The sequence below is a fragment of the Lissotriton vulgaris genome, chromosome 2_2, assembly GCF_964263255.1.
Source record: "Lissotriton vulgaris chromosome 2_2, aLisVul1.2, whole genome shotgun sequence".
Taxonomy (NCBI): domain Eukaryota; kingdom Metazoa; phylum Chordata; class Amphibia; order Caudata; family Salamandridae; genus Lissotriton; species Lissotriton vulgaris.
Window position 1 is genome coordinate 297,517,992 of NC_141688.1, and position 242,987 is coordinate 297,760,978.

The 242,987-nt window shown below is 44.5% G+C and overlaps 1 protein-coding gene across 2 annotated transcripts; it reads right to left on the reverse strand.

Annotated features, from left to right (window-relative positions):
- Positions 1-12,018: 12,018 nt before the first annotated feature.
- LOC147729335 (embryonic protein UVS.2-like) lies at positions 12,019-234,324 on the reverse strand. 2 transcript variants are annotated; one of them, XM_086959621.1, is made up of 13 exons: positions 234,256-234,324; positions 145,519-145,543; positions 144,652-144,711; positions 142,820-142,960; positions 142,599-142,716; positions 80,187-80,362; positions 76,627-76,708; positions 74,923-75,050; positions 63,707-63,828; positions 51,982-52,207; positions 50,066-50,184; positions 49,114-49,336; positions 12,019-12,397 (listed from the first exon to the last, which is right to left on the reverse strand). In XM_086959621.1, the coding sequence occupies exons 5-13, from the start codon at positions 142,682-142,684 to the stop codon at positions 12,387-12,389; spliced, it is 1,173 nt and encodes a 390-aa protein (XP_086815747.1). In that variant the 5' UTR covers positions 142,685-142,716; positions 142,820-142,960; positions 144,652-144,711; positions 145,519-145,543; positions 234,256-234,324; the 3' UTR covers positions 12,019-12,386. The 2 variants fall into 2 exon arrangements, with proteins under 2 accessions (XP_086815747.1, XP_086815746.1); XM_086959620.1 differs by lacking the exon at positions 234,256-234,324 and adding an exon at positions 152,144-152,586.
- Positions 234,325-242,987: the final 8,663 nt, after the last annotated feature.

Genomic DNA, 242,987 nt, shown 5'->3' on the forward strand with positions numbered 1-242,987 from the left:
GGGTGGTGTTGACAGAGAAGATCAGAGGTTGGAACCGTATGTTGCTCTTCGTAAGGCTTACATTTGGTACAAGAAGTTGGCTATCTATCTTTTCCACTTGACAACCTTTAATGCTTTTGTTGTGTTCCAGCAATTTTGTCCTCAGTCAAAGATGACTTTTGTAAAGTTTCAGGAGTCTGTAATAGGCAGCCTTGTTTTAGTGGAACAGGCAAGTGTTCCTAGAGTTGGAGTGGTGGAGGATGTTGCCAGATTGAAAGATCGTCACTTTCCTGATCAAATTCCTCCTGCAACCTCAAAAAACGTTTCCAGTCGGAGATGTAGAGTCTGTTGGCGGAAGGAGGTTTGTATGTACTGCCCCAACTGTCCTTCTAACCCTGGGCTGTGTGTACCTGTTTGTTTTAGAATGTACCACACACAAAATAATTTTGGGGAGCATCCATGAGTGGTAAAGTGAACTGGCTGGTCTCTATTCTTTAAAACTTATTGTTCAGTTTCAAAGTTGGCATTAGTGTAGTGTATTTAGATTTAGTTGTTGTGTTAGTAGATTTGTATCAATTTGCAATTTGTTTATGTTTTTTATTTGTATTGATAAAAACTAAAGTATGATGTTGGTTTGCGTGTAGTGTCCATTGTCTGACGGTCTGCATGGTTTGGCGCTTGGCTGGCGGTGTCTGTGGACTGGTGCTTGGCTGGCGGTGTCTGTGAACTGGTGCTTGCCTGGCGGTGTGCGTGGTCTGGTGCTTGGTTGGCGGAGTGCGTGGTATTGCGCTTGCCTGGTGGTGTGTTGGGATTGGTGCTTGGCTGGTGGTGTGCCTGGGCTGGAGCTTGGCTGGCGGTGTGTGTGGAGTGGCGCTTGCCTGGTGGTGTGTGTGGACTGGTGTTTGGCTGCTTGTGTGTATGGTCTTGTGTTTGGTTGGCGATGTGCATGGTCTTGCGCTTGCCTGGTGGTGTGTTTGGATTGGTGCTTGGCTGGTGGTGTTCCTGGACTGGTGCTTGGCTGGAGGTGTCTGTGGACTGGTGCTTTCCTGGCGGTGTGTGTGTGGACTGGTGCTTGGCTGGCGGTGTGCATGGTCTGGTGCTTGACTGGTGGTGTGTGTGGTCTGGTGCTTGGCTGGTGGTGTGCGTGGACTGGTGCTTGGCTGGCGGTGTGTGGAAAGTGGCTTAATGCTGGTTACTACACACAGTGCTAGCTGAGCGCCGTTCCATGTAATCCATGAGTTTGTGTAGTTGCTGTGTCAGGAAGATGTGCATGTGAAAATAATTGGCCCTTGATTGGCGTTGTCTGCTGGTGGAAGTGTAGTAATGTGATTAGTCCGCGGCTGGCGGTGTGAACGTTTTGTATGTGTCACATGTATGAAAGGTGTAGGAGTGGCCTGTAAAGAGGTTGGTGCATTGTTGTGGCTTTACAACTCACGAGCTGTCGGTCAATGGTTCAGTTTCTTGTCCTTTCCATTATTAACAGTGTTTTTCATTTTTTGTGAAATCACTCGCTAATACAATGGTATATACAGAACCATCACTCACCCTCGTGCTAAATCCAACCAGTATGTGTGTGTTTGAAAACTTGATGGCTTTGTAGTTTTTTTTTTGTTTTTTTTAAGCAGGACGCACCTTGTCACTTTTTTTGTAAATGTTGTGATGTGTTGCTTTTGTGCCTGGTGGTGTAAATGGTCTTCTGTGTGTCAGGTATGAAAGGTGTGTGGATGGCCTGTAAAGCGGTTGGTGCCTTGAAGGGGCTTTACAGCTTAAGAGCTGCGAGTCATTGGTTCAGTTTTTTTGTCCATGTAATTGACAGTGCATTTCATTTTTTTGAAATCTCTTGTTAATAAAATTATATATACTGAACCTTCACTCGCCCTCGTGCCAAATCCAACCAGTATGTGTGTGTGTTTGAGGAATAGATGGCTGTGCAGGGATCTTGTTTTTTTAGTCTCTCTGCCAAGGTGTACATTCCGCCTACGAATAACCTGCCAATTGTAGATATTGTTGAAAACCCATGGGACTACATGGTGATGTCTCTCTGGCCAAATCTAACAATTAATTTTATCCACATTATCCTGAAAAACTCACAATGTCTGTCATATTTTACTTGCAATATTGCACCCAAATTGTCACGCTGCACAAGTAAACAACAAATGTTGTCAAAACTAATTGGTTTAGCTAGGTCACATGTGTTTTTCACTCCTTCCTTGGTTGCCATCTAGGGAAACCTAGCAAACCCACACATTTTTGGAAAGTAGACACCCTAGGGCTTTCAAGGGGGTATGGCTTGCGTGGATCCTCCAACGTTCCTTTCCTCAGAATCCCTAGCAAACTTTAAATGTAGCTGAAAAGATTTGCTTTTTCTAACATTTTTGTGTATAAAAGTGTGGCATCACTGGGCTCACACAAATTTTCACCCACCCAGCATTCCCCAGGTCTCCCGCAAACAATGGTACCTCACTTGCCTGGGTCTGCCTAGTGCCTGCGACAGGAAACAGCGCAAAACGCAATGTGGTCGCACCTCAATTTCGAAGTGAAAACTGGCCCTTTTTTTGGCAAAGTGCCTACCTTTCGTTTTTGAACCCTACCTATGCCAGCACCTAGGGAAACCTAGCAAACCTTTTTGAAAACTAGACACCCAGGGGAAATCAGGATGGGGTAACTTGACTGCCTCCCACCAGGTTCTGTTACCCAGACGCCCTTACAAAGCTAAAGAAATGACAAAAAAAACCATTTTCCTCACATTTCTGTGGTGGAAAGTTCTTGAATCTGCGTAGATCAACAAATTTCCATCTACCCAGCGTTCCCCCAGGTCTCCCAAAACAATGGCACCTCACTTGCCTGGGTCTGCCTAGTGCATGTGACAGGAAACAGCGCAAAACGCAACGTGGTCGCACCTCAATTTTGCAGTAAAAACTGGCCCTTTTTTGGCAAAGTGCCTACTTTTCGTTTTTGAACCCTAGCTCTGCCGGCACCTAGGGAAACCTAGCAAACCTATACATTTTTGAAAACTAGACACCCAGGGAAATTCAGGATGGGGTGACTCGACTGCCTCCCACTAGGTTCTGTTACCGCGAATCCTTTGCAAAGCTAAAAAACTTGACAAAAAAATGCATTTTCCTCATAATTCTGTGGTGGAAAGTTCTGAAATCTGCGTGGATCAACAAATTTCCACCCACCCAGCGTTCCCCCAGGTCTCCGGAAAAAAATGGTACCTCACTGGCATGGGTAGGCATAGTGGCTGCAACAGGAAAAGGCCCAAATCATACGGTGGAGACTTAAAAAATAACCTATAGCAAAACTACCTTATTTTTTTGGGGGGGGGGGGCACCTGAGTTTTTGGCCCGGGGCTCAGTGGCAAACTTTGGAAACTACCGAACCCCTTGTTCTCCCCAGTAAAATGCTACCTCACTTGTGTGGATGTCCAAAGCAGAACAGGCTAAAAATGTATTTTTAAGAAATTGTAGCGTTCAGGATTGACAAATAAAGCACAGAGAATTCTACTGTTTTAATGTTATCCTAGTCACTGGCCTTTGGCCCACCCACACAAGTGAGGTATCATTTTACTCAGGAGAACAAGGGGAACGTTATTTTTTAACCTAAATTTAAGGTTTGCAGGGAATTCTTGGTAGGAAAACGTTCTGAAAACTAGACACCGGGGGAGTCCAGGGTGGTATGGCATGCGTGGGTCCCCCAACGTTTTCCTACCCAGTATTCCCTGCAAACCTTAAAATTAGGTGAAAAAAACACTTTTCCATAATTTTTTTTGTGGGATCTCCGTACCGGCACAAAAGTCCCACCCCCCAGTGTTTCCCTTGTTCTCCGGAGTAAAATGATACCTCACCTGTATGGGTGGGCCAAAGGCCTGTAACTAGGATGACCCCAAAACAGTCGAATTCTCTCTGCTTAATTTGTTAATCCCGAACACTACAATTTCTTAAAAATACATTTTTAGCCTTTTCTGCTTTGGACACCCACACAAGTGAGGTATCATTTTACTCGGGAGAACAAGGGGAACGCTGGGTGGTAGGACATTTGTGCCGGCACGGAGATCCTGTGCAATAATTTATGGAAAAGTGTGTTTTTTATCTAATTTTAAGGTTTGCAGGGAATTCTGGGTAGGAAAACGTTGGGGTACCCACGCATGCCATACCTCCCTGGACTCCCCCGTGTGTCTAGTTTTCAGAACTGTGTGGGTTTGGTACTTTCCCAAGTTTGCAGGCGAGCCCCGGGCCAAAAACACAGGTGCCCCCCTCAAAAATAAGGTAGTGTAGCTATAGGTTATTTTTAAGTCTCCACCGTACAATTTGGGCCTTTTCCTGTTGCAGCCACTATGCCTACCCACGCAAGTGAGGTACCATTTTTATCGGGAGACCTGAGGGAACGCTGGGTTGGAAGAAATTTGTGTGAGACCAGTGATGCCACGCTTTCCCACACAGAAATGTGTGAAAAAACTGATTTTTATCAGCTAAAATTGAGGGAATTCTGGGTAGGAAAACGTTGAGGGACCCATGCATGCCATATCTCCCTGGACTCCCCTGGGTGTCTAGTTTTCAGAACTGTTTGGGTTTGGTAGTTTCTAAAGATGGCTGCCGAGCCCCTGGCAAAAACTCAGGTGCCCCCCCCCAAAATAAGGTAGTTTTGTAATAGGTTATTTTAAAGTGTCCACCGTACGATTTGGGCCTTTTCTTGTTGCAGCCACTATGCCTACCCACGCAAGTGAGGTACCATTTATTTTAGGAGACCTGGGGGAACTCTGGGTGGGTGGAAATTTGTTGATCCATGCAGATTCCAGAACTTTCCACCACAGAAATGTGAGGAAAATGCGTTTTTTTGGTAAATTGTTTAGATTTGCAAGGTATTCTCGGTAACATAACCTGGTGGGAGGCAGACGAGTCACCAAATGCTGAATTCCCCTGGGTGTCTATTTTTCAGAAATGTATAGGTTTGCTAGGTTTCCCTAGGTGCCCGCAGAGCTAGGGTTCAAAAACGAAACGTAGGCACTTTGCCGAAAAAGGGCCAGTTTCACTGCGAAATTGAGGTGCGACCACGTTGCGTTTTGCGCTGTTTCCTGTCGCAGGCACTATGCAGACCCAGGCAAGTGAGGTAACATTTTTTTTCAGGATACCTGGGGGAACACTGAGTGGGTGGAAATTTGTTGATCCATTCAGATTCCAGACCTTTCCAACACAGAAATGTGAGGGAAATGTGTTTTTTTGTCAAATTTTTAGCTTTGCAAGGGATTCTGGGTAACAGTACCTGGTGGGAGGCAGTGGAGTCACCCCATCCTTAATTTCCCTTGGTGTCTAGTTTTCAAAAATGTATAGGTTTGCTAGGTTTCCCTAGTTGCCGGCGGAGCTAGGGTTCAAAAATGAAAGGTAGGCTCTTTGCCAAAAAAAGGCCAGTTTTCACTGCGAAATTGAGGTGTACCACGTTGCGGTTTGCGCTGTTTCCTGTCGCAGGCACTAGGCAGACCCAGGCAAGTGAGGTACCATTCTTTTTGGGAGACCAAGAGGAACGCTGGGTGTGTGGAAATGTGTTGATCCACGCAGATTCCAGCACTTTCCACCACAGAAATGTGAGGAAAATGTGTTTTTTTTGTCATTTTTTTTGCTTTGCAAGGGATTCTGGATAACAGAACCTGGCGGGAGGCTGTCAAGTCACCCTATCATGAGTTCCCCTTTTGTTTCTAGTTTTAAAAAATGTATAGGTTTGCCAGGTTTCCCTAGGTGCCGGCAGAGCTAGGGTTAAAAAACGAAAGGTAGGCTTTTTGCCAAAAAAGGGCCCGTTTTCACTGCAAAATTGAGGAGCGACCACGTTGCGTTTTGCGCTGTTTCCTGTTGCAGGCACTAGGCAGACCCAGGCAAGTGAGGTACCATTTTTTTCGAGAGACCTGGGGAACGCTAGGTGGGTGGAAATTTGCTGATCAACGCAGATTACAGAATTTTCCACCACACAAATGTGAGGGAAATGCGTTTTTTTTGTCAATTTTTTTGGTTTGCAAGGGATTCTCGGTAACAGAACCTGGTGGGAGGCAGTCGAGTCACCCCATCCTGAATTCCCCTGTGTGTCTAGTTTTCAAAAATGTATAGGTTTGCTATGTTTCCCTAGGTGCCGGTAGAGCTAGGGTTCAAAAACGAAAGGTAGGCTCTTTGCCAAAAAAGGGCCAGTTTTCACTGCGAAATTGAGATGCGACCACGTTGCGTTTTGCGCTGTTTCCTGTCGCAGGCACTATGCAGACCCAGGCAAGTGAGGTACCATTTTTTTCAAGAGACCTGCAGGAACGCTGGGTAGGTGGAAATGTGTTGATCCACGCAGTTTCCAGAACTTTCCACCACCGAAATGTGAGGAAAATGCTTTTTTTTGTAAATTTGTTAGATTTGCAAGGGATTCTGGGTAACAGAACCTGGTGGGAGGCAGTCAAGTCACCCCATCCTGAATTTTCCAGGGTGTCTGGTTTTCAAAAATGTATAGGTTTGCTAGGTTTCCCTAGTTGCCGGCGGAGCTAGGGTTCAAAAACGAAAGGTAGGCTCTTTGCCAAAAAAGGGACAGTTTTCACTGCAAAATTGAGGTGCGATCACGTTGCATTTTGCACTGTTTCCTGTCGCAGGCACTAGGCAGACCCAGGCAAGTGAGGTACCATTTCTTTTCGAGAGACCTGCGGGAACGCTGGGTCTGTGAAAATGTGTTGATTCACACAGATTCCAGAACTTTCCACCACAGAAATGTGAGGAAAATGCGTTTTTTTTGTCAATTTTTTAGCTTTGCAAGGGATTCTGGGTAACAGAACCTGGTGGGAGGCAGTCGCGTCACCCCATCCTGAATTTCTCTGGGTGTTTAGTTTTCAGAAATGTATAGGTTTGCTAGGTTTCCCTAGGTGCCGGCAGAGCTAGCGTTCGAAAACCAAAGGTAGGCTCTTTGCTAAAAAAGGGCCAGCTTTCACCGTGTTGAGCCCAACTCTATTTAACATCTTTATGACCCCTTTGGCGACATTGGTGGAGTCTTTCGGGGCTCAGATCGTATCTTATGCCGATGATACCCAGCTCCTCTCTACTTGTCGAAAGGGAGAAGATTTTGACGGCGAGAGTATCCGTGAGTGCCTTGGGGCTGTTTTTAAATGGTTCCAGCTAAACAGCCTCAAGTGCAACTCAGATAAATCTGAGATACTCTTCTTCGGAGTCCATCTGACCCTGATTGGCATGGATGGTGGCCTGCCGACATGTTCCCTCCAGCGCACTCGTCCCAGCTAGCTAAGAACCTGGGAATCAAGATTGACAACGGGCTGACGCTTAGATCCCAGGCTCTGACAATCACAGGAACTTGTTTCGGCATCCTCAGGATGCTCCGGAAGTTCTTCCCTCTGCTCCCTGAGGAACATAGGAGGACTACGGTTCAGGCCTTAATCGGTTCAAGATTGGATTACTCCAACATACTATATCTTGGCCTGCCGGAGTATCTCTTGCACTGCCTGCAGGTGGTCCAGAACACGGGCGCACGGGCCATCTTTGGCCTCCACAGGCGGGCCAGAGCCTCTAGCCTATTGCAGTCGCTCCATTGGCTGCCTATCCGGAAGCGGATAGTATTTAAGGCTTTGACACTGGCCCATAAGGCTTTGTACGCCTCGGGAGCCCAATATCTCCAAAGGAGGCTCGCCTTTTACCATCCGACACGATCTTTGAGATCGGAGTCCCTTTTCCTGGCTGTGGTTCCCCGAGTAAAAAAGACCCGTATTGGAGGCGGCTCTTTCAGGCAGCGAGCTCCGCAACTCTGGAACTCTCTCCCTTGGACTCTACGCAGTACATCTTTTAGGAAGGGCCTAAAGACTTGGCTTTTTGCCCGCTAGGGGGCTCTCTATAGCGCTGGTCCCCTTTAGTCCTCTGTATTGAACCTGTTATGGTTGTGTGTTGTCTGTTTTTTTTTCTGGTCACCAATAAAAAGCGCCAGGACACTCCTTTGGAGTAGCCGTGCGCTATAGAAGATCAATTTAACATAACATAACATAACATATCACTGAAATAAAAATGTCAATTGCTTGTTGAGGCGTCCGCTATACCGGCGCTTGCTCTAAATATTTGAAGTGCCATTGCCTGGCCCCAAATCATGCTCTAAGCAGTCGGTACAATTATCTTCCCGAATGTAGCTTAGCTGCAATACATACCCCAGAAGTGCAGTACTGTGAAATACTGCAGCCACCGGTGGAAATCCCACAAGTGTTTGTCATCTTTATGAAACAGCCTATTCAGTTATGAATAGGGCCACATAACACTGATGGACTAATTATACACTTGACCACACAGGCAGTGCAGGTGCCTCGGTGAGGCTCTCGTACATACAGGATACAAACATCTATGTGCCAAGGGAGAAAGGGGCAGTAGACAAGAGTGGGCTGAGAGGACAGCTGCATTACAACGTAGACAAAGAGACTATAAATCAAAAGCAAGACACCAGCCAGACGTTGGGCCCGCGTCTTCAGAGTCTTCTTTGCACATGTTAAACCAATGTCGCCAAGTGCTTTTGTTTTCATTTATTTAAAAAAAAATACATTCTCCAACTAATTTGATGGGGGTGAGTGCTGAGCTACTAAGTTCTTCTTTTTAGCGGTGAGTTCCAAGACCTGCTGCTCTTGATTCGCCCCACCACTTACACATGTCACAATCGCAACTGTGTGGCATTAACATCTGCCTCTTGAAACCTTTGAACTACAGTTTGCAAAGACATTCAGTGAAATACAATTGCTGTAAAGCACCAACCTCCCATAGAATTTTGGGGAGCTTGACCATTGCATTTTTAATGTGCCAGTACTGCTGGTATAGTGCACTTTTTCAAAGCAATTGGGACTGGCTTGGTCTTACCTTCCAGATACTCTTTGGAGTAATACTGGCCCTTACACATTCTCTATTGTCAAGTCTTTTTGGAGACATTCCTTTGGTGTTAATCCTGATTTGCTGCATTTTGGTTCTATTTTTGCTGCTACGCAATGGATCTTCCGTTTCGAAACCCACTGGTCATTGAGTTACCACCAGTCCAGCTGTGCCATGAGCTCTTAATATGATTCTTTGGAGCCTCACTGCTTCAGGAACTGACCACTGACTGTTCATTGTCTTTCTGAGAGTATTTTTGAGAACATGCTGTACATGTTGTTTGTTATTCAGGAACTCTTCTTGGTGTTTAGTCTACAAATGTGTACAAGGTTGCTGTGAATACATAACAGGTTAGTGTAGTGCTTTTTCTGCTCGTTCAGCATCAGTTCCTAACATCTAGAAATAACACCATAACACAGCTGCACATCCAGCACATCACAACCATATTATCATTTAAACTGTGTCCAGTCGCCTACGGGACCAAGAGGATAATTCCGACAGAGTTGACAGTTCTGGAATGACAGCAGTGCCCTACATGCACCAATGTGTAAACTAAGATTACACTCATGATGCTGACTACCTAACTGAATGCCCAAGTTATGAGGTCCCATGCCAGTTCCAGAGATCACAAAAATATCTCTGTGCTAATATTGTAAGGATAAACCTAGTCAGATATATAATTTGCCAAGGTTGCAATGTTTGTCCTATAAAGTCTTTTAGTAATACTAATTGCTTTGTTTAGTTATATCTCACTAATGAGTGCAGCACATTTGCTACGATAGTTTCAATAAATGTATTGTAAACTTTCTTCTGTTTACTATGGGCCTGCATGAGTGAGGAAGTGAGATATGAAAGGGAGAAATCAGTTTCTATGATTCCTAGAGGGTCATATTTGTGGTTGCCAAAAACTCTAGGAAGGTTAGGAGTTCAGGTGAGATCCTGTGAGCTAGCCAGGATTAGGCCAACAGCCGCTGGCGTAGTAGAGAGACTCAGTCCCTACATTCTGACGTACTGTTGTCCTAACACACAGGTCTGCATTACGAGCAGATTCCAGGTAACATGACCAGGTATGGATTTTATCGAAGCAAGGGTTCAGGGATCCCAAAATGGCCTGCAATAACATTTCAACAATACCTTTCCTTTGATATCAGAAACTCTCTTTTAACCGCCTTTGACCCTTACTATTTATTGCAGCTGGAAAAACAGTGATGAGGCTGCTGGTGGTAATGCCTACTTCACATAGACAAGAATATCAGTGGTAAAGAAGTGCAGAGTGTCCAGCCATCACAATGTGATGGGTCTCCAGCCCTTCTGTAGGCAGGCAACAGAGATGAATGTTGCAAGACCTTGATTACAAGATCTGGAAGAGTCCGGGAATCCCTGCCCCTGATTCACTAAGATTTGGTACAACAAGAGCTATGGGAAAAAGGTAGAGTAAACTGTCACTAAGAAAAATGTGGAATAGCACTGAAATAAAAAACAACTTAGTTAAATATGGTGTCAAAGTAGGAAACACTCAGGGCCAGATGTAGGTGGCCAAATACCAGTCGGTAACGGCCGATTTCGGCCGTTACCGACCGGTATTTGAAGTTTCAGATGTAGGGAGCCTTAAAAATTACTGATTCAGTAAATTTACCAAATCGGTAATTTGAGATGTAGGTGGCACTGAAAACAGTGTCACAGGGCCTTAAGGATTCGTTATTTACCACCAACTAGTAGTTGGTGGTAAATAACGAATACCTGTGTATATGCAAATCTGTGCATGTACACCTGTGCCTTAGAGCATGTATGTGTGCCACATGGCACCCAAGCCTGAATCAGGGGTGCAACAGGGTGTCAAAGTGACACCCTGCCACCCTTGACTATTCAGTAATTTTACCGAATCGGTATTTACCGATTCGGTAATACCCATGGGTTCCTATGGGCCTCAAGGCCCATTGGAATCAATGGCAATTACTGAATCGGTAAATACCGATTCGGTAATTACCGAATCTTAACGATTCGGTAATTGTTACTGAATATTTACCTACATGGCATTTACCGATTTGTAAATACCAAATCGGTAACATTCGGTATATACGAATCGGTAAATGCCATTTACCTACATCTGGCTCACTGGTTAGAGCAGGCAGACCCGGAAGCAGAGGTCAGACCCGGGACCAGGGTTCAATTCCCGACGCGGCAGGGTCTTGAGCTCAAATGTCCATGGACTCGATAATTCTCGCTTCGGTGCCTGACCTAATCATGGGTTCACACTCTGCAACTCTGGGCATTAAGCTTGCTTAATCTCCACAACGGCCCCCTGCGGCGGGATGCCTGGCTTTCACCTTGGGGATGCCCTGTAGGGGCTATCTCACAGGGAAAATCCAGGATGGGTTCCCAAGGCAAGCGCAGAGATACCCCTTCGGGGGTCGATTCTGGCGCTATATAAGAATATAATAATAATAATAATAATAAATGTCCAAAAGAGTTGCCTGGTTCCAAAATGGTGGACACCTGCTGCTAATATGGTGGTCAACTAAGGCTGCCAGGGGAAGACACCACATTTCAACCTGTTAATGAAGGCGCTGTAGATGAAGTACACAGGAGCGCAGAGGCCCAGCAGAATGCAGTGGCAGGCTACCGGTTGCAACAGAATGAGAACACTCCAGGTCTTGACTCCCACTCTTCACCGGTGAAATGAAGATTGAACCACAAGTTAAGGTGAGTTTTCCTTTTATTCATTCAGTAGGAGAAGAGATGCAGTGACCACCAGCACCTCAGCACAACTACCACAAAGGCCACCACATCCTCAAATACCCATCCCATTCCACAGTCCATTGAAAACCCAGAGTTCAGGCACAACAGCAGTCCTCAAAGGTGTGCTCCAATCAGAGGGCACAGCACACACCAAGGTCAGCTTAAGGATTGATTTGCCGTGCTGATCCTCCTGATTGGATGAGTAGAACAAGGAGGCAGGGCACAGTCCCTGATGCCAGGAGACATTCAAAGAAAACTTAGCAAGTGGTCGCCATTGCTCATATCATATGTGTGATTTATTTGAGGCTTGCAGTGATGTGGCAAAATTTGCAGTAATGTGTTATTCTAACACCAGATGCGTGATACTTGGCAGGACCGCCACTGTACTCATATAATACTGGTTCTATGATACATCATCTGCAAAAAGAGTCAAGACTTTAGTTCATGTATTTATTTCACTTCATATTACCACAATATTTCACACTTAGTGTTATTCACCATCGGATTTATCTGTGTCGAACTAGGGCTCAGATGTCAGCCAGGTTGCAAACTCTCGAATTACCATTGGCAACCAACGTTTTTGACCTGCCTCTTAATATATGTGGCCATTACATTCTCTGGCTACAACAAGAAACAGAACAAATGACACAAGTTCAACAAGAGAGAGAAACTGGACGACCAGAACTGAGACTCATAGAGAATCCAATGCAGTACTTAAATCCTCCTCCCATTCTTCATGTGGAACAGATGTACTCCTGGAATCATGAACCTCTGGGGAGCTGTGGCTTATCAGCGTCTCTGCTGTTAGGCTTTTACTGCAAGTAATCGTTGGAAAACACAAATAAATTGTTGAAGTGTGACTTGTTCATTGACTGAAAAGCAGGATTCACACAGGATTTCATGATACTTAATGAGTATGTACAATGCAAATTTACTGTGATGATTATTTGCATATTATTTAATAATTTCAAAGATCAATGAATTTTACTATTTTCGTGAATAATTGAGCTGTCCTATCATAGAGTTGGTCAGCAGCACTTTTGGGGTCAATCGGACCCCCCCAGTCTGTGCATAGAGGCTGCAGAGGCTGCAGAGATACCTTCTCCACCTATGCCATGGCAGACCACCCATCCTAATTAGATATAACAATTGTAGCAGAATCATTTTTTGCTCCTCACAAACTAGCCCCCAAAGCAGAGATTTATTTCCAATAAAAAATAAACAAAACCAATGTCCCTGACGCGCAGGGTGTCCCCCCAGCCATGGAGACCACTGTTGTCTTTGCCTGCCCAGTTTTGCAATGTTCCCCATGGTAGACACAGGTGGGGCAGATCTGCTTCGGGAGGCCAACCCTAAATAGAGTGAAGCAGATATATAAGCCATTTGCACCACCAATGTATCACTTTTTGTGACGCACCGGCGGCCCATTTTGCTGACCCATATTTACAAGCACACGTAAAGCAACCCTGTGTGGCTTTTCGTGTACATGTAAATATGCAACCTATTTTGTGTGAAAGGGGAGTGCCATGGGTGTTGCTGTAGGTTTTCCCACGCAACACCCATGGCTCCTACCTTATTCCCAGATTTACACCCTTTCGTAAACTTAGCATAGGGATGCGCAACCAGGAGAAGTATTTTTTATTTTCATCTCGTTTTTTCCTCTTTCTATGTGTGCTCCTTTCAGCAGCACACATGAAAAGAGGAAACACCTTTTGTGATTGTTTTTGTATAAGAAGATGTCCATTTCCACACAAAATGTTTTCACTAGCACGCAGACAACGGTGTAACAAAACTTGAGGGGGCCCTCCTGCGAAATACATGAAGGGGCCCCCCCTGGCCGCTCGGCCCGCCACCTACCACTTTGCCCCACCGCCCACAAATCTGGTATATTTTGACTTGAAGCCTACAACATGGGGGCTGCAGGGGTCTGTGTTACGCTCCTGCAGTGTCCAGCTCCTCTTCCCCGGTCTAGTGTCTCTTTTGAGTGTAAGGGATCTCTGTCTATACCTCACCGTGCAGCAGTGTCCAGCTCCTCCTCCCAGATCTCGTGTCACTTTTGATTGTAAGGGATCCTAGTCTATAACTCACGGTGCCACAGTGTCCAGCTTTTATAACTCACTATGCCCCAGTGTCCATCTTCTATAACTCACTGTGCCGCAGTGTCCAGCTTCTATAGCTCACTATGCCCCAGTGTCCATCTTCTATAACTCAATGGTGCTGCAGTTTCTAGCTTCTATAACTCATGGTGCGCCAGTGGCCATCTTCTATAACTCACTGTGCCGCAGTTTCCAGCTTCTATAACTCACAGTGCCGCAGTGTCCAGCTTCTATAACTCACTGTGCCGCAGTGGCCATCTTCTATAACTCACTGTGCCGAAGTGTCCAGCTTCTATAACTCACTGTGCCGCAGTGTCTAGCTTCTATAACTCACGGTGCCGCAGTGTCCAGCTTCTATAACTCACTGTGCCGCAGTTTCCAGCTTCTATAACTCACTGTGCCGCAGTGTCCAGTTTCTATAGCTCACCGTGCCGCAGTGTCCAGCTTCTATAACTCACTGTGCCCCAGTGTCCAGCTTCTATAACTCACTATGCCCCAGTGTCCATCTTCTATAACTCACGGTGCGCCAGTGTCCAGCTTCTATAACTCACCGTGCCGCAGTGTCCAGTTTCTATAGCTCACGGTGCCGCAGTGTCCAGCTTCTATAACTCACGGTGCGGCAGTGTCCAGCTTCTATAACTCCCTGTGCGCCAGTGTCCATCTTCTATAACTCACTGTGCCGCAGTTTCCAGCTTCTATAACTCACGGTGCCGCAGTGTCCAGCTTCTATAACTCACTGTGCCGCAGTGTCCAGCTTCTATAGCTCACTATGCCCCAGTGTCCATCTTCTATAACTCAATGGTGCCGCAGTGTCCAGCTTCTATAACTCACTGTGCTGCAGTTTCTAGCTTCTATAACTCATGGTGCGCCAGTGGCCATCTTCTATAACTCACTGTGCCGCAGTTTCCAGCTTCTATAACTCACAGTGCCGCAGTGTCCAGCTTCTATAACTCACTGTGCTGCAGTGGCCATCTTCTATAACTCACTGTGCCGCAGTGTCCAGCTTCTATAACTCACTGTGCCGCAGTGTCTAGCTTCTATAACTCACGGTGCCGCAGTGTCCAGCTTCTATAACTCACTGTGCCGCAGTTTCCAGCTTCTATAACTCACTGTGCCGCAGTGTCCAGTTTCTATAGCTCACCGTGCCGCAGTGTCCAGCTTCTATAACTCACTGTGCCCCAGTGTCCAGCTTCTATAACTCACTATGCCCCAGTGTCCATCTTCTATAACTCACGGTGCGCCAGTGTCCAGCTTCTATAACTCCCTGTGCTGCAGTGTCCATCTTCTATAACTCACTGTGCCGCAGTTTCCAGCTTCTATAACTCACGGTGCCGCAGTGTCCAGCTTCTATAACTCACTGTGCCGCAGTGTCCAGCTTCTATAACTCACTATGCCCCAGTGTCCATCTTCTATAACTCACGGTGCGCCAGTGTCCAGCTTCTATAACTCACTGTGCCGCAGTGTCCAGTTTCTATAGCTCACCTTGCCGCAGTGTCCAGCTTCTATAACTCACGGTGCCGCAGTTTCCAGCTTCTATAACTCACGGTGTGCCAGTGTCCAGCTTCTATAACTCACGGTGTGCCAGTGTCCAGCTTCTATAACTCACTGTGCCGCAGTTTCCAGCTTCTATAACTCACTGTGCCGCAGTGTCCAGCTTCTATAACTCACGATGCGGCAGTGTCCAGCTTCTATAACTCCCTGTGCTGCAGTGTCCAGCTTCTATAACTCCCTGTGCTGCAGTGTCCAGCTTCTATAACTCACTGTGCCGCAGTGTCCAGCTTCTATAGCTCACTATGCCCCAGTGTCCATCTTCTATAACTCAATGGTGCCGCAGTGTCCAGCTTCTATAACTCACTGTGCCACAGTTTCCAGCTTCTATAACTCACTGTGCCGCAGTGTCCAGTTTCTATAGCTCACCGTGCCGCAGTGTCCAGCTTCTATAACTCACTGTGCCACAGTGTCCAGCTTCTATAACTCACGGTGCGGCAGTGTCCAGCTTCCATAACTCCCTGTGCTGCATGTTCAGCTTCTATAACTCACTGTGCTGCAGTGTCCAGTTTCTATAACTCATGGTGCGCCAGTGGCCATCTTCTATAACTCAATGGTGCCGCAGTGTCCAGCTTCTATAACTCACTGTGCCGCAGTTTCCAGCTTCTATAACTCACGGTGCGCCAGTGTCCAGCTTCTATAACTCACTGTGCCGCGGTGTCCAGCTTCTATAGCTCACCTTGCCGCAGTATCCAGCTTCTATAACTCACGGTGCCACAGTGTCCAGCTTCTATAGCTCACCGTGCCGCAGTGTCCAGCTCCTCTTCCCAGGTCTCATGTCTCTTGTGACTGTTTAGGGATCGCTGTCTATAATTCAATATGTCTTGCTAAAGACAATGCATGCGCTGACTTTGGCAAGTCCTAAAAATGTGTAGACCGTAGTCATATATTACACCCCGTGCCGTCCTATGCCTTGAACATTTTGTTAGCTCATCCCAGCCTCACTGACTGTTTACAACCACCTGGCAAAATCTGCAGGGACATTGGACAACTTTGCACTTTATATATATCTATGAGCCGGGCTAGTGGAATTATGTGCTTCTGCAGTTAGAGTGTTCTTGTATGATTATGGATTTGCCTCATAATCCAACATCTGCTGCATCATTTGCAAATTTTAACAGATTAGGAAAGCACGATGGGGAGGCAGAATCTTCATCTCTGGAGCTTCCTCCGCCTGGAATGCTCTGCCCTTGGCCCTGGAGCAAAGTACAAACCTGAAGGCCTTCAGGAAAATATTAAAACCTGGCTTTTTGGCCTTTAGAAACCGACTGTCACCTAGGGGAGATATCATTTCAGCGCCAGGACACCGCTCGGTAACAGTGCGCTTTATAAATGGTATAAATAAATAAGAAATGTGTTTCTAGCTGAAACAGAACAAAGGTTACTTAGAATGCAGCGACGTGTTGCAGCGCGATAGAAGGCTCTCCTCGATGGTTGACTGGTCCCCTTTCAGTAGCTTGTTGCTGTATTTGAGTTTTAAAGTGGTACTGATGGGGTGAAACCTTTGCTAAGACAGTGTTAACGGGGTACAAATGACAAAATCATAAAGTAATAATGTCATGAAATGTGCTGTATTAAGCTGCATAATTTGCCTTCTTTCCCCCACATAATTTAGTCAACATTGCAGATAGTTTGGGCCTTTCCTGCCACATATTTCTAGTGGCCTTGTCTATCAGTGATACTGACCCGTTGCTTTGAGTCCATCGCAAAACATTAGCAGGTATCAAACTGATGTCGCTTGTAAGGTTGCCCACTTACAGCTGTAGGATTGGAAATACGTCTGGAAAGACATCATTTCATCGCAACTTGAATGCAAATTAATTTACACACTCCCTACAGCTATGCTAAGAACAGTGTCGTGTCCATGCTGTGCGCAGGGGTGTACACCATACACAGGACACAGGTTAGTTTCAATCTTCTTTATTCTTACATCATGCAGTTGCTCGTCCCCACGTCCGTCCACGTCTCTGTCCTGGTCATTGTCCGCCCCTTCCTGTCCCTGCCACCGGATCTGGTGTCCGGTGACCTGGTCACTCTGCCTGAGGACCCACAGGGTCCTACTGCCCTACTGTCAGTCGCCCACACTGTCGGATCCCAACCTCTCCGTCACGACATCTCCCCCCTTGTTGCAAACAAAAGTTCGTGACACAATTATCATAGTCCTCATTCACAGTTATATTGATGAAGGTGAAAGAATGAGAGAGAGAGAGAGAGAGAGAGAGAGAGAGAGAGAGAGAGAGAGAGAGCTTGTCACTCTACATCTCTTCAATGAGTCTCTGTTATTTACTGAATGTCCTTCGTGATCTAGTGTCTCCATCGCTTCCTTGTCCTCTATCTTCCTCCTTCTATGTGGCTGCAGTTGCCGCTGCCATTTCTTCTTCATCCGCCTTTAGCTCCTTGACACGCTATCTTTTCCTTGTTGTTTGTTGTCGGTCGGAGACAGCCATTATCATCAATCATTTCACTTTCGTCACCGCCAGTGAATCTTTGGAGAACCGGTTGTCTTAATATCGATATTGTTTCTTTCTGTCTCACCACCTTTGGTCCTGGCCGTGCAGTGTCCCTTGCCTTGATCTTCCTTGGTAGCGCCTGTCCGCTCTGCTCATTGTATGTCTTTATCCTTTCCTTTTGTTGTTGTTTCTCCTGCGCCAAAGTCCTGTCACGTTGCTCCTTTTTACCCATTTTATTTTCTTTGTCTTTGTGTCTTTCCTTTTGTTTTCTTTTCTTCTATGTTCTCCTTTTCTCTTTTCTGTTTCTTTGGTGGTCTGTGTCCCTCTTTCCTTTGTTATTTCTCTTTTTCTGTCTTTTCCTCTATTTGGCCTTATCTCTGGCCTTTACTTTATTTTATTTTTTATTTTTTACTTCTTTCTTATTCGTCCTTTTTTTCTTTTCTTGTTCGGCCTCTTCTGGGCTTTTCTAGTCTTCTTCTGTATTTCCTTGTTTTCTTATCTTTGCATCCTTCCTGTGTCTTATTCTTATATTTATGTCTTTCCTTTCTCTTTGTCTTTTCTCTTTATTTTTGTTCTTATCTCTTTATCTTCTTTCTTCTTCTTTATTTTCTTCTTATCTCTATCTTCTTTCTTCCTCTTTATTTTCTTCTTATCTCTTTATCTTTTTTTTTTTCTCTATATTTTCTTCTTATCTCTTTATCTTCTTTCTTCTTTTCTTCTTCTTTTCTCTTTATTTTCTTCTTTTCTCTTTGTCGATTTGTCTTTTTCTTTATGTCCTTTCTCTTCCTTTCACTTGTTGTTTTCCTTTTTCTTATTGCACTGTCTTCTTTCTTTCTCTTGTTGCCCTTTTTCACTTGTGCGCCCTTTTTGCGCTTTATTTATCCTTTATTCTTCACTCAAACTTTTATTTTCTTTCTCTTTTCAGACCTTTTCCATTCTTATTTTCCTTTTCTTTCTGTCTTTTCTTCTCGTCCTTGTTTCGTCTCCTGTATTGCGCGCTGGGCTTTGGATCTGCCATTCTCGCCTTCTTCTTTTTATCTGTTCTGTCTTCTTGTGTTTACCTTTTATCGTCTTTCTCGTCTTCTTCTTCTTCTTGTGTTGTGCTTTGATTTAACTTTTTCTACTTTCTTTTCTCTTTTGTCCCCTTTTTCCTTGTCCTTTTATTTATTTATTTATTTATTTTTTTCTGTTATTCTTATCCTTCTCTTTGTTTTTCTTGTCCTTTTGTTTTCTTTTTCTTCTCCTTTCTGTTCTTTTGTAGTATTCCTGTTACTGTGACACTCTTTGTTGTGCCTCTTATTCTTTTTCTTCTTCCTGATATGTTAGTTATTCTTTGCTTCTGGGCGATCTCTCTTTGTTTTCTCCCCTGTATTCTTCACTTTTCTTTGTGTTCCTGCTCTTTTCTTTTCTTGCCTGCCCTTGCAATGGCCGCTGTCCTTTTCTTCTTGCTATTAGTATGTTTGTCCCATCTAAAATGGCCGCCCCTTGTTCTCGCGAAATTTCGAGCTCTAAATCTCGCTTTCCTGACTTCAAAATGGCCGCCACGTTATTGCTGTGCTCCCATTGGCCTATTCTGCCTGATCCAAAGATGGCCGCCCGTATTTCCACGTCTCGCGAGATTTCGCGTTTAAACGCGCGAGCGCGATCGCCTCACAACTTTGCTCGCCACTAACGCTGCTCCGCTGCTCCTGAGCGCTCCTTACCGCGCTTTGTCACTCTGTGTAGGACGCTGATCGAGGTGGGCTCCCGTGCAGCTCCTGGCGTCACCTTGATTTTTCCATGATCCTAATCCACACACGACGATTTTCCTCGCACGTCGTGGCGATCGTTTCTTCCCTCGTCGCCAGTTGTCGTGTCCATGCTGTGCGCAGGGGTGTACACCATACACAGGACACAGGTTAGTTTCAATCTTCTTTATTCTTACATCATGCAGTTGCTCGTCCCCACGTCCGTCCCCGTCTCTGTCCTGGTCATTGTCCGCCCCTTCCTGTCCCTGCCACCGGATCTGGTGTCCGGTGAGCTGGTCACTCTGCCTGAGGACCCACAGGGTCCTACTGCCCTACTGTCAGTCGCCCACACTGTCGGATCCCAACCTCTCCGTCACGACAAACAGGAAACCCCACAATTTAAATTTAGACAGGGAAACATTAATGCTAAAGACATAGAGGCATATACACAACACAGGAGTCTGCTGCACTGGCAGCCAGACAGGGAATCTTACAGGGCCGGCCTGGCCATTGATTTGTTTTTGCATTTTTCTAATGGGCTGCAGGCTACATGGCTTCTTTCAGAGCAGGATGAGTTGCCATGACATGTTCGAAAAATGTCGGGCTCACTTAGCCTTTCATCCTTCTGAGATCAATAAAATCAGTACCACTGAGTTGGGAACAGTGCCAAGATACCCTGGTAGGGGTGAACGTGCGCTTTACAAATACACGTGTTCTGTTATGTTCCAAGGGGGCAGATGAAAATGGGAAGGCACCCGATCTGGTGTGTAACCACATGACATAAGAGTATAAATGATATCACCGTACTACCAGTAAGCACTGGCAAATCCAACCGATCTGGCATTATCCCCCAGTCTTTTGGCTATCCCCCATTTTTTTGGCTTTGCCTGTACTGTTTGTTTCTTTAGGAGTTTTTGTTAAACGTTGTTGTTGGGAAAGCAGCCTAGCCCTGATTAATATAAAAAACATTGCCTAAAAGAACTTGGACATATATGGTTAAGGAAAGAAGTTTATTTTAAGACAATGGTTGGAGCAGCAGAATAAAAAGGAGCCCCGGGCACTCATTCACCCTCTCCGCCATTTCAGTGATTAAACCAAGGACAACCCAAACCATGCCAGCTTTGCAAAGAGAAAGTGAAATAAAAACAGTCCACTGGAGGGTGCAAATATTAACACCCTCTTCTAATTGTGTGGTAATCCAGGTAAAACCAGAGTTTAAATGCCAAGGAAACGTCCTCGTTGGTGTGATGTTTTTGGGCATTGATTCTGGCATGAACCCCCTCGAGGATGGCCCCCCTCAGAGTGTGGCTGGTCCCAGAAAAAAATGTAATTTCTGCCAAGAGAAATAAACAAATGCGCGTGGAAGCGGCCCACGTCCCGCTAAACCCAAGGGTACCCCCTTATTTGGCACAAATATCGCTGTTTTTATTTTTAACCACAAATCTCAAGGCATTAATTTAATTGCATCCTAATGTCCTCGATAACATATTGTGATGACCTCAGATCTACTGGAAATTAATTTACCACATACTTGGAGGAACTGAAAAACATGAAAAATTACATGGAGTAAAATTACCTATGCAACAAGAGAGTAGGAAAAACATCCCAGCCGGGTCTCGGTGGTGCTATCGCCAGACTTGGGGGGCCTCTGGTTAAAGAACTCAAGCGGCTGAAATCAGTAATAAGATGCCTTTTTTCAGAACAGCTTCCTAAATCGTGTTTCACACCGGCGAGCAATATTTCCCTTAGAATAAGCGCCAGCAGGATATAAACACGAGGTCAGAGAAATAGAGTCGCCGCCCCCGGGACAAACTGGCGGCCCACTCACTCAGAGAGGCGCTCGGCTTGATATGTGAGATATTTAAGCATTGAGGGCCTGTTATGGAGTGTAGAGTTTGTTACAGCCGTGCCATTTAGGAAGCGATCCCCTCCGATATGGGACTAGGGGGCATATTATCAAGTGATTTATCTCTGCTTTTTTGGCTTTAAAAGCCAAGAGAGCGGATATAAAATAATTAAAATAAATGTTTTTACTCACTGTGTGTATTTTAAATATTAGCACAATATTTATCCGGCACCGCCGGGCAGCACCCGACTGAAACGGGAGTGCGCAGGGGGGGCGGGCTGGTGTGGTGATTAACAGTGAGTCAACGATGACAAGTCTCTATTCTATTCAAAGTTGTTTTCCAATTCCCGCATGTATGCTTCGGGCAGCAACTTGCCCGCGCATGCGCACCAAAGTCCCCAGGGCCCTAGTAGTAGGGGGGGGGGTGCAGGTTTATTCATGCGGCAGCCCCTGGCAGCAAACGGGCGACAGGGCGACAGGGCGAGCAGTTAGTGGGCCCTCCAAGCCAATCCTGGCGTTGCATGCAGCGCCAGGATTGGCCGGTCACCGCGCAGCACAGCAGGGGCAATCCATATTGGATGCCGAGCGTGGGTGGCTCAGCCGCCCTGCACAATGGCCAATCACTGTCTCTGACTTAATGTAGTCATGCAGTGATTGGCCATTTGCGGCGCGCGGCGCTGCAGTGTCGTTGCATCCGGTTCAGGTAACGGTTCACTCGCCTCGTGGACCTTGTGGTGTGTGGAGTAGAGACACAACAGCGCCTTTGATTGCCTGACGCCGCCGCCTTTCTTTCCGGAGTGGAGTCTCATTCTTCTATAGTGTTTGATCGATGTGAGTACAGCTCTCCAGTCTCTGTCTACTGTCTTCCTTTTGTCTCCTATCCTTGACCTTCACCCGTTTCTCTCCTTCGCTTCTCCCCCATGTCCCGGGCCCTTCTCCTCGACCCCACTCTTCTGAATTCCTCGAGGAACACACACACGCACCCTCCATGGGTTTTAGTATTTCTGAAAATCACGTGTACTGCAAGAGTAAGCCTTAGCACGGGCGGCTTAAGATATATATATATATATATTCACTGAAAAAACCATAGGTTTTACACACGTTATAGTTAGGAAGTAGCATTTGAAAAACCTATGAAATTCACTGAAAAAACCATAGGTTTGACACCAGTTATAGTTAGCTGGAAATTTTACTGACATAAAACCAATGAAATTCCACGTTATAGTTAGTTGGACTCACTATAACTTGCGCGTGTAATGCACTGCTGATGACATTACATATTACATCACTCATGACATGGTCAGTGACATCACTTATGACATCACTGATGACAGACCTCCTTTAAGTGTAATGTAACCCTTAAAACACATATTGGAAAATAGAAATTAACATTTTCAAAAAAATGGAGATACCCATACCAGTTACAACAACCAATTCAGTAATTCCACCATCTATATACACATTCTCTCATTCACCAACAGTTCTATATAGTCAGTCATACATATACTCACTCATCATATGTAGTGATACACCTATATATCCTGTTACACACCGACAATCATCCAAATGTTACTCACACACATACTCACACATGCAAATAAACTATTGAACATCCATATATTTGCATATAAAACTATACACACACTACCACGTTACTTCTAAAGAAACTTATACATACTTACTCTCTTAAACAATCACTTATAGAAACACATACTTATTTAAACAGGAACTCTTTGTATCTCTTAGTCTCACATATACTGACTTATATATATCAATACTCACATATACTAAATTAAAACATATCTCGTTACTGATAAAGACACTAGTGAGGCAGGCATTCACTCACTAACACACACATATACACACTCAACCACCCATACAGTCCTGCACATATGGTGTCTTCTAAACACATACAAAGAGAGAGTTAGTCATTCATGCATCTATGTGATTAGTAATACCCCCACAAAACCATAGAAACACTCATACTGATACTAAAAAAACATCTAAGAACCCAAATACCTACACATGTAGGTACTCATCAACCCATGCAGCCACTTATTCACAAAGTGAAACACTGATACATATATTTAAATATTTAAACATTACTCGCTAATATATGTATTCACTAAGGTACACTTAATAAGCCAGTTATCCAATCATTTCTTTTTGAAAAAAACATTCATTAAGACAATAATTTAAACATTTATTCTTCCCTCGACCTTTACATATACATATATAAAACATATTTATTTTTTAGAAAGACACACATTCACTGGATCGTGTCATAAGTGATGTCACTGACCATGTCATGAGTGATGTAATATGTAATGTCATCAGCAGTGCATTACACGCGCAAGTTATAGTGAGTCCAACTAACTATAACGTGGAATTTCATTGGTTTTATGTCAGTAAAATTTCCAGCTAACTATAACTGGTGTCAAACCTATGGTTTTTTCAGTGAATTTCATAGGTTTTTCAAATGCTACTTCCTAACTATAACGTGTGTAAAACCTATGGTTTTTTCAGTGAATTTCATAGTTTTTTTGAATGCTAGTTCCTAAGTATGTAATCACGTTCGTAACTAGATAGTGTCACCGCCTACACGTCCTGAGAAGCGCATGTAAAGTCATGTGACTTGAAAACAAGACTTCCAATTGGTTCTTACTAGTTTCTGTTCTGGAATTTACACAAAGCACTCCACCCACTTTCCTCACAATCTTTTCTACTCTCAAGAGACAACAACGTCGAGCATCTTCCAGAAGACTTTGCTGAAATGGCTGCCCTACCGCATTCATCTTCCGAATCTGAAGGAAATGAGCGACCACCGTTAAGAAGAAAAAAGGAATCTTTCATTTGGCAATTTTTTACTTATCCTGAAGATCAAAATAAAGTGAATGCGCCAAAAGTAACCTGCACGATATGCAATTCGGAGCTCTCAAGGGGAAATCCAAATAGAAAATATTCCTTTTCTATACACACCATGCAGCGGCATGTTAAACAAAGGCATCCTGAGCATTATGCAAAAGCATCGACAAGAGCCCTGGCCACGCTATTACCATCAGAGGTGGCCAGCACATCTTCTGGTGTACGACCTGTATCTCCATCGAGTGCTGAGATGGACTTGAGACCATATCTTGCGAAGGTGCATATGAAATGCAACCAGTGTGCAGAAATTCTTTTGTATGGAGAGCAGAGCCTCGTTCTTATTAAACTCAAAATTGAAAGTCACAAATGCCCCAAGAAAAGATACATTTCTTCACTTCATTTTCAAACTATTACATACTGAAAAATGTAGTAGCAACTTTAAAAAATCGAAAGCATCATAACACTTCTTTCCCAAAAAAAAAAAAAAAAGTTCTTTTCAGAACTAACTCTTTCTACCAAAACGTGCTCCAAGAGCATATTATGAGATATTTTTTCGCCGCTTTATTTTAGTGCGAGACCGGGTGCGCGCACCCTCCTATCGCGTACAGGGCCTCACACTTGCATGTGAAGTCATGTGACTTCTAAACAACACTTCTAATTGGTTCTCTGTAGTTTCTATTCTGGAATTTACACGCAGCACTCCACCCACTTCCATCACTTTCTTTTCTACTCTCAAGAGAGAACAACGTCGAACATCTTCCCGAAGACTTCGGTACAATGGCTACCGTTCCGCATTCATCTTCCGAATCTGAAGGAAATGAGCGACCACCTTTGACAAGAAAAACGGAGGCCACGCTATTACCATCAGAACTAATCAGCACATCTTCCGGTGGACGACCTGTATCTTCATCGAGTGCTGAGATGGACTTGAGACCATATCTGGCGAACGTACACATGAAATGCACGAACTGTGGAGAACTTCTTGTATACGGAGAGCAAAGCTTTACTCTAATTAAACAAATAATTGAGAGTCATAAATGCTCCAAGAAAAGTAAAATTTCTTCACTTTATTTGGATAGTATGACATACTGAATAATGTCGTAGCAACTTTAAGAAATCAAAAGCATCAAAAAAAAAAAAAAAGTTCTTTTCAGAACTAACTCTTTCCACCAAAACATGCTCCAAGAGCATATTATAAGATGGTTTTTCGCCGCTTTATTTTAGTGCGAGACCGGGTGCGCGCACCCTCCTATCGCGTACAGGACCTGACACTTCCATGTGAAGTCATGTGACTTCTAAACAACACTTCTAATTGGTTCTTGGTAGTTTCTATTCGGGAATTTACACGCAGCACTCCACCCACTTCCATCACTTTCTTTTCTACTCTCAAGAGACAACAACGTCAAACATCTTCCCGAAGACTTCGGTACAATGGCTACCGTTCCGCATTCATCTTCCGAATCTGATGAAAATGAGCGACCACCTTTGACAAGAAAAACGGAGGCCACGCTATTACCATCAGAAGTAATCATCACATCTTCCGGTGGACGACCTGTATCTCCATCGAGTGCTGAAATGGACTTGAAACCATGTCTGGCGAAGGTGCACATAAAATGCAACAACTGTGGAGAACTTCTTGTATACGGAGAGCAAAGCTTTACTCTAATTAAACACAAAATTGAGAGTCATAAATGCTCCAAGAAAAGTTAAATTTCTTCACTTTATTTGGATAGTATAACATACTGAAAAATGTCGTACCAACTTTAAGAAATCAAAAGCATCATAACACTGGTTTCCAAAAAAAGAAAAAAAAAATGTTCTTTTCAGAACTAACTCTTTGTACCAAAACAAGCTTCAAGAGCATATTAGCTGATATTTTCTCGCCGCTTTCGTATAGTGCGCAACCGGGTGCGCGCACCCACCTATCGCATACAGGCGTCGAGACACGCATGTGCAGTCATGTGACTTTAAAACAACACTTCCAATTGGTTCTTACTAGTTTCTATTCTGCAATTTACACGGAACACTCCACCCACTTCCCTAGAAAACTACTTTATCGGAAAACTTTTAAAGCCTCCTCTTATGAAATATTCAACATCAATCACATAGCAGAGTACTAAATAGCACTATATACACTCCGCCCCTTAATTATAAGAGACTTATTGCTATGTAAAAGCAACTTTTGTTTTCACGCGATAATGTGAAATGCTGAGCCTGTTACACAATTTGCTTTCACATATATGTTACTATTCTCCTTCGAGCACTAACACCGTAGAAAATACCACCAATAGCGGTCATATTTTTTACACCGACAACGGGCGATTTCTATCGCTTTGATCCTTACAATTATAAAGTTTTATTTCCTAAGTCTCTGATCTCCAAGTGTGCAACGTACCTCCCCTGTGTGTCGTAATAAGGTCCATAAACAAAAACTACAGGGCCAGCATTATAAACATGCACAGAACCACAAAACGACAAGAGCCCCCATGTTGATATATATCCTTAATATAATAAACCTCTGAGAATAAATACATATTTCCGTGGCACCCCATAACACAAATGTGGCGTCCTCTCACTCTGCTCCATTACCAAACACCGTAACTCCCCGCCCCCCTCACTTTTCACTAAACTCCGCACTCCACCCCACCCGGACCCCCTATTACAAACCCCCAACCTACCCTCCCTGCCCAAACCCACCATGAACCTCAAACCGCCCCTAGAAAACTTATAAGACACAGGATAACTAAAACTCAAAGAATACGCAACAGGCAGATAATGTAAATAGTACATAAAGACACATACTTTTTCCATAATACTATTTAAAAACATGTTCTATTTTTTATAAATCTATCATGCATCTGACCCTCTAGAACTGCTTTCAAAACGTGAACTATAAACCTCTACTTTTCATTTTCAAACCATACACTTTCATCTGACCCTCTAGAACTGCTTTCAAAACGTGAACTATAAACCTCTACTTTTCATTTTCAAACCATACACTTTCAATTACATTATTTTTTTTCTCCACAATTCATGTAATGTTACACACCTTTTCTAAAATACACCAGTCCCTATCATTTATAAGGATTTATTTTCAGTCTTCATCAGTGACACTTTCTTAACATATAATAGAAATCACTATAACTTTTTAAACGACAATGCTAACGCGGTAAAAATAACCCTTCATTTGCTTTCCTTTAAGAATGCAGACTATGTACCCCACGCATGCGTTTCTTCATCTTTATATTTGGCAGCGAATACCGACCTTGAATCGGAAGACATGAACAAGACCGCCATTGTCACATTTAAAACTGAACGTTGCATCTGCTCACACACATATCTTTCACTAAGCTAACATTCACAGAAAACATCATTGATGTAAAAAAAAATTGACCTTGCTTTACAACTCCCTCAAATCACTCCCTTATTTTTTAACGCATCCTCCACTTCAAGACAGGCTACTTTTTTGATAACTACTAAGCAATATATAAGTGACTAGACTCCTAGAAAATTTATCAAGTCATTCTGCTCCTCTCCACTGCATAGCCGGCGACCTAATTCTGTGGAGTTGCTATACAACCAGCGGTGCTGCGCCGTTTCCTTTACCATCTTGGGAAATTCAAAATGGATGTCCCTCCTGCCTTCGCAAACGAGCCGGGCCACTTAGAACTATTTCGACAGAGAATGCTTCTGTACTACGGCACCTTACCACTCTCAACTTTGAATACTTCATATCGATTATCATTTCGATATTCGTATTTCACCTGTGTGCAGCCTGTATTTCATTGCCTGAGCTGTGATTTCACGTGGGCCTTGGATTTATGTCTCTGCAATTTGGTACCTCCTGAACCGAATTACAATCACCTCATGAATCCGTTACTTGATCATGAACAGCTTTGTTACAACGGAGGGTTTATGGCCTTTGCAGCGATACAAGGAGTTCTGGGTCATTGGAATATATTCGCAGCGGCGCAAGATTTCCTAACAGAGAGCTACATCGAAAACCCACCGAGCTGCCCTATGATGGTAAAAGACGCTCCAATAATGACAGATCATGAATGCTCCTTTCATCTTCTCAATTGGATGGCTGACATGTTTTCAGATGATAACAGTGATTTCATGTTAAAGGCACTTGCTGCATACTTTGCCTACACAATGGACGGTTAACTCTTTCCTAACAGCGAGCTACATCAAAAACCCACCGACCTGCCCTCTGATGGTAAAAGAGGCTCCGATTATAACAGATCATCAGTACTGCTTTACTCTTTTCCATTGGATAGCTGACATACTTTCAAATGATAAAACTGATTTCCTGTTACAAGCAGAATCTACCTATTTTGCCTAAACAATGCTTCAATAACTCTTATACAAGCCATTGACGTCCTCATTTCCTTTTGGTTTTCTATACGTTCACGTTCTTTTCCATATTTTCTTTTGAAGAACAGACCTATTTGCTTTACTAACAATGGACATTATGATTTCGTGTTGTTTGACAGCTGATTCATAAAGTAATGATGTATAACCACTTGCATTTTCATATATCGTTCCTAAACTGAAAGGCCAGAGACCTTCTTCCATTTATTAAAATATAATATACTTCCTTATAAGAGTGTACAATGTTTTTTTCCAACTATATTCATTTTTCTTCAACTATAGCGTTTGTATTCCATGTACTACTGAAAATACCAATTACTGTGTTTTTTGCAATTTATGTACTCATATTACATAATGATTTGCCTTTAAAACAGTACATTTCTAAATAAACATTTCAAATATTCACGGTTTCTCTTTTAATCCATAATCTCAACTGAAATGATTTCATTTTGAAAAACTATTCATGGGTTCCACATAACCTTAACTGTAGCACTGAAGACCTTATTTATAAAGACCTTCCGCCGCCGGGGCCTCATTTTTTAAAATGGGAAAAAGTAACGCACTGGTGGCGCAAGGCCTTCATAAATAAAATCCTGAGTGTTTTCTTTTCTCGAGCTCACTTACTGATACTAGAACCTCCAAGCCAATTACGGCCCGTGAACTCTTTCTTAGTAGGTCGCGCACCGTAAAGACAGTTATACCACTGTTAACATTTTTTTTTTACTGTTACTAAGCACCGACACAGTTCCGCTTTACTCAGAGTTAATCACTGCTCCCACGCTTCTACAGGCCAGACGCTACGTCGTATTTCTCTCCTTATCACCCTTTCATCTCCACAATAACAAACAGTTCTCCGCCTGCCACCAGAGAACAGACTCAGATGCAGAGGCACCAAAGAGTGAACCCATCACCAACTGCCATCTCCGGCTGTTTCCATGGTTACACCTCATTCTGCACCTTGCTGAAGGCACAGGTCAAAAGTTCATGTCTTAACGTTCTACAACAAACTAAGAACACTATTTTCCCTCCAGAAACTCCTGCCAATACACAGCTCTGTTACATGTCTTGTTTTTTCACACCCAATAGTACTTTTCGTTTAACATAAACATTAACATGGAACGTACTGTTCAATCTCCACTTGTTACAATCAACCAATCATTTTTATTTTTTAAACCACACCCAGCCTCTTCCTTTTTCTTTATTTAGAATTTCAACTTCTAACTACCATTCCACTTCCACAACCGATCGGAGGACGACTACAAATCCCTTGAAAATGAAGGTCTGGCTAATAGGACACAGTTATATTCACTGGAGTGAAAAATATGCAGTAAGCAGACGAATTTGCAATCTCGGCTTACCAAATGTACACATAACATGGATTGCCAAAAGAGGATTGAAATGTCACCAATTGATTCCATTGGTGAAAACTTTTATGCATCTCCCAGAACCAGACCTTATAATTGTGCACTGTGGTGGGAACGATCTAGGCACAATCACTGGGGTAGGTCTGGAAATGCTTCTAAAAGACACCTTTCGACAATTGATGACACTTTTTCCTCGATCTGCCTTGGTATATTCCAATATATGCCAAAGACAGAAATGGAATTGGTTCAATCAACATTGTGCACAATTTGAGAAAGCAAGGAGACATGTAAATAAATCTGGTTCTGCGTTCCTCAGAGATTATAGCATGGGTTCTATTTACCACAACAACTTGCGATACCACATGCAAGACGTCTATAGGAGAGACGGTGTTCATTTCACGAATGAGGGAAACAGAATCTTCCTCTGCAACATCAGGCTCTGCATCGGTACTTACTTATAAATGCAGAAAACACTCAATTAACACAAGGGCTCTTTTCAGAGCCACCTTATATCTAAGCACTTAAACTTCTGATTTATCTCCATTTTCACACTCTTGTGAATAGGTGTGCGCGACCGGGTGCGCGCACCCCGTTATTTTTTTCCCGAAAAAAAATATATCTTTTCGCGCTCAAGGGCCTTACTGCACACCCCGAGAAAACCTACGCAGCAAGACAATCTCTACCTTCTCCCCTTTCCATGTTTCAACGCTTTGAAATGAACAATATATTTACTCGCAGTGACAAAATGGCGGACAAAACTTCCTGTATTCCTTCGAATCGAACGTTAACAGACGTCACGCAGCAAAAAAAAATTCCGCTCACGCGCAGCCGCTTGGGTGCGCGCACGTGTGCGCGCCTATAGATATATAATTGACTTTAACTTTAATTTTCTCAACAACTACTGAACGGATTTACACCATACCAAAAAAAGCGTAATCTGCGAACAAGACTCTACAGTTTTGGCAAATTTCTTATAAATCCATTCAGCCGTTCGACCTGTAGCCGAGTCTAAAGGTCCTACGGAAAATAACATGGAGAAAACACGTTTTGGGACCCCCCTTATATCTCAGCCCCCACTTGACCAATCCCCCCCAAACTTTCAGGGAAGGAGCGCAGCGGACCGAGGCATCTTCTTTGAGAAATTCGCAAAGACTCATCCACCAGGGCCAAAGTTATTCCAAATAGAATGTTGAGGATTTCCTATGGAAACTAGGTCCTAACTATAACTACCTACTGGCGACCGCCAGTAGGTAATATATATATATATATACAACATATTTTAGTACTGTGTTACGGGCTCCACAAGATAAGCATACTAGTTTATAGTTTCATACTGAATGTTGTACTGTGCAGATGGGGCCTAGATATAAAATGTTAACTTGGAACATGAGGCGTCTCAATATTCCGGTGAAAAATAATAGAGTTTTTGCCTACCTCCTGAGTCCTGAGATATGGAATGGCTGTGGCATTTCTGCAGGAAACCCATTTATGAGGGGATTGTATCAAATCATTGAAAAAACGCTAGAGGGGACAGTTCTAGGCCACATCCTACTCCAGATATGCATAAGGGGTTTTAATATGGATTGCTCCGGGACTTCCGTTTAAACACATCAGCAAGGTTGGATTACTTCCTGGTCCATGCGGATGCCACACATAGAGTATTGGAGGCATATTATCTAGCTCGCTATATCTCCGATCATTTCCCGCTCATGATTACTTATGCTTTGGAGCGCCCCCTACCGAGAGTGCCACTATGGAGGCTCAATGCGGAGGCCCCTGCTGACCAGGTTTTCCAGGCTGCGGTGTTGGAGCCGGGCCATAATACAATATTTTGAACTTAATTGAAATAGCACTGGGTATAGGGTGACGGAATATGACACCTCGGAGGTAGTCCTGAGGGGATTAGGCATCGCGACCACGGTAGGCATACGTCGTACAGTAGAAGGAGATTTAAAGCGCTAGGAGGCTGAACTGGAGAGGCTGGAAAGCCTTCTTTCCAGTGACCAGGCCATGCTTGGGATAGGCAGAGGCATAAGGTGTGTGAATTGTGAGATCACCTGGAGAGGCATATCCGCCATACTGGACAGAGGTGCTGGAAGTTGGAGCGGGACAAATCAGGTCACCTACTGGCACACCTGATTCGGTCATAGACGGCTATCCACCTAGTTATGGCACTTCGAGATCGGGGAAAATATGGTATTTACTAAGAAGGCTATTAATTATGTCTTCCGGCACATCTAAATGCAGAATTATATGAAACATTTGCGGGAACACTGGTGGACCGCCTGCTGCCGGTGTACAATGAGGCTTTGAAGAGAGGGGTGCTCCTGGATTCCATGAACGAAGCGTTCACTGTCCTAATACCAAAGCAGAGGAAGACCCCCTCGAGGCAAGTTCATACCGGCTGCTTTTTATGCTGAATGTGGACTTGAAGCTCCTGAGACCCACCCTGGCGGCTAGATTGCGGTCACTTCTACCCCAGTTGTTCCATACAGACCAATTGGGCTTTATACCGCGTCGAAATACACTGCGAAACATTCGCGGCCTGACATGTTATGCATGCCCCAGTGTTAGAAGAGCACCAATATGCTTGGGTCTTTCTAGACATAGAGCAGGCTTTTGACTCGGCGATACGGGACTATAGTCGGCGATACGGGCGGCTATATGAATCGGGCATGGATTGATTCAAGCCCTCATTGCGTCACACAGAACATGCTATGTTGCCCTCATCCTCCTTCACTTTATAGTACCTTATGTTCACAGACCACCAGCTTCTGGCTTCATTCTTACATCTTCCACTTTCCAGCACTCTGCTCGGCACCTGTAACAGCCAAGTCACTTGCCACTCCTTCCTGAAGACCCAACTTTGGAACAAGGTCTTTCAGCCAAACCCTTGGAAAAGTCAGCAAACTATCTCACTATCTACAATCATTTGAATGCTTGTGTTTTCCTTTAAACAGAAATATGAGTTTAAAAAAAGGTTGGTCAGTGCAACATGTGTTGGCGCACAATTCATTTTGTGGAGTTCTCTGTTCGAAACTTCATTCCATCATCCGGCTAAGCAGTCTCCATATTTTCGCTACGTTGCCTGGTGTATTGCAGTGTGGCCTAGATTGACTGAAAATACGGTAAAGCAGCCATTAGTGAAAATGCATAGTGGACTGGCAGACCCAGAAGAGAATTGAGCAGCTCTGTTTTTGCTAGGAGGTGCATGTGGATAAAACACACTTGCTTTAAAAATAGCTCCACGCCCATATTTTGCACCACAGTGCAAACGCGAACTATTAGCGGCTTGCGTGAGTTACATTATTTGCGTTCACATTTTGTGCACAGACAACCATCCCAGGTCAAGCCACATATCATTTGTAATACCTCAAAAATTACACGTGCGTTACAGTTCAAAATATTACAATAATCCACTTGCCCTCTGCCTGTGCGTGGTTTCATTTGGTGCTAGAATTCCATGTAAAGCCAGGTCGTGCAACTTTAGTAAATCTGCCTTTCGGACTTCTTTTTTCTCACCTCGAAAGTTGGCTGCTCTAGCCTTACGCCACAACTTTGCCCACAAGAGTCAGCAGCATTTTCAATATAGAACGAAGTGATAGTTGTTGTACATTTATCTTATGCAACTTACAGCCATTGATAAAGACAATAGTCCTGACTTGTTATAGGTGGAATGTAACAGTGTTGTATTAAATACCTGTTTGAATGGACAGAAGCAGCGCAATACCAGTCGGGCTGCACACTATGCTACGCACACATTTCTAGCGGGGTTCACATGCAATGGAAGTCCCTTTGCAAAGGTTAACTGGTCATCTTTTGGTTGCTTTTTCCTTGTTTAGTTGTTAAACTGGCACTAATGGCGTGAAATATTTGCCCAGACAGTATGAACATGTGTAGTAGAAATGACAAAATAATTAAGTAATAGTATCAACAAATGTACCGTATATGCTGCACAATTTGCCTTTTCTTGCCACATAATTTAGTGAACCCTGCCACATAATTTCGTGCTCCTATTCTGCATAATTTCAGTGACCCTGACTATGCCTCTACACAGATATATGCAAATCAGCCATAGCTATGCCCCAATGGGAGCACCCTTACTGAACTGCAAGGAAAGGCCCAGGGTCTGACTGGCCTATAGGCCAAGAGGCAGTCTCGGAGGGGCTGTCTGACAGGCGAGTTTCTGGGCCAGTTTCAGATTTTTTTTTCTCATTAAAAATCCAGATTTTTTCCGCAGTGTCATTTACCTTGACATTTTATTTGGTATGTATTCATCTATGTGGGTGGATGGTACTTAAAAAACGGATTTTTTAAGAATTTATATCTGATTCATTTCCAGTGTATTTCCAGTGTGTAATGAGGCGACAGCAGTTCACAGTGTTTGTGGTGTTACTATATGTGTGTAATGTGCACACATATCCCGTGGCTGAACTTACACTCAAGCATGCTCTGCTCCCAAGCGTGACTCAAGTTACACAGGCAAGGATTGGAGCATGGAATCCACGCCTGTGCTTTGCCTTCACTCCTGTATCCTTTAATGCTACCAAGATAGTGTTTGCTTCACTGATAAATCCAACACAGTGCTTATTCATTTATTTATTTATTCATTTTTACATATCGCGGTCATTATCCAAAGATGTCAGAGTGCTTTATGATAAAGTAGGTTTCATTACAAGTGAAATAAAGTTACAATAATTATAACTGTGCCATTGAATGTCTTGCCTGGTTTCATCTGATTTCTGGTTTTCACATTCCTGACAATGTTGGGCCACATTACCCCGGCATGGATTTTAAGCTTTATTCTAATGTTTATTTAGGCAATAATGGTGATGTTACAAAACTGGTGCTCATGTATAGCGCTCTGATGCCCGATGTCTCGGGTCTACTTCGCTATATAAAACAAAAAATAGAAACATCAGTTGTTGGCCTATATATGAAGGAGCGTTGGCAGTCTGCCAGACTATGTTTGTGGTCCCAGTAGTGAACTGGCAGCAGGCGGCAGCGCAGAAGCTTAATGTGCCTGCTGCAAAGAACATATATACCTGATGCAGATCACAAAATGCATATGATGTAAATAGGTCAGTGAGGCACTGCTTTTGTCAGAGAGATCCTTTTGTTACTTGCAGTTTCTAAGTTAAAATCCTAACATACAACAGTGAGCTATTAACTGTCATCTAAGAGCTGGATGCAAACTGCAAGGAAAAAATTGGAGCGTTATGTTTTTTCCCCACAGTCTTTGTTTCATTACCCTACTGTTTCAAAAATAAATTATTATCTTTTCATTTATAGCACCTGACAACCTGAAACATTACCGCATTTTGGGGCAATTTTCCAGCAAACAACAAGAGGACCCCAACCTCCATTGCTGCTCTCTCACCCGACCCGGCTACAACCCAGCAAACACCAGTGACCAGTGTTAAAGGTAAGGAAACTGATGCTATATATTTTTTTTAAATGGAAGTTAGGGCTATGTATCTGGTCATTTTCCAGGCCCTGAAGCAGTGTCTCTTTCAGTGCCTCCAGCAACCACTATGGCACAGAGAAGCAGGAGGCAGTACGGCTGTATTTTAGCAGTCATTTTGTGGGAAGGGGAGCTGTTGGAGATGTATTTGTATTTGAACTGAAATTTCATATGATTGCACTCCACCTTATACGTTGTACTTTGATTATTGACAGGTTTATCAGCGAACAACAAGAGGACCATAACCTCCTTTGCTGCTCTCTCACCCGACCGCAGCTACAACCCAGCAAACACCCGTGACCAGTGTTAAAGGTAAGGAAACTGATGCTAAATATTTTTTTTACATGGGAGTTAGGGCTATGTATCTGGTCACTCTCCAGGCCCTGAAGCAGTGTCTCTTTCAGTGCCTCCAGCAACCACTATGGCACAGAGAGGCAGGAGGCAGTACGGCTGTATTTTAGCAGTCATTTTGTGGGAAGGGGAGCTGTTGGAGATGTATTTGTATTTGAACTGAAATGTCATATTATTGCACTCCACCGTATACGTTGTACTTTGAATATTGACAGGTTTATCAGCAAACAACAAGAGGACCCTAACCTCCTTTGCGGCTCTCTCACCCCACCCCGGCTACAACCCAGCAAACACCAGTGTTAAAGGTAAGGAAACTGATGCTATATATATTTTTACATGGGAGTTAGGGCTATGTATCTGGTCACTCTCCAGGCCCTGAAGCAGTGTCTCTTTCAGTGCCTCCAGCAACCACTATGGCACAAAGAGGCAGGAGCGAGTACGGCTCTATTTTTAGCAGTCATTTGAGATGTATTAGGATAATCCACAAGATATATGTATAATGTATTTATACTGAAATTTGATATTATTGCACTGCACCTTATACGTTGTACTTTGATTATTGACAGGTTTCTTTAATATATATATAGAGCTGATTACAAAGTCATTCCAGTCACGGCCACTTGAACAAAAACTACAGATAAAACAATTAGGACCTCATCAGCATGAAATAAACCTACAGCAAACTACCCAGGACAGAGGAAAAATGTCAAAACGTACATTCTCAAATGCCTGGTACACAAAAGCTGATTGGTTTACAGGGTGCCCTATAGGAAATTCTCTGTTCTGCTTCCCCTGCTTGCTGTTTGGCGGTGGCTTTTCTTGGACACGGCAAGGAATGGTCGACCTGAAGCACATCGCAGAAAAAATAAAGAAGCATGCGCTCACAAGAAATCATCTGGAAAACCTGACAAGACTGGGAATGTTGGGGGAAGACGCACCAATTGAGCAGCAGATAAATGATGCGTATCGCAAATCCATTCAAAAACACAATGAAGCTGTTGATAAGAACAGACAAAATCTATCCCAGATCATTGATTGCATTAGTTTCTGTGGTGCTTTCGAACTGGCATTGCGAGGCCATGACGAATCAGAAACTTCCTCAAAACCTGGGATCTTCCGAGGCCTAGTGGATTTAATGTCAACCATATACCAGGATTTGGAAAGACATTTAGCATGTGCTACAGTCTTTAAGGGCACCTCTAATACAATACAAAATGAACTCCTTGACTGTATGCTCGAAGTTATAAGAAGCCATATTGTGCAAGAGTTGCAAAACACAGACTTTGTGGCTATTCAGGCTGATGACACCACTGATGTGTCCACTCAAACACAGTCCGTGTAAGTGTTTCGGTACCTTGACAGTGACAGAAACGTTGTGGAAAGATTTTATGGCTTCACGCATTTCAGTGACTCTAGTGCAGCAACCATCACTGAAGCAATACTGTGTCAACTGGACTTAATTTTCCCGGACCTGCCTCAAAAACAAAAACTTATCGCACAAAGTTATGTTGGTGCGTCCGTAATGAGTGGAAGCCTTAGTGGAGTACAGAAACGAATTCGGATGTGTACCCTAATGCTCATTTTGTGCACTGTTAGGCCCACCAACTCAATCTTATTATGCAACAGGCGGTATCAAAGATCAGAGAGACACGAGTTTTCTTTCAGGATATCGGAGGCATAGCAGCATTCTTCACACGTTCCCCCAAAAGAACAGAAGCCCTTCATGAGATTGTGGACAAAAGCGTACCAAGGGGATCCTCAACTCGTTGGAACTTTCACATTCGTACAGTCAACTTAATCTTTGAACAGAGTGAGGGCCTTGAGAAATGTTTTGTCGCCATAGCATCCAGAGCAGACTTTGATCACACAAGTCAGAGTGAAGCCCATGGCTTCATTAGAACACTACAAGACGTCAAGTCAAGTCAAGTCATAAAATTTGTATAGCGCACTACATACCCAGAGGGTTTCAAGGCGCTTAGGAAGGGGAGGAGGATTATTTGTCAAATATCCACGTTTTAAGCTGCTTTCTGAACGCTAGGTGATTCTGGGTGAGGCGAAGGTAAGCGGGGAGTGAGTTCCATGTTTTGGCGGCCAGGTATGAAAAGGATCTGCCTCCCATGGTGGTCTTGTTGATGCGAGGTACAGTGGCGAAGGCTTGGCTGGAGGAGCGAAGTTGGCGGGAGGGGGTGTAGAAGGACAGTCGAGAGTTGAGGCAATCTGGTCCGATGTCGTAGAGTGATTTGTGTGCGTGGGTAAGCAGTCGGAAAGTGATCCTCTTATTGACGGGTAGCCAGTGGAGGTCTTTAAGGTGACCAGAGATGTGTTCGTTGCGTGGGATGTCTAATATGAGCCTGGCTGAGGCGTTTTGGATTCGTTGTAGTTTCTTCTGGAGTTTAGCGGTGGTACCTGCGTAGAGGGTGTTTCCGTAGTCCAGTCGGCTCGTGACTAGGGCGTGGGTGACTGTTTTCCTTGTTTCGGAGGGGATCCAGCGAAATGTTTTTCTGAGCATGCGAAGAATGTTAAAGCAGGAAGAGGATACGGCGCTGACTTGTCTGTTCATTGAGAGTGAAGAATCCAGGATGACGCCAAGGTTCCGTGCGTGGTCTGTCGGGATGGGTGCTTTTCCGAGGGCTTCCGGCCACCAGGAGTCGTCCCATGCAGAGGGGGATTTACCTAAGATGAGGACTTCTGTTTTATCTGAGTTCAGTTTCAAGACAAAGAGTTTCAGTTCTTACTGTTTTTATTTCATGACATAATGATTCTTGTTGATGTGTTATACGATCAAAAAAAAGACCTAGATACTGTCTCTGTGAAAGCCAATACATCTGCATTTGTACAACAGATTATGAAAGTGAGAGATGGGGTTGACGATTTAGAGAGCAAACTGCCGGAGCATTCTATTTTTGCAAACCGCAGACAAAACATCACCTCTCTGGTTCGAATTGGAAAGGAGGTATGTGACATTGTAATTGTGCAGGCAAAAGAACGTTTTTCATTCACAAAACATTTGGTGAGTGCAACTTTATTGCAAAGTAAAGAGTTTGCACAATATAATGAATCCTTCCCTGAGCGTGCTCTGAATCAGGCTGTGGAAGCATATCCTATGCTCAAAAAAGAGCAGCTGAGAACTGAGTTAACTGTACTCTACAGAATGCCTGTGCACCGGAAGGCCAAAAGCGCCTTGACTTTGCTGAGTTTAATTCATAAACTGCATATGGAAAACTCACTTACAGAGACAGTGACTTTACTAAAAATTGTGATTACGACTCCAAAGACAACAGTAGAAGCTGAACGATGTTTTTCAGCCTTAAAGCGCATAAAGACATTCCTCAGGAACACCATGCTAGAGGAAAGTCTAAATGCTTTGGCGATGCTATCTGTAGAGAGCAAGCTAGTCCAAAAGATACCGGACTTCAACATGAAAGTAATTGACAAGTTTGCTACACTGAAAGAAAGACGTGCAGATTTCATTTACAAAAAGTGAATGCTGCTACTTGTTTGTTGAATACAAAAAATTCTGATTGAGGTAAGAAATGCATTGTTATCTCTGTTTTTAAAAGTTTTGTAGTGTTTGTTCTATTTGGAGACTACACAGATTTGCTCACCTTGGTTCACTGGCCGGACCTGTCTCCCGCAGGGCGAACGATTCGTTGCCTGTGTTGCCTATCAAACCTTTCCCCTTGGCAAATTGCGAAAACCTTTATACCATTTATATTTGGGGTTCTTGCGTGGACTTATGTGAAGTGTGTGTACAAAGCTCAGCTCAGCCAGAATCACGGTAACAGCGCATTGCGCTGCCTCTTTTATATTCAGTATATTGTAAGACTGTTTTTCTTCCCCCGCCTTTCCTTGTTTTGTTTCCCTGTTTTCCCTTTGCTTGCCATTCGTTACTCTAGAGTCTAATATTCAGTATGTTGTAAGACTGTTTTTCTTCCCCCGCCTTTCCTTGTTTTGTTTCCCTGTTTTCCCCTTGCGTGCCATTCGTTACTCTAGAGTCTAATAGAGTCGGAAGGCCGTAGGGGAAGACTGTGGACTTTTCTTCAAGTTCCTGACACTCCTGCGGAACGAGCCTGGCAACCATTACACTGCTGTGCAACTTCTTCTACTCTTAGAGCTGAGATTTCCATGAAAGTCTTATAGTCTGAATCAGCACCTGAGCATAATAGGACAGAATGTATGAAGCTCTGTGGTAATACTGAATAAGCAGCTACCTATGTTATGCCATCTATTAATGTAATAACTGCAATTTCACAATTGCTTTATTGACCTTCCTGCTTTCTCAAATTTGCTTGAAAATGCATAATTTTTCTTCTTTTTTTTCAAAATTTTCTTGGGGGAAGGGGGGGTAATCCCCCCAAACCCCCCTTTTGGGGTTTGGCCTCGCTCGCTGCGCTCGCTCGCTACGGTGCTGTATGCTAATTAGTTTGCGCCCCACCACTTTAAAATCTCACCCACCGCCCCTGATAAAATTATCTCCTTATCAGCAACAAGGTGCTAACAAGCAAATTCGCATGTTCGTACCCTTTTTCTCTACGCTTCCCCTTGCATCTCTAATGAGATGCAAAGGGGGCATTCCTGAGAAAAATAATAGGAGAAATGTTGTTAAGCGACATTTCTCCTATTATCAAGGATATCACTAACCCTATTAGTGATAAAAAAAGCTGAGCTAACCGCGGTTAGCGCTGCTTTTTTTACACCTGGTATTTTCCTGACTTAGCCATGATATCCTATGGAAGGTGGATATCATGGCTAAGTCTGTGAGCCCCTATCATCAGGCTAACGCAAAACTTCAAGAGATTTTCATTGGTTTTCCAGCGATAATCTCTCAAGTTCAAAAGACCTTTATTCGAATTTCATAAAATCCATAAAAATACCGATTACAGCAACAATTCATTAAAATAAGATACATACAAACAGATAGAAAAAAGTTTTTGTGCAAAGGAACGTCACAGAATTTTGTACAGTACAATAAATTTAATTTCATTACATTATATACAAAGTGCAAGGTGACACCTGTTATCGAGAATTACTGATATCAGGGGTTTTCCATCGTCTTACGTGCTCGTATAGCCATTCTTAAGAAAGTGCTGGTGCGAAAAGTCAATTCTTCAGTGTCCAAAGTAAGCAGCATTATATATGAATCCTTGAGGGTGAGTGGTCTGTATTTTTTAAAATAGGGGGTTAAAAGCCATTTGATGAATCTCATATAAAATTTACAGAAAAACAAGAAGTGCAAATCATCTTGAGTACTCATTCCATCACAGGGACATGGGGTGAGATCAGCACTGTGTCGATACCCCAAAGGAAATGACAATAAGAATTTAACAGTTCCCGCCCTCAATCGGAATAATAAAGCTCTCTCCCAACTGGACATAGGGAGGGAGAGATATGGCGGGAGGGTTTGCCCACACAGTCCATTTCCAATATATTTCGTAACACTTGATTTCTGGGATTCTCTTTCCAAGCGACCATTTCTGTAAAGTGCATAGAGTGCTTTTTGAACCTCCACCTTGTCCTTTGGTTCAATTAACATTGGGTCAATAAACAAGGTACCTCTGTCAATGTCATTAAGTGATTTAAAAACTTCTGTAAGCCAGGGAATTTTCATGCCGTGTTCACAATTTAGGTAGTCCTTGATAATATTTTGTGTGAGAACAGCAGCTTCATTTCTCCAGATCCTGATCCAGAAAAGAGCCGGTCTGGCTCTGATAAAATCACTTATAAATGGAAGATTTAGTTCTTTATGACAGATGAAATCAGATGAGGAGATCGGGGCGCCCAGCAATTTTCTACAAAAGCGGTTTTCCTCTCTTTGGATACATGTACTGCTTCCCAACCCCCACACCTCTGCTCCATACATGGCAACAGGTGAGCACTGCAATTTAAAAATCTTTAAAATAGCCTTAGTGGCACCAATTTTCTTTGGGCGAGGGAGGCTCAACACGGAATTGTTGGCTTTCGAGAACTTGCTAGTGGCGTGGGCCAAATGCCCACTCCAAGAGCTGTTCGCCGCGAAAACCAACCCTAAGTAAGGAAAGTTAGGGACAGATTCCAATTTGTCTGAGCCTATTCGAATTGTGTTTAGCTTCCTTTTACCCGGGCCACAGGACATAATAAAAGATTTTTTTAAATTTACCTTTAGGTCCAGACCCTCCATGAATTTTACAAAGCTGTGTACCAGCAGACGAAGGGCATTTGGAGTCCTAGCCATAAGCACCGCATCGTCTGCGTATAAAAGCTCGGGTAAAGGATTTCCTAAAATCATTGGGACATCTGGTGTAGCTTTTTTCAGGCAATTGGATAAGCCATTAATGTAAATGATGAACAACAGGGGTGCTAAAACGCACCCCTGTCTCACCCCCCTTCCTATCTTGATGGCTCCCGAGACCTCTCCACCCATTCCAATACGTACCCGTGCTTTCAGGTCAGTATGGAGATAGGCTAGAAATCTAACGAGAGTATCATCAAGACCATTAGATGCAAGAATTGACCACAACTTAGATCTATTTACGAGATCAAAAGCGGATGAAAGATCCATGAAAGCGAGATAGGTAGGGGATGAGCGGGCAATGCAATATTTATCAATTATCAACTTCAGATTTAAACATTGCTCCACTGTTCCTACCCCGCTCCTGAACCCCATCTGGCATGGGTCCAGGAAGTCAGTATCCATTGCCCATTCCAATACCCTATTGTAAATTATGCGTCCAAGGACTTTTAGGGTACTGTCCAAAAGGGAGATTGGGCGGTAGTTTGCTGGATCTGTCCTGTCTCCCTTTTTATAAATTGGGACAATGATACTAGTGGCCCAAGTAGATGGCATGGCTACTTGTGGAAGACTATTAAAGATGTTAAGAAATATAGGTGTCCACAAGTCAACATTGTGTTTATTAATATCAATAGGGAGACCATCTTGTCCGGGTGCTTTATTTCCTAGACTTTCCCTTATGGCTTTTTTGACTTTGTGGTCTAAGATCTTTAGACCATCCAATTGATCTGATTTGTGGAGAAAATGCTCATCAAGCTCTTCAGGAGGGGCTTCATATATTTTGGAGAAATGGCTCTCCCACGCTGCACTAGTTATATTGCAGCTTATTTGGGTGAGCTCTTTACCCATTTCCCTCGTTTTTCGGACAGCGGACCTAAATGGACCCCTGCCACCCAAATTCGCACTAATAATCAGGGAGTTCCAGTGATCGGACAATAAATTAGCCTTCCTAGCCGATATTTTATCTTTATAGTTTTTCCTGGCGGCTTGCACAGCAACTCTGCACCTTGGTTTGGCAGAGAGTACCTTTCTTAACTCTCTGTTAGCCAAGGAGCAAGACGAGTCAAACCACCTAGGCTCTTTGCATTCTTTGGGGAGTGGGACTGACAGAAGAGTTTTGATGGTATGACATAATGTTTCAAAATCTGTTATTAGTTTCTCATTGTTACCAGTGGGAGACAAGCAAGATTTTATCAAATGTGGGTATGACGTTTGTAACGCTATCTAGAATAGCCCCACAATCAACTCCTCTCCATTTCAATCGAAGACCGTCAATTGAGGGTGTGATATCCCTTACCCCGTTTAAATTCATGTAAATTGGGCTAGATACAAAATTTAAAATCACCAACAAAGGATTATGGTCACTAAAGGAAGTTTGCACCACAGAAGTATTTGCTATGCGATCAGTTAAGAATGGTGATGTAAATACATAATCAATAGTAGAACTACTATTCCCACTGATAAACGTGGGAACATGGGGGAAATTCGTATTATGCCCTTTCCTCATAGCGTCAGCAAGGTTAAATTTAGTTAGTATTTTAGACAATTCTAATCCCCTGCGATCTGTTGAGTCAGAGCAAATGGGAACATCAAACCCATAGTTCTTTGTTAATTTCACATTAAAATCGCCCCCTATTAGAATACCAATGTTAGTGTCTACTACTGAGGAACATTCAAGCATACTTAAGACCTTTGATAAAGCCAAAAAATTTTTGTTCGGTACACAATGAAAATCATTATTATAAAAATTAATTAAATAGATCAAGGTCTTTGACTTTAACTTGTATTCGAGAATTTGTGTGTTGGGTTTGTCAGAGTTATCAATCTGCAAATCTCTGATTTTACCTCCTGCCAGAATTCTAATCCCTATGAATAGGCCACCCACTGCTCGACCAAATCTAGGTTTGGGTGATGTTAAGCTGAAACAGTGGTAGCCCTCAATATGCAAATTCCCCACAGCCCATGTTTCTTGAAACATAAGGATATCCACATCATTTATCACCTCAATCCATGCTGGGTCCAACAACTTAGCTTCCAGCCCTGCAACATTCCAACTTAAAATCGATAGACCATAGGCATTACAACATTTACCCAATCGATTCCCAGTATTCCTAATTTTGTGATGAATTGGCTTATTTGAGGTGGGCAAAATGGGCAAAATGCTGTTGGTAGGCGTGATTACTGTAAGATCAATCAGGTCACGACAAACTGCATCTAGAACCGGAGATCCCTCCAATGTAATAGTTGCAGCCTGTCCATGTACATGTGTTTCATTGTTGTCTGCTGTTCCCAGTCAGTCCTGATCATCTAAATTGGAAAAATATTCAAAACGATTGTAGGTTGGAATGTTGAATGTTGTTGGTGTGAACTGATAGGGATCAGGAGCTGGATAAGACCTTTTTCTATAATTTTGTTGGTGCATGGCTGGGAACTGTGGATAGTGAGGAAAGTGAGGGGCGGGAATTGACATTAGTGGCTGGTTCCGCAAATTGTGGCTATTCATGTGATTTACAAAGGGCTTCTGATTCTGGATAAAAAGCGGTGATTTAATCCTCGCTCCAAAATTCATGTCTTGATAAGGGATTACAGGATGACTAGCCATAGTCTGTTCAGGAGGTATCAAATGCCTATAAAAATAACCTAATGGGAGGAGTGTGGTGTTGAATTCCCAGGGAGAGGGTGATGGGGCGCTGGCAAGTGTTTTTTCCGCCCATTCTGGGTTTTTAAAACTTATGGTAACACAGTCACCCTCAAACTTTTTCCTGAGTGGGCCTATCCAACCTACTCGCTGAATGTTAATGATCTCCCTTGCCCCAACTATGGGAAAATTGCAATTTGCAATTAACCAGTGGAGGGTTTTGTTTTTAAGAGATGAATAAGTTTCATTGTGGTCCTTCCGTAATTTGGTAACATTTACCAGCACCAGCACATATGCTCCACATTCTGGTGGAAGATTGATACGAGAGGGAACTTGCTTGGATGTTTTTTGTGGTGGTTGTGCAACAGAGGAACTGCTAGCGGAATTCTCAGGTTGGCCATTAGTGGTCACATTTGTTTTTTTAATATTCTGGTCCGTCCTTTTATCCAGAACGGTGTTGTTAGAACTGAGGGTAACTATTGGCTGGCTAATGGATGGACCTTTCGATGTTACTGATGTAGCTGATGGAACTTTAGGTATAACATTAATGTTTGTGGTTAGTGCTTGTGGGGTATTGGGTTTGGTGGCAACTGTTTTATTTAAACTAGGGTTTGTTGCACCATTTACAGCGCGTTCTTTATGTGATTCTTAATAGGAATACTCAGATCGGCTAATTGCCTTTCGATTCGAGTAAGCCTACTCTCAATCGGCGATAAATAAATACTCAGTAATTCAGCAAGCCTTTCTAGCATACGGTCATTGGCACTTTCAGAGTTATCATTGATAGTATCATTGTTAACTGACATTCTGCCCTGATGCTCGATCTCACTGTCAGTCTCCTTTGTAATGTCTGTAGCTCGGGTTATATTTTGGTTAGGGTTGGGGTTGGATCCTTTCCCGTTTTTCCTTTTAGTCGGGCCATGTTTCCTAGCCTTTATAGACCGGGGCTTTGATACATATGCCTTATGTTTTTGGATGGCCCCCTCACGTCTACCTCTTAATTGTCTTGTATTGTCGACAGGTATCTCTTCTGGGGTGGGGTTGATAAGTAGATCTGGGGTCTTCTCCAAGTCCATGCTAATATCTGTATCTGAGTCTATCAGAGGAATAGAGGCTGATAAATTAACCTCACTTGGTATAGTATGGATCTCAGCACAGATATTTGCTAAGGGTCTAATATTGTTTGGCAAGACCTGAACGGGTGTAGTGGCAGCAGCAATAAGGCCAAGGGAAGAGCGTTTAGCGTGGGCCAGATCTTGGGAGACCCTGCGCTATAAGAGTGAGATACCTTGATTTATGGCATCATTGGCCTTAGTGATGAAATTATATATGGGGCCGATTACTGAACCGCCCCCGCTGCAGCTGTTTTGCTGCGACTGCCCCTTGAAGACATGATGATGGATGCGTATACTTGACCAGATGAAATAGAAGCTAACGTTTGGTGTACAAAATAGTAGTAATGTACAATGACAAAACAAGTATGTAAAAGCTAGGGCGAGTGAGAGAACAGGATTACCACTCAATTGACACAATAAGATAATTGTGGACCAGCATGCAGGTACACCCAACTGCAATATGGGACAAAGTCAAAGTCAGTCTGTGGCACACGTTTCTCATGCAGAGTGTGTCTTTTGCAGTCCAAAACACATAAACTAGAGTAAAAGTACCTTACGGGGCAGATGTTAGGGGGATAGCCCCGTCCCGTCCTCTTCGTGCCACTGAGGGCCACAGAGGGCCCGCCCTTGTCCCGGTCGCTCCCGCGCGCGTCTCGTGGGGGGAGAGGGGTGTCAGGCTTTTTCTAGCGCCTCCGGGCGCTCCTGGCGCGTCACGGGCGCGCTGCCGCCCCAGAGGCTGCTGGGGAGTGTGGTTCCTACCCTGCGTGTGCCTCCCGGCGTCTGGTTCAGAGAAGCGCTGCTGCCGTTTCCCTCACGGCTCGCCCGATGGCGAAATGGCAAAGGTATGTGACCTCCTGGTGTTCCCCCTTGGCTCCCGGGGATCAGGCTTTTTCTAGCGCCACCGGGCGCTCCTGGCACGTCGCGGGCGCGCTGCCGCCCCAGAGGCTGCTGGGGAGTGTGATTCCGACCCTGCGTGTGCCTCCCGGCGTCTGGTTCAGAGAAGCGCTGCTGCTGTTTCCCTCACTGCTCGCCCGATGGTGAAATAGCAAAGGTATGTGACCTCCTGGTGTTCCCCCTTGGCTCACGGGGATCAGGCTTTTTCTAGCGCCACCGGGCGTTCCTGGCACGTCGCGGGCGCGCTGCCGCCCCAGAGGCTGCTGGGGAGTGTGATTCCGACCCTGCGTGTGCCTCCCGGCGTCTGGTTCAGAGAAGCGCTGCTGCCGTTTCCCTCACGGCTCGCCCGATGGCAAAATGGCAAAGGTATGTGACCTCCTGGTGTTCCCCCTTGGCTCCCGGGGGTCAGGCTTTTTCTAGCGCCTCCGAGCGCTCCTGGCGCGTCACGGGCGCGCTGCAGCTCCAGAGGCTGCTGGGGAGTGTGGTTCCGACCCTGCGTGTGCCTCCCGGCGTCTGGTTCAGAGAAGCGCTGCTGCCGTTTCCCTCACGGCTCGCCCGATGGCGAAATGGCAAAGGTATGTGACCTCCTGGTGTTAATCTCTCATTTGGCAGTTAGCACGAGGATTTTTATCACTTCTGAGATCAGCGTTGCTAATAGCACGCTATCTCAGTGATAAAATCCACGCTAACCGGCGATAATTCTCCTAGCGCGAAGTGCGCTTAGCCATAATTATCGCTGGGGCTTGATAATATGGCCCTAGGACCGCAATTTTAAATATGGCTTCACTCACCGCTTCAGTGCTCAGGACCCACCAGCCTGCCGCCTCAAGTGCTGTTACACTGCGCATGAACCTTCCAGTTCAGCCCCTGCCCAACCCCGAGGTTGAAGACCACTAAGCTGTGTGCGTGCGCTGCGCACGGTGCACGCAGCATTTCATTTATTTGAGGAGACTGTTTTAAACTATGTCCTATCATGGTGCATGAAATGGATCATGCTGTAAATTACTGTACTGTGTGGTGTGCTCTGAGGGGCCCCTCTGAACCTCGCCCCCCCCACCCTCCCTCCGCAATGCGTGAGCTGCGGGGGCCTGTGTTACGCCCCTGCACACAGACAGCAAAGGTGCCTGCGCTAGTGCATGGCAGCCTATTGTGCGCCAGTGTAGTGGAAAGCACAGAGATGCAACATATTATTATAAATATGATGCATCCCTGTGCTTTGAAAGTGACTCAGTGCGGCGCAGCCAAATTGCTAGCGGTGCCATGCTGAGCTGCTTTCGTTTGGATAAGGCCCAGTGGGTTAATTGATGCATCAAAGGCAGAGACCAGTGACCGGTGGCTTCCTGTCAGTGGAGGCTGCACCAGCAGTCAAACAGCAGCTGTTCACCTCCATTAAGAGGGGGAACTAAGAGTTCCCCAGGGCAGTACCCCACTAATTTACAACATGACTCCCCCTCGCTAAAATGCAGGTCCCCTTTGTACTCCATATTACAATGGCAGGATGAATCTATTTATTAATTGGCACTTGTGTCCTTCGATACATGTCACTACTACTAAATTAGACTATGGAAGATGAGGCTATTAACTGGAACTAGTGCGCGTAACACATGTCACGACTAACCAGGGTTAGATGTGGGAGATGAGGCAATTTATTAACTGGCACTAGTGCACTTCCACACATGTCACTACTACCAAATTAGACTGTGGGAGATGAGGCTCTTTATTAATTGGCACTAGAGAGATTTGTTATGGGCATCACCTGGAGATGTGAAAGGGTCCAACAGTGGCCACAGCCCTGTTTGAAAGTGTATATTAACCCCACGCACTGACTTCAGGAGTAAGTAGAAAATATTTCAGAGCTCTCAGGAATTCAAGAATTTTGTTTTTTATAAAGTAAACGTGTACATGTTTGTTATTCCTTTTCTGCTGCTACCATACCAATCTCATTCAATTACCTTGTGGTGCTCATAGGTCAGACTTGGGCAATCCTGCACATGCTGATATTGAATGTTGAATATTTAACGTCAATTTACACTTGCATATTATAGTTTTTCTGCCCCTACCCCCCTATTTATTGAGTCTTGTTCTCAGATCTGAATTGCACAATCCTGCACTTATTGACATCAGATGCGATAGTCAAGGAGGACCTATGCAATGTAAGGTATCAGGTGTTAGAACTTTGAGTATTGACTGAAATTTGAGTGGTTCGGCCTTCCAATGCACAAGGGACACACCCTTACATCCATTCCATGTACAGTTTGTATGAATATCTTTCATTGATCCCTGTGGTTAATGGGTGGACTACAGAGCTATTTAGTGGTCTTTGTATACCTTTTATCTTGACAGAGAACTTAGCATCTCTAAGCAGGCTCAGCATCCAGAGGATACAGGCTAACCCCATGAACAGTAAACTAGAGCAAATGCCTTGGTGCAACACAGGCCTTCTGACACTTCTTCTCAGATAAGAATAAACACCTCTCTAATGAGTGTCAGTTATAATCGCCAGTGGATCACTTTACCGTAGATAAACTTACCAAAGGTGTAGGTGGCCTGGAATCCCGTCATATTCACTGCCTCATCACTATGGAACTGGAGCAGAAGGGAGCTCCCGGTGGATGTCACTGGTGGGACTAGGCTGGATCCGCAGTATTTACCAATAAGCGGGGAGGTGGTCTTGGCACCATCGAAAATAGACAAGGAGTCATAGACACATTTTGGATGAGATTCAACAGCAAACAATGTGAATGTCAATGAGACCTGCAGGGTGTAAAAGAAGTATGTGTTAGCCCTTAAATGATACCTCTGTCATGCCAGCAGGAGACAGTGTACCATGAGGAAGAAAACTATGTGACAGTTGTTACTGACCACCTCTATCATGCCAGTAGGGGGCAGTATGAGACAATGGAAGATGTTTGCAGTGGCTCCTATTTACTATTACTGTCCTGCCACCAGGAGGCAGTATGACATAAGGAAGCAGAAGTATGTGTTGGCCCCTATTTACCATTACTACCTTACCAGTAGGGTGCAGTGGGACATAAGGAAGACGAAGTATGTGTTGGCCCCTATTTACCATTACTACCATACCAGTAGGGCGCAGTGCGACATAAGGAAGGAGAAGTATGTGTTGGCCCTTATTTACCATCACTGTTCTACCAGCAGGAGGCAGTGTGACATAAGGAAGCAGAAGTATGTTCTGGCCCTTATTTAGCATCACTGTCCCACCAGCAGGGGGTTCTAGAGCTCTTATATATACACAGTTCAGTGCCTAGACACCTTCATCACCCAGAAGTGACATATGATCACCTGAGTGGAATGGCAAGCTAGGAATTTTTTTAACATGGCTTTGATTCTCTGTTCTGGAAAATCATGATCCATACCGCCGTCAAAGGCAGACCCCTAAGAGGAACTTCATAATTCCAGGGCCTACCTTGCGTGTGTTCTTATTGCGTTTTTATTGTCAGTACATTGTGTAGCTGTGGCACTTACCTTGTATTCAGCTGGAGCCACGAGGTAGAAACCACAGTTCATCCTGGGATGGTAAACATTGGGGTAGTAGGGGGATGAGACGGTGCCAGCAGAGCTGGTGAACGTGCCGCCACAATTTACTGTCAAATAAAGGAACACATCATCTTAAGTACTCTGCAGCATAGAGTTCTGGACACAAGTTTGCAATGTCCCCACGCACAAACCAAAGAACCGCTCAGCTTCAGCCCTTCAACAACAACTGTGTGCCAAATTGGAGCCAAGAGTAAGGTTCCGCCTGAGGCCCCCTGCACGTTGTTTGTACCTCAGCTCACGTGTCCCCAAAATAGTGGTCCTTGGCAAGTAATTGAAGATATTAGTGCACATCTGGGAACCAGCTGCGAAATGTCATGGGGTCCCAGTCAGAGAGTAAACATTTTCAGCCAGGATAGGGAATAATAGAGCTCATGTCAAGGGAGCTGTTCTGCATCTAGAGGACCCCCACTATCAGAGATCCTTGTTTGTATTCTCCCACGTCACTTACTGTTTGTGTGCCCATATATTTTGTGCACAGTGTGAGCTTTGCCAACCCCCGATCATCAGTGGGCAAGATTCCACAGGCCAAGAGATCAGAAACAAAACACTACTAATCCTTGTACCACCCCACCCCCTTACCCAGACTCAAGGGGATTATGTCAGTGTACTGGGCCCACTAAATCTCCTTGTATTCCATGGTTAGACCTCTATTGATTCAGAGAAACAAGTACTTTCTGCAGTAAACCTTATGCCAACATGCCAAGAGATCCTTGGGGCAGAGCTCACTGGGTCCCAAGAAGAGGCCTTTGCGTCCTCTCTCTCCCATTGCTGAAGGAGGCCTTTGCGTCCTCTCTCTCCCGCCTGAGAGTGTCCTGACAGCAGGGACTGTAGCATTGATGGAGGAGGTCTTTACGATCTTCCTCTCCTGATCGAGAGTGCCCCAACACCAAGGACCATCCCATTGCCGTAGGATGCCTTTGCGACCGCCCTCCCCAACTGACAGCGACCAACACTGAGGACTGTACCAATGCTGTAAGAGCCATAGCCCTCCCACCTCCTCTGTCTGAGTGCACCTGACACTAAGGGCCAAACCATTGCTGTAGGAGGCCTTTACAACCCACTCCCTTTCTGAGAGCACGCTGACAGGAAGCACCGTACTATTGCTGTAGATGGACTTTGCGGCCTTCCTCCCCTGACTTATAGAGCCCCATCACCAAGGACCATACCATTGCAGTAGGAAGCCTTGACGTCCCACCTCCTCTGTCTCAGAGCGGCTTGATACCAAGGACCGTACCATTGCTGTAAGAGGCCTTTACAACCCACTCCCTTAACCGAGAGTGGCCTGACACCAAAAGCCTCACCATAGCTGGAGGAGACCTTGCCATCCCACCTCCTCTGTCTGAAAAGACCCAAAACCAAGGGCCATACCATTGCTGGTATGGAAGAAGGCCTTAAAATTCACTCCCTTGACTGAGAGTGCTCTGACACAAAGGACCTTCATATTGCTGTAAACTCATTGCTTCCTCCCTCCCATTACAGAGACCGCCCCGCCATCAAGGACTGTACCTTTGCTGTGGGAGGCCTTTGCGACCTCCCACCACTGCCTAGGAGCATCCCGACAACAAGGGCCATACAATTGCCATAGGAGGCCTTGTCGACCTCCCTCCCTTTACTGAAAGCACCCAACACCAAGGACCATAGCATTGCTATAAGAGGCATTTGCGACTACCCTCCACTGAAGGAGAGTGTCCCGACACTAAGGACCATACCATTGCTATAAGAGGCCTTTGCGACTACCCTCCACTGAAGCAGAGTGTCCCGACACTAAAGACCATACCATTGCTGTAAGACACCTCTACATTCCTCCTCCCTGTATGAGAGCAGCCTGACACCAAGGACCGTACCACTGCTGTAGAAGCCCTTGAATCCATTGGCTGTGATAGAGCTGTCCATCACAAACTCCAGCAACATCTCATTTCCGGAAGAGGTGAATGGCTGGAGCTGTCTTGTCCCACATGCTTTGCTGAGTAAGACTGGGGCTGTCTCATTGTTGCCATCGTAAATTGTGAGATAGTCAGAGGTGCAGTTTGGAGATGATTGGAGATCGAAGGCATCAAACAGCAGAATAATCTGAGAAGAAAGACCAGTAAATTAGACATGTGACCTTCGGAGTGTCTAGAACTCTCAATCCATAATTTCTTTTAAAAATAACTTATTTTCAGTTTTTTAAAGTTATCTGCTGATTCGATTAAGTCGGTGATTTCGCATTCACTCTGGGACAATACCTGCACCACTTCACCTCGACTCTTAAATTCAGTGAATACTTCTGTTTACATCCTCCCTTAGCTCCTTCCCTCCACTTCAGTTGTGTGTTCAATGAGATATGACACTCTTATGTTGTCCCTGCACCTCCTGACTTCTCTCATGGTGACTCTACTTGTAACACAGCCTCTGCTGAAGCTCAGATATGTATTGTGAAGAATTTACAACCTAGGGGCATGTCTATGAAAATTGTGGCACTGGGCAGCGCAACAAGTCATGTTGCTGCACTGCCCTGCATCACAGGGAGAGGGCAGCAATGGACCGTATGTATCCACTATGGTGCATTCCTGTCCTCTTCCCCTGTGATGGAACCATTTTGGCTGCCTAGTGTCAGCACAGGCAGGGGTGACTTCCTGCACAAAAACAATCCTGAGAGTCTTTTTCCTCTTTTAATGTGTGCGATGGAATGCAGCCCACATAGAATGAGGAAAAACCAAGGAGGAATAAAGATATTTCTCCTCGTTATGCCTTCCCTGGGAAGGCGTTCAATTTGGAGCATTCTCAGGTTTAAAAGTCCTTGTAAACCTGGGAATGCGTCAAAATGAATGGGAGTTGCATCGGAACACCCACCGCAAGGTCCATGGAATGCCTACTCAGGGCAGAGTGAGGCATCACAGCAATGTGCGTTGCACTGTGTTACTCCAGATTCATGAAGACACTCAGAGCCACACAAAGTGGCTGAGCGTGGCTTCATGAATCGGTCATAGAGGATTGCGTTGTGCATGTGCCATGTTGCATGGTGCAAGCATTGTGCAAACCTCTCATGAATATGGATTCTTAATTGCCTATGCTAAGCCTCGGCTTTCCGCCAAGACCACATACTTAAAGGAGTTACGGGGAAGTTAAGCTTGTGTAAGCTTGGAGACACATGGTAAAGTTGGCTCCTCATTAGCGTAGGCCCTAGACCTCTGGGGCAGTGCCTCTGGATTATCAATAACTTGTGTCCTACCTCTGAATGAGTGATGCCCAACAGAAGACTAATGAAATGAAGAAGACTAATGAAAGGAAGAAGGCTGCCGCCCATCAGAATGAATCTCACAAAGGAGTCCCACACTGGGAACGGAAGCTCCTGCTTTGTGCAAGGGCTCAACGTTAGAATATCGAGCAGAGAAATATCACGTACAAAAACATGGTAGCCCGAATATTAACTATTGCAACATCCTGAGTATGTAAAGCTAAGTATAGATTTACTACACTCCGTATCACCTTACCTTGAAGCCATATATCTATATCTTATCAAGATAAATGTGATAAATGTGAAATTAAGTCATAAGTCATAAGTCAATTTTATTGTATAAAATTATTAAAAATCATTACAAAATACATCTAGATCATCATAGGACATGAGACACTTTTTAAAATATTGGCAATTAAAACTGTTTGTCAAGTGGCAAAGTAAGTGTCAAATATTTCTGTTTGGTGGTATAATTCCAAGGTCACCTTGCTGTAAGAGAGATTGGGCTTTCATCATAAATTTGATCCCCCTGCAGGCCAACATAGGACATGATCCATCTAGCCATCGGATTACGGCTTGCCTACAAGTCCGAATGTTCAATTTGTTAAAAATGTTCTTTAAAAGTCGTCTCCTCAGGTCCTTAAGTGCCAGGCACACACATAGTAAGTGCGTTAGAGTTTCATTTCGGTATCCACATAGACGACAATGGGGGTCAGTATGACAATTTTTCCAGGCTGGTAGCAAGTCCTTTGAGAACTGTAGACCTAGTCGGTGTTTTATATATCTTTGTTTTAACGAACTGTTAAAGTGGCTTTCTAAGTAGGTCTGTGGTTTTATCCCGGAATATGAATTTATCACAGTCCACCCGTGTCGTCTTTTTGCGGTATTTATCTTGTCTTCGAGGTAGGATTCCCATTTTACCGCATTGTTTACAATTTTATCAAAAGTGGATCTATCTGGCTTCGTGTCCCAAGTTTCTTCAATTCCTATGCAGATTAGGGATTGAGACAGGTAGCCTCCCCAACTGTTTGAAACTTGCTGTTTCTGCTGGGTTTCGATTTCTTTCCAGCACAGGTTGTCCAATGAATTGGCTTCCCACAAGCGTATTTTATGGCAGAGTTTCACAAAGGTTCCCATACTGCGAAACTTCTGATTTGGAAGGCCAAATTCTAGACGAACCTGCGCCGGAGCCGACGAATTTGGAAGGTTTAAAACTGCCTTGTATACTTTTGTTTGTAGGCTGTTTAACAGCCCTGCTTCCTTGCCACACCAGGTGGCCAATGCGTATGACAAGGATGGTAAGGTTTGAGCTTTTATCACTTTCAGCAGGTGTGTATAATTTGGACAACTTAGTTTCTTTTGTAATTGCCGGTATGTATAGATCAAAGACTGTGTTTTTGCTTTTAGCTCGATTTTATGTTCTTTGTTCGTCGGCCCTCGCCCCAATTTCAAACCTAAGTATTTGTATGATGTTTCCTCCTTTATTGGCGAACTATTTGCATACCATTTGAATATTTGCTTTTTTGGATCCACAATGCGAACAACTTTAGTTTTATCTTTATTCAGTTCCAAGCATTCGTGCTCCAAATAAGTTGTCAAATTGTTGATCGATCTTTGCAACCCTATCGGTGTTTGGCTTAGAACAACAATATCATCTGCATACTGCAGGAAAGGGATAGGGATTTTTGACATGTGGGGTGGATGGCATTCCCCGATCTCCATGTGGTTGACAATATCTGCCATGTACAGGTTGAATAAACTTGGGGCCAGTACACAGCCTTGTTTTAGGCCCTGTTGTGTTCTTATTTCGGCCGTTACGCTGCTACCGTCTCCCAGTTTTACTCGAGCCCAGGTGTTGCTGTGCAGGACTATAATAGCCTCCAATAACTTCTTCGGGATACCCCATGATCTCAGTTTTTCCCATAGCCGGGATCTGTTCACTTTGTCAAAGGCTGCTCGCAGGTCTATAAAGCAAGCATACAGTCTTGTCCCCCTTTTTGCAGCTTTTTCTTTCAAGAGCGCCAGGGTTATCAAGTTTGTCAGTGAACCCGTCCTTGGCCGGAAACCAGTTTGGAACATTGGTATTATGTTCGTATCTTCCATCCAGTCCTGAAGGAGTGATAATAGGCATGATCCATATAGTTTTGCCTCAACATCCATTAGCGATATCAGCCTGTAATTCCCTGGCTCGTTGTGGTCACCTTGTTTAAAAATGGGGTGATTTATGCTCCTGTTCCAGGATCTTGGTGGTTTGTTCTGATTGTAGATTGCATTAAAGAGTGGAGTTAAGTATTCTGCCCAAAATTCAGGTGAATATTTAAAGATAGCATTTGGAAGCCCGTTTGGACCCGCCGCACCCTCTTTTTTCAGGCGATTTATCTTGTCTTTGAGCTGGTCTGTTGTTACTAGGGTGTTGGTCACGGCATTCGCTAGTTTTTCCGATTTTCTGAACTGTGAGTTTTCAGGATTGTTCTCATTTCCACTACCCAAAGATTGCTTCAGCTTGTCTCCTGGCGCATTAACTCCTTTTCCTAGCAAATTTTCTGCATGTTCGCAGTTTCTAGTGCATACTTTGCACTCCGGTTTACAGTACCTTTTTTCACCTCCCGTCCTGTCGCTGAACATGTTTTCGACATGCTGGGTCCATATACTTTCTCCGATACCTGCCTCCTGTTTTAGGGTATTGCCCCTTGTCAGTTTATTGATAATACCCCAAAATGTTCTGGCATTTTTGTGTTTACTAGCGATTAGTAGGTTAGTCCACATTTCCTCTTGGTACAGTGTTTTTGCGCTACTCAACATGATCTTATATTTTTTTCGCATAGCTTTCAATTCCGATTTATTTGATTTTTTTCCACTTTTTATCAATAATGCCTGTTTGCGGACTTCTCTTTTTTCTTCCCTCGGGGTAGTTGTGTACCAAGGCTTTTTGCCAGTATTGAATCTTATTGAATTTTGATTTGTACGTGGTGGGTTTCTTGTTACTGCTTCACATAGTTGTTCCCATGTTTTTTACCAGATTTTCTTTTACTTCCGGTGTTAAACTAAGCAGTTTATTTTTGAGTTTATCCATTGTTGGTTTTAAATCCTTTCCTCTCCATTTTAGTTTACGTAGATTGAATTTTTCAGTATACTGGATGACGGTGTTTTGTTTTTCCGTCTTGGTAACCAACATTAACATTTTAGTAATTAGAGGGAAATGGTCACTTTCCACACGTTGCTCCACTGAAAATGCACTCACCGTTGATAACAGGCTGTTGCTCAGTATTGTGAAGTCTATTGATGACTTTTGGTTACCGCTTAAAAAGGTTATAGGTATACCACTATCCCCACTGACTTTCTTATTTAGGATAAAAAGGCCCAGTTCTTCAAGAGTTTGCGTTGTTTTGTCATCTTTTGTTAGGTTGCTATTAAAATCACCTGATATAATCATGGAGTACGTCTCATGAGTGATTTGCAAAGCCCTGATCAAGGTTAGTAAAGTAATCAGTTTTTCATTTTTCTCCTTCTTTTCCGGATGAACATAAACGTTAAGCAATAGTAGATTACAAGAACCTGAACCGGCGACCAACTTTTCCGTGAGTTTTATTACTTGTATCCAGTTTACCATAGAGTCTACTTCTTCCGTTTGCCATCTGTGTTGTTGGGCGATATACGTTGATAGGCCTCCTCTAGGGTGACCAAAGTTAGAGGGTTTTTCGGCGAGGACGTGAAATTCGATATATCCCGGGATGGAGATTTGGCGCAGGTTCCAGGTTTCTTGTAGCAGTATTAAGTCATGTTGATCTAAGAAGTTTGCAGTTTCGTGGTCATGACACAAGCTGTTGAAACCATGGACGTTCCAGGAACAGAGGCTGATCGTATGCGGTTTTGTTGCAATGGATTCCACTTGGTTATCAGCTGTTATCCGTGGGTTTAACGTGGTGTCTTTTTCTAAGTGACTCGTCGTGTTAGGAGCATTTTTTGCTCAAGGCCGAGGCCACCCAGGTCCAGTCAGTTGCCTGTTCATGGGCGCCTTGTTGAGCCACTGCATTTTCGTGTCTACTTTGTGGTGTATTTTTTTGCGGAGATACCGCACATGCTCCTTTTAAACACGATTTTTGGCTGTTCCCCTCTGCCTTTGACTTTTTACATATAGTTAAAGTTTTTAAAAGTGGAAATGGATATTTTTTCCGATCGTCTCGCCTCAGTGTAATGCCCCAGGCTTCAAATGACAAACTCATTTCAGATATTCTATCAACTATTTCTTTAGTTGACCAGGTGGTTAATGACTCTTCCACCTCTGACATGTTTTTGGTGCATCCAAATTCTACTGACAAAAGATCTTGAGATTCTATGTCGTTCAATTCTGGGATTTCTCTTAATAGCCTCATTATATTAACTCTATTCAGAAAATCTTGGGGTCCTGATGTCTGGTATTCCGGTATAAATGTCAGTTTGTTATTTGTTTCTGCTTGTAATTGTGGGCTCATTTTAGCTTGTGTCTCTTCTTCTGGGTTTATATTTTTTGTTGGTTCCCCTTTTATGATTATTCTTCTCCCTTGGCTTAGTGTTTTTATTATTAGATCTTCGTATGGACCGTCTATTCTTTTCAGATAGGTGGTTGGTTCATTAATCCTGTCCGTATTTTTATCGATGTTCGAATTTTGTGGTATGTGTGTGCACCTTATTTGTTTATTTGTTTGATGAATACTGCAGGTTCGTCCATCTTCGTTTAAGTTTATTTTTATTGGTGATCTTTTATTTACCTTTTCATCTGCTCTTTTTACGGATTGACTTTGATTATATCTATCTGTTATATTTTGTTCGGTATCTACGAAGATTGGGCCATTTTGGTGCCTTGATTCCTGGTTTGTTGATTTGACCTGGAGTGATTGCGTTTCGTCTGTCTGGTGGATCATTACTATCTGATTTACATTGACTTCTTTATTTAAGACCCTTTCATCAGACTCATCTTGCGTCTTGTCTTTATCCTGTGTTCCTGGAGGTTTTTTTTTTTCTTTATCAGACTTTTCGGTTGTGTGATCCCTTGTATCTGGTTTGGTTTTGAGGAGGTTTGAAGGGGTGAGGATTCTATACTCAGGCTGGTCCCATTCACTGCATTTGACTGGTTTGATTGGACCGGGGGCGTGTTGATATGTTTTGAGACAATTACTTCAGGTGCTGGTTTAACTTTCCTATTAGCGGTGTGATGAAAGATGGGATAGGTATGAGTATCTGTTGAAGGTTGGAATTTAAGTTGAACCCTCCCTTTCCTTGCGCGCTTCCTTTGTCTTTTTGTTAACTTGGTTTTAGTCTGGGTTATTGCGTGTTGTGCCTCCTCTTTTTGACCTTGTTCGTAGTCAGATTTTTCTTTACACTGCTTGCTTGTTTCTTCCTCTACCTAGCTGTTTTGGGTGGAATCTATTGCTATGTGTTGGCTTCCAAATTCCACATTTGATTTTATTATCTCAATGTTGCTCATAGTTTTGGTGTTATGTTTTGTATCCATTGAAGACTGGACCGCCCTTAATATGTCATTTAGTATTAATGGTAAATTTGACATATTATCCACTAATTTCCCACAAACACAGCTTGGTTGGCTAATCTCTGTACAAGGACCCTTATCAGCCCTCCCTTGGAGCAGGGTTGCCATGTGGTCCAGCCTGATGTTTATGCCAGAGATATGGCTCGCTATGAGATTTATTAAATCAATTTGAACGTCCATTTTGTCCGACTGGAAGTTCAGTGCTTTAATTGCCTGGTCTAAGGTGTTTAATAGTGTTTTGCTCCATGGGGACCTGTCTTCTTCTTTGGGCGATGTTTCCTGGACATTTAAATCTTCATCTGTCCTGCTCATTGAAGATATCGTAATTGGAGATTCCTGGTTTAAGATGTTATTGGTCCATCCTATATTTTTATTTCGGTCTTTGTCCCGTTCGTGGGAGTCGACACTTGGGTGCAAAGGTGTAGATTCCAGTCTTTCATTACACCCTGGTCCGTTTATCACATGTTCTTGTGATCTGTAGGTGTCATGTGGACCTTGGCTGGGCTTTGTATGTACTTGTAACTGGGATTGGGTGATTTTTTCCATTCCTGTTTGAATTTCCAAGCTTATGTCGTCAGGTAGGGAGAAGGAAGTTGGCCATGAGTCTTCCTGTGCGGCAATTTGACCCGCCACCAATTTATTCCTTGGTGTTACTTCTTCCACCTTGCCCTTGTCCATGGACTTTATTTCCTTATCACTTTCCTGAGGTTGAGTGGCGTTCTTGTTTATTTGGGCTATTGCCACAATGAGATTGCCGCAGACAATGTTGCTTTTTTGCTTGTCTGGAGACTGAGAGATTTGTTTCTTGTCAGATGAATTGTTAATTGGACAACTCTCACTGTGAGTGTCCAGTGAATCCTTATTCTTCTCCTTTATACTATTTGGTTGGAGTTGCACATTCTCCTTTACGCATGGTGCCGGTGTGATTGGGCTTGATTGGAGGGCTCGTTCCTGCGTTCGCCCGTAAGTTGACGTCATGTGGTCCTTTGGAGAAAAGAAATTTTGAATCCCTATATTACGATGTTTTGAGCTAGGGGTTGATAGCTCAGGTGCCGACACTAGTCTCTCTCTTTGTTGTGCCATCCTCTTCCTTTTTTTACTTGACTTATTTGAGCCCTGGTTCCGGTCTTCTTCGTCTTTTCTTGATCTTGCACTTATATTGAGACGCGGTTTTCCAGATCTCATTCTCTAGGTCTATTAAATAGTAAGCCTGGCAGACTGTTACCTTGGTGACTTGGTATCCTGGTGTCCGTTGTGCCACCTCTACCACTACACCTCCAAGTTCCACTCCACCTGCACTCCCCCACCTCCCAAGCCTATCTACCCCTCTAATAGGAATAGCTGCCGTCAGGGAGGATAGCGAGGTGCTATTACGATTTTGCGGAGTGTATCGAGTATCTTGCAAGGTGTGGTGAGTTCTGACTTTAGTTGACACTTCTGAAAGACAGTTTTACCAGGTATTTAGTAAGAAACGAGAGTGATCCAATGATGTGCCTCTCGTGATCGTCTCTTTTCGTATATGGCGTTTCTGAATCCAACTCCAGCTCGTGAGCTCACTCCAGTGACCAGCCACGGAACTTGCAAGGATTCGCAATCAATTAGCTCCCGTTGTATTTGGGGCCGGAAAGTGGAACAGAGGGACAAGTGGGTTGAATGCTGCCACTGAGGGGGCCTGGGAGGAGCCTGGGGGGCAGCCAGGTAGAGATTCCGGGCTAATACCCGCTTTTTCACTTTCAGAAAAATAGCCCACTTCCAGCCACTCTCGACCCTCTCCCCCACCGCTCCTTGCTGCTTGCGGTGAGGGGACGTGATCCTAACGTTCTCCCCCGAATTCACCGCCGCCGCGGCACAGAATGACACAGAGTGTCACAGGAAATCCACGGGCTTACCGCTGCTGCTGAAGAAAGTAGTCCAGCCTCTAGCTCACCGGCTCGCCGGAGTGCGGTCGATGTGCGGCGGTTTCGGTCTCGGTCTCGGGCAGGCTACCGCAGGCGGGCGGGAGGGCTTCAATCGGCAGCTACAGCTACAGCAGCTACAGCTTTCTGCAGGCTCGTCTCAGCTCAGCAGAGTATTCAGCGAGGATTTTGAGCAGCCGACTAGCTGCCTGGCCGCCGCACCTCGAACTCAGCTTCTCCTTGCTCTCTTGCTCTCTGCTCTCCGTAAAACACGGACTGGACCGCTCTACTGAAATTAAGTATAGTAAGTCGATACTTACCTATACATATATTGACCATAACCATATATTGGTAGCTGCTATATTGGTAATGATTTGTTTGTAGCACTATATTTAAAACACGATATTCTTGTCCCATACACTCAGGGGGTAGTACCTGTCGCTGTGCACCCCAGAATTCTTTCCTGCTACACTGTTCATTAATATATTAACCCTTACCAATCAATCAATCAATCAAAAAGACTTAATTTCGATCTCTGAGGATCATTGAAGTACACCATAAAACAAGACAATTAAAAACACACAATACAAATAAGATATTTGATTATAAATAAACTGTCACATCCTGAGTGTAAAAATTACATCATTATTTACAATTACGAACTTCATTACGATGTACCTAGATAAAAAACGATTAGATACTTTCTAAACTTCATTCTTTTAAGAGAAAAATAGGCCAAAACATTATAAATGTTCACAGCCGAATTACAATTACAACAATATAAGTCGAACAACATACATCCTAATTAATACTAAAAAACCTTGGCTTGATATATATATATATATATATAATTTTTTAAAGGAATTAAGAAATAGTAAAAATCTGGGTGCTAAAAAAATAGGACACCACCCGCTATAAAAAACTCCAAACAACTTTAAGGGGCCTCATAATAGAGTGCGTCATAAGAGCTACACCCTAAGGACTTTCAGAAGAGTTCTTAGTGTGCCTGATCCATACAGCCAATAGGAACTTTGCTGTACAGAATACAATCATACGCGTTGTATGTGTCTTCATTATTTCATATGCCTCCTTGTTTCTCCTTACTTCCAGATTCCTACAAAGGGGTGCAATCCATTTAAAACGGGATCCGGAGTATAGGGGGCAAAAGAATAGAACATGTTCAGGTGTCTCAGTGATCCCTTGGCAGCAGGAACAACATTCTTCAGCGCTCCCCCAGCTTTACACCAGTTTCTTCTGAAGTGATATAGGGGTAGGCACCCATACCTAAACTGTAGGTACAGTTTCCTTGCTAGTGGGGATTCGATTTCATCCAGTGTGGGCTCAAATAGCACATTCTGTTAAAAAATCATAACATCGGGTGAAAGTGATCCCTTACAATTCATTATCAGGTCAGTTTCGATAAAGCCCCAATACACAGCTTTGAGACTAGATTTGTTTGTCTGGCTAAGGGTTTCCGGGTCTCTCCAGTAGGCAACCAGTCCTAACTTAACTAACATATTCTTGACTGTGAGCATCCAGGGGATCTTGTCCTCATAAGTTACCGCCATTCGCTCATAGAGACCCACCCTATGAGAGGCGAGAGCTGCAGTGGTCCACAACCGGTGCCAGACCATGAGTATCCGCAGGCCAATTTTATGTGAGGCCCTCTTCTGGCCAAGATGTAAATAAAGAGGACTCATCGGAGTAGACACCGGAAGGATCGCTAGAGATCTAAAAGAATTCTGTTCAATTATTAGGGAATTATTACAGTTAGAACATCCCCAGAGCTCGCGCCTAGGGTTTTAGTGTTGTAGATTTATAATGCTTGGGCCAGCTTTCTAGATGTGGTTCTCTTATGTATTTTCACAATGCTTGCCGTTTGGTTTGTCTGGGTTAACTGAGCTTTGACCAATTGTGGGACCCAAATCATGTTCTGGATGAGTTTAATACCCAGATAATCAAACTCTGTCACTAATTCTAGCGGTTCACCGCCCACATACATTCTTACATTTGGTCTTCAAGTTAGATGAAAAAAGCATGCATTTTCTTTTGGAGCTGTTTAGCTCCAGCCCCCGTCCCGAAGAGAATTCCTGAAAATCATCCTGCAGCTGCTGGAGCCCATGCGGTGCCTGAGATTTGAGCAGATAGGAGAGCAGTGGCCCATTGTCCTCCTATTTTTGGAGCATCACAACCATCCCAGCTAAAAAGTCCAATGACATCGGTAATGAACAGGGTGGACAGGGTGGGTGCTAATACATACCCCTGCCTAACTCCTTTATCAATGTGGATCACTTCTTTTAGGGCCCCATTTTCACAGCACCTCACTTGTGACTGAGTGTTAGCGTGAAGTCTTATTAGAATGTTAAGAGGGGCTGGCACTCCCATGTTTTCTAGGACTTCCCATAGTTTTGCTCTTGGTACCATATCAAAAGTGGCAAGAATCCACAGAGGCAATGTATAATTTGCCCTTGCGAATTGTGACTTCCCTCTAGAAAAATTAACCCTTACACGTCTATGTAGTTTGGGGAACTCCTCTGAGATTCCCGCTCACCTTTGTTTACTGCTCCCATGTGCCATTTCTTTGAAGCCCAACTTGATTAAAGTCTAATTTAGTTGCACCTTGTAGACCCACTCTTTAAACTCAATTCCATCAACTCTGCAGTGGCAGCACTACTGTAGGTTTCAAGAATGTCTTCTGATTGGTTCTTCTCTGAAACTTTTGGGTTATAGTACTAACATCATTGGAAAGAACCTTCCAAAGACAGATTCTTCTCCTCCCAGCTGATAGACCACTGTAACCATAGTGACATGCCTCAGCAGCTGCCTCTGCCACTTGTTAATCATGCAGGTACTGACCCAGTGAACTACTCTAAGCCACACCCCCGGAGAGCTAGGTCTCTTGCAGGAAGAAAGCGGTTCTGACGTCATACCTTATCATCGTCAGAAGGCACTCGGATCAGGTAGACACAGTTGACGTTGTTAGGGTACGAGGAAGGATTATTGGGTGACATCAGGGTGCCGGTTGGGCCAGTGAGCAGAGTGTTGCACAGATCTGAAACCAAATATGAAAATTAAATGTCTTGAAACTGCACATTGACCCAGACACGTAGAACTTCAACCCCTCCTACCCAGAATTTCTCAGTTATGTTCACTAGTATTTAAACAAGCATCTTATATCTCCACTAAGAAGAAGCCCCTTGATCTAAACAATGATCTCTGTGGCTGTTGCATGTCTTTGCAATGATATGAAAGCATGCAAAAGAATATAAATAGGTACCAAAAACTACCTCGGGCACAATGAGATTGAACAAAAACTGCCCTGGTGCAGATAAAATAGCAGTAGGGAGAGGATAGGGTTTCGGAAACATAGATAAAAAAGAAACTCTGCAAAAACAAATTATTTTGCACCAAGAACAAAATCTTTTTATCACTCCACTTTCTCTGTGCTGGTCTGTAGTGAGGTATGCATTCAGATCATAGGAACATTCATGGTGTATATGGCTAAAAAGCCAATTAACCCCAAAAACCAATCCCCCACAAAAGAAAGCCCAATGCCCCTTGGTATACCCAGGCCCTTACCGATAGCCACCATATGTGCAGGGTTCTTGAAAGAGAGTGGAGGAAAACATACGATCCTACCTCCAGAACCCTATACATCCGGCAGAAGAAACAATACCTGTCTCATATAAAGAAAGCCAAAAAAGAGGTCTTCACTACAGCCATAAAAGTAGCCAATCAGAAACAACAAACCATCTTCAATATTGTCAAGTCTTTCACCCACCCCAAAGCCCTGGCATTGGAAATCCCTCCTTCCCAAATCCTTTGCGACCAAATCGCTGACTTCTTTGTTGAGAAAATTAATAACATCCACAAGGATTTCCCTTCCCCCGCTATCCCTCCGCTACCTGCCAACACTAATTCACCCTCTTTTGGTAACTTTTCAACAGTGTCCCTGTCTCAAACCCAGAAGGCCATCATGACTTGCCGTTCGGGAGCCCCCACGGACTCCTGCCCTCCGGCTATCCTCCACCTTCTCATTGAGGCCGTCAACCCTCTTATCAATTCCATCGTTAATCAATCCCTCAGCTCTGGCACTGTCCCTGCTGAATGGAAGAAAGCCATTGTAAAGCCTCTAATGAAAAAACAAAACAAACCCCCGACAGACCTTTCCAACATGCGCCCAATTTCTCTACTCCCGGCACTAGGCAAAATTACTGAGCAAATAGTACAAGAAGAGTTAAAAGCCTTCGTGGAAAGCAACCACATTCTCCATCCTCAGCAATCTGGCTTCCGCCCTGGCCACTCCACTGAAACTGCTTTGATCGAGCTATCTGACACCATTAAATTCTTGCAGGATGAGGGGAAACACACTGTACTCATCCTGCTCGACTTAACCGCAGCATTTGATACCATCTCTCATGTCATCCTCATTCACAGAATGCGCGAGATCGGTGTGTCGGGTACCGCACTAAAATGGATAACATCATTCCTTTCCAACAGATCACAAACAGTCTCACTTGGCCCCTTTCTCTCTGGCGAAAGAACCACTACATCAGGTGTGCCCCAGGGGTCCATTCTTAGTCCTCTTTTTTTTAATATCTACATGGCCCCCTTGCTCACCCTGATTGAATCCCATGGCATCCTCGTAACATCTTACGCGGACGACACCCAACTTGTCGTCACCCTAGACAAAAAACTACCCGATGCCGCTTTCAGATTCCAGAATTGCCTCTCCCAAGTCTTTGCGTGGCTCAATAATAACCATCTTAAGTGCAATAGCGCCAAGACTGAAATCATACCCTTAGGCAAAGACATCCTTTTCTCTCCAAAAGATTGGTGGCCTCAACACTCTGAGGTTCCCCCTAATGCAGTCTCCTCGGCCCGCAATCTGGGTGTCCAATTTGACTCGTCCCTCAGTTTTGACGATCATGCGCGCATCACTGCAGGGTGTTGTTTTAACCTCATTAGACAGCTAAAGAAATTCTTCGACTTCCTCCCTATTTCTGCCAGGAAATCAGTTGCCGTGGCTCTGATCTTGTCCAGGCTAGATTATTGTAATGGTCTCCTGGCAGGCATAAAGAAGTCCACCCTCAAGAAGCTACAGAGCGTCCAGCACGCGGCGGCCAGGCTCGTACTTGGACTCCCAAGAAGGTCCTCGGCCTCTGCAGCACTCAACACCGTCCATTGGCTGCCCCTCCACAAAAGAATCCTTTTTAAACTCCTTGTCACCGTCTTCAAAGCCACCAAGAACACAGGCCCCTCCTACCTTATTAAGCGCTTCCCACAGTACATTCCATCGCGCTGCGTGAGGTCATCAGGAACCAATCTGATCACTATACCCAGGTTTAAGCTCAAAACGAAAGGTGGGAAAACGTTTTCATTTCTGGCGGCTAAGGCATGGAACGGCCTCCCCTTTAACCTCAGGCACGCTCCCTCAGAAAGCCTTTTCAGGAAACTCCTGAAGACATGGATTTTCCCTCAGCCCGACTCTTTGGTCCTCGCAGCCATCTGATTCCTGTTCCCACCAAGTTGGTCTCTTCTGTTTGCTCAGCGCCAAGATGCTCCTTCCGGAGCGATAGTCGCGCTATATAAAAATCAATAAATATCAAATATCAAATAATTTGAACTCCATAAAGCGAACAAACGGGCACAGCAGAAATCTAACATTAAAACTATCTGAAACACCAACATAAGAGGAACATTTTTCCATAAATAAGGACATAGTGCTCAGATCTCATCAGGTTAAGATTGAGGAGATTTAGTCAGAGAATAAATGATGGCATTTTATTAGAACTAAAAAAATGCGATCCCACAAGTGGGTAGATGGTAGGATACCATGAGTAAATTGATGCTGGGATCGCTGCATGAGATGAATTCCAGGATTTCATATAAGGAAAAAGAATGCAGACTTTCCAACAAGGGTATGAATGCCGGGATAAAATCAGTAGATGAATGCTTGTTTTCAAAAATGGTCAATGATGGGGTCTCATGGGTGGATGTATCCAGGATGCTGTGAGTATATGAATGCTAGGATTCCATTGTATGTCAGTTCAATCAAACTAAGGCACCAGTACTGAGGTCTTATTGCAAAATATGTCTTAGTATCTTATCAGGAGATTAGTAAGGTCAGTAGACCAAAGCTGACATTGTAGCCAGAAATAAATAGTTGGATCCTGTTTACATATAAATATTCTGATCATGGATACCGGATGCACCAAATCTATGCTGGTAGTGGAATACTGGGATCCATAAGTACATTTACGCCGCTGGGATACCATCATGGACTGAATGCTCGCATTACACTAGGTATGAATGCTGGGATCCAATCAGAAAATATGTGCTGGAATCCAATCAACGGAATAATGCTCGGATCCAATCAGAGAATAAATGCTGGAATCCATTCAAGCGATAAATGTTGCGATCATATCAGGGGCTAACCAATGGGATCCCTTCAGGAAATACATGCTGGCATGAAGTCATGTAATAAATGCTGGGGTCCAATCTTGGAATAAATTCTGGAATCCCATTGGGAACAGAGCAATAATACAGTTATAGTTATCTGTCTTAGCTGAAGATGGTGAAACATCTTTATCAGGGCTGATACGGTCAGCTTTATCAGCCACATTCCACACATTGGACTATCACCTACTGCATGACCAGCTCAGAAGGGCACAGTGTTGGATGCAGCGCAACACCCTTGGGGGTGCCCAGGAGTGGGTATCTCACAGGAAAGCCAGGAAGCGTTCCACAGCAGTATGAATACAGCGCTACAAGACCTCTGGGTAGAAGGCGCTATATAAATACAAACACATAGAATGGTTCTGATAATATCCTGACAGGACAGACCCAAAGTGTCAGGTCATGACCTTCAAGCCATCAGGAAGGAAAGCTGAATGTGGAGACCCAAAGGTCCACACTTTCTCCCCCTCTCTTGTTTTTCAAAATGGTATTTTCTATCATTAGGGCCAGAGACCTGAAATATTGTTTATTTGCTGATACCATGTAGATCTATCTGCACGTCTGGGGCATGAAGGAAGGGTACTTTGCCCTTAAAAAAGGCCTAAATAATGTGGCCTTGTGGATGAATAAAAGTGGGCCCACTTTGAGTAGAGCAAAACCTGAGATGCTCTGCATAGGCTCATGCCAGGGTCTCCTGAAAAACCTCACTTAGCCCCCTGACCTTATTTGAGATCCCATGCACCTTCACTAAGACATCTAAAAGGTTGGAGGTCACGTGGTGAACAGAACTGAACTTTAAGGCTCACATCATCTCTGTACTTATCTGGTTTATTCAGCATAAAACAACTGCAACAGGCATTGCCCTACATCCAAAACAAATATCACAAAATCAAATGTTGTCCACTGACTAATTCAATCCTGGATTAAACCAATCCCTTTATGAGTGGGCTTCCAAAAATCAAATTGCTAAGATGCAACATGTACAAGACCTGGTGACATGACTTGTTTTAAAACTAGGGAGACATTGTCATTTATCAGCAGACATATTCATTGGTACCCATCCAAAAGCTATCCAGAAGGTCATCATCTTATCAGCAGGCTAGGCTTCATTGGTAGCTATCCAAAAGCAATATCCAAAAGGTCATTATCCTCAATACAGCATTCCTGATTTGTAAGTACATCAAGAAAGAGCACCCGACTGTGGGGTAAAAACATTGGATTGCACCTTAGTAACATGTGGCTTATATCTTCTTCACAGTGCAAGTACTGATATTCAGTGGAAGGGAGACTGCAGATTCTTGCTAGTTGGCCCAAAGAATTTGGATGTAGAGCCACTGGATACTAAGAATAGACATACTTTACTTACCTTTAGGAAAGCCTTAAAACATTTATGTGTGTTCTTTTTTGCAGATCTTACATGCATATAGTGTTTAATAAGCCTGGGCAAAGCACTACGCTATGCTTGCGTAGTTTGCGAAGTTTGCGCTACTTCGCACTACGCGAATTGCACGTAGCACAGTGCAAACACGCGTAGCGTAGTGCAGCGATCATGTTTTGCTTGCTCACGGTCCTCAACGTCAAGTTGGCGACCGCGAGCAAGCAAAATGACATCCCGACGAGACTTTTTCCTCGTCCGCGATCAGCAACATCAAGTTGCCGATCGCGAGCGTGAAAAATAAACCTCCCGGCGAGCTTCTCAACACGGGGAGGTCAGGTTTCTCATTGCGAGTGGTCGCATTTGCCTGCGACCACTTGCGATGAGAAACTACCAGTCCGCGTTGAGAAAGCTGCAGCTCGAGTAAAAATGTACTCGAGTGGCAGTAAAAGACAGCTCGCACTGTGCGAGATGCTGTTTTCAATGATTGCACAGAGCGGACAAGCATCCGGTACTGTGCAATCATGGTGAATAGTACACTATGCAGTACGCGTAGCTCGAGTAGTGCTACTTCGCAAACTACGCCCAGGGTTAGTATTTATTGCTATTTATTTAGGGAGCCTGGCGCCTAAACTCATTAACTTATTTCATATTGTGGGCTCTACAAATAATGTCCCATGCAGGATCATTTTAGTAGAAATTGAACTGAAATTATTAAAAACATAATATAATCAGCTAGAAGAAGGGCAAGAATGCAAGGACTGAGGGGCATATCCACAACAGCCAGCGCGCTTAGCATGAGTATAATTATTGCCGGCTATCGCTGGATTTTTATCGCTGAGATAGCGCGCTATCAGCGATGCATATCTCCAAAGCGATAAAAATCCAAGCAATAGCTGCTAAATGTGCGATTATCGCTGGAAATCCAGCGATAATCGCACAGCCATACGCAACAGCTTGATGATAGGGCAGGGCAGACTTAGTCATAATATCCATCTTCCATTGGACATAATGGCTAAGTCAGATAGAAAGCAGGCCTAAGGAAAGTAGCGATAAGCGCGGTAAGCGTTACTTTTCTTATCGCTGTGAAGGTTAGCCTGCAGATTGATAATAAGAGAAATGTTGCGTAGCAACATTTTCCTGGTCATTTCTGTGTGTTACGCCCACTTTGCATCTCATTAGCAATCCAAAGCTGGGCATTGAGGAAACAGGCGAGGAAGCATGAAAACACGCAATAGCGTGTCTTTGCAGATAGGGCGATAAAATTATCGCCGCTTTTCACCCGAAAACGGACCGCTAAAGTGTCTATAATTGTATCACGGGCCTTGTTGATATGCCCCTTAATCAGTAGATGAATCTCATCAGTGGATGTAGCCAGGATGCTATGAGTATATGAATGCTTGGATTCCATTGTGTGTCAGTCAGACTAAGGCATCAGTAATGTAAATGTACAGGAATTTATATAGCGCAAATCACAGAGCGGTTTGTAATAGAATCCTATTAGGAAATATGTCCTGGTATCTTATCAGGAGATCAGCAAGGATCCTGTCAGCAGACTAATACTGAAACCATAGTCAGAAATAAATAGTAGGATCCTATTTATTTATATACAAAGGCTGAAATCCAATTATTAGCAAATTCCAGGATCAACTGACTCTTTGCCGTTAGATGAATGCTAGAATCTCATAAGGGAATAAATGTTGGGATACTCTCATGAACTGAATATTGACAACGCACCAAGGATATATCCTGGAATCAGTCAGGTGATCAATGCTGGAACCCAATCAGGGGATAAATGCAGTAAGAGGTCATTATCTTATCAGCCGACTAGACTTCCTTGGTATCTATCCAAAAGCCCTATCCAAAAGGTCGTTATCTTCAACAAAGCATTCCTTATTTTTAAGTGCATCAACGGAACAGCATCAGTCTGTCTGACATGCAGGGCAAGGGAAAATGAAAATCCTCGCTAATGGGCCCAAAGATTTTTAATGTACTCCCACTTTATATTAACAATAGACATACTCTGCTTACCTTTAAGAAAGCCTTGCAATATTTTACTTGTATTCTTTTTTGCAGCACTTACTTGCATATGATATTTTATTTGATATTTGATATTTATGTGCATTTGTAAAGCGCTAACGTTCGCTCCCGAGGGAGCATCATGGCGCTGGGCAAGCTGCGGAGAATAACTGAAAGAGTGGGGTGTGATAAAGGAAAAAGCTAAATGGCTGCCAGGACAGAGGAGTCTAGTTGTTGGTAGACCCATGTCTTGAGAAGTTTTCTAAAGTTGTTCTCATTTTCTGTGGATCTGAGGTTGACAGGTAAGTTGTTCCAGGCTTTGGCTGCCAGAACATTGAAGGATTTCCCACCCTTGGTCTTATATTTGAATCTGGGGATTAGAACCAGATTTGTCCCAGAAGATCTCAAGCAGCGCGGGGGGTTATAGCGCGTGAAACGATTTGCGAAGTAGCGGGCCCTGTATTTTGCATGGTTTTGAAAACTGTAAGGAGCAGTTTAAAGAGGATTCTTTTATGCAGTGGCATCCAGTGCAGCGAATTTAGGGCTGCAGACGCTGATGACCTTCTGGGGAGTTGTAAGACCAGTCTGGCTGCTGCATGTTGGATGCTCTGCAGCTTTCTGAGAGCAGATTTTTTCACTCCGGCCATAAGGCCATTGCAGTAGTCAAGTCAGGAGAGTATGAGGGCTACCGCGACTGACTTTCTGGCTGCAATTGGGAGGAAATCGAAAAAAAATGTCTGAGATTTTATTAGTCCAAAGCAGCGACCGGCAGTAATCTTAACGTGGTCATCGAAAGAAAGAGATGAATCGAATTGCATGCCTAGGTTTCTGGCTGATGGAACTGCACTTGGAGGGGCCTCTGATCCTAGGGGCCACCAATCTTTCGGACAGAAAGAAAGATTTTTACCTAATGGGATGATTTCCGTCTTAGCACTGTTGCATCTAAGATGGTTAGTATTTAACCACTTAAAGACATCAGAGAGGCAGTTTTTAAACCGGAGATCTGCGTCAGTCCGCTGTTTGTCAATGGTGACGACCAATTGAGTGTCGTCAGCGTAAGACGTGACAAGAATCCCATGTGATTCTATCACAGCTAAGAGGGGTGCCATGTAGATGTTAAAAAATAAAGGGCTCAATATGGACCCCTGGGGCACTCCAGATGTGATGAATTTTTCGCAGGATAGGTGGGGTCCAAGGGACACAGTCTGAGACCTATTTGATAGAAACGATGAGATCCAGGCCAAGGCTGTGTCTATCACGCCAATCTCTCGCATTCCGTTAATTAGGATGGCATGCGAGATAGTGTCGAACGCTGCTGTGAGATCCAGCAGGATGAGGACTGCTTGCTTGCCCTCATCCTGCAGGAATTTGATGGAATCAGCAAGTTCGATCAAAGCTGTTTCGGTGGAGTGACCGGAGCGGAAGCCCGATTGCTGAGGGTGTAGGATGTTGTGGGCTTCTACAAAAGTTTTAAGCTCCTTATGCACTAAATGCTCCGTGACTTTGCCAAGAATGGGAAGTAAGGAGATGGGACGCATGTTAGTCAAGTCTGTTGGCGATTTGTTCTGTTTTTTCAACAGGGGTTTTACAGTGGCCTTCTTCCATTCAGCAGGTACAAGTCCGGATTCAAGGGATTCATTAATAATGGCATTAATGTAGGGATTGACTGTGTCGATCAGATGATGTAGAATGATGGGGGGACAGGAATCGGTAGGCGCTCCTGATTTACAGGCCCGATTGCCTTACTTGTCTGTTGCAGGGAGACAGATTTGAAACTGGAAAGAAGAGGGTAGTTGACTGTTACCTCTAAGGGGGTTGTCAAAGGAAGGGGAAAATCTTTCTGAATGATGACAATTTTGTCAACGAAGAAATCTGCAATTTGATTGCAAAGACTCTCTGAGGGAGGTATATCGGTAGTGAGGGCTTTCGGGTGAGTGAAAGACTTAACTATGGTAAAGATAGTTTTTTGGTTTTGGTGTGCTTCTATTATAAGCTTGGTGTAATATTCCTTTTTTGCTGTTTTTATGTCAGAGAGATATAATTTCCTCTGTTGGACATAACATGTTCTGGAGACTGTATCATATGCTTGTCTCTAGTGTCTTTCTAATCTCCGACATAGAAGATGACTATCTGCTAGGGTCTGAGTGTACCAGGGGGCATTTGGTTTTTTCTTCTTAGGGCCCTTTTCTTGATGGTTTTTGGGCTCAGTATTAGCCGTGACTATTTGGTTCATCCAGATATGGAAGTTGCAGGAGTCAATTTCGACATCTCCAGTTACAGTGGGGGGTGGGGGCAATGGTTTTGACTCCAGCTTGATTCGTTCGGCCACTTTCTTCCAGTTGACTGTAAAGGTGGCTTGGGCATGCCTAGAACTGGATAGGGTGGGAAGAGGTGTCATAATGTCAAAAGGGATGAAATAATGATCAGTCCAAATTTGGGGTAGCGGAGGGGAAGTGGAGAGGGTTGAGAGATTGGAGCATATGCCATCAACAGTGTGTCCAGCACTGTGAGTGGCAGTGTTGATACGTTGGGAAAGTCCAAAGATGTTCAAGGACTGTAGGAAGGAGATGGTATGGGGGTCTACAAGTGATTCCATATGTAGGTTCATATCGCCAATGAGCGTGAAGTTAGGGTATTGTAACATGAGCGCTCCGAGGGCCTCATCCAAAGAACTAAGGAAGGAAGTAGGATTGCCCGGAGGACGATATAGGAGCCCTCCCGAGAGGGAGAACGAGGCGTGGATTTTAATGGAAAAACCCAAGCTTTCAGTGTCCTTAAGGTGACATAGGTCAAATGTGTGACAGGGAAAAGTTTCCTTAATGATAAGTGCTACCCCGCCACCTCGACCGGAAGGTCTATCCCTTCTGAAGATGGTGAAGCCAGGGGGGAGGGCAATAGCCAAATCAGGGTTGGAGGAGTCATTGAGCCAACTTTCAGTAATGAACAGGGCATCTAGTTCTTGGCTTAATATTAAGTCGTGCACGTCTTGGCAATGGCAGGCTAAGGACCTGGCATTCACAAGACCTCCCTTGAAGTGGGTGGAGCGAATTTTCGAGGAGGCATGCGTGTCGGCGACGTTATTTATAGGCAGAGAGGGAGTCCATTCACAACGAGGGCATACAAGGGGGCAGGAAAGGGGGTCAATATGGGGGCAGTCAGAACAGAGGGGATCGGGCAGGGGGCGTAGGGACAGTAAGTAGTTGGTGTCGTACCTGATGGTGGGTTTCAACCCAACAGCGTGCCCTGCGCCCGGCGCAGTCCGGTCGCGGACGGGCGCAGACGGGCTTGGCTTAGGCGCGGCTTCGGCGCGCCTCCGGCGCGCCCGCTGCGCCAGCCCGCTGCGCCGTCTGGCCGGTCTACACATGATATGGGTAGAAAAGGGGGTGGGAGTATGGCGCGACTAGAGCGCTCTCCCTGCCTCCCTCAAGATGGCGCCCACCGTCGCCGAGAATCGGCAAAGCGGCAGTGAAAGACAATGATCTTTTACTGTGTGTCAGTGGTGTCAGAGTGCCTGTTTATAAATTCCCCTTAACTCAGGTGAGCCCCCCAAGAATAAAGCAGACAAAAAACAATTTAGCGATTAAAAACGTTCAGATACAATTTAGGTAGTAAAAACGCGCTATTTCAAATGTTATCAAGATACCAGGAATTCAAGAATTCTAGCACAGCTCGCAGCCCCAGTTGTCTCACCGGGGAGAGCTACTGTAGGGCACCGAGCTAGAGGAAGGGGAGGATTAAATATTCCAAGGGGGCGGGAGTATGGCGCGACTAGAGCGCTCTCCCTGCCTCCCTCAAGATGGCGCCCACCGTCGCCGAGAATCGGCAAAGCGGCAGTGAAAGACAATGATCTTTTACTGTGTGTCAGTGGTGTCAGAGTGCCTGTTTATAAATTCCCCTTAACTCAGGTGAGCCCCCCAAGAATAAAGCAGACAAAAAACAATTTAGCGATTAAAAACGTTCAGATACAATTTAGGTAGTAAAAACGCGCTATTTCAAACGTTATCAAGATACCAGGAATTCAAGAATTCTAGCACAGCTCGCAGCCCCAGTTGTCTCACCGGGGAGAGCTACTGTAGGGCCTACCTACTGTAGCAACCCTAGCACCTAAACACAATAAATAATTTCAGAGGATGTGCTCTTCAAATAAACCGACAAAACAAATGTCCCATTATTGATTATATTGTTGCAAATTGATCTGGAATCATTAAAAAAGAAAATGGTATTGCCTAGGAAGAAAGGATATTGTGACCGCAATGAAATTTCCGAATCTATCTGCCGGCATGCACTCCTTACTGCACTGGTACAGGGTGTTGATTTTGGAAACATCCAGTTTGCTAAGCCCATCCCTCTGTCCGATGGGTACGTCAGGATCTGGCTTGGGGACCATGCTTGGCTTTCCAGGTTTGTTACTGAAAGTATACCTGTGGAAACAAAAACATCACAGGTAAAGGCCACCATGTATGTGCCATTAAAATTCATTATTCACCCAAAAAACTATACAGCGAGTCCAGGTTCGACTACAGCGGGAGCAGGTGAGGGTAAAATATTTGGTGTTTGCTTAAAGCATGGCATGTCTAATGCTTTTACTGAACTAGACGCCCGTGGATTCTGCCTAGCTCAGTCTAAAACTTCACAGTTCTCCCTTTCATGAGCCTCTAAGCCATTGGTGGAAGTACACGCTAACCTTAGCGCCCTCACTCACACTCAGTATCTCAGATCCTTAAAAGCACTGATTTAAAAATGTCCTCTTGTTGAGCCTCACAACATTTCTGCTTACAACCGAGATGTCAGCACTGAGGTATCATTATCATGCGATTCATCAACAAAGGCACTTCTACTCTAAACTGAGTATGTTACCCACTCAGGCAGCATGTACCTGCTTTCCGCACCCATGGACTTTCCACTCTATGGTAACATGTTCACATACAGAGCATCAATCCTAACCATTCATGTTCACCAACACAGCCATCATTTAATACCCCCGCTTCACATACAGAACGTCAGTCTTGACAAATCATGGTCACCAACAAAGCCCAAATTCTGTACCCCTTTTCACATACAGAGAGTCAATCCTGACCAATCATTTTCACCGACACAGCGATGATGGCACCACTCTTCCTCATCCATGGACCTTCCACTCTGTGGGAACATGTTCATTAACACAGCCATGAGTCTACAGGCCTTTCTCACATTTATCACCTATGGCCCTTCCAAATTCTTGCATTCATTTCTCTTCCCCCAAACAAACACAGCCACCATTCTGGTGCTTTTCTTCACATGTAGAGATTCCAATATGTACCAAGCTCTGATCCCTGAATCCACTCTACCACCAAAGGTGAAATAAACATCACCCTCTACTTCCTATTTCCAGCAATCTTATTGCTGATTAAAGAGATCACATCAGAATGTGATCAGAATCACTAGGTGTGATTTAGGGTTTGATGGACAAAGGTTTGAGGGGGTGGAGGAGGACATTAAGAATGCCATCCCGACGGTACTCCATCTGCCAAATTTAGAATTGACCTCAGCTCAGCAGTCCTCTCTACACAATTAAAGGAACCATCATCACTGCAGTTCCTTTCAATTACTAGATGTTTTCACCCAGGTTGTGGGAATAGTTATTATTTTCTTCCAGTCGCACACTTCTAGGTTTTTCCTGGTGGTGATGGACAGGAAAATAATTAAGGTATTACCCCATTCCCTCTAAATAGGGCTGGAATTGTAATGTCATTCCTCAGATGGCCACTCCTCCATACACTATCAGAGTAAGTATTCCATCAATAGAGCCAACAGGGGCTAACTTGACAAAACCCTTAGGGTCCACCCATCTCAAAATGAAGCGGGTTATCCTAGGGTTTGGTGAACACAGTTGTATGTCATGTTTGCAACAGAGTACGATCTGACAAAATCTAAATTAGGGTCACCGTCTATATGTAAAAGCCTTACATGAGAGTTTTAAACAGAAAATCTCTTCTAAGCTGAACATCAGAGACTTACTTCCCATAATGCATCACCGAGGCGTAGTCGTATGGCAGGCCTAGGTTGTTGGTGTTCTCTTGGTAAAAGTTGATGAGGTCTTCTGTTAAGACGAACAGACGGTAAAAATGAGTTAGTGACGACTACGCCTGATAGGGATCTTTCCAAAAAAGAGAAGATCACCTTTCACTAGGGGACAAGTCTGCTTCTGCCATATCTGGGGTTAAAAAGAGTCTACTGGCTAGGCTGTCAAATTTGGTACAGAATTTCAAATCTCCATTTTGGCACAAGATCGAAAAGCATGTGATTTGAGGTAAATCACTTAATCGCACCAGCATGTGAAATTTAATTGTATAATTCTAAATTTAAATCCTATCTGATGAAGAACCCCATCTTGCTCCATAGTGAGTTTCACACTAATTAAACACGAGTACCTACAGACATCTGGGAGGGATGCACTGGAGTTTTGGCCAATTTTAAATATAACTCACTGTTGTATTTTTGAAGGGAAAATCATCATGTTTTTTCCTTATGAAAACTTTTTTGCCTCATAAAATGATCAAACCCCCTTGATGATCTATCTTCAGGGTGTGTCCTTCATCCATCAGATCATATTGTATTTATAGGTATAAAGTGCTAACTAACCCTGACAAGGCTCTGATGCCGGAGAGCACACTGCTCCGGGCGCTCAAGGTTTAAGATTAGTCTTGTGCTTTCAATATAACCCTTTCTCATACAGCTACTTCTTTTCTATATACTGTGTTAAGTTAGCATGAGCTTATTAAATGTTTAAACGACATTTTTCCTTTTTGCTTCATTTTGCACACGGCACATAATTGTTATTTTTGCTTTCAACCTAGAAGAGCGTTGTGATTTACTTGAGAAATAATATGTTATTGCTCTGATATCAGCTTTGCTTGGTACACTGTCTGCACTGTGAGTGCTGAAGCCTCCAAGGATAACTATACACAGTGTTGTTGTGAGGTCTGATCTTTGCACCTTCCTAGATATAACATGAATGCAGCTGCTGCCAAAATCTGGCTTTAAGCGGGTTTTATATTGCTTTGCTGAAAACACACGTAACACACTTGATGGTGCTTCGCATGCAGAGAGCTGGTGAAAGATGACGTGGTCCTCTGCCACTGAGATTTTGAGGTATGGGCCCGCCCTGCTAAAACCCAAAAGAGACCTTCATAGATATAATATAATATGCTAATTAGGGAGGGTGAGAAATAGGTGTTGTTAATTCCTATTCATTTCAGCATCTTAGTATGCTGTCACCATTCGCCTTTTATGGACTAGTAACTATGCTGATAACTTTGTTTCTTATAATATGTTTGCTTGTATTATTTAAGATACTGCGTTTGAGAACCCTGCATTAGTAAATAATATTTCAAATATGCACGTGTCCTCATTTACTCCACGTTCTGGTTTGAAATGATTATATAGCGAAAGAGTGTTTATGTGTTCCACGATACCTGAGGTATTCTAAATTCATGTTCTGGTTTGTCTAAACATTGGGAGTTTGTTATGACCAATGAGACACTGTAGCTAGCTCGGTAAGGGGATTTTGGGTACTGAGGTGAGTTTTGGGCCATCCTAATTCACTGAGGTTCCAAATCTCTATGCACAGTTCTGTAGGAGAACAGAATTCCCGCTACACCTTCCATGCACGTACTTCTTTGAGGAAGAGTACATTATTAGGAGTTAGTGGTGATTATTTGTTAAGTGGATCAAGTATTTGGGTTCTAATAGATGATTTGTGGGATTAATACATGAGAGGAGATTAGGTATTAGTTTGCAGGATTGACGTTCGTAGCAGAGATGATTTATTTGATAATTTGGAATAAAATTAGGACTTTAGAAGTAATATAATAATAAAGATTAAGGCAAACATGCCTGTGACTTAAAATAGGCTGTTCTCAGAGAGAGGAGACATGCAGAGTATGAAAAATAAGGAGACAGGCATTAAAATGAAAGAAGTGGGGAGTTTTTCATGCAGAGGTTTGGGGCTAATGAGGAGGTTTTTTGAGATGCGTGCAATCAGAGGATGAAAAAACTGTTGAAAGAAACACCATTATTTCTATATGTGATAGTGGAGTGAGAGAGAGTGATGCTCAAGGTGCTATACATCTCATCAGTGCCCAGATGAAAAACAAATGCTTTGTGTCAGGTTTATGTTGCTTTTCTAATGCAAGTTCAATGCAAAGTATTCAGGTGGGATTTATAATCCAGCGCAATTGGCTTGTAAATCAAAGTTGCTTAAAGTAATGCACAGTTGCTCTATGCGCTGCCTTGCTTTACTTTGTATCAGTGGTGGCTCCTCCTTTAAGGCGGAGGAGCGTCGCCCCACTACTCCGCAGTAGGAAACATAAAATTATAATAACTCATGTTATATATCTTTCCTGCCGCAGCTTTCTGTGTGGGTTAGGTCTGCTCCGAGGACAGAGGAGCAGGGGAGGAGTGGTTTGCCCACTCCTAAATGCCCAATGGCTGTTTGGTCAGCCCTCTCAGACCACCCAAAACGGTCATGCACTTTTCTCACATTCTCCATGTAGGCTGCATTACACCCTGCATGGGGAACATGCCCCTGCTCCAGCCCCTGGCTGAGCGCCGAAACACTGCACTCAGACCAATCACAATGCTGCATTGTAGTGTTGTGAATGACTACCGGGAGCCTGCTGGACTTAACAAGCAGGCGTTTCAAAAAAAAAAAAGGTTTTTTTGTGCCCTCACTCCCCCTGCCCTTGCCTGCGCCCTACCACCCAAGTTCAATAGCACCAAATACTGGTTTGTATCAAGGGGGAATTTGATGGGTTGTGCACGGGCATTCCTATGCAGCCACCCACAGTTGTAGATATAAATCCCTATCTACAAAAAATTGAACACAGGAAATTTTTCATTTCTCCTTGTTTTTTCTACTTTGCATCTGTGCTGCATTGTATAGCACAAAAGCAAAGTGAGAAAAGTCTCAAAACGTATATTTTGTATTTAAAGGAACCGTTTTTAGCACAAATAGTAGGCTTCAGACAACGCAGGCACTCTAGCCCTACAGTGAAGGGACTCTGCACTGGTGCATGTCTGCCTAAAGTCTGCCACCAGCACTGGGAGAGAGCAGAACAGCACCGCGGCTTAGAATTGCAGTCCTGTAATGCAGCACAGCAAACTAACTTGCTGCACTACATCGTGTGACGTCTGTGTAAATCTGGGCCGTCACTCTGAAGCAGGGCACTGTAGTTGGCAGTCACTGATCCTCAATATCAACATCAGGACATGGGCATTTTAAATACGGGTCACAATGTATCCTGCGCCAGGAGTTTTTATGTAGGCAAGCAACAAATGGATTAATTTCTCCAATTAATGCCCTCAGAGGTGGTAATTTTTCTAGTCTGTGACAGTAACAATATTGCTGTAACCAAGGGTCTGATTGGTGGAAAGGGTGTGTTGGTGGGTATTTGTGATAAAACCTAAGCTGAACAAATCTGGGATCCAAATCATTGCCATGGCGAGCCCATCAGGAATCTGAGTTGTACTCAGTTTTCCCTCTCAGGGGTAAGTGGAGCCCAAGGGGTGTCACTTACCAGGCGCGATGTTCTCTGTCATGATGGTCAAATAGTTGTCGCGGTCGCTGCGCGTATGCTCGTGGTAGAAGCCCAGGGCGTGGTTCAGCTCATGCTGGATGACTCCTTTCTGCAAACATTCCCCGGAGAGAGATACCTGCTGTCCTCCCCCTGTCTTCCCGGTGTACGACCAGCACCTAGGGGAGAAGATTTACCAGGTAGACCCATGAATCACTGCAATAGCACCTTCAGAGAAAGAATATTACAATCTTACCCCATACAAGGCATCGACCTGTGCGTCTCCTCTCCTTCTGTTGGAACACGCAAGAGAGGAGGGATTCTAGGATAGTGACAATGTGCAGTCTGGGTTGTGATAAAAGGCCTTCCATGCAAAGGAAAGCTGTGTCATCCTGCACTAATTTGACTAATTTCTGGCCTTTCCTGTCATAGTGTTTGTCCCGGTGGACTCCATATCTGGGACTATTTTCTTACTGGCAGGGTGTATCTAGCAGGTGCTGATGGGTAAATCTGTTCAATCTCTCATAACTAGGATCCATACTACCGCGCAATCTGTGTTCCAATTGTGTGTGGCATGTTACATGTGTGTTGTGCAGCTAAGAAAGCAAAACACATTGAGAGTGGTGTCCTAAAATGATGGATCCCTTCAGGATGTCTATATTCTTTGAAGACTTATTTCTGCCTCTGGAATCTTGGCATGGAGACCTCATGTATCTATAGGTGGTTAGACTCAACATTCCTGTCCAGCAAAAGGACCCAAGATCCTCTCCTCCCTGTGTTGTGATGGGCATCGCCTAGAGAGACCTGTCCATTCAAACACCAGGCATATCACAGCCATGCTCATATGCTGTAGCACTTTGCTCCAATGAACCAGAGAATTATAGACACAGCCATAATAAAGAGTTCCTGGCTGGAGCAGAGAACAGCATAACATCCCCCAGAAGGACAACACTATGCATGGGCTACAACAAAGGTACTGATGTACTAGAAGCATGCTTTGGATATTGCTTGAGGTTGCACTCTGGCCATCCTCTATTTTTTAGGTGTTCTCTATGTTGGCTCACTTTCTTTCCTTTGTGTAATACAATTCACAATGCAAAATTAACAAATAGCCTTTACTGGATTTTTAGTTATTCATGTGCAATAACTTGTATCGTATTGGGATATTCAAACCGTCAACAACCTCCTGGAGCAAGCTTCAGCTACTCACCCTTGCTGCTCTTAAGCAGTCACAAGTACAACAGGAGTTACTTAGTATTAAACACTGTTTGCCTTCCAACCTCCTGTTTTTGCTGCTCAAAGCATTCTGCGCTCTTTATCACTGCTGACCAGTGCTAACGTGTTTGTGTCCTTTACCTAAGTTGTGGTAACATTGCCTAGCGACCGTTGGCATATTTAATTTACTTATAAATCTTCAGAAATGTGCACTAAATGTGCTCATGGCCTGTAAATGGAATTCTTCTAGTGGGCCTGCAGGAATGATTGCGCCACCCACTTAAGTAACCCTATAAACATGTCTGAAACCTGCCATTGCAGAGCCTGTGAATGCAGGTTTAAAATACCAAGTCGATCTGGCAAGTTAAACATCTTTTTTGAATACCTATAAGTTACCACTAGGATAGGCCCTGGACAGCCCAGAGGGCAGGGCGCAATGTATTTTAAAGCAGGACTTGTGCTTTTAGGTTTTATATGTCCTGCTAGTGAAAAATTCCTACATTTGTTTTTCACTACTGCAAGGTCTATATCTCCCATAGGATAACATTGAGATTACTTTATTCCATTCTGTAAACATAATTGCCAAATGGGAAGATATGACAGGTTCAAGTTTGTTATCTCTGGAATCCTAATTTAAAATGCTAATTTATGGTGAAGTCGGATTTCACAATCCTGAAAATGACACTTTTAGGAAGTGGGAATATTCTCGCCTTAGCCATTTGGGGCCTACGGCCTGTCTCTGATCACATGTTTGGGGTGGGCGACAGCCGGGCTTTGTATATTCCACCCAGGCTGGAACACACAATGGGAGTTTAGGAGTGACCTGATGGGCCATCCTGACAAGCTGGAATGGAGGAGCTGTGCACAGCTTCAATTACACTAGAATAGGCTGTGTCTTGTTCGCACACTAAGGGCTGCATACGCCCCCTGTTGTGAATCTGGAGCCAGGGCAGGAAGGAAGGGAATCTGTACACCTCAAACGCATCTCTTTGAAGTCTCCCTTCTTCAAAGGCACTACTGTGTATAAGAACTGGTACTCAGACACCACGGCCTCAGTGCACTTCTGGACCTGTGGATACTCTTCCAGGAAGTAGAACTGCTGTGCTGCTGAAAGAACAGCCACTTTGCTCGACTGCTACTCTGCTGGAGTCCTGCTTTTCTGTGCTACCTCCTGCCTTCTTGCTTGGGTGAGAAGGACTGTACCTGCTTCTATGAACTTAGAGTGGCTCCAAGCCCTAGTTGCCTGGACTCCTGATCAGTATTCACAGACTTCCAATAATTCTGCATCTGCACCTGGACTCTGCCATTTGTGAGTCTACCTTGCCAAGTGGACTCTTGGACGTGGTGCCACTCCAGTCCTTGACCCTTAAGACATTGGCCTAATATGCTTACCAGCAGAACAAATGCATCTTCTCTGCTGAGTGGCATATCCTCTGACGAACAATCTCCTCGAGCATAACCAAAGCATCGCTGCTGTTGCATGGATAGAGCCCGACGCAGAAGGTCGGCAGTGCCCTTTGCATTTTCGGAACCGATGCATCACTGATGGCGCAATGCATCTCCTCCCAGGTCGTAACATCCTTCATCGACAGCAACTCGATGACGACAACAGCCTCTGCATTGCAACGTCGGAACTCATCAGAACTGACACATTGCCCCAGCTGAACACCACATCCTCAACGCCCAGACTATGTATTGCAAACCCCTGTCAATGGGACCCTGGACAACGACGCAAATGACCTTGCACAGCATCTTGGAGTTGACATATCGCTTCTACTGTGCAGCGCTTCTCGTCACTGATCCATGTAAAGCTCTGCAATCAGGATTTAAGGTACCTTAATCAGCAGATGAGGCTTGGTGCCTGTAGCCGGCCCGCGCTTCATCACGGTTGGCCTGAACTTGTGAACTTGTCTTGGTTAAGCATGAAAAGATATCTCTTGCTGGATTTGGTGGTTTTTGGGGCTATTTTCCGTAAATCTTTGAAATTCAAAAATCTCTATTCTAAACCTTGCGTGGGATCTTTTGTGTTGTCTTTTCATTGTTTTTACTTTTTGATGTGTTGTACAAATACTTTACACATCACCTTCAAGTTAAGCCTGACTGCTCTGTGCCAAACTACCAGAAGGTGAACACAGGGTAATTTGGGGATTGCTGGTGCCTTACCCTGCCTAGGATTGTGGTTACTGCTTGACCAGGACACACACCCTAGTCAACCAGAAACCCAATTTCTAACACTGAGTTATTCATTTGTGGTGCAATACATCCAGTGGTACATGACAGTACACACCATTGATGTGGCACAGTAAGCACTGACTGCCCCATAAACCTTCTGAAAATGTTAACAGTTTATTGAAAACAACTGCATGAAAAGTATCACATCCAGACCTCAGAGGGCACGCACAGAACTGTCAAGGATTTCTTCTTACTGCTAGGGAATTACAGTTTCAGTGAGTGAACACATCTGGTGTTGATTATAGTTGAGTGTCACATGGTTCACTAACAGAAATACAACTCACACTGAAACAATGAGAGGATCACATAGACAGACACATGGAGATCTCAGTGGTGGGAACCAACACAACACTAGGGAATGAATAAAATATTCAGGATCCAGCCATCAGAACCTATAGGAAATTAACAAAGCATGCAGAATCCAGATATCAGCACCTCTAAGCTATTTTTATTCCAGTGGAGGCTCAGCATTGAGAGCTTTAAATGATAAGTAGAAATGCATTGGACCATGGGTCTAACACAGAGTCCTCAGACCCTTACGGTGCACTTTAGCTGAGAAGTGAAAACCAGTTGGTATTATTTTTCACAGAGAGGTGCAGCCCACGGAAGGTCCATCACTGAGTCCACAACACTTGGAAAGCCTTTCACTGAATGTCCACTGCCCATGAAAAGTATTTTACTTTAATTCTACTACCCATTGAGGGGCATCTTCTACTGAGACTTTCCAGACACTGAGGGTTATATCTCAGTAGTGGATCAATAACTAAGAATCTCCAGAGCATGGACTGCCCTTTGATGAGTGTTCGCACCCCATGCAGAACCATCTCCCACTGTGAATCCACAGCCCATTTAAGGTCTATCATTTTAAATCCACAACCTATGTAGTGTCTTTAACTGTGACTCCACAACCTAAAGATTGTCATCACGGACGTCCTGAACCCATAGAGGGTCATCCACATTCAGAACACAACCCATAGGGATACCTCAGTGAGTACGCACAGAACATGGATGGTCATTCACTGAGGCATCAAAAACCATGCAAGGTCTCTAATTGATTGTTCGCACCCCACGGGGGATCTTTAACTGAGAGTAATCAGACCAAGATAGGTCATTGCTCATTTAGGGTGTTGTATCATGTTGTCAAGTTTTTTATATTGACCTATAGAGTATAGATCATTCAACAAATCAGGCTTTACAAAGTGTGGCTAATCACCCAGTAGGGTAATCAGGCATTTGCAGGTCCCGGAGGCTTATTCGAAAAGCCAGGTCTTGAGGGCCATTTGGAATTCCGGACATGAGGTGATGGTCCAGAGGTGCGTGGGCAGGCTGTGCCAGGTATTTGCTGCAATGTGGGAGAAAGAGCATCCTCCACTTCTGCTTTATTAGGTGCGGGAGCATGTGCAAGTGAAAAGGAGGTGGAGGGTAGTCTTCTTGACGGTTGGTGGACGGTCAGGCTTTGGTTAATGTAAGTGGGAGCTTGGTTGTGTAGAAACATGTATGAGTGGGTCAGCAGCCTGAAATTGGCAACTCTTCTGTGTGAGAAGCTAGTGGAATTACCTGAGGTGGGGAGGGATGTGGGTCCGTCTGGGAAGGCTGATGATGAGTTAGGCAGTGATTTCTACTTAGAGGGTATTGCTTTAGTCCAGTGGGCTGGTGATGAGGAATTTTGTAGTGGTGCGTCTTGCGTGTAGGTCTAGCCACTTAAACATCTTATGTAGCATGCGCAGTGGGAGGAAGCAGGCGGAGGAGACAGCGTTGATCTGTGACTTCATGGGGAGCTTTTTGTCAATGATGATTCCAAGGATTCTGGCCTGGTTGGAGGGAGTGTCTGGCCAAAAGGAGTCCTTCCACGTGTTGCTGCTGTTACCAAATATCAGTACTTCTGTCTTGTCTGGATTCAGCTGCAGGCAGTAGTTCTTCATCCAGTCAGTGACGTTTTTTACGCATCAGTGGAAGTTGGTTCTGGTGGTGGAACAGTGAGCAGATGAGTTTTGCGTCATCTGCACAGGAAATTATGTTGAGACCGTTGAATGTGATGATGTTGGCTAGAGGGGTCATATAGACGTTGAATAGCATGGTGCCGAGGTATGAGCCTGAGGGTACACAGCAGGTGATCTCCTTGGATCTCCTTGGGTTCAAAGGTGATAATGGGGGGTGGATCCTCTGGGTTCTTCCAGTGAAGAAGGAGTTTATCCATCTGAGTGTGTCCCCTTGGTTGTGGTAGAGCCTTTCGATCAGCATGTGGATGTCTACAGTATCAAAGGCTGCCGAGAGGATGAAGAGGATCATAGCTGCTGTTTCTCCTTGGTTGAGGAGGGTTCAGATGTCGTCGGTGGCTATGATCAGCGGCCTTTCAGTGCGGACGTTGCTGCGGAACCCAGATTGGGAGTTGTTGAGTAGCTGGTTCTGCTCCAGGTATCTCATAAGTTTATTCTTGATGATCTTTTCCAATAACTTCACTGGGAATGGGAGCAGGCAGATAGGCCAGTAGTTTTTGAGTTAGCTTGGGTTGGCAGAAGCCTTTTTGAGCAGTGGTATGATTTCAGCATGTTTTCATGCTTTTGGAAATGTTGCAGTGGTGATAGAGGTGTTGAGAAGAGTGGTCAGTTCCAGCCCAATCCTTTGGTTTCCGAGGTTGAAGATGTGGGACAGGCATGGGTCTGTGCGAGCTCCAGAGTAGATGGATTTAATCGTAGGGGTGGTGTCCAGGATGGAGAGGATTTTCCAGGTGGTCAGTGTGTTGTTCGTGTCGGTTACAGTGGTGGCATATCTATCAAGGAAGTTTGTAGGTGGGGTTTCAGAGTTTCTGTAGATGGCTGTGATCTTCTCATGGAAGAAGTGGGCGAGGTTGTCGCACAGCTCCTGTGAGGGTGTGGTATTTATTGAGTTTAAGAATAAGCACATACATAAAAAGAAAATAAAACAGATCACTTTTTTAGGTGTCGCATGTGTTTGCTTACATAGGAGGGCGGAAATGCACAGTTTAACGAGGATTGGGCTGGCCTGCTACAATAAAACAACATACTAGACAACATTGGACATGTATGACCACGAAACCAGACTACACAGACCGGGAGTCAGAACAACATTTTACAGTGCTAGGACATCATAGGCATAATCAACTAGATAAGTAGTGCTATCATTAGGTCCATACACACACCCCTCTTCCTGGTCTACCCATCTCTTGACCCAAACAGTAAGTTGTTACTCTTGATTTACATCGCTATCACGTTGCATTGCTTGATATTGTACAAACACACCCCAAAAACTTTTTGGCCGACTGCAGGGGGGCATCAGTTCATTATAGACCTCGATTGAGTATTACAATACAACATATCTTTTTCCCATTCTGCAATTGTCGGGACGGGGCCCCGCATTCAGCGCATCGCCAGCCTACGTTTCACCAAAAGCAGACCCATAGTAACGAATTTATGAACACTCTTTCGTAGAGGCTTTGTGTAACCCAATAGCATCATCAGGGGGTCAGGTGTAAGAGACAGCCCCACTATATCCATACACTGCCACGCAAGTTGAAAAATCCCAGCTCCCAGCATATCACATCTCTCACAACAATCAGTGTCCTGCAATCCATACCTAACCAGTCGTTGCATTGTGTAATGTACCCTGTGTAAGAATTTAAAATGGCCCAACCAATGTCGGCCATTTATTGAGTGGACTCACATCAGTAGTACCAGATGGCATCTGTGATTGGGACCCCAAGATCGGACTGCCATGTATGGAGTAGTCTTTGTAAGTTGTGCCGAAGAGACCAACTTCACTGGTGATGTGGAGCGCAGTACAGCGACTGGGCTAGGATCTCTAATGGTTCCAAGAGCTGGTCACCCAGAACCACGCGCAGCGCATGCTGAGCTCTAAAAAAATAAAATTGCTTCAATGCCGAGGGCCCCACGAGCGCACCTCCCCATCTGCAAACAGGTCACCCATCCTATGGAGATTCAATCAATCAGTCAATCAATACATTTGTAGAGTGCACTACTCACCGAGAGGGTCTCAAGGCGCTGAATGGGGGGGGAGGGGGAGTCCCGCTATTGCTTGAATAATCAGTTCTTGAGGTGTTTCCTGAAGGTGAGATGGTCCTGGGTCAGTCGTAGGTGTGCGGGGAGGGAGTTCCATGTCTTGGCTGCCAGGTAGGAGAACGATCTTCCTCCGGTGGTGGTTCTGCGAATCCGTGGGACGGTGGCAAGGGCGTGGCTGGTGGAGCGGAGCTGGCAGGTGGGGGTGCAGAACGAGAGGCGGTTGTTGAGGTATTCGGGTCCCATGTTGTGGAGCGCTTTGTGTGCATGGGTGAGCAGCCTGACTGTGATCCTCTTGCTGACGGGGAGCCAGTGCAGGTTTCTCAAGTGGGCGGATATGTGGCTGTGGCGAAGGATGTCGAGGATGAGCCGTGCGGAGGCGTTTTGTATGCGCTGAAGGCGTTTCTGTAGTTTGGCTGTGGTACCTGCGTATAGGGCGTTCCCGTAGTCCAGTCGGCTGTTGACGAGGGCCTGGGTGACCGTCTTTCTGGTTTCGGTGGGGATCCACAGGAAGATCTTTTGGAGCATGCGCAGGGTGAAGCATGAGGACGAGACTGCGTTGACTTGCTTAGTCATAGTGAGGGTGGAGTCCAGGATGAATCCCAGGTTGCGTGCGTGGTCCGTGGGTGTTGGCGTGGAGCCCAGTGCTGTGGGCCACCAGGAGTCGTCCCAGGCGGATGGGGATTGTCCGAGGATGAGGACCTCCGTCTTGTCCGAGTTGAGCTTCAGACGGCTGTGCTTCATCCATTCTGTGACATCTTTCATTCTGTCTTGGAAGTTGGCTTTGGCGGTGAGTGGGTCTTTGGTGAGGGAGAGTATCAGTTCGGTGTCATCGGCATAGGAGATGATGATGATGATGTTGTGTTTGCGTGCAATGGTGGCGAGGGGGATCATGTAGATATTGAAGAGGGTTGGGCTGAGTGAGGAGGCCTGGGGTATGCCGCAGATGATCTTGGAGGCCTCGGGGCGGAAGGGAGGGAGGCGGACACTCTGGGTTCTGTCAGAGAGGAACAATGTGATCCAGTCCAGGGCCTTTCCTTGGATCGCAGTGTTGTAGAAGCGGGTCATTAGGGTGCAGTTGTGGTATTGGGTTCCCAAGGCCTACATGCTCCGCAGAATACCCACTTACACCAAAAGAACTGTTGGCACGGAAACTGAAAAGTACAAAGACAAATTTATTAAGACCCCATGGGGTGGTGGTACATTCCTACAGCACCCTTCGGCAATGCAAGAAGTATCACACCGAACGTTGGTGCGAGTCCTTCTTTTATACAATTTACAGGTAATAAAAAGGTAGGCGGTACAAAGTTACAGAGTTTAAGTCCATATATGGTCATTTTTCGAACACAGCCAACTCATGGGAGGGGTTACAACTCCACTGGTCAGTTTTGGCGGAACATTCCTGAGGGGTGACTGGTCAGCAGGAACTGCGCATGTACAGGCTTGACCGTTACTAAAAATAGCCTGTTACTGGGCAAACTCGAGTGGTCAGTGGCACGGACAAAGGACTAAAGGGCATGCTGACCATGAGGCCGCTCATTCCCTAAAATGGCCGCCGTAGCATACAAAATGGCGTTTTCAAATAAGGCCAAGTTAAGGGAAATAACGTGTAGCAAAGCTAAGCGCTAACCCGGCCATTGTCAAATTACGACACAGTGGCAGACGGTATCAAAGGCTGCCGAGAGGTCCAGTAGGATGAGAGCGGCTGTCTCTCCGTTGTCCATCAGGGTCCTGATGTCATCGGTGGCTGCGATTAGAGCGGTATCGGTGCTGTGGTTGGCTCAAAATCTGGACTGGGATGGGTCGAGCGAGTTGTTTGCTTCGAGGAATGCAGTCAGCTGTTTGTTGATGTCTTCTCGATGACTTTAGCCGGGAAGGGGAGCAGGGATATGGGGCTTTGGGGTCAGCTGTTGGTTTCTTTAGAAGGGCGTTGATTTCTGCATGTTTCCAGCTTCCAGGGAAGGTGGGTGCCGTGAAGGAGCTGTTGATGATGGTGTCGGCTTTGTTGAAGATATGATGAGGGCATGGGTCGGAGGGGGAGCCAGAGTGGATGGTGTTCATGACTCGGGTGGTGTCTTCAGTGCTGATGGGCGCCCATGCGCTGAGGCTGGTAGTGGGGATCATTGGTTCGAAGGCTGGAGGCGGAGTCAGGGGTCCGGAGCTGTCGTGTATAGCTGCGATCTTGCGGTGAAAGAATGTGGCGAGGGAGTTGCAGAGGTCTTGCGATGGTGTGATGTTGTTGTTGCTGGCGCTGGGGTTGGAGAGCTCTTTGACTATGCTGAAGAGTTCTTTGCTGTTGTGGGAGTTGTTTGTTGTCCAGCCGCCCTCTGAAAGATGTCCTTTTGGTGGTGCGGATCATCTGGTGGTATCCGCGGGTGGCAATCTTGAGGGCTGTCATGTTTTCTGATGTCCGTTTGTGGCGCCAAGTTTTTTTGAGGGTTCGGCATGATTTCTTAGCGATTTTGAGGGTGTCTGTGAACCATGAGGTTTTCCTGTTGCTAGTCCTGTCTGGGGGTTTCTTCAGTGGAGCGAGGTCGTCATCGCAGTTGGTGATCCACTGTGCGAGATTATGTGCTGCGTCGTTGGTGTCAGGGGTGTCGCCAGGTGGGTTCTGGCTCAGCGATGTGGTCAGCTGGTCTGTAGTGACTGTGCTCCAGCATCTGCGGGGGATCTGTTGCGTGTGGTGGTGGGATGTGGTCTTCTTGAAGGTGAAGTGGATGCAGCTGTGGTCGGTCCAGTGTAGTCCGGTGCAATGGCTGAATGAGACGTGGTTGCTGGCGGAGAAGAATGGGTTGAGCGTGTGGCCAGCAAGGTGGGTGGGCGTGTCCACCAGTTGCTTGAGACCGAGGTTGGCCAGGTTGTCGAGCAGGGTGGTGGTGTTGTAGTCGCTGTTTTCCTCCAGGTGGTAGTTCAGGTCCCCTAGGAGGATGTACTCTGGTGAGGCTAGGACGTGTGGGCTGATTAAGTCGCCGATTGTTTCGCGTATTGTGTCCGTGGGCCCGGGGGTCTGTGGAGGAGCGTTCCTCTGTGGGTGGTCAGGGGGTCGGTGTGGATCTGGAAGTGTAGGTGTTTGGCGGCGGTGAGTGTGTCTTCGGCGTTGGTCGTGATGCTGATGGTGTTCCTGTAGATGATGGCGATTCCTCCTCCAGTTTTGTTGATGCGGTCCTTCCGGGTGATTTTGTAGCCGTCCAGGATGGCTATGGCGATGTCAGGGGCTGAGGAGGCGTTCATCCAGGTTTCCGTGAGGAAGGCGACGTCTGGTGCTGTTGTATCAAGGAGTTCCCAGAGTTTGACGGTGTGTTTGTGGACGGAGCGGGTATTGAGGAGGATGCACTTGAATTGGTTGTTGTTGTCGTTGCTGTGTTTGGTGGGCGGGGTGCCAGTTCAGAGGCAGGTGAATTTGCAGGCTTGGCAGGAGAAGGGTCCGTGGGTGCATCTCGGGGTTGCTTGGTGGCAGGCAGCAGGTCCTCCAGTGTTGAGTGCGATGAGGGTGGCGGTGTCGTATCTCAGTCGGGTGCCCTGGCATCGGCTGGGGCCAGGGGTTCTAGCGCTGAGCGCGGTCCAGGCGCGGACGGGCGCAGACGGGCTTGCATCTGGCGCGCCAAAGGCTAGCAATCGAATAGCACCCTTCTTGGAGCTGAGAGTAAACCACTGACACCACTCCACCCTTATGTTATGTTATGTTATGTTACATACATTTGTAATGCGCACTGCTGCCCCAGCTAAGGGGCGTCCAGGCGCATGGCAGGTAAAAATGCAACACCACAGGAAACACAACAGAAAGGAGGAAAGTGAATTATTAAAACAAAAAGGTTTTTAAGACTTTACGAAAGACTAAAAGATCGTCTAACAGCCGCATCTCTACAGGAAGGGAGTTCCAGAGCTCGGCTGCTCTGACCCGGAAAGAACGGCCACCGACCCGACACAGTATGTATCGGGGAATCACAGTAAGTGCATGACCCAAGGATCTCAGGGGCCGAGTAGGCACATACCAAGACAGAAGGTCCGCAAGAATTGGGGGACCTACCCCCCTCAAAATCTTGAACGCCATACACAGCACTTTAAACTGAATTCTGGCCCTGATAGGCAACCAGTGCAGTGATCTCAATGTGCTGGAGACAGAACAAGTACGGGGTAGGCCAACAATAGCTCTCGCCGCAGCGTTCTGGACGCGTTGGAGGCGGGTAACCTCAGCCACATTGGACCCTACTAGAAGAGAGCTGGCATAGTCCAGGCGAGATAACACTGTAGCCTGGACTATCAGCTGCCTGGTGCGATGGTCAAAGAACTTCAGAACAGGGCGAAGCGACCGTAAGATACCAAAGCAACAGGCCGCGATTTTCTTTGTGTGGCCTACATAGCTGAGGGAGGGATCCATCCATACTCCTAAGTTCTTTAATTCCGTGACCGGAAGGGGGGCCGGCCCCAGCTCCGTAGGCCACCACCTGTCCCCCCATAGCTCCGATCTCTTGCCGACGATCATGATCTCTGTTTTCTTAGCGTTGAGCTGGAGACAGTTGTTCTTCATCCAGCTCGCCACCGCCCTAAGTCCACTCTGAAACCTGGGGGCATCCCGGTCCGCATCCCCGCTGATCGTAACCGCTAGCTGAGTGTCGTCAGCATATGAGACCATAGTCATGCCCCATTGCTTGACGACCTCAGCCAGCGGTCTCACGTAGAGATTAAACAACGTGGGGCTCAGCGAGGATCCTTGCGGCACCCCCTGTTTCAAAGGATGGAATTGGGACTGGAACGGTGGGACAGCAACGCTAAAGAAACGATCGTCTAGAAAAGACCGGAACCACTGGAGGGCAGGTCCACCCAGCCCAATCTCCTCCAGGCGATGCAACAGGATAGGATGCGAAACAGTATCAAACGCGGCGCTCAAGTCCAATAAGACGAGCGCTGCTGTCTGTCCCGCATCCATCACCGTGCGAAGGTGTTCAGCCATGGAGAGGAGGGCGGTCTCCGTGCTGTGTCCAGCACGGAACCCATTCTGGGTGGGATCCAAGATGTTAGCATGGATAAGGTGAGCCGAAAGAACTTTGTTGACATTGGCCTCCAACACTTTGGTCGGCCACGGAAGTAAGGAGATGGGCCGGTAGTTTTCGGGTTTATCTGGATCCAGGGACGGCTTCTTCAAAATGGGAGAAACCACTGCCCGCTTCCAGCTAGCGGGTACCGTGCTTGATTCCAACGAGATGTTAATCAAGGAGTGAACCACGGCCCGTCCCACAAACGACTGCTCTCTAAAAAGGGTCGCTGTAAGCGGATCAGCGGGGGACCCTGATTTGACCTGCAGAGCCAGGAGGTCAAACCCCTCTGATGTCAGCGGGGGCAGCACGTGCAAGGTGGAAACTCCAAAGATGTTGATCGGGGGCTCAACCGGAGGCCCTGTACAAGGGAACGTCCGATAGATGTTTTGGACCTTTTCCAAAAAAAAACCGAGCAAGAGCCTCACAGTGAGTGGTGGACCCAGTCGTCATAGTACAGGCACGCTTTGCCAAAAGATCCTTCATCACTTTAAAGATGGTTTTAGAGGGGTTGGAGCTGTTGCCGAATTCAGTAGCGTAATAAGCTGCCCGAGCTCGGCAAACAGCCCGATGGTATATTTTGACGGAGGCGAGATAAATAGCTTTTTTCCCGCTATCGTACGCCTTCCGCCAAGCCCTCTCTGCTCGCCTACAACTACCCTTGAGTGTACGTAAGGCGCCATCGTACCACAGACTGGAGTCCCTGGAGCTGACTTTACAAGCGGTAATTGGAATAAGGGCGTCAAGCGCCTTGGAGATCCAGGAGCAGAACTTCTCGTAACCTGAATCAACCAACATCGGAGGTTCTAAAGGCTCCTCGGCGAGGACACGATGTATGTCCTCCAGCCGTAATTTACTCCATTGCCGCCTTGTAACCAGCTTTGCCGGGGGAATAGTAATCATTCCCGGCAAAGGGGTACAGATGGTAACCAAACCTTAGATGCAGCAAGAATAGCTGAGCTCCATGACCGGAAGGGGGGCCGGCCCCAGCTCCGTAGGCCACCACCTGTCCCCCCATAGCTCCGATCTCTTGCCGACGATCATGATCTCTGTTTTCTTAGCGTTGAGCTGGAGACAGTTGTTCTTCATCCAGCTCGCCACCGCCCTAAGTCCACTCTGAAACCTGGGGGCATCCCGGTCCGCATCCCCGCTGATCGTAACCGCTAGCTGAGTGTCGTCAGCATATGAGACCATAGTCATGCCCCATTGCTTGACGACCTCAGCCAGCGGTCTCACGTAGAGATTAAACAACGTGGGGCTCAGCGAGGATCCTTGCGGCACCCCCTGTTTCAAAGGATGGAATTGGGACTGGAACGGTGGGACGGCAACGCTAAAGAAACGATCGTCTAGAAAAGACCGGAACCACTGGAGGGCAGGTCCACCCAGCCCAATCTCCTCCAGGCGATGCAACAGGATAGGATGCAAAACAGTATCAAACGCGGCGCTCAAGTCCAATAAGACGAGCGCTGCTGTCTGTCCCGCATCCATCACCGTGCGAAGGTGTTCAGCCATGGAGAGGAGGGCGGTCTCCGCGCTGTGTCCAGCACGGAACCCATTCTGGGTGGGATCCAAGATGTTAGCATGGATAAGGTGAGCCGAAAGAACTTTGTTGACATGGGCCTCCAACACTTTGGTCGGCCACGGAAGTAAGGAGATGGGCCGGTAGTTTTCGGGTTTATCTGGATCCAGGGGCGGCTTCTTCAAAATGGGAGAAACCACTGCCCGCTTCCAGCTAGCGGGTACCGTGCTTGATTCCAACGAGATGTTAATCAAGGAGTGAACCACGGCCCGTCCCACAAACGACTGCTCTCTAAAAAGGGTCGCTGTAAGCGGATCAGCGGGGGACCCTGATTTGACCTGCAGAGCCAGGAGGTCAAACCCCTCTGATGTCAGCGGGGGCAGCACGTGCAAGGTGGAAACTCCATAGATGTTGATCAGGGGCTCAACCGGAGGCCCTGTACAAGGGAACGTCCGATAGATGTTTTGGACCTTTTCCAAAAAAAAACCGAGCAAGAGCCTCACAGTGAGTGGTGGACCCAGTCGTCATAGTACAGGCACGCTTTGCCAAAAGATCCTTCATCACTTTAAAGATGGTTTTAGAGGGGTTGGAGCTGTTGCCGAATTCAGTAGCGTAATAAGCTGCCCGAGCTCGGCAAACAGCCCGATGGTATATTTTGACGGAGGCGAGATAAATAGCTTTTTTCCCGCTATCGTACGCCTTCCGCCAAGCCCTCTCTGCTCGCCTACAACTACCCTTGAGTGTACGTAAGGCGCCATCGTACCACGGACTGGAGTCCCTGGAGCTGACTTTACAAGCGGTAATTGGAATAAGGGCGTCAAGCGCCTTGGAGATCCAGGAGCAGAACTTCTCGTAACCTGAATCAACCAACATCGGAGGTTCTAAAGGCTCCTCGGCGAGGACACGATGTATGTCCTCCAGCCGTAATTTACTCCATTGCCGCCTTGTAACCAGCTTTGCCGGGGGAATAGTAATCATTCCCGGCAAAGGGGTACAGATGGTAACCAAACCTTAGATGCAGCAAGAATAGCTGAGCTCCATCATGCATACGAAACAGTAAGTGCAAGGCTTGGAAAAGGGAGTTTACTGAATCTAGGACATCCGCGGCAAGGGGCCCGGGGTGGCAGCCACCTTTTCAATCTGGAGGAGTGGCAGATCCATTGGCCATGTACCCAGCAATATGCAGGCATGGCTTGCACCACCATATAATAGAGTTCCAAATCCGGGGGGTTCAGGTTCCCCCGCAGCGTAGTAAGTAAGTATGTCAAACACTATGTGCTGAGACTTACCCTCCCAAGCCAGATTATACATCAGTATAAGCAGCTCTCTGAAGAAATGTTGAGGCACACTCATGGGTATATTGGTGAAGAGGAAGAGAAAGTGGTGGAGCACCACCATCTTCATCAGAGACCCTCACCACCAGGGAAAGCGGTAGTCTAATCTAATCCATCTGTCTATGTCATCGCCTAATCTGGCAATGTCTCTGCCATAGTTCGCCTTAATGACTTGATCTGCATCTGTGTGAACTAGAATAGCCAAATAATGGACCGGTTCAGATGTCCACTGTAGAGGGAAGGCAAGAGGAATTGGCGCAGTGAATGGAGTCAGCGGGAAAACTATGGATTCGTCCCAATTATTCAGAAGGGCTGAAAGTCTCCAAAAGCGCGACACCTCGCGTATTATTGGGGCAATGTGAGCACCTGGGTCGCGGATATACAAAAGCATATCATCTGCGTAGGCTGAGACAAATAAATTATAATTGTGGAATCAGAGGCCTTTGTGTCCATGATATTCCTCCAGTGCCCTCAGAAGGGGTTCGGCAGCCAATGCATACAACAAAAGGGACAAGGGACAACCTTGTTGAGTGCCCTGCGATATATGAACTGGGGAGGAGACTTTGTCTCCTGTACGGATGCGCGCCAATGGCGTGTTATATAGCACCATTACTTGTTGTAAAAATACCTCTCCCACTCCTTTGTGGTGCAACACGGCAAGCATAAACTTCCATTCAATGGAATCAAAGGCCTTTTCAGCATCTAAAAAGACTGTGCCGCCATCACCTCCAGCCGGACATGTTGAAGGGCACCAAACACCATTTTGAGCGTACGCCCCGAAAGGAACCCGGCCTGCTCCGGGCCGATCAAAGAGGGCAAGAGTGGAGAGAGACGGTTAGGCACTATTTTCACAAATAATTTTGTATCTACATTGAGCAATACTAGGGCATGATAATGTTGTGTTCTTATCTAGGACCCTAATTTGATATTCCCGATGTATGCCCTTGTGAGGTTATAATCAATAATGTCCTGAAAAAGGCATAAGAATCAGATCCATATTCAGTAATAGCCCATGCAATCCAAAGCACAGCACGGCTACTCCCATCGACTCCTAGAAAGCACAACGCATTCTTTAAACAAATCAAGCCTCGAGCAGCCCGGGAACCCCCCCCCTGCTTTTGTTTTGATTTGAACAAGAACTCCTGAAGTCCTGCAAGAACTGTTAGTTCTTGGTGACGTCTTATGTCCAACCTTACGTCAAACCCGGCACCTTTCAGGTATAAAATATCAACAGTTGCCTTAAGCAAACACACGGTGGTTTGGAGCAGAGCGGCCATCTACTTGCCCGAGAGCCCAGCTGATGCGAGTGCCCGAGGAAGTCGCCCCTCCTGTTTGATGCACTGAGAGAGACGCTGTCTTTTTCTCCAGCCGAGAAAATCCAGCTCCGGTGTTTCCAGCCTACCCTTGCAGGTTGCTGGGATATCGAGTCTTGAGGAAAGAGATACCAGACCTCCCACATTCTATTACCAAGGTACGGAGCTGACTAAACCCTTAGGAGAATTCTTGATGCAGATTCTTGGCAAAATTATCTTAACCAACTTAACCTAACATCGCTACTTACTTGTCCCTTCCCACGTATTAGGCTTAGGTCAGGTACACCGGGGTAGGCGTAGTTAGAAGCACCAGTTGAGCCTTTTAGTCAATATATTTCTGCATGTATATATATTATCCATTTTAAAATATCACATGGCTAAGAAACCGTATCAATGCTTTTACAGTATTATTTCATAATACTACTTTTACTGTACGCACTTTACTTTAAGTATTGCAATTGTGGCAATTCATTTCTCTTGCATGAGAAGGAAGACTGCTCAATAAATAACACCTTTTATTGAAAACGCCTGTCTATCTATTTCTCTGCACTCTGGTGAAACTAAGTATGCAATGCTGACTGAGTGAAATATCTGTCTATTATTTTCACACAACTCTAGAGATATACTCTTATTCTGAGGGAGCAAAGTTGTCATGTTTATGCGGTTGTTGGAAACTGAATCCCTTCTTGTCTGAGCCAGGGAAGGTTATCCATCCCTCTTCATTCAAGAAAGTTTCCAGTGAACTCTGAGCTAGCTGGCGCAAACCTAAATTAAGTTTAACATAGTCAGTAGAGACCTAGATGACCTCAGTCCTATGTCTACACTGCTGTTTATGTTATTCCAATGGGCAGAGCCTATTGGGAAAATAGGAACTACACTACAATAAGAGGAGCATTTCGGGGGATCTTTATCAGATTTCAAAAACATAATAATTAAAGCCTCACGCATAGAGAGTGGCATAACCCCAGTAGCACCCATTTCCTGAAAACAAGGAGCACAGGTGTGGAACCAATATATCACAAAAAAATGTATAAAAGGTTACTGGCCGTCCATCCATCCCTGGAGCACTACCCTCCCACATGGAACTCAGTGCCAATCGTATCTCCCGGGCCTCGAGGGGGCACATCAGAAATTTCCCCGTGCCAGTTCGTCAACCACGGGAGCTTGATATATTCAAGATAATTCAGTGTATCATCATCGGTAGGGTCAACTTTGGAGCTATATAGCTCTTGATAGTATCTATGGAACTAATCATTGATTTCAGCCTGCTGCGTCAGGAAAGTACCCTCCTCATCCGTCAACTCTGCGATAACACCAGACTTCGTTCTGCAACTGGCCAATGCCACCAGCACAGAACCCAGTCTGTCCGCCTCCCATATATTCTAGCCATGGCGTATTTACCCATATATTTGACCTCGCTATTGGCCTCCTTATGATACTCGCCAATTGTGTGGACTTAAACAATTCTCAAGACTGCGGTTTATCATTAGCTGCCACTTCCGTCTCTGGGTGAGCTATTCGGGATTCCAACAAAGCCAGCCAATCTCTGATGGAAAGTACTACTCCGGCGTGTTTACTAATAGCCACCCCTCTTATTAAAACCTTAAATGTGTCCGAGACTGTGGCGTAGGAATCCACAGAGCGCATGTTGTGGGTGAAAAATTCTGTGATTGCATCCGTGAGATCAAACTTAAATACTGTGTCTAGCAAAGAATATGGGGGAAAACGCCACAGGAAAGGAGGAGGACCCCGCAAGGCAACAGTGAGCACTAGTAATAGGGGCGAGTAGTCCGAAAAGCTGCGAGCCAAGAGAGCACAGATCAATGTCTGTGTGATGAGCCAGTAATCAATGCGAGTGTGAATATCAGGAGGTGCCGAGTAATGTGTGAACCCACCCCTGCCGCGAGATCTAGCTTTCCAAACATCCACCATGTGTAATTGCAAGGCTATATCCAAAAGGGCCCTGGCAGAAGCAGATGGAGGCCTAGGAGGGCCCTTTGAGCGGTCAAGCTCTGGATCCAAGACACAATTAAAGTTACCACCCCAAAACATCAGTAGTGTTGCACGGACTTTTAGGATTGCAAATATGGACCTATAAAATTGTGGGTTGTCATAATTTGGGGCCATGAGTTGATAATGAGAAAATTCTGTCCTTTACCATAACATTAGGATATGACATATCTACCAGCCTGGTCGGCCACGCAGCGCTCAAGTTGGAGGCCTGATTTAGGGTTGACCCATGTTAGTATGCCCCTAGAGTGTGAGGTAAATCCCGCAGCATGTGAAACATCCGCTGACCCAGTACCAGGGAGCAGCATGCTACCAGGGAGCAGGTGTGTTTCCTGGAGCAACGCTACGTCTACCTCCCTACGCCTGAAGAACGCCAGGATCTTACACACCTTTCAGTGATCATTGAGGCTCCTGACATTCCATGCATGAGGCTCAACTTCTTAATAGTACCTTGTCTCGTGTCATGCTGTGATATGTAGTTGTGCAATCGGTATAGCCACCCTGTGAAGCCCTGTGTAAGGCCCCCCACATCATAATAACAAGCAAGCATGTGATCATCAAAAATATAAAACAACAAACAAAACCTAGTCCCACCCCTCACCTACGCCTCGCCATCCCCAACACAGCTAAGGCGACCAGTTTCCCATCCTGTCATCAATGAAACAAAAGTGGATTTAGCAAAACTACCCACACAAACACACCAATAAACCCCCAGAAGCTCTAGGAAAAACAGCGTGCAAAGCATTGTGGCGGATGTTAACCAGCAGTACTACAGTGTACCGCTACTCCACCAAACTGCCTCGTAACAATAGTACCACTTCAACAACCGAAGTGGAGCAGCTAGTAGCAACATAAACAATTCCGGAATCAAAAAGCAATTCCCCACCAGAGTCCCAAGTAACCCACCACAGTCCAGACAGCCCGTCCAGTATAAAGAGTACCCCCCTTGACTAGCACATGTGGAGGCCAAATCACTAATAGAACAGCCCGGTGCAACAGCAATCAACCCAACAAGTATATCACAATATCAATATTGCACAAGCTCAAGAAAAGCTAACAAAACAGGAGGAACTCTGCTAGGAGCAACCTCTCCACCTGCCCATCAATCATTGTCATCCAGACTGCCAGTAGCACCATCAGCGGAAGAACTGTCCTGCTGGGTCTTCCCACCCCTGCCAGCTTTTTACCAGCTGTTAAGTGCAGTCTGAAGGGATTTCGAGTCGGGGAAAATCCTGGCTTTCCCATCCAGCATTATTCAAACACGCGCCGGGTAAAGCATAGCATATTCCCAGAGTTTACCTTTCGGGGTGCGAATTGCCTTCTTGCCTCCTGAACCTTCATGGTAAAGTCCGAGAATAGGGAAATCGTCGACCCCTCATACTGCAAGTGTCCTAGCTCTCTCTCCCTCTGCAGCGCAGCCTCTCTGTCGCAGTAGTTCAAGAGTTTGGCAAATATAGGCCACGGGGGAGCGCCGAGGACCCAATGGGCGGTGCACCCTCTCCACAACAAACATAAGGGAGAAAATGTTAGCACCCAGCAATGTCATGAGGCGCTTTAAGACAAAAGTCTCGATGTTGCCTGTCGCAGTAGACTCCACCAGGCCCATGAATCTCAGGTTACTGCTCCGCGACCTGGCCTCCAAGTCCTCGGCCTTGTCCTGCAAGGCCACCAGGGCTTTCTCCAAACATTTCCTGGCACAGCAGGAGTCAGCCTGGGCCTCCTCAGTCTACGTGATGTGCTGCTCAGCCATATCCAAGCGTTCTGAGTGTTTATCAACCCGTTCAGACATTCTATCCATTCTAGAGGCGAACGTGTCAATTTTAGCATCTATCGCTGTCAGGCCCTGTTGCATAGACGCTATTATCTGCTTATTGTCAACTATAGGATTTTCCGGGGGATTTTAAGACTCTGACATCATGGATGCCGCTGTGTCCTCACACCGTCTGGATTTTCATTGTTCGAAATTGAGCTTGGGTTGAGATTTGACTGACTTGCCCATATCTGCACACACCACCCCCCATTAGTGGGTCGAGCTAGCGTAGAATACAGGCCACAATCCTACCCAGCCTGTGGGCACAACACTCAGGACGTCCTAAAGCAGGTCTGGATCACGCTAAGCAGAGAGTCTCCGTAGCCACCTATACCGGCACTGGTCCACCAGAAGTATCCAGCGCTCAGCGCGTAGGGCCCACCACCCCTCAGAACCAATCAGGAAGGGTTACCACTACAAATATGGAGGACTGAGCAGGCCACAGAAGAGGGTCCACGCTGAGGTGGCAGTAAGACAACTGCCTAATTAACTGACAGAGGGGGTGAGCCCAGGATTTGCAGGAACAGAGCACTCCGGAGTATGGCTAATCAGGGCTGAGCGTCTGCGCGCCATGACGACGGGCAACCCCTCACTTCTAAGTCGCAAAGTGTGTCCCCAGCTACCCAGGCAGCCCCCGTTGCCCAGGCACAAGGGGGGGGGGGTCGCCGGGCCCCCCGCTGGCAGCAGCCTAGGCACGCTTCCCTGCCGCAGGCCTCAGGGTGTTCAACAGCCGGTAGCCCCGTTCTCTGCAGCCGACGCTCGTCTTAAATGCAGAGGCCAGACCACTGGAGACGCCAACCACGAAGTCCACATCACCAGGCCACACTCAGGCCAGACCAAGGGCAGCACTCGCAGCGCACTGTAGTCTGGAAGCTCGCTCAATACAGCTGCTAATTATGCCCGATTGTAACACCGGTCAGCGGATCCCTATCACAGAGCGACCCTATTTAGGCCAGGCAAGTTCCGCCCCCGTGTGGGGTTGTTTTTTCAGGCAGTTGGGTTGGAGTATTCTTTAACAAGGTTGAAAACTTCCTTGGTGTTGTTGGGGCTCGTTTTAATACGTGCAACCAATGGCTGTCTCAGAGACCAGCAGGCCTTTTTGAAAGATTTTCTCTGCATGTTGCTCTTGATGGGGATGATTCTGTCTGAGCAATTGGTGATCTAGGCGTTGATGCTTTTTACTTCCTGTTTGAGTTTGGTAGTAGTAGCAGGGTTGGAGGTGTTGAGGGCATTCGCCCAGCTGGTCTCTGATATTTGTTCCACTTCCGGTGGGAGGCATTGGTTTTCTTGGGGTGTCGGTCGGCGCTGGAGATGCTGAAGAAAACAATGGAGTAATGAGTCCATTTGGGTTATGTAACAGGACTGTATTTGGCATAGTTGCTGGAGGTGAAAATTGGATCCTACTTGTTTTCTGCATTGTAGGGCTGTGGATGATCTGGGTCTATCCAAGGCTGCAGGCACAGAGGGGCGCTCTGCGGCCTGCATCAAATAAATCCTGGGGTTAGTGGGGTATCTGTTAGCAGGAAGAATGGTGAGTGAGAAAACCAGTCAGGAAAGCACCAGTGGGAAAGTCTGGTCAGCTGCTGTATCACTGGAACAAGCAGAAACTATAGGCTACAGGCAAGTGACAAGCTAGGTGTTCAGGTGCTTACTATAGAAATATTTTCTAAAATAAACATCTATATAACTTGAAGATATACATATAAATATATAGTCCCATGTGGATGCACTGTGAATCTATTTTTTGTGCTGGGTTTTCTACAAGTTATAATTTGTGGACCAGGAGTGCAGAAAGACCTGTTTAGACCCAGTTACAAATATGCAATCTACTTAATGCCTAGGACTTGACCAAGATTTTCTGGGAGTCACAAGTTAGACCGAAGAAAATTTTCTGGCATCCTTATAACATAAAATACCAGGTGTACATGAATGTTGAAATTTGAAAAACTAAAAGAATTTGAAACTGAAAATTACTCTCAGATTGTGAACTGATTATGATGGATTTGATGGGGTATCAAAGGAGCTACCACACCAGTGAGATGGCCACATATCTAAAAATCTGAGTTGTTTTAGTATCACTACTTCAGAAACAGCAACCCAAGTAACTGAGGAAGAAAGGGATTCCCTGAAGCTACCTGTCCCACTGGAAATTTAGCTATAGTGAAAACATGATGGGCTGGGAAGTTGAACAACAAACGCCTTTTATCTCTAAAGCAGACTTTTTTCCAATGCTGCTAAACTAGAGTGGTGAATGCAAATATTTTGACATCACTAACTTTTACCCTATGCTAAGCATCATAACTGTGCTGTCCAGAGATAAAGGGGCATACTCCTGAGAGCCATAAATCGTGTTTGCTGCTGCAAAGTAGAACATGCGTGACACAAGCCTCTAAGTTAGATTTCTGTAGCCACGCAAAGCCACATTGGGTGGCTTTGAATGGCTTCATGAATCTGAAGGAAGGTAACACAGCGCAAATTGCTGCATTGCCAACTCAGCACAAGGAAGGTGTTCCATGGGTGTTGTGGTGGGTGTTCCCACACAAATTCCATGGTTTTTGACACAGTCCCAAATTTAACAACCTTGGTAAAACTGAGAATGGACCAGAAAGATACGTTCCCCAGGTGACGCATAACAAGAGAAAAATCTTTATTTCTCCTTGTCTTTGACTGTTTCTATCTGTGCTTTATTCTGCAGTACACATAGAAAGAGGAACACACCTCTATGGATTGTTTTTGTGCAGGAAGGTCCCGCTTCCTGCACAAAAACAATCCTCCTTACAACATAGGCACCCTTGTACCATGGTGCATGGGTGCCTGCATTAGTGCCAGGCTGCTGCAACTGCACCAGTGCAGGGAGAATGCGCGGTATTGCTGAAATACGGCACATTCTTGCCTTTACCAAGTGATGCAGGTCAGTGCAGCCAAAGTGAATTGCTGTGCTGGCCTGCATTACTATTTTCATAAATATGCCCAAAGCTTTTTACCTTGGGTCCTATGTGAACTAGATATTATGCATGTTAATTTGCCTTGTCCTGTTACAATCAGGGAAGATTACACAAATTGTATGTGATTGACTCCTGTCTGGTGTGATGCTGACTGTAGCATCAATCGTCAGGGGGCCTCTAGCTCTTACCCATCCACAGGGTAGATCTGGTGGTAAAGAGTCTATCTGATGGAGCCATATATGGCGTGATACTGAATGTATGATCAGTCGTGAGGGTGCCTTGTGCTCCTAACCATCCACAGGAAGTGTCTGGAGGTAATAATCCTATCTGATGGAGTGGTATTTGTTGTTATGCTGAATGTAGGATCAGCCCTTAGGGTGTCTTGTGCTCTTACCCATCTGCAGGCAGGGTCAGGAGGTAATTCGTCTATGTGATAGAGTAGTATCAGATGTGGTGCTGAATGTAGGGTCAGTCCTTAGGGTGCCCTTTGCTCATACCAATCCAAAGGCAGACTGTTAAGGTAATGAGTCTATCTGATGGAGCTGTACCTAGTGTGATGCTGCATGTAGGATCCGTCCTTAGTGTGTCCTGTGCTCTTATCCATTCACAGGCAGGATCTGGAGGCAAAGACTTTATGTGATGGATCTGGTTGGAGGATAAATGTAGGATCAGTTCTTAGGGATTCCTGTGCTCTTACCCATCCACAGGCAAAGTCTAGAGGCAATGGGTTTATCTGATGAAGCCCTGTTTGATGTGATGATGAATGTAGGATTTGTACTAAGGGCGGTCTGTGCTCTTACTCATCCGCTGGCAGGGTCCGGAGATAATGAGTCTCTGTTATGGATCTGGTGTGAGAATGAATGGAGGATCAGTTCCTAGGGTGCCTTGTGCTCTTACACATCTACAGGCAGGGTCTGGAGATAATAAGTGTATTTGACGGAGCATTATCTGGTGTGATGCTGAATGTGGGGTCAGCCCTTAGAGTGTCCTTTACTCATACCCTTCCAAATGCAGTGTCTGGGGGTAATGAGCCTATCCGATGGAGCTCTACCTGATGTGATTTGATTTGATTTTGTATTTCTAAAGCACAGAATTGCCCTGGGGCGTCTAGGTGCTGAATTTAGGATCAGTCCTTTGGGTGCCCTTTGCTCCTACCCATTCAGACTCAGGATCTGGAGGTAATGAGTCTCTCTGATGGAGCCCTATCTGATGTGATGCTTAATCTGGGATCAGTTCTTAGAGCGTCCTGTGCTCTTACCCATCCACAGGCAGGGTCTGGTGGTAATGAGTCTTTCTGATGGAGCCATATCTAGTGTGACACTGAATGCAGGATCAGTCCTTAGGGTATCCTGTGCACTTACCCATCCACAGGAAGGGTCTGGAGGTAATGGGTCTATGTGATGGTACCATACCTGGTGTGATGCTGAATGAAGGTACTGTCCTTAGGGTGTCCTTTGTTCTTAACCATTCACAGACATGGTCTGGAAGTAATGAGTCTATCTGATGGAGCCATATCTGGAGTGACACTGAATGTAGGATCAGTCCTTAGGGCACTCTGTGCTCTTACGCATCCACAGGCAGGATCTAGAGGTAATGAGTCTATCTGATGGAATCGTATCTGGTGTGATGCTGAATATAGGATCAGTCCTTAGGGCACTATGTGCTCTTACGCATCCACAGGTAGGCTCTGGAGGTAATGAGTCTATCCGATGCAGCCCAATCTGGTGTGACGCTGAATGTAGTATCAGTCCTCAGGGTGCCCTCTGCTCTTAGTATCAGCAGGCAAGATCTGAAGGCAGTGAGTCTATCTGACGGCGCTCTAACTGGTGTGGCTCTCACCCTTCCACAGGCAAAATCTGGAGGTAATAAGTCTATCTGATGAGGCCTTCTCTGGTGTATTGCTAAATGTAGGATCAGTCCTTATAGTACCCTATAATGAGTCTATCTATTGAAGCCGCCTCTGGTGAGATGCTGAATGTCGGATCTGTCCTTAGTGTGCCCTGTGCTTTTATCCATCCACAGACAGGATCCTGAGATAATGAGCCTATCTGGGAAAGCCGTACCAGGTGTGATGCTGAATGTAGGGTCAGTCCTCATGGCTCCTTGTGCTCCCTCGCATCCAAGGAGGTGAATTGGTATCTAAGGTTACAGAACCTTTATTACGCGAGTTACAGTAACCAAGTGGTGCAGTGCAAGCTGGCATCCCAGGCATCATTTCTTGGGATTAGATTTTTGGTGAGAGGCTAAGGAAGTGCTTGGATGCTGACAACAGCCCTGTTTGTGGATGGGATCTCTGTACAACTAGATACTTCAATAAAGGACTTAAATAAAACGTGGCATGGCATTTGGTGACAAGCGATCCACATACTGTTGGATCAAGTGCCTTAGTTAATCGGTGGAGAAGACCAACTCTTGTTGATTCATTAGGAAAGAGGGTTCATCCTTTGGATCTAGAGAGACCTCAACACAAAGCAGTTGCAGGGTGTTTAATTTGGTTTTGGATTGGCACAGGACCGTATTTGAAGGTATGTTTGATGGAGTTTCCTTCTTGATGTAAGTTTGCAGCAGGGGCAGGCCTGCGGCTGTTAGAAGGTTCGAGAGCCCTTGTGGACCGGCATTTATTGGAGGGGGTGCATGCTTTCCTGGCACGTGTTAGTTGAGCACAATAATTGAAAGGTGCTCGCGCAGGATCTCGCTTCGCTATAGGAATAGGAGGAGAGCATCAAGTGTCACGGTATATGTTGCAGCGTACAGACGTATGGTGGGCATATTGGTTTGTGCCTGACAAGCACAAAATGTAAGTGCTGCTCACGTTAGATCTTGCTTTGCTGTGGGAAAAGAATCAGACCATAGAGCATCATGGCATCCGGACAAGCTTTGGCCATATTGGTTTAGGCTATTGGTTGTGAAGCAGTGGTGAGAGGAGCAAATTCTGTCATATTTGCGAGTGACAGACTAACCTCACTAGAAGCACAACGCTGATACATACACCTTGACCACACCTCGCCACACACATACACCTTGTTGGGAGCTCCACTGTATGTATCACAGTGAAGTGCGCACCGCCTTTACCCGCATCCTTGTCACATGGACACCTTGGCTCCTGCTCCCTCTGATAACATCCCTAAATCTGGTTTGACAGGAGGTATACATGTATGCTTCAATAAAACCCACTCTGTTTTTACTGTGTCTCTAAAGTGGGTCTTCCAGTTGTTGACTAGTTTAATATACAGTTTTCGTGTTGTTCTTTTCTACTCCATTGTGACTTTGTGAAAAAATTGTTTGGAGGGAAAAGGGAAGGTCTTGAATTGTAAATACTTTTCACCACACAGAATGTAACTGGCCCACCATTTTTTCTCTCTTCTCCTGCTGATCCACCCATTCAGTAGATCAAATGACAGAAGTTCTTTACACATTATGCTAGAGTATGTCGCGCTTCTCTAAGTGCTGAAAGAAATACCTTTTTTATTATTACACTGCCTAAGGTCTGAAGTGCAGGAAGTGTTTGAACATCTGCCTGAACTATCGGGGGATAAGTTTTCTGATTTAAATGAGTATGAGATTTCCATGAAGGCGCTTGTCCTCAATTACTTTCCTAAATTGAGTACCTTGCTTGAACGCTATCATTTTGGGAAAAGGATGCTGTGTCAAAGCGAGAGTGCCGAGCAGTACATAACAGAGTTACGCGGGTTAGCTTCAACTTGCAGTGTTGGGGATTCCATTGAGGAACAATTAAGGGACCAGTTTAAGCTGTGTTGCTCTTTGGAAAAGTCTAAGGAGGCAATGGTTCAGAAAAACAATCCTTCTGTAGTAGGGGGATCTCTGTGTATAGTCATAATCTAGAGAATAGTCCCGCCCATGTGCGTGGACCCCGGAGCAATCAAAAATAATCTCTTAAACTGTCTTCATTGCAGTCCTGCATAGAAACTTAAAAGAGAATTTAGACAAATAATGCAGCCTAACATATACAAGGCTACAAAGGCCACCACTTCATATAAACAGTGAAAAGGATAGCCCACCATGTCCGGTTTAACACTATTTTACCAAGTTTTCCTCACAGGGAAAACTTACCTTCACCAACATCCTTGAAATGATAGAGAGAAAGGGTTGGACAGACAAGCCCCCATAGCTGGTCATTATGTGTCCTGAAAAGGGATACCGTGCCTTTAAGGAACTCTCCAGAGACCCTCGGTATCCCAGGATGCACAGCTAAAGTCCTATTACTTTCAGTTCTTTTTTCCGGCTCCTGGTAGCAGGAGTCGGAGCATTGAGCTCTCTCTTTTTGAGTGTTTTTTCAATTTTTTGACACTTTTCAAGTGTTTTGAGTTTTTCACTCAACGTCTGACTACTTCTTCTTCTTTTGCTGGGGTTTTTGGCCAGTTTTGGCCATTCTCCTGTCGAATATGTCTGCCTTGTTCGCCAAGTGCCCTGAGTGTTCCAGGAAGAAGGCTAAATCGGACGCTCACAGAGTGTGTATCCTCTGTCTACCATCCTCTCATGTTCCTTCTCCAAGAGGACCCTGAGGGACAGAGAGAAAATCCGTCTCCAAGGCATGGAGGTAAGGAGACATCAGGACCATGGTGGGTTTGGGCATGGAGGGACTTCGTCCTCTGCCCATGCTTCGCCCTCAGGGGGGCTCCCCAGTCAAGATAAGGCCAGGAAAAGGCACAGATCTCCGTCGACATCGATAGCCTCGACGTCAGCGTCAAGAGGGATGACCATCATCTATTCATCGTCGTCCCAGCGTTCTGGGGCGAAGCGGCGTCGCCTTTCGACGTCGAGGGGACTGACGTCGAGGCCTCGGATGAGGTAGAGGTCGAGGACTGCATCGTCGTCGAGACACCGCCGATGTCAAGAGAGGTCCCAGAGGCACCGGCGCTCGTCGTCGAGGCGACACCACCGTTCGACGTCGAGAAGACGAGAGTCGACATTGAGGAGAAGAGAGTTGACGTTGAGGAGACGTGAGTCGTCGTCGAGGGATAGATCGACGTCGAGACGGTCGACGTCGAAGAAGAGGTCGTCGTCACGGAGGAAAAGAACGACGTCTAGTGGGGCGGTCAAGGGCCAGGACTGTGTCCTCTGCCTCAGTGGTCAGCCTGTCCTCTGCATCCACGAGCCCACGGTCGCGGAGGCGTCGGCGCTCGGCTGCAAAGAGGTCAGCTTCGCGGACTTCATCGTCGAGGCCTGCGCAGAAGAAAAAGAGGAGAGTGGTTAGGTCTCAGGACTCCGCATATTCGCAGACATACTCGCCTTCGAGACCCAGGATGCCTACACCTCCTCCATTGCCTAAGGAGACTCCTTCTCATCCTCCTACTCCTCCTTCTCCTCCTCCTCCGCCTCCTCCAGTTCTCCCTCATCAACCTCCTCCTCCTCCACCGCGGCCTGCTCCGCGGTCTGTATCTCTGCCGCGCCTCCCGTCACCACCCACGAGGCCTCCACAACCTATGGTTCCGGTTCTACCTCCGCAATTTCCGCCTCCTGTACGGCGAGTGGATCGCACAAGGCCCAGGAGATCGAGGTCACGGTCCAGGCAGAGACACCGGTCAAGGAGTGACCGTCGGTCTTCGACACGGTCCCGTCACCATCCCCAGAGGAACAAGTCAAGGTCCCGGTATACGGATTTCTCCATTGCCCGGGAGTACTCGCCCACCCTATCGGATTCCCCCTGTTCGAGGGTGTCACTGGTCGATGACATTGTGTCTTTTCAAGAGGTGTTATTGAGAGGGGAAGCGAAGCTGGGGATTGCGGTAACAGTTCCCACGCCTTCGACATCTGTAATTTTCGAGACCCTACACAAGCAGCAGTTGTCTCGACCCTTATTGCCCTTGGTGCCAGGGCTGGAGGAACCGGCGATGGAGCTCTTCTTGACTCCAGAGTCAACGAAATCCGCACCTTCTTGGCTGCAGAAGTAGTACAGGGCCCCAGACTCCGATCCAGCGTTCCTTCGATCAGAACCAGTGCCGGGCTCGGTGATCGTTACTGCGGACAGGAAGCAGCACACTTCAGCCCTGTCCTCTATTGTGCCTCCGGATAAGGAGAGCCTTCAGATGGACTCAGCGGGACGAAGAGTCTGCGGTACGGCTGCTACGTCCATGAAAGCCGCTAGTGCCACGGCTCTTTTGGGTCGGTATGACCGGTCTTTGTGGGAGTCCCTGCAGCAGTTTCTGGAGCACCTCCCCAGGGACAAGAGGGAAGAATTCCAGGAAATCATCAATGAGGGCATGATGGTATCCAATAAGGTTATCAGCTTTGCTGCAGATTCTGCTCTCTTGGCGGCTCATGGTTACTGCCATGGGATTAATCTGAGACCCCATGCCTGGTTGCGCCTGACATCGCTGAAACCAGAGGCGCAGCAGAGAGTCGCCAACTTGCCGTTCTCTGAGTCGACGCTCTTTGGAAAATATGCGGATGAGGAGATGGCCCGTATGAAGGCGGAGGCAGAAACCCTGACGGCTGTTCGGGTCAGAGAAGCCGAAGGAGCAGAAGAAGACCTTCCGTCCCTTCAAGAGACGTTTTGGTGCCCAGGGAAGAGGGCAAGGTCGTCAAGCTGGCCAGCAGCACCAACAGCAGCAGCAGTACCAGCGGCGGCCTATCCAGAAGCGTCGGAGGGGCAGAGGTGGCCAACAGTCCTCCTCGACACCTAAAGGCCCGGCCGGATTTAGGCCCTGAGGTGATACTTCCCCCTCGTCCGTTACCCGCTCCGGTGGGGGGAAGCATACAACATTACTTGGCAGAGTGGAGAAAATAACTCAGGACAAGTGGGTGCTGAATATTGTTTGCAACGGATACAGTCTTCGTTTTGTCAGTCCGCCTCCAGTGATTCCACTGGTTTGCTCACAGTTCCAACTGCGCGAGCTCCTAGTGGAGGCTGATACCCTGTTAAGGAAAAGGGTGATAGAAGATGTCACCCTGTCTCAAAGGGGAAAGGGTATTTACTCAAGGTTCTTTCTGGTACGCAAGAAGGACAAGATCGAGTTCTGGCCCATTCTGGATTTGCGACAAGCAAACAAATAGATTTGCAGGGAAAAGTTTTGCATGCTGTCTTTGCGCCAGGTTAATCCTCAGCTGCAAACGGGAGACTAGCTTTGTGCACTAGATCTGCAAGATGCGTACTTCCATGTACCCATTGCACGGAAACAACAGAAGTTCCTGCGCTTTCTAGTCGGCACCAATCACTATCAGTACACCGTACTACTGTTTGGACTGAAGTCTGCACCAAGGACGTTTTCAAAATGCATGGCAGTGGTGGCAGCGCACCTGAGAAAGAACAAGGTGTTGGTCTACCCGTACCTGGACGACTGGTTGATCAAAGCCTCCACCTTCCAGGAAGCGCAACTGCACTTCAACAGGACGGCCGCTCTGTTGAATCAGCTGGGGTTGCACACAAACATGTCCAAGTCTGTTCCGACGCCTGTCCAGTGCCTACAGTACTTGGGAGCCTCCATCGATACACTTTCAGCAAGCGTGTCTCCTTCGGAGGAGAGACACTTATCGATCCTTCGGAAGGCTCAGGCTCTCATAGCTGTTCCATCTACAACAGTGAGGATGGTGTCTTCTCTACTGGGGTCAATGGCCTCTTGCATCTTCCTCACGCCACACGCACGCCTACACATGAGGCCGTTGCAGGAATGTCTGGAGGATCAGTGGGACCAGAAGCGGAAGAGCTGGGACGACAGGATCAAGCTGTCCCTCAACGCTCAACAGTCCCTGAGATGGTGGTGCTTCGCAGACAATCTCCTGAAGGGGCTTCCATTCCACAAGGACATTTCCATTCAGACTGTCGTCACGGATGCTTCTCTCCACGGCTGAGGAGCGCATTCAGACCATCTACAGATCCATTGTACGTGGTCCCCGGCGGAATCTGTGTATCACATCAATTTCCTGGAACTCAGAGCTCAGAGAGGCCTTTCATCTGTCCTTCCAGACCAACTTCTTGCTTGTGCAGACGGACAATACGACCACAATGTATTACCTCAACAAGCAGGGGGGCTCGAGATCGCGCACACTGTCACAGGAAGCGCAGGCGATCTAGCACTGGCTACTAGCCAGAGGACGGACGATAATGGCTACCCATCTGCCAGGTGTGCAGAATGCTCAGGCAGACGCGCTCAGCAGACTTGTGCAAGAAAACCACGAGTGGGTTCTAAACAACGAAGTGCTAGGAGACATCTTCGACAGGTGGAGCACTCCGGACGTAGATCCTTTCGCCACTGCCGAAAACAGCAAATGCCGAGACTTCACCTCCAGGTATTACCAACCGGGGACCGTGGGAAACGCGCTATAGATTAGCTGGCCGAACAGCTTTCTGTACGCGTTTCCACCCATTCCCCTGATTCCGGCGGTGCTCATCAAGCTGTCTCAATCCAGAGCACGGATGATTCTCATTTCTCCGGAGTGGCCCCAACAGTGGTGGTTCACGGACCTGCTTCACCGGTCTCTCCTACCCCACATATGGCTGCCGTGTCGGCCGGACCTTCTCACGAAGTTCGGGGGGCAGATGGTGCACCCCAACCATCATCGTTGAGTTTGGCGGCATGGCTCCTGAGATAGTGCAATATGGACACTTGAATCTCCCTGAAGATTGCAGGACTATACTTAAGGAAGCTAAGAGACCCTCCACTAGGACTTCCTATGCCTACAAGTGGAAGAGGTTCTGCATCTGGTGCACTTCCAAGCATTATGATCCGATAACCTGCAAGGAAGATGTCATCCTTCCATACCTTTTGCATTTGGCTCAGTCTGGCCTTAATTTTCAGTCTATTAAGGTTCACCTCGCAGCATTGACTGCGTATAGGAAATGCCCTTCACAGACATCGTTCTTTCAGATCCCTGTGATTAAAGATTTTTTTGACAGGATTGAAGAAAGTGTTTTCTCCTATCCGGCATCCTTCGCCGTCATGGGAGCTGAATGTGGTGTTGTACAGGTTGATGAAGGAGTCTTTTGAACCCATACATAAGGCTTCTCTGCAGCACTTGTCATGGAAGGCGGCCTTCCTTGTCACCATTACATCGGCCCGCAGGGTGAGTGAAATTCATGCTTTGTTTTGCCAAGAACCTTATACTGTATTTCATGCTGCTAAGGTTCTGATGCGTACCCACCCTCAGTTCCTTCCTAAGGTGATTTCTGATTTCCATGTCAATCAGACCATAACTTTACCTACATTTTTCCAGAATCCTTCTACTCCAGCGGAAAGGTCTCTCCATTCCCTGGATGTCAGAAGGGTGTTGAAGTTCTACTTGGATAAGACCAAGGACATTCGTAGGTCAGACCAATTGTTTGTCATCTATGGGTCGATCAGGACTGGTCTTGCCACTCAAAACAGTCCATCTCTAGGTGGATTGTGTCCTGTATCCAGCTATGTTACCAGAAGGCTAACAAGACCTTAGGGGGTAAGCCTAAGGCTCATTCTACCAGAGGAACGTAATGTTCCCATTGCAGAGATCTGAAGGGCTGCCACTTCGAAGTCTGTCCATACCTTGGCTAAGCATTACTGTCTGGACTCTGATGCCATAGCAGATGCTCAGGTTGGGCAGGCTTCATTGAGAAATTTGTTTGCACAATAGAGGTGTTGTTTATTTCTTTCCACAGCCGGGTTAGTTGTTTGGGATGGGCTTGCCATTCTATTCACTAGATTATAACTATACACAGAGATTCCCTACTACAGAAAGAGTAGTTTCTTATCTGTAACTCCAGTTCTGTAGTAGGAGTATCTCTGTTATAGTCATAAGCGCCCGCCCTCCTCCCCGGTGGAGAAAATGGTGCTGTACTGTATGCTACAGGCCTTGCTTTATACACCTTCAAAAAGTGAAGTACTGAAAGTAAAAGGACTTTAGCTGTGCATCCTGGGATACCGAGGGTCTCTGAAGAGTTCCTTAAAGGCACGGTATCCCTTTTCAAGACACATAATGGCAGCCTGTAGGGGCTTGTCTGTCCAACTATTCCTCTCTATCATTTGAACGATTTTGGTGAAGTGGAGTTTTCCCTGTGAGGAAAACTTGGTAAAATAGTGTTAAACCGGACATGGTGGGCAATCCTTTTCACTGTTTAGATAAAGTGGTGGCCTTTGTAGCCTTGTATATGTTAGGCTGCAATATTTGTCTTAATTCTCTCTCAGGTGTCTATGCAGGACTGCAATGAAGACAGTTTAAGAGATTATTTTTGATTGCTCCAGGGTCCACGCACATGGGCGGGACTATTCTGTAGATTATGTCTATTACAGAGATACCCCTACTACAGAACTGAAGTTACAGGTAAGAAACTACTCCTTCTTTGTATGAGATGCTGAGTATAGCCAAAATACAAGAACATTCAAAGGCATGGGTTGAAGTTATGTGTAAGGATGTAGTGAATGCAAGCAAGTATGAAGCAGCTTCAGTTAAGGTGGTGGCAGAGAAGGAGAATGAAAATAAATCTGTTCGAGGTAAAAGTGACACAGGAGGCAAGACAGGTCACACATTTTTAGGCAACTGCTATTGGTATGGTGAGATAAGCCACATGGCTAAAAGTAAGATGTCTCCAAAACAATAGAGGAAGCATAGAGGTACTGATAGAATCACCCTCCTGGCAAAATTAAATAAACAAATAGATTCTATCAACGGGGGTAGTGATTATTTTTAGATTTTTTATTTACTGTGTCTAGTGAGATACTAGGCTCTCTCTTAGATTTGGAAAGATGAGAGCACATGTGCTTTTTTTGAATACCCCTCACACTAAAAAGTCCTTTAGTGTCATGCTTCATCATGGGGGTCTTCCCGTCCCTCTACGGGGCGGGGCGTGCTGCGACCTACGAGTTACGCTGGAGCACTTAGTTTTTGTGACAGAAGGCTATGTGTCAGTGCAGGAGATGTCAGTGAAGTGTAGGGACCTAATACGTGGGTGTGAAGAAGAATAATAAAAAGGTTAAAAATTCCCTGGCTAGTAGAAAAAATATATTTTATTCGCTTCTCTAGCTGGGAACATTAAGAAGGGGGTTTTGAGGTAGAGCAATAGCTTGCTACCAGGTGGACATGTTTCATAAGCAGTCCCCTACTGCTTACTCATCAGGACCATATAATGGTCCCTACTACACAATGCTCGGTTCTAAAATAGTAAGCCTAAAGTCCTACAAACAAGCAGCAAAAAAAGGCTGCTTATTTGAGCTTCAGGGCATGAGCTGGCCCTAGTGAAGCGTGGTAGGATTACCAGTATTGTCAAAAATGTTGACCTATTGCGGTCTCTGTAAAGGAAGTGGGAAAAAAGAAAAACAAAACATAAATATGTTGTTTCACATTGGTCTCGTATAGCACAAACAATACGAAGCGCCACAATCATAATGGGCGGCGTTTCGCTAGTGAAGCATATATAATGAACTTCATGAACAAGTGGACGAGTGGAAATTGACTTGTTGGAATGGTTGATGGACCAAACGTATCTTAAATCACCCTACTGATTTAGGTAGCTTTTCACTAGCACTAAAGAGAACTTTTTTTAACACAATGGCACCTTATACCTGCAAAAACACGGTACCAGTATGGGGAGCACATTTGCGCTGAGCATAGCTGGACTCTATGTGCATCATCTAGAGGTAACCAAGATACTGAATCCGAGCAATCCCTTCAGAAACAACATCAAAACGTGGAAAAGATACATCGATGATATCCTCATCATCTGGGATGGAGATGAAAGGACTTCGGAACAATTCCTTACCTGGCTGAACCTACAGGATGAATTCCTAAAATTCACGAGCACCACTTCTAACAGCAACCTGGTCTTTCTAGATCTGAACATTTTCCCCAAGAATGGCAGACTAATGAGCACCACACATTTCAAAAGCACTTCTAAAAACTGCTTGCTACTGTACAAAAGCTTCCATCCGAAACATCTACGGGACAATTTACCGTATGGCCAGTTCCTCTGCTTCCGCAGAAACTGTACAGAAATCTGAAATTTTAAAATGCAGGCAAAAGACCTACGGAAGAAATTGGAAGCCTGTGAATATCCGATGAAAATCATCGATAAGGCATACAAGAGGGCTAGAAATAACTGTCAGGATACTCTGCTCGAGGATAAAGTACCAAAAGAAGAAGAACAAAGACCGATTTGTGTTACCACCTATAACACAAGCTCTAACCAAGTGACAAAGATCATCACGAAAAATAGGAAGATTCTAAATAGCGGTGATCTCCAGATACCAAAACTGATCTTCTCACATAAGAAAGCACAAAGTATAAGAGATCTCTTGGTACATACAAGACCAAAAACAGACAACATCAACTCGAACAAAAACCCACATTTTGTACACGGTCACTACCTCTGTGGTGGGTGCAAAGTCTGTTGCCTTACCAGAAAGAGCAAGAAATTAACTTTTAACAATGGTACAACCTGGGAACAACGAAGCGTCAGTAATTGCAATAGTTCCAATGTCGTATATCTAATCACCTGCCCATGCAACCTGGAATATGTGGGTATGACGAGCAGGGCGATAAAGAGCAGGATAGGGGAACAAAAAAGCACCATAAAATGCAAGAAATAGAGTACAAAACTAAATAACCATTTCCTGGAAAGCAATCATAAACCAGAAGACATCACTTGGACCGTAATTGAGCAGGTCAACAATGAGAATCACCTCCTAGAGAAAGAACAGAGGTGGGTCTTTCATATCAAATCCAATAAGCATGGCCTGAACGACGAGATTCCTTGGAGTCAACTATAAAACATGTACCTCCTGGTCTACTACCTGTATGAAACTGGGAAATGATAAACAACCAATGCCATCACTTCTACCGTGGCCTAGTATAGGATCGTATTCCACCTCATACCACCCCACTGACCGCTTGCCGAAGTCATCCAATTTACCCGAGAAATGCACGGACGTATATGTATTATTCTTACACTGACCACGCATTTTGGAATATTATGCAACATCCATCTATAAATAATACCTTTTTCATTAGAGCATAGGAAGAGTAAACAGACTTCCCGTTTTCTTGAGATGGATGTTCCGCTTATGGCGGCCATATTTAGGTTACGCTCTAGTGGTTACCGGAACCATCTCACCAAGATGACAATGCAGTTTTGAGTAGGTATAAAGGATGCCGAACACAGCACACCAGAGATCCTCGGAGCAGCACGGGGGTAGGAATAAGGCATTGCTCTTATGCGGTCAACGTAAGTAATAGACTCTGACTATGGCATGTGGAGAAGTGTGGCTCACGGTGTAGAGCAGGCAGACCCGGAAGCTGAGGTCAGACCCGGGACCAGGGTTCAATTCCCGACGCGGCAGGGTCTTGAGCTCAAATGTCCACGGACTCGATAATTCTCGCTTCGGTGCCTGCTCTAATCATGGGTTCTCACTCTGCAACTCTGGGCATTAAGCTTGCTTAATCTCCACAACGGCCCCCTGCGGCGGGATGCCTGGCTTTCACCTGGGGGATGCCCTGTAGGGGCTATCTCACAGGGAAAAGCCAGGACGGGTTCCCAAGGCAAGCGCCGGGAAACCTCCGGGTAGCTGTGCGCTCAATAAATGCAATAATAATAATAATAATAATAATAATAATGAGTCTCTAAAAACTTGGTACATGGGATGACAAGGCATCATGGAAAAAAACGGTAATTGACAATAGGGTGCGGTTTTGTTTTCACAGTTTACCGCATTGAATACCCTTTGACTGCAAGCTCATGAGGCTTGGAACATTTGTTGGAATAGTATGTATAACATCTTACTACGGCCTCAACCTGTTTCTTTTAATATATTGTTTTTAACCTTAAGGCTCCCAACCTCTCTCCCAGAACGGGCTGTTTGTTTGTATGTATCGAGTCACTATTGTGTTTTTGAAGATATAACGTTACCCTAAATCAGTAGGGTGATTTAAGATACGTTTGGCCCATCAACCATTCCAACGAGTCAATTTCCACCCGTCCACTTGTTCATGAAGCGCATTATATATGCTTCACTAGCGAAACGCCGCCCATTATGATAGTGGCGCTTCGTATTGTTTGTGCTATACGAGACCAATGTGAAACGACAAATTTATGTTTTGTTTTCCTTTTTTCCCACTTCCTTTACAGAGACCGCATTAGGTCAACATTTTTGACAATGCTGGTAATTCTACCACGCTTCACTAGGGCCAGCTCATGCCCTGAAGCTCAAATAGGCAGCCTATTTTTGCTGCTTATTTGTAGGACTTTAGGCTTACTATTTTAGAACCGAGCATTGTGTAGTAGGGACCATTATATGGTCCTGATGAGTAAGCAGTAGGGGACTGCTTATGAAACATGTCGACATGAAAGCAAGCTATTGCTCTACCTCAAAACCCCCTTCTTAATGTTCCCAGCTAGAGAAGCGAATAAAATATATTTTTTCTACTAGCCAGGGAATTTTTAACCTTTTTATTCTTCTTCTTCACACCCACGTATTAGGTCCCTACACTTCACTGACACCTCCTGCACTGATATTAACAACAAGGGGTGGTGAGGGACAGAGTCTCTGAATTAAACAGAATACTCTCACCCAGTCAAGAGATCAGGGCTAGATCCAACACCGTTTTTTAGCTCACTGCACCATCCCAGTTTCAGAACCTGGCTGTATGCAAATTAGTCTGTTCCTGTCCCAGTGCATGATGGGAACAGGGCAAACCAAACTACAAAAGCCAATTCTTACACTGGGAAGGAAACAAGCTACCGGGGACCGGTTTCTGGCATTTCAGCCTCTTCGGCCCGGCTTGCTTGAATCCTGATGGTGCAATGAGCAAGGGACTCACATCTGAGCATACCCTTCCACGCTTAGGGTGGACAAAAATATTAACAACAAGGGGTGGTGAGGGACAGAGTCTCTGAATTAAACAGAATACTCTCACCCAGTCAAGAGATCAGGGCTAGATCCAACACCGTTTTTTAGCTCACTGCACCATCCCAGTTTCAGAACCTGGCTGTATGCAAATTAGTCTGTTCCTGTCCCAGTGCATGATGGGAACAGGGCAAACCAAACTACAAAAGCCAATTCTTACACTGGGAAGGAAACAAGCTACCGGGGACCGGTTTCTGGCATTTCAGCCTCTTCGGCCCGGCTTGCTTGAATCCTGATGGTGCAATGAGCAAGGGACTCACATCTGAGCATACCCTTCCACGCTTAGGGTGGACAAAAATATTAACAACAAGGGGTGGTGAGGGACAGAGTCTCTGAATTAAACAGAATACTCTCACCCAGTCAAGAGATCAGGGCTAGATCCAACACCGTTTTTTAGCTCACTGCACCATCCCAGTTTCAGAACCTGGCTGTATGCAAATTAGTCTGTTCCTGTCCCAGTGCATGATGGGAACAGGGCAAACCAAACTACAAAAGCCAATTCTTACACTGGGAAGGAAACAAGCTACCGGGGACCGGTTTCTGGCATTTCAGCCTCTTCGGCCCGGCTTGCTTGAATCCTGATGGTGCAATGAGCAAGGGACCACCCCCTTTTGTAAACCTCCTGCACTGACACATAGCCTTCTGTCACAAAAACTAAGTGTTCCCGCGTAACTCGTAGGTCGCAGCCCGCCCCGCCCCGTAGAGGGACGGGAAGACCCCCATGATGAAGCATGACACTAAAGGACTTTTTAGTGTGTGAGGGGTTTTCAAAAAAGCACATAGTGCTCTCATCTTTCCAAATCTAAGAGAGAGCCTAGTATCTCACTAGACACAGTAAAGAAAAAATCTAAAAATAATCACTACCCCCGTTGATAGAATCTCTTTGTTTATTCATTAAAAGTAAGATGTGCCCGGGATGGAAGGCTACTTGTGTGAATTGCGGAAGGAAAGGTCATGTGACTAAATGTTGTAAATCCACTATCAGAAAAGTGAGGTATGTGAATTGTGAAGCTGAATTTGTAGAAGAAGTTGTTGTGTTGCTAAACAAGGTTGACGGTTTGGAAGGGCCTTTTGAAGTGGTACAAGTCAATGTTGTTTGACTCAGGAGCCAAAATCACGTTGATGCCACTCACTTTTAATCAAAGTAGGCTGAAAACCAGAGTGAAGCTCTCAAAGCCAGACATTAAACCCATGGGTATGCTGAGGAACCAATATAGGTAGCTGGGTATTTTTGGGGGTCTATAGAATTCAAAGATCATATACTACCAGGGAAGATATATGTTTCTGTGAAAGGTGACTGCTAAATAAGTAGGATTAATCAACGTGATATCTGTGTGTATATGAACCCTAATGCAAATACTTCTGCTTGTGTAAAAGACATTCCAGTAGTTCGCAGTGTTTTGGATATATGTGATTACCTGCTGAATGAGTTTTCTAATGTTTTCAGAGAAGAGCTGGGGTGTCTGAAGAGCTATGTATATAAGATTAAGCTTTGATCCAATGCACTTCCAAAAGTGGCTACATTTAGGACTATGCATTTGGCAGTCCAGGATAGAATGAAAGAGGAGTTTGACAGATTGATTGCTGACAGGATAATTAAGGAATTAGAAGCTTCTGAATGGCTTGCACCTGTGGTTATAGCATGCAAGACCAATAGTGATGCTAGATTATATGTTAATTTGAGCTAACAACAAGGCTGAGATTGTTGACCACTTTCTCCTGGTGACCGCCGGGATTCCTTCCTGAACGGTCGCTCCCCTGACTCTCCTGCCAGAACCATTATTATTGCCATCACCTGCACCGCAGCTGAAGCCCTGACTGCGCCTGGTATCGTTACCATTACTAGCGCTATCGCGCTCAGAAGCTTTCACTCGCGCAGCGCTTTAAAACTCTTTTTTGCCATTTATAGAACTGTGCCTGTTGCTATTGTATTTTCCGCATCCCGCTCTGTAACACACAATTTTTAAAGCTTACCGCGTGTATCAGCGCTCTGTAACTGATTAGCGCTTCAGAACCCTCATTGTATAATCACATTTGGCGCTCTGTGTTGATTACGTGCACCTCATTGCTGCGCTGTGTTTAAACTTTAAGTAATATCTAAGTGGCGCTTTGGCAGAGGTATTGTGGTGAAATTGTATGCCTTTAGCTGCCTGTTGACGATCTTTGTGCTGTGCCCTCGCTGCAGCTTTTGCTTTCACTTTTGCCCTCCATTTTGTGTTTTCTTCTCCCCTGACCCGCCTCTCTGATCCCGCCTCCCAGCTGACCCTCCCACACACGAAGAATAGACTCTCCCCAGCCTGTACCCAGCTGTGACCGCCGGGATTCCTTCCTGAACGGTCGCTCCCCTGACTCTCCTGCCAGAACCATTATTATTGCCATCACCTGCACCGCAGCTGAAGCCCTGACTGCGCCTGGTATCGTTACCATTACTAGCGCTATCGCGCTCAGAAGCTTTCACTCGCGCAGCGCTTTAAAACTCTTTTTTGCCATTTATAGAACTGTGCCTGTTGCTATTGTATTTTCCGCATCCCGCTCTGTAACACACAATTTTTAAAGCTTACCGCGTGTATCAGCGCTCTGTAACTGATTAGCGCTTCAGAACCCTCATTGTATAATCACATTTGGCGCTCTGTGTTGATTACGTGCACCTCATTGCTGCGCTGTGTTTAAACTTTAAGTAATATCTAAGTGGCGCTTTGGCAGAGGTATTGTGGTGAAATTGTATGCCTTTAGCTGCCTGTTGACGATCTTTGTGCTGTGCCCTCGCTGCAGCTTTTGCTTTCACTTTTGTCCTCCATTTTGTGTTTTCTTCTCCCCTGACCCGCCTCTCTGATCCCGCCTCCCAGCTGACCCTCCCACACATGAAGAATAGACTCTCCCCAGCCTGTACCCAGCTGTGACCGCCGGGATTCCTTCCTGAACGGTCGCTCCCCTGACTCTCCTGCCAGAACCATTATTATTGCCATCACCTGCACCGCAGCTGAAGCCCTGACTGCGCCTGGTATCGTTACCATTACTAGCGCTATCGCGCTCAGAAGCTTTCACTCGCGCAGCGCTTTAAAACTCTTTTTTGCCATTTATAGAACTGTGCCTGTTGCTATTGTATTTTCCGCATCCCGCTCTGTAACACACAATTTTTAAAGCTTACCGCGTGTATCAGCGCTCTGTAACTGATTAGCGCTTCAGAACCCTCATTGTATAATCACATTTGGCGCTCTGTGTTGATTACGTGCACCTCATTGCTGCGCTGTGTTTAAACTTTAAGTAATATCTAAGTGGCGCTTTGGCAGAGGTATTGTGGTGAAATTGTATGCCTTTAGCTGCCTGTTGACGATCTTTGTGCTGTGCCCTCGCTGCAGCTTTTGCTTTCACTTTTGCCCTCCATTTTGTGTTTTCTTCTCCCCTGACCCGCCTCTCTGATCCCGCCTCCCAGCTGACCCTCCCACACACGAAGAATAGACTCTCCCCAGCCTGTACCCAGCTGTGACCGCCGGGATTCCTTCCTGAACGGTCGCTCCCCTGACTCTCCTGCCAGAACCATTATTATTGCCATCACCTGCACCGCAGCTGAAGCCCTGACTGCGCCTGGTATCGTTACCATTACTAGCGCTATCGCGCTCAGAAGCTTTCACTCGCGCAGCGCTTTAAAACTCTTTTTTGCCATTTATAGAACTGTGCCTGTTGCTATTGTATTTTCCGCATCCCGCTCTGTAACACACAATTTTTAAAGCTTACCGCGTGTATCAGCGCTCTGTAACTGATTAGCGCTTCAGAACCCTCATTGTATAATCACATTTGGCGCTCTGTGTTGATTACGTGCACCTCATTGCTGCGCTGTGTTTAAACTTTAAGTAATATCTAAGTGGCGCTTTGGCAGAGGTATTGTGGTGAAATTGTATGCCTTTAGCTGCCTGTTGACGATCTTTGTGCTGTGCCCTCGCTGCAGCTTTTGCTTTCACTTTTGTCCTCCATTTTGTGTTTTCTTCTCCCCTGACCCGCCTCTCTGATCCCGCCTCCCAGCTGACCCTCCCACACACGAAGAATAGACTCTCCCCAGCCTGTACCCAGCTGTGACCGCCGGGATTCCTTCCTGAACGGTCGCTCCCCTGACTCTCCTGCCAGAACCATTATTATTGCCATCACCTGCACCGCAGCTGAAGCCCTGACTGCGCCTGGTATCGTTACCATTACTAGCGCTATCGCGCTCAGAAGCTTTCACTCGCGCAGCGCTTTAAAACTCTTTTTTGCCATTTATAGAACTGTGCCTGTTGCTATTGTATTTTCCGCATCCCGCTCTGTAACACACAATTTTTAAAGCTTACCGCGTGTATCAGCGCTCTGTAACTGATTAGCGCTTCAGAACCCTCATTGTATAATCACATTTGGCGCTCTGTGTTGATTACGTGCACCTCATTGCTGCGCTGTGTTTAAACTTTAAGTAATATCTAAGTGGCGCTTTGGCAGAGGTATTGTGGTGAAATTGTATGCCTTTAGCTGCCTGTTGACGATCTTTGTGCTGTGCCCTCGCTGCAGCTTTTGCTTTCACTTTTGCCCTCCATTTTGTGTTTTCTTCTCCCCTGACCCGCCTCTCTGATCCCGCCTCCCAGCTGACCCTCCCACGCTCCGCCCCCTCCACTCTCCATTTATGGCCACATGCCCCCACGCGCAGCGTCCACGCGCTTCGGACACGCCGAAGGTGCGCCAAAGGTAAGCCCGTCTACGCCCGTCCGCGCCTGGCCCGCGCCCAGCGCCGGACCCCCTGCCCCTCGCGCTGCCCAGCCCCCCCGCACTACCTACGATGCCGCCACCCTCCTAGCCCTTAACCCCGGTCGCGCCCCCAACTGCGTCCAAGCCGCTCCTGGACGCACCCATGGACCGTTCTCCTGCCTTTCCTGCACATTCATCGGCACCGACAACATCTCCGCCACGACCACTCCACAGATTCCCGACCCCAACCACCTAGAATGCATCCTTCTCAACACCCGCTCGGTCCACAGGCACGCCATTGACCTTTGGAACCTACTAGACACCATCTCTCCTGACGTCGCCTTCCTAACGGAAACATGGATGAACGCCTCCTCCGCCCCTGACATCGCCATTGCCATCCCTGAAAACTATAAGATCACACGCAAGGACCGCACCGACCATACAGGAGGTGGAATCGCTATCGTCCATAAGAAATCAATCCGCATCTCAACCAGCTCTGACGCCAACCTCACCAACTCCGAACACCTTCACTTCCAGATCCACATCGACCCCAAGACCACACTCAGAGGCACCCTCCTCTACAGACCACCAGGACCCCGCGCAAAATTCAGTGAAGACATCACGGACTTCATCACCCCACACGCGCTCCCCTCCAAAGACTACATCCTTCTGGGAGACCTCAACTTCCACCTTGAAAAGATCAACGACCGCAACACCGCCACCCTCTTGGACAACCTCGCCAACCTCGGACTTAAACAACTGGTCACTTCCCCCACCCACATCGCAGGTCACACTCTCGACCCCATCTTCACCTCCAGCAACCATGTCTCCTTCAGCCACACTACGGATCTCCTCTGGACTGACCACAGCTGCGTTCACTTCACCTACAACAAACCGAAACCCATCATCCACCTCCAACCAACTCTACAAAGAAACTGGAACAAAATCACCACGGAGCAGATCTCCACATCGCTCCTTCAAACCTCCCCAGCCCTCTCTTCTAACGCTAACGAAGCCGCCTCCAACCTCACCCTTTGGTTATCCAACACCGCCGACACCTTAGCACCACTGAAAAAACGTCAACACAAACTTAGCATCAAGAAGGCCTCATGGTTCAACGAGGACCTCAAGAAGTCCAAGAAACTGTGCCGCTCCCTTGAAAAGGCCTGGAAAAAAGACCCATCCACCAGCAACAAGGACGCCTTCAAAAGCGCCATCCGTACTCACCACCAACTGATCCGAAAAGCCAAGAAAACAGCATTCAAGGATCGACTTGACAACAACGCCCACAACAGCAAGGAACTTTTCAACATCGTCAAGGAATTTTCCAACCCCTCTCAAACCCTCTGCGATTCCCTAGCCTCTTTTTTCCACAACAAGATTGCTGACATCCACAACAGCTTTGACAACCAACCCGGAAGCCAACCCACCCTACCATCAGCTGACCATCTTCCCCCCGTTAACACCCTTAACGCCTGGAACCCAATCTCCACTGAGGACACCATCTGCCTGATGAATTCCATCCACTCTGGATCCCCCACAGACCCATGCCCTCACCACATCTTCAACAAAGCAGACTCCGTCATAGCTCCGCACCTCCGAGACGTCATCAACTGCTCCTTCAACTCCGCTACCTTCCCAGAAGATTGGAAACACGCTGAACTCACCGCCCTTCTGAAAAAACCAACAGCAGACCCCACCGAACTCAAAAACTACCGCCCCATCTCGCTTCTTCCATTCCCGGCCAAAGTCATCGAGAAAGCTGTCAACAACCAGCTCGCCGCCTTCCTCGAAGCCAACAATTCACTCGACCCCTCACAATCTGGCTTCCGAGCCAAACACAGCACTGAGACCGCTCTCATCGCAGCAACAGACGACATTCGAACTCTACTGGACAATGGAGACACAGTCGCCCTCATCCTCCTCGACCTTTCTGCAGCCTTCGACACAGTCTGCCACAGCACCCTTTTACAACGCCTCAGAAACATCGGAATCCAAGAAAAGGCACTGGAATGGATCACCTCGTTCCTCACCGAAAGAACCCAGAGAGTCCGCCTCCCACCATTCAAGTCCGAGGCCTCTGAAATCATCTGCGGCGTACCACAAGGATCTTCACTCAGTCCCACCCTCTTCAACGTATACATGAGCCCCCTCGCGGCCATCGCCCGCCAACACAACCTCAACATCATCTCTTACGCGGATGACACTCAACTGATCCTATCTCTCACCAAGGACCCCAGCACCGCCAAAACTAACCTTCACGAAGGAATGAAAGAAGTCGCCGAATGGATGAAACAAAGCCGACTGAAACTGAACTCAGACAAAACAGAAGTCCTCATCTTAGGTAAATCCCCCTCTGCATGGGACAACTCCTGGTGGCCGGAAGCCCTCGGAAATGCACCCATCCCGACAGACCACGCACGGAACCTTGGCGTCATCCTGGATTCTTCACTCTCTATGAACAGACAAGTCAGCGCCGTATCCTCTTCCTGCTTTAACATTCTTCGCATGCTCAGAAAAACATTTCGCTGGATCCCCACCGAAACAAGGAAAACAGTAACCCATGCTCTGGTCACGAGCCGACTGGACTACGGAAACACCCTCTACGCAGGTACCACCGCTAAACTCCAGAAGAAACTACAACGAATCCAAAACGCCTCAGCCAGGCTCATATTAGACATCCCACGCAACGAACACATCTCTGGTCACCTTAAAGATCTCCACTGGCTACCCGTCAATAAGAGGATTACTTTCCGACTGCTCACCCACGCACACAAATCACTCTACGACATCGGACCAGATTGCCTCAACTCCCGACTGTCCTTCTACACCCCCTCCCGCCAACTTCGCTCTTCCAGCCAAGCCTTCGCCACTGTACCTCGCATCAACAAGACCACCATGGGAGGCAGATCCTTCTCTTACCTGGCTGCCAAAACATGGAACTCACTCCCCGCTTACCTTCGCCTCACCCAGAATCACCTAGCGTTCAGAAAGCAGCTTAAAACGTGGATATTTGACAAATAATCCTCCTCCCCTTCCTTAGCGCCTTGAAACCCTCTGGGTATGTAGTGCGCTATATAAATTTTATGACTTGACTTGACTTGACTCCTCCCCCGCATCAGTAAAACTCTGTTTTTTGAATGGGGCTAAACAGTTTTCTTCTTCAGACCTTTTTTCGGCATATCATCGAATTATGCTGACTCACCCTTCACAAAATTTTACCTCATTTGCCACACCCTATGGTACTTTTACGTTTTTGCATTTGACCTGTGGACTCATATCGGCGGCTTCTGTCTTTCGAGGGCAAGGTAAGTTATTGAGGTGTGTGGCAGGGATGAAGGTTTATCAAGATGATATTTTCTTATTACGATCAAACATAGTGGAGCACAGAGGAAGGTTATGTGAGGTGCTTAGAAGATTAGAGTAGGCATGGTTGACATTGAAATGGAAAACGTGTAAGTTTAATGTACCTGAGATAGAGTATTTAGGGCATCTAATCATTGGATCAGGGACTCGGACAAAAAAAGGATTGGTGGACACAATTAAATATTTGTCCTTGCCTAAGTGCAAGAAAAAAACTTGTGTAGTTCTTGGTTATGGCAGAATTCTATAACAAGTTTGTGCCAAAATTTGCTGAAAGAACGGTTCTTCTCAGGTCTCTGTAAAGAAGGGCAAAGAACATATGTTTGTAGTGATGATTGTGAGAGGGAGTATAAAGACATGACATCTGGTTTAGAGAAGGCCTCAGAATTGGGACGTTTTGATACCAGGGATGACATCATCATAATGGCGTATGCCAGATCCAAGGGGTTGGGAGCTATTTTAATGCAGAAGTTGGAGGGTGTGTTTAGAAATGCAGGTAAGACTGGTGATAACAAAATCAGGAATCTTAATAGGGTTGCCAAATGCAGCTATGTTCAAGGACGAGAAGTAGTTTCTTCAAGCAAGAAGTTGTCTGAGGAGCTTAAGAGTGGACCCAAAACAAGTAAGGAAGAGACCAACTCGGTTATGTGACTGTGTTTAATTGTACTTGGTTATGTGACTATGTTAAATTTTGTTCTAGTTATGAATTTATATCCTTATTAGTGCTTTTCACTTTGCATTTTCTTTGGCTTAGTTTGGAGGGGGTGAATTGTAAGTACTTCCTTTTTTCTTTTGGGTAAAAGAGGGAGGTGATGTGGTATCTCAGGGTACAGAAACTTTAGTATGCAGGGTTCTGTAACCAAATGATGAAACACAAACTGGTGTCCAAGGCATCAGCGCTCGAGATGAGATTGTTGGTGAGAGACTAAGGAAGCAGTTGGATGTTGAGAACAGCCCTGCCTGCAGATGGGGCCTCTGTACAACTAGATACTTCAATAAAGGACTGAAATAAAACATGGCATGGCAGTCTCTACAACTATACAGGTGTCCTGTGCTCTTACCATCCACAGGCGGGGTCGGGGGGTAATGAGTCTATTCGATGGATCCCTATCCCATGTGATGCTGAATGTAGAATCAGTCCTTAGGGTTCTATGTGCTCGTGCGCATCCACAGGCATGATCTGAAGGCAATGAGTCTGTCTGTTGGAGCCCATCTGGTGTAATGCTGAATGTAGGATCAGTCCTTAAGATTTCCTGTGCTCTAACCGATCCGCAGGCAGTGTCTAGACTTAATTAGTCTATCTGATGGAGCCCTGTCCGGTGTGATGTTTAATGTAGGATCAGTCCTCACGGTGCCCCTTGTTCCTACACATCCACAGGTAAATTCTGGAGGTAATGAGTCTATCTGATGAAGTTGTGTCTAGTGTAATGTTAAATGTAGGATCAGTCCTTAGGGTGCCATGTGCTCTTATCCATCCACAGGCAGGGTCAGCAGGTAATGAATCTATCTGATGGGATACTGAAAGTAGGATCAGTCCTTAATGTGCACTTTGCTCTTACCCATCCTGACAAATGCAAAAACAACTGTTGATGGACAGAATGCAGAACAATGTCATACATTCACTCCAGTACAGAGATCTGGGCCTAAATCCATAGTTTTTTTGCTCACTATGCCATTCCAGTTTGAACCCAGCCATATGCAAATCAGTCTTGACCCTGTGCCTCATGGGAACAGTCCAGCCCGAACTGCCAAGCCATGTCCTCCCTGGACTGGAAACAAGCATCCTGTGACCGGTTTTGGGGTTTCACCCCTCTACAGCCAGATAGCTGGATTCCAGTGGCATGGAGAGCACGGGACTCACGTCTTAGAGCATACCCGTCCCACTCACGGTGACAAATGCAAAAACAACTGTTGATGGACAGAATGCAGAACAATGTCATACATGTTTATTTTGCTGCTTACCCATACTGAGGCAGGATTTGGAGGTAATGAGTCTCTCTGATGGAGCTGTACCTGGTGTGATATGAATGTAGGATCAGTCTTAAGGGTATCTTTTGCTATTACTCATCCACTGGCAGGGTCTAGAGGTAATGAGTGTATCTGATGGAGCTGTACATGGTGTGATGATGAATCTGGGGTCAGTCCGTAGGGTGAAACAATGAGATTATATCCTGAGCTTGAATGAGCACATCAATGAACAAATTTCAGAATTCGTGTAATCTTCATATCTTCTTTTATTATAGATGTTATTCTCCAAAAACCACACTAGCCGTCGCCAACACGTGCTGTGTTTTGGTATATATAACCATAGACTTCTTCAGAGCTAGCATGTTACAATATAAATGATCAGAACAACCAATATCATAAACAATACTATTACAACATTGATATTTCACATTTAATACATTTCTCAATTGAATCTATTTGATAACATAGAAAAAGGCTGAGATACTTTTCCAAGCCCTCAATGCTAGTATTTTTGGACCATATTGTACTTCAGACAAATTATATAATATAGGTACTCCAAATATAGAACTATTGGCAATCGCAAAATTGCACCTTCTAACTTGGTGCGTATTACTATATTATATCTAGGATTACTAAACATGGTCAAATTATTTCTCAGTGTTTAAACACCATTTTCAAGAAAGAGAAGAACAGATATTCGAATAAAAAGATCCATGAATGAAAATCTTTAAAAAAACCTATGCGTGAGTCAGATAGGTGAAAGAAACAATTATTGATAGACCACACGAAAAATCGAAATGTGATCAAATATACAAGTGAATATTAATAGAGTACGTGAACCAAACACCATCGAAAAATGTTGTGATAAATACGTGTTGCTACCAAAATCGTGTCTCTAAGCTAGATAAACAGATCTATTATTATTACCTCACCCATAGCTAGAAACCGTTATAGTATCACACCACACTCTCCATCAATCATGAGAGCAATAAGATAAGATTCTATAATCAAAAAACAAGATTAAGAAGAACACCGTTAAATAAAACCAATAATGTATAAAATCGATGGTCAATATCAATAATAAATAAGGGAAGCCACTCACTAGTTCTTTGGACGTTCCTCAATCAATGTAAATCCTAAGTTCCCAATTTTTGTGTATTCGGCCCCCAATATCCTAGTATACAAAAACAATACACACAATATATTTATCTAGACTCGAACCAAAATCCTGAGTCTATAATTAGCCTAAAAAAAAAACACATGTAAGTCATTCAACTTATTAATCGAAAACAGTGAACGGTCTATTATTCCTAGTAAAAACGTGTTGCGTATTTCATCAACACAGTCCAATGTACACAGTTATTTAATTAGCTCTATTGGGAGAAGGTCCTATAAAGAGTTCTAAATATCAAAACAGAAACTAAATCACTGAAAGTGAATGGAGAATGGCACATGCATTAGCCAACAGTTATAGCATGGGCGCAAGAGAAACTGCATTTAAGACCGCCCGGCGTGTTCAAAAGATATTATTATAGATGACGCATATCGTAAACCGATAGCATACTAAATAAATATTCCCGTCCTATTAGGATTAATATAAAGCATGGTTAGCACTAACCAAAGTCAGTACCAGTCGGGTAGCCATCCAAGGGTAACCCATGCACCCTCATGGTTGCACTCATTGAACAAGGGATCTTTCCACTGTGGGAATTGTAGTATGTGCAGACTATCCCTTACATGGTATAAAAGAAGGTGGTCCTTGATATTACTTTAAACAAAGCTAGTCTGAATATCACTTATATCTTGATAATGCGATTAAATCTGCATACATTGAGTCAAGCAAGAGGGGGAGATATACATTGAAATTGGTATTATTTATAGGCACATTAAATGCAATGAAACAACAGTACCCAAAATTCAACAGTTATTAGACTGAAAACAAGAGTAATAGATTATAACCACACTCAGGGTTCTTGTTATACCAAAATTGACATATTTATTTACATCTTCACAAAGTAATTATAATTATAAACGGCGCAAAAGGACTATCACAGTATAGTCAGTGAGAAGGAAAGGGGTGCTCTCGTGATTTAGAGAAGAAGGAAGGAAAGATAGCATTTATAATATACAATATTAATATTTACACAACAAAAAGCGGGAAAACTTCCGCTGTCAGTTTTTTTGGGCTGTCCGCAACAATTAAAAAAGGGGGGGGGGACCGGGATGAAATTGAACTGGGGGAGGTACAGGCAACCATGAATGTGACCGTCGACGTTTCGACCCTGGTGCTCCTGGGGTATTTAGAACCTCGGCTGCGGGTCTTCTTCAGGACAATGATTGTTGGGGTAGGGGCGAGGGGGGGGAGGGAGGGAAGAGAGTGGCCGTGATCCAACGGATGGTCTGGATCCAACACCTACGGTACAAGGACGAGGTAGGTATTAGATACTGCTTAGTGTAAAAGCACAAGAGTGTGGTTTAATTTAAATTGGCGGGTACATTACCAAAGATGCTGATCAGGTTGGACCTTCGTCCGAGCTTCTAAGAAGACAGGTCACCTGACTGATGGGAAAAGAAAAATACTGGGTCAGAGCCCATCTCCCAAGGGCCACTAACTCCAGATATCCAAACTGCTCCCAAAAGTAAGTGTATCCAAACTCACCTATTGAATTGACGGTGGTCTGGGGTCTGGCTGTTCAAGTTGTTCAGGTTTGTCACCAGTTGAGTGCTTGGCCTATTTGTTAAGGTAAAGCCTGTAAATGGAGGAGGGGACTAATCAAAAGTTCCATCTATGTATGTAATCCACTTGACCTACTGTGTAAGTGCATTGAAGAACTTACCACTAATAAAGACGGATGGATAAATCTACCGGTACCCCCATGGGCAATCCGGTGATGGTGGCTCTTAAGGACGCCTGTAGAGGGGACGTTTTCTGATGAAGGAGAAAAGGAAACAATCATTTGTCTCTCTGCACCTGGTTAATAATCTGCCTACTGTTGGGGAGTATATTCGATATAATTCTTACCTCTAAAGTTTGTTTAGAGGTCAGAGAATGGGCCGGTGCTGGTGGTTAGGATCTCACTGCTGATTTCCTCATAAGGTACCGAAGTTACCTGATATTAGGAAGACAACAAGGAAGTGTTATAATACACTCCATCTGTCCGATCAGAGCTCGCTCATTTTAGGGTGGCAAGGGAGTATTACCATGGTCTTACCTCGAACATGTGTTACGAAGGACATGAATATCCAGAGGGGTTCCAAACGGCATGTAGTCAATTCGGGAAACGCGCACGGACTGAACTATTACTTCCGTGATTCAAGATGACATCACGTGTTCCCGCATTGGCCAATCACAAAGCGCTATGTCCAATTGTGGACATTGAGGACAGACTTCCGTGTGGAGTACATCATGGGAATCAACAAGGGATTGTAAACGGAAAATATCCCTGCCCACTAATGATTACATCGGTTGCTCGATTTTTACGTAGTGAAAGGAATTAGTTAGAATTGGCATAAACAGATACCATCTACTTGAATATCCATGGATAAGAATACTATCGATATATCATGATTTAATACGTTGAATCACATTGGGGGATGACTAAAGGTGAATCAATTTGTGGAACATCGTTTCTACAAATACAATCAATGTAAATGAACACAAATGCAAAAAAAAACCAAAACAATACAGTGATTGCACATCAGACATTGGACACTGATATATACAACATTAATACATTTAACACTCTATTATATATGGTGGAAATCATGATGGTGTCATCACATTATCGTTACTGACTGAAAATTGGAGCAGGGTCTGCAGGTATGGTGGGAAAGGTGTACTTGCTTTCTAACGTGCGTTACTGCCAGCGTGAAATAGGGCTTGCAGCGCTATTTGTATTTTAAAAATTACCGTTTTTTCATCTTTGTTAAATTTATTTTCCTAGCCCCTGATTTTAAATATCACCATTGCGCCCACACACCTGCACCATAATTGTGCCCCCACCGCTTTGTAGAGCGGAGTAAAACGTTTGATTATCGGCTACTCGTGGCGTCTTGCCGCCATCTTGGAGGTGATCGAGACCTTCAGTGTGCCACTGGCCTGAGCGCTCTAATGCTCAGCGAGTAGATCAGGTGAGCCTCTACTTAAGGCGAACACCTTAAGCAACTCGCCCTTTGGGAAAGGTGTACTTGCTTTCTAACGCGCGTTACTGCCAGCGTGAAATAGGGCTTGCAGCGCTATTTGTATTTTAAAAATTACTGTTTTTTCATCTTTGTTAAATTTATTTTCTTAGCCCCTGATTTTAAATATCACCATTGCGCCCACACACCTGCACCATAATTGTGCCCCCACCGCTTTGTAGAGTGGAGTAAAACGTTTGATTATCGGCTACTCGTGGCGTCTTGCCGCCATCTTGGAGGTGATCGAGACCTTCAGTGTGCCACTGGCCTGAGCGCTCTAGTGCTCAGCCAGTAGATCAGGTGAGCCTCTACTTAATGCTCACCCCTCCCGCGCAGCGGTAACGCGCAGCGGGAGTGCCTGACTCGCGCCTGAGTCAAGCCAGAGTCTGCCCGTCTGCGCCCGTCAGCGCTAAGGAGGCGTGAGAGGCGTGAGACTCTGAGCAATTACCGTCGCTTTCGTCTAATGCACGATCCAGGTATGTCAAGAGACTTCCTGTTGTCTCACCGAGGGCCTCAAACCCATTGCAACTGTGTTATACTACCTCATAATTGGTATGGCCCCGTCTGCTGTGCCCAATGTCATATGACATTAAATCCTGAACCTCCAATGGAAACACCCTTAGACTCGTTTATAGTACGGGGTGGTTTAGAAACATGGCTAAAGCCTTGGTGTAATCCTGACCTAGCCATAGCCCTCCCACATAACTTCCTTATACAACGCCTGGATAGATTTGAACAACGGGGAGGAGGCCTTGCGATCATTTATCGTAACACTCTTAAATGTTCTTCTCAAGAACTGACGGATATAAAAGGGGCAGAGGCATTAGCATTTTCCTTGGAGATTCACGACACCTTCGTTTTCTCTGGGGCCCTTATCTATCGCCCCCCGGGGTCATCTTCGAAGTTCTTGGAAACAGTAGGCGATGCTCTAAGTGATTTAACACTCAGATTTTCCAATTTTTCAGTATTGGGCGACTTAAATTTGCACCTTGAGTCCCCAAATGAACCTGGAGTAAGTTGCTTCATGGACATAATCGAAGTGTTAGGACTCACACTTGTGAACCTGGAACCCACCCATCAGGCGGGACATCTACTGGATTGCATTTGCTCCAACTATCCCAACCTGAGAGTCAAACCCCCTTGCCCCCAGATATGGACGGACCATTTTTTTATTCCTTTTAATATTGTAGGGAATCTGAAACCTACTAATCCCACGAAGTGTACAAATAAACCCAAAATTGAATCTATCCCTGATTGGAAATCACTAGCCAGCAGACCTGATGTAATTGATAAGCTAAAAGATAGCGTGCCGGTCCTAGTCGATCTTACCTCGACAAACAATCAGACTTTCTGTGACTGGATTGCCAGAGCGGGAATTTTGCTAAAGTCATCCAGAAATAATAATGCTAAATCTAGTAAGACAAAAAAGAGTGCACCCTGGTTTTCAACAACCTTAAAACTTGAACTAGGTGAAGTTAAAACACTGGAATGGAGGTGGCGTCGAAATTATGATGCTGACGCACGCAACATCTATATAGCAGCAAGACGGAAGTATCACGCAGGAATATAAGCCGCTAAAAAAACCTACTATCTACAGGCCTTATCTATGGCAGGACAGGAACAAAAAGCAATCTTCAAGATTGTCAAGGATTTTATGAATCCCTCAGCCCTATCGCAAGAGATTTCTCCATCTCAAGATCTCTGTAATGCGATATCGGATTACTTTGATAATAAAATCCTGGCTATCACGAAGACCTTTTCATCAGGAGCAACTGCGACTGCGGACGTTGAACAGATAGTGGAGACGACAATTTCCCCCTGCTTTGATTAATTCGCTCCAGTATCCCTTGAGGAAACTGCTAAGGCGATCCTGGCAAGCAAATCGGGATCTCCTTTTGATCCCTGTCCCCCTCCGGTGTTGCATCTTTTAGTAGAGATGGTTAATCCGATGATCAACAGGATCATTAATTCCTCTCTAACTACGGCAAGTATTCCTAATGAGTGGAAACTTGCAGCTGTCAAGCCTCTCCAAAAAAAGGCCCTTGCTGATCCCACCACCCTTTCCAATCTGCGCCCCATTTCCTTGTTACCTATCCTGTTTAAACTGACTGAAAAGTTTGTCAATAGCCAACTGACTAACTTTTTGGAAAAGAACAACATTCTCCATCCTAATCAGTCAGGATTCCGGTCAGAACATTCTACCGAGTCAGCACTGCTTTTCACCGCAGAGACCTTACGGGCAGCAATGGATCAAGGAAAGAAGTCTGTCCTTATCCTACTTGACCTGTCGGCAGCCTTCGACACGGTCTCACACAACATCTTAGTGGACCGGTTGGCTGCCGCAGGGGTAGGAGGACAGGTCTTGGCATGGTGTAGGAATTTCCTTACCAATAGACGACAAGTCACAGTGCTGGGTCCATATCAGTCTGAGGCTAAAGACGTCAGCTCAGGGGTCCCTCAGGGCTCTAGTTTGAGCCCTGTTCTTTTTAACCTTTGTATGGTACCCCTTATGAAACTGATCGCGTCATTCCAGATCAGTTCCATCTCATACGCTGACGACACTCAACTCATACTGGTGTTGGATAGGGAGCGGCCTGGTGCCGAAGAAGATCTCAAGGAATGTCTTGCAGCAACTTTTAAATGGATGACTACTAACCATTTAAAGTGCAACGCCGGAAAAACAGAAATTTTACCAATATGAAATCACAACCTTTTTTCCCCAAATATGTGCTGGCCAGCGGAAGCAGAAGCACCCCCTAATACAATCGCTTCTGCCCGCAATTTGGGCATTAAATTTGACAACCAGCTATCTTTTAAGCCCCAGGCTGTAGCAGTAGCAGGCAAGTGCTTCCAGATCATAAAAGCACTGAGGAAGTTTTTCGATCTACTTCCGTTATCAGCGAGGAAAACAGTCGCAGTTGCCTTAATAAGTTCTAGGCTGGACTATTGAAATGGATTATATGTTGGAGCTAATAAAACCGTTCTCCACAGATTACAAATGGTCCAAAATGCGGCAGCCCGCCTTGTACTGCGTTGGCCTCGTAAGTTGTCAGCCTCAGCAGCACTTAACACGCTTCATTGGCTGCCAATAGGTAAAAGAATTCTGTTTAAACTTCTTTTAATTACCTTCAGGGCATTTCACCAACGAGGCCCAAGTTATTAACACAATGGGTTCAAAAGATATTACCCTACGCGCTGCCTGAGGTCTGCCAACCAGAACCTACTCACCCTTCCCCGTTTCAAGCTGGCCACTAAAGGTGGCAAATCCCTTTTTGTACTGGGCACTAAGGCCTGGAATAAGCTCCCTCTCTTCTTACGCTCTTTTTCTCAAGAAGCCCCTTTTAGGAAGGCATTAAAAACTTGGATTTTCTCTTTGCCCGACGCTACATGTAGGACTTTGGTGTAATTGTGGTGTAGAATGCAGGACTCCCCTTTTCCTTCCAACTCTTCCATCTGATTTGTGTGAGCGCCAAGATACTCCTTGGAGTGAAAGTTGCGCGTTAGAAATGTCCCTTACATTACATTACATTACATGTGAACTATAAAATATCTACGTGTGGCAGACAGAATGAGAGATTATCAGCTTGGTCTAGTTGGATAATAATTAAGGCTCCCGGTTTTCCGTTTAAACGGATTTTTACTTATAAATGCAGACGGAAAACTTTTTCTCCTTCGTCTGTATTTATAAATATAAAAGGAAAAATACTGACAAAGTGCTTTAGCCCAGGGTTGCCTGTTCTGATACATAGATTGCAGGCTGCTCTCTGCACCTGAAAGGCGCGCCCTCTTAGCGCAGCATTTGGCACTCTCCCTTCACAGGTCATTCCTCAGGACACCTGGGGGAGCCTGGGGTCATCCCCATCCAGCATGCTCTCACTTCTGGGAAGAGGCACAATACACATTTCTGGAGGGCGGGGGCTAATTCTTCCGGCGAAGGTGTGATAAAAAACTACAAAGCCTCGCTAACAAGTGAAGTGATTGGCTTTTAAAAACCTGCGAAGTACCCGGGTGCGGCTGTGGTTTCCCGGGAAGCTTCTCAGCCCGGACCGACAGCAGAGACACAGGGTGGGGGGGGGGGGGTGAGGGGGGTTTGTGCGCGCCTTCATAGGACAGATATGATCGAAGACTCCATTCACCCAAGACTGGGCCATCCCTTCTCTGGGCAATGCAGTCTCCTTGAGCCTCCCTAGAGTGCATTATATGCCTACCATTTTTCATGGGACTCCACATAGAGACAGCAGTGACTCCTTCTGCTCCGTTCTGACTCTGGATTCCAGCAACTTGTCCATGTGCAGTCACTGCACTGAAATGTTTCACAAAATGACTCCAGGTAAATCTGCTGCTGTTAACCCCCACGCCAATTTGAATTGTAATTTCTTTGCATGATCTAAGGCACGAGAGGGTTGCCAGTCTAATTCTTGGAACCGTGAAATTAACAAGGCATTCCTGTGCTGTCCACGCATGTCCTCTGCCTCTGATGACTGTCTTCTAAAATCGAAGCCATCAGCCTGAGCCAGCATTACAAGAGACAGAAGCGGAGTGCATGACCATGTAGCAGATCTGAGCCTTGTAAATATGCTTTCAGATATAGTAAGCATGGGGTTGCCACTTTTACAGCAACTGAAATCATTAATTGTCCCTTTCCAACTGAAAAGGGCATGTCCTTTTGCAGGATCGTTTTATTATAAAGGTGGGTGCACACAGAGAGACGCCTTCCTGCCTTTAATTATGTTTCTTCTTAGCAGTTATTATCACAAGCATGCAGTTTAGTAGCACGGGGAATTGCAGCTAGGAGTATCGAACTCAGTGATGCTTATTCACTTTGGGTTTGTAGCAAGAAGATTCGATTCAGTTAACCACAGTTAAAACACTGACCACCAGCTATGTCTGCTGGACAACTGTTTTGACCGGTAAGCAAACTGCCTCAGAGGATTAAGGTAACTGCACATCAAATGTGGCAAGAGAAGATCAGGAATTAAAGGTCCCTAGGTAGTACAGCTCCGCAATAAAGGTTTCCTCATGCAAGTTACACAAGGTCTGTTTAGGCCTATGTTCTCTTTAAATTATTTTGGAAAACTTTCCAGATGAATATTGTGTTTACATAATTTGATGTATATATACATATATTTAAAACTTTTACAACTGTGTGCAAGTGTGCAGTGCCTATTTAAATAAATGTGAAAAAATACTGACTGCAGCGTCTTCTTTTGGTTGCGACAAAAATAAATGTGGATAAATACAGATAAAACAACCAAAAAATAAATATGGATAAATACAGACGGAAATGTCAAAAAAATAAATACCATAAAACCCAGAGCCCTAATAATAATCAACCGTTCCGAATTGCCACCATTTGTCTAAGGACCTCTTCGCGATCATTCAGACCGCGATTGTCAGTGTCAAATAAGTGCATCGAGCGACATTCTCGGGTGCTTAGATGTTTGGCATAGTTGCCACCCCGCGGGCTTTTTGTGACCTTCTCTATTATCCACCATGTGAAGCTTTCTGGTTGGTGATTGAATTTCAAAAAGTGGTCAACTAGTGGGGCCCCTTGTACCTTGCAGCGTATTTTGCTGCAATGCTGCAGAATGCGGGTCTTGGTCTTTTGGATGGTTTGACCGATATACATGAAACCACATGGGCACATTATGGCATAGATGGCCCCCATTGTATTGCAGTTGGTGTGTTGTTGCATCGTATGGGTGTAGTTGTTATAGGTGTATGTTTTCAATTCCGATACCATAGCACAAGCCTTGCAACTACCACATTTAAAGTGGCCCAGCACAGGTGCAATATTCCATAATGAGGTTTGTCTTTCAATATTCTGTTGTTTTAACATAGAGTGCACTACGAAGTCTTTCACACTCCTACCTTTACGAAAGGCGTGCATTGGGGGGTCAGTAACACCTATCTCTTCTGCTATTAGGTGCCAGTGTGTGTTGATGGTTTGTTTGATCTCTGTACTCCGTGTGTTAAAAGTGGTTACGCATGTAAATCTACTTTCTGTGGAGTCTGATTTTGGTCTGGGTTCTAATAGGGACTCTCTATTATTGAACCATGCCCTTTTGCGTGCTTTCCTAACCAAACTCCTGGGGTATCCTCGATCCATAAGTCTTTTAATTAGGACATCGGATTCCCTGAAATAATCGATTTTCTTGGTACAATTTCGTCGCAACCTCAGGAACTGACCATATGGCAGGTTGTCCCTGAGGTTGCGCGGGTGATGGCTCAAATATCTGAGGAGTGTGTTTTTTTCGGTGGGTTTTCTGAAAAGTGTGGTGTATAAACCACCACTTTCTTCTTTGATGGTCAGGTCTAGGAAGTTTAAGGAATTGTTACTACTCTCAATTGAGAATTGAATGTTATTATCCCTTTCATTTAACCAAACATGGAAAGCCATTAGCTCATCGTAAGTGCCCCTCCAAATGAGGAGCACATCGTCGATATATCGACGCCATTCTACAATTTTTGTCCTGTGGGGGTTGGTGTCATGTAGAATCCACTTATGCTCGAAACCGTCCATATAGATGATAGCAAGGTTCGGAGCAAAGCTCGCCCCCATTGCCACACCACTCGTTTGTTCATAAAAGTTCCCATCCCTCCAGAACCTATCCTTACATGGGACACGATACTTTAGTTACAATGACTCAAATACATTCTACATCAAAACACACATAGATTGTAATACGACCTATGGGATTTATGCAGTGTTATGTAGATGTAATAAAATATACATAGGAAGTACTATCCGGAAACTTAAATATCGCGTTGCCGAACATTTCAGGGCTCTGAAAAATAGGGACGCAAGATACCCAATAGCGGCACATGCAATTAATTGCAGCTCTCAGACTGAACACCTAACGCTATCCTTTCATGCGATTGAAATGATGCCTATGGACATCAGAGGAGGCAATCGCGAATAAAAATTGAGACAACAGAAAGCACGCTGGATTCTACGCCCCCGTGCGGTAGAGAGGGGGATTCGAACTTCGATAATGAGTTACAGTATTTTCTAGGATGATTAGAGTTTGGGGTCTTAAGAATTATGGATATTTCCTGTGGGGACTGCTACTTGAAGCCGGCTTTTTATGCTGGGGTAAGATGTATTCCGAGATACAATATACAAACGGGACTGAGCCCGTCATGAGATTATATTTTGAAATAATTATGAACCTTTAGAGTCTTACTCACAGTCGCAGACATATGCCGTCCCAATAACTATTGTGGGGTGGACTGATATTGATATGAATTTTCTATAGTTATTTGCTTACATGTTGAAAATGTGCTACTATATCATAGGTGGGTCTGTAAAATGTTATATTATAAAATGTTATATTACGATATAATTACACAATGCGACCTAAGAATTTCTGTTTGGTTTATGCTCTAAAGACAAAGGACTATGCTATTGTAACTGGGAATTATTGACACACATCCTTTGAAAATAAAGTATTGTATGACATATACCTAATGCTATTTGAAATGGTTTCACATTTTACTGTACTTAAACACTCTTTTTGAACATTTCTACCTTTATTCCCTTGTTTCTTACTTTGTGTTACGTTTCTTCACAAACACTGTTTGGGATTTGGTTGGTTTGGGATATGTTTTACTCTTCAAACTTTTTCCTTATGATGAGTAATGCGCCCGAATAATCTGGTGTATTTTGGAAATACATTACGTGTCTCTAATAGCACTTTTTCATTGACGTACAATTTATAGCCGACCACGGTATGAATAGCAAGGTGATTTTGAAATTAAACAACTTGTTTGAAGAAACATATATTACTTGAAGTTTCTGATAGAAGGGAAGAACATACACATCACTTTACTCTGTCACCGTATATAATAGATTAGACTATTCCCAATCCAATATGTCCGACACGCTACTGCAGACTATTAGTATGTGACATCATTTAAATTCGTTTTTATTAGATTATATTGTTTGAAGATATAATATACGCTTCTATTTATAAATATAATTTAGGAGATGGGCTCTTTGTAATTGAATTTTTATTGGCGAATAGATTTGCATTTACTATTGAGCTGTATGCTTGGAAATTGTCAGGTTAGTCCTACTGCTATGGCTACTACCACGAGGTCGGTATTTAAAACTTTCCAAAGATGGCGCAGATGCTACACGTCACAGACTGATTACGTTTTACTACCCGACTGGTACTGACTTTGGTAAGTGCTAACCAAGATTTATATTAATCCTAAAAGGACGGGAATATTTATTTAGTATGCTATCGGTTTACGATATGCGTCATCTATAATATTATCTTTTGAACACGCCGGGCGGTCTTAAATGCAGTTTCTCTTGCGCCCATGCTATAACTGTTGGCTAATGCATGTGCCACTCTCCATTCACTTTCAGTGATTTCCTTTCTGTTTTGATATTTAGAACTCTTTATAGGACCTTCTCCCAACAGAGCTAATTTAATAACTGTGTACATTAGACTGTGTTGGTGAAATACGCAACACGTTTTTACTAGGAATAATAGACACTGTTTTTGATAACCTACTGATTAGGTATCACCTTGCTTTCGGGCTTATTTTAAAATTTGGTGACTAGGATGCTTCTTAGTGTATCTGAAGCAACCTTTAGATCCTCATTCTGTATGGATGACCGCAAGAGTCGCTATTAAAATGATTAATAAGTTGAATGACTTACATGTGGGGTTTTTTAGCCTTATTATAGACTCAGGATTTTGGTTCGAGTCTAGATAAATATATTGTGTGTATTGTTTTTGTATACTAGGATATTGGGGTCCGAAAACACAAAAATTGGGAACTTAGGATATACATTGATTGAGGGACGTCCAAAGAACTAGTGAGTGGCTTCCCTTATTTATTATTGATATTGACCATCGATTTTATACATTATTGGTTTTATTTAATGGTGTTCTTCTTAATCTTGTTTTTTGATTATAGAATCTTATCTTATTGCTCTCATGATTGATGAAGAGTTTTGTGTGATACTATAACGATTTCTAGCTAATAGGTGAGTTAATAATAAAAGATCTGTTTATCTAGCTTAGAGACACGGTTTTGGTAGCAACACATATTTATCACAACTTTTTTCGATGGTGTTTGGTTCACGTACTCTATTATTATTCACTTGTATATTTGATCACATTTCAGTTTTTCGTGTGGTCTATCAACTATTGTTTCTTTCACCTATCTGACTCACACATAGGGTTCCTTTAAGACTTTCATTCACTGATCTTTTTCTTTGAATATCTGTTCTTCTCCTTCTTGAAAATGGTGTTTAAACACTGAGAAATGATTTGACCATGTTTAGTAATCCTAGATATATGGTACTACGCACCAAGTTTGAAGGTGTAATTTAGCGATTGCCAATAGATCTATATTTGGAGTACCTATATTATATATTTTGTCTGAAGTACAATATGGTCCAAAAATACTAGCATTGGGGGCTTAGAAATGTATCTCAGCCATTTTCTATGTTATCAAATAGATTCAATTGAGAAATCTATTAAATGTGAAATATTAATGTTGTAATTGCATTGTTTATGATATTGGGTGTTCTGATCATTTATATTGTAACATTCTAGCCCTGAAGAAGTCTATGGTTATATATACCAAGGCGAAACACGTGTTGGCGACGGCTAGTGTGGTTTTTGGAGAAGAACATCTATAATAAAAGAAGATATGAAGATTACACGATTTCTGAAATTTGTTCATTGATGTGCTCATTCAAGCTCAGGATATAATCTCATTGTTTTTCTGTATGTGGTTTTGTGTTCGCATTACCCAATTTGGTTATTGGTGGGTGACAATAACCTTATCCTTTGAGCTGTTAACAAAATTGTAAATTTTATGTATTGTCACACCTCTAATGCAATCTACACTCAGTCACCTTTACTTTTATATTGTCAGTCCGTAGGGTGTCCCATGCTCTTACCCATCCTCAGGCACGATCTTGAGGTAATCTGATTCCACCGTGCGCGTCACAAAGCGGATACAGGTAACTTTTGCAAACTCACTCATTGCATTTCTGATGTCATCCACATCTCCGGCACCTGACGGAAAGAAGAGGAAAGGGGCAGTATGACATAAGTTGAATCAACATGGAAAGGTATCTATGAAAGACAATCTTGAGCGCTGGTGTCAACATGCACTCACTGTAAGTGGGACTAAGGGTGTAAGGCACAGGGACGGTCCCATCCCTGGATTTTGGCCAGAAGCAGCTGTTGTTACGGCATATCCTGGCACTGCGGCCTGGTTGGACGGCAATGTCTCCCTCTAGGACCAGCTGTGAGCTGCCTACAATAGTGAAAGAGAGTGATAGTAGTCAGTGTCTGTCATTACACTAGAAGGAACAAGAGCACACAGGAGAGAAGGAAGCTGATTTTATGCCTAAAGTGTGATTTCAAGAAACACATAATAAAATGCTAGAATCACTTGTGGATGAGGAACATTTCAGGTAAAACAGCAACCTATGACATAAGCACCTAACAAATAAATGACCCCAGAGACTATAAAGGCCTGAGCACACAAGCATCCTTAAAATCCTCAGGGGGGATTTGCTGCTCTTTATAAATCCTTGATTGATCAACTGTGAGTGATTGCAGCTTTTTATGTTTACTGGGAATGGTTTCCTGTGTCTTACAATCCTATAGTGTTACCATCATGTCATATCAAGAGTTAATTATGGCACTAAAAAAAGCATTTTACTGACTTGCTACAAAAACATGGAGCATAATAAGTTGGAACATATTAAGACACAAACATCTGGTTAACTACTGCAATGGCGAAAAGCCTAAGTGCCTTAAGTCGTCTTTCAGCAAAACACCAGCAGTGACAACACACGTGTTGTCAGAGGCAGCCATTCCACCCTGTCCCCACCCTAGATTTTGTGTAATTCTTCATCCACACATTTGTATTAAGTCTTTAAATTTAAAATAGGATTTTACACGTTATTATCTGTCTTACATACAAGTATGAACCACTGTATAGAATTCTTTGAATGTTTACTTAGGGAACCAGATCAATAAGCAGGATCAATTGACACATTTTGTAGCACAAAAAGGTTAGTTTGAGTTTCATTGATATGATTGTATTACCACAATCCTTCAAAATATATACTAGTGTGCGCCAATCATATGCTTGATTAGTAATAGTAGTCCTGATGAGATGACATGATACTGATCTGTATGTGTAACCAGATGTTTTTATTCTATGAATATGAAATGTGTTTGGGGAGGACTTTATGTCCCGGAATGCATTTCTTTCTAAGTGTGTTACTCGACGCCGTCTGTGTTCCCAGATATACCACATTTGTAAAATATGAGCCTGTGATTATGTAATGAGACCAGGTGTAAATGGCTGCTTCAACCTACACTACAAGCTGCAGTGGCAGGCCTGAGACATGTTTAAAAGGGTACTTTAGTGGGTACCATGAGGAGTGCTGCTTCCCCATAGTAGATTTTAATGTACATGCCCTGGGTACACGGAGCACCAGATACCAAGGACTTACAAGTAAATTGAATGTGACAATTAGCTGTAAGCCAATGTTACCATGTTTTACGGAGAAAGCAGAAGCACTTTACTACTGGTCAGAAGGGAAAAAGAGTCCTAAAAGCCAACAAAGAGTTCAGAAAAGGACCGTAGAGAAAGACAAAAATCTGGAGTGACCCTACAGAAAGGGCCACGTCCAGGACCTTGGTTGTCTTTGGTGATGATTGGCTCAGGATCACTGTTGACTATTTTGTAATAGAGTGTAGCGCCAAGAGGCCTGAAGTTTTCTCTTAATTTGGTTCTGTTTGGTGACGATCTCCAAGACGTCTGAGACAGGGTCACAGCTGACTATTATTTAACAGAGTCTAGTGCCCAGATACCCTCAGGTTTGCTCTTTTCTTGGTTCTATCTTGATCTCAAAGGCACTTGGGATCAATGTCACAGCTGACTGTCTTGTAACAAAGTCTAGAGCCCAGAAGCCCAAGGTTTTCTCTTACCTATGTTCTCTTTGGTGATGATCTCGAAGATGCCTGGTGGCTCCTCTGAATCCTGGGTATCTGAAAGAGAAGGCACATTTCCAGCTTCAAATCAGCTGCTCGTGCACAGGAATAGGTGGATTGAGAAATCAATTACAAAAGATGAAGTATTCACTGGCACCAAATGTGCATCTGAGTCTTCCTTATACAAACTGTGTATTTCTGCCAACTCTCAAATATGTTCATAAATATTGTGTGGGAGGGGGTGAAATACGCAGAGCTTTGTACGTGCTAGGATATATGTGTCAAACAAGGAAAATTTGCAGGCCCATCTGTCTTATGTCTTATGGAAGCTCCTAACAACTTCACGGTGGGCGTATGCGTCAGACGGCCGGGGGTTATCCCATTTTCGCATACGTGGAATTTGCACGCACGCTGGGGGAATTCCAGCTGCGCCCAAAGGTTAATGCCTGACTTTCTAAATCCGTTCCCAAATGCCGGTTGTAAATACACAATGGAGGGGTTCGATCAACAATCCGCTCCATTTCTGTCACCCAGCCAATGGAGCTTGGGGTTTTGCTTCTCTAGGTACGTTTCTCTCTTTCTCACTTTCCTTTCTTGGCAACTTCTATTTACTTATGGAGTCAGTGGTGTAAATGCTCCCCCTTTCAGCTTCACACCTTGTAACTCATTGCAGCATTATATTCATGCACTAGACACAAAGGCACATCATACTCTCTATCCCTTTGTAAATCCACAAAAAGCAAATTAAACAGATTTAGTAGATAGTACATGTTGCCGCTGCCAACCATGCCTGGAATTTAGCGCTTCGGTACATACAGGAGCAATGCTCAAGTTCAAACATATCCCGACCGTAAATATACTTACAGTTTTTCTCCAATCCAAAGACATTCTGCAAAAGAGAAATGTTGCATTTTAATCACCTAATATAAGTATGAGGATTTTAGAACTTTAGCTAACCCTAAAGCCATGTTTTAAAAGATGACCTAAACTATAAGTTGTGCTTTGTCATAATATCAAAACAACAAATCTCGATCTGCAATGGTGTCGGCTGCAGGACATCCCCTTGCACAGTATCATCAAGGTAAGCGTATTTACGGTTCTGATGCCCCCTTGTTGACTTTCCTTGTTGATACTGTGCAGCTGATATCTTGCTGTCAATATTGCTGCGGATCAATATTTAAGCACCCATACTGTGGTAACACACCGTGGCTCCTGGCATGTTGTGGCCCCTTGTTTCACACACTCAGGGTTGCACAGATCAAGTCACGGGTGTAGTCTGTGCTTCATGCACCTATTTGGAATCTGACAACTGCTGAAGGAACGTTTTGGAAAAAGTGTCACAAGCACAAATGGCCTTCAGCAGCACAGAGGGCTCCGAAGATGTACAGAATTCTCTACAGAAGACTCTATGGATTGGTCCTTGAGGTACCTCAACTAGAACCATCTGATGGCCGCACTAATCCTGATGTGGGTGCAAACTCCTTGTTGGGCCTAAATAATAATTCCAACTCGCGTGCTAATCCCTTCCCGCAGGATTTTTGGAAAGGTAGTTTTATTGACAGTGAAAAGTGGCAGAAATCATGCATGCACACTCCACAAAATCTATTTGAAAGTCCAAACATATTTACACCTTCTGACACATGATTTAGGCATCTCCCACAATCTGAGATCTCTACCTACGAGAAGTTCATAAAAAACTGAAAGATAGATTAAAAAACTCTGAATCCACCTTAGCTACTCAAAGACCCACAGTGTTAGATACCGACAAACACTTCCAAGCATTAAAAGACGAAGGGAAATTCCTGCAAGCTTGGGTCGATGACCAAGAAGGGTGATCGCAATGAAATTATGTTCGCATAGTGGGCTTGCCAGAGAAATCAGAGGGTCAAAGCATGGAACTTTACTTGGAAGAATGGTTTGTTCACACCATCCTACAAAGGAAACAATCCACCTTCTTCTTTGTGGAAAGAGCTCACAGTGTACCCGGGGGCCATCCTCGTCCTGGCACTTTACCCTGCCCGGTGGTACCCCGCCTATTTAACTACTGTGACAGTGACCACTTACTCCAATCTACAAGGGCTTGAGGTCCATGGATAGTAAACAGCACACCGGTACACATTTATCCGGACTATTCATTAGAAGGTGTAGTATCATAGGTCCTCCTTCCTGGAAATAAAGAAAACCTTACGAGAGCAACACATGAAGTATGCCTGTATGCCTTGCAGTTTCCCTGCCACACCCCTTATATAGTATGAGGGCACCACTACTTTCTGCATGACACCAGAGGAGGCATGAAACTGGCACAACCAAAAAGGATTTTCTGTCTTGCATAGATCAACGAAAGGATTCAATTCTCCATGGCAACAACAGAAACGCCTCAGAACTCGCAACAAGCATGGACCCCAGGGCCTCTCAAAGGAACAAGCATATAAAGAGCAGGTAAAAACAGTGAAAGACATAGAGAGACATGCTAGAAATCACTCTCCCTCGGAAGCAGAGAGCTGACCAGATGGAGTACCGCCATTGACAGAATCACAATTGGCTGAGATACTAGAAGGATGCCACAGACATCTGAAGAACTGATGTAATGAACGAACACAAGCAGGTTTGGAAGGGGACAACCACACAGTACACATGAACAACAAGAGGTGAGCAGGTAATGCTGTAATCCCATTTAAAATAGATAGCAGGGGATATGATCCACACAGGCCACAAATGACTCTGAACATTACCCGGGGACCTCCACAACAATACCTTGACTCACTGATAAATACGTTGTTCTGGTTTTTTTATTTGGGTTTTCCTTAGCATATAAGTGCATATGGTGGGTCCTCCACTGATGAACTAGCTAGGGAAAGGGAGTTGGATATTGTTACTAATGATTACTTATAGTTTGTGTAAAAGAGGAGAATTTGCAATCTACAATTATGGGGTTTCTTCAATGGCATCCTAATGTGTGGGTTTGACAGGTGGGCAGAAATTGCGGGAGCAATATACACTGGGACAAATCTGTATTTGCCAATATGACCTTAATGAATCAGACACAAACCTCCAAATTAATACTGTTGACTTGAAATAGCCGAGGTTTAGCAGGCTACACTAAAAGTTATTGAGTCTATCAATATCTGTGGAGGCAAAAAATTACTATAGCATTGCTACAAGAAACATGCCTCACATCCCAGACACTAGAATCCACGCCTTAACACTGGAGAGGAATCCTAATAGAAACTACTTACTCTGGCTATGCATTGAGCATTGATATGGATAGCAACTTGCACACTGCTAGAAATTTCACACACTTGCGTCAGCATTACTACACAATCCATTTGCCCTGACATATTGGGGGGAGACTTTAAATGTGCTCCTGACTTGTCAAACAATGGCTCATCTTCACCACTGTAGGGCGCTCACTCAATTAAACTCGCCCATCATCTACGGGCATGGGCAGATAACCTTACAAGAATCATGGCAAAGCCTTCATCCTACCCTCTGGGAATTCCATACTGCCCTGGACTGCATGACTGCCACAGCAGAATAGATCTCATATAAGGCACGCAGGAAGCTATTGCCAAAGTATCCCAAGCAGAATACCTTGGCCGCACTCTATCAAACCACGGCCCCCTACAACTACAACTGACATGGGGAAGAAGGAAACCTTGTATGCCTACATGGCACATGGCACTGGTGGCGCTTCAAGACACCCCACTTTGCTCTTTCCTGTAAGAACACTTTAAACTTATTTTCACAACAACAAATACACTGCATCTGGGGCCAAAATAGAATGAGATACATCTATTAAGTATTACGAGGACATATGATAAACACAGTTTTTGGCACCTGAAAGACCCTATATGAAGAATTAACTACCTTGGAACTGGAGATTCGAGAATGCAAGCAAGCATTGCCTAGTGACTAAGCATCTGTGACCACCTTAGCACAGACTAGATTTAAACACACAACAACACTACAACAACTAGATGCTCTCGACTACAGAGAAAACCAAGCTCAGAAGCATATGGAGGGGGATAAAGGAGGCCGCCTATTGGCATGACTACTCAAAACCGAATCACCTTGGACTCCAATCACAGCCATACATAATAAGGAGGGAAATTTAGTCAACACTCAAGTTGTCATTATGCCTTGCTATACAAAGCCCTCCTGTGAACGACCCAACAAAAACACAGTTATTCTTAGAGAACCAAAATTGTAGATGCCATCCGGCAGATGGCGAGCAGCAAGACCCCAGGAGCAGATGGTTTTCCAATAGAGTTCTACATAGCCTTCCACACACAATTACCTCCCCGATTGTTCCAAATATATACTGACTCCTATAAGACGGGCGTACTGTTCTCCTCACTCTGTGAAGCCATTCTGGTGGTGCTACCTAAACCAGGTAGAGGCCCACTGTTGCTTAGCTCCTACCGCCCACTGTGCCTTTTGTATTCTGATTACAAGATATAGGCAAAATTCCGGCCAATCGTCTAATAGCAGTAACCCAATTGCTGGGATATGGTTACCAGAATGGTTTCATTCCTTGCAGAAATACTTTTCTCGACCTACGCAGACTTTTCTTTCTCCTTAACTCAGCGGGCACTGCAGGTGTCCCATCCTGGATAGCCTCACTAGATATGGGGAAGGCTCACCTGACACAGTTCTTAGTAATCCTGAGCATAGTTTGCTTAGTGGCGCTACGCTTAGCTACGTGAAGCACAATTTGCACTACGCAAGCTACACGAACTGCGTAGTGCACTGTGCAAAATGCTGTTCGCACTGATTACACAGTGCTGGTTGCTTGTCCACACTGTGCAATCAGTGCAAACCGCATCTTGCACAGTGCAAGCAGTCGTTTTCTGCTGCTCGAGTAGTTATCTACTCGAGCGCCAGCTTTCTCAACGCAGACTGGTAGTTTCTCATCGCGAGCAGTCGTGAGCATATGCGACCACTCGCAATGAGAAACCGGACTTCCCTGACTTCTCGCCGGGAGGTTTATTTTCCATGCTTGCGATTGGCGACTTGATGTTGCTGATTGAGAACGAGGAAAAAGTCTCACCGGGATGTCATTTTGCTCGCTTGCGGTTGCTTACTTGACCTTAAGGACCGCGAGCAAGCAAAAAATAAGGACCGCGAGCAAGCAAAAAATTACCACTATGCTACGAGTGTTTGCACTGTGCTACGTGCAATTTGGTAGTGCAAAGTAGAGCAAACTTCGCAGACTACGCGAGCGTAGCGTAGTACTTTGCCCGGGGTTAGTTCTTAGTACTTTTGCGGAACTGGTAGATGATTATGGGGTACCTCCTGTTTCCTTTCTATAATAAGCATCCCTCACATGACAACTACATAAGACGTGGACGGAAAACATGAGATACCAGAGACATCTAAATTGCTCTAAACGTAACTCACCCATGGCCCTGGTTGCCAGTCCAGCACAATGTTATACATTTTTATAATACAAAGCACTGCAATCCCGTTAACCTTGCTCCATATCTACTGGGACACAACACTTTCAATACCATTGACAGACAAACAATGGGAACAATACATGGAAGTACCTAAAATAATCTCAACAAATGCAAGACTACAGTACACTCAATGTATTTACCTACATCACACGTATCTCACCCCCACAGACTAGCACGGATGTACCAGACATCCACAGATCTGTGTCCTAGTTGTTCCAGTGAAGGAGCCACCTTCATGCACTTGGTATGGGACTGTCCAGGATTCGTAGGATGCTGGAAGTTGATAGCAGATACACTCACAGAGGCAGGGGTAAAGTGATAGCTTTAAATGCCAGACATTTTCTCCTAGGTATCACTAAATGATCATCCAAACGTCAAACCTTAAACAAATTTCTGGACCTCTCCTTAGGATTAGCCAAAAGTAGACCAGCTATGTCCATGACCCCATCCATTCGAGTATGGCCACGCAAAGCCCTGGTTTCTAAGCACGAGATATCACGTGACAATATACCAGGTCACACATTATTACCTGACCCTCCTAACTGGCAAGCTTAGCTAACAGTAAAATTGTTGAGGGAACCCGTAGGAGTATGCAACACTTCAGAACCAAACAACAGATAAAGAATCGTATGATATGATGAAGACCAAACTCCACATCTCATAGACGTACTATAATTCATGCACTGGTCCCTGCAACTGGAAACCCAACTCACCCACTGCTAAAGACGAAACACAGTACGCACACAAGACACAGTCACCTGACTAAACAGGCAAAACAAAACAAAGGCAAACATTTATTATACAAATTGTGCCTCAAGTTCTTCTTCTTTTTATTTGTTAGGCAACCAAAATATTTCTAAAAATGTATTGTAACACTTGAAAAGTTGAATCTCTCTCTGTAAAGATGTGGAGTGCAATGCAATCCCCAACCTAGGATTAGTTACTATATATATAACCCCTATATTTTGCTTCATGAAACCATTGTATTGTGAACACTCAAAGTGTAAATGTATAATTTCCCCTGATCTACAAGACTGGCTTTATCATTTAAAAAATAAATAAAATATATTCAACAACAAAAACAAACACTGTTACATCAGCACTTACACAGACTCATGTACAACACGGTCACTGTGGCTCTCACCTGCACAGGTGTACTTACGGTGATGCTCCCCTGAGAGTCTACACCGACACAGAACCATATCTAACACTGATAATATGGCTCTCATCTACACAGGTGTATACACCTGAGAATCCACACCTAAACATAAGCATATATTTTATCCAATTACATGAGACCGTTTACACCTGCACAGAAAAATATACAACACTGTTACTGCGGCTCTCTCCTGATCCTGCACTGAGCTGTATATACGGTTGTATGACGTTACAGCGCATTCCGTTGAAAAGTATGCCTTTACCACTCATGCGTTACAACACGTACGCCATCAACATGCATATTCTTTAACACAAAAATCCATTTAACACGCATACTTTTACAACGATTTTCATTGTTAAACTATGCATGTTAATGGCATTTTCATGTTAAACGATATCACCGATTCCTACAAATTAACCATAAAAATGTACCCTTAAAATTTTCCCCTGTGCGACACCACCCCCCTCATTCACCCTTACCTCTCCACTCCTAGCACTTCCGATTTGCGTTTTACGTCATTAAGAGGAAGCAGAGGTGTCTTTCCGTTTCCTCCAACGACCCAATTGCCTCCACATAGGTTTTCTTCCTTAACTGAAAACGACGGAAACAGGTGCGTTTTTTTAATTTTTGGGGGTCAGGAAGACCCCCCACACCCCTTTTTTTAAACCCATGCCTTTTAGGGGGAGGGGGGAGATCCACCCAAACCCCCCTTTTTTTTAAACGTCTATCACACATGCCTTTACTATGTATCTTGTAGTAAAGTTATGCATGGTAACTGTTGTAATGCATGCGTGGTTATGGTTATGCGTGGAAACGGCTGCGTTGTAGTGGCTGTTTCCCCTATATACACCATTGTTAAAGAGAGTCTCACCTGTACAGGTAAGCTCCAGCAGGGGCTCAGCAGACACACTGCGACCAGGGCCCATCCTCTGCTCTCCATCCTTGGCGTCTGGAGCAGTGCTCAGGTCATCAGAGGAAAATGTTTCTTCTTTCTGGAAGATGTTTTGTTGAGCCCGGACACAGTCCTTTATATACAAATAAGAGAATGCGCCTCCTCCAATAAATGTTCAGTCCCAAGGATGACCCCTCTTTCTGCACAGGTCACACGGTCTGTCTGTCCTGGAGAGGATGCCCTGGGATCGCCTCTGAGATGCCAGACCCTGCACCGTGATATATTCTTGTTTGAAAAACGTTCACTCTTCTTTCTTGTAAGAGGGTGAATTTGTGATTGGACACAGACGCACCTCCCAGGTTTGGCTCCTCAAACAACAAAAGTCCTCGAGGCACCAAAAGACTCGGATTGTAGAAAATCACTGGAGACACAAAAAGTGCATCTGATGAGCTGGACTTGCGTCCGAAGAGTGGATTTAATTTTTCAAGCAAAGTTAAGTAGCTTTGTACATGGATAAGAAGTAAACCGTTCTAAGTTGAAGGCAAGGAAGGAGGATGAAAGAAAGAGTGTAGGAACGAAAGGCAGAGTTGACTCCTGCACTGACAAGGCTGAATTTTAGGATGACGGCTGAGTAGTAGGATGAAAGGCAGAGTGAGAGGATGAAACGAACGCTGGAAGGATGAAAGAAAGAGTGGGAGGTTGAAAGGCAGAGTGAAAGGATGAAACGAAGGGTGGAAGGATGAAAGGCAGAGTGGGAGGAGGAAAGGCAGAGTGAGAGGATAAAACGAAGGGTGGAAGGATGAAGGAAAGAGTGGGAGGATGAAAGGCAGGGTTGGAGGATGAAACGAAGGGTGGAAGGGTCGCTGAAAAACATAGGAGGAGGCTGAACGAAAGGAAAGGCGGATTGAGGAAAAGAAGGGTGGAAGGGTATATGGACATAAAAAAAGGTGCAAGGCTTCAGACAGACGGAAGGAAGGGTAGTAGAAAGAGTGAAGTGATGGAAGGAAGAGTGTAAGAATGGTTTCACCAGGGACATTCAACCTTCCACCCTTACGAAGGGAATACGGTGCCCCCTTCCTGAATTACATACCTCAATCTCAGCTCAACCTCTCCCTAATAAAGAAATTCCCACTCAGTGCAGGAGAGCCCACCCACTGCCTGCCAGCTTTGCACAAATAAGCACCGTCTTTAACCTCCAGTCATTCGTTTTCCTTCATAGAGCATGCTGTCTTTTGTTTTTTCAGGGGCAGGTGTAACGGGTGTCATTAAAACTAGTGTAATTACTAGTAACCACTGCAATATTACTGGGAAATATACAGGAAGAGGTTAAAGCAGCATTTTCCGCTATTATTAAATTAAATAAATTGATACTTGTATAGCGCACTACTCACCCGCAAGGGTCTCAAGGCGCTTGTACGAATATTGCTGTGGAACCCGTCCTGGCTCTCCCTGTGTGGCGTTCACTCCTGGGCACCCCCAAGGCGGAGGCCAGGCATCCTTTAGCATTGTTGGGGCCGTTGTGGAGATTAAGCAAGCTATTGCCCAGAGTTGCAGAGTGGGACCCATGATTGGAATAGGCACTGAGGCGAAAATTATCAGGTCTGTGGAATGTTTGAGCCCAAGACCCGCCGAGGCGGGGAATTGAACCCTGGTCCCGGGCTAGACCTCTGCATCAGGGTCTGCCGCTCTAACCATTAAGCCACACATTAATGCAAAATGTACCTTTGTGTCCAAAATGACAATAGCACTACATGCTTCAGGACACGCCCAGCCAGCACTTTTTCCCAGAATTATTCTTACTCAATCTGGAGAAAATGCGTAATTTCAGCAATTTTGCATCACAAGAGAGATGTGTAATTATTGAAATTACTCCAATTGCGCTCGGGTAATTAAATTTTGGCCCATGCTTGTTTATTCATGGTGTATGATGTGTTTTCTTTTCTTTTCACAGATAATTGCGTCTTCTTTTTTCTGTTTTCTTCTGTTCTACTGTTTTCTCCCAAAGTGTATAATAATATCTTCTGTTTTCTTTCGTAGTGCATGATTTCGTGTTGTCCTAAATGGTGCATAGAGTTTTTTTTGCTTCTTTTTGCAGGTGCTTTGACTACTGGCCTTTCCCTGTTTCCTTACAAGCATCGTGTGCTAGTTTGTGCCTATTTTATTCTCCAATGTTTTGCTGCATAGGGAGTTATACAGGCCTCTGCCAGTGCACCAGACCACTGACAAACACAACCTCCAGCTGTTCCAGTACTGAACACACAGAAAGCTCTGCCAATGCACCTCAACACTGACATGCACAAGCTCCAGCTGTTCCAGTACTGGACATACGTATAGCTCTTCAAGTGCACTCCAGCACTGACATGCAAAACATGCACCCATGCCGGAGGATGAGGCATGGGAGGTCCTGGTACAGAACAACTGGTGGGCATAGACGTCATAATGGCCAAACCTAGGCTTTTGTGCTATTGATCATAGATTTGCTGCCCTAGCCAGATGACTGGATACCATGAGCGGATGATTTGACCGCCAAGAGAAAAGACTGGATGCCGCGGAGGGGCAGGTGTTGGTTCTGGAGAACGGGTCTGTGCAGACCCCAAATCGCTTGGAGAGAATGGAAAAACTGCTGAAATCCATGGACATTAAAAACGAAGACTTGGAGGCACAAGTTTGTCACAATAACCTACACATCATAGGTATTGCAGAATCCACTAACACTGTACACTTAAATCAGTTTGTTGAGAGACGTTTGTGATGGGGTGGGCACACCGCTCATTAGGCCCCGCCCCAATCCTGAATGCCCCTGAGGCAGACTATTACAAGATTGCTTAACTTCAGTGATCAGTTTGTGGCCCTTTGATGGTCACGAGAAACTGATCCATTACAATGGCAGGGCTCCACAATTTCCCTCTTCTCGGACTTCATCATAGTGGTGCAAGAAGTATAAAAAACATTTGCAGATGTCAAGTCAACACTGCGAAATGCTGTGGTTGTTTTATGGAATAGTATACCCTGCATGTCTCAGGGTTGATGTGGATGGTAAAGCCACTTCTTTGATACCCCGACTGCATAACAACACTCTGGAGACCTTGCGACCATCACGGTGTTCCACCCCTGATTGATCTCCTCTGGACATAAAACCAGCGCCAGTGGGGATCTCTTCATACAGGCTGACGCTTGCAAGCTACTACCTACCTATGTCTTGTGGCACATGGCATCATCACGTTTATGCTCCTTTGAATCAGGCGGGCAGGACCACTTAAACTCTCGATCTCATGCCTTCCATTTCTATCAGAACTCATACCAAGACATATCCAGAGGGAATAGATTGCGACTGGGCATCTGTTGTGGCGTTTCCCGCCCCCAGTGGTATACACACCTATGATAACAGTTTTCTTTCTATGTCTTATTGAGATTTGTTGTTTTGGAATTCGCCGGGCCCATGACGGCCTGGTGTGGGTGCATGGAGGGGGTTAATTCAATCATTTGCTTTCATGTTCAGTTTTCCTTGAAATCCCAATGCTACCACAAGTCATTTGCTTTGAACACTTCAATTGACTTACAGGTATTTATATATGACTTGCACACGCCCCCTTGAGCCAGGGTCGATAAAAAGTCCAGTATGTCTTGGAACATCAGAAGCCTCAATAATAAACATAAAGGCAGACTAGTCCAGCAGGTCCTGGCACGTCATGGCGCACTGATTTTCTTTCTGCAAGAAAGGTAGCTCCCGTCTGGGGCTCACAACACTATTTTTCCTGTTACAGCATTTATTCCAGAGGTTTGCATCCTAATTTATAAAAACTTTCTATTCCACCACACACAATCCATCATGGAAGAACAGGGCGGATATGCTTTGGTCACTGGGACGTTAGTAGATGACTCTGGCTAATATATGTGCCCTGTTGCAGGGATTTTGCTAAATATCAGAGCTTTGCCGGGGATCACGGGACATCAGCATGGAGGGACATAGTCACCTTACAAATAAATAAACAAAGTGGAATCCACTCAAGGTGGTGATCCCAAAAGTGATGGGGAGACACACAGTGTTGTTTAAATGCCCCTCACACACCAACAGGCCCCTTGGTGTCATGCTTCATCATCGGGGCCTTCGCACCCCTCTACGGGATGCGGCGTGCTACGACTAGCGAGTGCGCAGGAGCACTTGGAAGTGAACTATGTGTGGGGGTGTGTGTGTATATATAACCAAAGTGTGAGTGAGGTGAGGTGAAAAAAGTGAAAAAGTTAAAAAATACCTGGCACGTGGGAGAAAAACAGAATTTTATTAGTCCCCGGCTGGTATTGTTAAAAAAGTGCAGAGCGTGGTTGGGTAGATACGAGTTAGGGTATCTCGAACCACTGTGAAAGTGTCAACATGTTTCGGAGGGCACAGCCTCCTTCTTCAGGACGAGGGTTATGCACTTTCCCTCACCTTACTCACATGTAAAATGTAAAAGTGTTTCATTAAAAAATTACCACAATGTGTAATGTTCCTAACAATGTTATTTAGTGTTAGTGAATGTCGTTGCGCCCAGTTGGCGAGAGAACCTGTAAAGAGAAATGCATACTTGAATACATACCAACAGATTCATTGAAAAAAAAGGAACAGGCCTTCTCAAAATATCACGTGGTCAAACCTAAAAATACTGGGACCTTTGTGATGAAAAAAACACACTAAAGTACATCACTGTACTGACACACACAAATACATACAAAACACAAATATACTCTCAAATCTGATGGAAAAAGAGAGCAACTAGTCAATAAGAGAAAGTCTTACTTAGAGTTCTAATATGTGAAACCTCATGAGCCTAAGCGTATATTGGGGATCCCTCCTTCCTGCTCAGAAAGACCTAAAACAACATTGGTAATCCGGGTTCAGTTGGAAAAAGGGAAAGTATAAAGTTTACCATAACTATGGAGAAAGAAACATCTGTCTGCTGTCACCCATTAACTCACGGTTACTGCATGTGCCATTCGCCTGCCTTCCCTCAACGCGGCTCCGATGAAGTGAGCCTCTCTAGGGTAAACGCCCTTTAAATATACTATCCCTCGTGATAATTAGTGTTGGCTAATTGGTTAATGAGAGTCGGTATATGCCCAAATATAGCGGACGCCATTGCCGATGATCCGGTACTGCGCTCCCGCGGTACACTATCTGCACGCATGCGCAGAATGCCTGTCTTCTGCGCATGCGCGATCAGAGAAGCGATCGCGCATGCCTCAAGAAGGAAACACCACGCTCGCTGGGAGGCGATGTCTCCGCTACAATAGAATGCCTGTCTTCTGCGCATGCGCGGTCAGAGAAGCGATCGCGCATGCCCCAAGAAGGAAACACCACGCTCGCTGGGAGGCGATGTCTCCACTGCAGTTAACTAGCTCGAACATGGAAAAACGGGGCCATGGGTCTTGATATTAAATGTATATTATGCAATAAGATGGGACATTTGCCAGGCTTATGTTTATCCTTCAGTTTATGAAAAACGGAGTGAGTTGGCTATACATATCACGGGGCTGAATGATTCAATCCCGTGGAACCTCTTGAGATAAACTGTGTTTGAACATAATCACCTAGGCGTTTTTAGGCCTATGAACTATTCATAATAACATCTCTTTGGTTCCTTAGCCTTCCAATTGTCACCACCTATGTGTTTTGTATTGTGACCACCCAGCATAGCACTCCTGATCCATCAGTGCTGTATAGCCAACTCACTCCGTTTTTCATAAACTGAAGGATAAACATAAGCCTGGCAAATGTCCCATCTTATTGCATAATATACATTTAATATCAAGACCCATGGCCCCGTTTTTCCATGTTCGAGCTAGTTAACTGCAGTGGAGACATCGCCTCCCAGCGAGCGTGGTGTTTCCTTCTTGGGGCATGCGCAATCGCTTCTCTGACCGCGCATGCGCAGAAGACAGGCATTCTATTGTAGCGGAGACATCGCCTCCCAGCGAGCGTGGTGTTTCCTTCTTGAGGCATGCGCGATCGCTTCTCTGATCGCGCATGCGCAGAAGACAGGCATTCTGCGCATGCGTGCAGATAGTGTACCGCGGGAGCGCAGTACCGGATCATCGGCAATGGCGTCCGCTATATTTGGGCATATACCGACTCTCATTAACCAATTAGCCAACACTAATTATCACGAGGGATAGTATATTTAAAGGGCGTTTACCCTAGAGAGGCTCACTTCATCGGAGCCGCGTTGAGGGAAGGCAGGCGAATGGCACATGCAGTAACCGTGAGTTAATGGGTGACAGCAGACAGATGTTTCTTTCTCCATAGTTATGGTAAACTTTATACTTTCCCTTTTTCCAACTGAACCCGGATTACCAATGTTGTTTTAGGTCTTTCTGAGCAGGAAGGAGGGATCCCCAATATACGCTTAGGCTCATGAGGTTTCACATATTAGAACTCTAAGTAAGACTTTCTCTTATTGACTAGTTGCTCTCTTTTTCCATCAGAGTTGAGAGTATATTTGTGTTTTGTATGTATTTGTGTGTGTCAGTACAGTGATGTACTTTAGTGTGTTTTTTTCATCACAAAGGTCCCAGTATTTTTAGGTTTGACCACGTGATATTTTGAGAAGGCCTGTTCCTTCTTTTTCAATGAATCTGTTGGTATGTATTCAAGTATGCATTTCTCTTTACAGGTTCTCTCGCCAACTGGGCGCAACGACATTCACTAACACTAAATAACATTGTTAGGAACATTACACATTGTGGTAATTTTTTAATGAAACACTTTTACATTTTACATGTGAGTAAGGTGAGGGAAAGTGCATAACCCTCGTCCTGAAGAAGGAGGCTGTGCCCTCCGAAACATGTTGACACTTTCACAGTGGTTCGAGATACCCTAACTCGTATCTACCCAACCACGCTCTGCACTTTTTTAACAATACCAGCCGGGGACTAATAAAATTCTGTTTTTCTCCCACGTGCCAGGTATTTTTTAACTTTTTCACTTTTTTCACCTCACCTCACTCACACTTTGGTTATATATACACACACACCCCCACACATAGTTCACTTCCAAGTGCTCCTGCGCACTCGCTAGTCGTAGCACGCCGCATCCCGTAGAGGGGTGCGAAGGCCCCGATGATGAAGCATGACACCAAGGGGCCTGTTGGTGTGTGAGGGGCATTTAAACAACACTGTGTGTCTCCCCATCACTTTTGGGATCACCACCTTGAGTGGATTCCACTTTGTTTATTTATGCGTACAGGGAGACCGAATCCACTGACTCTCTCTCTCTCCCCCCTTTTGTTACATTTTGCATAGTCACCTTACAACATCAGTACCGATGGCTAAAATCCAGATTAACTCACATTGCTCTACCTCCTCTCCTAACCTTCCAGAGAGAGAGGTTACCTAGCACCCCTGAACACAAACACGCTGAACTACCTCAAAAGTCGCAGTAGCAAGCCCTCACTTTTCTTTTCTCACTTACAAATGTCCACAATAAAGGGAAAGAGACATGTGGAAATATTACAATATTTATTGAAACTAGCATGCTCCATCATGGAAAAAGTATGCTGCAATTAGGGGACATGGGCAAGTCAATCATGTGATCAGCAGAACTAATACACTACACACAACGAAACGCCCTGTCATAGTGAATGACAAGTCAGCCTAGGCCTACTCTTGCTTTGTAAATAGAATATTATACTAAAGTTCTCTGGGATTATTACCGGGCCCCATACCTGAGAGCCTTAATCAATTGTTCTACATCTCGGGCTCGTTGGTCTCAGAACCTTTTGTCTGCAGCCCCTGTTGTGCTCTGTTTTTAGAATTGCAAGTGTTGGCTTATACAATAAAACTTGCTTTGTTAAACAAACAGCAGCTGAAAACTAGCATGCTCTCATACAAAAACTGTGCTGTAATTTGGAGACCTTCTGAAAGTAAATAATTTGTGATTAGCACAACTAATAAACTGCACACAATAAAAGCCCTTTCATAGTGAATGACAAATCAGCTGAAGCCTACCCTTGCTATGGAAAAAATGTATTATACTAAAGATCTCTTGGATTAGTACCGGACCCCATTCCTGAGAGTCATAATCAGTTGGTCTACATCTCAGGCTTGTAGCTCGTTCATCTCAGGACTTCTTCTCTGCAAGCTTCGTTGGGCTCTGTTTTTAGAAATGCAAGTGTTGACTTATATGATAAGACTTGTTCTGTTAAAAAGACAGCAGATAGATTTATCTATAGTGTCATGGTCACAACATTCAGTATGCTCTCTAACCATATTACCAAAATTGTTAAAAAAACACTGTGGCATTCTCAACACTGGCAAGGACACTTTGGCTCCCCCCCTTTTTGCTTTCAAAAGGGGACAACATTTGAAGGACAAGCTAGTCCACACAAGACCAAGAGTAGAAATTCCTAGAGCTGTAGGCACCTTATGGGAGATGCCAGCAGTCATTGGCCACCATCCATGTGGACAATGCGCAGCATGTCCCCAAACTTCGAAGTCTACCATGGTTGACATCGGCACTGTACGAGCATGGGAGCAACGTAGGTTCACAAACTGTAATAGTGCAAACCTAATATATTTAATCAGTTGCCCATGTGAAAAGAGATATGTGGGTATGACCACTAGGAAAGTAAAGAAAAGAATATCGGAACATAAGAGCTCGATACGTTGCAACAAACAAGCAACGAGACTTACCAACCACTTCCTATCAGCCCACCATTCACCGATGGATGAACTGTATTGGAACAACCAGTGATCCCCAAACATATCTCAGATATCAGTACATTCCTTCATAAAAGAGAACAAAAATTGGTGTACAAACTGCAGACTGACAAAACGGGATTAAATGAAGATATCCCGTGGATGTCACTGTAGTCCCGTACCAACATAAAGTCATTGGAGCCCTTTAAGTAACCTCTTGTTCATGAGAGAAATGCTAGTATGTAACTTGACGTGACCCAGCACCATGATATCGGGGCTTCTGTTACTACTCAACCAAATGTGCATTGACTCACTTTTAATTACCATTGATCAGACCTTTAATGAGAAGCCCGACCGCATCATAACAACAATTTTTGATGGGTTTATAGCATTTGAATCAACCCTCTTGGGGCAGGGACTATGCTATATATCTGTTTTTAGCTTTCTATCGGGCTCTATACTCCAAGGATTTCTTGAGCCAACATGCATGACTATTGGTTAAACAAAGAGCATGGTAGATAAGAAAACCTGATCTAATGAGAAGTGTTTTCCAGGTATCAACATAGCGCTAGATTTACTTGTTTTTTTCAAACCGCATTGAAACAATAATAGAGGTTTCGACGAGACTTCAATTCGAAAATCCACAAATGACACAACTAAGTCTTTCACACAAGATAGGGCCACAATTCACCATCTGATAAATTAAATGCTCGGATTATGATGGCAATTTGTCTACTGACGCATTGATTTAATTTGCCATAATGCACGAAAACCCTCAGACACTACATTTCCCGTCAGCCCGTACGTTTTCACGTCTCTGTTCAACACGTTCTTGGACGATCACGTGATTTCGTCGTACGCCTACCAAAGCGTTCATATGGCCGCTTCCTGTCCGTCCAGGTACCTCTCACATAGACAGCCAAGACGGATGTCCGGAGTACCGATGGACAGGTAAGCGGGCCGGGCTAACACGGTGTAAATGTTTAATTCGTAATAGAGTTTCAAGTAGAGCTCCCAGTAAAGCACTTCGGCTCGAAGTATTTTGTGAAAAAAGTTTTTCAAACATCTTCCCCGATATCGAAGCCTGGTTTTGGAAAACTTGATGTGGAGCGCGATATTTAAATTGATATGACACGCCTGATAAACAGCCCGGGTTTCTAACTCGGCGCCCTGGCTCTGTCGAAATTCATTTATGTCCAGAACAATTCGAAATGCTCCGGTAACATTTTTTCACAAATGTAGTTACATGAAAAGCGGTGTCTAAACTATAAACGGGATAACAATCTGGCCATATTCTAACTGGCGCTATCGGCGAAACCATGCGACTGCTATGAGATGAAAATAACGCCTCTCCAGCATTAGCTTAGTCTTGAGTGCAATTAGAAGCTGGCGTGTAATAATACCAAACGCTCGATGTGTGCCATTGGCTGGCCTGCGCCTACGATTTTCTCAGCATGCCACGCATAACCATTGAAACGAATATGGTTGAGCACACGCATAAAATCTGAAATTGGCCAAACGCTAATAAGCAATGACATACCTTTGCATTTTATTACACAAAATAATTCCTGAAACAATAGTGTGATTATTGCAGCCTTCCATTTCTTCATTTATCTGCGCTTCCTTCTTCTCTACCAATAGTGCGGTGCTCCATTTCTACCTGAGCTGTAGCCGGGTGAGGTGGAGAGTGATTTCCCCATAAAGTGGGTGAGTGGATATAGTGATATCCGTTGTTTTTGATGGAAACATGTTTGCTCATACAAATGGGTTGACTAATAAGAAACCAATGACGAGTAAGTTACTGGCAAAAGTAATCAATCACAAGAAATGTGTATTCCATAAACTATCGCCATTAATTGTGTACTCTCTTTGTGTTTGTTCGTCCAATGTTATTGTGTGACCATCTGGATCATCTGCATGGGCGCCTCCCAGGTGATATGAATCTCGTTTATTTTTTCTCACTTCTTGTCACATATTAGCAGTAGCATTGCGTTAAGGTCCTGATGAAGCAGGAGGGGATCCCTTGACCCTATACCATCTGCAGAAACATGTCGACCTACAATCCATCTGAGTAGTCATTTGTTATACACTACTTTGCACTGTTTTTATCCTTGGGTGTGGATAGGATCTCATTAAAATTTCTCTTCCATTTCCACAACCCAATCTTAACTTATTCACTTTTTTTGCACACAGCACATTCACTTTATTTGTTGTACTGCTAGTCGGAATACCCCCTGATACCATCATTTTCCATCACATTTGTGTACCCTTTGACCAGGTTAGGTTACAATCTACCTAATCCATAGTGGATGTTTACCACTTCCTTCGGGTGAAGGATCCCAAATGATGTAGGGCGGTACAGGATGGGTATCTGATGGGAACACAACTTTTTCACCACGAATTACTCTGCCTGGATTTCGTGATTGTACCCTGTTGAGACTACACAGTTTCTCTAGATAGTTGCATTATTTCTGACCCGTTGCTATCCCAGGTTCTATGTTAGTGTCTGTCCCCAGAAAAAAACAGGGCAGAATGTAGTTTGGCCTTACACGATGTACAGACTAAACCCCAGCAGAAGAACAGAATAATAATACATGTGCATCTTATTTTAAAAATTACAACGTGGCGCAAAAACAGTTTTTTTTTAACTGCGTAACATGTGCAAAGCAGAGCAGCCTTTTATATATGTGCTTGGGCTAACATAGGCAAAACCACAGTGGATCTTATAGGGGACTCACAACTGGTGTTAGAGTTTAAGTCCAACACCTTCCCTACTGATACACTGACTGGAGCTGGAATAGTAATTTATACTATTCCAAAGTTCAGAGCTCCCTAAGGCAAGCCGTTGTAACGAGATACATGGTAAAGAAACTAGTAGTGACGTCACAGTCAGGGTACTGACTGCAGTGTAAAGGCATGCGTGGTAAATGCATGCAGGGTTCCGTCACACAACCAGCCCAAAGCCAATGATTGCAAGGAAAATCATCCTTTAGTGTAATAGGTGGGAAATGGGGCACACAGGCTAACTTAGGGGTTACACTGATCAAAACAGAGCTATTGTAAGTAATGTGTAACCAACCTTTTAACAGATATTGGGGATAGTGGCTGACAATGGCCACTTCCAAGACTCTGACGCAAACAGACAGGTTTGCTTTTGGTGCTCCAGCAGCACACCCACTACACAGGTCCACTCTGCATCCACACAACACCTCTGCTTAAATAAATGTGGCCAGGAAAAAGACTAGTGTTACAGCAAACAAATGATGGACAGCATGCTGACAATGCAAACATTCTACCCCAGTCAAAAGATCTGGGTTAAATCCATTGTTTTTTTTTGCCGACTACGCCACCCCAGATTGGACCCAGCCATATGGAAATCAGTGTATGTCACCCTTCTTCGGCCAGGCTAGCTTGAATCCAGTGGCACAGTGAGCAAGGAAAAAGATTAGAGCATGCACAGCCCACAATGGCACCTCTAGGTGTCTCAATTTGGGAAAAATGGCTTAGAAACAAACAAAGTGCCAACAGTCGTTATTAGCGGCTCTCAACTCCCTTTTAAGCCCCGTAAAGTTTTCAAATTCTCCTCGAGTTCCTTTTCAATGTGCAAGCTAGCAAAATGTGCAAAGAATTAAAAACACCTAAGACGATCAGCAGGTAAACATGAAAATGTACAGGTGCAGTCCAGCCCTAACTGCCAAACCAGGTCCTCTCTTAACTGGAACACAAGCTGAACACAGCAGTTCGGGTTGGACTGTTTCCGTGAGGAAGAGGGTCAAGACTGATTTGCATATGGTTGGGTCCAAACTGAGGTGGCATGGTGAGCAAAGAACGATGGGTTGGAGTGCTACCCCGAGCTATTGCCAGTGGTTAGACCTATAGCAAGCAGACTCCCTTCACCTTTTGTGTGTTTCATCCTCTTTCACAAAACCTCAGGTTCTGGAGCCAGGCTGAGTTGGCCAGTGGACGTTTTTTTCTATGATCCGATGATGCTTCGCCCCAACAAATATCTCCCTCCATAACCTGGAGAGTTTGAACACCGAAGTGTAAATCTTTAGAAGCCCTCCCACCTGACACATGAGCTTAACCAAATATACGACTACTGAAAACTGAGGGTCAGATTTATCATTCTTTCACACAATGCAGCAAGACAACTTGATGTGCTGCGTTGCGGTGTGTGAAGGAGAGAGCATGGGAGTGTGCCTTATTTACCGATATATGGTGCATTCCTGCTCTCCGCCTGTGCTGGAGCACAATCCCCTGCATAGTGCCAATGCAGGCACCTTTGTGCCATGTATCAAGGGTCCTGCATTGTGAGCAGGCTTGTTTTTGTGTAGGATGGAACACATTCCTGCACAAAAACAATCCTGTGAGGCTGGTTTCCTCTTTTATAGTATTTTGCAAAATGTATCACACTTATAAAGAGGAAACAACGAAGACAAATAAAGATATTCCTCCCATTGCACCTACCACTTCTAGGCGTTGCATGTTGAAGCATTCAGAGATGCGCCAGTCTTGGTAAATTTGGGAATGCAGCAAAATCAATAGGTCGATGCATGGGAACACCCATGCTCTACCCGTGGAACGCCTACGCAGGCCAGGTAAATGCAAGTCAGTGATATGCACTGCTTTGCGTTATTGCAGTTTATGCAAGTAACGCAGGGCCAGGTAAGGTGTCTTTGCGTTTCTTGGTAAATCTAACCTTAGTATTGCATTGCCCTTACAGGTAATTGGTCATAATATCGAAATTTAAATATCGACTGACAGTAATATCGATTTTTTTTAAGTATAATACCACTGTATTGATGTATTTTATATCGATGAGAAAAATATCTGATTTTTTTGTTAAATGTCGAAGTAAGAAAAATCAAGTCAAAAATATAGTTTTTATTGTTGTAAAATATATTTTTAAAAATAATATAGAAAGTACAAAATGTTTTTTAAACATTTTGAAATAGTATTTTTTATATTAAAATATTGTTGTTTTTTTGTAAGGATAGTTGTAGTAAATTGTATTAAAATAATTAATTGTAATCTAAATTTTAGGACCAGGATGTGGTATGTTGGGTTATTAGGGGATAAGGGTGGGAAGTGTTTTAGCGAGAGGTAGTGGCATGCCAACAGGCTCAATCACCAGTCATTTTTAGGTCTCGGCTAGTAACGCGCTGAAAGCGCGTTCTCGCCAGAGAACTATAGCCGGCGTCTCAGCCGACAATGAGCAGGAATGTGGCTACAAGACCTGGCCGCGCGCGCAGTGTTGTCCCATAGGATAACGTTGCGCGCGTGAACTTCTGCAGTTTTCAGCGTTGCTGAAATAATGAGGTCGCGTCGCGCGCCTCAGGACGTGTTCACGTGACAGAGGTCGGAATGCAGGGGGAGTCTGCAGAGCGGCACGCAGCGCAGATAAGCGGCCAGCCACTGATGAGCACAAACATTATTGAAAGAAAGAGTTTGAGGTCTCTCGTGTTGCTTTTAGCACTGTACGCTAACATACCCCCAGGCCATGCAGACGTTTCGAATTTACCTAGTAATCGGTCTGGACAACAATAGCTGCGTGTTTAACAACGTTTGTTACGTAGTCTTGTGAAGTGCCATCTCCCTTACCACTCCCGTGGTGATCTGCAATCAAGGGGCGATGTTGTAGCTGAAGTGGCGTCTCGCTCTCGGTAGTCACTAGCAATTATTTTAAGCACATTCAAATAAAGAGTTTCCTGTGCACCTCTTTCGGGAGAGGCACACAACCCCCAAGACGATTCCACAAATTGCCCCTTGAAATTGCTTTAAATGAGTCCTGCAATGCAGGGGGATCGCAAAGTTCTAATTTCACAGACTTACGTTATCAACACGGACTGATTCAGAGAGAGGTAATTTGAACGAGTGCAGGCAGAATGAGTCCAGCTCCGCACGCCCAAAGTATCGCCGCCAGGAGAAACTTCACACAACCATCTCCAATTATGTGCTCCAGCCCACTACCCAGCCAGTCACATGCACCTCAGAGCCCAGGCTCACGCTCACCATCATATTCACACTCAAGGTCCCGAGCACCAATTACGTTACACAAGCACACATTCATTTTTGTTGGGCACAGTGAGTTTAAGTGATTTGCCCAGCATCACAGGAAGCTGAGGGGAAGCCGAGACTCGAATCAGGACCCCAGCGCCAAAATCGGCAGCTCAGGCAGTTAGGCCACATCAGGTGTGCTTTGCAGTGTCACACAACCACATGCCAGCTGTCCCATAGCCAGGGTACTGTATCACAGTCGCTTACAGTCCACACTGCAGTTGCACACTGCGCAGTCACACAGCCAGGGTTCTATATCCCGGGCCGCACTGTTCCTCTGCGTAGTAGAGGCTCGTACTGTCCTGGGGCCTGGGCACAGTACCCCAGCATCAGCACAGCAGCTGCACCCTGCACACTCACAGTGCAACAGTGCTACATTCCCGCCCTGCCCTTCCGCACGGCTGCACGGCTTAGTGTCCCACGACCCGCCTAACCACACGACCCGCCCAACCACACGACAGCTGCACCATGCAGGGTCACAGAGACAAGGCGCTGTGCCCTACACCGCTGCCAATCTGAAGTGGAGAGGGGCACACAGTGGTGTGTGGTGGCATCGCAACCAAAGGACAGACTGCTTATAGCCTGTTTATAGCTAGAGTTGGTGTACACAGGTGGCATTGAAGTGACAGCAGGTGATCACTGTGGGCACTAGAAACACTGAGCTGTACCGCTCTCTCTTCCCACATCCCATGATGCCCCCTCCGGCCATCAGTGAGGTGCCAGGGGATTGATTCTCCAAGGCTCAGCCTGACTTGTGAAGAATGGAAGGTTGGCATAGGGAGTGTGTGCGGCCTATGACATGCGTGGCACGTTATTTCATAAAATATTCTACAGTCATCGGGACAAAAGTCTGCTTACTAAATGGTGGACCCGCTCTTTTATGCACGTTTGTAAATTGCACCACGTGGCGTGGGAAATGCTTCTTGGCGCTAAGCATCTGTTCTCTTATATTGAGTTGTCCACGGGAGGGGGGGGCCTCATCGTCTGACTGAAGTTACTAATTAAGCATTAGTGTTTATTTTATATCACTGTGTAAAATTTCAATGATTTTAACTATTTAAAAATGCTTACCGTATGTAAAGCCAGCAGGGTCTAGCCAGCGCTATATAAAACATAGCACATATTTGGCTACCCTTGCATATGAGCAGCCTGCTGGCTGTGTACACTGTGTGTCACTGCACATTGTTGGCTGTCCATGAGTGTGAGCATGCTGTCTGGACTGTGTTTCGTTGCACATGGTTGGGTGCCTGTGCTTTGGAGCAGGCTGTGGCCTGTGTACACTGTGTGCCAAAGTACATTATTGGCTGTCCATGCATGTGAGTGCACTGTGGGCTGTCTGGACTATGCTTCATCGCACATGGTTGGCTGTCAATGCGTGTGAGCAGGCTGAGGGCTGTCAGGGCTGGGTGTCACTGCATATAGTTGGCTGTCTATGCGTGTGAGCATGCTGTGGGCTGTCTACACTGTCACTGCACGTAGTTGGCTGTCAGTGAGTGTGGCTGTAGGCTGTCTGGACTATGTTTTACAGCATATTGTTGGCTATCCGTGTATGTGAGTAGGTTGTGTACTCTGTAAACTGTCACTACTCAGTGTTGGATGACTGTGCTTGTGAGCTGGTTGTACACTGAATGGAATCTTTGCCACTGTACATTGTTGGTTGTCAGTGCTTGTTAGCAGTCTGTGGGATGTCTGGACTGCATGTTATTGCATATTTTCGTTTTTCTCGAGCTGAATTACTGCAAAAAATGATGTATCCTGGACTGTGCATTGCTGTAGGTTACTGGCAATTTAACTGTGTCCGTATGCACACTTGTGTGTGCTATTGCAGGCTTGGATTCACCAGCCACGTATTACTGAACGTTCTTCACTTTTATATAGCGTAAACTTTACCCGCAGATACCAGAGCGCTTTAAATCAGAATGCTTATAACAAGCAAGACTAGCACGCTATATTACTGCCAACTTAGCTTTGCATAAGCAACAGCTAACCACTCACAAACAATGTCTATATACCAATTGCAAATACATTTTTTTAATGCAAAGCATTATCATTTACAATGCCAGTAACTCAAACTTTAATGCTGCGAGACCTATTGCATTGCAAATACTTGTTACTGCTTTCCAACCATCCAGGATTCACCTTAGAAAAGGGGATTCTACCTCTCATTATAGAACAAGCATTTGCAAGGCAATAGGTCTCGTATTTGCGAAATTTTTAAGCTATTGGCATTGCAAATTACAATGCCTTTTATTTATCTGTTTTCAAAACCAAAACATAGATAAAACGTTTGTCATTTTACAATGCCAGTAGCTTAAATACTCGCAATGCGAGACCTATTGCATTGCAAATGCTTGTTGCTAATTGTGCTAATTTGCACAGACCTGAATTGTTCATTTTTAAATCGCTTTTAGGATTGCTAAATTTGAACGTGTCCGTTTTGCTCACTGACATTTAAAAAATTTTTGATGCGCGAGTAGATTGTGGTGTATCCACCCCCTGATTACCGTCACAGATCTCTGGTCCATCACTGCTAGAAAGTGCCGATTGCACGGAGGGTTGTGACTCTGCCCTTGATCCTCCACACTTCCGGGGCCCGCAATTTTATTTAATGTGCTTGGGTGCCTGGACGCGTAGCGAGAGGTAGTGGTGTGCCGACAGGCTCTGTCACCAGTCGTTTTTGCTAATTTGCACAGACCTAGATTGTTCATTTTTAAATGGCTTTTAGGATTGCTAAATTTTACCTGGCCTCCTTGAGCACAGAGGCCCCTATCAAAATGGTCTGGTCAGACCATTGAGTAATCCCATTTTGTTTTAGATTCAGTAGACATAGAAAGAGCAAGCCTATATTAACCCCTTGCACGCTGATGACGGAACCGCTCCGTCATCAGCTGCGGGTGCGCTGTGCTAATGACAGAGCGGTTCCATCATGGCCCGTTCGCCGCTCATGCGCGGTGCGAATTCCGCGCCTGCGCTGAGCGTTCTATTGAGCGGGGCGGGCCAGGACGGAACCGCTCCGCCATGAGCACAGCTCAACCGAGGCTGGTGACTGAGTGGTTCCGTCACCAGCATGCGGCCGCCGCACGGCCGCCCCGACCCCTTAGCACTGCGGCGGAATAGCTGCCGCAGTGAAGGGGTTAAACGAAGCTGGAAAAACCTAACAGCGGCTGTGTTGGACCCTATTTTACATGCCAGCCAACCAGCACTTTCTTCCGACCCTAACATTGATTCCAGAGCTTTAAATCTGTGGATTGCAACAGCTGTCGAGGCTGCAGCTCCTGCCAAAAGCTGCCATATAATCAAGGCTCTTCCCATCTTCCCCGTGGTTCACGGAGGCACTTAGGTCAGCCAAGAGCAGCTGTAACTGACTGGAACGGCAGTGGAGGTCAGGCTACAGTGAGCCTGCCAAGAACATCTATCAAATTGCTCTGAAAGTACTCCACAGCATGATTAGGGTAGCCAGAAGACAGTACTTGGCTGATTGCATTTATAAGGCTGACAACTCAACCAAGGAGGTATTCAAAGTTGTCAATTCCTTTATTAAACCGAGGGCTGTGGAGTCCACTGTGCAACCTTCTCTTTTCTTGTGTGAAAGTATCTACGTCTTCTTCCACAATAAAATCCAGGAAGATTATAAATCTTTCTCCGGTTCGGCAGTGATGGAGAAATGTTACAGGAAGCTAGCTAAATTTAGAGAGCCGTCCTTTATGGCATTTTCCTGTATCTCCCAACAAGACCCTCTGGCAGAAATTGCGAGGTGCAAGTAGGGGGCCCCAGATGATCCTTGTCAACCCAAACTCTGGCATGTGTTGGCTCACTCCCTTTCGTACACTCTGACACACATCTGGAACTCCTCCCTGACGACTGGCACTTTTCCAGATATCTGGAAACTTGCTACTCTCCTCCCACTAAAGAAAAAATCCTAGGGATCTGGCCAATTATAGGCCCATCTCTTTGCTACTTGCACCAGCAAAGATGCTGGAAAAAGCACTGGTGCAGAGGCAACTGTCCAGCTGTATTGAGAGGGAGGGCATCTTACATGACACCCAATCAGGTTTTAGGTCGGGTTTTAGTAGAAACAGCCCTCCTGGAGGTGGGGGAGCAAGTTAGTCAGGCAGCAGATTCAGGGGCGTCCTGGATCTGTCAGCGGCTTTTGATACAGTTAACCATACCTTGCTAGCCGAGAGACTGCAGGAGATTGGCATTGGAGGCACGACCATGGCGTGGTTGAAATCCTACCTGGCTAAGTACACACACAAGGTTGCGCTCCAGCCTTTATATCTAAGCCAAAACTGCTCTGGTGTGGAGTCCCTCAGAGGTCAGCACTACGTCCTCTCCTGTTTAATCTTTATCTGGCTCCTCTGTTCACCTTGACAGCCACGAGCAGGCCGAGGTCGCCTTCGAAAACGTCAAGGGGTGCCTGAAATATATTGCATTGTAGATGAACAACAACCAGCTCAAGCTCAACGCAGGAAATAAAGAGGTGATTTTCTTCGGAAAAGGGGCACCTCCAGCCCGACCTCTGGTGGCCTATTGAAATGGGCCCCCACCTTTACCGGCTGATTGTATACAAATATGTGGGTGTGAAGTGGGAGACTGACCTTTCTTTTGCAGCTCAGATACATCAGGTGACCATGACCTGCTTCTGTCAACTGAGAAATTTGAAGACATTTCTACATCTTCTGCCAGAGGAGTGCCGGAAAAGCATAGTACATGCCTTAGTGACATACAGGCTGTACTATGCAAATGGCCTCTACATGGGTCACCCTGATTACTTGATTAAGCGCCTGCAGACAGTGCAAAATGCAGCTGCAAGACTAATCGTGAGCATGTCTCTCTGCATCTAAAAGTGCTTCACTGTCTTCCAGTCTCAAAAAGAATTACATTTAAGGCCTTGACATGGGCATACCATGCCTTGCATGGCAACTGCCCTAGATACTTAAAAAGCAGATTACGTGGTTATCAACAGCCCAGACCCTTGAGGTCCGATTCGCAAAATTTACTGTGCATGCTCCATTTCAAAAAGGTGCGAATGGGGGGCAGATCTTTTACGTTCGGCGCAGCAAAACTGTGGAACTCTCTGCCGAGTAATTTCCGAACCATAGGAACAGAGTCCTTCAGCAAAATGATAAAAACCTGGCTCTTTAGGGCAGAGTGAGGGCCCGTGAGCCTGACCTGAATTTTCCAGCGCTGTACTACCGTTCGTTTAGCGCCGGGACACCTCTGTTTGAGTTAGCTGTTGCACTTTATAAGTGTCAGTATTATTATTTTTATTATCATTATTTTAAAATATTAGTTTAACAAAATGTAAAATTGAAATGTGAAATGTTTTAGGAGCAAAATGTTGGTTTATTAGGGGATAAGGGTGAGAAGTGTTTTAAAAATATTAGTTGAAAATTAAAATTTAAATCGGAAATTTGAAATGTTGTTTTAGGTGCGGATGTTGTTTTTTTAGGGGATAAGGGTTAGAATTGTTTTAAAAAGAATTAGTTTAAAATCAAAATTTAAATTTGAAATGTTGTTTTAGTAGCGGGATGTTGGGTTGTTAGGAGATACAGGTGGGGAGTGTTTTAAAAATATTAGTTCAACATTTAAAAAGAAATTTACATTTGAAATGTTGTTTTAGGAGTGGGATGTTGTGTTAGTAGGGGATAAAGTTGGGGAGTGTTTTATAAACATTAATTGTAAATTTGAAATATTTTATTTTTATTTAGAACTGAAATGATAGATTTTGTTTTGGGATTTAGATGTTAAATTATTACGGGATAAGTGTGGGGAGTTTTTTAAAATAGAAAGAAATTTTTAAAACATTTGGAAGTTCAAATTTACATTTTTTAATGTAGTAGGTGTGGATTGTTTTATTATGGGATAAGGATGTGGTACTAGTTTATTACATGTTATCAAAATATATATATCTATATTTAAAAATAGTTTTTTGGAGTTGGATGTAGTGTTTTTGGATGATGATGATGGGGAGTGTTTAAAAAAATATAAAAATAAATTATGGAAATTCAAAAGAAAAAATGATGTACATTTTAATTTGTAAAATAAAAGTGGGTATTTTTGTTGTTAGTATTGCTAAATTTAATTTTTCATAACAATGAAATTACATTTTTTGAAATGTTTAATAAAACATTTATTGATATATACGTACTTTATATTTATATTAAAGATTAGGAGTCTTTCTAAAAATGTTATACCTATTTATTAAAACATTTATAAAGTACTGTAGTAATACTTTATATTTAGTTTGTTTTTGGAATTTTAATATTATCTAAAAGTATTAATTTTAAAATTATTTACATAATATAAAGTTTAAAGTTAAACATGTTCCTTTTATTATTAATAATTGTAGTGAGAATATTGAATTTAATATCTTTGGTGTCCTTTGCCTTCTCTCATGTAATAGAAAGTAGAGTGTGAATAGTTAATTATATCAGTTTATTGGCCATGACCTTCCCTGATTTAATAATAACAGGAGTGGGAATGCTCAATTACATATTTTTAGTGTCCAGCAACTTCTCTGACTTAATACTGACTGGAGTGGGAATAGTAAATTATATATCTTTAGTGTCCAGTACTTTCCTTGACTTAATACTAACTGGAGTGGGAATAGTAAATGATATATCTTTAGAGACCAGCACCTTCCCTGACTTAATACTGACTGGAGTGGGAATAGTACATTATATATCCTTGGTGTCCTGCACCGTCCCTGACTTAATACTGACTAGATTTGGAATAGTAAATTATTATTTTGTTTATTTTATTTTAGTGATTTTATATACATACAGCAAAACAATTGTTATGCGGGTTTCAGGCCCTTGTGGATACAAGGTATGAAGGTAATAATGTACATTTTCGGCAGGGTCCCCTGTGCTGGTTATAGGTTGATGGTAGGATTAAGGATAGAGGAGTGGAGGAAAAGAAAAGTAGGAGAAGGAGAAGGATAGGACAGGCGTAAATTAAACAATACCGTTCGGACTGTCTGGGGCAAGTTCTGTCCCACCAACCGGTCTGTTTGGCTTACTTCCAGTTACGTTGTGGAATTCATTATGGTGGTTCATACGGAATCCAGTGTTTGTTCAGGGTTTTCCACAGGCCCCTATATCTTTTGTGTCCAGCACCTTCCCTGACTCAATACTGACTGGAGTGGGAATAGTACATTATATATCTTTGGTGTCCAGCACCTTCCATGACTTAATACTGACTGAAGTGGGAATAGTATATTATATATCTTAAGTGTCAAGCACCTTCCATGACTTAATACTGACTAGAGCAGGAATAGTAATGTATATAGCTTTAGTGTCTAGCACCTTCCCTGACTTAATACTGACTGGAGTGGGAATAGTAAATTAGTATGGTTTACTGTCCAGCATTTTTCAGTTTAATAGTAAGTAAAATGTATATCTATATCTATATATATATAGATCTATATATAGATCTATATATATATATATATATATATATATGTATATATATATATATATAGAGAGAGAGAGATATATATATCTACTACTGCTAATCTTTTTCCAAAATGCACTAGAGACATGGTTATTTATAATGTCGGACTAATAATGCAAGATTGTCTTATGTATTTAAACAGCTAGTAATGAAATCATAATTGTGAAAATATATGTATTTATACATTTAGTATTTTGTCTATGTCCATCAATTTGACATGTGATTGCACGTTTTCCTTTAAATGGGGTCAAAGCACTCTGTAATGCCATGTGACCAAGGCCGCTGGGACAGCCGAAACGCGTCATGACACTCTATCTGTTGGCTAAATAAAGAATGCTGAGAAAAGGTGGTCCTTGCCTCGTATTTCGCTGGGGAAGCGTAGCTGCTGCGAGGTATTGCATAGTTGCCGATACTGGACCCCCTCCTCTGCAAGCAGGCTTCACGGCAAGCAGTCCGAAGCCGTCAGGCATCTGCCTAACCCCTTCCGCGTGGAGGAGTGTTGGCGGGGACCCCGGGGGCACGTCTTGAATCCCATCCAAGGGAAGGAGTGAAGCCATCCAATTGATCGTCACCCGGCAGGAGTAAGCGCCTGAAGCAATCACTGACCCAGAGGCTGCTGCAGACCGGGGCGCCGTGAGTGGGATCTGTGTGACTTGTGGGTGCCTATGGTGCAGTGTGAGAGAACAAGCAGCAGAGCCCCCTGTGCGTCCGTCTGAGAATGCAGCCCGTGGTATAGAGGAAAGAACATATGCGGTGATCGACGGAAAGAGGAGGTACGTGCTTAACCGCCCGTTGTCGGCATATTGCTGACAGATTCAACAAAAGAGAGAGTTTTCCCTAACAAACCCAGAAAGGACTGGGAAATATAGCAACAATCAAAAAGGGAATTGGTTCCTTTCTGTGGTTCCTAAATTAAAGCGCAAAACGCTTTGAGGAATAAGACACCAAAAACATTTCTGATCTCAATGATGTATATCCTGACATGTTCCACAATTATCTCAAAAATAGATAATTGTGGAACATGTCAGGATATACATCATTGAGATCAGAAATGTTTTTGGTGTCTTATTCCTCAAAGCGTTTTGCGCTTTAATTTAGGAACCACAGAAAGGAACCAATTCCCTTTTTGAATATTGCTGACAGAGACTTCTTGGCGATTGGAGTCGGTTAATTAGCACGAATTCAGCACTTTAAAGTTGGAGTTAAAACAGATAGATAATGTCAGGCGATGTACGGAGGGCCCGGGAGCTCGCCGCGCAGGAGATGTTCTCAGATGAGATAGAACAAGAGACTAATATCGAGAAGGAGGTGGGGGAAGGGGGGCTAAGCGGTGCAGAAAGCAGTAACACCAGAGATTTGTTCAAAGAGCTGGAGAAGCTAAAACGAAATGAGCAATCTAAATGGCGGGAAGCCTGCTCCCTTAAAAGATACCTTGATGTGGGCAGAGTCCCCAGGGGGTTACGCATCATGCTGGCCCCCACCTATGAAACTCCCAACCTCCTAATGATGGTCGAGTGGGGCCAATGCAACCTAGAGTCCTCGCGCAAACTGATGCAAATCTTAGTGAAATTTGCTGAGATTGAGGGGGAAGAACTTCAGAAAAAGATAGACGCACTTGAGGAGAAAATTAAAGCACTGCTAGGCGACAAGGAAAATCCACAAGCCACCAAAATGAGGGATGAAATGATAATGAGATTATCTAAAGAGGAGGAGAAAATCAAGACCAGGAAAATATATAAATTCAAAAGAGACAGAGATGACTATGCTAATGGCTAAATATTTACTTTTGCACGTCGTTATGATAACCGGAAAGCAGCAACAGCCAGCAAACGAGGTGCGGCCAGTAAAGGAGTGGCCTCACCAGAAACAGACGATGTATCGGTATACAGCTCTGCCGCAGAGAGCGGTTCTGATAATGAGAATGCTAGAAGCAAGAGCAATGTTGTGTTAACATTGGGAGAAGAGTTGGCGGTCTTAAAAGACAGCAGAAAAGCAACCCTAAGATCGCACTTCCAGGGAAAAAATACACAACCAAATCCCAGCACAGGAGGGGCAGGAGAAAAGCTGCCAAACAAAGGAGAGACAACCAAGCGCGGATGAGGCCGGGGCGTGGAAGGACCAGGAAACCCCAGCCCTAGTCACAGATACTGTAGTGGATTTACCAAATGGTGAGAGCTTGGAAAGACAGCAAGGTATTGATCAACAACAAGCTAAATCCATAATAAACCTAAGCACCGTAGTCTTATCGGCTGCAGAACAGCAGCTTCTAATCCTAGGTTTAAGCTTCTGCCCCGAATCGAACTTCTCATACACCAGAACGAGGGCTGATCTTTACCAGTACATACGGAAATTAAAACTAAAAAAGCAATTTGTGCATAAAACAGCTGTCCCAAATGTGGCACCAACTAAATCTGGGACAAGCACCTCTGAACTGGCAGTTAGTGAATTAAATCTGTTCCACGACATGTGCCAGTTGGGAAATGAGGAAAGTATGGAGACACAAGAAATAATGGCGTCCAGTGGACAGAAGAAGCCAATCACCCCATTCAAGCCCAAATCCAAATACATACCCCTGGCTGCATGTGATGGACTTGAGGCTTTCAGTGATGCGATTGTACAACAAATTAAAAAGATGGCTTTAAATAACGAGGAAAATAAACAACAATATACGAGCAAAGAGAGAAAACTCAATCAACTGTCATTAAAGTTAAAAGATGCTGAAGTCATAGTACGAAACTCTGATAAAGGCGGAAATATTGTCTTGTGGCCTATCACAGATTATCTTGAGGAGGCTCACAGACAATTGGATGATATCCAATGTTACAATAAGAGCAATCCACAGAAATATAGGACTATGCTGGAAAATCTATGCAGGAACCTGGTGGCGTGGAAGGGACTTGGTATGCTAAGTGGAGACGAGTTTAAATACTTAAAGAAAGATCACCCACTGGTTCTATATATATACTTTATACCTAAAGTCCATAAAAGTATCACCGCGCCACCAGGTAGACCAATTATTGCAGCTTGTGGTGGTCCGTTGGAAAACCTCTCAAGATATATTGACTATTTTTTGCAGCCACATATGAAATCCTTAAAATCGTATGTGCAGGACTCAAGTGATTTCTTGCAAAAAATAGAGGAGTTGGTGTGGACACCTGACTTGTTAGTCACATTGGATGTCAGCTCATTATATACATGTATCAAGCACAGGGATGGCCTGCGTGCATGTGAGTACTATCTTAGCCGCAGGCCAATGGAATTAGCCCATCATACCAAGATGCTTTTGGAAATGCTGACATTCTGCCTTGACAATAATTACTTCATGTTCAATGGTCAAATGTACCAACAAGTCCAGGGTGTAGCAATGGGGGCCAGTTTCTCCCCCAGTTACGCGTGCCTGTTTATGGGGTGGTGGGAGGAACTGGTCCTCAAACGCAAATTTGAAAAATACTGTACTTCTAATATAACTTGTTGGCTTCGTTTTATTGATGATTTATTTATTGTATGGCATGGTTCTGAACAGAGTATTTTAAATTTCATACAGGAAATCAATGAAAATGATCTTAATCTGCATTTTACCTCTAGTATCAGTAGGGAATCGGTGACATTCTTAGATGTGCAGGTTTCATTATCAAACAATTTTCTTATCAGTACCCTTTTTAGAAAACCGACGGCAGGTTACACTCTTTTACACGCAACGAGTGCCCATCCACAACATTTGATCAAATCTATTCCATACGGTGAGATGCTACGCATCCGCCGTATTTGTAGCAATAATGATGACATGATCATCAAGCAACAAGAAAGCTTCATGAGATTTGTGGATAGGGGTTACAGTGCTAAGATAATACAAACCGCCATAAGAAAGTCACAGACCAAAGCTAGAGGTGAACTGTTAACCTACAAAGAGAAACCCAATATACTGCAAAGTGGCAATGCCAACACTGTAAGATTAATAATGACATACTCAAAGCAGGAAAAAAAAGAACTTAGGAGTATTGTCAGAATAAATTGGCATTTTGTTCAAGATGACCCAATAATTGAAGAATTGATGCCCCCAAATCCGTTGATAACTTACCGCAAAGGTTTGAGTATGGGCACTATTCTCTCGAAAAACAGTGAGGAACATCTTGGAAAGGAACCATGGCGGCCTATCAGTAGGGGTTTCTACAAGTGTTTGGCATGCAAGGCATGCCAACATGGTGTGAACACCAAGAAATACACTACAGTAATTCCCAAAATCACCAGGGAAATAAAACAACATCTAACCTGTAGAACTGAGTATTGTGTGTACATATTGGAATGCAAATGTAAACTCAAGTATATTGGAAGTAGTAAACTGCAAATCCACAAGAGAATTTTACAGCACCTACGCGCTATCACCAACAAAGATCAAAGTTACCCGGTGGCCAGGCACTTTGAGGTATGTCATAACAGTAGAACTCAGTGCCTCAAATACTTTGCTATTGAATCGGTCCCGCTAACTAAAAGAGGGGGTGATAGAGAAGCCGTATGCGTAGGTTGGAAACAAAATATATCCTTGAGTTTAATTCCAAGTGGCCAGGAGGCCTCAATACCACCGAGGAAGTCCATACATATCTATAAGCTGGCAATTTGTACACCATGTAAGATAAATGGATCATAGACATATATCAAATAGCACTTTAGTCAGAGTATAAGAGGAGTTGGATTATACATTGCACAATTTGCACATTTTTGTATTCATACTGTGTTATATTTTGTAACATAATTGTGATGTATATTTATGATATGATTGATTTTAGCCGTCTTTTAGATATTAGGGTAGTTTTATCCTAGTGTTTTTTATGATAGCTGATTTTAGTCATGCCACCGATTCCCTTTTTTATAGGCTGGTTTTATGGTGTTGATGCAATTCAATTTAATGGCGTAATCAATTATGCGCTGTTTTAGTGAGTTTGAATATTTTGTCTATTTTCATTGGCACTGTAAGTTTTAGTATGCTAAAATGAGTCTTGAATCAAATGATTAATAATTTTCTATTAACATCCATGAAATTATTCCCTCCCTGTATATATCCCATTAACTTTCTCCCCATTAATACCAATTCCTTGAAATCTCAATGCACCAGTCACTTAGATCATATTGCACTAAACAGCACGAGGTCACTTTATACTATAAGTCATTCCCGTGGAAATATAGGATGTGCAATAATGAATACAAAATTAGAAAATATATATTTATGCTAAATGATAATCATTTGCAACATTTTCTAATTAAGTACATTCAGTGGCAGGATAATACCCCATAGTTGAGCATTTCCTCTGTATGGTCTTTTGATATTGTTGATTATATTTTTTATCTTTTCTAATATTATGTAATAATAGAAATCCTTATAATTTTGTTTATGATTTAGTACACGTTGGTGAGCAGGAGTACTTGAGTTATAGTTATGCAATGTCAGATGGATGAGGCTGTAACAATCAATCTGTATTTTGGATGGTGGAACCAGCATTTATGCTGATATTTGATTGCACTACTGCTAATCTTTTTCCAAAATGCACTAGAGACATGGTTATTTATAATGTCGGACTAATAATGCAAGATTGTCTTATGTATTTAAACAGCTAGTAATGAAATCATAATTGTGAAAATATATGTATTTATACATTTAGTATGTTGTCTATGTCCATCAATTTGACATGTGATTGCACGTTTTCACTTTAAATGGGGTGAAAGCACTCTGTAATGCTATGTGACCAAGGCCGCTGGGACGGCCGAAACGCGTCATGACACTCTATCTGTTGGCTATATAAAGAATGCTGAGAAAAGGTGGTCCTTGCCTCGTATTTCGCTGGGGAAGCGTAGCTGCTGCGAGGTAATGCAGATATATATATATATAAAATGAACTCCCAACTGCTATGGACGCAGTTTGAACGGGCGCAGACCTCCAAAGTAATCACTCCAATCACTCCAATTTGGAAAGATGAGCCAGCACCAAAAATTGTTTTCAGCAGTGCATTTTAATCAGCAGTAAGTGCAGAGCAAGTGCCCTCCATTGACGCGTTTCGCCCCGCGAACGGGGCTATATATAGATCTATATATCTATATATAGATATATATATCTATATATAAATATATATATCTATATATAAATATATAGATCTATAAATAAATCTATATATCTATATATAGATCTATATCTATATATATATCGATATATATGTGACCAAGGCCGCAGGGATGGCCGAAACGCGTCATGACTAGCTGTTGGGGTGAATAAATTACAAGCTACAAAGAAGTGGTTCATGCCTTGTTTTTTCGCCTGAGAGGTGGAGCACTGCGAGGTATTGCAGATCTATATATCTATATATATATATATATATATATATATATATTACCTACTGGCGGTCGCCAGTAGGTAGTTATAGTTAGGATCTTCTTTCCATAGGAAAACCGCAACATTCTATTGGGAATAACTTTGGGGCCGGTGGACGAATCTTCGCGAATTTCTCCAAGAAAATGGCCCGCTCCTTCCCTGAAAGTTTGAAGGGGATTCGTCAAGTGGGGGCCGAGATAAAAGGGGGGTCCCAAAACGTGTTTTCCCCATGTTAATTTCCATAGGGCGGTCGGTTTCACTTTTAGCCCAAACGGCTGAATGGATTTCCACCAAGCTTGGCAAAATTGTAGGGACTGGTAGCCCGATGTGCCTTTGCTATGTCTCAAGATATGCGCTCCAGTGGATTTTGAGTAATTTAGGTTAAAAAATATATATATATCTATGGCAGCGTCCCGGTACGCACACCGGGGAGCGCTCTGGGCGCGCCACGCGACTTGCGCACAGAAAGCTGATTGGCTCTCGGGTGTATGTAAACATTCGAAACAGTCCGGAGCGGCCGCCATCTGGTGTCTCGGTAGGATTGCGACACAAGAAGTGGCTAAAACAAAGGGGGAAATGACCATAAGGGGGCAGGGTAGACATACCCTGACTCCCTAGGTTTGATGCGGGGGCTATAAAAGGGCCCCGCGGGGCAAATTAATTTATTTTTTTCGATTTTCGCGGAGGGAGCGCCTGGTACGCGCACCGCGGAGCGCACCGGGAAGCGCACAAAAGAGAAAAAAGACTGCTAGAGTTTAAAAAATTTTGCAATATTTTATAAATGCGAGGTAGTTCTGAGAAGAACTTTTTTTTATTCTTTTTGTTGTTTTATATTTTTTTATTATTTTTATGAACTTTTTTTGTATTTTTGAACAATTTTATATTTTTTTGTGTTTTTTAAGGGAACAAACAAAAAACAGGGAATTGGAAAGGGTTCAACAGGAGCAAAAAAAAAGAAAAGAATTACTGCTTCCTTTTCTTGCTGCATTGGTGGTTGTCCACAGCATTATTTATTAAGGTGACACTAAGTTCACCATAACATAATGTTGTGCCACAGAAAATGCAAACAATTTTGATGGTGCCCAATTTTTGTTGAATATTTGGCACCATTTGGCGTCCTTCAGGACCAGAAAGTGAGTGTTCAGTCGAGGAGGTGCTGGCCACAGGGGGTGGGTTGTTTCGAAGTTCCTGTACTTCAGCCTGGGCTAAGTTATTGGGATGCCACCTCTCCATGTGGCGGATCATGGTAAAATTACCAAAAGAATATTTCTTTGTGGGACTGCCCCTGGAGAGGACTTTGCCACAAAATAGACAGGTGACTTTGGGGGCGTTCACCTTTTTCTGGTCTTCAGGAAAAGAATAGAATTGCAAAATAAAGTGCACTTTAACGTGCCTTTGCCTTGGTTCTTCAGGCAGGAAGCGCGCGGCTACGCGATACGTAACGCTTACGCGACGCGTCACGATGTTGTTTTCGATCGTGACATTGGCGCTAATGGGGCGCTTCCCTGTTCGCTGACCGGGGCGCTTCAAAATACTACGCTTTCGGGGGCGCTCACCGGGGCGCGCACCGGGAGCGCTCCAGGACAAAACATTTTTTTTTTTAAAATATATATAAAAAAAAAAATTGGGAAAAATTGAAGGGACTGGTAGCCCGATGTGCCTTTGCTATGTCTCAAGATATATGCTCCAATGGTTTTTAGGAAAATTAACTTTGAAAAAAAATATATTGGGCTAGATTGGGGTATATATATGTTAGAGCCCAAATGTAGCCCAATGTATCCCAATGTAGCCCAAAGATGGCCACCAGAGACAAAAAATACAAATGTAGCCCAAATATCAGACAGATGTAGCGCAACTATAGCCCAATGACAGAATGTACCAGAGTGTTCTAACGAACAACTACAGCGCTAACAGTCTTACTAATAAAGTGAGATTTATAGTTAGGAATTAGCATTAAAAAAACCTTTGAAATTCACTGGAAAAAACCATAGGTTTCACACTAGTTATAGTTAGGAATTAGCATTTTAAAAACCTAAGAAATTCACTGAAAAAAACATAGGTTTCACACCAGTTATAGTTAGGAATTAGCATTTTAAAAACCTAAGAAATTCACTGAAAAAACCATAGGTTTCACACCAGTTATAGTTAGCTGGAAATGTTACTAACATAAAACCATTGGAATTCCATGTTATAGTTAACTGGACTTACTATAACTTGCACGTGCAATGCACTGCTGATGACGTCACATATTACATCACTCATGACATGGTCAGTGACATCACTCATGACATCACTGATGACACCATCCTTGTGACAGAGTGACAGACCTCCTTTCAGTGTAATGTAACCCTTGAAACACATATTCAAAAATAGAAACTAACATTTTCAAAAAAATTGAGATACCCATACCAGTTACAATAACCAATTCAGAAATTACACCATCTATATACACATCCACTCATTCACCAACAGTTCTATATAGTCACTCATACATATACTCACTCATCATATGTAGTGATACATCCTGATATGCACTGACAGTCATCCAAAAGTTACTCACACATGCAAATAAACTATTGAACATCCATTTATTTGCATATACAACTATACACAAATTACTACCTTACTTCTAAGGAAACTTACACATACTTACTCACTTAAAAAATCACTTATAGAAACACATACTTATTAAAAAAGGAACTCTTACAATCTCTCACTCTCTCCTATACTCACTTATATACATCAACACTCATAAACACTAGATTAAAACATATCTTGTTACTGATAACGACACTAGTGAGACAGCCATTCACTCACTAACACACACATATACACACTCATCCACCCATACAGTCCTGCACATATGCTGTCTTAAAAAAACATACAAACAGTGAGTCAATCATTGATGCATCTATGTGCTAAGTAATACCCCCACCAAACCATACTGACACTCATACTGATACTAAAAAAACATCTAATAACCCATATACACACACATGTAGCTACTCACCAACTCATGCAGCCACATATACACAAAGTGAAACACTGATACATATATTTAAATATTTAAACATTACTCGCTAATATATGTATTCACTAAGATACACTTAATCAGCCAGTTAACCAATCAATTTTTTTTTTAAAAATATCTTTTTAGACACTTATTTAAACATTTATTCTTCCATCGGACTTTACATATACATATATAAAACATATTTATTTTTCAGAAAGACACACATTCACTGGATGGTGTCATCAGTGATGTCATTAGTGATGTCAGTGACCATGTCATGAGTGATGTAATATGTGACGTCATCAGCAGTGCATTGCACGCGCAAGTTATAGTGCGTCCAACTAACTATAACGTGGAATTTCAATGGTTTTATGTAAGTAAAATTTCCAGCTAACTATAACTTGTGTGAAATCTATGGTTTTTTCAGTGAATATAGATATATCTATTTGCAGCACAGGTCCTTTCACCACCGTCGCTCCTCAATATCCCGGGTGCTAAACGGCAGCGCTGGTGAGGCGCTCAAACTTCACAACACTTTCCGCTTCTCTTAGTGGAAAAAAGGCGAGCACGCTGGAATCCAATTAAGAAATGTTATTATGCAAGCCCCCCTTCACCCCCGAGAAGCGGAAAGTGTTGTGATGATAGATATATCTATATCTATATATATATATATATTACCTACTGGCAGTCGCCAGTAGGTAGTTATAGTTAGGATTATTTTCAATGCAAAATCTCAACATTCTATTGGGAATAACTTTGGCGGCGGTTGAGGAATCTGCCTGAAAATTTCCTCAAATTTGCCTCGCGGCGCTCTGTTCCTTCCCTGAAAGTGTGAGGAGGATTCGTCAAGCGGGGCGAGGTAAAAGGGGGGTCCCAAAACGTGTTTTCCCCATGTTAATTTCCATAGGGCGGTCGACCTCACTTTTAGCCCGAACGGCTGAATGGATTTCCACCAAACTTGGCAAAAATTGTAGGGACTGGTAGCCCGATGTGCCTTTGCTATGTCTCAAGATATGTGCTCCAGTGGTTTTTGAGTAATTTGAGTTAAAAAAAATATATATATCTATGGCCGCGCCCTGGTACGCGCACTGGGGAGCGCACCGGGCGTGCTACGCGACTAGCGCGCGGAAAGCTGATTGGCTCTCGGGTGTCTGTAAACATTCGAAACAGTCCGGAGCAGCCGCCATCTTGTGTCTTGGTAAGATCGAGACACAAGAGGTGGCAAAAACAAAGGGGGAAATGACCATAAGGGGGCAGAGTAGACCCCCCCTGACCCCCTCGGTTTGATGTGGGGGCTATAAAAGGGCTCCGCGGGAGAACAAATAAAAAAATATGTTTTTGATTTTCGCGGGGGGAGCGCGAGGTACGCGCACCGGGGAGCAGACCGGGGAGCGTAGCATGGGGAAAACCCAGTTTATTCACTGCGTCACCTCTACGACCCTTTCTTGCGTCAATACGCCCCTTTTGCTTACATTACACCTGACGTAGATATAATGTGGCGCAGGGGTTTACAAAGTGACGCATCTACCTAGATGCGTCACTTTGTAAATATAACTCAATAAGGTGCATGTTTTACGCTGCTGATGTGTCACAAAAAATGACGTACCAGTGCCGTAAAAGTACAAAGTGACGCATCTACCTAGATGCGTCACTTTGTAAATATGACTCAATAAGGTGCATTTTTAACAGCACTGGTGCGTCACAAAAAGTGACGTACCGGTGGCGTAAAAGTGACACATGGCCTTATAAATGAGGCCTTCAGTCTTCTACTCATGCGTCATATTAAATATATGACGTATTATGTCGCAAGTACTTATAGATACGTCAGTATTTCAGACGTATCTGTAAGCGCAAAAGTGATGCATTGCTGGAGTGTGTCACAAAAATGATGCAACTCCAGCAATGCATCCTTTCACATGGGGCCAGGCCCATGTGAAAGGGCCTGCATCAGTCTTACGCCTGCTGTGAAACAGACGCAAGATTTGGACGCAACAGCGTCATAAAAGTGACGCAGTGATATCTCATAGATTTCACTGCGTCACCTCTACGACCCTTTCTTGCGTCAATACGTCCCTTTTGCATACATTACACCTGCCCTAGGTATAATGTGGCACATGGGTTTACAAAGTGACGCATTACCTAGATGCGTCACTTTGTAAATATGACTCAATGTGCATTTTTTACAGCACTGGTGAGTCACAAAAAGTGACGTACCGGTGGCGTAAAAGTGATGCATGGCCTCATAAATGAGGCCTTCAGTCTTCTTCTCATGCGTCATATTAAATATATGACGCATTATGTCACAAGTACTTACAGATACTTCAGTATTTCAGATGTATCTGTAAGCGCAAAAGTGATGCATTGCTGGAGTGTGTTACAAAAATGATGCAATTCCAGCAATGCATCCTTTCACATGGGGCCAGGCCCATGTGAAAGGGCCTGCATCAGTCTTACGCCTGATGTGAAACAGGTGCAAGATTTGGACGCAACAGCGTCATAAAAGTGACGCAGCGATATCTCATAGATTTCACTGCGTCACCTGCATACATTACACCTGACGTAGGTATAATGTGGTGCAGGGGTTTACAAAGTGACGCATCTACCTAGATGCGTCACTTTGTAAATATGACTCAATATGGTGCATTTTTAACAGCACTGGTGCGTCACAAAAAGTGACGTACCGGTGGCGTAAAAGTGACACATGGCCTCATAAATGAGGCCTTCAGTGTTCTACTCATGCGTCATATTAAATATATGACGTATTATGTCGCCAGTATTTTGTATGTTGCATCAGTATTTCAGATGTATCTGTAAGCGCAAAAGTGATGCATTGCTGGAGTGCGTCACAAAAATGATGCAACTCCAGCAATGCATCTTTTCTTACCCTTCCACACCCCTGTTCCTTTTCTACATTTTCTTTGAATATCTACATTCCCCATCTTCACTCTCCTTCTCCTAACTTTCCTTCCCAACACTCACCTTCTTTCAGTCCCCCTACATCACTTCCTTTCTCCTCTCATACCTTTCTGTTCTTTCTTACTCATTTTCCTTTCCTTTATCAATGCACTCCAATTCACGTACTCGTTTTCATTTTTTTAAGAATATAGCTCTTTGATGAGAATTGGAGGTAGTTCTGAAAAGAACTTTTTTTTTCTTCTTTTTTCTTTTTTTAGAACAAAAACAAACACAGGGAATGGAAACTGCTCAACAGGAGCAAAAAAAATAATAATAATTAGGGCTGGGAACGGCGACGATGGTTCCCCAATGATCGAACCATGAGCAGAACACTTTGCTCCCCAAAGCAAAGTAGCTGATCACAGTATCTGCATTTAAGGACCCCTTTGTTAAATGCAGGCTGAATGTTCGGAACCAGCTCTTGTGATCTCCCCCTCACCGATGTTGTTGGTCCTCCGGTTAATGTAGATGCCCCATTACTGGGAACCTCTTGTGCCAGAGCCCTGACACTTTCACGGGCAAAATTCTGGGGGTGCCTCCTCTCCACATGGCGAATCATTGTGGAGTTCCCAAAAGAATATTTTTTAGTGGGGTCACCCCGTAACAGGACTGTGTGACAGATCCTGCACTCCACTTTTGGAGCATTTACTTTCTTCTGGTCATCAGGTATGGAAAAAAACTTCCAGATGAAATGTTCTTTCACCTTCGGCAGAGGAGGCTCTCCATCAAGGAATTCATTGGAGTCATCTTCACTGCTGGATGGTCTGGCAGCCATGATAATCCAAGATATCCAACAAAGAACCGAGAGCAAAAAGACAGGTCTTTCAGTCACAAAAGTGAAATAAGAAGTGAAGGAAATGGGTGGGGATTTCATTCTTTGTAAAAAAAACTGTTAGCAACCAATGAAAAGTGTTATTTGAAGGTCACATGACTCGACGTGCTTACGCTGCGCGCACCGAAGCGCTTCCGGGGGCGCTAACGCGGCGCGAACGTAGGCGCTTCCGGGAGCGCATACGCGGCGCGAACGAAGGCGCTTCCGGGGGCGCTTTCGCGGCGCGCCTAAGTGATGTTTAGATAGTTTCACGGAAATGCAAAATCATTTTCATTTCCTTATTCAAAAAAACTGCTTTTATATGTATGGTACTAAATGTCTTGCGTTATTATTTATTTTTCATTCATATTTTTTTTCACGAACGCAAGTAGCACTCTGGGTGCGCTTTCCGGTGCGCGCACCCAGAGCGCCCCAGGAAAAAATGATTAAAAAAACTTTTTTTAAATATTATAAAAAATAAAAAATAAATAATACCTACATAAAACCGCAAATTTATAAAAAAATCATAGGTTAGAAACTCGATGTAGAAAGGAATTAGCTTTTAAAAAACCTATGAAATTCACTGAAAAAACCATAGGTTTCACACCAGTTATAGTTAGGAATTAGCATTTAAAAAACCTATTAAATTCACTGAAAAAAACATAGGTTTCACACCATTTATAGTTAGCTGGAAATTTTACTGACATAAAACCATTGAAATTCCCACGTTATAGTTAGTTGGACTCACTATAACTTGCGCGCCTGCAATGCACTGCTGATGACGTCACATATTACATCACTCATGACATGGTCAGTGACATCACTCATGACATCACTGATGACACCATCCTTGTGACAGAGTGACAGACCTCCTTTCAGTGTAATGTAACCCTTGAAACACATATTCAAAAATAGAAACTAAAATTTTCAAAAAAATAGAGATACCCATACCAGTTTCAACAACCAATTCAGTAATACCACCATCTATATACACATCCACTCATTCACCAACAGTTCTATATAGTCACTCATACATATATTCACTCATCATATGCAGTGAAACACCTATGCATCCTGTTACACACCGACAGTCATCCAAAAGTTACTCACACACATAATCACACATGCAAATAAACTATTGATCATCCATTTATTTGCATATACAGCTATACACACACTACCACCTTAATTCTAAGGAAACTTACACATACTTACTCTCTTAAGCAATCACTTATAGAAAGACATACCTATTTAAACAATAACTCTTTCAATCTCTCACTCTCACATATACTCACTTATATACATCAATACTCACATATACTAGATTAAAACATATGTAGTTTCTGATAAAGGCACTAGTGGGACAGTCATTCACTCCCTAACACACAGATATACACACTTAGCCAGTTAACCAATCAATTTTTTTTTTAAAAACATCCATTAAGACACTTATTTAAACATTTATTCTTCCATCGACCTTTACATATACATAAATAAAACATTTATTTTTCAGAAAGACACACATTCACTGGATGGTGTCATGAGTGATGTCATGAGTGATGTCACTGACCATGTCATGAGTGATGTAATATGTGACGTCAGCAGCAGTGCATTGCAGGCGCGCAAGTTATAGTGAGTCCAACTAACTATAACGCGGGAATTTCAATAGTTTTATGTCAGTAAAATTTCCAGCTAACTATAACTGGTGTGAAACCTATGGTTTTTCAGTGAATATATATATAGCTATATATATATAGATATTTCAAAAACACTTTTCCTTTGATGCTTTGATAAAGAAAACAGAATGGAATCCACTTAAATATGTGCTTCAGTTCTTTTTTATTTGGTGCTAGTTGCCGCCACGACGCATTACGGGCTACATGGAGCCCTTGATCACATGACGTGCTCAACATTTTTTCTGTTTTTAAAGTGACACCGTGTAAAGTGAGTAATAAAGTTCGGAAACAGACTTGCATGTAGTTTTTGGAATTCCACATTTCAATTATCATGGCATTTCAGTACATATTTATAGATGTTCCATTGCTATATCTTATGCAATATTATTATTCATAAATATTCATAAAATTCAATTTTTATAAACATAATAAAAACAGATATTAAAAAAAAGAATACAGATCTTGGCACCGTAATTTGATCGAAATACTTCATTTGCTAACTGCTTAAATGCACCTTTGACCATATAATTGTCAAAACTGGTGATTCTTTATATGATATTCAAAGAACTCAAACAATACCTGTATAAATACATATTGTTAAAAACACACCAGATAAGAATTTCATCATATCGTAATGTTCTTGTTTTTTATAGTTCTTACTCAAAATTCGATCTGAAAAGAAAGTATGTTTGCCTATGTGTTCCCTTTTTTTGCCCATTCGGAACTATTTTAGGGTCCAAAACATGTTTCCTGTATTTGGGTCCCAAGGTACAGTACATGATATGTGCAGAATGAGCTTATAAAAAGTGCATAAAGTGCAAATCAGTAAATACATTTCATTTAGTAGAGTGGTGTGGCTCACTGGTTAGAGGCGGCAGACCCGGAAGCAGAGAACGGCCCGGGACCAGGGTTCCATTCCCGACGCCGCAGGGTCGTGGACAAGGGTCAGCGGACTCGATAATTCTTGCCTCGGTGCCTACTCTAACCAGGGATCACACTCGGCAACTCTGGGCATTAGCTTGCCTCATCTCTACAACGGCCCCCCACATTCGGCGAGGATGCCTGGTTACACCTTGGAAATACCCAGTAGGCACCATCTCACAGGGATAGCCAGGACGGGTTCCCCAGCGGTCTACAGCGCCACGACGCCTCAGGGCAGCAGTGCGCTTTACAAGACACATTACATTTATGAACTAACCATAAAGTGTCACGTGCCTAGTGCAATACTTATTTTAACAGTATACCATGAGCCCATGGAACTCCTGCTAAAAACAGATTTATTTACAGGGGGTAAAAGAGACAGACCAACAATTATTCCATGTATTTACAAATTTCTATTTTTCATAATTAAGATGTTATTACAGCCATGTCTATAGATCATCAGTTGTATTTAAGCCAAGTGGACTCTTGCTGTCTAGCTCCAAGATATATTTTGTCTTCAGTCTCCTGAGTACTGCGTCTCCAATTCCTCCTCGTCTCAACGGAGGAACATTATCAATTACGAAATACTTCAACTGATTCAAATTTTTATTGTGTATTTCGTTGAAGTGTCGAGGTACCGGATAGGAGCTATCATTGTTGGTAATCGCCCGTAAATGTTGCAGGACCCTCTTATGGACTTGGAGACGGGTGCTACCAACATATCTTAGTCCGCACGTACATTCGAGTACATAAACTGCAAATTCAGATTTGCAAGTTAACAGTTAGTTGATAGTCCTGGGCTTGTCATTAAACGGTATATGGAATGAGGTCTTATTCTCTCCATATTTACATGCTTTGCAGGTTGTACACCGCGCAAAGCCTTTACGTTTTGTAAGCCAGTTGGTGTTAACCGGAACATCAGGGCTACTACTAACTAAATGGTCACCAGTACTGCATGCTTTTTGGTAAGTAATGACAGGGGAAGCTGGCATTTTGTCCCCTATTGTTGGGTCACTCCTTACCAAGTGCCAGTTCTTTTTGATTATTTTCACTAAGCTATTCCTTTGTTTGTTGCATGTCAGGATAAGCCTGTTGTATCAAGTTTCAACGTACCTACATACTCTGCAAATGACTCACGATACCTTAGAATAGAAGTTGGTACGGAAACTGGAATACAAAAGATAAGTTTATTAAGACCTTATGAGGTGGTGGTATATTCAAACAGCACCCTTCGGTAATGCAAGAAGTATCACCCCTAACAGAAGGCACATGGTCCTTTTATACCCATACAAGGGTTAGAAAAGTGGGCGGCACACACATAAGACGATTTCATGTACATATTTTTTGTGTTCAAAAGTTTTTTATTAGGAGCTTAAGAGATATACAGCTCTACAAAAGTTATTAACAGAATAAAAATTTTGAAAGAAATAAACATATAGGGTAAGCAAAACAATATTAAATGTTGGCATATCGAAAATACACATGAGCCTTATCAACATTTTTTACAATAAATTAAGTAAATCATAAGTTATATATTAAATTATACATACAATTATACATAGGAGAGTTGCATCTATTTTATTACCTGATAGTAGGCATACAGAGTCATAGAGTGATAACATTACCACTACAGCATGTTAAGTAGGAGGGTGGAAGTACGGGATGGTCGCGAGGCCGTCGTGTATCAAGGAGACTTGTGTAGGTCAAAGTATTCATCTAGCGAGGACCAGAGTTTTCTGAGTGGAGTTCAACAACTTGACCAGTTGGGGAAACATCTTTCAACAGTGATCGATTAGTAACAGATGTGGGTTTATTGCACGTATGCAAACCTTGACCATAGACTAATTATAGCCTGTTGCTAGGCAGACCATGTGGTCGACTTGCGCAGAGGTAGGACAAAGAGCATGGTGACCACGAGGTAGTGTAGATACTTAAAATGGAGGCCTTGAATATAAAATGGCCTCTGTAAACCGGTCAACATAACAATGAAAAACTTGCGTAGCTTCAGCGAATGCCAACCTAATAGCTGCCAATTTACTACAGACAATACTTTTAGCATTTAGCTGAAGCTACCTCCGTATCTTGAATAGTCCTGATATACATCATTAATATCAATGAGCATTATCTTAGCTATTTCTTGGTTCATCATTTGTTGGGCTTTTAGCTCAGTAGTACTTCTTTTGGACGGAATACAGGCAGTGATACAAACGGAACATAGTGTGAGACCACATTGTAAGCATAAACAAAGAGTAAAGAATATAGCAATTATTGTACATAGGATTGTCAATAGTTTCAAACCCCATGTGGTAAGTAGTGTCCAGATCGAACCCGAAAATGTCCATGTACCATTCCCAGGGTGGATTTCAGCAGCGATCTCATGTAATGTAGAGATTGCACCGTATACTGAAGGCGAATTATCGGGTACAAACACACAACAACTACTTCCGATATTCCGATATTGCTACATGCACCTCCTCGATCAGCTAATATGACATCTAGAACCATCCGATTCTTCAGCGCATCAATTCAAGTAATTTGAAGCTCTTCTGTAATGTTTCCTAATGCCATAGCTGTTTGATTAGCAACAGCTTCTACAATACGTGTTAATCGTCTCATCTTCCTACTATTCAAAGCAGCACCCGCAAAAGGAAAAATGCCTAAATAAATATCAACATACTACAAATAAAGAATGTATTATGCGATGTCACAAATGTAATAATATTCTTTCCGTCAAATGCTAGAACAGTAGTGCATTCACTTTCCCCAACTGGAATTGTTCCTTCATTTTTAATAAGTCTGCTTTAGCTTTAATAACAGAAATCACAAATAAATCAGACATATTTGTTGTTCTTGTATTAGTAAAGATGTGCGGTGAGGATATATTGTTCGGTCGATACTCTTCCCACTCCAATTTAGTCCCTTCCGCTTGTGGGTATCCATCTTCATCATGATGACAAACTTTGTTGAGGCGAAAGAGAAGCCCACCTTTTGAGGGCCATCTTAAAGTGAACAAAAGTGCATATCAAGCATAGAAAGAACCATTATGAGAAAAAGGGACAGGAATAAGAGGCGTTCCTCCTTTCTTTTGATGACCTGGTAACATTCAGCATACCCAACAGTTTGTAGTGTTCGTGGTATTGTGCGTATAATGTAGCATCTGAGTAAAAGTGTTATTTAAATAAGTCTGTCTATGCTTTTGCTCATGGTATGGAAGAGTAAAATGAAAATGCTCAAGTGGAACAGGAGTAGTGGCAAACAAATATTCTCGTGCTGGGGCCACTTTCTGCAAACCAAGCTGTTGTTGCTATAACCATCATAGTAACAGCAAACCCTAAAACACAAATTATCTTCTTGTTTTTCATTTTGATAGCAGCATGAATAGACTTTTCCTGTAAGAACTTAGTAAATGAGCGCTAAGCCCAAGGGGCAGCCGTTGATTTCTTCACTGATGGTCAAGACGGGTGTCACTACACTAAGCAAGGCTAATTCCCCCCACCCTTGCCATTTCGGCATTCCGTTTCACTAACCCCGGGCGGTAGCTCAACCAGTCTTTGCAGCAGATTTTTTTCTTGGACTCAGATGGTATCTCGATGCTCCAGGAGTAGTGTGGTCCGGGAAGACTTCCTCAGATCCATTGGGCATGATGGCTGGACTACTCTCCGTGTCCAATATGTCTCGGTAGTCGGTTAACACAGCAGGTTTCACCAAGTCGGGGGAAAGACGGTGGCAGTGGGTGGTATGTATCCACCTTTTCCGGTTGGTCACTCACACTGCTGTTCTTGTTGCCAGGAGGACTGTTCCGGTCCATGCCAACTCGGTTCTAGACTGCTCGACCTTTCAAATGACCGGAACATCACGTGGTCGCCAGGTCGAAGATCATGAGCCTCACCCTTAGATCTGTCCGGAAGGGCTTCTTGAACCTGCTGATGAATGCAACGAAAATTATCTGTTAAGCATGCCAGATAGTCATTCATCAATATACAAGGTACATCGTATATGGAGCGTGGTTTAGGCACTCCCCAAATATTCATAGGTCTCCCAAACACCACCTCATAAGGTATAAGACCAGATCGTGAATAAGGTATCGATCTTACAGATAATAACGCCAGAGTCAGAGAACCCGGCCATTTCAAGGACGTGGAGGCCACAAATTTTGCTTAAGTTTCAGAGTAGCATTGTATCGTTCCACCAATCCTGCCGATTGCGGATGAAATACAGCAGGACATTCTTTGCTTTATTCCTAATCCCTTCAGGACATACTCCACAATTTTCCCCACAAAATGAGGTCCATTATCGCTCCATAAAAATTTACAAACACCATACCTCGGGAAGTACTCCTTTAGTAACACCTTAGCTGTAGTCAATGCTGTATTATCTTTCGTAGCGTAGGCTTCTATCCATTTACTAAAAGCACATACCACTACTAGGACATACTTCAAATTTGTTACAGCGCCCAAGCTGGATGTAATCCATTTGTAATATTCAAATGGTGCGGTCGGTGGAGCGAACCCTCCTGCAGGGGTAGGTGTCCCTTTTCCAGGATTATGCTGCAAGCATATCAAGCAGGACTGTACTACTCTCTTAGCTGTACTGGCAATCTCAGGATGCTCCCAAACTCGTGCAAGCAATTTTGTAATTGCGAGAGCTCCAACATGTGCCAGTCCAAGTGCCATTTGAACCATTGGTTGTAAATAGGCTGCAGGCAATTTCCATCTCTCCATATCCTTGCTGCGCCAACAACCTTCATCATCCAGTACTCCTTCTTTAGACCACTGCTCGAGTTCTACTTCTGAAGCAGATTTCTGTATGTCTAACACTTCCTCTCTAGCATCATGCCATCGCTCAGCTTGAGATTTTACTACGTGCATCGGGGCAACATTTTGTCGCCTCGCAATTTCACGAGCTGTTTGGTCAGCAAAAGCATTACCTTGCCCTATTTTATCAGTCACCTTTTTATGTGCACTGCATTTCACAATCGCTATCTTCTTTGGATGCGTCAATGCAGTTAATAGGTTGTGCACCAATTCTCCGTGCATTATTTGTACCCCATGTGATGTTAAAAACCCTCTCACCTTCCAGAGCAAACCGAAATCATGCACTACTCCGAAGGCATAGCGAGTATCTGTATAAATATTTACACACAAACCAACGCTAAGCTCGCATGCTCTTGTCAGCGCTATTAGTTCAGCTGCCTGAGCTGACCTTTGTGGTATGCGAGCGGTCTCTACCACTGTCCTAATGGTCGAGATCGCATAAGCAACGGAGGTCGTATCATCGGGCAGTTTAAAACATGATCCATCAACCCACAGTTCTCCCTAAACATCTGGAAGGGGAGTATCTTGCAAATCAATGGGACCCTTTGTTTGTTCCTCAGTAAGAAAAATACAATCGTGTGATTCCTTTGACTGAGACTTAGATGCAGGATATGGCAGTAAAGTAGCTGGATTTAAGGTCACGCACCTCTTTAAAGTAATATGAGGCGCCAGCAACGTTAGTTCATATCCGGTCAGACACGCACTAGTTAAATGCTGTGTTTTCGTTTGATTCAACAAAGCATCTACTGCATGGGGAACTAGCACCAACAATTTGTGAGACAAAACTGTTCCTTCACTTTGCCTTATAGAAACAGCTGTTGCTGCGACTGATCGAAAACTCCCAGGTAACCCTCGTGCTACAGGATCAAGCACTGCTGAAAAGTATGCACAGGGACGCTGCTTATCTCCGTGTGTCTGCACTAAAACTGACTATGCGCACCCATCTTTCTCATGTACATAAAATGTAAAAGTCTTCGTATAATCTGGTGTACCTAACACTGGTGCGGAACAAAGAGCTTGTCTTAACTGATGAAAAGCATTCTGACATTCATCTGTCCATGAAAGAGGAATCGGAGTGTCTTTTGACAACAGTGCTAGCAAGGGTTTTACAATATTTGAAAATCCTAATATCCATTGTCTACAAAATGTAGTCAACCCAATGAAGGCACGAACATCTTTCTGAGTGGAAGGTACTGGTGTGTCTAAGATTGCTTGAATACGATCTGGTGTCAATGCACGTCCCTCCTTAGACAGAAGATGACCTAAGTAGGTCACCTTCGGTCTACAATATTGTAATTTCTTTCGTGACACTTTATGATGATGCATGGCAAGAAAAGAGAGCAAAGACAAAGTACCCTTCTCACATTGTTCAGGGGTATCGGCTGCCAGCAATATGTCATCGACATATTTAATGAGAGCCACTCCTGGCGGTAACTCGAAAGAATCAAGCTGCCTCTTCAATGCCTGACTATAAATCCTTGGGCTTTCCGTATAGCCTTGAGGAACTCTACAAAATCTGTGCGATCGATTATTCAAGGTGAAACCGAATAAATATCGGCTATCAGGGTGAATAGGTATCGAAAAGAAAGTGTTCTTCTAGTCAATAACGGAAAACGTAGTAGCTGTGGGAGGGATCAAAGTAAGCAGAGTAGTTATATCAGAAACCACTGGATATTGGGGCACCACAATTTTATTCACCTCCCTCAGATCAATGATGAAACGATAAATCCTAGCATCAGTCTTTTTTCAAAATAAGAAGAATAGGGCTATTGTAGACATTATAAGGGACTTCTTCCACAACACCAACCTCAATCAAATCCCTAATAATGTGTGTCAGTGCTTCTTCTACTTCTCGTGAAATCTTATATTGTGGCACCCCAGCAAAACAAAGCACCCTCCTTGACGCTAATATGGATGGTAGGAATAACCATCTGCCCTACATCAGTATCAGAAGTGGCCCACAAAACACTTGGGAGGGAAGCTAATGCAGCAGCTTCCTTAACAAGACACGATCTCTCAACCACAGGATAATTCTCATTAAAAATAACGCGCACCCCTTTGGGAGAGCAGCGTATCGTAGCTCTGAAGGCATATCAAGGCCAACAATAATATCTGGTGTATTCAGAGACAACAAAAATGGACAGGGAGCAGTGAACTTATCAATGTGTAATGGAAGTGGTTGAGAGAATGGGCTAAGGGAAGGTGTTCCATCAAACCCTATCGATGTAATCGTTGTGCCAGACAGGGGAGCCCTTAGAACCAATTGTTTAGACAAGGCACTACGAGTAGCTCCTGTATCGACCAGAAACTGATCAGTAGAACCCAAACATGTGCTGTAATATATGGATCCCTCTGATCTACTGGAACTTCAACCAATCCCATAGCCCATCCTAGGCAATCCTATGCGTAATCAGCATCTTGAAATTCAGGGGACCCCCAATCAGATATTTGGTACTGATTTCGTCTATCAAAAGTATTGTACCCATCCCGTCTACGCCCACTGGATTCAAACCTAGCACGATCATTTGTACCCCCTCTAGGGCCTGTGTCTAGCTTGGTCTCGGCCACATTGATTTTGCTGGGCACGCAACACTGGACAATCTAAGATCCAATGCCCAAACTGTTTACAGTACGCACACTGATCTGCAGATAGACCAGGACGAGAATAAGGCGGGCCATAAGACCCACGCCTACCTCTATCATTCCCTCTAACAGACAGGGGATAAACCTGAGCCAACATAACTTTTGTTTTCAAAACTTTTTGTTTTTTTCTCGTCACTTTCTTTAGCCTCCAACTCCTGTCTCTCATAATATTGAGCCATAGTCAAAAGAGAAGCGGGAGTTGAAGTGGTCCACAAACTTTCACTAGCTTTCAATCGTTTAGCAATTTCTGGTATGAGGTCCACAACATATTTGTCGACAAACAGATGCCTACCCATATCATCCGTTAACGATTGACCACTAAAGTCATGAAAAGCTTCCTCGAAGCGCGTAAAGAAATCTGACACTGACTCGTCTGCCTTCTGTTTATTTGAGGCTAACATAGTCCAATCAATCTTTTTAGGCGAGATGAGCAATTTTAACTTATTCAAAATAGCTACTGGAAAATCTAAAATTATTGCGCACGGTTTACATGCGGGCTCCCTTTCTCTATCTGCTCGTTCCAAATCATTCCATTCTGCCCCCAAATTTGGCCGATCATTAGTTTTACGAATTATCCTCCACATATCAGGGGGTAATATCAATCCAAAAAATAGATCGATATCAGCTAGCCTCATAACACAGGAACTAATAGACCCCACTACTTCTTCATAGAAAGCTGCTGGGTTTTTCCGAGGGACAGGTGACGCATTTTTAAGGGCCATTACATCCGCTCTATTCCAAGGGGTATAGACCCATCTATAAATAAAATACCCCTTTGCATCAATAGACAGCTTATCATCATCTGTACCTTGACCTTTAGGAGGGACATACAAAGGAGTGGCTTCCCGCATAGGTTTTGCATCAATTACATGACCCTTATCTGATCCGAAGATAGCGGCTTCCTTTTCTACACTTGGCGTCTGAAGCGCAGCCGGATGCGTTGCCCTTTTCTCCTGCCGCAGTAGTGTTGCGAAGTCTCGTACTTTGATCAGACGGTGAAGAAAATTATCTGTCTCTTTGAGAACAAAAACAGCATTACGGAATCTCTGATAATCATTTGCTACATCTTTAGGTTCTAACTCAGGCGAATATTTCCTAAATTGTTCGAATTTCTGCAGCCAAAAGTTCCAAAAAATATGACTGCTCCTTGTCTGACCACCCCTTCATACCCGCTAAAACATCAAGAGTAGAAGCAGTATTAAGACTAATTTCACGAGCAAGAGACCGTAAATCGGAAGCACGAGGGGCAGGGAGCATTTTATTTATTTATTTATTTTTACCATTTATTAAGCGCACTGTTACCGGGCAGGTGTCCTGGCGCTGAAATGATATACTTTCTCCATACGGTGTTAGTCCCTATAGATTAAAAAGCCATGTTTTAATGTTCTTCCTGAATGTCATTAGGTCAGTGCTTTGTTTTAGGGGGAGGGGCATTTTATTCCAGATATCGGCTGCTCCGGAAATAAAGCTGCGACCTCCCCATCGAGCTTTCCTAATACGATCAGTCTTGACAAGCCATTTGTTGGATGATCTTAACTGTCGGCCTGGTTGATACAGCTGGAAGTGTTGTTGAAGGAAAGACGGACCTTGTCCATTCACTGCCTTGAACACTATGCACAGTGCTTTGAACATCATACGTTTCCGTACTGGGAGCCAGTGCAATTTGCTCAGTTCCCCAGAAACGGATGCAAACTTGGGTAGACCCGTAATTAAGCGGACAGCAGCATTTTGCAGCATCTGTAGCTTGTTCAGGATCCCTTGCTGTGCTTGCAAATACAGACTATTGCAGTAATCAAGGCGTGACAGCACTAATGCTGTCACGACAGTTTTCCTGCTGCTAGTGGAGAGAAAGGGGAGAATTTTCCTGATTGTTTTTATTATCCAGTGAACAGAGGATGAGAGGGCATTGACTTGTGCTTCAAAAGAAAGTTGTCTGTCAATGAGTACCCCCAGATTTTTTACTGTCGTGGCAGGTATGGGAGATTCTCCCATTTCTTGGGGCCACCAATTGGGGGTCCATAAGTTGGTCTCATTGCCAAAGAGAAGAACCTCTGTTTTCGAGGAGTTCAATTTAAGGCAATTCCTAGCCATCCATGAACTTACTGCAATCATACAGTCCTGAAATCTTGCTGCTGTTCCTTCCTCTCGACCCGGGAGCAGAGATACCACAATTTGTGTATCATCTGCATATGATGTCAATTCAAAGCCAAATGACCGAATCACCGGGGCGAGGGAGGAAATGTATATATTAAAAAGGGTAGGGCTCAGGGAGGAGCCCTGAGGAACCCCTCCTGGGAGTGTAAAAGGAGTGGATTCGAAATCTCCCAGGGCTACCACCTGAACCCTGTCCGAGAGGAAAGATCTCAACAAGCTCAGTGCGACTCCTCGCACTCCGCACCCCTCAAGGCGGTCCACCAAAATACTATGGTGGACCGTATCAAAGGCCGCGGACAAATCAAGAAGCACCAGGACTGCCCGTCCGCCCGCGTCCAACACCTTCCTGATTTCTTCTGTGGACTTAATAAGGGCAGTCTCAGTGCTGTGGCCTTCCCTAAATCCGTGTTGCGCCATGTCAAGCCCTTGAGAGGATCTGAGGAAATCACAGAGCTGAGCATTCATGGCCCTCTCAATAAGCTTGGCCGGCAATGGAAGTCTAGCTATGGGCCGGTAACTATTGGGGTCTGAAATGTCCAAAGTTGATTTTTTAAGCAAAGGTGCGATGGAGACTTGCTTCCAACACAATGGATATTCTCCCCCTTTAAACATTGTGTTAAAGACCTCAGTTAGCATAACTGAGATGGGAGTGGCTGCAAGTTGAGCCACAGCAGCTGGACAGGGATCGTGGGGTGAGCCTGATTTAGTTCTTAACAGTAGCTTTGTTATTTCTTCTACTTTTACTAGCATGGAACGAGTACCCCGCCCTTTGTCCCGATCGACAGAGGATTCGTAGTCTTCCGCGTCCGGGGCTGTAGGCATTGCATATGGTGGTGGAGAACGATCTAATAATGAAAAATCATCAGGTATATTATTAAGGACAGGATAAAGAGGACTCCGAACAGGGAATTGACCATTGATCTGTAAATTACAGTCCCTGTCCTCCCTCTCTTTTTGCACCTGTATTTCCTTATCCTGCAGCTGTAAAGCTTTGACATGGGCAGCCTTCCGTTGTTCTTTGTCAACCAAGGCCTGCTCATGCTTCATTCGCTCACGCACCGCTTTCTCCCACATACGCACACAATCAAACATATCCTATCTAGACCTGCACTGAAACAAACACTGCTCCACATACTGAACCTTTCGTAAATCAAATGACCCATGCATTGGGCAGCGTAACTCAGGATCCTTTCTGGTGTAATGATGCCAAAATGTACTGTGGTGCAGTTGGCAGAGTGGCTGACTCTGGAGCACTGGGTTCGCGGTTCGATCTCCAGCGATCTGAAATACCGAATCATGCCAATTCGGTATTTCAGAGTCGGAAAACGGGATGTAGGGAAAAAAAAACAGCGGTAAAAATTACCGATTCGGTAACATTCGGATTGTCTCATCGGTATTTACCGAATCAGTAAATAATGATTCGGAAAATACAGATCTGGTAATACCCATTCAACCCTATGGTCCTCCAGACCCATAGGAATGAATGGGATTTTCCGAATCGGTAAAAACCGATTCGGTAAATACAAAAAGAACGAACACCCACCACACCCCACAACAAAGCAACAGAGGAACCAACCAATCAGATGCAACTACTCCACTCCAGTACATGGAAGTGGCCACACCCATGCAGGTGCAGAGCAACTAAACTGTTTGGAGAGCTGGAGGAAACACTGAGGAGCAGGCTGCCCTGAGCAAAGCTGAGCTGCAGAATGGAGTCCCAGGATGGCGAGAAGGATGGAGCTGAGCACAAGAGGAAAATGAAATTCAGCCCAGCAGAACTGCAGGTGTTGGTTGAGGAGGTCGTCAAACACCACTCCCAGCTCTTTGGCAAGCAGTCCCTGAATGTTGCTGAGTCAGTCAAAAGGAACACCTGGCTGGAGATTCAGTCTAAGGTCAATGCCATTGGGGTCACACTCAGGGACATTGTTGATATGAAGAAATGGTGGTATTATCTGCGGATCATTAAAAAAAAACTTGCAGCACAGAGGAAAGAAGCTGGAGCCACAGGTGGAGGGAGAAACAGAGCACCAAGACTAACAGACCTGGAGCAGCTGGTGGAATCCACCCTGGAGACAGATAGTATCCATGGGATTGGGGATGGTGACAGCTCAGCCAGAGCTGCTAAAAAACAAGGTAAGATGCATGGACATGAATCCCCACCCTTTTCCCTGACCACCTTCCCCAATGTGGGTGTCTGCATCAAACTCCAGAACTGGTTTTAGTTATTTCCAGCAATGCATCATGGGAGATCTAGTCATAGAATAATACATAAAATGCAGTCAACAAAGAAATCAGCAAGGCATGCCACACACTACATCCATGTTGAGGACTAGGCAATTGTGTGTTAGGAATGTGATTTAATAATGACACACAGGTGAACAACACCACTGACCCAATGTCCATATCTGTCCACGGGAGAGTCATCGCGCAGTACAGTGCAGGAAAGGGAGGAGAGGGCACTGGCAACGGAGAGGAGTCAGAAAACACCCGAAAGAGCAGGTCAAAGCACTGTTCTGCAATACACACCCACAGCGTAGGCAGCCACTACACTGGAGCTACCCACAACACCACAGCCTCTGTCACCTTTGCTGTCTGAGTCACAATATTTTGAACCACCTGCACTTTCCCCCACACCAACCTCAGCATCATCTGTGCTGGGAAGGCCAAGGAGGTAAGATTTGCCCCCTCTCAGGATCCTGGAGACGTCAGATGAGGAAGATGTGGAGGGTCCAACAACAACAAATGGACCTCTGGCAGACAACGCTGGGCAGCAGACTACATCTGGAGCTGTGCGTGCTGATGTCCGAGGACGAAGGGTACGGGAGAGAGGCGAAGGCCAGGATGGAGAGGGGGTCTTCTGTGGTCTTGAGGCCACCATGGTTAAAGTCCAGCACCTGCAAGCAAAGGGCATTTTAGCAGTTCATAGACAGGTGCGCACTTTAAATAGCAGGAATCCAACATAGACTGGGGTATTGGCTCCATTACAGATTGCATGCAGTCCATGGCAAAGGGTATGAGGGACATGACACAGTGCATGAGTGCTCTCTGCGAGAAACTAGATAGTGACCACCCCGAGAGGCGCAGGGATCGTCAGCAACAGACCAAAGCCATGAACCGCCTTGCTACAGCAACCTCCCTGCTATGCCGGCGCTCTGTCGCCATGCAGGATGACATTGTGCACTGCTACACAGATTTATCGAGGGGGATGAGGAGAGTCACCTCTGCCATGGAGCTTTTGCTCACACAACAGGCAGCCGCTGCTGGAGGCACAGGTGTTAGGGACACAGAAGACTTCACCAGCAGGAGTGGCTCTAGCACTCCTGTTCCTGACATTCGAAGGAGCAGCAGGCTCAAATATGCAGGCCCAGGCACCACTTCAACCGTTGACACCCAGCTTCGTGCATTCCGAACTGTAGTGCATGGGCGCAAACATTAATGATGCCCTCAAACCACAGGACTGGTCATGGTGAGGTAAACTGTGACCACCCTTTGTGGAATTCAGACATTGTAGTCCATGGTGTGGTATCAGTAAAGTGCCGTAGTGACTAATAAACTGCGTACTTCAAATACTAAGCCTGTTTGTGTCTCCTTACTTACTTAGAAATATCTGCTTGTGATCTCTGCCCGTCTCAGTCTCCCATCTGTTGCTGCTCCTGCTGCATAGTGCTCTGCCTGTTCTATTCCATCATTAATATCCTCATGTTGTGTGATTTCTACCTCTGTGCCTTCCTTGGTGGGAAGATTGTGCAGCATGGCACAGGCCGCTATTATTTTGCAGCAGATAATTGGAGTGTACTGCTGTGCACCTCCACTCTTATGAGGCAGCGGAACCTGCTTTCTAGTAGTCCAAATAGCATTCTACAACGCTATGTGTTACTCTGTGTGCCACATTGTAATGCCTCTCACTCCTGGTAGATGGATTCATGTAGGGGGTGAGAACAAAGGAGCGCAGGGCATAAGCACTATCACCTAGGTGGAAAAGAGAGTGCCATTAGTTATATACTCATGATTGATTTATGTGCATTACCTAACAGGGTGTGTCACAGTTATTTACCTAGTAGGTATCGATCCCCAAATTCACCAGCAACAAGGCGTGTGTATATCCCATGTTCTGGAAGATGTACGAGTTGTGGGTACTCCGTGGGAATTTGGCCACAATGTCTGTTATAATGTTGCCAGTGTTGCATATCACCTTCACATTGATTGAGTGTGTTGACTTCCGGTTCCTGTAAATGTGTTCTGTGGCTGCAGGTGGGCAGAGTGGGATGTGGGTGCCATCTATACAGCCTATGACGTGAGGGAAGTGTGCCAGTTGATAGAAATCTGTTTAGGTCTTCGCAAGTTCCGCAGGTGTGTCAGGAAACCTAATATAATGATGCATTCTCTGCATCATGGCCTCAAGGAACTTCCTGAAGAAACGGGACAGGCAGCTCTGGGACACACCATCTACTGCAGCTATCATACTCTGGTTTCTCCCAGAGGCAAACAGGTATAGGCTACACAGCACCTGCACATGGGGTGGGATGGCGTATGCCCTTGGTGTTGGGTGATCCAGGAGTGGGTGGAGGTCACTGATCAAGTCCAGGATGGTTTGGGGCTGTAGTCTGTACCTGTGCAGTATCTCTGGCTCAGTCAGTTGGAAGAACGTAATCCTCTGCCTGTAGACTTGCTCCTCCCTTCTCCATACCCTCTCTCCTGCTTCCTGTGGCCATAGCCGCCTTGCTATGATGTAGAAACCCGCCATTCTGGTAACACTGTTGCATTTTGGGTCCTTATTTTATAACCTGAACTTGGTTACCACCTCCTTTCAAACCATGGTAAATACAGACTCCTAAATACCGAATTTCATGAAAGTCGGTATTTTTTCGGTTTCCTACATCTCGATAGTCAATTTTGACCATTTCTTCTTTACCGATTCGGTAAATAAGGATTCGGAACATTCTGAATCAGTAGAATACAGACTCGTATTTACCGATTCGGTTGAATTTTGACCCCTACATCTCATTATCGAAATACCAGTCGGTAACGGCCGAAATTGTTATTGACCGGTATTTGGCTACCTTAAGGAGTGATATGTTTGCGCTTTACAAATATGAATTATTTATACAGGACATTCCTGTACAGTTTGTGGGCAACAACAAACCGGTTTGGGGGGAGGGCAGTAAATATACTTCAGTTAATTCCTGATGCTGCTACAAATGCCAGCTATACCGCGCAAGTGAGTACTGTACTTGCTGCTGCGTCTCCTGCAGATGATGCTGTTTATATGGATTCAACCTTCGTGGAGTCTATTGGTTCTCTTCCTACACCTGTGGCTCTTGTTTTCAACAAACTGCTTCTAGTTATTTTGTGGGAACAGATGATTTTTCATCTGACTTCATTGACAGTTCCAAGGTCTAGACATTGGCCTGCGTTTTCCTTTCATGGCTGAAACCAACTTATCTGTCTCTCCTGAGATATATGTTTGGATAACACTTTCCTTGTTTTTTTTAGTTCTTTGGATTAGATTTGTGACTGCTTTCTTCTTGCTAATAAATGCATTATCTGCCAGAACGCTCTGCCACAGAACTGATGGATGAGGTATTAAAGCCTCACTTCTCTTCACTTTAACTGAAAAGAAAACTTTCCGTAGTAAATGTTTCATCTGTCCCAGTAACTGATGGAATTGTTTGGGATAAGGTCCTCTATGATATTTTCGGTCCTACAGAAATGTTTCAGATTCCTTATGTAATTGTAAGCTTTATTTCGATATAAAAACATATCATAAAAGCTGCACTTCACAACAATAAAAACATAATTGGCACATGCAGTACAATGAGCAACATATTTAACAATTTACATTAGAAAAACAGTCAAAAATAGTTTTTTAAGAGATAAAAGAAAGCATACTACTGTGTCAACAGTTTTTTTGCAGTTCTTAAGCGCCAGGCCCAGCCTAAGAATTTTGCCATACAGCAGGCGAAAAAGGGTCTCGCGTCAGTGCACAATATACGCAGAGCTTCTGAATGAGATCTTGTTCCCAGACTCCTGCATAAGGGTCTCAGCCACAACTTTCTAGGTGCTACATAGGTGTTGCATTCGAACAAGAGGTGTGCAACAGATTCAACCCTCATTTCGCAAAAGGGACAAAATGGCACAGTTTGTAAGGGTGGTTTCCAGGTTGAGGTAAATTGGCCAAGAGGGAGTACACCTAACCTGAATTTAATGTACAGTGCTCTGTCACCTGAGTTGTGGATAGAATCCAAATAGGGTTCCCTAAAAGGGAGTTCTTTAATTAACAAAAACTGGGTGACAGATTTACAGTGATTAGTATTGCACGTTCTTTCGTTGTCCACCCACGACCAGTATGCCTTTTTTAGTACTTGTTTTGAGGGAGCTGATTTATTATCCCAAGCATCACCTAGCCCCAGTTTGTAGAGAAGGCACTTAACATCCCTAAGCCAGGTAATCTTGTAGCATCCTGGAAGGGACAGAAGATCTTCCAGAGCATCTGCGTAGCTGTGGAGTTCAGGGACATTCCAGATTCTAGACCATAATAAAAGAGGTCGTAATTTTGCTTGGTCACATATTGGGCGGGAGCCCGCATCTAGCAAAATGGGGATTGTAGGAGTGCTGTGGGGCAGTCTCATAAGATCTTTATGAAAATTATTGTCAAGGGAGACCAGGGTATCAATTTTCTGGGAGCCCCACAGTTCTGCGCCGTATAGTGCTGCGCTTACAACCTTTGCCCTGTAAATATCTAGGACTGCCCCGATGGGTTTCAATGGCGATGCTCGCTGCTGTTTGAGCAGGGCTCCAGCTACCCTCTTGTGAGCAAGAAACACCTTCTGATGGTGTGCCCTCCAGCTCATAGAGTCGGATAATCGTATGCCCAGATAGTCAAATTCCTTGACTCTCTCTAGATGGACAGAGTCTAGAACAGGGGGAACAACTGTTTTTTGGGGGGGGTTGAGGACAAGGAACTTGGTCTTTCCTATATTTATGGCCAGGCCTTTACCATCGCAGAAGGACTTAAAACTAGATAGCAATTTTTGGATACCCACTGGAGACTTAGAAATTAGAAGGGTGTCATCCGCGAACAGGAGTGTCGGAATTTTCTTCCCCGCCAGGGTCGGTGCATCAGATGGATCTTGTAAGAGATGCTCCACCACTCCGTTAACATAGAGAGAAAACAGAGTGGGGGCAAGCACACAACCCTGGCGGACGCCCCTGTTCACCGGAATGCGAGGTGTTTTTTCGCCCTGTGAACCCCATCTAATTTGGGCAAAATTGCTATCGTGGAATTTTATCAGTAAGGCTAACAGGTAAGGTGGTAAGCCTAACTCATTAAGAACATTCCACAATAAAGCTCGTGGGACCAAATCAAACGCTGTGCGTAGGTCTATAAAGACCAAGTACAAACTGCCCCCCCCCCCAACACCACAACTTTCCAATAGAGCATAAGGAGGCGAAATGTCTGCTCAATGGTGCCAGTCCCCGTTCTAAAGCCTGCTTGAAGATTGGACAGTATCTGATTTTCCTCTGCCCACTGCAGTAACCTGGTCAGAACAACTTCGCCCGCCACCTTTTGAGTTGAGTCCAGCAAGCTGATGGGGCGATAGTTTGCCGGATCATCTCTGGAGCCTTTCTTGAAAATAGGGACCACTTCCGCTCCCCTCCAAGAATCAGGGAAAGACCCTCCCAGCAGGGCCTCATTTAGGAGGGAAGTGATCAATCTGCTCCACCACGCCGGATAGGTTTTTAGCAAGTCGCCCGGAATCCCGTCAGGGCCAGCAGCTTTGTTGGAAACAATGCCCTTAATTGCATGTTCTACCTCCTGCCTAGAAAATGGACCATCACTACTTGTGAATACAGTTGTAGGGCAAGGTAAAGGAGCCAAGATGTGGTGGCAAGCCCCCAGTAGGATGGAATACAACTTGGCGAAATGTTCCAACCATACAGCACCAGGTATATTGCAAGTTATTTGCCGATCAATGGGCTTTTCCCTGGCTCTTAACAGATCCCAAAACTCTTTGGCGTTTTTCCTTTTGCTTGCTTCGGCCAAGTCCCGCCAGAAATTTAGATCGTATGCCTCTTTTGCTTCGGTCACAGCTCTTTTATAAATCTTCCTTGCAGCTCTTACTTTATCTGGCTCATTATTTTTAACTGCAGAAATAAGAGCCCCCTTCGCTGCCCGGCATTTCGAGGAGTACCACTTAGTTCTGGACGTGGAAGCACCTTTTGGACCCACCTTGAAACATTGTCCGAATCCATCGGAAAGGAGTCCAACAAAATATAGGGATAAACTCCCTCATATTTCTGGTCATGACTCGTCAGAACCACAGTCTTTCAATTTTAAACTTTTCCCATTGAAAATATATCTGCTAGCGTAAACCAAACTCATATACACTGAATTATTTGTCACACAATTAGCTCTAAAAGGCTATTAGTATTGGAAGGATACCATTGAATTGAAATTTATTAGGAGTACCAAACATTGGCAGGTTCAGGGAACAAACACCCTATTTTAAGCCTGCTTGATTCCAGCACTAAAGATTTTTGTAAATGAGACAGCTCAACATAATACATGTCTGGAACTTGCAAAAAATAAAAACATGAATTTACCTAATATTCCTTCCATTGCCCATTTTGACAATTGGCAACATTTAACCAATTACAGTGAAGAGCAGAGCAATAATTTAAATCTACACTTTCTGGTCCAAATGGGTGGTTATTGTGGCCGGTGGTATCAAATGGTTGGTATGCTAGTTTTTTTTAAATTCCACACCATGGTTTAAGGCAAGAAAACCAGACCCTCATTATTCACAATCTCAGTATAATGCACCTTCCAGAAACTCTTTGGATTAATACCAGGCCTTAGGCATTCTCTATTTTCAAGTCTTTTTGGAGACATTCCCTTAGTGTTATTACTGATTTGCTGCATTTTGGTTCTATTGTGCTGCTCCGCAATGGATTTTCCATTTTAAAGACCCGTGCCACTGAGTTATCACCACTCCAGCTTTGCCGTGAGTGCCTTATTCGATTCTTTGGAGCCTCACTGCTCCAGGAACTGAACACTGACTGTTCCTTGTCTTTCAGACCCGCCTGGTTTACTTGCATGCAATCGATGCTTCATTGCATCTGCTGTCCCTCTCAATAGGGACTTAGGGCCTCATTTATGGGGTTTTTGCTGTTGGGCAGGGCTGCAGGCCTTGCTGCTGCACCGCCCTATGGCAGGAAAAAAAAAGAGTAGGAATGCATTGTATTTATTAGATACAGCACATTCCTGTCCTTTTCCCCTCCGCCGGCACAAAATGGGCTCCCATATGCCAACACAGGCAACTTTGCATCACTGTGTAAGGGTGCCTGTGTTGCGGAGATGATTATTTTTGTGCAGGAAGGGAAACATTTCAACACAAACAATCACAAGAGGCTTTTTCCCCTTTCTATGTATGCTGCAGAATGCAGCTCACATAGAACATGGAAAACAAGGAGAAATAAAGATATTTCTTCTCGCTGTACCTCCCATATGTCTCCTCTGGGGAGGCATACATTTTTGGCGCTGCCTCAGACTAAAGATTTCTCGTAAATCTGGGGCAGGGGAAAAAAGCCCTGGATCTTGTGGGAACCCCCGGCAACTCCCACGGGACGGCCCTTTCATGCTGTTTTCTGCGTGAAAGGGGCACATATTTACAATGCCATTAAAAGCTCCTTAACTTGATTTACAATTATGCCAGTGGCACATTGTGCCACCGGAACATCAAAAAAGTGATGTTCCAACGGTGCAATAGTGCTGGTTGGGCCTCATAAACGAGGACCTCGATGTTTGTCTTGCAATGTAGCTGGCTGTTACTATGGACATGGACCCAATGATGAGTTAAATAAGACTCCTACTATGAACCCCTCCCTTTTTCGGAAAAGGATGCTTTACCTCCTAGAATTTCAAACTCTGACTCTGATAAAACGGATGCAGCACGAGAAAATATTTTCTCAGCATCGGCTGATAACGAGGATCATATCTGTTCTTTGGAGCTTCTAAATGGGACTGTTGCAGAATCATTGTCAGCGAAAGCTGAATCCAATCTGGATTTAATAGACAATCAATAATTGGAAGAAATACTGGGTACCTCTGGTTTCAGTTAATGCGTCCCCTTTTCGAAAAATAAAAATGTTGCTCTTATTTGTCCTATTTTTTGAGTTACTTTATAATGAAGTATTGCACTGAATTTGTTTGCCTTGTGCTTTTATTATTTTATTAGTCAATGAGTTGTTTTCACGACCAAGGAAGTGGGTGTCATTATTTTCCTCTGGACCAAGGCTGCCTCAGCTTGCTTTGCAAAGCCACCTATCACACATTTGTTTTTGAGTACTTTTTGGAACTTGCTGTACGTGTTGTTTGTTATTCAGGAACGTTTATTAGCATATAGCCTACATATTTGTTCAAGGTTGCTGTGAATACATAAAAGTTAGTGTACTGCTTTTTCTGCTCGTTCAGCATCAGTGCCCAACATCTAGAAATAACACGATAATACAGCTGCATATCCAGCACACTAACAGCGTTATCATATAAACTGTGTCCTGTCCCTTGGGGGCCAAGAGAAGAATTCTGGCACAGACCACAGTTCTGGAACGACAGCAGTGCCCGACATGCAGCCATGTGCAAACTAAGTTTACACTCATGATGCAGACTACCGAACTTCATATACAAGTTATGAGGTTCTAGGCCAGTTCCAGAGATCCCGAATATATCTCTGTGCTCTCATGGTGAGGGTAAACCTAGACAGATGTATAATTTGTCTAGTTTGCTATGTTTGTCCTATGAAGTCTGTTAGTAATACTGACTGCTTTGTTTAGTTGCATCGGACTAATGATCACAGCACATTTTCTACATAATAGACTACAATAGTTTCAATAACTGAATTGTAAGCTTCCTTTGTGTCTTTCTTCTGTTTACCACAGGCCTGCATGAGTGAGTAAGTGAGTTACAAAAGGGAAACATCAGTTTCCAGGATTCCCATGTGACTAGAGGGTCATATTTATGGTTGCCAAAAACACCTATTACTCTGGGAAGGTTAAGAGTTCAAGTGAGATACTGTGAGATAGCCAGGATTAGGCCGACAGGCAATGACGTAGTAGAGAGACTAGAAGAATTCAGGCAACATGACCAGGTATGGATTTTATCGAAGCAGGGGTCCATGGATTGCAAAATGGCCTGCTATAACATTTCAACAATACATTTCCTTTGATATCAGAAACTCTCCTTTAACCTACTTTGACCCTAAGAATTTGTTGCAGCTGGAAAAACAGTGATGAGGCTGATGGCGGTAATGCCCACTTCACATAGACAAGAATATCAGTGGTAAAGAAGTGCAGAGTGTCCAGCCATTACAATGTAATGGGTCTCCTGCCCTTCTGTTGGCAGGCAACAGCGGTGCATGGTGCAAGGCCTTGATGGCAAGACCCTGAAGGGACTAGGACTCCCTGGCCCAGATTTACTAAGATTTGGTGCAAGCAGCAAGACAACTTGCTGTGCTGAATCAAATGGTGAGAGCAGGAATTCTCCATAACTACGAATACCTGGTGCATTCCTGCTGGTGCACTATGTGCTGTCTAGCGTCAACACAGGCACCCTTGCTCTATGGTACAATGGTGCCTGCATCACAGGCAGGATTGTTTTTGAACAGGAAGGGGCACCTTCCTGAAAAAAAACTATCATCACATTTTCCGTTATGAGTGCTGCAGAATACAACACCCGTAGAACGAGAAAATGAGGAGTAATAAAGACATTTCTGTTTGTTACGCCTCTGATGGGATGGTGTAGCTATTTGACCCATTCCCAGGTTTACGGGTCACAGGTTTCAAGCATCGAACACCTTCCAAACACAGGGGAACTTAAGGAAGTGGCTTGTGCTGCCTTGTGTTACTCCAGATTCACTTAACATGTAGAGCTAAGCAATGTGGCTTTACATGGCTTAATAAATCTGACTTGAGGCTCTGATCATCTTGTGTGGCACACTGGAGATGCAAAACCCTTAAAAATCTGGGCCACTATGTCTATTACCAGAAGTGCGCTGTGCCTCTTGTAGCAGATTCCCAATATCCATTGCAAGAGCTTGACAGCGCCCCATACAAGAGATGCCTATTGAAAGAGCTGTACACTGCCTAGTGTAAGATACTCCCAGTGTCAATTACAAGTGCTGTGCATTGCCTGGTACAAGACCTGCCCAGTGCTGATTGCAGGAGCAGCACACTGCCTAGTGTAAGATATCTCACTAAAAATGCATTCTTAATAAAACTCACAGTCACATACAAATGTTGGTACAGCTTTATCAATACCAGGCCACCAGAAGTCCTCTGTGACTCCTTGTTTAGTGGCCCAAATTCCTAAGTGTCCTTTTAATTAGGAAGCAGCACCCACTTGTCCTCAAAAGTACCAACCACTAAAGGCCTGAAACAAGGATGCGTGCTCGCGCCAACCTTGTCCAATCTTTACATGGCGGACCTTTCGAAAGCGCTCGACGATTGCAATTCCCATTCCCCAAGGATAGGAGGAAAAATCTTGAGCGACCTATTGTATGCAGACGATGTAGTGTTAATCTGCCACACTTACATTGGCCTCCAATGACTCCTTACTGGAATGCAGAAATACGCTAAGGGAAATCATTTAAAAATAAATCTCAGCAAGACACGTACAATGTCATTGCACATCAACAAAAAACAGAAGAGCTGGTCCCTTGATGGCATAACAGTCGACCCAGCTTGTAAGTATAAATACCTAGGAGTCACATTTGATAAAGAAGGCTCTTTTCTACAACAGAGGCAGGAAATCAGAAGGAGAGGCCTATAGATAGCCCTGACAATTAAAAATCTGGCAGCTCGACTGATGGGTCCGACACTTACCCCGTTCCTGAAGGTAATCCAGGCAAAACTGCTACCATCGATTACATACAGCAGTGAGGCAAAAACAATACCTAGCCAGGCACGGAGCGTACATCATCTGTTGCCACAAACTAAGAAGTGCGACTCCAAACACACTAAATTCTCTGCTATGGAGCGACATACAAAGCACGGACACTTCAGAGGCAAGAAAATACCACCAGTTAGCCTTGGAAGTCACCAAACTCTCAGAGCTCTGGGACAAACAACTTGGGCATGGCAACTTCAAAAAAATAGTCTGGAAAAACTTCAAATTACTCTCCCTATTGGAGGAAAAAGCTTTATTTGCAAAAAGATCACATGCATGGATGACCCAATTCCTACAAATCATTAACACCACAAATGTACTTTAATCAGGGGTACCCCAAAGCTATGAAAATGAAGTTTTTAAAGTACAGATTAGGGATAATGCCATGCACAGGGCACTTTTCCACCATGGCTGAGGAAAGACGGCGACAAGACCAGCAGGTTATGCAATGCCAGCAAGGGCGACATCCTTCATGTAATTTGTCTATGCGAAGAACTGCAACAGGCACGCCAACTGCTTCTCAAGGACCAAATTAAGCGAAGAGGGATTGACACTAGAAGGCAAGCGGTGCTTGCCTGCCTGTATCCATCAAAAACCCAACTGAATTGTAGATTTGTGTAGTTGTTGAGAGTGGCGGATTAGAAAATGCCAAAACTGGTAGAAATCACCAAAGACGCAGGCCGAACAGCAGACGGACAATAGTACAAAATGATACCTTATGGAACATAACAGCCTGACACCAGTGCGATATCACTCAGAAAGAGAGAGATCAAGGTCGAGCACACAGGGTAAACACGGCATATGGCTGAACAGGATGGGAGCTATTACAGAGAAACCGGCGCTCTCAACTATGTGTTTTTTCCTGTATTGCCGAGTTTCTCCTTTTATGACATTTTTTAAAGTGTTTTACAATAGATATTTTAAGAGCTTTTATAAAATTTGTATTGCAACGGTATTAATTAACTATGCAAATAAAACAAGCATTTACAATGCAATGGTTTTGCCTTTGGAAAAGTTAGAGCTATTGGCATTGTAAATGACAAAATTTGTATGTATGTTTTGGTTTTGAAAACAGATAAATGATGGCATTGTCATTTACATTGCCATTAGCGTAATCTCTGCAGTCACTCTGCAGTCCCTAGCACTCCATAGCACTCACTAGTCACTCTGTACTCCCTAGCACTCCCTAGTCACTCCCTAGTCACTCTGCACTCCCTAGCACTCCGCACTCCCTTTCCCTCCCTAGCACTCCCTAGTCACTCTACACTCCCTAGCACTCCATAGTCACTCTGCACTCCCTAGTCACTATGCACTCACTTGCACTCTGCACTCCCTAGCACTCCCTAGCCACTCTGCACTCCCTAGTCACTCTGCACTCCCGAGGCGTGAGGCGGCCGGCAGCATCAGGTGGCTGACTGATGAAACACCGACTCCCAGGGCTCCCAGTACAGCATTTATTAGAGGTATGACAGCTAAACTAATGAGAGATGGAGCGTGAAAACTATCAAAAACACCCCGTTCGATTTCCACGCCCTGAGCTTGATAACTACTTTTACACAGCACTACATACCACACTTCTGCCGTGTTTAGGAACTGGATGTCAGATGTTACCATCACCCAATTTTTTGGTACCCTGATCAGTTTTTATTTGCCATTTCTTCCAACCTGTTGTATAAAAAAGCTTTGTTTCTGAAGAATTTCTTTCAATTATGTTTAAATATCCCTGTAGTTAAAATATCTGTTATTTAGACAAATAGTCGTGTAACATTTATATAGAGCTTACTAAGACTATATGGGGCGATGATGTGCTTGCCTACATGGATAGCACATGATAGCATGTAGGTATGGTGCGTGGCTTGAAGGGTTTGCTTTTGCTATGATCCTATGCCGAAAGTGCTTCCATGTTGTGTGTGATGACCAGTTTTCATGTTAAGGGACGTACCGCCTTGAATAAGTGAGAGAGCCGGGTAGTAATGCAGGTTATGGCTTCCGGTAAGTAACTCTGCGTGTCCCTCTTTGGTATTTCTTACGATCACAGTCCACTAAGCTGGTTTCCACATTGGTCCTAGGCAGGCAGAGGTTGGAGGGAGAGAGGTGGGAGTGGCCAGCCTTGATGACGTTCGGTGTTCAGGTCTGCGTTCAAGAGAAGAGAGTTTATCGGCACTCCAAATCAGCCACATTCAGCACCAAGCAACAGCGCGCACCGCCTCGGACGACAACACTCAACAAGTCTGAACAGTATAAGCAACAACCATCCTGTGCAGGAAGAGGTTTCCAGGGCAAACCGGCTGCGCCCGAGCACGGCCAGCGCCGACATGTTATCTACGGCTGCTCCCAATGTGGTACCAATCAGGGCTTGATTGAATCACGCCATTGTGGGAAACAGGACCCGGGGGCTGTTTTTCATTCACAGGGAGGCCGGCCCTGCCGTCGCCTGGACAAAAGCACCCCACCCACCAGACCCCCGGAGCAGGACCACATGGGGCAGGGAGGGAGCCGGGAGCAGCACGAGGGAGCTTGAGCGTCTGCAGTCTGAAGTGAAGGAAGGAAGGAAGGAGACGCCCTTTGTGTTCACTGGGGGCTGAGGAGTAGTAGAAAGCCCCCCGGAACATAACCCCGGAGAGGTGTCTCTTCACAAGTCAAGCTGCAATCACTGAGATTTATAGGCAAAGTGTGGTTATGTAAAAAAGAAATTGCATGTTTATTATACAAAAATCCCAGTATGGGGAGCGGGGGCTTTCAGTGAACACAAATACACGTGAAAGTGTGCTATTTAAGGGCTCATACATGAGTGAGGCTCAAGTATAAAAATCATTCCACAGCGCGTCGCCCCTCGGTTACAGTTCTGTCTCTAGCGCCGTGAGGCATTTTGCTCCGCTAGATATGACTGAACTAATCCAATAACCTTGACGAGTTTGTCTCACATGCAGCGATCGTTTTAATGTAGAGGTACAGAAGCCCATTGCAAATCATGCGCTTCCATGCGTCCTCGAGGGAATGAAGCGCTATATAAATGAAAGAACAACGCAACGCTTCCAGCAGTTCACTTGATGAGTGTTGCAGCCAACTTAACAATATGCAAAGCCGACCTACGAAAATGACAGCGTGACTTTACATCAACGGACAGGAAAAAACGAGCACCTACGGGCACATGGACAGCGGGAGTGAGGGCGGGAACGGACTGCGGGAGGGGGGTTTCGCCTTTGTAAAAGTTAGAGCTATTGGCATTGTAAATGACAAATTTTTTATTTATGTGTTGGTTTTGAAAACATAAATAAATGGCATTGTCATTTACAATGCCAATAGCTGGAAACAATTGTTTGTTAAAATCAGAGCAGGTGTGAATGACTCGCCCTGCCCAGGTATTTCCTCTAGGTCTGTGTACGTTATGCACGCGGCACTACAATTACCAGAATGCAGTGGGAATGGACAGTTAACACCTGTTGTGGTAAAAGGCTTCGGAGAGTGAAAACCCCGACCCTGCTCCTGAAAAGCGTCCAACAGCTCAGGGAGCGTGAGACCACATCTCTGGGAAAGTGTGGACTCAGCCCCCGAACAAGTGTCACCCACGTCCCCGAGAGAGTGTGAGACCCTTGCCAAGCAAGGCGGCGACCTTAGTACTGGGAGGGTGAGAAGCGAGCACTAGAACAGAAGTGACCACCTAGGGAGTGTGAGACCCCGCCCCTATCTGCGGCGTGGACGCAGACCGAACAAGTGTCACCCTCGTCCCCGAGCGAGTGTGAGACCCCAGTCAAGCAAGGCCTCGACCTTAGCACTGGGTGGGGGGGGGGGGGGGGGGGGTGAGAAGTGAGCACTAGAACAGGACTGGCCACCTAGGGAGAGGGAGACCCCCATCTGGAGAGGGTGAACGCAGCCCCGAGCGAGAGACCCTCCAGCCCTGAGAGAGAGACTTTAGCGATGAGAACGTGAGACTGTTAGTCCCAGGGGAGTCGCGGAAGCTCATTTAAGGTGAGACCCGCACCATGGAAACGGCGTGGCCCCATCCCTGAGGGAGGAAGACTATAGCCATGGCGTTACATTACCACTGCAACTATAGCTACAGGCAGCCCTTAATTTGAGCCGGGCACGTAATCAACTCCTGCGCTTTTCATGAGCATCATTTGAGGACACATTCATTTGTGGGAGGCACAGGAAGATAACGTGATTTGCCCAGAATCACAGGACATTGAGTCGAAGCCAAGACTCGAACCTGGTTCCCCAGCTGAGCAGCTCTGGCCTTTACGCTACATCCTCTACCCACATTTATGGTTAATCGTTGATTCTGTTTTAGGCAGCACTAACAATTTAAATGGGCTGGTGTAAGCTGCCTCCTGGCGAGAGCCCTGGCACTTATGGGTTTCAGTCGATTACCCACTTACTACAGGGGTGACAGCGCCAGCTCGCCGAGGTGATGAAAGCAGACAGATGTGAGGGTGCACGAGTCACAGCTGATGCAGTGCTTGGAACTTCAGTGTTAGGAGGCACTTTTCGCCTCTGACAGAGCGAGGAAAAGTAGCTGCGTCTGCAAAACAAAGCTATATAGACACACGGGCGCAAGGGCACACGTAGGAGTACGTCATAACCTGTACGTCAATTTCGGACGTCTGGAACACACAGCTGCTTGTAAAACACAAGGGGGGGTTGAAAGGTAAACTGGGAGCTGAGAGTGAAGCGAAACTGGAGTCGGCGGAAAGGAAGGGGTCAAATGGAAGGTGGACAAATACAGGAGTAAAGTGGGTGATGGGCGCATGAAGGGGTAAAGTGGGACATGGGTTAAAGTGGGAGTTTGAAGTAGGAAGGGGTAAAATGGAAGGTGGTCGAATACAGGAGTAAAGTGGGTGATGGACGAATGAAGGGGTAAAATGGAAGGTAGGCGAATACAGGAGTCAAGTGCGTGATGGACGCATGAAGGGCTACAAAGGGAGCAGGAGGGAAGAAGGTTGAAAAATGACGGCGGGAACAGACAGCGGGAGGGGGTGCGGGAACGGGCACAAAGACAGCGGGAGGGGGGACAGGAACGGGCACACTGACAGCGGGAGGGGGGACAGGAACGGGCACACGGACAGCGGGAGGGGGGCGGGAACGGACAGCGGGACATCGCGCAACCTACCCCTGCAAACGGCACTTCCAAGATGGCGAAAACAAAGCTTTAAAAAGAAAATAAAAACACCGCCCAATGCCGCATGACGATCGCAAGGGGGCGGGATGAGTAAAAATCGTGGGAACGCCCACAAATCTTCTCCGGCAATGACGGACAGATCTGTCTTCCAATGGCTAGCCTCCATTTATGGAGCTAGCCAATGGAAGACAGAGGCGGGAGAACGCTCCATACTTGTAAACAAATGTTTTCGCCTACGCGATACTGCTTGCGCAGTAAACGCCAGGCGAAACCTAATAAACGAACTAACTAAGTGTCCTTTGTGTGCCAACATTTAAATCCTGTTCCTCAAGCTGATAGGTAAAACTAACAGTTCAATTCTGTTCACCAGATATTCCACATGCATTAACTCCGCTGCAAAATGCACTTAAGGGACAAATTCTGAGCTCTCACTGCTCCACAATTCACCCAGACTTTGACTTGAGACAAAACAGTCTCCTGTTGAAGTGCATCTCTTCATACCTGCTCTGAAATTGCACCACCAGGCAAACCTAGTATCTGCCTTGCAACACACACAAAAAGGACTTCTACAATTTTTTTCATCAGTGCTATCAGCAAGTAGCATCCTTGATAAATAATCTGCCTTCAAGTTGATTTTTCCAGGCACATATTTAATGTGATAATGCTACATCACATATGCGAAACTGCCACTTAGTTTCTCAGGGGGTAGCTCTCCCCCACCTCCCCTTTAGTGCTCAACGAATCAAGAACCGATTTGTGGTCTTTGCTTAAAATAACTTGAACACCACATACAAATTTTCTAAACCGATTAGTATCTAACCTAAATGTCATAGTCTCTTTCTCAATGATAGAGTAGGTCAACTCTGACCCCAGCAGTGCTTTAGATACAAACACAAATACCTCCTCCCTACCATCACTCCATTTTTTAAATAATACTGCACCGGGGTCACTGTTGCAGGTGATAATATAAGCACGGAGGAGACATTGCCCTCCTCCACAAGGAAACTTTCTGATGCACCACCACTGAAGACGACACTACATCAATCATGGAACACCTCAACTATCAACTTCAAAGACTACCATCAAAGAAAACCCTCACATACTGACCCTTGGGTATGCAGTATATCTACAAATTCATCGCTCCTCTAGCTCAGCTCCCAGCACTACATGATCCTCTGCAACCCCTATATTCACTTCAATGACTTTATAGATGCCAACTACACCTGCCTCCTGAAAGCAGGAACAACATCGGCGTCACACAGTAGGTCACCTTCTCCATACACCCCGCATAGCACACACTGGGCCCTATCTTCTTAACCAGTGACAGAGTCATGTTCATCCATGTAACTGAGCTAACCTGGACTGACCAAACATCATCCACTTCACCATCACAGGCTCCCTGGACTCCACCACTAAGCCCCTTACCTCCACCCACTGCAGATGGAACAAATTTACAGAGACACATTGGACATCTGCCCTCAACATCACCAGGCCCGACACCACCGGCAACCTGGAACTGGAAGTCCAGAATTTCTCTGACTGGATCTCCAACTGTGTCCATAATGTCGTCCCATTAAGTCAGCCAACACCAGCATATCCACCTTACAAGCCAGCTTGTTCACCCCAGAACTCTGGTCCATTAAACATGAATGAGAGTAACTGGAAAGATGACAGCGCTCCAACAGGAATCCCACAGACCTCTTTGCTGTCAAATCGTCCCTCAGCCAATACCGACAATGCCTCAAAGAAGTTAATAAGGATGCCAGACCAAACTGCATCGAAGCAAGCACCAACCACACCAAGGAACTTTTCATCATCGTCACAGAGTTGTCCTGCCCTTCAGCCACCGGGAACACAGTCCACCCTTCCCAAGCACTCTGCAACACCAGTGTGTACAACTTCTACAAAATAAATTAGATATCTACTGCAACTTTTACCCACAACCCAACGACATCAGTCACCTCCTGACACCAACAGATGCCACCCATGACACCACATCCATCATGACCTCTATTTACTCCGAAGCACCAAATGACCCCTACTTCCACCAGTACTTCAAATTTGGACACAAAGAAATCAGCAGTGCACTCTCCGCCATCCTCAATTCTTCCATCACCACAGCTACTTTTCCCGACACATGGAAACATGTAGAGGTTATACCAGTCCGGAAAAAACCCTCCGCCAACCCCAACAAACTCAAACATTGCTGCCCATCTCGCTCCTCCCTTTCTCTGCCAAGGTACTTTAGAAAGCCATCAACCGCTAGGTCACAGAACACCTGTAAGTTAATAACCTACTTGACATCTCCGAATCCGGCTTCCGTGCCAAACACAGCACGCAACCGACGACATGAATCCTTCTCCTCCTCAACCTCTCAGCAGCATACAATACCTTATCCCACCTCACCCTCATCAGAAGACTCCACCACATTGGCGTCCAGAGAGATGCCCTCAAATTGATCACCTCCTTGCTCACAGGACGCACCCAGCGAATCTGCCTACTGTCCTTCACCTCCAACCCCAAGAGCATCATCCGCAGCATTCCGCAAGGTTCCTCTCTCAGTCTCGCCATGTTCAACAACTGTATGACGCCACTGGCCAACATCGTCTGTACCCGTGGACTAAACCTCATCTCCTACACAGATGACACCAAACTCATCCTCTCTCTCATAGAATACCCTGCCACCAGCAGAATCAACTATCAGAACGCCATGACATGTGTATCCAACTGGAAGAGGTCCAACTGCCTGAAGTTCAAAATAGACACGTTGGAATTCCTTATCTTTGGAAGGAACACCTAACCGTGGTTCAACACCTGGTGACCCCCCGAACTCGGACCCACACATGCTTCCTTGGAACACGTCATCAATCTTTTCATCATCCAGGACATCAAACTTACATTGAAGTGCCAGGTCAACGAAGTATGATCCTCCTGCTTCCACACCCTCTGCATGCTTCGACCGATATTCTGATGAATCCCCGTTAACAACACTAAAATAGTCACACATGCTCTTGTGACCAGCCGACTGGACTACAGAAAGGGCACCACTCCCTCCACAACCAGTTACCAGCTTTCATTAACCACCATCGGAACTTCCACCAACCCGCCAGACAATTACACTTCACCTCCCTCGCCCACATTCCATGCATCCACCAAAGTCACAGCAGAGGTTGTTACTTCACCTACCTGGCTGCCAAGTCATGAAACATCCTCCCCTTCCACCTGTGAATGTCACCTTCACTTGCTGCATTCAGAGAGGGACTCAAGATCTGGCACTTCGATTAAAGGTCTGCGAGGGTAAACAAAGTTTATGACGAAGCTTTTTTCCCGCATGGAATCACAACACGGTCATTACAACGACCGCATTGTGATTAAACATACCATTACTCTGCAAGTCGGAACAACGACTTGCAGAGGGGGGGGGGCAGGTGTTGGATTTAGAATCCCACACCTTCCCTAGTGTCCGCACAGACTGGAGTTGGAATAGTAAATTGTACTATTCCAACATCCAGCGCCCCCCCCCCTACGCAAGTCGTTGTTCCGACTTGCGGAGTAATGGTATGCGGAATCACAATGCGGTCGTTGTAACAACCGCGTTGTGATTCCATGCGGGAAAAAAGACTGCGGGACAAATACCTATATTCCTCTGCGAGACCTCAAAGCCTGGATACCCCCAGAGGTCAAATTCGAAAAGCTTTATTCGAAATTCACGATTGAAATCATAAAAACATACATTTAAAAGGTGGGTAACACATAAGTTACAGAATGAAGGGGTTTTTACATTCACCAGCATTAAAATCTAGTTATACCAAGAAGTACAAAAGAATCTAAAATGCAGTTAATTTACAAAGTACTTTACATTGAATTCCTGAATTTGATCAATAATTTTAAAAAACTCGATACAGCGTGTACAGGGCTCGACAAATCTGAAAAATTGTACTAGTCCTGCAGGTCTAGTAACTTGGAAAATCCCCTTGACCCAACTGCAACCTACTTGACCACTGTCTCTGAAATCGGAGCAAAAGTGACAAGTTAACAAGATTTAAAGGCATCTTTATTGCTTAGTCCCTTTTTGAGCAATAAAAATGCCTTTAAATCTTGTTATATTGTCACTTTTGCTCCGTTTTCAAAGACAGAGGACAAAAGTTAGTTTGTCTTCCTACTCATCCAGAAAGGGCGAGTAGGACTTAAAAATAGCTTGTCCTCATCCATTCTCCCTCGCAAATGCGAGCGGGCGAGTGGATTTTGCGAGCCCTGCTGTACAACAATATCATTTTCTAGCTGTTGCAGCCTAATAAAAGCAATTCTACAAGTGCTGTGGCCCCATGCCCTCAGGATTGGTTTCAGGAAGGCCGCCCTAGGAGCTGAATAAAATTTACAAAAAAGAATACAATGAATGTTTGATTGGGCGGAGGTTTCATCGCATGGGCAAATAAGCGTCTCCCTTGACCAGTTATTACAGACTGGAAATGTAATTACGCGAAAGAAGGTACCAAACCTAAAACGGGTCAGTAACATTCTAGAATAACAGTTAAAATCGCTTATAAGATACAGTCGAGGCCCTTTATTGGCAGTAATTTGCTGGTAATCCATGACTGAGTTTTTAGATTTTTCCATGTCCCATCTATCATTAGCTAAATAGTCCAGAGCCATTTTTTTCAGTAGCTTTCTTACGACCACCTCCATGCTAGATGGTCTCGTAAAGTACTCTGGGTGGCCAATCTCAGTCATCAAGTTTTTAACATATTCCAGCCATTTAATGTTGCTGACACCGTCAAGGGTCAAACAATCAGAGATAAAATTACGGTTTAAAGATATCTCCGGAGTGACCCACACCTTATGCCATAGTAGTATGGGCGCGATTTTTATGACATCTGAAATGTACAATAAGCCCAGTTCATTATGTGTGAGGTAGGTTGCTGTTGATTTAGGGGTCCCAAGCAAGTATCTGAGGTACTGGTTCTCGGTTAGTTGAATCGATGATGCATTTCAGATCCCTGATCCGTATGTGGCCGTGGAGATACATTTGGCCTTGTAAATTAGGGTCAGTTCCTTCACGGGTCTACCCCCTATTTTAGCCGCAAAGTTGTTTAGGACTCCTACAGCCCGAGAGAAGGCTAAGTTTCTTGCCCTCACGGCAGTATGCCAGTTGCCTCTCCTATCAAAATTTATTCCTAGGTAAGAGAATTGGTCGATAGTCTCAATCCTCCTACCCTTGAGGAATATTGGGCAGGATGCTTTCTTAGAGCCAGGCCCACAGACCATAGTGAAAGTTTTTGTGATGTTTATTTTTAAGCCCTTATCTTTCATGTAGTTGGAGAAGTTCAGAACGGCCCTCTGTAAGCCTACCTTGGTTCGAGACATAATGGCAGCATCGTCTGCGTAAAGGAGTATTGGCACCGGCTGCCCCTTGATCGATGGATAATCGAACTGTGACTCTTTAAGGTGATTGCCAATGGAGTTTATATATAGGGTGAAGAGTAGGTGTGCTAGTATGCACCCTGTCTCACACCTCTCCTAATGGGGAACTTATCCGAGCACTCTCCCTGAGTGCCGTACCTTACCCTGGCTCCAGCACTCCTATATAATTCCTTGATGAATGTAACGATTTGATCATCAATGCCCATGTCAGCAAGTGTGGACCATAAGTTATTGTGGTCCACACAATCAAAGGCTGAGCTCAGGTCAACGAAAGTGATGTAAAGGTTACCCTTCTTAGCTTGAGTATACTTTGATATAACAAGGGCCAGGTTTAGTCCCTATTCAACTGTGCCTTTGCCTGTTCTAAATCCGTACTGAAGGCTGGAAATAATATCACCCTCCTCCGCCCATGTTTGGATTCGGTTTAAAATTATATGGCCTGCTACCTTCATTAAGGCGTCAAGAAGGGAAATTGGTCGATAGCAGGTGGGGTCGTTCCTATCTCCTTTTTTGAAGATGGGAACCACTATTGCTTCGGTCCAAGTAGGTATAAAGCCCTGGGAGTTTGCGCTATTCAGGACGTTCGTTAACATGGGGGCCCAAAGATTAATCTCAGTTTTGAAAACATCTATTGGGACCCTGTCCGGGCCCGGAGCTTTATCTGAGGGGCTTTGTTTAATTGCGGCGGTAACCTCTTCGCAGTTAAAGGTGATACCCAGAGGGAATACACCCAGGGAGTTAATATTGCAATCCTCTGATGTTATTACTGGTGTAGGATCTACAAGGTCAGAAGAATTTATGTGGTCATAAAGACGTTTAAAATGCTTTACCCAAGTTTCGCCGTTGATGGCGATATCTATTGTGTCTGTCTGCTTGTTCTGCAAATCGGGGACATTAACCGCCTTCCAAAGCGGTAATTATCCACACTCTATAAGTAGTGCTTTATTGGCTAATACTGGAATCCCAAGGTTTGAATGGTTTTAAAGGGAGAGAACCTAGAATGTCTCTACAGCGCACTGGCAATTCTCACATCAGATTTATGCACTTGGCATTCAAGCAAATTCTTAAGGGATGCTGCTTCATGGCCAAAATGGATTATGCATTTTGAGTAGTATTTAATCAGACCAAATAAAAACTTTAACTATTTCCTATTTTCTGCCGACAGAACTACCACAATGGCTTTCAAAATGTTCACTTTGAGTTTCACACCTCAAGCACTTAAATAGTGCTCAAATAATCCACACCATTCGCATCAACCCTGCATTGTCAAAATATAATAAGAGTCCTGCGTCTCAAAACATACAATAATTTGTTCGACCAATTTTCATGTCCATCCAAATTACTATATTGAATTGACACAACTGATCTAACTCTCTTTGCAACACCCCGGTAAACTTAGGGGTATCTTGCAAACCTTATAGAACACAGCCTTGACTCTTTGAGCACGACCTTGTGCTGAAAACCAGTCAGTTTCCTCAGTTTAGCTGCCAACATTGCATGGATTTTCTGTATACCTCGATCATTGGAAGACACACTCAAACAGTCCTCAGATTGAACAAACAAGATTTTAATATTATGCAATTAGGATATTTAGGATCTAAAATGATGTCTAATCCACTCTGGTCATCCCATCCAAACAATTTGGATTCATACTTCGGTACATAAACTACAGAAAACGTTGTCTTATTCTCTAATTCAAGCTGTGCCTCAAACATTGGATGTTTTTATTGTAAAGTGTTGAAGTTCCTCAAACATCTGTGAACCAAATGTATTAAACGGTGACCGCAAATTTGCCATCACTAACACTTCAATGCTGTGCACCTGATATTCCACACAAATTAACACCACTGCAACATGCGCAAGGGACAAACTCTGAACATCACTGTAACACAAGTTCAGTTGAGATGGAAGGCACAGATGGGAGGTTTCCCCCTAACATGACCTACAGAATTCCTGCACTATCTGCACTCCTAATTATCCAGGGTTCCAGGTTCACCCTTCCATGTATTTCTACATGTTAGAATGGGCACCACGTCAATGCTGTCACCATCACTGCCATATTCTCCCAACTTGGACACCAGAGACTTTTATGACATACAACATACTCCAGAAAAGTGCCCTTTTATTACATTTGAAACATGTCTGGGATAGGGCCAGCAAAGTGCCTTTTTATTACATTTCTGAGATAGGGCAGGGCAATGTTTCAGTGATGCTGCATGATTTTTGCAGCCACACTTTAAACATACAAGTATTACTACAATGATAATCACTTTTCGACTGAGAGCTGCTCGCCGCAAAACTCTTATAATCTTTTGTTGTATCCTTACAATGCGATATTTCCTCACTGTACTGAATTGTTAGAAGAAGACAACTAATAAAAGTAAACACCAGAATACTCTATGGCTCTAGCAATGCCTACTGCTGTATCCAAATCTGGATTACCAGTCATAAGAAATTGCTCTTGAATTATCCTGAGCCCATTGTGCACATCATGATAATTGAACGTAATGACCGGGGTCCTAAAGGCTTATATAAAGTTGAGACTACTGTAAAAAATGATTTCTTTCAAACAGCGTTCCTAGATGGAGAGAAATATTTATCCTGTGCCTCTACAACAGTGGCATATTCATCACCACAAAAGTAAAATCTCCAGCTTCCAGTTGGTGACTCACTACCCATATCTCTATGATTGGTAACACTTTTAAAATTGCCCTGCCCTCCAGGGTCTGCCTGGGCAGAGAGCATGTGTTGCTCTAGTAGATGACCTTCAGAAATTGGTCAGCTCTCTTTAAGCACTTGTGCTTGTGGTGGCATCCACGTTGCGGGAGCGAGCAGCTGCGCGCAAGCTAATTGGAAAACAGATGGTCTGCACGCCGTTGCTCGCTCCCGCAATGCCAGTACAAGCATGAATGCTTGAAAACAGCTGTTTTCATTTGGCCATATGTTTGTAATTAAGGATACGCGTACGCTAGTTAACCTGCTCGTTGTGGCCTTGCCGGCGCGCTGTTATTTTTGTTCGCGGCATTCCCTTTGACCTTTGTACTTCATTTATTCTCCTAAAGCCAGGATACCCTCATTGTGGGCAATAACTTTGCCTACAAATTGAAAATAAATAGTTAAACAAATGTATTTGGGCGCAATTTTCCAGAACATTAATTGAACTGTTTCCCTGGTTATCCTGGTCGCGGTCGCCTCACCTGCGCGCTTTCACTTTCGTTCGCGGCCGCACAAGTTATTTTATTTTGCTGCGTGAGACATTAAGAAAGAATACCGGGCCTCGTATCGCAACACGCAGCTAAGTGATTTCTGCCTTTCCATGTTATTTCCTCTGAGCACTTAAGGATTTGTTCGTTTGTTCCAGTGAGCTGTGCATTTTAAATGCCATTTATTTCTCATGCTGTAGGTCATGCTTGCAGCGCTGTGGTCCATTAAAATCAATTTACAAATTTTCCAGATTTTGTCCAAGGTGCTTAAAGATGATGATTAATGTATTTAAACATTTTATATTATGGCTCCTGTGCTGAATAATTGCTGCTTCACAATTGGCCATTTACACTATTCATAGCAGAGGTGGAACTTTTCTGTCCCATTTTAGGACTTAATAGCTGCCCCGTAGATGCATGTTCTTCCTTTTTCACCAACAGTACTTCAAACTTCAGCGGGTTGAAGGTGACCCACAGTAGAGGGCCCACTTAACATGTTTGCATTCTGTACTTTGGCTCACTAACTAACTCTCTCACTAACGAACTAACTCTGTCACTAACTAAATAACTAATATTCTCTCACACTAACTCTCTCACTCACTAACTCTCCCACTAACTACAAACTAACTCTCTCACTCTCTCGCACTAACTATTACTCACTAACTAAATCCGGACTAATCTTTAACCACCTATTATTTAAACCCTCATAGCAAAATAAACATATTCACTATCACTTATTCACTTACTCTCTCCCTAACTAACTAATCTCGCATTTAAAATCACTAACGCTCTCACTCTCAATAAATAAATAACTTTCCAACTCTTTCACTAACAAACTCTCTCACACTCACTAACTAAATCACTCTCAAACACTAACAAACTCTCTCTCACTACCTCTCTCACTAACTAACTCACTCGATCACACTCACTAACTAAATGGCTAACTCACTCACTTTCTCACTAAATAACTAACTCTCTCACACAATCACGAACTAACTCTCTCACTCACAAACTAAATAACTAACACACTCTCTCACTCTCAATAAATAAATAACTTTCCAACTCTTTCACTAACAAACTCTCTCACACTCACTAACTAAATCACTCTCAAACACTAACAAACTCTCTCTCACTACCTCTCTCACTAACTAACTCACTCGATCACACTCACTAACTAAATGGCTAACTCACTCACTCTCTCACTAAATAACTTACTCTCTCACTCTCACTAACTAACTCTCTCACTAACTAACTAATCCAGTCACTAACTAACTAACTCTCTCAGTAACTAACTCACGCTTTCTCTTACAATAACTCTCTCACTCACTAACTCTCTCACTAACTTACTCTCCCTATCTCTCAATAACTAAATATTTCTCTCACTAACAAACTAACCTTCAACTTCTAATTATTTATACCCCATAACAAAAAAAACCATAACAAACAAACATTCACACAGGTACATAAAACTTACAAGCATTTAAACAGCGTCAACACATACGCAAACTCGATATCTATAGCTAAACACTTTTAAGGGCTGAAAGGCAACACCTATTGGCTATACCACTGCTTTTTTCAAAAATCAAAGAAATGTCTATGTATCTTCTATTCAGTGTATTATACAATTTAGCTGTTTAAATACATGTTTTCATACACCAAAAAACAGGAACAGTTTCACATATTAATAATTACCTCTGCTAATACTAAATCATTTTCTAAATGTATGCTGTCCACAAGTTTGCTTTTCTCACACGGTGCACTAAAAATATAAAATATGTCTTTACAGGTCTGATTCTGCAGTCATAAATTCAATGCTATGCCTTAAATTCACGATGCAATGTGTATGCTGCTCTGCTATCATTTCACTGCCCAATGTTTCTTTACACGTTTGCTGAATACTCTGCTTTAATTTCACCGGTGTTGCACTATCTACAGCATGGACACAACTCACCGTGCTGATCAGACTAAAAGTAAAGTTACAGGCTACGTTTATTCGCCTTTTTTAAAAATCTACGTGAGAAACGTAATACACATATATAATACCTGCTGTCAAAACCTGTGTTTATGCTAAAAGACACAGATTCGTGTTAAAACTCTATGGTCTAGTGGAACTCTCAATCCGTTCAAAGCGAGACATATGTGGACTAAGCAGAAGCTTGGAAGGCCTACTATCAACTATTGAGATCATAGCTCTTCTACTTCATATGTTTGCAAAATAATTAAAGGGGCGACAGTCTTCCATAAGACTCTACTTTTGCATTAAGCTCATAAATATAGTGCACCACTGCTTTTTACAGGCACCTTCTTTACAAGTTACTGATGCTCTAGTACAGATACAATTCAGAAAAGGGGGTGGTGATGGACAGAGTATCTGAATTAAGCAGAACACTCCTACCCAGTCCAAAGATCAGGGCTTGATCCATCACCGTTTTTTAGCTCACTGCACCATCCCAGCTCAGAACCTGGCTACATGCAAATTAGTCTGTCCCTGGCCCAGTGCATCATGGGAACAGGGCAGACCAAACTACCAAGCCAATTCTTATACTGGGAAGGAAACAAGCTTCCGGGGACCGGTTTCTGGCATTTCAGCCGTAGTACAGATACATTCACTTAAAAATAGCTGAATATGTTATAATTCATATTAAGATCAATTTATAAGCCCAAAGCTTCAAGCACATATAGTAAAAATTGTCCAGAGTAACTACCACTGTTAAACGAAATGTGACTAGTTGCTCTGTCTCCTTTCTAATGTTTGTAAACACACAGCTCCTGTGCTGCATAGCTAACCACTTATATGGTCCCAAAGGCAAGACCTATTCGCTATGCCTATGCTTGGTTTTTTTTATTACTAGTGAAAATGTCCCAATCTATATTATCACGACAGGCTTCAGATGCTTCTGTCAATCTTGATCATTCCAAAGGTGTTTTTCCTAAAGATGACAAGAAAGGTTGTGGAGGAGATATATTCAAATCAAGGTTGGCGTGTCACTGTTCCTAAGAAAAGGGTGTAGGTCTTAACCAGATCAGAAGATGGACAATCAACATGACATCCCCAAAAATAACATACTTTTATTTATTACCCAAAATACATAAAGGGATTCACCTGCAAGACCTATCGTCTCCGGCATCGGATCCCATTTGGAACCACTTAGCCAATTCTGTGATTTCTTTCTTTGATCTTTGGTCCAAAACATACCCTTATTCCTAAAAGACACACGAGATGTACTCAACTTAATCACTAAGTGGCAAACCCAGAGAAGATCATCATCTGATGACCCTCGATGTTGAAGCTCTATACACAAATATTCCCCAGGATGCAACAACTGAGGGTATAGATACCTGCTTCAGAGCAGCAACACTGATTACCACAGCACTGGTCGACTTTATCATGGAATTCGCCATTATGGCCTTGAAAAACAACTTCTTTAAGCACAAATTTCAGTTATACCACCAAATGCAAGGCGCTTTGATGGGCAGTGCCTTAGCCTCAAGCCTGGCCTGTTAATACATGATCGATTACGAATTTCATCATATATTCAGACCATCCAACCCCTACCAGAGGAATATCATCACCTGGAAATGATACATTGATGATATTCTCATTTTCTGTAAAGGTGATGGGGCCAGATGTCACAAATTTAGCAAATGAGTCAATACCCTGGACCCCTTCCCGAAGTTCACCAGGTCCCACTTCAGCAGAGAAATACCTTGTGATCTCCATCAACCATGGAGAACTTTGCACAGCAACTTACTAGAAGAAACTGACTGCAATAGTCTGCCTACTTTTGATACCACCATCCAAGAGATCTAGGTGATAATCCACCCTTCGTTCAATTCTTATGTATACAGAGGAATTGTAGCACCTTGGTAGATGATGACATGCAAGCCAAACCCTTGAGGAATAACCTGGCAAGGAATGATCCACTAAGAGTGATCAGACGAGCAGAGAAAAGGGCCCCCAATAATAACCATGAGGCCCTTTTAGAAAATACAACACAATCAACTGAAGATGTCATCACATGCGTGATCACCTTTACTCCAGTCTAACAAAATCAAGAGCATCATTATGAAACACATGTAACGTTTTGAATACAGGCTGCATGATCTCGGTATGACCATTGTTTGCATTCAAGAGAACCCAGAACCTGAAAGACCAACTGGTAAATACGAGACCGCGATCCAGCCAGAAAAGATCCTGGACAACCCTGTTTATGGGCACTCCCCCAGTGACTGGCCACTACCCATGCCGCTCTTGTACAGCATTTCCTGTCACCCCACACTCAAAAGAACTCAGTCAACAGCTTTACATTAACACAAAGACAACACACCAATTGTAACTCCAAGAACTGGGTGTATCTCATCACTTGCCCATCACTTGACTATGTAGAGATGTGACTGAAGCTATTAGGATCAGATAGGGGAACATAGAAGTATCATCCAATGTGGATGCATTGCAACTTAGATGAGCAACCATTTCTATAAACTCATCAGAGGATCTAAGATGGACAATTGCAAATGTCATTTTTTTCATTTATTGCTTTTTTTTAAACTGATAAATATATGGTATTGTCATTTACAATGGCAATAGGTAAGCATTAGAGAGTAGTAGAGTAATAGCTTAATCTCTCGCAAATGGGAGACCTATTGCATTTGCATCCACACAAATACACAGAGCTCCCCACCCACACACACAGAGCCCCCCCCACACACACAAAGCCCCCCACACACACACAGAGTCCCCCACACAGAGCCCCCCTCAACCACATCCCCTCCACACACACAGACCCCCCACACACACAGAGCCCCCCCACACACACAGACCCCCCACACACACAGAGCCCCCCCACACACACAGAGCCCCCCCCACACACACAGAGCCCACAAACACAGAGAGCCCCCCCCCCACACAGACCCCCCCCCCCCCACACAGCCCCCACCCACCAAAATACACAAGAAGCAGAAAAATACTACGTAAAAATTTGGAGAAAAATAGTCAAATTAGCTAGCAGCAGAGGAGTGAAATAACAGACTAAACGGCAGAAAACATAATAAACTGGATGAAAAATAATAAATAAAAGTAAATTTGGCAAGAAAAACAGTAGTAAAATAACATACAAGTTGAGTGATGAAGTGACAAAACGCACAACAAAAGAGTAAGCATTACAAGTGTTACAGAAAACAGACTAAATGAAAAGAAAAATCAGCAGGATAAAGGGGGAAAAAACGGTGGAAACTGCAACTAAGGGGCCAATTAACGCAGAAAGAAACACAGCAGAAAAATAAACAATCTGGACTCATAGGTTAACAAGCATTTTCACACACAACAAACAAGCACTTTATGATGAGCAACCGTAGATTGCAGTACTAGTAAAACAATTACGTTTTCATGTGCTGGCCTGGGGGCCAAGATAGCTGCGCTGCCGGCAACTTTATTGCAGTGCAGCAAGACTCGGGCCCAGCTGCTGCCATGCCAGAATAGAATGTATTTATGATTGCAGGAGCCAATTGTTTCCAAGTGATCCTGCTCCGACTCAGTGCTTTAAATGGGCCGGTACTCACCGGTACTGAGTACCGGCACTTCCGAATTTTCTTGCCATCAGTACCGGCACTTCTCTGCAGCCAGGGAAGAGTACCGGTACCCTGATCATCGGCACGGCAGGCGCAGGTTAGGCATTTCCTCAAGCTCAGGGCAGTCGCTGCTGAATATTCCAGCAGCGCCTCCTTGAATGTCCAAAGACTGCAGGGTGTTGAGACGGCTTACATCACGCTGTGATTAACAGTGCAGGGTCTAGACAGACCCTGCACTGTTCATCAGATGCGCAATGACCATTCCACTGAAAGCGATTTCTCCCGCCCCCTCCCCATTAGGTGAATGAAATGGGCTGGGACTGCCAGACATTCACCCAGTCAGTCCCATTTAGTGTATTGCACTGGCCCTACTAAAACATGTGGCAGCGCAATCCAATCCTCGACCAAAAACGTTTTTCTTTTAATCTTTATATTTAGCACAGGAGCTGCTTCCCTTTGTGTGCCCCCCACACCCCCCACCACAAACACTAATTGCTGCATTTAGCATTTACAAGATAACAAGGACTGGGCAGCAGGGTGCTGGTACAATGGGTGTGAATTCAGCTCTGTCCATAGGGCAATGCACAGCAGGGAATGTTGGAACACTCCTGCGAATTAGCTCCCATGACAACTGTTGATGCATTTGGTTGGGGAAAAGACGAGAGGAACATAGAAGGGCGAGGGAGGGAGGAATGTAAAGTGAGTTGATAGGTGAAGTTAGGATTTGCCGCTTTTTCAGGTAAAAATGACAGATTTTTTTGGGGAGAGTTTTATATAGCTCGAACTTATTTGCTGAGTTCTGAAATCAATAATGGACTTAAGTGTGTGTTTGCTGATGTCTGTGTGCTTGCCTGCTTGTGGGTGCCTGCTTTTGAGTAAGAAAGAGGGAGAGTATCAGGACACTCTCAGGAGATATATTAAAGGGAATGTGTGGAATACTTTTGTGTACGTCTGCTTGTTTCTATCTGTGTGCGAGCTTGAGAATTATTATTATGCCAAACAACAATAAATAACAGTAGGGCATTAAGGAATAACAAATGTTACAAAACAAGGACATTTTCACATCTCCTGTTTGGTTTTCGTTTTGTGTAATGAGTTAACCTGTTTCGTTTACATAAACGCATTTTATGTGTTATGATATGTGCTGCAACTGGTACAGAAGCCTTATGCACCATCAAATCTTGCCCTTAGCCCCGCCCCTAGCTCCGCCCACTTGCCACACCTCTAGCTTATTTTATTGAGTACCTGCACTTATTTTTTCCCATTTAAAGCACTGCTCCTACTATATGTTTATGAAATAAACTGTAGAACACAATTTATAATGCTTAATGAAGGCTATATAGTAAAATGTGAGCGTTTTATCTCGGGGCTGGTTTTCGGGTGGATACTGCTCTGAGTTGGGTTAAGTTTGGGCTTCTGCTTGGGCCGCTTTGGGCATTGACTGGTCTCTAACTCTGGGAGGGTACGATCTTTGCGTACTGGCGGACATCTTGAGAGGGAGCCGAGGCCAAAGCAAGTAACCTTAAGAGCGATAGAGTATATTGAAAAACCTTGTAAACAATGTTAAAGCCCCACTTGTAGGAGTAACAATGTGTGTGCTGGGTTGTATTACATTTTAAACTAAATATGTTTTTTATAAATTACTGACACATATTAAAATGTCTCTGAGGTGTTAATTGTTCTCTGCAACGGTAGATTTCTATTTAGTGTTCCGTTCGGTGTTCTGTTCTCCCCTTCGGCTGCCAGCCCGGGGGGGGGGGGGGGCGGTGGCGCAGGTGTAACGTGACGTCACCCAGGAGATCCTGTTTGTGATGGAGCCGCCCGGAGACCTCAGGGCGCGGCTGATCCCGAGACAATGGAGGGAGCGACGGAGGGGCGCCGCGGGGTTAACGGAGGAAAGATGAAGGGCGCTGGTTCCTCCGTTGCAGGGTCTCTGGCGGTGCTTCTTGTACCCAGTGGGAGGCTCGACCCCAGGCCGGTGTTACATGTCTAGAAACCCCAGAATACATGTGCTCATCGCAAAAATGTAGAGAATCACTACTGTGACTCGCCTTCTCGTTTGGGTTTCTCCAGAAGAGTGGCACTCCGGGGTTCTTGCAGCAGGAACCCTCCCTCCCCAACCCCCGACATCGGTCAGTTGCCCCCTGCCCCCCCACCCCAGGCCTGCTCCGGACGCCGCCGGCCACGGCTCACCTTCCTGCAGCGGGCCTCCGTCTTGGTAATTTCCTCCCCATCTATGGCTGGTAAGGGCAGAGGGTGTCGGTACCCCAGTCCCCTCCCCTCCCCTCGGCCACGCCGCAGTACCTGCTGGAGAGGCAGCTTCTTCCCTGCGCCTCGGCAGAGCCGTCTGTGTACAGCGGCAGTGACGTACAGCCGGGCAGGGCCAGGCCTATTTCATTTTTTTATTTAATGCATTTTTATACAGCGCGGACTTTACCCGAAGGTGTCAGAGCGCTGTACAATAGAACCAGTTACCTGACATGAGAGAACTGTTGCAGGAATAGAACTAACAAAAATTGCATGCCCATAGCTGTCAAGGTTTCAGATTACTTATGTGTGACATTTTCATAATTTCACTATAAATATGAGTGACATTCAATGACTATGAGTGACACTTTCTCGGGAGCAAAATCAAACAATGACAACAAGGGAAACATATCAATATCAGAAATTACACCCATTTGAGCAACAAGAAACTAAGAAAATGTTAAAACTGCTTTAAAGTACCAGAAATGGAAGGACACCAACATAGTAAAAAATAGCAACTCGCAGCTAATCCTCATAAAATAGAGTAAGTTTGCAAATATGCATGGTTCATGTTCTTTTGTGCAGACTGTCACTCAACACGAGATGATCTATCCCCAGCACTCTACCATTCACCAGAGTTCTCTTGACAGTTGTATGGTTGCATGAAAACGCCTGGGCACACAAAGAATTCAGCTCCACTACCAGTTGGTTTTTACCTCATGTTATTTAAACAAAGCACCCTCCCGACCCATCAGGGGAGTCCCAGGTGCTGTGTGCGAGAGAAGTTTCAGGGGTAAACATAACGGATATGATGACAGATGTGCTGCCCGAGTTACTGCAGCTAGGCTGAGTGTAGCTGTGCTGGACTCACTTGCAACTGTGGCCATATAAGTCCTTCCCAGTGATTGCAGCCAGGCTGAGATAGAAAGTGGTTTTGCCCAGGCTCGGTAGGGGGCCACAACGCTGCAGTCACAGTGTGGTGATAGGGGTCTGAAGCGCTGGCCTGGACAGGCCTGCTGGTGGTTTTCTTGGCTTTGTACCTCCTGCCCGCAGAGAAGCTTTTAATTTCTGCACTGGCTGTTTCCTCCCCCCTCCGCTCCACCCCCACTCACCTCTCCCGCTTGCAGATTAACCGATTAACCATTACTCCACTGTGTGAATCGACTGGTCGTCAGTTGGACCCCTTTAATGAGTGGAGACTAATGCTACTCATCTGGTACAAATGCAGCCCAGCTACCGGCCTGTAGCGTGCAGCGTCCAGCCGCAGTCAGTGAGCAGGCAGAGCTGTAGTTAACAGGCTCAGCAGCCAGTGTCGCGACGGAATTTAATAAAAAATATTATCCTATAAGAATGGTAAATACCTGTAAATGAGTGACAGTCACGGCATGTATAAGCCAGCTGTGGCGACTTCTTCGGTAGCGGTCCGGTCCAGGGATTAATGCGGCTGGCATGAGAGCCAAATGCAGCACAGGCACGCAGTCCGTCTGGTCAGCCGGGTGAGGTCCAAACTCGCGCGGCATGCTGCATCACTGAAGCTGCAAAGAATCGTCGCAGTACGACACTAACGGAGCACCACTCCAGTCGTCGATTCCGAGACCGACCCCAGCCCGCAGCGCGGCATCTCCGAATTACCTTCCTTTCAGGACGGACGTGAGGTCACGGCGCCACTGTTTCTGAGAGCTGTAACGCGGCAACGACTCTGCTTGGCAGGCCCCGGGGTCTCCAGGCAGCAGCCGGAGGCAGAGTGTGTTACATTGTAGGACAGCACTGACAGAGCAGGTAAGCACGATCTTGTGATACTAGTCTGAGGCCGGGTGTCAAAGGCGCAGTTTCAGCCCTGTACCAGAGTGCCCCGTCAGTGGCCAAATGCGTGACAATGCATTTCAGTGCGGTGATGCGGGAACACCACACTGAAATGCATTAGCGTCACGCCTGATGTGTGATACTTGACAGGACTGCATTCCACATGTCGCTGTAGATGAAGTACACAGGAACACACAGGCCCAGCAGAATGCAGTGGCAGGCTAGCGGTTGCAACAGAATGAGAACACCGCAGGTCTTGACTCCCACTCTTCGCCAGTGAAATGAAAATTCAACCACAAGTTAAGGTGAGTTTTCCTTTTGTTCATTCAGTAGGGGAAGAGATGCAGTGACCACCAGCACCTCAGCACAACCACCCCAAAGGCCACCACATCCTCAAATACCCATCCCATTCCACAGTCCATTGAAAACCCGGAATTCAGGCACAACAGCAGTGCTCAAAGGTGTGCTCCAATCAGAGGGCACAGCACACACAAAGGTCAGTTTAAGGATTGGTTTGCCGTGCTGATCCTCGTGATTTTTTAAAGTTTTTATTTATTTATTTGTACAGCGCTACACTCATCCCGAGGGATATCAAGGCGCTAAAGCAAATGTCCTGGTAAGTCTGCAAGACTATATCTTAATATTTAAGGAATAGATGTGTTTTTAATTTTTTTAGGAACAGGATGTAATTAAAGGTAAGTCGTAGGTCCTGAGGTAGCTCATTCCACTTCTTAGCTGCTAAATTGGAGAGTGATCGTCCTCCTGTCCTCACTTTCTTAATTTGCCTTGTTCTGGCTAAGGCTAATTGAAGTGACTGCAAACTCCTTGTGGGAAAATAGAACTCAATTTTTTCCTGAAGTATTCTAGGGCCTGTTCTGTGCAAAGCCTTATGAGTGTAACTAAGTAGTTTAAATGCTGCTCTTTGGCGCACAGGCAACCAATGCAGTTTCTTCAAGCACATTGAGGCAGAATCGAGCTTACCCTTATTGCAGACAAGTTTAGCAGCAGCGTTCTGCAGCACCTGTTATCATGTAAATAGGTGCTCATTCATGCCTGCAAATAGCGCATTCCCATAGTCCAACAGACTAACCAGCAGGGCTTGCGTGACAGATCTTCTGCAGTCCAATGGTATCCAGGAAAAAAGTCTGGCCAGAAATTTCAGGATAGCAAAACCTTTGCCACAAAGGGACCGCACATGTTCCTTCATAGTCAGGGGGTCATCAATAGTGATGCCCAGATTTTTAGCATGTTCTTTTGGAATTGGCGCATTACCAAAGAGTGTGTGGCCACCAGGTAGCGTCCCACACTAGTTTGGCTCCACCGAACAATAAGATTTCGGATTTTCCTGCATTCAACTTTAAGCAGTGTGGCTCAATGGATAGAAGAGGCAGACCATGAAGCAGAGGTCAGACCCGGGACCAGGGTTCAATTACCGGGGCGGCAGGGTCTTGAGCCAAAAATGCCCACGGACTCGATAATTCACGCTTCAGTGCCTGCTCGAATCACGGGTTCACACTCTGCAACTCTGGGCAATAGCTTGCTTAATCTCCACAATGGCCCCCCGCGGCGGGATATCTGGCTTTCACCTTGGGGGTGCCCAGTATGAGTTATCTCACAGGGAAAAACCAGGACGGTTTCCCAAAGCTAGCTCTTAGAGACCGTTGGTGATAATGCGCTATATAAATTACAATTACAATTACAATTACAGTATATGTGCATCCATTGGTCATTTCTGTAAGGCAATTGTGCAGTTTTGATTTAGCAATCTCTGGTTTTTCATTCAGGGCCACCATCAGTTGCATGTCATCCGCATAGGAGGAAATACCAATGCCCCACTTCATACCAATTTTAGCCAGTGATGAAATATAGACAATAAATAGGGTGGGGCTTAGTGAGGCTCCCTGCGGGACACCACATCTGATGGGGCTAGGTTTGGATTGAAATGGATTGAGAAGTGCTGATTGTGTCCGGTTAATTAAAAATGAACGTAACCAGCTCAATTCATTAGAATAAATTCCTTTTTCATAGAGAATTTCCATCAGACTGTCATGAGAGACCGTGTCGAGCGCTGCCGACAGGTCCAACAATATCAGAGCAACTGCCCCTCCTAGATCAGTGCATAGTCTAATATTGTCCGACACAGCCAGCAGCGTTGCCTCTGTACTGTTGTTTGCTCTAAATCCTGTCTGATATGGATCAAGAAGATTATTTGTTTCCAAAAACTCTGACAATTGCCTATTTACCAACTTCTTCAAGACCTTGGAAAGGTAGGGGAGTTGGGATATGGGACGATAGTTTTCAGGATTGAGGACATCCGTTCCCGCTTTATTTAAAAGGGGAACTACTGAGGCATGTTTCCATATATCGGGAAAAATTACAGTTTTTAAGGAATTATTAAAAAGCTGAGTTATCAATGGACCGAGAGGAGGGGCAATCTGCGCAAAAATGAAATGAGGGCAAAGGTCTAACGGGGATCCAGATTTCACTTCGCTCATTACCTTCAAAATCTCGTTATCTGTGAAGGGTGTAAAATTGCCCATAACTGATGTGGCTTGTGGGTGAGGAGTTAAAAAAACTCAATTTATTGTATTAGCTTTTATGGAGGAGTTAAAGGTGGTATAGATCTTCTTTATTTTATCTGTAAAGAATTCGCTTTTTCTGTCGCAAGCCTCTACTGAAGGGACTATACTTTGGGACATGCTAATTGGTTTACTAAGTTCTTTGAAAATTCTGAAAAGTTCTTTAGCAGAATTACAATTCTCATTAATACGCAGGGTGTAGTATGATTTTTTTGCGGTTTTTATTGCATGATTATAAGATCTGAGCTCATACTTGCATCTCAATTGATTCAGCTTTTGACAGCCTCCATTGATGTTCAAATTTCTGACATTTCCTCTTGAAGCTCTTGAGTTGTGGGGTATACCATTTTTCCGTGTGAGGTCGTTGCCAAGACTTAGATTTCTGTGTAGGGGCCAGTTTATCCAAAGTTCGGTAAATCTCTGTCTCAAGATTTACTGCTTCTGTACATACTGCAGGGTCATCTGAGATCTGTATGTTAGAGCCTGAGAAATGTGTTGCAAATGCAGATTCAGTGACTAGCCTCCAGGCTCGATTTGATGTTTGGTAGATTTTCCTGGACTTAATTGGTTTAACTGGTAAGCCCAGTGTAAAACTATAAGCAAATGGTCTGTCCAGTGTAATGGCTTGATCTCTTGAATAAACGTGGCTTCAATTTTGGAAAAAAGTAGGTCAAGCGTATGACCGGCTATGTTTTGTGGGCCCTTCTATCCACTGTTTAAGATTAAGTATCTGCATGTCGCTCTCCAATTGAAAGATGGCTGGGTTGTCTTTCTCCTCCATAGTGTACATTAAAATCCCCAATTACCAAGTAGTTTTTCTGTTTTAGGAAAGTTGGAAGAAGTTGTGTAAATAGCCTAGTGCTAAGGTCAACTTGGTGACCTGGGGATTATAAATTACTACTCCTGCTAAGATAATAAGACCTTCATGAAGTAATTGGAAGGGGAGTATTTCATGTTCATTGTATGATATTACTTGTACTGGTAAACAAGTCAGATAATCTTTGAATATGATAGTAACTCCCTCTCGCCTACGTCCAATCCTGTCTTGTTTAATAATTTAGTAATTAGCGGGTAGTGCATTGGCCACATCTGGAGGGTTAATATCATTCAACCATGTTTCAGTTATAAAGATAAGATCGGGATTCCTTTCATTCAGAAGGTCCCAGATATTAATGGCATGCTTAGGGAAGGAACTTGCATTAAGATAAATACAGGAGAGTTTCAGGTAATCCTGGATTGCCTGGCTAACCTATCTGATATTGTCCCATGCAAGACCATTTACAAACACAACAGGAAATTGGGCCATGTGTGAATCCGGGGCGGGCCAAAGCACACTGTTTATAGTTGTTACGTAAATTGGGCACATAAGCTAGTAGCGCATTTTGTGAATACCTAATGGTGTCTTATTGAGCTGGTATAACACTGACAGGGATTCTGGCCCATGGCCCAGGACGGGCGCAAACGGGCAATGTTACAAGTTAATATTGCTTATTTAAGCTGTTTAATATCATATATTGTAGAAATTGTTATGCCACAGGAACCATTGTTCTTTGGATAGGCACGCCAATGGCGCTTCCGCTTCGCTCGTCCACTGGCACATTGAATAAAGTAGAGAGAAGTACGAGCTCCTGGGTTCGCCCTCCCGCCTACCGGAAGTGCACAATGATTGGTCTGCCTTCTTCCTGATCGCCCTCTACTCAATCGGCACACAGCTGTGGTGGTCCGGAGCTAGGAAGTCGGCAGGCAGCAATAAACGCGGTAGGAAGGAGCAGCCTAATTCGTCACCTTCCAATTTAACATAAAAACATAGATCCTGAATTTTAAAATCAGTGGTGCAAATATAGCAGCAATGTGCAAATGAGCACTTCTAAAATATTTTGAATGGCGAATTGTCACAGCGTTCATCAGCTGCAGCCTTACCAGTTGTGTGCTGCCTATCCGTTGACACATTGAATTAGGTAGAGAGAAGCGCGGGCTCCTGGGTCCGCCCTCCCGCCCACCGGAAGTGCACAACGATTGGTCTGCCTTCTTCCTGATTGCCCCCCACTCAATTGGCACACAGCCGTGGTGGACCGGAGCTAGGAAGTCGGCAGACAGCTGTAAACGCAGTAGGAAGGAGCAGCCTAATTCGTCACCTTCCAATTTAACATAAAAACATAGATCCTGAATTTTAAAATCAGTGGTGCAAATATAGCAGCAATTTGCAAATGAGCACTTCTAAAATATTATGAATGGCGAATTATCACAGCGTCACAGCGTTCAGCAGCAGCAGCCTTAACACTGTTGTGCTGGATGGATGTGTAGAACAAAGAGGCGTGGCATAGTCCCTGATGCCAGGAGACTTTAAATGACTAATTAATAAGTGGTCGCCTTTGCTCATTTCATATGTGTGATTTATTTGAGGCTTGCAGTGATGTGGCAACATTTGCAGTAATGTGTTATTGTGCTATTCTAACACCAAATGCATGCTACTTGGCAGGACGCCACTGTGCTCAGTTCAGTTCAGTCCCGAAAGACTTTAATCGGTTTAAAACTTTGACAACCATAAAAGTACATAGAATCACAATTCAAAATCCATTCACATATGTCATTCAGTAAATAAGATAGTTAAAATAGTTTAAAATACAGAGACTCATAGCTAAAAGGAGTTGTATTCAAACAGATATCGTTTGTCTTGATTGAAAAACATTTCTAAGAAATACAGAAACAGATGCCACTGAAAATATATCTTCAAGTTTCTGTATAGCTAGGAAGGCTGGTCGAAATTGTCTAAAATTTAGGTATTTTAAAATGGGCATCATCCACCTTTGCCTTGGTACGGTATAACATTTACAAAAAAATAAAATATGGATATCTGATTGAGTGGAGGTATTATCACACGGGCATTTACATATTTCAGCAGACCAATCATTAGTAGCGGGAAAACTTAGTAACCTAAATACAATCCTAAATCTGAATCTTGTCAGCAAAAACCTTTCATGTGCTGTCATCCTTAAGGTCAAATAGGGTTGTATTGCCTGCGAAGTTAAGGTCAACTGGTGAGCAATAACAGTTTTTTTAGTCATTTCATTTTGATCTCTTAAATTCACCAGATAAGCAATACATAACCTCTTTAGCTCTTTCTTAGGGATTTTTTCCATTGATTTGGGATCATCGTAGAATTCGGGGTGACTGACGTGGTCACAAAAAGTTTTAATGTATCTCAACCATTTCACTCGGTAAGCGTCCCCCAGTATAAGACGATTTAGGTGACTCATCTGTGGTCCACACCCTGTGCCACAAAAGAACCCTTTGCACCCTAATAAGATCTTCCAAATAAGGCATACCGAGTTCAGTGTGGCAATTATGTGTCGATGTACCCTCCGGACCAGTAAGAAGATATCCCAAAAAGCTGTTCTCAGTCAGCTGCAGGCTGGAAACATTAAAATTACCCCAAATTCCCGCACCATAAGTTGCCACTGCAACACAACTGGCTTTATAAATACGTAGGAGCTCGTTTACAGGTCTCTCCCATCTTTTTGCTAAACAGTTTGAGGGCCGTAACAAACTTAACGAATATCAAATTTCTACTTTTGATAGCAGTATTCCATTTCCCTGCACAGTCAAACAGTATACCTAAATAAGGGAAATTAGAAACATGATCCAGTGGTTTTTTGTCAATGAACATGGTTCTTTTCCTCAGTTTAACATTAGTGCCACAATTCATAGAAAAAGTTTTAGTGCATTTCACCTTCAAATCTAAATTAGTCATGAAAGTGGAAAACGATGTTATCATAGTTTGCATCGACATGGGGGTTCTTGCCATCAAAACAGCATCATCTGCATAATTAAGTGCCGGAATACGGCGTTGCGATGCTGTAGGCATGTCAATACAGTCCCTTAGTAAAATATTCTCCAGACCGTTAATGTAAATAGAGAATAAAAAAGGGGCAAGGACGCATCCTTGTCTCACCTCCCTCGTGATGTTAAACATTCTAGTGCACTCTCCTTTTGTTCCATATCTAACCATAGCCCTTGCTCCATTATAAAGCTCTCTTAAAAAACAGATAATATTGTCCTCGACACCCAAACGAGTTAAAATTGACCATAGTTTAGTGTGGTTAACACAGTCAAAGGCTGAGGTCAAGTCCACAAAAGTAAAAAACAACCTTCCTCCCTTAACCTTGGTATATTTTTCCACAAGTATGAATAAATTAAGTCCCTGATCTATAGTCCCAACTCCCTCTCTAAAGCCATATTGCAGATCACTAATAATCTTGTGCTCACTGGCCCATGACTGCAACCTATCCAAAATGATCCTACCAATAATTTTAACTGTAGAATCAAGCAGAGATATTGGGCGGTAACAAGTGCAACTAGCCCTGTCCCTCTTTTTAAAAATGTGTACTATCATAGATTCGTACCAGG

Coding starts and splice junctions, on each gene's coding strand:
- LOC147729335 (XM_086959620.1), bottom strand. CDS start 152,212: ATGGAGAGCAGAGGATGGGCCCTGGTCGCAGTGTGTCTGCTGAGCCCC. Junction 142,961..144,651: donor CATCACCAAAGAGAACATAG/GTAAGAGAAAAC, acceptor TCACTATTGTAG/GCAGCTCACAGCTGGTCCTA. Junction 50,185..51,981: donor CAAGGGCTTCTACAGCAGTG/GTACGGTCCTTG, acceptor TTTATTTGACAG/TAAATTGTGGCGGCACGTTC.